We start from the raw sequence: 288,358 nt of genomic DNA, 5'->3' as shown, positions 1-288,358 counted from the left end.
GAAAATTGCTTCTTAAGTATTGCTATCAAATCCCTCCACAATCTGCGAACTGATATGGAGAAGGAAGGTGGGATCGTAGAGGGGCAATACAGGCTGCTCAATTGTTTTCTTAGATGCTTGTATAGCTAACTGTTGCTGCAAAATTCTTTTTCCTGTTCTTGTTTTGTTACTTAGAGTTTTTTGTTCCTGCCAGCTGCTCATCGCATGCTGTGCCAAGACAGCATCTTGTGGGTCTAGAATGGTGTCCCTCCAGGTAAGAACAGGTGAGGCTACCCTCTTTAGAAGCACGTGCAAACACAAACTGACAAGTGTGCTACCCAGGTTGAACCAAGGATGGAGCAGATATCACATCCAACAGGACTTGCAGGTACGGTTTGGTCCTCTCCCCCAGACCCAGAAAACTATTTAGCGTTATGTTGGTCCAACAGCAGATGGAGATTGTAGCTTTTTGGTATGTACCGCCTAGGAGTATGCAAGAGCTGGGGCAAACACATTGTGGGCAATATTTGGGTGCCAAAAGATAAATATGATTGGGCAAGAAAACGGGAACTAGAAGAGAAGGAAGCAGCTAAAAGATTAATTATAGGATTAACAAAAGGGGAAATGGTGGGATGCAGGTCCAATGCCCCAAACATGAGAGAAAGAGCAAACCAAGAAAGCACCTATAGCATAGAAAAATACCATTCTAGTGCAAGTAGTTTTTGTCATCATGTGCAACATTCTTGACAAGTGTAAACTTCATTCAGTCCAGAGACACAGGAGAATGTGGTATAGGGTGTCGGGCCCAGTGGAATATTGGGCATTTGCTAGTGAGTAGTAGCTGAATTGGATTGCGGCATGCATATACTTAGGAGATGTTGTGGTAGGCAAACCTTTGCATTGAAGGAAGCTTTTTATCTAGATTCTAGGAGTAAGTATGTATTAAGGCAAATACATGCAGGGGTTATTAGCAGACTATTGATTATATTAGCTAGAGTTTTGCCAGTTTAAAGTAAGCCACATTACAAGTTGTAGCTTTTGGTTGCCCCAGATGACTAGGATGCATTTTGTACTTTGGTTTTCGTTAGTGACTTAGATTTCATTCCGACTCCCCAAAGCCAGTGCACAGATGGTGTCCACATCCTTGGAGGTGGTATGAAATGCTGCACAGTGATTGGTTGATGTTGTAGGGCCTAGCAGTATCCCAGGCTTTGAACAAGGTACACTTTAACACTGTGTTCCAGACATTAGCTTAGCACCTTAGCGGTGAAGGACATATTGAGGTTGTGAGCAGTAACACAAAGACAAAGTGGTAAGAAATCGACATAAACTTGAAAAACATGATAACCATACCTTAACTATTTCAACTTTCCGCATACTCAAAATACAGAAACTCACACAACTATCTCTCAGCACAGACATATGCATGCACTTCACCACATTGCAACAACAAACTAACAACACAGAACCCACCACAACAGCACATGGGATTTCTAGCACCGATCGAAAAGCGCGCTTTAGCTGATCGAACGGTGCAAACAGAACAGAAGCGGCCAACAGGACATCACAACTCTCACTTTCCTACTCCCACTACACCCTAATAACCCCCTCTCACCTCTTTCTTAACACCCTCCTTTTCAAATCCGCCAGAGTGCCCCGGGGACCACAGCAGTGGTGACAGTGTGCAGTATAAATACCTTTATTAACAGTATTTAACATTAACATATCTTGGTGAGAACATGGTAGTGTTGAGCTTTGGCCAGGAGGATTTGATCAGTTTGCCCCAGGTGAAAAATGGTCCCTCAATTGGAATTGCTGTTAGCAGGGTAAATACAGCTCATAAATTAGATACATTAATTTCCAAACAGTGGTGTCTTAATGGTGCTTTTTTATAAAGCAACCCGATCTCATAGGAGATAGGGAAGGATATGTACAAGAATAGCAACATGTTTGCAAACAGGAGTTGCAATATGAGCTGTCAATTGTACAGCCACAAGAGTGTGAGCCATCAGGGGATGCCAAGTTTTCTGGTCGCATGGAAACATGATGATATATTCATTTCCGTTGTCCCACTGTCCACATCTCAGCATCTGATTGATCAATGCTAAAGTTTAACGCTCACCGTGATATACTTGTGGATGGGTCAAACAATGGGGAAGGGGTATCACTGCAATAATTGTACCCAAAACATTCAGCCAATGGGTTCAGAAATGTTTGCTGTCTCAGACATTAGGTCATTGATGGAGGGGTTGTACTTTTGTGTATGGTTTTCCTTAGGGGACTAATGAGGTTAACCAATGGGATGTTAGGTATTTATATTTGCTTTGTAACTGTTGCAAAATATTGCTTGTGATTTTTCCTTTATATAACACCATTTAATGTTGGCATTTTGAATTAAGCTTACTTTTTCCCATCCGAATTTCATGTAATAAATCCTGGTTTTCTTGCAATTCATGCACTCTTTATTGCTTTCTGGATTTTTTTTGCTTGTTCGGGTTTTGGGCCATTTATACAATCTGCACATATAATAGCCTTGAGATAAACGGCTTTCAGGGAGATGGACGAGAGTGAAGGAGAAGGGCTGTAGGGACAGGAACCAGCAAAGGATTTGTGGATTGGAGTCCTTGTGGCAGACTAGCCAGACCAAAGGGGCATGATCCGTCACCAATGTGAAGTGCTGTCCTAGGAGATAGTAGCATAGGGATTACATGGGCCATTTGACTGCTAAACATTCCTTTTCAATGGTAGAGTATTAGGTCGCTTCTGGAAGTAATCTGGTGATGAACAAGACTGGACTCTCTGGCTCGGCTGTCCTTGGAACAGCACAGCCCCTAGTCCCATCCCCGACACATCTGTATGTAGGAAGAATGGTTCTGAAAAGTTTAAGCAATCGATGACAGCATGTGTGCAGAGGCTGCTCTTCAGTTGTGCGAAAGTCAACTGGGCCTGAGCCGTCCGTTCAACAGGAGAATACAATGCCGTTTTCTTCAGGAGATCTGTCAAGGGGGCTGCTAATGGGGAGAAGCGGGGGGGTGAATCATCGGTCGTAAACTACGAAACCCTGTATTTCTTTTGTTGCTGTAGGAAAATTAAGATGGTGGATGGTTTTGATTGTATCCCTCTCTGGTCGTAACATTATGTTTCCTATGGAAGGCTGCTATTGTCGTTTTTTTTTTGGTTTAGATCTAATCCTGCATTTTGCAAGGTGGTCAGCACACTCTCCAGTTGGCTCAGCTAGTCATCCCAGTTGTCGCTATTCACAACAATGTTGTCTAGATATACTGCTGAGTACTTGCCGTGAAGCCTTAGCAGCTTGTCCATTAGTCATTGGAACATTGCTGGGGCCCCGTGTAAGCTTGTCACAATCCTACCGCCCTGCCATCCAGCACCACTACATGTGCACATTCAGAGACTCTGTTTATGGTATACTTGCGAAGTTAAAACCTGCAAAATGCCTCTGCATGCATTTACTTGTTTTACCACTGCAGTTTTCAACCAATCTAATTTCATGTACCATTTCGATTTACACCAGCAGATGCATCCTGGTACATGTATGCTGTCCAAAAATCACAGGGCTGGAGGAGGCATACTAAGTACATTTGTTTGCAGCAAGCTACTAAGAGCGGGAGAGGCCCCAATTGCATTCACCTGTTTCATGCTACTGCAGGCTAGGCTGCAGAGACCTGGAGAACCGTTAATTACAAATCACTGCAGCAGGTACTGAAGCCAGGGATGGGCTTAATTGAATGCAGCTGCCTCAAACTGCAATCAGCTTCACCATTTTGGGCTGTTGCCGGGAGGGCCTTTATAAGCTCACTTTGAACAGAAGCAGTTGTCAGTCAGGCAGTTCATGCTTGTGTGCTTCTATGACCAGTACTTGAACCTTTCCTGAATCTGGCTTTTGAATCCTCTTTGCTGTTGCTGCTTTGCAGCACCCTTTCCAGTCTGCCTTTGCAGTCTGCCTGTTTTTGAACCTTTTCTTGATTTCCAGCTTTTGATTTCTGAAATCTTGTCCAGTTTTGTTGTTAAAGCCATTCAATTCTTTACTGATATCTTTTTTGCCTTTCTGTAAACACCCTGTTTTCTGTAAGCATTTCTGCTTCACAGACGTGTCCTGTTTCTGCCTAACTTTTCTCTCTTTCTCTCTGCAATCCCAGCCTTTTGAGGTTTTCCTGTTTGTTCCTTGCCTGCGATATTACCTGACTTCCGACCATATGATATGTTATTTATAACACGCTTAATACCTGGAGGTTTCTAAGTGCAGACCCGGGTTCTGGAACATTTGTGGCTGCGTGTTGTCTTGCTTCCAAGGCAAGCACGTTGCCCCTGAGCTACCCTCCCGAGACATAGTTCTAGTGCATGTTCTTAAGTACTCTAGTTTCCTGAATCCCTCGTATTTGCTGTGTTGGCAGAGAACTATCTTGCCTGAGTCCTATGCCTTGTGTCTTCTGATATTCTAGTCTCTGTTTTGTACTTTGTTTCTCTACCCTGTCCTATACCTGGTTATTTCCTTCAATGCTGCTTTTTTACTTGTATTATATCTTGGTCCACTATTATGCCTCTGCTTTGAATCTGTTTACAATGTGACCTTTGGGTTGGTCTCCATTCAGACAGATAAGGGAAAGGCTTCTGTTGCCTTTGCCTACTTCATTAAAGTCATACCTGCCTCAGTATATGGTCTCAGTTTTACCCTTTGTGAGAAACTTGAAGGTGTCTCACACGCTAGTCCCTGGGGATCTGTCATCTAGGTGGCCAGGTCACGGTCATCGCTTTTGGATCCAGTTTCTGGGGGTGGACCAGTGCGGGGGGATCATGATAGGGGTGGACCTCCAGGCCGGCCGAGCCATGCTAGGAGCCTGCAGGTGCAAAATCGTGAAAGGCCTAACTCCTTCCCTTGCCCAACTAAGAATGGCAGGTCCCCCCAAGAAGCAACGTATGACTGAGGTTTATTACAACCAGCAAACCACAGGGATCACATGCGTGGAGAAAGGTCTGTGCATCTCTCAGCGAACTCTAGCTCGCAGGCCATGTTTGATGACCTGTGATGTCACAATTTGCGTCACTCTCTAAGACCATCTCTACTCGGGATAGGTTGCTGAGTGGTAGGTCCGATGTAGGAGCCTATAGAGAAGTTATGTTATTGGACAAGACTGTGTCAGGAGCTATGCTTGGACCATCCCTGAAAACTGTTACTCTGAAAATGTTATAGTGAGCAGGCCCCATGATTGGTCAGTGACCCCTCGCTATCCACCGCTGGGGTCCTTGATTTTGGTTGGCTGAGTCACGAGCCCGCAAGCCTGGGACAAACTCTGTTCCCAGCATGCAGGTCACCTGTGAACGGTGCATGTGCAATTATGTGTCTGCAAAGTGCAGCCAGCCTCATAACTGTGTGCAACCCATAGCTGCAAGGAGAGCGCTCCGTTTCTCGACACAAAATTGTAGCGTGAATGTAACAAATTTGTTCCGACCATTGTCTGGCCAGTGAGACAGGTTGCTCTTCTCAGCCACCAAATCTTGGGAGCTCCTCAGCTCGGTCGGAACACATGCTTAGAGACCACGTTTGTGAGCACAGGGGCTCTGAAATATTCTGTATTTGTCAGAGAGCACACCTCTCCTGCAGCCGGTGTTACTTTGGTTCAGCGTGAGGAATGTCGTTCGCAACATTACAACCTTGGCAGTGGCTTCGCTCCCGCGGCAGTGGTTCTGCTTGCACAGCATTCTGTGAGGCCTGGAGTCTCTCTGAGTCGATCGTGGCCTACTAGATTTTCTAAGCCATGGTCTGGCTTCTACTATATGCGTCTTCCATAGTCTCCATAGGTTAGTGCGTTATGACTGTTAGGTCTCGTGAGTGCTCCTGCCATAACATGGGGTTATTTGCATGTAAGCATTTGCAAGCATTTGCACAAGCCCTTCTTGCTTCTTGCGTTCCAGCGCTGCTGTAGTAAGCCTAATGGGAAAATAATAAACGTGCAGACAGTGGGCCTCATTATAAGTTTGCCGTTCCAGTAACAACGGTACCGGTAAGCTTGTCGGTACCGTTGTTACCGGACCCGCAAACTATGAGGTCTGCAAGCAGGTGCCTTTTCACCCGCCAGGTCTGACCTGGAAAGCGGACCGGCACACGCGAGCAGACCATGCCGGATGCAATGGCACCCTTTGCGAATGGTGCCGGTGCATCCAATCTCCCTATTACCATTGAATCCAATGGGACTCAAATGGGAATGGGTAGTAATATTTTCCGGCGCCCGGGAATGGGCAATTACCGGGTCCGCCGGGGCTGTAATGCCCAGGTAATTGCCCATTCTGGGCACCGGAAAAAAATGACTCTGGCGGCAGCCGTGCCGGTGTTACCGGCACGGCTACCTCCGGAGTCATAATGAGACCCAGTATGTATATGTCAATGTCCTTTAAATCACAGAGCTGTATATCAGTGTTCTTCGTGTAGTTGAGTGTGTGAATGTCCCGAGTGTGCGGATAGCACATATGCTTCATGTCTAACCTAGCTAAGTCGTCATGATGTCGCTAATGACTTGCGCCATGGCTTCTTGGTACTTTAGTCGATTCTGTCCATGTAACTGTCTCCAGCTCTGTCTTGTGTCTCTTCGTCCACTCTGGGTAATGTCTGTACTGCTGCAGGGTTCTAGGGCCTGCTGAAAAGGAACCTCTTGTGATAGCTGTCCATCGTGGGAGCAGTGGGAATTGAGGTGAGCTCATATGAACAATGGCCATATTGTCTCTGGTGCTTTTTCCTGTTGGAGGGTCTTTCGGGACAGAAGGAATATACTGACCTTCCCACTTCAGACGCCTGGATGGGGGGTCTTCGGGGAGTGGAAGCGGGACACCGGACGGCGAGACGCGGTATCCCGTTCCCTGTAACACCTTTACCCCTTCCTACCTGGTAGGATATATAGGGCCTCTAACCCCCTCCCCTTTTTCGACACGGACAACTCACTGTGAGGGAAAACGGACCCGAGCTGTATACCTGACATGTCCCACTACAATGGTCAGGCAGGGTCAGGCAATTACTGATCATTACACACACACCTGACTTCGATCCCACATTGATAAAAGGCGGAGCATGAAAGCACACACTGCAAAGTAAAGCACATGAGGAAGCAGCAGTTCCACAATGACAGTTTAATACAAGGTGGAAGATGACAAGACCGAAGAGGATTGCAAGGAGGGAAACACTATTGACCTTTTCACCGACAAACCACACCTTTCGTCGCCTTCAAAAGTAGGAAACGGAAGACCTGGAATTAAAGCTAAAGAATCCTGCATTGTGTGTCAGAGATACACGGGGCTCTCTTGAGTCGATAGTCAAGGCGAGGAGAAGCGCTTGCTGCCGTGGTACTGTCATTGGCCACTACAACAAAGCAGCATCAGTGAAGTCAGCACAGCCGGTGAGTTGGGGAGACTGATACCAGACCAGTCTGTGTGGAAACCAAGGTTGCAAGCAGCAACATTATATGAAGATTATTAAGACAGCATATGAGTGAACGAACTTTGAAGCTAAAATATGATACCATAGACAGAGTGGCCCGGCATCACGTGGGTGCTCATACGAAAGTCTCTGTTGGGTATCCAACTGAAAGGGTGCGAACGTTAAAAGAAAGATAATTGTGAAATCGAAGTTGTCCTGCAATGGATCATGTCAAACCATGTGCACATTCGAAAGTCTTTGATACGTGATATAAAATTGACAGGTCCGAGTCCGGCTGAGGGAGACTTATTGTGTAGAAAGGATCTGAGCCTGGCAGAGGGGGATCCGGGGTGAACCATGAGTCACCCGAAAAGGAAGAATCTACAAACATAATGCAATAAAGTTTAAAGTGAAAGACAGGGTCGAGCCGGCAGAGGGAAACCTGTGTGGATCTTTATGCTAATAGGATCTCAGCCCGGCTGAGAGGGATCCAGGGTGGGCAATGAATCACCCGATGTGAATACTTGTGAAAATCTAGAAGGGAAAAGAACTTGTTGTCTATTTGGTTTCATCAGGCCCTTTGAGTGAAGGGACTTTTTTTCCCCAAATGTTTGTATTCTTTTAATTCTGCATCTTACAAAATAACACCGTTCCACTCTTCTTGATCATTCAATTGTTCAAATGGTGTTAATGGTCTTGTGGCTGCCTCTTTGATTGTTGGGGAGCTTAGCCAGTGTTTAAATGGGGATATTTAAATCTGTCTCCCTCCGTCAGACCCATTTCCTGCACGCATTCCCTGAACGTTTTGAGTGACTGACCCTGAAACATGTCCCTTATTTTCTGACATCCTACTCTTTCACACTTCCGAAATGCCTCTTTTTCCATTCCTGGTTGAAATTCTGGGTTTCCAAACATTGGGCAAAATGGGGATGGTTTCACCGAAAGTGCTCCCCTTTCCGTAACCCTGTCCCAGGTCTCAACTCATACCCCCAGTATCTCACTGATGTAGCATTTGGGTGTCTTGTCTTTTGTCGATCCACATGATTCCCTGGAGGGGGGTTCCCGAGACCACCCTATCCTGTGTTTCCTACATTTTATGTGGGTTTCACCTTAGCCATTCCTTCATGACCCGTAATTGTGCTGCCTCATAGTATCTGGAGAAGTGTGGGAATACCATGCTGTCGTGCCTGTCAACCCGCCTGTCAACCCTGTTTCATGTTCACCCAAGACTGCCATCAAGGGACTCATTTCGCCCATAGAACGGATAAACCGTTCTAAACGAAATGGAAACTGTCGGATTCTTTGCCACGAAAGCAGCATTTACTGTTTTCTCGTCGCTGAAGATCACGTGTTTTAGCTTTCTGGTCACGTGATCCATTACGTGCTATTTAGCAGCGTTTTGAGCTTCGCTCGCTACTTCTGATTGAGTTGTTTCGTCTTTGTTATTTCCTGAAGCTTCGTTTGGTTGAATCTCTGCAGATACTGCTTTCATCTGCTACTCCAGGTCCCTAGCTCGTTTGCGAGCGGTAATTCTTCTGCCGTCACAAAAGGAGACTCCGATTCCTTTCGCATCCGGTTCCTGACATGGCGGCTGCTCTGTGTCAAGCAGCTCCTGCCGCACGTACTCAGCGTGGTTTTGCTTCAGCTGATACACCCGCGCTGACCTGGCAGCTGTCTCCTCTCAGCATTCAGTTACGCTGACACAGCAGCTGTTCTTTGCAGCTGTTAGAGCCGCGCTGACCCGGCGGCTGCCTCCCCTCAGCTGTTACAGCTGCGCGACCCGGCGGCTGCCTCATATGAACTCACAGCCACGCTGACTCGGTGGCTGTTGCATTTCCAAAATACAACCGTGATGACACACCGGTTGTTTCAAGCCCACTACACACGTGACTCTGCATTAATCACAAAGGTACTTGTGACAGTGCTTCTTCTTTGTGTCTTTATCCTATATCCTTCTACTTGGATACACCTGGGAATTGTATGTTACTTCAAGGGCATCATAAATCTTCAATTTGGATACTCATGGGAACTGTTCATTTCTACTTCAAGGGCATTGATATTGGCTACAAATAAGAACTACACAACAGTTTGTCTATCCTGTAAATCTGTGTTAAACTGTGCACTAGACTTCATGGACGCTATCCAGTTGTGCACCAACCCAGTACTAGTATGACCCTTGTGCCGTTTGGGATTAGTTTCCTTTACTAACTTCCCCTTTCCTGCCGTTGTTTCTTTTTGGAGTCACATGGTGTAATGACAGACTGGTTGTGAAGATTCACTTATGCCAAATGGTTACTGAAAATTGCTATTACATAGTGGTAGAATCCTATACTTGGTAATATCCTGACTCATTTATTTTTGCTCTCACAGCCTGGCGATTGTTTTGTGTATCCTGCCATTTCCATTTATTCCTCCCTCTGAATGTGGTATTTATACAGTCATAGAGTGTCATCAATTGGAAGGTCTCCTTTTCGTCCAGATCATTTCCATCGAGCCTCCAGTTTGATGTACCCAAGACCCGGATACTGCTTTTATCATTGTATCCTTTATGGTGGTCATTGACCTGTATCCTTTCAATTATACCATTATTGCGAATGAGTGCGATATTCATGACAAATGCCCCCCTTTTTCCTTGGTGCCGTGGGTGTGGCCATTGCTACCATTGGAGCCGTTCTCTTCCATGTGAATGAAATGATGGCCCTATTCCGGGAGTCAAAGAAAGTTTTCGGGACTCTAATGGGTAATGCCTGAAAGTAATACATTAGTGTAGGTAGTTTTACCATCTTTACTGTCGTCATTCTCCCCCACCATGTTATTGTGAGCCGGTTCCATTTTATCAGGTCTGTTCTAATTTTTTCCAGTAGCTGCAGATAATTCGCCCCATATATATGTTCTATCTTATTTGTAAGAGTTATGCCCAGGTACACTATGCCCCTTTCTGCTTATTTCAGCTGTATGTTCGATTCCAGTCTGTTCATTACCTCTGGGTCCTCTGATAAATTTAGCATCTCTGATTTTTGCCTGTTAATTTTTAGTCCCGATATCATCCCAAATTCCTCCAGTTCTCTCATTAATACCGGTTCGACAGGGCTACTAGCATATCGTCTGCGAATGCTATTGTTTTATGTGCTTCTCCCGCCATTTCTAATCCCGTCATTTGATCTAATTCTTGTATCTTAATTAAAAAGGGTTCTAAATATATGGCATAGAGCAGCGGGGATAGTGGGCACCCTTTTTTGGTTTCTCATCTTAATTCTACTTTGCCCAACACAATGCCGTTTAGAGTTATGCAAATCAATGGTGTCACATAGTTAGCCTGTATCTTGTTGAGAAACATTATCCCAAACCCCGTGTGTTTCAGTGTATTAAATAACACCGACCATTCGACCCTATCAAATGCTTTTTCTGCATTTAGCGATACCAGAATTGCTGGGTTTTGTATTCCCATTTTTTCTATTAGATGACTAATACTACGAGTATTGTCGAATGTTGGTCTGGATGGTATGAAGCCGATTGGTCCTGGCCAATTAGTTTTGGCAGGAGATGAATCAATCTGTTAGCGAAAATGTTGGTATATAGTTTATTAATGCTTTTGGTCGGAATGACCCTGGTATTGTTGGTTCTTTCCCTCGTTTGTGGAACACTACTAGTTTTGTTTTATTTATAGAGGGGTTAAATTTCCCTTAGTTTTAAATGTATGAAATAATTTCGTAAGAATTGGGGTCAGAATGTCGCTGTATTTCTTGTCGAAGCTGGCTGGGTATCCATTCGGGCCCAGCGCTTTATTTATTGGTAGATCTATTAAGGCCTTTTTTACCTCATCTTCCGTTATGTCCTCATCTAATTCTGACCGTTCTTCCGTTATCTGCGAGATGGGGAAACTTGCTAGGTATTCCTCTTGCCGTTCTTCCGAGGGATTATCTGAGGCATACAACTTCTGATAGTACTCCCTAAACACCAGGGGGCGCTGAAGCTTGGTCGCCTGATCCTGTGTCTCCCTTCATCAGGCTGTTACAAACCTTTCAAAAAGCAATATAAACTACAATTTTTTGCTGAGTCCTCTCCGCGTTCCAGCTTCTATACTCCTAGGGCACCTCCAGCTCAGATTTTCCTGGGATTCGCATCCTCCTTCTGCCTGATCCCAGTCTGGAATTATTTGCTACGTCAATGCTAGTTAGGCCTCTTACCTGCTCAAGCTCTGGTACGAACGCACCGGATATCTTCCTGACGCCCGGAACTCTTCTTCTGACCTGCTTGGTCCTGACTGCAGACTGCCTGCCACCTTTGGAGCTCTCTCCTGGCCTGCGCTGCACTGTTCCCTCTATTACGGCCTCCCTGGATGTGCGGCGGTTGTGGATCGCCTTCTCCCTCTGGAATCTGCTCTTTCACCTGCCCTCTTGATCCTCTCAGCGGGAAGCTGCGCTGCCTGTTTTCTGGGTCGCTGTGCTTCTCCTATCTTCTCTGGTGAACGCGCAGTGGTCTGCCTCTGCTACTGTCCGCCTGCTTGGCCCCGTCACGGCCTTCTTACAGGGTGGCCCCACTCCGCCTCGCCTCTCGTGGCCTGCCTCTGTGCCCCTTCTGCACCTTTTGTGCGGTGCTGTAATCATCTGCGCTGAGCCTCTTCCTTCCTGGCCTCTCCTGGGATCTTCTACCTCCTGCAGTTTACCTCTCTTTGGCGGGTCTCCTAAGCTGGGCACTTGCCTGCCTGGATACAGCGCTGCTCTTCCTGCTCCTGCCTTCCACCACCGTGGCCCGCTGGCTCATCCTGCTTCCTTGGATCTCCTGAGTGCCCTCTCTGCTTGGATCTTCCACCTCCTGCAGTCTGCCTCTCTCCTTGGCTGGTTTCCTCGGCTGGGCTTTTGCCTGTCTGAACTACGGCGCTGCTCCTCCTACTTCTGCTTTCCATCTCCGTGACCTGCTGGCTCATCCTGCTGCCTTGGATCTCCTCGCCTCCTACTTACCCTTCTCTCCGGTTTGTGACTTCTCTGCTGGATGCGTCCCACCTGGACTGCTACACCGCTTCTACTGCCTCTAACTCCCTCCGTTGGTTCGACCTGCTGCCTTCGAACTCCTCGCCACCTACTCACTGCTTCTCTCCAGTGTGAGCCTTCTCTGCCGAATGCTTACTCGCCTGGACTACTGCACCACTCCTACTGCTCCGGACTTCCTCTACTCTGACTCTTTAGCTCATCCAGTGTTTTCTGCAAACCCTCTCCCTCACCATCACAGGACTACCTGACTACTGCGACCTGCCTTGTTGTCGTTGGTCCTGCCGGTGCGGTGCTTGTGTTGGCCTGTGTTGTGCCACTGCCCCTCTGGCCCTAGCACCATCCCTAATGGTACGCCCACTTCTTCTGCAAAATCTAGATCACTGTTGTCCCTCTCTACCCTGTGCCTGCCCGTCTCCCGGGGCCTGTCTCTGGCCTACCATCTGTGTTCTCCTGACTGCTGGCTTCCACTGATTCTGGGCATGCCTCTGCCTCCCTCGGGGGTCAATCACCTGCAGCCCCTCTCTATCCTGTGGCCGCCTTCAACCTTGACCTGCCTTCACTGTGGCCCCCACCCGAAGCTCGCTCCCTGCCCTACTCCCACCACAACTCAGCCTCTCCCCAGACCTTTCCCTATCCCCCATGACTCTCTGCTCTGCCTACATTTATACCCTCGCCTGTCCGCCTCCTAAACCTCTCCCAGCACCCAGCGACTCTCCTCAGCTTATTCTGGACCCTCTACCCCTGGTCCCTCCCCCTTATTCCCCCTGGATGGTCACTTCTGGTACTTTTATTATCTGCCTTGACCTTCTCTACCTGTGCAACACCCAGTGAGCCTCCCAACCTGCTTGTTAGGAATCACGGCGCTACAATGTCCGGTTCCAAAATACCTGCGGAGAGAATTGTGCAGACACGTCCGACACTCAAAAGGAAATCCCTGGGACTTCGGTTGTTACACTTCCGACGACACCCTAGGATGCAACAGCGAGCTTTGTTTCTTGCTCGTTACCGGTTACCCTGGCAACGTAGAGAACGCTTCTGGCGTAGGCACGCAGCCGTCACCACGTCACGTGACTTGGCACGTGACTTACACAGAATAAAGCCAGCCCACAGACTACGGCAGAACGCTTCTGATTGAAGTGTTTTGGAATTCTCCGCGTATCTTGGAACTCTTGTTTTCTGGACCCGTGTTTTGCCTCTTGTTTTTTTATTCTTCCTGGTTCCCGCATCTTGCCTTCCTGCTTACTTCTGTTCCTGTTTCTGGACTGCGCTCTTGTTGCTTTTTGCCTTGCTTTTCGAACTTTTGTTTGTCCTGGTCATTGTCGAACCTGCTCTGCACCTTGAACTACTTTCAAATCACGATTTGATCTTACACTGGCTGCACATTGCCGAACCTGCCTTTCCCCGGATTGCCTCTGCCTCGTGATTTTGATTGGCTAGCCTGCTCGTTGCTGAACCTGTTTTGCATCCCGAACTGTCTTTGCCTAATGATTCGGTCTACTTTGCCCGCACGTTGCCGAACCTGTCTTGCGCAATGGACTGTCTCTGCTTTGCGATTTAATTGTATCCTGCCTGATCGTACATCCTTCGAAGTTGGTCCTCTGCCTTCCCAGCACCATCCTGTCTACAGAAGAACATTTCCATCCGGACTCCCTATAGGAACTCCTTGAACTCCACCTCTTGGGATCTCAAGGACTAGAGACTTCTTTTGTTTTAGGCGTCCTCGTGCAGTCGGGGTAGTCTTGGACATTGGATTGATGGGACTTCTAGGCGTCCTCGTGCCGTCGGGCTAGAACCTTGGACCTGGATCATCAACTGGGACTTCCGATAAACTTCAAAACACTGAATGGTAAGAACCATCTCTACTTTCATGTTCTATTACATGAACCCTCCCTTTGCTTAGATTCCTCATTAGTTCTTGCTTTGTTCTTGTGTTGATTGGCTTAGGAACTCCCAGGCTACTGAGGAAACTTCACTTCCCGTCTATAACATCAATGCCGTGTACCATCATTCAGGTTGGTGTAGTTGGTATTCTGGTACTTTCAGTTTTACTAAGACCACAAACAAATTGATTCTGATATTCTTTCTATTGCTCCTAGTTGGTGCAATCGGGTGTGTGTGTCTCCTCTTCCGACTATTAGATCTCTCTGTCTGTAAACCTTACACAGCAAAGGGTTACAATTGTAGGAAGAATTCTTCAGCGACTCCAAAATCTTCTGCGATCAAGCTCCTACCGTCCTTGTTACTTGGTGGTGAGTTCTAACACTGCTGCATTCATCCTCCCTTTCTACGCCCTTACTAGTACTGCGTTGCTTGCCCTCCTTAGCCCTTCTATCTTTATCAACTCCTTGCACCACCAAGTCAGCTACACCTCCTCTTCACCCATACTCTACTGCTCCTCAGCGTATGATTCTCTTGAGACCCCTTTGCCCCCCTTCTTCCCCATTCTGTTCTTCCCTCTTCCCCCTGAGCTCCATCTCCCAAATTGCCCCCTTCTGCCTCCTTTTCACTTGTTATTCCTCCCACTCTTCTCTGTCTACTCCCGCCTCCTCCCACTCTGACATGCGCGTTCCCTTTCTCCACTCTCCTCTTCCTCCTTGTTTCTCACTCCCTTCCCCCTTCCCTCACCCCTATTTTCTCCCCTTCTACTATCCCTTTCCATTATCTTCATGCCCTTACTCTCGCTCCACCCCTCCTTCAGCTCCCTCCATCCCCCTTCTACCCTTCCTCGATGTCCCAACCTCATCTATCCCCCTATCTTTGAACCCTCCAGTTTCATCAACATTGCCCTTTGGAACGCAAGATCCCTCTGCAATAAGACTGCAGCTGTTCTGGACATGTTTATACGACTTAACCTTCAATTCCTCTGCATAACAGAAACTTTGATTCCCCCTTCACAACTCTACTGTACCTGCCTCTCTTTCCACCTCCTCCTCCTCTTTCTCTGATGTCTGCCACCCTCTGGTCGTGGCCGCAGCCTTGGTCTCCTCTATCATCCTAACTGTCACTCCCCCATCTCCAACTCCTCTTCCCATCTTCCCCGCCTTTGAATATCTTTACAAATCCTTGACTTCTCCTCACGCTATCTCTTTTCTAATAAACAACAGGCCTGGCCCTCTCTCTTTCTTCTATGATGACCTTGATCACCTTCTTTCCCTCATCTCACCCTCCCCCTCTCCCCTTACTGTTCTCGGGGACTTCAACCTTCATCTCCCCTCTTCTCATCAACCATCCCCTCTTCTTTCCATTCTCGACTCCTACTTCCTCACTCCCCTCCCTACTTCTCCTACTCATTTCTCGGGATCCACTCTTGATCTTATCTTTATCTCTACCTTCTCCTCCTCCCCAGTATCTAACCTTCCCACCTACCTTTCTGACCATGCCTTCTTCCTCACTCTTCTTCCCTCATTTCCTTCTTTCGATGGGATCTCCGTAACTTTAGCCCTTTTCTTTTCCTTGACACCTGCTCTGCCTACCTCTTCCCTCTATCTCCGATTTCTCCCCTCTCTCGGCTAATGAAGCTTTATTCTCTCTATTCTCTTCTATTTCCTCTAGCCTTGATCAACGTCACCCCCTCTCCTCTTTCCACCCTACCTGTAAACCCTCCCAACCCTGGCTTTCCCCTCACCTTCTGTCCATGCGCCACTTCCTCCGTCGCCTTGAGCAATGTTGGCTCAAGCTCCGCTCCCCTGCTAATCAGGCCACCTATTTCTCATACCACTCTCTTTACGATTCCTGCCTTAACTCAGCTAAACGTTCTTACTACACTAACCCCCTCCAATCACAAACCTCCCATCCACGTCGTATTTTTCAGACCCTATCTCGTCTTCTCTCTCCACCTACGCCCGACCTTTCCACTACCTCTCCCCTCTCTCCCTCCGATTTCTCTGATATTTTCTCTTCTAAAATACTCACTCTGCATCAAAACATTCTCCGTTCCCCTTCCTCCTCTCCACCTCCGTCTCTTTCTGCCCCTTCCTCTTACATGTCTAACTTCTCCCCTATTACTCCTTCTGATGTTTCCCCCATCCTATCCAAAACTCACCCAACTGCTGCCCCCTCTCATCCCCTCCCCACTCCCCTTATTTCTTCAACATTTGTCTCTCTACTGCCACCTTCCCTTCCTCCTTCAAACACGCTACTATTATCCGAAAGAAACCACTGCTAACCCTCTCCTTACTTCCAACTTTTGTCCAATCTTCTACCATTCCTTTCTAAGCTTTTGGAATGCTTAGTCTACACTCAACTTTCTGCCTTTCTATCCAATCTCTCTCTTCTCCCCACTTCTCAATCTGGATTCCGCCCTAAACACTCTACGGAAACTGCCCTCACTTCCGTTGCAATCCTCTGTCCTTGTCCTCCTTGATCTCTCTGCTGCCTTTGATACCGTTGATCACCCCCTACTCCTTACTACTCTTTCCTCCTTTGGTCTCAAAGGCCCTATTCGCAACTGTTTCTCCTCCTATCTCTCCAACCATTCTTTCACTGTCTCTTGGGGCGGTCGTACCTCCTCTACTTTCCCCCTCGACTTTGGTGTTCCCCAAGGCTCTGTACTTGTCTGTTTCCTTTTCTCACTCTACACTTCCCTTCTTGCCCCTATCATCTCTTCCTTCAGCATCCCTCACCATTTCTATGCTGATGACACCCAGCTCTTTCTCTTCTTTCACTCCTGACATCCACCTTAATCTTTCTTCCTGTCTCTATGCCATCAGAAACTGGATGTCATCTCACTTTCTCTCCCTCAATACTGATGAGACTGAAGTCTTATTTTTTCCCTCCAACACTTTTCCCCCTCCGTCTCCCCATCCATTCATTCTCTTTCCCCCTTCTAAATTCCCCATCTCTGCCTCTGCTCGCAATCTTGGCCTTCACTTTGACTCCTCCCTCTCCTTTTCCCACCACATTTCTCTTACCTCAGCGCCTGTCGCTTCCACCTCTTCAATGTTTGTAAAATCCGTTCCTCCCTCACCTTTCATGCCACTAAACCCTTAATCTCTTCCCTCATTTTCTCTCGTCTTTTCTATTGCTCCACTCTCCTCTTTGGTCTCCCTGCCCCTCACCTGGCTCCCCTCAAATCCCTCTATCACTCTGCTATCCGTACCCTTTGTCTTCTCTCTCCTCATGATATCATTTCCTCTTCCCTTTCTTACCTAGGCTGGCTTCCCTTTCATTCTCAACTTAAATTCAACTTCCTCTGACTTGTCTTTAAATCTCTTCATGATCTTGCCCCCCCACCTTTCCTCTCTACTCTCGTTCTACGCTCCCTCAGATCTGCAGATCTCTTTCTTCTGACTGTTCCTCTATCCCCTTGCGCCCGTTCTCGTTTCTGTTCCTTTCAAATCCTTGCCCCTCTACACTGGAACACTCTACCTCTCTCTATCCGCTCCATCTCCTCTTACTCCTCCTTCCGATCCTCCTTAAAAGCTCATCTTCTGCACTCCCCATCCTGTTAACCTTGCTTCTCTCTTACTCTTCCTCTATTTAACTTCTCTCATACATTCCTATGCAAATTGTTCTTTGTACTATTTTTGATGGCTCGTTTCATGTTTTACAATTAAGCTTCCATTTTTTTCTAATGTATTCTTGTTTAATGTAAAGCACTTTGGCGTAAAGCGCTATATAAACCTAATAAAATAAAATAAATACAAATAAAATAAATAAATAATGATTTCCCCCATGTCTTCATTTGTTGTTTTGTCCTGACCCTGGCTATTCCGAAATGTTATAATTGGCTGGGCCCCTTCTTTTCCTTTAATTGTCTGGCTAGGTGTCTGTCATCTTTTTTGTTCCCGCCTCCCTTCGTATTTCCCCAGTCCCATTTCATCCACAGTGGGGCGTGGTCTGATAGGGAAATTGCTCCCACTTCCATTTCCCTTATTTGCACCAATAGCCCTTTTGATCTCCAGATGTAGTCTATCCTCGAGTTGGAGGAGTGTACGTGGGAGTAGTGTGTAAATCCCTGTTCCTGGCCACTAATTACCCGCCATAAATCGAGGAGGGCCAATATCGCCATCTTCCATTGTAATGCTTTGGATGGGGTTTGTGTTCTCTGTGATATGTTCCTGCTCCCGTCCTGACCCAGGAACCACGCTATGTTGAAATCGCCCGCTAATATGATGTCCCTTATAGCAAAGGTCTCTAGTTTTGACATTACTTCCCTTATGTACCCATCTTGTAGCATGTTTGGCGAATAAATCGTCGCTAGTGTAATCGTTTGGTCTCCCATGATTGCATTCAGAAATATTTATCTTCCCTTCTTATCCGCTAGCGAGTCCTTTACTTGTGTTCCCAGTCTGTCATGTAATGCAATCAGCACCCCTACCTTTTATTCCCCCGCATTCGCTTGGTATATTTGAATGTATCCCCTTACAGTGTATTTGTCTGTTTTTTTGTGTGTGTTTCTTGGAACATCAGTAGATCAGACTTTACGCCCCGTAAGAGGTGTTCCACCTTTTTCCTTTGACTGGGGTATTGAGCCCCCTCACATTGTACGTAAGTCCTTTGTCCCCTCCCCATCTGTCCACCATTCCATGACTTTTGTTTTCCCCACTTCTGGTGCCATCCCTTCCCTCCCCTCCACTTCCTCTCCCCAACTTGTCAACATCAACTCCCAAATCTAACTCCCCCCTTCCCTTTCCCTGAGGAGGGTCCAGGTTCCTATGAATGCTCGGAGGTGCCCTTGTGCCTTCCCAGAGAGTGGGGATTGCTAAACGCCACTTGTGCTTCCAAGGTGCGTCCCCTCTTCCCTTTCCCCCCTCGGCCACAGTCTTATGGTACGTGTTATTGTCTCACCCATTCTTCCTGGGTATTTTCTTTGTCTACATCTCCTCCTGTTTTTGTAACCTTTTGTCCTGCATGCTCGTGTTCCAAGTGTTCTCTTCCACTCACGTTCATGTACCTATGTCCCACTTTTGTCTTTCCTTGCTACTGTTTTACATTCCCACAGTTTCCTGCATATTACCTCGCCTCTTTGTTGATCCTCCATGTTCCCTCTTTCTTCTCTTTGCATGTTTAAAATCTGTTCCCCTTCCTCACACGTTGTGATCCTGTGGGTTCACCCCTCCCATGTGTATAGTAAGCCGAAGGGAAATGTCCATTTGTATCTCGGTGCTAGGTTTTGGTATAGGTGTACCTCGTTTCCGTTTATTCACACCTTCCCTGCCTCCCTTGCTTTCCTTAGGATCTGTTCCTTCTAGCCATAAGATATCATTGCTACTAGGACATCTCTTGGGCAGGTTCCTGGTTCTCCTGTCCTTCTTGGTCCTACTCAATGTATTCTATCCACTTGGACCTGTTCCTCCTTGTCCGTTTCCAGTATTTTTGCAAAATGTTGTTGAGCTGTGCTTTTCAAGTCTTTGCCCTCCACCGCTTCTGAGAGGTTTTTTTATCCGAATGTTCGATCGCTTTCAACGATTTTCCAAATCCTCACTTTGCATTTCAAGGTTATGTGTTAGGCGTGCTAGGTGGTCCAGTGTTTCATAACATTATTTCTCACACTATTTGTATTTAGAGGTAAGGATTGGCAATAGTTTTTTTTAATATATGCCCTTTTATTTTGACAAGACACCACAAGGACGACTTTATTACTATTTGATGGTCGTAGCTTGCTCCCATCTGTAGATTTTTGTTTAGATAGGTGTTTATCATACCCTTTTTGAAGTTCAATAAACACCCTTGAACTGTGGTCACTTGTGTCTGTCTTACTGTTGATGTCATGCCTTCCTTACACCTTGCACTGAGTACAATAGTCTCTTTGGCACACCTAACTCATGATGCTGCTGTGTGACCGTCTTGACAGCCCTGAATGAACAGTTGTCATGACGTACACCAAGTCTGAACATATGGTTACTTGCCACCCTTCTGCTGCCTCAAGCACTTCAATCAGAGCAAATAGTACTGCTGCTTGTGCTGAATAATCTCCTGGCAGCCTCTGCTGCAAAACAACCTCATTTTCTCCATCAACCAAATGCACCACTGCTGCCCCAGTATGTCTCTCACCTGTCTCCTGGTCAATAGTTGGAAGGCCTGTTAACAAAGTACACTTCTCTTTCATCTAAAGTATACTCACATGCTTTAGGAATATCATCCTCCGGGCCTTCATGTGTGGCACAGTCATGCACCTCGTCATCGTCAGTAATAGGTTCAGTCAAAAAGGTAGCTGGGTTCACTTTCTTACAACGACCAACATGAATAGACGGACATGAGAGTATTATTTTATATGCAGAACCCCTTTGAGTAGTCAGGGTGGATTTAGACCTCACTAGTATTGCAAAAACCGCATGCTCCACGCACAAGGTTAGCAAACATCCCATGACAATAGTCGTGGACTTCTCAATGGTGAAGGCAGGAGCAGCCAACGCTTGTTCGCACGGAAACTGCCCTTCTATGACAGAATCTAACATGCACTGTTTGTTTGTTTGTTTATTTATTTATAATGTGCACCACACCCAAAGGTATTAGGGCGCAGAAGAAGGAAAAGGGGATTGTTCAGCTCAGGTTACATTTCTGTGCGTTACAGTACAAAATAATACATTGTTGGCCTATATCATACAAATTAGCAAAGGATAGCGAAGGGCATCAAGCAACAGTTATATACAATATATACAATTATACAGATACAGATATATATATATACAGTTATACGCAGTGGTGGACAGAGGTGTGGCAATATGGTAAAAGGTCAAATGTCGTGCTCCTTAATCCATTGGTTGAGGTTAGATCTGAAGTGTAGGTAGGGCATGTCTTCTCTTAAAGAGGATGGGAGTGAGTTTCAGTTTTGGGCAGCTTTGACCAGGAAGCTACTACCACCAGTCTTCATACGTTTGAATCTTGGCAAAAGAAGAAGCTTTGTATTAGCTGTTCTAGACGGGCGGTTAGGCTGTAATAGGCTAAAGGTTTACACCACATGGTGCTGCGTTGTGTCAGCATGGCAGTCATCATCTGACCATCAGAATGTGAAAAGAGGTAGAACTCTTGCGTACAATCAGGAGTAGCCAATACTGGGGTGGTAGAAATAACATATGTAAGCTCCAGAAAGTTAGTAATCATTTCATCTGTGATGAAGATAGTATTTTTTGTGTGCTGAGCTTCTTTAAGGGCCTGAAGCAATGGTTTGGTGTATGATGTGGAATCAAAAATCCATGCTCTACAGTAATTACATAACCCAATAAATGTCTGTATATCCTTTACTGTTTACTGCTGCTGCATGTTCTAGAGTTACTCTTTTACCATTAACTGAAATCAACTGTCCTAAATGCAACACCTCTTGTTGGCAATATTGTAATTTTGTTCGATCCACCATTTACCACTTTGTCAGCCAACAATTTTAACAGTGCTAAAGAGACCTCCCAACAATTGTGTTCCGTGCTGCTACATACCATCAAGTCATTCACATATTGAATAATGGTACTAGGGACAGCAATGTTACCCAAATCTTCATCTAGCATCCTATTAAAAAATACTTGAGACTCACAGTACCGGTGAGGAAGATATGATATGCTATTTATAACGTGCTAATACCCAGAGGTTTGTAAGCGCGGATCCGGGGATCAAACCCCTGTTGCTCCATGTCGTTTTGCTTCAAAGGCGAGCACGTTGCTGCTGAGCTATCCTCCCGAGACAAATAGAAGACGAGTATGTTGAAATCAGCTCCCAGCAAACATAAACGTGGTGGGATACTGTGAATCAGGATGCAAGGGTACTGAGAAAAAAACATTTTTCAAGTCTACAACAGTAAAGTGGGTGGCTTCAACAGTTACATTGCACAATATTGTAGCAGTGTTCGGAATCACTGGGAACTCTGCCTGCAAATGTCATTAAGAGGGTGTAGATCTTGAATCATCTTCCTACTATCACCTTTCGCTTTCTTCACTGGATAAATAGCCGTGTTAAAGGATGAGTTTGAGGGTATTATGATGCCCTGATGTAAAATGGCCATAATAATATTGTAAATCCCTTCCTCCACTGCCTTCGATAGAGGATATTGTTTTACTTGTGGCAGCCCATTGCTGGGTTTCCGGGTGATGCTTATTGGCGTGACACTTTCTAAAAGTTCCACATCGTGTGGATTGCTTGTCCACAACTTGTCCGGAACTTGAGCCAAATCTGCAGAGGTAAATGAAGGAGCAGTCCCTATTAACAGCATGGGACAAACTACGTGGCCATACTGTATAATTATTTCACTGGGGACACATACTTGCAGTATTATGTCTACCTCATTTTCTCTGTTCTCAAACAACTCCTCGTCTGAGACATTTTTCATTGGTATCGTGGGATCAATGCACAGGACTGTGCACCATTCCCCTTTGTTGGAGTAAACTGCTATCAAACCAGTCTGGTCTTCTGCCATTAGAACTTCTATACCCAGTTCAATGATGGTACCTACACTGCCATGAGTAACATGATAATACCATATAGAAACAAATTGGGGGCCACTGGTATTCTTCTTGCCACAGACTCAACACCTAATGCATGTAAGGCCAACATTACCCTCAGGGCACACATACCGGGCGTGGAACACACCACACCCCTTTCTGTGAATGAGATGGTCATGTTGAGCTTACTCAAAATATACCTTTCCAACAGATTGATTGGGGTCATGGTGGAGTATAACAAGGGGGACCACACCTTTCTGCCCAATATTTTGATGGGTAATTTCTCGTAAAAGAAACCGATTGAATTGCCCCAGAGAGGCCTTGTATTTCCAGAATGTGAGTAACTCATTGTGGCAACAAGTAATACAGACACAAGTGATCACAGTTCTAGGGTGTTTACTGAACAATGAATTCCTATATGCAGGTTGGAAAAACGCCTATTCTAAACCTAAATCGAAGATGGGAGCAAGCTCTGACCATCAAATGAGAAATAAGGCAGTCCTAGTGGCTGGGTGTCAAATAAAAGTGCCTATACTAAGAAATCTATTGCCAAACTTTACAACTAATACAAGAAAGGGTGTGGGATAATTCTCAAGAATAGAAAGAAGTGTCCTTGAATAATATGTCAGGATGCGTAGCCTGGGTCTCGCTTCCCCATGTTTTGAGCACGTGTTAAGGAGGTATCTTGGAGCACAGTACACTCTCGGGCTTCTCCAGCACAAGATGACAGATATAATGGCAGCTTTCAGGACCGTTGATGGGCAAGTCTTGTTTCACTTGAAAGTCTCTTGTCGTCTTCGAGGACCTGATGCCTTCAACTAACTAAAACAAAATGTTCCTTGAACAAATGACAGTACGTTCCAAATGTTCGCTAGGTGATGGGTTCACCCCTGGGTCCCCCTCTTCTGGGCACTGACGCTTCCCAATTGTTTACCACAGTTTCACATAGGATGATTGCTTCACCTCTGGGTCCCCCTCTTCTGGGCGCTGACCCTTCTCTCCTCTCTTTAGAGGGATTCACTTCCCGTGCTTTCTCAATGTCTTTTCAAACAGTTGTTAGTGGACATCCTTCAGTAGGGTTTTTACATCTGTCAACACTCTGTTTCTTGGGACTTTAGACTTTGCCCCTCCTGGGATTCACTTCCATGGTTTCCTCTCACTGTGGGATTCACTTCCCTTTCTTTCACTTAGTGTGTAGATCAAAGTCTTTCGATTGTACAGGGATTTTGCTTGCCCCTCAGTATGACCACTTTGACCTATTCTGCCCGCTCTCCTATGGCCTGCTGGTAGATGTCGTTTCTCTCAGATGGGGATCGACCAGAATCTCTTGAGTTAGCACCCATGTGGTACCGGTTTCCCTCTGCAGCTGGTCTCTACTTAACACATTACAGTTCTTTCACAGTTACTCAAACTTGCTTCAAAACTTGCCACTCTGCGATTATCAATTAACACAGCCCGGTTCTTATCGCCACTCCCCTTGACTCACTGGCTGTGATGAACCGCTTGGCTATCCTCTTCATTGGAGTCAAGGCCGGTACCACAGTCACAGGAGCCTTCCTCGCTCCTGCTTAGCAGCGTAAGCTTGCCCCTTAGGCTTTCTTCCTCGAAGGTTCTGTGGGTCTGGGACGAAAAGGGCAAGGTCACTTCTCTCCTCGCCACTCTTCCATTCTGCCATCTTTCTCCTTCGTTTGAACGGGCGCACCTGATTAGCCGTCTTGTTGTGCTGTGTGCCGTGCTCGTACTGTGCTCTCTGGCTCCACCTTTTATCCCTGTGGGGAAGGGAAAGGGCTGTCAGGTGTGTGTGATTCTGATCAACTGCCTGACCCTTGTATTGGGACATGTCAGGAAAACAGCTCTGGTGTTAGTTTGTTGTCCTTTGTGTTGTGCGAAAGTGTTAGTGTTGGAAAAGGGGGGGCAGAGGTTTGGAATGTCCTATGTGAGAGGATGGGGAAAAGGTGTCAAAGGAAGGGGGATACTGCAGCTCACCTGTCAGTGCCCCACTACCGAGGACCCCCCCATCATGGTGATCCTCCCTCACAGGTCCACCCTCAGGAACGGGATCCAATAGCGATGGCCGTGTCCTGGCCACCTGGATGACAGATCCTGGGGACTAGCTAGGGAGACACCTTCAGGTTTCTCAAGATAACCTCACCTGACAAAGATAAATGGATTGTTTTATATCTCTACGCCTACCAAGGTTTCCTCTTCTGGGTCAGCATTGACAGATAGAACTGGACATGCTAAGGCTCTCTGCAGGGTGTCCTAATCCACTTATGTGTTTGTCCCTAGGAAAACAAATGGGTTCCCTCCGACCACAGTGGCTCCCGGATATTGGGTCACCGTACCATTCGAAACAGTGTTATTGTTGTGATGTGGTGGCCCTGTTGCTGTCCCTGATGTACAACATATGACGGCACATTACTAGATCCCGGGGTGGTTCCATGTGTTAATAACAAATGAAAAAATAATGAAAATTGTATAACAAATATAAAACAATGTAAAATGTCTAATTGCTTTTCCAATTTGGTCGGTCCCCCAAACCCTTCATTACCCTATCTTTATTACGCCACCCCAACACCATCCCCACCCATTTTAATCCCTTACCCCACATATACCTTTAACATAAAATTAGACATTTTTTCATTATTAATGTTTTGCTATAAAATACATTTGTTATTGTTAATTTGCTATTAACACTGTATATCCCTGGGGAGGGTAACTGTGGAAATGTTGGTGCAGGAGCAGGCGGGGCCATATGCAGTGGCGTACCATAATGGGCTGCCGGGGGCATCTATCCGTATGACTGAGGGTATGGAATTGGACCTCCCTGAGAATAAGGGTGCATCTGTTTTGGGGATATGCATATGTGTGTCTACTCTTGCATTCTCTTGAAAAATGGCCCATGCCTCTGCACGTCCAACACTTGCCTCCTCCTCGCGGTCCCATTCCTCCAAACTCCCCTCAACCTCCCTGGGCACCCAAAAATCCCTCTCTGCCCCATTGGAACCCCCTGGAAAACCCCCTTGATATTGAGGTTGGTACCCACCTGTCCACCAGTGTTCTCCTCCCCACCCGGGTGCTGCATGCATGTCTGCATAGATCGCCCTGAGGTCTGCCAACCCTTCTGTCTGCTCTGCTGTGGCAGTCCCCTCCAATGCAACATTCACTAACTTCTTTTGAACGAGTTTCACTTCCTCTGCTTGTGCTTGCTGCACCATTTCCTTCCCTTTTTCTTTCAACCGTTTACAGTGATGAATAATAATGGACCGAATTTCTACCCAGCCTTTTGCCTCAATCCCCACTATCTAATCAAGTGCCTTCTGCACCTCTTTCAGGAGACCGCTTAACCACAAAATAGAAAAATGGAATTGCTTGATACCATGAGTCCCTAGTCTCTGCCGGCCACGTCTCTGTTATGTGTAATATATATTGGATATGATCCTCATCATCGTGCATTGTTCATTGCATAATCGACTGGAGATCGGGGGTGTCTGGGGAAGCATGTTGTAAGGCCACCCATAATTGAGGCCTAATGTCAATAAAAGGCACTCCTTGGCTTTCATCACCCAGATAACCTGCTTTAATTCATATCTCATCAGCCTGATCTCCCAGTATCGACGCAAACTTTTCAAATCCCCTACAGTCAATTTGGACCCGGCTGTGTGCTTTTCAAATGCATATATCCACTTACCCACCCCAGCTGTGAGGGACGAGAGTATCCTTATGAGGTTGTTTTTGTCCATGTGTGCCTACCGGGTATACTGTGCTCTCCCCGGCCCCTTATGTAACAATGGCAACTGTGCGCCTGCCATCTTCCCTACTTTCTTCTTTCCCACTGCCAACCACTTGGCTACTGCCATTCGTCCAAACCTATTATGTAACCTAGGTCCCCACAAGCTTTCTACTCATGGGGATATTACAGGTGGTTGCTCTACTCCTTCCAATTGGTCTAATGTATCACACTTCTCTTCTACTTACTTTGTGTGTATAATCGTATGCCTCCTGCGACCAGGCCACTGCACAATACACATACCTGCTAGCCTCCTTAGATCTTCTATCTTTGACAGCTGTGCTATCTATATGAAATAAAATGTCCCCCGCCCCCCATCCGTCCACTCCAAAGCCATCCGCTGTCCATGCCGTTGTTCTAATTTTAGCCGCACCAACTTGCCCTCCACCTTCCTTAATGTATGTCAAAAGCCTCTTTCTTTCTCACCTTTTTCTCCTTGCTTGTGTTCTTCCGGGATGAGGCTTCTTTCTTTTTCACCGACCGTGACTTGTACAGGCTGAAACGCGTGTCCTCGGGTTCCAGCGTGGAAGCCGGCTGCCAAGCCGGTAGCGTTCGAATTCCAGGAACAAATGTCAATGAAATCAGGGAGGAAGGTATCGGAAGGTAAGGATTGGAAGGGTGACGGTTCCAGGAACAAAGAAGAAAGATAGAAATGCATGACAACGCAGAGAGCGAACTCGAACAACTCTAGTAACTCGTAGGGGTAGAGTTGAGAAGCTCAGAGCCGTGGGGGCATGCCGATTTTCTAGGAAGCTGGTGACTGCACGCAAAGGCTAGACCACAACGGTTCTGACTTGTCGGCTATCTTGGAAGAATTGTAGTGTTTATGCCGCAGTGCCTCATGGACCATGAAGTCCAGAAGGGTCGAATCTGGCTACTCATGACAATGTATCCACCAAGTCTTTTTGTGGTTTTGCATCATCTCCCTCTGGCCCCTTAACCCTCCCAGCTACTGACCCTGTGGGGTTGGGAAAATTCTGGTAGTGTGCCGACGTGGGTGCTGTAGTGGGCAATGGGGCATACATGGGATTTGTGTCGCCTGACGCGGAAGCGCCTAGGGTAACATCCTAACAGGGGACACCTGTCTGTATCCACAGGGGAGCTTGGGCTGATAACCGCATAGTGCTGCACGGGCTGACCAACTCACATACTGCCCTGAAAGAATCATCAGTGGCACTATCATCCAAATCTTCTATAATTTTCCACAATTTCAATACTTCATTCTGTTTTTTAGTTTTCTTCCCTTATATTTAGCTGTTAAAAACATATACATGTGACTGAATAGCTCTCTATTATTTGTGCCCTGGTCCGGCCATGGCTTAGACATCCCTCCCTTTGTTTACGTACACCATTGCCTATGGTATTTAAGAATCTTATCTCGACACAACGGTAGGGCCTTGACCATGTAATCCAACAGAGTTGTTGGCGCCATGATATTTACCCTTCCCGGTCAGTATTTTTACAATATTACCAATACTCTTATCCCGCCCCAACAACCCATATCCCTCCCGTACCCTCTTCTTATATCCCATTCACCCCTCTTCACCAACACTCACAAAAACACACGTCTTACACGCTTCCAACGTCATACCTCAATCCATCCTACCTCAAACGCTACTAACCACAGCACAAAAAAAATCACCAACAATAAAATCACAATAAACTCTACTTTTTCGTTCCATCACCCCCACTGTATCGGGTGACAAGGTCCCAGGGTACTAAGGGCCTCTACCACAGCTACTTTTTTGTTCTCACACCCTCCCTATATACCGGACGGAGGGATCCCAGACTCACTAAACATACGGAGCCTCTGCCCATATATTCTTTTCTTCCATTATAGAGTGCTGTCTTCTCCCCATTACCTAAGGAAAGGATCCTGTTATTCCACAAACCATAATATTAAAACCGTAATAAAAATATATATACACACACACACATACCACCATGTGATGTGGTTCTCTACTTTATCAAACCAAACTCTCCTCGTCACACATACATACCCACTCTCCTTTACACTTCCCAACACTCATACTCCCCGCTCATACCTCTTATTTTTCTCCAAAATGGGGTGCACTTAAGTATGCTTGTTCACCCGAAGACCTCTGTAACGGGGTTGCGTCACCAGCATGCACAATCCGGGGTCATCGCACTGCTCCAAAGAACAGACAGGAATTCTAATAACACGGTTCCTGTAAACCTCTCAAAGGTTGTGAACAAGGGGGACTGGTCCTTGCAGGTGGCCGTGGCCTGTCCGGATATGCGGTCAGGAATCCTCTGTCTTCGCGAGGGTCACTGGAATCACGTTGGGGTCACCAAAAATGTAGGGCAACTCCCAGAGTGCAGACCAAGAAAGTACAACCCGCTAGGGAAACAGGACAGGTGCACCCTTTTTTCTAGAAAGACAAGAGCTTTATTTTGAATACAAAAAGAAAAGGCAACAGGGCAACAAATCCACTGCTAAAGAGCTCTCTGACGTGTTTCATACCGAATTCAGATTACAAACACACAAATCGTCACTCATGATGCACCCAATACACAGTGTTAATCCCCGACCCTCATTGGCTGCCTACTATATAAATGCTAATAATTACATATAGCCCATCCTCCAATTAGTTCTGCTGTCTTCTCGCTCCTCTTTGCCACACGTGAGTAATGTCCTTGTCCATCACAAAATGTTGCAAAGTAATTGGTTAACATCAACTGGCACCACCCTACCTTCGATCCTAACCACATGACATGCACCTGGTTATCAATTGAACTCAGCGGGCAAATTCGAGGTCTGCCTGCTCCTTGCAAACGAAGCAGCCCTTTTCTCATCCCAGACAAGTTGGTGCCCGCTTCATGCCCTCCCCGCTGCATGGGCATCATTCTTAGCTCTCCTTGGCACAAAACAAAGATCAGGTAATTCTCCACTTTCCTCCTCCCCAAAAGTGAGCCTCTGGTTCCACTAATCAATCCAGTCCACAGTTGATTTAGGGCCCATTTCCCTGCCCCCCTGGTGATTCAAATAGAGTGACCCTCATTTCGGGGGGCGCTGATGTCTTAAATCTTGGATCATGTTTTGGCATCCCAAGACCTCGGTCTTCGCTCCTCGGAATACGACCTTGGTGCAAGGCAGCAGCTCTTCACTTCTTCTACTACACACATTCCTACCTAATAAGTTCAAAGGCCTACGTGATGTGGGGGCATATGCGTGTTCCTTTGCTGCACCTGGGAATCGGAATGGTGAGACAAGGGATAAGGCCTTGTTGTTCTGTGCTTTCATGAAAACGTGGCTTGCGAGGATTCAGGTCTACTCGTTAGTTGAGGTTATAACTGTTGTTTATATGTATACTACATCCTATGGAATTCAATTGCAACACTACTAAAAAAATGTCCCTGTATGATTTCCCACTCCCGCCAATTATCCCTACCCATAACACACACCCCTCCCACACACCAGCCTGTGCTCATTTCCATATTTTAAAATACTTTTCACAATCTAAATCATCTACGAGGAGCAGTGGTCTAGAGGTGCATCCCAATACAGCCCACAGCTCATGCAGAAAGCGAGGGGGTACCTGACAATCAGAGAGTGCAATTTGTCCATGAGCATAGGAATAAACCAGCACATGACAGGGCAGTGGGCAGTAGGGCCAAAGCGCATTGGCCTGTGCGGGGGCCAATGGGTGAGCCAACAGGATACAAGAAGGTCAATGGGGGGTGTTGGGGGTACCCAGGTCCCGGTACAACACCCGCCCAAGGTACGCCAGGTACAGTACTGGTATTTACAGCAGGGAGCTGGGGTTGCACTAGGATTGCAAACCCTACCCAAAATGGACAAGGGGGGGAAGCGCAGAGCATGTGAGGTATGGGGGCACCGGCCAGCGGGACAGGCCCAATAGGAACCCAAGGAATTACAGGCATTCCGAAGACAGGCTCTTCAGTGGGTGACGTGAGGGCACCAGCAGCCCCCATCAATAACCCTTCAGGTATGCTCACTTGGCACATTTTGCCAGAACTGAAAGAAAAGAATTGGAAGTATCCATTTGTAAATATATTTTCATTGTTGAATTACACAGTATCTGAGGAGGTTGGGGAGGCTAAAGGAGAGGGGAAGGGGCAGACGGTACAGATTGAAAAATCAATAGGTAATTGGACCACAGGTTTTGCTATATTTGCAGCAGTAATAGTTGAAAAATACCCTGAGGTGCATCAAAAGTCATATTTACACCTAATGAAGTCCATGTACCGAGAATGCGCATTTGGTGCCTGGCTTAGTTATGAGGAGAGGTTCAGGACATCTAATGCAGGGAGTGTGTAGCTGGATTGGGGGACCAGGGCGATGGATTGCACCATGGTCTGTCAACAGGTAGGGAGCACTCAGGGGACCTGGGCACAATGGGTACCAAGACATGGACAGTCTTTTCAGACACCCCCTCACCTTTGGTGGGGGGAGGGGTAGAAAGGGAACATGCTGGACATTCAATACCTCAATACCAAAATACCAGGTAAAGGACCAGGACAATATGCAGGTTTAAACATGCGTGCTCCTTTTGCGGGTTGCCAGGTCACCCCGAACAGAGATGCAACAAGAGAGCAAAAGACAGGGAGCACAAAAATAATGAATAGCTGCCCTCTCACAACAGCTCCCCTTGCTCCCACCAATCAAGGTGGATGTACTCTGCTTATGGGCAGTTACCCAAGGAAATTGGAGGTGCATTTATTGGTAGAAAGTTTCTCAGACCTTTTGGTGAAGGGTTTTGTAACTCTGGCAGTGCTAAGAAACCAGTCTTCAGCATCAAACAACAATGGGGAACTGATGGAAAAAATTGCAAAGAAGCGAGGTTGGGGAGAATAGGAGGCCCATTTGCAAACCCCCCATTCACTTCTTTTGTTTGCTCCCCAGTGGGCAGTGTGCCCAAAAAAGAGGGGAAGTTCAGAATGATCCACAATTTGCCATTCCCAAAAGGGGCAAAAATGAATGACACAATCAAATAGGAAGTATGCTCAGTAAAATACGCATCACGCATCCTTTGACGATGCTCTTTGTCAATTAAGGGAGCTAGGAAAGGGGGCCCTGCTAGCGAAGGCTGATATAGAATCAGCTTTCAGGTTATTAGCAGTCCAACCCGACGATTACTGACTTCTAGGTTTTCAGGCAGGAGGAAAGTATTACTTGGATAAAAGCATGCCAATGTGGTGCTCCATATCATGTAGCGATTTCGAGGCATTTGGCTCCCTCTTAGAATGGGTCACGAAGTGGCAATGGAAGTGGGGGAGAGTGGTGCACTGCCTAGATTACCTCTTGTTTTTGGGCCCACCTCGTTCCAGGCAGTGTTCAGGCAGCCTGGTGGCATTTCAAAAAACTACAAAACAATTGGGGGTACCGCTGGCCCAATGAAAAACGGAGGGTCTGGTAATCACAATCTTGGGAACTGAGATTGACTCCATACAGGGAACATGCCACCTCCTGGCTTTGAAGGTGGCGGAATTCCAGGACTCAGTGTCCATATGCTTGCAGTCGAAAAAGGTGACCTTAGCTCAGCTTCAGCGCCTGGTAGGGCAACTAAACTTCACACTAGGGATCATCCCGATGGGGCCCCCATTCCCATGCTCCATAGCTGTGGCAATGTTCTGTCTCACGGAAAAGCATCACCATACAAGACTGACCGCCTCTATCAAAGGGGATCTGAGGGTCTGGGACAATTTTCTGTTCGATTACAATGGGATCCAAGTGTGGCTGGAAAAAGCGCTCCCTAACTAAGAGTTTGCGCTATACACGGATGCCGCCAAGAGTGTGGGATTTGGGGGACAATTGGTGCGGACAGAGGTATAGTTCAGCTGGGGGCTTACTAGGAATGCTACATTTTTAGAATTGTTCCCCATCGTGGTAGCCCTAACAATATGGGGTGAGGGCTTGCTCGGGAGGCACATGGTTTTTTGGACAGACTGCATGTCAGTAGTCATGGCAATAAACAATCAAAGGGCATCTTCCCCCATGCTATTTAGACTAAAGATGCATATGGTGTTGGTATGTTTCAAAAAGGGGGTTCACTTTCAATCAAAGCACGTCTCAGGGGCGCTCAATTTCGCTGATGGCGCATTGTCTTGTTTTAAGATGCAGGAATTCCACGGATGGTTTCCCCAGACAGCAATAAAGATGACTCCAATCCCTGAAACACTCTGGAGCTTTGGCGCCCCGGCATAGCAACCTTGATCCCTGAAAAAGACAGCATATGAAAAAGCATTTTATGAATATAAGGAATTCTGTTGGGATAAGGGAAAGGGTGGTATATTTCACTGGGACACCTTGATTGCTTTCATGGGGCATTTCTATGACACATCGGCTGGGATGGCTAATGCGAAAGTGGCCACAACCAGGTTTGTGGCAGGTCTATATGCGGTACTAAGCCCAAACAATGACTTTGCTGTCAAGAAGGCACTGGTAGGGTGGCACAGGGCGAGGGGTCAGGAGAAAAGGCACTGGATATAATGGTGCGATGCATGGAAGGGATATGCAGGGACACTTACGAGGTGGTACTGTTCAGGGCCATCTTCGTCACAGCTTTTTTATGGGGCTTTCAGGTGGGGGGAAGTAGTGGGAGCTGCTAGGACAGACATGTCAAATGGTTTAGCCCTGTCCAACATCCATTTTCTAGGCCATAACTTGGTGCAAATATATGTGAGAATATCAAAAACGTATAAGGATGGAAAAGGTGCAATACTCGACCTAGTCAGTAACCGAATCAGAATAATTTGTCCGATGACCGCGCTAGGGGATTTTATCACTTTGAGGGGGGGAAACGGACGGTCCACTATTTAGGCACTAGGACGGATCTGTGGCCCCAAAATTCCAGTTCAGGATGATTTTTCAGAAGTGCATTGAAGCAGCAGGGTTGGGGGGGTAAGGTTTGCCCCTCATTCATTCTGAAGAGGAGCAGCCACAATGGCGGCAAAACACGGGCTCCAGGAGGATGCGATCATGAACCTGGGAAGATGGATGCCAGGGGTCTACAAGGGTCACATAAGGCCACACTTGGCCTGCTAGGGTCAGGGGGGTAGCATTAACAAAAGGGGTGGGGTGGGGAAGGCCATTGGTTGACCGATGTCAGGACAAAGGACGGAAAGATTGTCTTTACCAGACATAACATATCATACTCTTCTGTTATCTGTAGAAGATGCCGCTGACGCAAGAGGTCTGGGTGATTGGTCACTCCTTCAAAAGGCAGATGGAAAAAAAGCGGGAGTGAGAGCCTTAGCGAGTGTGTGCACAAAGAGGCGGCAATACACTGGACAGGGAAAGGGGGCATGAGGATAACCGAAGTGCACAGCATCATGACAAAACACAGGGCGGCACATTGACTGCCCAAGCCGGATTTGGTTATCCTGCACAAAGGGGAAAATGACCTAGTGCCCATGGGGCGGAAGGAACTACGAGTAGCACTGGTCTCGCTGTTCGGTTGGATGGGCAGGTTTTGCCCTCAGGCAGTGATTGCTTGGTCACAAATCATCCCAAAGACAAGATGGAGAGTTCCAGGCTCAGCAAGACCCTTAACATTTCGGTGTGGAAACTGAACAATGAACTGGCCCAGTTGACAGGGAACCAGGGGTGGCTGAGAGTAGTATTCAATGGACTGGTGAGACGGACATAGAATTTGCATCACAATGGCGTTCACTTGTCAGACCAAGGAACAGACGCACTAGTTGAAAACTTTATGGCTGTAATATGAATGCAAGCTGGGGTGTGAGGGGAGGGAGTTTGTCAGTGACAATGTGGTCAGTGATTTATTTATTTATTTCATTAATTAATTAGCAAAACTGTTTTACAGCGCCCACAGGGCAAACAGGGTGGGGACAGGGGAAGGTAGACAATGAATTACAGCAAGGATAAATAATTGCATTAATAGTACAAACAAATAATGAGAATGGTAGGGTGAGCCCAAGTAAGTGCAGCAGAAGACAGCGGCTGGGATGAGAGATGTGGGGGGGTCAAGGTCTCGAGGACACATAAGGGCCCTGCACATGCACCCCTCCCAGTGTGACCCTGACACTGGTAGGGTGCAGTGGTGAGGCCAAAGGGGGGCTTGGGCCAGGAGGCGGACAACAGAAGGGTGCCTCATGGGATCATCCCTCAACATAGGGTATGGCGGTGAGGTATGCTGCAACGTAGGGGGGACCTCACTGCTGTACCACGCCCATGGGGCGGATTTAGCAGTTCCACCTCGACCACCTGTCACAAGGAGGAACCACTATGAATATGTATATGATTTGATATGCATCCGTGATGATTATGCATTTTACCTTTTTAGGGTCACATTTATACTTTGGTTGATTCTTTAGAAATGTTAACATTAAATGTGGCCACATATTTCCACAAAGGAAGGGGTTGGTGTGGATTCTTCCGCGGACTGGCACTGCCTCCCTGCTGATCCAACTTCTGGGTAGCGAACCTGGTCTCAGTGAGGCAAGGCAAGAAATGTCCACCTAACCATCATCGAATGGTCAGAGAATTCCATGCGGGCATCACTCGCAGGAGGACCCGCGCGGCTATTCCCCCTTTACAGGTTTCATGGCAATTTCATGAATTACATTGATTTTTCAATAGTGAACCGTTAAACGGACCCATTAAACATTGCTTATGTGGCTGTGGTCCCAAAAGAGTAAGCTATGCCCTGGTCCTCTGGGTATCTAGGATATTTTACATAGGTCTTATTTAAGATGGCCTCCATTTAAGTCTTTTCAAATCTAGCCACAGCATATTTCTATTACAACAGCTGGTCTTCCTTTATTTCCTACAATAATAAGCCTATAAAGGTTTATGCCAGCTCACATTAAAGTTAAATATGATGCAGAAGAACATCTCAACATGTTATGGACAAGGCTTTAAAAGGGATGGGTCAAGCCAGAACTCCCAAACTTACTTCCTTGTTTTGATTTACTAGTGCCTGAAGTAAATGAAAAGAAGACTGCTGTGTCCTGGCACTCGCAGAGTTAAGCGTGGTCAGCTATTGCTGATGCAGCCTGTCGCAAGTCCTGAGAGCGAATAGAAACAGGGGAGCAGTGCTTGCTTAGGAGAGAGAGGAGGCGCAGCGGTAGTTTGTACACTGTAAACAATAAAGCCAGTTCATCTGCACACCAGCTCCATGTCCTGTGTTCTCGCTGGCCCTGTTTGAAGCAGAATAACTACTCAACACCACAGAATGGCAACATGGATGGGATCTCGTTCGATCCTGGGAGCAAATATATCACATATCCAGATCAACATTTACAAGAGACAAGTCAGAGGACAAGGAGTTCACAGACAGAATCACCATCTCTGATGGTCAGAGACTTGTACCCTAGTACAATACCCGTGCCTGCCAGGGTACCTGATATGCCATGTGTCTGAACCACATGTACATGGTCCACAATGGGAGCACTAGCTGAGATGATTTGAAAACTACTGAAGATGCATACGAGAATTCATCTGATAAGCTTGACAGGCAACTCCTCATCAACATAGTAGGGGACGAGGATGAAGATATTTCCATTCTTCCACCTGATTAGATTGATTGATACAAGTGGCTGAAAGAAGCTCTGAGTGAACACTTCAATCAGGAAAGGAACATTGATCAGGAAAGACACACCTTAGCACTTAGTGTCAGCATCACGGAGAATCGATGGATACGTTTGCGACAAGGGTTCTCAAGCTAGTGGCCCACTGTGATTTTCACAACTTCACAAATGAGGAAGCATCATAGGCGGGTGCTTGTCATCCTCTTTTTGGAAAAACTGATAATGGAGCATCTTTCCGTTAGCAACCATTTTCATGGTGGCTGTAGCAAGGGCCGAGGCACAAGCAGCACAGATACAAACTGGCATGGAACACAAAGGCAATACACTCCATCAAATCTCCCATTCGCCCAAGAGCAAGTATGAAAGCAGCACGGTGGTGAGGAGAAAATCATCAGGAGGTAAGTGTTATAAATAACGGCTACCATTTCTGCTTGAAGAGAATGTAAAGTGTGCTGCTGTAAAGGGCAAAATAGAGCAACTGCGAAAACCATAGAGAAAACCGTGTAGCAAATGTGTGCAATTCTATACCTGTAAGGCACAAAGCAAATGTGTACAACTCTGCACCTGCAAAGTGTGATGTATTTGTATTTTCTTTGTATTTGTTATTTATATAGTGACTTATGCTATGTAGATGTAAATGACAGGAGGGAAATGGTGAGTCACGTTCCGTCACCTGCTCATGGCAAGGTTGAAGACTGTGCCTGCATGATGTCTGATCTGTGATCTCTCATGTAAATAACATCAACTTACTGGTAGAGGAACATGCTACAATGTTTGTCGTCGACACAGGTGCGACGTTGAATATCCAAATTCAACAAAATGATGAAACCACCAACCCTGACACCATCTGAACTAAGAGTTTTTCAATGGGCTGCAAAGGGCCCAGTAATAAATTATGGCAAGTTCCAAAACATGCATCAATACAAAGAAAAGAAGCTACAATATGAAGTTCACGCCCTTCAAGGTTCTCCTTTCTTTCGTCTCTGGGAGCAATCTTCTAGGGCGATGAACAGCTATAGCCATTAACATTGTGGTGGTGATGCATGCTGTGCAACCCTCTCATCACATAGTGCCCCAATTTCCTCTCTCTTCCTCCTCATCAGCACACCTCAGCCTTCTTTCCCCTCGAGCTCTGGCCGGGCTCCCTTGACCCTCCTCTGACCCCCACCTGCGAGGCTAAGAACTTCGGCTCATCTTTGATTCCACACTTTCCTTCTCTGCCCACATCTCTAAAAAGTCAAACTTCCTACTGCACCTCCTCAGAGGTAATCTGCATTTCCTCTCTTTCCCCCAGACGCTCACTGTCTCCCGAGCCCTGGTTCACTCTAGGTTGGATTATTTTACCAGCCTCTTTCTAAATCTACCTGCCTCTACTCACCGCCCTTTGCAACTCATCCAGAACAGGACTGCGAGACTTGTCCTTGGCCTCAAGCCCTGGAATCGTATCTCTCCAGCCCTGAAATCTTTCCACTGGCTCCCAGTGGACACAAGGATTAAAGTCAAAACCCTCTGCATTGTCCGCAAGGCTTTCTGGGGCCAGGGTCCACAATACCTTCAGCTATCCTCCCCGTTAATACCGCCCGTCCCAAGCTCTTCACTCCTCTACCTCTAAATCCCACAGGGTATGTCGTTTTTCAAAGAAACAAGCTGGGGGTAGATCTCTGTCTTCGGCTGTGGCCTCCCTCAGGAACAGCCTCCCTGCCACTCTGAAAACTTCAGGAGAACCATCTCCGGATCCGGAAGCACCTCAAGACCTTCCTCTTTGCTTCTGCCTTTGCCCCTCCTCTCCCTTGCTGATCTTTTTCTCTCTCTGCAATGTGCACCTAGCCTACCCTCTGTCTTCCGGGCCCAGGTACCTGCTCACCCTGCCGCCCACCCGCACTACCTGCGGGCAATCCCTGCACTGAGGTCTGCATCTCTTAACCATACAGACCACCCTCCCTCTTTTTCCCCTGCAGTTATCAGACATTTCCTGTCTGTTGTCTCAACCCAGCACCTGCCACTTGCTGGCTGCATCACCACTGTTTTTGTTACCTTCGTTATTTATTTATTTAGCTGTTTTCCTTTGCTCCACACTTCCCACTTCTCCTCCTTCCATGCACTTTTCCCCCTTCCCTCTCGCATGCGCTTGCACTTGCTCGTGCTCAATGTCACTGGGCCTAGTGTGTTTTTTTGTTCCCCCTTTGTTCCCTTCCTTTCCTTTTTCACGCTTTGAACACTTGTGCACGAGTCCGATACAAATAAAATGTATCAAGTGCTGGGGCATTTCAAAGGTGATCAATTCACATCAACAAATCAGTAGTGCCCATTACCCAGCATCATTGATGGATACCAAGTCATCTCCAACCATAAGTCGAGAAAGAAATCAACTGCTTACTAGTGAACTACATCATTGGACCAGTATCAGGTCCCACTCCATGGGTTTCAAAGATTGTAGCTGTCCCAAAGAACAGTACAGTCAGTGACATACATGTCTGTGTGGACATGAGGCAGGCAAACATAAGAGAAAGACATTCAGGTATGCATCTGGATGACATGATTCGTTTTCTTAATGGTGCATGATTCTTCTTGAAGTTTTACCTCAACAAAAGGATACCACCAGATAGAACTGGACCTTTAGTAGAGGAATTTAACCACCTTTTCACACATTTAGGCTTGTTTAGACACAAGCTGCCGAGATCTTTCAAGAAAGTATGCACAAGTTAATAAGGCACATTGGAATCTGTTTCAACGACAGTGATGACATTTTAATTTTTGGGTCCACACTAGAACAACATGACCAGACTCTTTCGTAAATGATCATCAAAAAGAAATGGGTGCAAAGTTTTGGAGTAAATCTGAATCACTGGCACTGCTCTGGACCATCTTCCACACAACTGCTTTAGCCCATCTGCACTATTGCAAAAGGGGACCAGTCATATTCAAGTCAGCCAGGTATTGCCACCAATGGGAGCAGCCTGGCATGAACTGCTAGGCCCGGTCCCCCATGCACGGAAAAACACAAGCAACACCAGCCATGTTTCGGTCTTGTTGGACCTCATCAGTGAGGTGCAGCTTGGTTCCCTAAGTGTGCACTGTGCTGGTGGAGGCAGATTTGTAGCTCAATGCTGAGAGCTTTGCATTTCACAAGGCTCATTTGAAGTTCGTTGGACATGAAACCAGATCCTGGAAAGGTGAGAGCCATCTCGGAAATCTCGGCTCCCAAGGACATCAGCGATGTCCCATCTTTTCTGGGAACCGCCAGTTACTGCAGCAGGTACATCAAAGACTTTTGTACTACAAGCATGTCTTTAAGGGAACTCACGAAGCAATGTGTGCCATTTAAATGGTGTTCTCTCTGATGAGATGCATTTCAACAAATCAAACAGGACGTTGCCTCGGCTGATCACATGGCATACTTTGATCCGTCTATATGCACTGAGGTGACTTTGGAAGCTGGTCCTGTTGGCCTTGGGGTTTTACTTGTGCAACATAGGCCAGAGAAAGAATCTCGGAGATCATCAGTTTCCTATTCCAGCAAGACTTTATCTGGCTCACAGCAATATTACTCTCAATTGGAAAAAGAAAGACTTGCAGTAGTCTGGGCCTGTGAAATGTGAGGGGTCAGAAATGTGAGACAGACACACAGGTATAGTTTTCTCACAAGTTGCCTTTTATTAAAATAAAAAGGGGTGAGACAGACGCATATCTTTCCCTAACGTAACAAGGCTGTCCCTGTCTAGCAAACTATGGCTAAAGAAAAAATGACCTTGTATCCAAAAATAATCTGACCCTCACGCTAGTATACACATTTTTTGGGCTGTCTTAAATTCCAAAAAATAACATTTTAATTTGAACTCAAAAAGTATAAACAGTAATCCTCCTGACCAGGGTTGGATTCCCTTCCTCTGGATGAATTCAGGAATATCTGGAACAAAGTTTAGTTTCAAGAAAGTTCTGTGCAATAACAAGGTTCCATTCAACGTACAATACAAAGTATTTTCCATTTAATATATCCTTTCACTTGGCAAAGTGACTTTCTTCCAAAGGCTTGATCAAAAATTAAAGCAATTGTTAATGTGTCCATAACCTCCAGCTTGGTCTTTTTCATCCAAATTCTTCTGCTTGATAAAAAAGTCTCTCCAAACACAACTTCCTAAATCCAATGCAAATGTTCTTTGGTTTCGGGAGGATAGCTTAGGGGCAATGTGTTCGCCTTGGAAGCAAGACGACACAGAGCAACACAAGTTCGGTCCGCGCTTAGAAACGTATGGGTAAGCGCATTAAAAATAACCTATCATATCACCTTTTCTCAAAAGGCCAAGCACGTCTTAGCCCATCAAACTTGTCAGGAAGGTTCAACAATCACTTTCCAAAATGTGACAGTTCATCAAGACAAGGTGATTTCTTTTCCACCACAACCTTTTACCACAACCACAGTACAAGGAGGGCTTTGCTCCTGCAGCCTTAGTTTTCTGTCGGTATAACCTCTTGGCTGATGGTAATGCAGATTACAATTGTCTCCTGCTTTTCATCTCATTCTGGGAGCGCTGTACCCAATTTGCCTTGGTAGCACTCTTCTCCTCACTTGACAATGCAGGTTAAAATAATGTAATTGGTATCCCCGTTTAGGAAAGTTGGCCCAATATGTCAATATATCAGTCTTCTCCTGACTTTGGAAATGTCGGTTAAAATGTTCCCCTATTTGGAATCCCTCCGTAGGATAGTTGTGCCCAGTGTGCCCGTTTATCAATCTTCTCGGGTTTTGACAATGTGGGTTACAACATTCCCCTATTTGGAATCCCACATTTGGTTGAGTTGCACCCAGTTCACCTTAATTCAATTATTCGGTATTCAAAATAGTTACCATCGCCTAGCGGTCACCTTCGGAGCACTCTGGGGTCACCTGCTTCAGGCAAGTCATTGGTATGCCTGGGCATCCCCTTCCGACTCGCCAGTGTTGCTGCTGTTCTTCTCAGGACCTCTTCGGCTTCCGACAGCTCCTCTCGGTCTGCCGCCATGCAGGTCAACCTTCAATGGAGCTCTTGTAGTAATGCACACTCTCCAGTGTGAATGGAATACCGGAGCAGTTCACAGTGTCAGGAGCTTCTCTCGCATTGCTTCAGCACCGTTCCTGCTGTGTGTCCTCTGCATGGCCACATTGTCCCGACCTGCCGCATCTCCTACACAGTATCCTGCTGCCACCACAACGCCATCAGTTGCTTCTCCCTGCTGCTGCTCTCGCACCGGAAAGGTCCCGCTCAGGTGTTTTACATTAAAACTAGACAGCTCATAACACATCCTTAACTTTGAGCTCCTCTTACTCGTCTCAGTACTAAGGGCATTATGCATTATGGGACTTGAAGATCATAATGTTCTTTTTTGCTTCATTCGTAGTTAACCCAATCTAATTAGGTAACTGAGGGTTCAGATTTAGGAGAAGTTATTAAGGGGGTTGGTGTATTTCCTCTAGGTTTAAGACCTTGATATAAGGCAGAATCAGAACATCTAGAAGATGCGCTATTAACTTCATAATCCCCCAGTGCACCATTTTCATGATTGTTAAAAGGGTCTTAATAGTTGGTACTTTGGGTAATTCTGGGAGAGGGAGCCGTATAGTGTCAACATGCCGTTCGATTTCTAGGCATTAGAGAAATTTCATACTCAGAAGAGAATGAATATCGCGTCTCTCCTAACAGAGTCACCACTTCCCTCTGACAGCTGTTTCCTCCCATGTGATCCTCCCTCATGCTACCGCCACCAGGGTTAGGATCAGGTAGCAGTTGCCTGCCCCTGGCCAAATGCGGGGAGTTTTAGGCTGGGGCTTAGTGATGGCTCTGCAGGATTCATCACAGAACACTTCACATGTTCTTGTTGAGCAAGCCATTCACAATGGCACTAATAACTATATATGGTAATGGTAATCCACAGTGAAAAATGCTGCCTCGAATAGTGATCTGGCCTTCGCTTCAAAGATTAGGACTATAGTAGAAGCCAGGAAAAGAACAGAATCCAGCCATTATGTCCAGAAATCCTCTACCTAATTTGACACAAGGTTAGTCCATTGCTGAGGAATATGCTATTTTTCTCACTCAGAACTTACTGTCTGGGCCTGTATGAATATCTCTCCGAATTTACATGCCATTTTACTACACTAATCAAGGTACAGGAACTTATTGCGTCCAGGCGATGGGGCTCTCTGTCTCCGGAAGGTCATCAAGCAAATGAAAGATAAACTATCTGTCTATTCTGAGGGGCTTGTCATGAGGAGTGCTCAACTGATAATTCCCTTTGAACTTCGACAACAAATTGCTGATCTTGCTCACGAAGAGCACTGTGGGGTGGAGCACACTATGCAATTCTGTCAATATACCATGAGACCAGAGAAACATGACCCAATGCAAGTGTCTGAGATGCCCGATACCGTCAAGAGTAATGTTGCAGCTGATTTCTTTGGGCCTCTCAACGGTGGGAAGTACCTGTTAGCGGTCATGGATTAAAGGCTCTATATCATATTTCTGCATTTTAAAGACCAAACACAGACTGATTTTCTTCAGCCGTTTTTGTGTCAGCTTTAAAATGCAGAAATATGACAAGCTCCAACATCACCCCCTCCCCGGCAGTGATCCCTTCCCCACTCAGTGCTCTCCCATCGGGTATGTAAAACGGGGCGTACAGGGGTGTTTCACCCCCCCCCCCAAAATCCCCTTTGCCCACCTACCACCGGCTTCCCAGCACAACACACCAAGTCCACACACACATATATATACACGAACACAGACCTGGCACACCCAAGCCAACTCCTGTCTCTCACTATGCGGCAGGGACTTGCAGTTTCATTTATTAAGACCGCTCTGTACGGTCACAGAGCAGCCTTTCTAAATCAAGCTTTTTTGTTTTAAGCCTAGTGACTTAGTAAAGGATTAATGCCCCTGTACGCCAGCGACTGCAGTAATTCCTTAATAAGACAACATTTTCGGCGTGGGGATTTCCAGAAGCAATCAAGTCAATATTATGGACCTCCTTTAAGTGGGTTAGAATGCACCCGTTTCATGCGATACATTGGTGTTCATCACAGGAGAATAACTCCTCTGAGGCCTCAGGCCAATGGAACGGTGGAGAGGTTCATGAGCAGTCTCAAGAACGTGGCAAATCAAAAAGAGCAAAGCTCCATATCCACCAACCAAGCGCTGTGAAACATGCTGAGAGACGGGTTCAAAAGATGTGAGCAAGGGTGTTTCCTCTTTTTTTATATAGGGGGCTGTGGTGGATGAAGAAGTACATGTATAAAAAGGCAAAAAGGTGCCACCACTGGCTACCCTGCTTCCCCAAACACAGGTTGTAGGTAGATTAAACCCCAGGTTGCTACAAAAGGCTATTCACAGAGAATATATATAACCAAAAACCAGACATCGTCAACAACATATTTTAATTAGTATACATATTAGTATCTCTCTCACCACAAGCTGAGAGACTACAGGACTCTCCTCAAAGCACCACTGGAAACTGAGGATGAGGTTACTACACCAACCAACCAGAGAGGAGAGGCTGCATCGAGAAGTATCTACAAATAACCATGGTCAAAAATGTGTAAGGGCTTAAGCAGATCAGAGAAGACATACTACCTGGTCTTCCATACATTCAGGCGATCAGGTGCTGGCTCCCCGTCGACAGGAGCGGAAGTCGAATTCGTTATTTGACCAGGTGCATCTGACAGTGTCCCATGTAAAAGGATCCATGGTGACAGCAAGAATAACTGATCAGGCGATTACACGCAATATCTCCCATTTCAAGAGATATTTTGTGAAGAACGAGGAAGAACAGTTATTCATCCCCCCTTCCTTTCCGTTACAACAAATAGTACATAATACACAGTACAATTATTTTTAAATAAATTATCAAAAGAGAGAGGAAGGCAGGAGCATATCCCTTCATTCACATCATTCTCTCACTCCCAATAACTTAACCCCCCATCCTACTACCCCAATCGCTTGCAGGCTGCTTGTCTCATCTTCAAATAATCCTTATCGTGCTCGCGAGCATCCCTCCATGTCTCCGTCAGTCCTAGAGTTCACCGTGGTCAGCTACTGCTTATGTGGCACGTCCAACGTCCCGTAAGCAAATGGGCACAGGGACGCGGTACACGCGTAGGAGAGAGATAGGCGCTGCATCTGTAGTTAGCGGGCTGTAAGCAAGAGTTCACCCGGTTCTGTGTCCTGTGTTTTAGTCTGCCCCGTTTGAAGCAGGACAACTACTCGATACCACTAGTGACAATACTGCTATACCCCAGTAGATATTGCTAGCAGCCATGATAAGAATCACATCTATTGCAGAAATTTGAAATGAGGTTATTTGTTTTGCAATACTAAAGCTTAACCTTTTCTGCCCCATAACGAGTGAAAAAAGAAGTTTTACGTTTTGGCCGGGTAGAGCCCGTTGAATTATATGGACAGTTTAGGAGCTTGGCGGGCGAGTGAACCGATTCCATGGCGGATGACACCCACCAAAAGCAGAGAGGTCACGCAATACGGAGGGATGGGAAAGTATAATATAATGAATCAGTTTCCTGTGGCCATGTCGTTTTTCTTCATTTTAAACGGGAAAGAAAATACAACACCTAGAATTGAAAGGAAAACCATCCTTCCTTCTCATGGTCACTGCATAGCTTTAACGTTAAACTCACACGCTTTAGGTGGGCGTCATCCATCTCACAATCAGCTGACTCACACGCCAAGCCTCCAATACGCCCACTCAGTTCAATGGCTCTCAATCGCCAAAAATACAAGCATTGGCAATGCCAATAGTTTTGTCGTTTACTACTGTTCTTTGCATTTATAGGCACCATGGTGCAAAGAGGAGAGTTCAAAGTTTTAAAGGAGGAATGCGATAAGGGGTGCAGCATGCAATGGAATGAGAAGGGGAATAGAGCAACGGAGGAAGCCATTGAATGAATTTACCAATGATGAGCAAGGATGGGCAAGAGGAAATATGAGCGAGAAACGGTGAGAGAAAACGTGAGTGAGAGGAAGGACGAGAGAAAAAGTAAGGGGTGAGAGTTGGAGAAGACAGAATAAGGTGATATCTTCAAGAGTGCGATAGAGAGCAAAAGCAGGTGCGGGTAGAGAATGACAGCGCATGCGGGGGGAAGAGCAACAGCGTTCACACGGAGTGACAGCATGTGCGTGCCGAAAGAGTGACTGTGCACTCGGAAGGTGGGGTGTTGGGGGAGGAAGAAGAGTGACAGCGTGCAGAGAACACAATTGATGGAAAAATAGATGCAGCAACATCTAGGGAAGTGCCCTTCTTTTTGACACTGAACATAAACATGGATAAGAATACAAATGTTTGTCTATAATCTTGTTATGTACACCACAAGCTAAAAAAAAAAAGCACAGGTGTGCATTTACATACGTCTGTCCTTGCTTGGTCTTCCTTTATTGCAGTGCATATGCACGGCAAGGGGCGCGGATAACAAAAAAACAAACAAAAACAAAAAAAAAATCGGTGGAGGAGCAGTGATCGCCAGGCCAAAGGAAGATCCCACCCCTAAAATAAACCCAAAATTGCAGCGATAAAGTGCACATTGCAGCAATTATGCTTCACCAAAACAGGCGTACTTGGCAAATGCAACAAAGATTTTTCACGTTTGCATAACCGGTCTCCTGAAGCCAAATTGCTACTCAAGGAGCCCCTTCTTCCAGGTCATGAGTGACCTGGTCTTTTAAGCACTAAATGTCAACATTTTACACCGATGTGTACGTCAGATTACTAAAACTGTCTCCTTTTCGATGGATATTTTCTTGCTAAATCAAAGCAGACTAATAGTTTAGCTCACGCTTTTCCAGGTGGCTATTGTGAGGTCATCCTGCTAGGCTTTGTCGCTAACCACAAGGCGGCAGCGGGAAATACGGCCGAGAACTAAGAGGCAAATCCTTGAAATAACCACCAACGAAAACGGGATGCAATGTGTCAAGCATGCATTTTCATCTTTTTAGGTTACGTCAGTATTTTCAAAATTCCTGATCTCTTTACCATTGTTCTAGAGGAACAAAAATAGAACCCACTAACCCAGACCACTGAAACAAAAGGCTTCGATTATTAGCGGCGTTACATACTCATTTGCACATACAGTTATCTATGCAAAATCATTGCATCGATTGACAGTTCAGAAGAGCCTGAAGCCATGTTCCTCCCAAGTGGCCGGCACACTATGGAACACAAAACGCCACAGAATAAAACATACTTCACCTTTTAGATCAAATGTTTGCAATCGGATATCCATTTTCATTTACTAAACACTGGAAACCAAAACCAATCTGATGCGATAATTTGCAAGCGCGACGACTGCATGGAAATGACCAAATGAAAATACCATCTCTCCTGAACTATGGTAATATTATGTTGATAACTTGCCCCAGCGCAAAACACAGAGGCAGCGAAAGGGTGGCCTGCCTCAGTCTCCATCTTTAAAAGAGATCACTCCGCTGCAGCTCCACTGGTGCAATTCACACAGACAAGTGACATGTGATGGTACTCCTGATTAATACGGATTACATCTGCATAGTACAACAGGAATTCAAGCTTCATTTGTTTGCAATTGTATGCCACAGCATTTCCAGTTGTTTCCAGTTGTTATGCCAAAAGACTGTTTTTTGTCAGCCCTTTCTTGCCTGTAGCAATGGAATTGGTGATATTTTGGTGGCTACAAAACCAAACATGTGTGCATGTTAATACTGGTGCCTTGCCTCAATTTGAACTATATTCATGCATATGTTGATGTCGCAGAAGGTCCAATTTTTGTGTACCAGCGCATTGCCCCCAGATGCCTAGTCACCAGTCAATGAAAACACAAAAGGCACCCTGCAAGGGGACTACCTCTTCTATCATTATTGCACTGCTGGCAGAAGGTTCTGACCAAAGTCTGGGAGGTCAATGAGCAGTTGGCAGATCTTTGGTGGAAGGAAAACAAACAACGCCTCACATTGTGCTTTAGACTTACAACCAGTCTCTCAATTTAGATATGCGTACTTGTAATGCCGAATTAACTGCGAAACACACAGATTTCTATCGTATCTGACCGTGAAGCACCGCTGGAAGATGGAGGAGGAAGAGCAGTGCATTGGAGAATTAACACGCATCCGACCCATATGCACTTAATTAAAAAGATACCAATTAAGGAAGGAAAGGTGGCCAAAAGTAGGCAAGCAAAAAAGAAGAAAACCAATAAAAGCAAGAGGATAGTGAAATTTGGGATTGCATTTCTTCTTCAATGCAAATCCAAACATTTCACAGAATCATTACCTACTATCTCGAGCATTAGAATTCCTTGGCATTTTAAGAGCCGGCACCTTCAGGTTTCGAAAACTCTGAATGCTTTGTGAAAGCGGGCATTATTTATTAGCATTTTGTTTTTGGTTTAAAATGTTATTGTCAGAACAACTAATAAGAACAGAAGTGCAAACACTGACTATTAGTGACCAATTAATCATGCACATAGGCAATTAAAGTCAAAACATAATAAACAATTTATCATTAACTAACTGGAAATACTATATAGAAGAGAAAGAACAGGGGAGAAAGAAGGGGAGAGAAAAGAAAGGAAAAGAAGAAACACTGAAGTTTAGTACTGAAAATTACATTCACAATAAACCATACAACAGACACAGGAACAATACAAGTTCATGGCATAGAATTACAGGTAATTATACATAACAACATTATTCAAAATTAGCAATGTCCCTGAGGCAAAGTTTGGAATTAACCATAAACATCAAGAAAACAGTTCCAAATGTTCCAAAATTTTTCAAGTTTGTTTGTAAATGGCTCTTTCATACGTTGAAATGGTAAGAAGCTCTTCCACCCAATCATCAATATTAAATGAAGTACTCGATTTCCAGGACCTTAGTATCAAGTTTTTAGCAACCATGCATGCGCGCTGCAACCACATTTTCTTACCAAAGTCAATTTCCTTCAGTAGAGAAACATCACCCATAATTAGTAGTGAGGCATTCATGGGAACGGCAATGTTCAAGACTAAGCTTAATCTTCACAAACCCTTTCCCAGAACTGCTTTGTCTTGATACAAGACCAAATCAAGTGACCAAGAGAACCTGAACATTTAAACTTCCAGCAGAGATTGTTATCCAAAAGCCCCTTCCTAAACAGCTTCTCCGGTGTCCAGTAGCCCCTAAATAGTAGTTTTGTTTCGGATGCTCGGAGGCCCCAATCCAAGCTCACCAGCCGAGTGTTCCCACAGCATCTCTGCCAACATCTCATGCCAACATCTTTCCCTAGTTCCTCAGCCCAAATTGCTGGCAATCCTGCATCTCCTTTTCGAGTAGCCTTTATGATCCCATACATGGTCGTAGCAGGGTGGGATGCACCGGAGCACACCACTAGAGCTGCCCAAGCGGTACTCTGAGCATTCAGTTGCGGCACCTCAACACAGGCTGAAATAATAAGTTTCAATTTTCGATATTCTGCATAGGAGCAGCCTGTCATGTCATATTTCTGGCCAAGTGTATGGGATCCAACTGCCTTCCATAAAACAAATCCTTAAAGTATTTTATACCAGCCTGAAACCATTCTGCCCAGAAGAGAGTCTTACCCTGATATATCAATGCCGGGTTGTTCCATAGGGAGGCATCCGGGTGCAAGTAGGGATCACTACCCATATGATTCGAAAGCTCACACCAGCAGTCTTGCAAGTACGAAGTGAGTGCAGTAGACTTTTTCGACTTACATCTCTTAGTAGTTAACAGGGCTCCAGGGTCTAACTGAGAGACCGCACCACACTCCCACAATTTGAGATCAGATCGTACAGACTGTTCATGGGTGTACCCGGCAACTCTGCATAAGTGGCGAGTGGAGAACGATAGATGATAATCTAGAAAGTTAGGCAAATTCATCCCCCCCAAATTTAATGGGAGTTGAAGTTTCCAAATCGCGAGCCTTGGAGGCTTTCCATCCCAAAGAAAGCTTTGTATAATTCTATTGACCTCTTTGAAAATGTTCCTGGTATCTTAACAGGGAGCAAGCTTAAGATGTAATTTATCCGAGGCGCCAGGTTCATTTTTATACAGTTAATTCTCCCCAAGTTGATAACTTCAGAAGACTCCACCTTTCCAAATCTGACTTGACAATCGGGAGGAGCCACGTAAAGTTCAAGGTTGGCAGTTTCACTATATCTGCACCAAGCCACATGCCAAGATATTTCAACTTTTCGGTACACCAACGAAAATGAAAATGAGCACATGCATGTCGCATACACAAGGTATTGATTGGTAAGATCTCAGATTTACTCCAGTTAATCTTATAACCTGATATCACAGAGAAAGAATGAACATCTCGCATCAAGTAAGAAATACCAACAGCAGGGTCCTGTAGAGCAATCAACAAGTTGTCTGCATACAACCAGATCAAATTATCCCGGCCATTTCCAATTATAGGTTGAGGGTTCATGTCCGCTCGCAAGCATACCGCAAGCGGCTCCATAGACAAAATGAACAAGAGAGGCGACAGCGGGCAGCTTTGTCTTATACCACGATGAAGTTTAAAAGTATCTTAAATAAGTCCATTTGTCAACACGCTTGCAGGAGGGTTCTTGTACAACAGCTTAACCCAGCGTTGGAAATCTCACCCAATATTCATTTTCCGCAGACATGCAAACAAAAAGCTCCACTCACCACGATCAAATGCCTTTTCAGCATCTAGCGAGATGACCGCATTGGCAACAGGCTGATTATGCTCCTTCTCAATGGTCAACAGCAGGCGCCTCATGTTGTCAGCCACTGCTCTACCAGAGTACCAGAGACAAAACCTACCTGGTTCTCGTGTATCAGAACCAGAATGACCTTCTCCAGTCGTACCGCCAGGATTTTCGCCAGTATTTTGCCGTCACAATTTATCAGACTGATCGGTCAATAATTCTCACATCTGGTAGCAGATCTGTTTTTTTTTTCAGCACCGTAATCAATGCCCGTCTCATGGTATCCGGCAGTGTACCGGACTCAAAGGCATCATTGAAAACTTCACATAAGAGCTGTAGCGCAGAATCGGGAGGGCCTTATGAAACTCATTAGGTAGACCATCAATGCCAGGTGACTTGCCCACAGTCAGTTTCGAAATCGCCAGCCGAATAACATCCACCTCCACCCTTCCTTCAACGCTGGCCGCCTCCTCAGTTGTCAGACGAGAAGAAATATGCTACTCAAGGAAGCTCTTGATCTCCACAGGCCAATTCAGAGTCATAGGGTTTTTCATAAAGGCCACAGAATAAATTGTTTATACCTCTTTGTTGCATTTCCAGTACATTATCCTGGTCTCTGATTGCTGTAATAAAGCAGTCGCTTTCAGCTACCTTCAGCCTATATGCCAGTAATCTCCCTGCTTTCTCACCATTCTCAAAGTAATTAACCTTTTGTCTAAATAAAGCATGTTCGATCTGGCTCGAAATGAGTTTGTTTAGTTCATACTTAGCTTTCCGCAATGCAGCTTAGTTGTTTCATCTTTGCTTGCCGCGAAGAGAACATCCAGGCGCTTTGCTTCAGAAGAAAGTCTCTGGATCTCCTTTGCTCTCAACTTCCTCTCTTTGCCAGTCTTTGAAATCAACACTCCACGAGCAAAGCACTTCAGCGCCTCCCAAACAGTCGAGACCCGGACATCCTCAGTTTTATTGATCTGTATGAAACTATCAATCCCCTCTACTACCTCAGTCCTGATCTGATTATTCTTTAGAATATTAGAGTTCATTCTCCATCTGGAGGATTTAACCAAGGAGTGCTGCAAGGACAGTCGTAGAGACACAGGTGCATGATCAGATAAGACAATGAGTCCAATATCTGTATCATAACAACTTGAAGTCACCTGCCCAGAGGTCAAAAAGAAATCAATCTGAGAATACGTATCATGACACTGAGTGTGAAAGCTATAATCTGTCTGACGGGTTCTCCAATCGCCAGACGTCAGCCAAATTGAATTCCCTTATTAAACTCTCCAAGGATCTTCTGCATTTGCTTGACGTTCTGGTATAGTCCCCATTTGATCGGTCTAGTGCTGAGTCCATTACCTGATTGAAATCACCTCCTATTATAATAGAGTCTATATGGAAACTTTGAAGCAAATGAGCCACCTCATGAAAGAACACGGGATCATCTAAATTGGGTGCATATACATTGCATAGAAGAATGTCCACATTTTGAATTTTCACTAATACACATATTATTCTGCCCTCTTTATCCCCTCTGCTTGTAATGACTGATAAAGGCAAATTCTTCTTTATGAGTATTGAAACACCTCTGCTGCTGGATGAATGGGTAGAGAAAAAGGTATCCCCATCCCATCCTCTTTTCAATTTTTCAGCTTCAGGATCCTCCAAATGCGCTTCTTGGAGGAAAGCAATGTCACATGAGTTTGAACGTAGATGAGCCATTTTAGACCATTTCACCACATTATTGAGTCCATTAACATTCCATGAGATACTTTTTAGATGGTCCACAGTTCTAGTGCCCATGCTACAGTATATATTTTGATGTAATATACAATGTATGGAAATAGAGTCAAAGAATAGAATAGGGATAAAGAATAATAATAGAAGAAAGAAAAGATAGAAGATACAGCACAAGCCCCAATTGGGCATTAGACTACCAGGATAGACTGGTAGTAGTTAGTTACAAGTAGATGGCCCACTGTACGGTAACAGCAGTAAGGCAACAAGCAAGAACAATGTCACAACTGACACCAATCTCTCAAGAAGAAACCAATCCTAAATCTCCCATCCCCACCCTAAAATGTGCTCATAATATATATCCCAAAACATAGTTTCGCAATATCCAAATATAACTAAGCCAATCCAAAAACATATATAAACCATCACTAACTTCAGACCCCAATTCTTCAAAACACCAATTTGCCCCCCTAATCCACAGTGCCAAGAAGGTAAACAAATATGCTAGTCCAGAAATAAACTCTTAAAATCCTGGTCACATAAATCCTGCTTCACATATACATATCATCCCAAGTGTATTCCCTAGTATCAAGGCGTATCTGACAATTTCCAACATGACGCATTCCCTATGTATTTATTTTGCCTGAAATAGTGCCTTTTATATTTTTTCTGTGCAGTTCAATCACCCCAGATTCCACTTCTCAACCAGCCCGAAAATCCCAATGACCTCAGCACCTTAACCCTTCATATATGTCAACCAGGAAGAGCTGCCATGAATGCCTATCCGGCTCCTTTCTAATGACCCTATAAGTCCCCCTCAGTGCTCATGGTTTCCACATCCATCTCCTGCCATATCTCTTCCCAACCAAAACCTCACTCAGCTCCTACAGCCACTCCCACGCAGTCCTAAATCTGTCTCATATGCGGGAACATCACACCCAAAATACAGGCCCAACCCCACGACGCCTGCGTCCTAACAGCAAAGGCAGATTTCAACTGGGGGGGATTGAACACATTCTCTGCCTTTCCGGGACCAACCTAATCTGACTGCTATAATGTGCAAGTAAATAACCATGCTCAAGTTCGAAAGCACCCCATCGTAAATAGAGGATGAAACATGTACAGAAATTATAATAAAGCAACTTGACAAATGCACAAATCCCTACAGATAGGGTACCAGCATCTATTCCATCATATTCCCCCGTGCCTCAATGGCCCCAGGCCGAGGAAGCACCAACTCTTAGACAAAGAAAACTTCACAAGGAATGTTAGCCACATGGGAATCAAGTGGGGGTGGAGATATCCAACCATCCAGGGGCCTCCACAGGGTATGATCTGGCCCTGTTCCACCCATCATGAATGCATCTGAATTAGAGGAAAGTCACGCGTGGTTGGCAAACAGGCTATTGCAAAAAACAGACTTTACGGAACACGGAAGAACCCTTCATTATCCCTCCAGTATGCTCATAGGCCTCTCACCTGCCACCAGAATCAGGAGGCAGGAACGATAAGTGTGCTATCCCTGTCACACAACTACATTTTACAGCGCCATACCGCACAGGCTCCCATACGCCCCACACCAGCCTGGGCCCAACAACCAACGGAGGACCCTCCCCCTATTGCGCATCACCTTTCTCACACAAAACTGCCATAGCAATACAGGGAACGTCCGAGCGTGTACCGCATGCTCGCCTCCAAAGCGAAAACAGGCAGGCGACACTATACAAACGGCGCCGGGCGCACACCCTCCCTCCACATACTCAATGACACCGGCCCCACAGCCGACAATATTTGATGATGCGCACACAGTTCTCATCCCCCTCACTCCTATTTTGGATGGCTGCACAGTTCTCAGCAGCCCCATGTGACTTTAATGCACCGATTATGATAGCTTACTTCTAAAAAGGTTGGGGAGGCACCATGGGAGGGGAGAGCAGGCGCAGGCCAGATCACCAGCTGCACCACCGCGCCATCAGACCCCGGCCCAAGGAAAAGGCAAGACGGGGAGGAAGAGAAGGAACTCATTTATTTGAACGCTGGCATAGTAGCACAAACACTTGTATGAGTCCCAATGCACCCCAGACCATTCTCATTAATTTATTATATTCCTGACATCAAAACAACAGCAAAAAATGTTATGTCCCAGATAACCTCATGAAGGCTCTTCAAAAGGTCCAGCCATATAGCAGAGGGTCTTTTAAACACGTGCTGAAAGTAAATGAGGTCATGAGAACTGATCACTGTTTCCCACAGAAGTTAATCAAAGCAGGATTTGATGCTATAAACATCCTGTGGAGGGAGTAAGAGCATGTGTACCCTCACAAAAAAAAGACCACCATTAATACAGCCACTTGCGTGTTTAATCCTGTGGAGATCAAAAAAGGGATTCAACGCCAGCACCCAGCTGAAAATGAAACATTGCACTTTCAGAAGCTTACATTTGTATGGCAAAGCCGCTGTGGAAACAGACATTTTCTCGGCTTACCGCCACCATAGCAAAACATTTTTGCAGAGGAAAACCACCATTCAGCCAGGAGAAACGTTAACCGCGATACTGTGTAAAAGCTGGCACAATTCGAGAATGGTGGTGAATGTCAATCCCTTTCTTCGCTACCCAGCACCCAAAGCCACAGTTAATTGATCACCCCTGACATCACTCTCCATACCCTGGATGCCAGTAAGACACATACATTTTGAACGTTGGAGCGTCCCATCGCCCACATGCAGGAACACCAACGGCACATACCTGTGGCCAACCAAAAACCCTGATAGGAAAACCAGAGGCACTCATGATATTAGCCACAAATGTCACAAAAAACACAGGACAAAGCTTGAGCTGCTGCAGGGTGTGCGGGGGAGAGGAGAAAGAGCGAGTATGTGTCTGTCTCGCAAAGAGATCACTCTGCGGCTCCAAGTCACACAGACACATGACAGTACTCCTGATGGTCTAAAATATATTTAACAAACCCCTATTGGATTACATCTGCGTAGTACAACAGGAATTAACAGTGTATTGGAAATTGCATGCCGCAGCAGTTCCAGTTGTCATGTCAACCACAAAGACTGCTTCTTGGCACCCCTTTCTTCTCGTAGCAATTGTTTTGGCAATATTTAGGTGCCGTCAAAACCAAAAATCTGATGTTTTCACGCACCTCGGCAACACAAAAGGATGAGAGCTATGCCACTGGTACTTTGAGAGCTCTGGAGATAGTGAATGAAGTGATTCAAACAGAATAGAGGTATTCAAACCTGCATGACTTTCATTCCCCCCTGTACAAAAGAAACTGTGCAGACCTGGCTTAGTCCTCAAACCATATTGCATTGCTCTATTGTGGACAGTTCAAATTAATTTTCATAAGTGCCAACTTGTGCATGAGTTCTACGCACCGTCACCCATGACATAGCACATACAAAATGTGCATATTACAATTGCTCAGTATCCAGTCTTCCCTTCTCCCCTGAAGCACTCCCATGTTTACCTTCTTCTTAAGAAACCCACAGCCAATCCCTTCTGCCCGGCTATCGCCCATTCTCCATCACTCCTTTCCTGGGCAAACTCCTGAAAAAACTGCCCATCTCCCAACTTAATCTTCACACTGAATCTGTTGGTTGTCTCCATGGCCATCAGTCTGGCTTCAGAGCTCCCAGAAGCACAAAAACTGCTCTCCTGGACATCCATGGCGACCTGCTGTCCAACCTCGCTTCCAAAACGCTGTGTCCTCATCTTACTTGATCTCTCTTCTGCCTTTGACACGGTCAACCATGCCATCCTGCTCAACCGTCTCCGTGATAACCTGGGTCTCACCGATCAGGCCCTGGCTTGGCTGACCTCTTTCCTCTCCGATCGACCCTCCCAGGTCCAACTTAAGTCCTGTCTCTCCTCTCTCTTCCTTGCAGTGTTACCCACATGTCTAACCTCTCTCCCTGGCTGGCACTTCTTGCCCACTGCATTGCCACTTTCTGTCCCAACTTTCAGTTAATGTGGATGACACAACTCAGGCTCCCTTCCGCCACTACCTCTTCTCTCATCTCTGACTGGCTACTGCATTTGGGGACTGTTTTCTGTATCCCTATGGCCCCCTACCAGCACTTGACACCTGCTGTCTACACTTGCCACCAGCTGGCCAGAATTGTACTTATTGCTTTTATTTATTCTATTTATTTTTACTGTCGTTCCCATGTACTGCACTGCCCCCTCCCCCTCCTCAATCTCAATGCCACCTGGCCTAGTAGGATCGTTGTCTCTGTCTTCCCGCTGTTCCCCCTCCCTTGCCTCTTCACGCCTTGAAATACTTGTGTATTGGCACATTATAAATGCCATATCATATCAAGGAGCGTTAATTCGATATCCAATAGCCAAGTCATCTAAAAATTGATTATTTAAGGTGAAACTCCAAATGGCAATGCCCAACCCCAAAAAAAGTCTGCACTAACAGCGTATACAGAAGCTGTTAGCTGTAAAGTGACTCATTTGGAGAGGCGATCCCCAACCTCATTTCACTTTTAGGTAAAGAATTACGCTATTCTTGTTGTGCATCTTTCAAATATAAGAGGTCTCCCAAGTCAAAAAGGAATCTTCCTGGAATCATTCTGGACTCATCCATCGATAGTTCAGGGAGATCATCCAAAAACAAAGTATGTGTATAGCCGAAAATAAATAAGATGACTCCAGAGTTATCAGAGAAACTACTCCAGGAGGAGTTCGGATTACTTCCAGTGATTACTTCCAGTGATCTTGTATTGCGCCAGGATGACCCCATGACAATTTCAGGATGGGTCGGGCATTACTTCAGGATGACCCCATGACAACTTCAGGATAGTGGGGGGGATTACTACAGGATTGTTCCATGACAACTTTAGGATGAGTTTGGAATTGTGAATGATTACTGCAGACAACTAACTGAGGAGTTTCATGATAAAATTAGGAAAAGGGGTTTTGATCAGCCCCAGGATATATCCCTGGAAATCCTGACTTGCAGCCATCACTTTCCATCCAAGGACACACTCTGGAGAAGATGTGTTATGCATGCCATAGACATTTATTCGATAGCCCAATATTTTCTAGTTGTTGCGCAGTTACATCATTGGGAACTGCAACATTACACACAGACATATTCCGATTTACCGCAGTCTCTTTCAATTGTCCAGGTGAAGTAACAAGGGCAGGTTTTGAGGCAGGAATGTAGGAGTAAGACTTACGTTTTCCAGCTTTTGTGACCATAACTGAACAGCCATTACTAAGTTTTGGAATAGTCAGTTTCCACACATCAGCTTGTTTTCTTTTGTTTTTATGCTGCATCTCCTTCTTGTAGTTCACACAACTACGTTTTCCAGCACTTCCCCGATTCCTCCAGTAGCTTCCCCCCTCTACCTTTCTTTTTGAAGCCTGAATTAGTGCCTGGGCATCACAATAGATTTTAATTATTCGTCAAATAATTTCTGTGTCCTTCACTGTTTCTTGGCTGCGGGTATGAAAAGGCAAGTTAAAACATCAAAATGTGACTATCAAAACAGACTTTTTGCTCGAGCTGTACACTGGGGTAAGTGACTCGCCTTAAGTACGATCCTATCTGTCCACTTGGTTTCATTTTTGCTTCTTCTTGCACACTCGTTGGTGCTTTCCCCCATCCCCATGCAGCTACCCACTCAGTCTAGCTGCACACATACTATGACCTGGACTACAGTCCCCGAGGGCATTCAACCCATGGTGCTTACAGATCATGCAAATTGTAAAATGCGCTCTACAAATGCCCAATAACATAAGAGAAATCATGCAGACTAACTATACTAGAGAGTTACTATAGAGGAAAGAGATGCTGTAAAAGAGCGGTGGGCATTGTGCAGCACGCTGTGTGTGTGAAAAAAGGGAATGCCTCTGCATAGGGACGTCAGATGTACCCTCCTCTCCCAAACATCAAATAGATGGGACAAAAAAAAAAAACATTGCTACCTGCTGACAGGAAAAGCACTACTGCTTTGAAATCATTTTCTCCATGTATTTCTCTTCGACTTTCATCAAGGCCCTCTATCAGCTATTTACAATTAACTTCACCAGGAATTGTCAAAGGTTCTAATTCCCCATCCTTTCAAATACACAGAGAATTGTCGGAATCAAAGAAAAGCACATTAAAGAGTGCATTGATTGAATCATTTCCTAAAAGAGAAAAAACAAAGAAACAAAAAGTACATTTAGTATGCTCAAGTATTTGTGCAACTTCTCTATACCCAAAACCATCCATTTATAGTGGGCTTGCTATCACTGTTCCTGCCCGATGTGTCCCCATTTGATATGATACAAGTCATTTATAACACACCTGTACAAGTGTTTCTAGGTGCGACAAGGAAGGGAAGACAGGAGGACAAAACAACAATGTTACTAGGCTGTGTGTCCTTTAGATGGCACAAGTGCAGGGGGGTTTGCCAGGGGAGAGTGTAGTTGAACGCATGACTGCCGTCAAGTGCAGGGAGTCAGGGGACTGTAGTGTTGCAGATACACTCCCCAAGTGGTTGGGAGGCCGGGAGGCAGTGCTAGGGCAACTGGTTGTTGAGGAGCCTGGTCCCATGCGTTCAGTGGGTGGCCAGGTAACCAGCTTGAGCAGCAGACGGGCATCAGCAAGGGAGAGAGAAAGCGGAAGTGAAAAGATGGGTCGAGTTGCTTCCGGAACCTTAAGTGTTCCTGCTCTAGTTTGAGGGGGGCTGTTCAAAGTGAGGGGCCCGCCAAGGACAGAGATCTACCCCCACCCCACCCTCTCAGCCTGTAGAAACGTCTGACCCTCAGAGAGTTGAGGTGGAGGAGCCGAGGGCTTGTGAAGGAAGATGCTTAGTAAGAGAAAGTTGGATGTAGTATGGTCCCCTGCCCATAAAGCCTTGAATGTAGCGTGGCCCCCGTCTTCATCTTGATCCTTGCAGCCACAGGGAGACAGTGGAGAGATTTCAGGGCTGCAGAGATATGGTCCCTGGGCTCGAGGCCAAGGACAAGTCTCGCAGTCCTGTTCTGGATTAGTTGTAAAGGGCGAAGTGCAGCCTAGAGAGAACCAAGGCAGACAGTGAGCTTCTAGGGGGAAAGTGAGAAAAGGAGGAATACCTCTGAGGAGGTGCAGCTGGGTGATACTCCTTAGAGATGTGAGGAGAGAGGGTGGAGTCGAAGATGACACCAAGGTCTTTAGCCTCAAAGGGAGGTGCAGGTAGTGGGCCCAGGGTGGGCGACCAGAGTGAGAGAGGGAGGAAAGGCGGGAGCAGGTGTCCCAAAGAGGAGGATTTTGGTCTTAAGACATTAAGGCAGACATCGTTGAAGGCACACCATTCCTGAATTGGAGACAGACCGCCAGGTATGAGAGAAGGAGCAAAGAGTCTGAGGGGAGCCTGAAGGAGAGCCGAGTGTCATCTGCAGAACACTGAAAGTTATAACAGAAGGCAGAGATGCGGTGCTCCAGAGGTGCCGGTTAGTGGTTAAAGAGCCTGGGAGAGAGAGAGATTAGACCCCTGGGGAACACCACATGTAGAGAGGAAGGACCCAAGTTGGGCATGGGAGGGTCAATCAAGAGAAATGAGGTAGGGCCTGACCAGTGATACCCAGGTTGTCACAGAGACAACTTAGCAGGATGGTGTGGTTGACCGTGTTGAAGGCAGAGAATAGATCAAGGAGAATGAGGACAGACGGTGTTAAGAGTCCCGATTAGAGAGCAAGTCTTCATTGGTGTTCAGAGAGAGCAGTTTCTATGCTTCTGGCTGCTCTGAAGCCAGGCTGGCGATCATGGAGACAACCAACAGATTCAGTATGCAGATTAAACTGGGAGATGGCCAGCTTTTCCAGGAGTTTGCACAGGAAACACATGCGTTTTGCCCTAAACAAATATGTATAGGTAATAAATAAAATATATTAAAGGAGAGAGGGAGATCGGGCGTACGTTTTGCTGGAGAGGAAAGTTCGGCATAGGGCTTTTTAAGGAGAGGGTGCACACGGGAGCCCTTAAGGGGGTGGGGAAGGTACCAGTGGCAAAAGGGTGATGTGCAGAAATCGGCCAAGGCTGGAGCAAGGGTGTCAATGTGGTCCTTAATGGTTCTGGAGGAGCAGGGGAGCACCTGCTTTGACTAGACTTTCATAGATTGGACTTGTCTAGAAACATCTGGACTTGTCTCGAAATATCATCGGGAGTGAACAGAGAGAGGAGATACAGGGTCTGGAGTGGTAGAGGGAGAGAGAGAGTGGACAGGATGTCCAGAGTTGTATTGGGGAAATGAGATGCCAGAACTGTGCAAAGGGCCTGGGAGGGAACAGGAGAGGTGGAGACTGCAGCAGGATGGCCAGCTCCTTGAAAGGTTTCAGTTTCTTAAATCTAAATAGCAACCTTATAGCGTACCAGCTTGCAGACAGCAACATGTACAGGAAATTATAGGGACTGGAAATGGGAGGGCATGAAGGGACAGAACTCCTGATCAAAGTGATCCTCACTGGAGGGGGAAGAAAAAGTCAATATAACACCAGGCACTATACATGTGGGTCAGAACCCCCCCTCTCCCTACCCCCCATAGGCATGACCACTGTGGCATAAATTATACACTACAGCTGAAACAGTGCAGCACTCATGAGCATATTTTGTTGAGGCATGGTTTCTCACACATGCGCCACGGCCTGCATTTTCATTTCTGTGCCAATTCGTTTAACTTTAAGGCAGACCTCCAAATCTTTTGCTGGACTCAAGGATTTTTAATTTTTACTCCCAAGTGAGTAGGACCTCATCCTCACGCATTTTACTGACTAGGATATTTGGTTTCTTACTGTTTACGGAGTCTGGTAAACTACACAGACATCTGCTTTTCGCATGGCGACACAGCACCTTATGTGCAGTGCCACTGAGAAGTCCCATACTTTTCTTAGATGAACTACTCTTCCCAAGACTAGTAAGATGACTTTTGTCTCATCTTTTCTCGTGTGGTTCCACCAGCACACACCGCCCTACGTGGACTGCTGGGGGTGTTACATAGTAACTCTTATCCCACTTCCTTGTAACTAACCAGAAATGGCTGGTGGCAGTGGTTTCTTTTGCACTACCTGTGTGCCATCTCTCAGCTGCAGTACAGCACCATAAGGGGGTAATTTCCCCAAAATGGCATCTGTCTTTTCGCCATTTCTCGTCAGTTATTTCTGGGATTTTACTTGGGCGATTGACAGCCCTAGGACTGTGAACAAAGGTGAGGTTTTGGGGACTAGAGGCAGAGTCAATAACTGGATGACAACACCCAAGGAAGAAGACGTGAAGGGATGTCAACAGCACCCTCCTGGACAGCGAAGTGCCTGGTGAAGCCGTGCAGCGGTGCTGACTCAGTTTTCATTTTGACTTGGAAGACCACTTCCTCCGTTGGGCTAGTGGGAGCAACTAGCCAACCCCCGACTTGCTATGAGTTTCCAAGGCTGCAGAATACCAATGCCCGGGGACCCCTGACCATCAAGTGCATGGTCTTTCAGAAGTGTAAATCCGGCCAAAACTTTGTGGGCATCCAGAGGACCCTACAGAAACAGGACCGAGGGATCAAGTAACTCTCTCTCTCTCTCTCTCTCTCTCTCTCTCTCTCCCGCAATAGCCCGCCAGACATCCTCCCTTTCGCCCCCACAACCATGGACCAGGAACACGGGACTGCAACAGGAAGGCATCCAGCTGGAAACAATTCTCAGGTACTGTGGGGTTTGGTTTACATCTACCTTTTGCCATTTGTGGTGCTTCCTAGCTTGCGGAGTACTACTTTAAACCCTTTTGAGTCGTAGCTCACCTACACTGGCCTCCCACCTTGTGCTTCTTCAAGGTGGCTCCTCTTGAGCTTGGTGATTTTCTACTAAACTACTGACTATTTTAAAACAGTGTTCTAAGAAAAGAGCATCAGAACTTTGAACTGGGCCATTGACATTGGCTGCCCTAGCTCCGTAAAGGCTCCTCTTCTGAGCCTATTGGCTTTGGCAGTGCTTTTTCCCTTACAGGTTTTGATTGTTGAACACAATTATTGCTTGGATACAAGACTGCCTACATCCCTCTGGGATTACTTACCAAGTATGGTCTGGTCGGACTTTAACCCCCCCCCCTTACTTAAAACTCAATATTGTAATGCTGATTACAATCAAGTGCTAATACTGACCTCAGTCACTCAGTGCTGGAATATGTTTAGCATAAGAAAAGTTTACTCACCTACTTTATTGCTTGTGTTGCATTTAATCCTAATTTTGGGATTATTGTTACTATTAGTTGCTGCTTTTTAAAGATTGTATAATTATACTTGTGCGTATATTATATATAGCAAAAGAGAAAGGTGATGCTGGAAGGTTTTGAATTATTCATAACCACGGGGACAGCTCTGGGCAACCCTCAGCCTGCCAAGCCATTACAGAAGGGGAAAAACTATATGCAAATCTGACTTGGTCCTACCCCAAAAGGGGCACATATTCATACTATAACTATAAGTGTCTAAGAGTTTACTGCGATACCTGCATTTAATGATTTCATCATACAGCTGTACAGCTCATATTACCCCTCTCAAGATAAGCCTGGCTGCTCAGTCACTCTACCAACTTGAGTAATACAGGCCTATATTAAAAGGTGGGTTATCTAATACTAAGTGTCGTAAAATCACACACCAGCTGCAAATTCTTACCTAACACGTGTAGATAGCTTATTACTTAAAGGGTTGGGCATGGACCGATTCATGTCGAATATTGGCAGTAACAGCTCCAAAGCCAGAGAGAGGCGCAGCCAGTAGGAGCATGTATCCCCTTACTTGGTGACGGTTTGAAAGCGATCAAGACTGATCAGTAGAACCGTCATTGTGTGGAACTAGAAAAGGGAAGGAATTACCCCACCCACGAAAAGGGGGTCTCACTATGCTGAACAGCTAGAGCGCCTTGAGGCAGTGGTCTTCTTATTTGGGGAGGGAGGGGCGAGAAGATAAAAAAAAAGAAGAAACAAAAAGAAGAAAAAACTGCAAGTCTCTGTTAAGACAGATTTCTGAACTCTGTCCTGGAGGGGCAGAGGTTCAGAAGGCCAACCTAGTTTCTTGGAACAGGGTAACCTCTGGACAAGCCAGACCAATCAAGGTAGCGATCGCGGCGGTCAAGACTAGGTCTCAAGAGGGGTGAGGGTGACTGAAAGCCTGCAATGAGTACACAAAGCAAGGACACTTATAAATTACTCCAAGCAGGTGTTATATTAAAAATAGAGACACATTTATTACAAGGCCTTTGTAACATTGACCATAGCGAGAAATCACAATAAAACTCAAGTAAACCAACACATACCAATCAAATACAATATATATACAAATACAAACGAGTCTAACGAGTTAGACGCACGAAATGTGTAGACCACCTAGATGGGGAGGAAAACAGTCAGTGCGAATAATAGTTAGACCCAGTCCGCCTTCAGAGGCACCTAACTAAAAGGAAGTCCGAGCCCTACGAAGAGTGGAGCCTTCTGCTCAAAAGTACCTGCACATGCTGGTGCCAACGGGCAAAGGGGAGTCTCTTCGAGGAAATCAGGCAATTTAGTTCGATGAACAAATGAAGATGAACAGAGCTCCGCGACTCAAGCGCAGCCTCCACTGTGGGCAGAAGCAGAGCGCGAGTACGGAAAGGCGTGCTGTTTGACACAGCAGGGACAAGCTATGGGCTACTGCAGGAGGGCGACCAGTTCCTAGCGATGCTACTCACCGGTCCCCGATGCAGGCAGACCCAGGCTTCTCCGCGTCAGTTTCAGTGCTGGCAGGTTCAGATACGAGCAGGGGACGTCTCAGCGTCGTGTAGATTCCGCAGCAGCAGAAGTAGAGTGGAGGATGTCCCAAACGCAGTGAACCCGCACAGATTGTCACCACAGCAGGGCGACGGAGCGGCCGTGTGTATTTCAGCCCAATGTACACCGCTCACTTCAGACCAGGGAATGCCAAGTGTACGAATTGTGAGAGAGTGGCAAGGACTTGTAATACAGCAGCAACCTGACAGCGGTTACAGAGCAAGACTCCTGGATAGGCTGGTCAGTTCACTGGATGGCCCAGAGACACTTCCGAAGGCTTACGTGCAGGAGATGGTGAAGATGGCGAGAATAGTTGTTCCCACTATTCCAAAGGGTCGAAGTACCAGTACAGGCCTTCTCGTTCGATCAGAGGTAGAAAGGGTTTCACAAAGCGACAGCAGTGCGGAGGAGCAGTCCTTCAGCGGGTCACCAGCGATTCCTCGGTTCAGCCTCGTGGTTGCAGGATACTTGGCTCCTGTATTCCTTCGTTCGTGAGAACTCAGGAGATCGACATGGTAGTGGTGTTTCCAGCCCCATCTTATCCACGGTTCCCTTCACGCCAAAACGGAGGGGACCCAATGGCAGATCTGCTCACAAAACACTCACACCATACGTGGACCTATCACGGACCACGGTGGTCCCAGGCATTCACGACACACTAGATTCTCTGGCACCCAGGATATGTATTGGGACCAGACATCCCAGCCCACATTCTGGAGGCACACACAAGGCCTGTAGAAGCCCGCGAAAACATCTGTGTTTCGCGGGAAAGTACATGCCCAAATAAGGAAGGCCCCGTGTCGGCTCGACCTGGGGAAGGTGAAGGGGGGGAAGACGGTCAGCGGACAGGACACAGAGCCTCGTGGTCTGGCCATTTTGGGAGCCAGGCCACCATTTTGGGCTGAGCGTGAGAAACACGCTTAAACGCCAAAAGGAGCTCAAAAACACAAAGAAACGATCGCTACCACCAGTCCCTTCCGTGATTCACTTGCACCGTTCATTAACAATCCAAAGAGAGTATCTAGGGCCTGTAGAAGACTAGAGACCCAAGAGAACAGTAACTTAGCTTACAGTGCCCTCTTGTATCATGTTGCGCGAAAGCTGCAACATGAACTACGGAAAACGTTTCCCGGTACTGATTGTCTTAAGGGCATGTCAGTTTCCCCGTAAGAATGGAGCGAAAGCCCAGAGGAGTGCGGAAGAAGGCTGCACTTTGCTGGCAAAGTCTAGATCATGGTGAAAACAACAGCAAAAAGTTTAGGGGTTGCCACATGGAAGGAAAATTACCCACAATTAAGAAATCTTTCCTAACAGTCTCAGAAGACTTGCTGTTCAGATTGTGAAGTACCAGCTGGATTTTATTTTGGAGGTGTGGCCCTGGACTAGCCCACAGATGTGGAGAAAACCACACCTGGATGCACACTGCACAGGGCAGATATAAACCTTCAGCACTTCTACTCAACCAATGGTACATAGGGAAAAGAAATCCTTACACGCATGTGAGACTGGGTCAATTGCTTAACTGGATTTTTCTTGCTGGAACACAGATGGTTAGGTTGATACACTGACGCTTGGAGCGATGCTGCAGCAATTAAAACAAACAGTCAAGGATACATGGGTCTACGAGAGACTTCAAAATTAAGATTAGAGGAGCAGGAGCTAAAACCAGCACTTAGTAAGCAGGACCCAACGCTGGGAAACCAGGAGAGAGTACAAAGTAAACTGTAAATGCAACTGCCACATGAGACGTGAATTTTCAGTAACTCCCCCTCCCCCAGACTGTATATGAGAAAGGAACAGCCTAAAAAATAGGTTTGAAATCCCTGATTGTGACTCCCAACTATAAAAGGCCCCACCTTCACTCACAGCAAAGTACAGTTTAAAAAAGGCATCCTTACCTTCGGCAAGTCCTACTGCAGAGGTCAAGATTTTTGATCAGGTCACTGCTGCTGGGGACTTCGCTGTCCTAGAGGGAATGAAAGAGCCAATTTCTGTTCCTGCAATTGAAAAAGAATTTAAAAAAAATATTACGTACCAGATTGACCTTACCAACATTTGCGCACTGCACTCTGCCAGTCAGCACACATTCTCCCCCGCACACAAGGGACTGAGGGTGCAGAGTCCTACCAGGAAATCTCCAAAGTTCCCTATAGGCCAGTCCATTCCAGCTGGCAGAGAGAACAGAGCAGCCAGAGCACATACCAGAAAACGTGACTTATACTCAGCCACAGAGACAAAAAATGGGAGCGCGAGAGAAAGATGGTTATCAGCTTTATATTTTACCCTTTCTATTACCTGCCTAGAATAGTTGCGAAGTCTAGCCTGCTGGCATTCCAATAATTCATCTACATAGAATCTGACACGGTAGTGCTTAACCCACCCAGCTAATTTTTGGAAAAAATGAGTAATAGCCATTCAGCTTTTACTGCAGTTCGGCGACGGTGCTAAGACACGAGGGCCCCTGGCTTCACTGCAACATACGGTGCCCCATGCAGGTGAAGGCCTGGCAATCACAGCAGGAAGATATACATGAATTCCAATCATTTCTATTGCAGCTGTGCACCCAAAGTACTGTTGATAATACAGTGAGTTTTAGTACATCAAAGGATGCACAGAATCGCTCTATAGTAGATGACTACAGGGGTAGCTCAGCAGGTTGACAGACCGATGCTGAGATGTTACATATGCAAAACTTGTTAATCAAATGACTTTTACAATTACTTATAAAAAAAGGAAGTGTTATCAAATGTTTTTGGCCAGGGGATGGGTTGGGCACTGGGTTAGGGTATTCCTGCCTCGGTTTGCACCCACGAACCCAGTTTAATTTCCTAATAACGGCTGTTAGCACAACAGAAGCATTCATTTGTGATAACCAGTTACAAATATAACCTGTGATAGAACACAAAGCAAGGGACACACAAATTACAGAGTATTGGTGTGGCAATCTGGCAAAAAAAAATATTTAAAAGAAAACTAATGAATGCAAGTTTCAGTAGTGTTGAGTTTGGAAATGACTTTCCTACGAACATGCAAAATGCACATTTGAACAATAATGTGCCGAGCATGTATAATACCTGCTTTCAACAGTGATGCCCCACCCATCCCCAGTGATGTTCCTGGCCCATTGATTCCTGTGGTGCCCCTTTCAGGACAAAGGGGTTGAGCAAACAGAGTCAGGAAATGCTCAAGTGACGGCTGGGGAAAGGAGCCGAGCGAAGATTAGGTCACTGAGCTCCCAGGCTTCCCTTGGCACTTCGGGGTTGTGTAAAGCCTGGTCAGAGCCGAGGCATGTCGGGTCCCGAGATTCGCCAGACCTCCGATGCCGGATCTCAGACCCGTCCAGAGCAGCCCATGGACCAGAGGGTTGACGTAGCAGAGGGGCCGGTGTTGTATGATATCCAGCTCCCCAAAGCAGATTGCTGGAGCCTAGCAATCTGCTGTGGGGGAGCCAGATATCCTACAACAGCAGCATTGCGTGATTCTGTCCCCGCCCACTCCTCACCCTGCGCATCTGCCTTCGTGGGTCCACAGGGGGGAGGGGAGCAGATGGAGCGGGAAAGGCCTAAAACACTTGCTTCTGTGCACCCTCGCCACCCATGACGTGCGAGCCGAGAAGCGGCATCCCTTACTGGGCAAGACAGTGCTGGCAGGAAGCAACAACACAGCCTGGACACGCTATCCAAATGCAGGAAAGCGCATGTCCAGGCTGCGTTTATTTCCTGTGTCTTGGCCCTATGGCCCTACCCCTCCCACCCCCAATCACGTTAAGCACAAGCCTGGTGGGCCAGTGGGTTGCCTGTCCTGAATCACACACCCCGTCCCCCCACGTGGGCGCTTCCCACAGATTGAAGACCTCTGCCTACAGTTTGGTTTGTTTTAAGGCGAAATACTCTTATCCGGCTGGCAAGATTACATGGGAGACTGCATTTTCACCATATACACGAACATGTAGGCATCTAATCAGTGAGACAAGACAGGGACATTATGGAAATCTATCCTATAGAGATAAACAGAATAAATGCTGGGGTTGGAATCAAGATTCAAGAATGATTATGGCCGTACAGCACAATGCACTGCCTAGCAGCACTGAGCGGTAAAGTTAGGCACATCTTCCTGCAATATTCAAATCAGAACCCCTCACCTCGTAAAGCCAGTAAGGTTACAGAAATCAAGCCAAGCGAACTTCATGCCGTTGCCGCTCTTCTTCCAGAGCCTCGGGTTGCCGCCACACTCGTCCCCCGCTCTGGGGCGGCATACATAAAACCCCCAGCGCAGGAGGACTCGGCTGCCCAGGAGGCATCCAAACCCACCTGAACAGAAAAACGAGCAAGCATGGGGTAAAAATAGGATCGACATGAGGCTTAATTTCCAAATGAGTGAGTTCATTGCTGTTCAAACAGTGAAAGCTGTGTTGCTCGAAGAAAGTTGTCCTATACACGTGAATATAGCAACACGTCATTGCTACTTGGAAGGAGAAAACATGCAAGTACGCTTATGCAAACAATACATCCGACTTGCTGGCAGTCAAATTTGTATAAAAAAAAAACCATTTGCCCTGAAATTCGGCCATAAACCACAACTTTTTAATGGTGAAGGGGGGAGATGGGGATAATATAAGGCAAGAAGACTCACAAAGGCACCCAAATATAGCAGGCACTTCCAAACACTTCCGAGAACTACAACCGCATTATAAATACACACAAAAAAATACCTGTCCAGGGCACGCTGCTTCCTCCGTGATTCCCTCCCTAAGGCACGTACGTAACACGTGACGTCCTACGTGAAACGTCACTACAACCTAACGGCAGACACACGTAGATACGTAATCAACCGTAAAGGCATTTCTGAAAATGTCGTCAGACTTTTAAACAAACATAGTGCTATCTGGTCTCATACGGACTTTAAATGTGTTTTCAATTGAGTAGGAAAGCAACACAGGGCTTCCCTTTACCAAACGCTCCTTTTCAGTTTCCACGCAGCGTCAGGTGAGTGTATTTTATATGCATTTCTTTTAGCATCCATTCCCTTAGATAATACTCACCTCTTTGTTATATTGTTAAGCTAAGACCTTCTGGAAGAACTGCACGTTGAAGTAATAGGCTTAAACTTTAATTCTTTGTATTGTACTTATCACATGTTGACATTAAAAAGTGGAAGCACGTGAATTAATTGTAAGCACGTGACTTTCTAAATTACACAGGGCCGCCTGTTGTTGATATCGTAGACAAAGCTGCCCCGAAGCTCATTTACGCTACAGTTCAGGCACTGGAATGCTCGCAGGCGCAGTAACTGCTGTGCTACTACACAGACCGTGGTCAGGTGTAAGGGACATTATACCTGCGCCGACTAATGCTTGAAGACGTGTACTGTCTCCAGTTCAATGCCTGCTCTGAACGTAATGATTCCCCAGGGCTAATTGCTGCAGATCCGGTACTTTCTCTGAGTCTAATGACCCTTCTGTGGATAACTGCAGGCACAGTGTCTGTTCTAGGTCTAATGGCAGACACAGAAACAACACTCAAATGAATATCAGCAGACACTACCTTCTGTAGGCTGACCGCAAAGTCCCATCACATCTGGGGCGAATGAATGCAGACACCATACTTGCTCTGGTAATTACTAACGACACAGTACGCACCTGCTCAGCAGCTACATCTGACGATACCTGCTCCTGGAGCAGATAATTACAGACACAATACCGGACATGGGACCAGGGGAGCCGAGTTATGAATTTCCTGAGGGTTGGGGGCCCAAATACAGGAAGTGACATCACTGGCAGTTATAGTACCACACATTTGCATGTAGTCGCCAACTTGGTGCAACGGCGCACAGCGGGGTGGAGGCGCGCGCAGCGCAGAACAGTGGAAACATTGGCTAGCATGTACTGCATATACTAAAGTCAAGTAAGAAGGAGATTTAAGCCTTCGAGTTGCATTCCAGTAGGCCACCACTGCCCCTACTCCACCCCTCTGTAATCATCCAGGTTGTAGTAACCCTCAAAAGGCAGAGCAACACAACTGGGAAGGGAGAAAAGAAATGCCATTCCATCCTGTGAGTGTGTCAAACATCAGAGCAAAGACTGTGCGGGTGCCTCCTACCTTGGAGCACAATCTCACTAATTTGGTGCAAATCTCGCAAGTGGGAGCATGGGAATCCCCTGTGTGTGTGTGTGTGGGCTGCAGACTCCGGATCACATGCTCACTTCTTCAGTGTGAAACTCTGGCCAAGGCTCTTTGGGCAAGCTTTCAGGATGGGTCTCACACCTATAAACAGTGTGATATATTGAGTGGGCACCTCACGCCTTGGAGCATAGTATCAACCATTGCTGGTAATCTCACAACTGAATGTACAGTTTCACTCTTGGTCATTTCAGTGACCCCATGAATATTAATGGAGTCAGACAATTCTATTTCTGTTAAAACACTCTGAATTGTCACTCCAGTTTTCTCGATCTATAGATGTTAATGTTAAAGGATATTTGTACCGCACACTATCACCACCGGAGTGGTCCCCTGGCGCTCTGGCGGATCTGAAAAAGGGAGGGGGGAGGACTTAGTCGGAGTAAACTGGAAAAGTGCAAGAGAGCAGTGATGTGCTGTTGGTAGCCTCACCCTGGTGGGTCCGTTGGCTGGGCTTGGGGTGTTTTGCAGTCGTCGCGTTCTGTTGTGCAAGTCTATGTGTGGTTTGTTGTTTTGTTGCATTGTAGTGAAGTTTGGGTAGATTGCTGTGGTTTAGGCTTGTGGTTGTGTTTGGTTAGAGTTTGAGAGGTGTATGCAGAGGGATGAAATTGTTAGTGGATTGGTTAGTTGGCATACACTCTTTTCAATTATGTCTAGGTGTGATGCTTGCTAACATTCACTATTTCATCTGGTAGCAGCACTTGCTAATTTTCAATATTCTGTTTAGATGGAACACAGGCTAGTGATCATGATTTCATCCAAGTGTGGCACATGCTAACATTCATAATCCTGTCTAGATGTGACGCAATCTAAAGTTAAGAATTCCATCTAGGTGTGGTGCATGCTAACATTCAGAATCCTGTCTAGATGTGACACAAGCTGTAAGCGGATTCAATTCAACACTACAGCTAAGTCGATGCCTAGTCTGGGATGCTGGCGGAAACCCTTATTGATATATTTTTTATATCCAGTTCGTTTACTCTGGATGACAACCCTTATATAACACCCCTCTCTTAGAATCCCCCTGACCCCACTGAGCCAAGAAGTAGGTTTGTTTTGCAAATTAAAAGGTTTATTTGAAAATTAAACAAAATATATATATATATATATCACACTTTTATAATAAATTAATATTTGATAGCACATTTGTGAAGATGATAGTGATCAACAATGGATAATGTTACAGTGGTACACTCTTTTTGATGGCTTAGAAGTGATATAGAGAGGATAAAGTAGCTGAGAATGCTTTTATGGCTTCAAGGACAATGCAATGATGAATGAAAATGCAGTACAGAAAATAAACTTGATATGACTTCAACAAATGACAATGTAATCACTTTTCTTTGACAATTCACCCCCCCCTTTATGCAAGTTAAAGAGATGGAAGGAAAGCACACAGTTCTCAGGAATGCAATCAAATATAATTCAGTCCCCCCTGCCCCCCCCCACCAAGCTTAGAGGAAAACAGGTAGGAGTTTTAAACACAGGCAATATACTTTGATGTGGTTGCAATTAAGTGAAAAATATGCTAAAAAGGCTTTCAATTCCCTATAGGGGGTTCAGGGTAGTTGATAGATACTTTGAATCAGTTCAGGCCAGCCCTATCAATGATTCAGGGATGGTTATTAGGTTGAAAACAGATTTCAGGGATGGAAGCAAAAACAAATATTTTTACCCGTGGTTAAAATGAAGCAAAATGTCAAATCGCGGCAATTTAGTCGCGCGCGTCGAGCGCAATTACGGAGGCGGTATAAGGAAAGCCTAGAATCTTAGCTTTAAGATGAAAGTTAAATCTCGTTCCTACCACAAACTGTTCCGGAGATACGGCCGATTTAGTAAAGGTAGTTTTCGGATTTGAAATTTTAAAGCTCAGAATGACAGATGACAGTTTTTAGTTTTAAAGATGACAGAATGACACGATTCTAGGAGGCAGTTCTAATAGGCTAAAATAGTTTGGATTAGATTATTTTAAACTAAGAGATTGCTTTTGGCACAGTGCTAGCTGGGTACTCGCACTAGATTTTGGACAGGAATGCGACTTCGTCACCGATCGGGTCAGGATTAGCTGGACTTCTGCTAGCGGTTCTTCACAGCGATCTGGTCTCTGGGTCTCTGGTTCTGTTATCGGTTCTGCTAGCGGTTCCGGATACAGCAGTCTCTGGTTCTGCGGGTCTGGATCAAGTGGATTCTTAACAAGCAGCAAACCGCACAGCCCGGCGGTTGAATAGTTTGCAAATTATTTTTGAGGCCTGCTGAAGAGAACTCCGCTTGTGGGTTAGCCTCTCTGCTACAAGTTCTGAAGTAAAGTTCTGGATCCCTGGAGTTCTGGATTTGAAGTCTGGAGTCTCCCGGCAAAGCGTCCCGCAAGAAAGTGGAAAGTGAATGTCTCTACCTGGGTTTCAGTGGCTCTTTTTATGTGTTTAGAAAGTGGGTGGGTCGGCTCATTCTGCATGCCCAACCCTCTCAACTTATCATTGGCCAGTTCCTCCTCTCTTCCTTGATTGGGGGAACTGGGTTGTGAGTCAGAGTGATGAGGTAGGTTTATGGTCAGAGGATCCTCCCCTTGTCAAATTGCACACAAATCTATTTCTGATCCAAATACATATTTATCTATGTACCATTTTTCTAATATTATAGGTCCAGTAACATATTTTCTGTAGCACCAAACCATCCGATCCCTGTCTTTGTATGATGTCGTGTCCACTTATGACAGAATTCTCCCCTTTTCATCCAGATAACCTCTAAACCTTTCCAGATTTTACACAAATGTGCACCAGGGATATGGGTTTCAGATGATCGTGTCAGATTTTTAACATGCATACATTTGGAGTAACAACCTTTTTTCTGCTACTATCCCCAAGAACATACCACAGGGTCCTAACACCTCTTAAAATGTGCACAGAAAAATCACAAGAATGATGATGTTATTTATATCATTCTTACAAGTCTGCACTATGAATTATCCATCTTTTTTAAATCATGCTCTGGCCCCAAAGGGGTGTGTTTTTCCAAAGCACATTGTGGAATTTCTGGTTTATCCACTTCCCCCAAGCTCAGCTTGCTCTCGCAGGCACTGCCCCTCCCAGTTTCTCCCAAGAGGAAGCCATTTGACGACCCCCCCCCCCCCCAATATAACATTTGCCTGAGCCAGGGACAGTGATTTGTTTAGTTTCCTGTAGTCCCCAGGTGCCACTCCCCGAATTCAATCAGAGAGGTGTCATCTCCTTTTGGCAGGGGCAGCAGGATTCAGCCAGGCCTGGGAACACAGCTGCTGAATTCCCTCTCCTGTCGGGGGTAGTTGTCAGGCAGAATCCAGTTTCATTAAGCCAGGCTTCAGCTAAATGTCACTTTTGTTCCCAGTTTTTCTTCATTCAAATCAAACTCACAATTTTTGCACATGCAGCTAGAATGCTGATTCTAAGTTCAAAACTATGTCATACTCAAAAGTAGGTCACTTATTTTAAACATTTCGATTTTAGTGGCTTTCTGTCCATTTAACTTAAGCTGCTGACATCCACAGCTCAGCCAGTTTTGTTATAAACATTGTTTTTGTCATGCCACTCACCCGGCGGTCTGGTCTTTCCGCTCCTGCCCGATCGGCTCCCTCCTGGCGGCTCTATCCTCGCTTCCGCTCTTGGGGTTCGGCTCCCCGGGGTATTCCGGGAGTCCGGCGTTATGTTTCGCTGCGCATGCGCGGTCGCTCGTGTCCTCGCGCCCGCGCATGCGCAGTGTATTGGGCACTCGGAGCAACGAGAGCTTGCTTCTCAAGCCTCGTTCTGGGCTCGCCAGCACCTGGGAACGAGGCGGATTGCGGTACAAGCCTCTCAGGTGCTGGCAGCCCTATAAAATGAGTCCAGGCCATGTTCTATCGCGTCTCAACGCGGTTTTGCCCAGACCGTGTTTTCGCTCCGCTCCCCTATCCCGTTGGTTCACACCTGTTCCAGGCCATTACCTTTTACCTGCTTATCTCCTGGTTCTATTCTGTGTCCTGGGCCCATTCCCTTCCACCTGGTTGCTCTCCTGGTTCAATTCTGTTTCCCTGGTCAGTGTCCTCTATCAGGTTGCTCCCTCCTGGTTCCCTTCGGTTCCCCTGGCCATTATCCTTACCTGCCAGACCCTATCAGTTCCCTACCTGTCCTTTTGACCATAATCAGCTTGTTCTCCCCCAGTCCTTCTGCGCTCCTGCCTTGCCTGCCTCTTCCTTGGTGCTTGTCTGCGAACTCCCCCTTGCCTGCCTGGTACCTAACCGCCGTGGACAAGACCCGCCTGCTACCGGATATTTCTTCTACTGCTACGGAAGGACAAACCATTCTCTGCTCCCCCTGCCAGTGCTCGCACTGTCCTGACGTCACGATAATCAGGGGTAAAGCACACCGTGACGTTGGGAGTCGGTTCATCCTCCGCCCAGTTGCTAAGTTTGGGTTTAGGTTTGGACTGGCTACCCGCGTTACACTAGCTTCGGAGAAGAACAGACAGTCTGGCTGCCAACCAAAGACCTTCAGCAAGACAAACAGGTACCCACCGATCTCGTGATATCCACTATAACAGTTTTGGGCTCTTCATCTTTCCAGATTTTGTATGCACACAAGAATACATTCTGCTAAATGTCTGCTGGTGTTCATTGAGATTTTTGAATATCTTGTGATGTTTAAAATAGGCATTTTGAGCTTGCATTCAGGGAAACAAAGGTGATTTTAAAGCGCTTTTTTTAGCCAACCGGCACTGCTGTTTTTCCTTTGGCACACATTTCACTCATGGCACTCCTGGCCCATCATGCTTGCACTGGTGGGTGGCAGGTCAGGGGACCACTTTGCTGTGCGCAAAACTGCACGGTTCTCTGGGATTCTTGCGCAAATGTGGGCTTTTCCGCCCTCTTGGATTTCCTAAACCCACAGCACCAAATGTTGCAGCATAATAGTCCAAACGTGGGTCAGGACACCCAACAAAGCTACATTTATGAATTTCATCTAGGTGTGTGCAGGGGTGATAACTTGTGTCTGAGAGAGCCCATTATTTCATTCAGGAGAGATAAAGGGGTAACAACCCCCTGTTCAGGCTCATTTTGCCCCAAGTCCCCTCCAGAAGGAGTGAGCAGGTTTTAAGACCATGCTGATTCTGCTATCCGACAGGCTCGAGCCTTCTATCCCTTGCCCCATCACGGCTCCCAACATCCTGAGCGGCAGTTTATGGACAGCAGGCAGCTCTGGACATGCCTGTTGCCAATTGAATCTAGACAGACCTACTATTTAGACACTGGGAGAGAGCCATGAATCCACATTGGTGGTGAAGAAGCGCTCCACATACAGAACACAATGGTATAGTGTTAAAGTCCTGCTGAGAAATCATAATTCTGAGCATGTGAGCAGTAGGCTGGATCAGTGCTGCCCCATAAAAGGTGCTGAAGCCTCTGTGAGAAGTGGCAGTACTGTCCCAACGGTGAGAAGTGTAGTATTTTCACATTAACTATGCTTAAGAACTTTGAGTTATTGAATAGTGCTGCTACATTCTGAGTAATTCCATCCCTTTAAATATATGAGCTCTTGTATAACCACAGCAGAGTTATTCTGATGATAAGACTTGCTCAATAGTTCTGGTTCTGTATCATTAAATGTACTTCTGATCTTTAGAGTATCAGAAGGATAGTTCAGGGGCAACATGCTCGCCTTGGAAGCAAGACGACACAGAGCAACACGGGTTCGATCGCTCGGTCTGCGCAACACAGGTTCATTCCCTCGGTCCGCACAACACAGGTTCATTCCCTCGGTCCGCACAACACAGGTTCGCTCCCTCGGTCCGCACAACACAGGTTCGCTCCCTCAGTCCGCGTTTAGAAACCTCTGGGTAGTACACGCATTATAAATAACCAATTAAAATTAAAAGAAATACATCTCTTGAGAAGTGCTGGGACCTTGTCAATAAGAGTGTAGCAGCTCAACTGCTACACTCAACCCAAAACGATTTTTAGAAATTGAGGGACGGACTTGCTTTGCATCTGTGCCTCCATTTCTAAAAATCCTTCAGGGTTGGGTGTACCTCTACATCTGTTCACCCCTCTTGCCAAGAGGGGTGCACAGATGTACAAATGCACCGAACCCAAAACTATGTTTAGAAATTGAGGGATAGACTTGCTTTGCATCTGTGCCTCCATTTCTAAAAATCCTTCTGGGTTGGGTGTACCTCTACATCTGTTCACCCCTCTTGGCAAGAGGGGTGCACAGATGTACAAATGCACCCAACCCAAAAAGAATTTTTGGGTTGGGTGTACCTCTACAGCTGTGCACCTGTGTACAGATGTAGAAGTATACCCAACCCAAAACGATGTTTAGAAATTGAGGGAGAGATGCAAAGCAAGAGCCTCTTGCTTTGCATCTGTCCCACAATTTCTAAACATCGTTTTTCCCCGGCTTTTACCCGGGCCGCCAGAGAGGGACACAGTATGGATGGAACAAAGGGCCATCCATACTGCGTCTCTTCTCTCCGGCCCGGGGGGGAGGGGGCTCGGCCCCGACTTCATTCTGCCGGGGGGGGCTGGGCCCCGCAGCCCCCCCGTACTCGGCGCCCCTGCATGGGACACAGATTCCAGACACAGTTCCTGCAACTAGGGCGGTCAACTTTTTTATATCCTTTTGCGGGATACTTGCCCACAAGGTGGTGGTGACATCACAAAGGTGGTGGTGACGTCACAGCGTCATTCACGTTTGGCTCACCCCATTTGTAATTTAAATTTGTTAATGGCTCTCAACACCTGGCTTAATTGCAATGCAAATGGTTTGTCCTTGGGAGATGATGGTCACGTTTTTTAACTTTAAACATGACCAGCACGACCCAAGGAACAAAACATTAGCAGTGTAATGAAGACAGATGTCAGAGTGTTAGCAGCTCGACCTGCAGGCTCAAAAGGAGCCGGGCCGTGGAGCCGCCCAGAGAAAGAAAGCAGCAGGCGGCAGCGCCGTGGTGTGTAGATGCAGGTGGTCCCGACTTGCTGTCTCCCGAGAGTCACACTGCAGGGACCAGAGCAAGTCCAGACAAACTACGTCCCGCTCAGCCACTCTGCAAATGCGGGACAGAGTTCCCAATTACAGGACAATCCCGCGAAATATGGGACAGTTGGCCACCCTACCTGGAACTATTTACATTTGATACAGTACCTGCTAATCCGTTACATATGACAGAATACCTAAATGATGGCATGCAGAGTACGCACTCTGGGGTTTAACACAATACCTGCTCATGAGCATATCTGGGTTTAATGACTGCAGAAACAGTAAAAACCCCATACACCCTTTCATTTTCCTGTGTCCGTTCCCATTCCTAATTCCCCTCTGACACCTCGAACTACACTCTGAAATGAACGTGCAGCGTAAACAACTTTTCAGTAGGGATAAATTATTGTGCCCCGATTTTCAAAACGTGTTTGGTGCAACTGATGGGTTGCTCATTTACTTCACTTGCGCCAAAAAGGTCGTGAACCGTGCACAAAATACATTTAAATTTGTGCATCATAGTTGTGCACATTGAGGTGCTCTTTTCCCACCAAATGCACAACTGCACAGGGTAGAAAGGGGGTTCTGGACATTTTTAAGTAAATCCCGATTTTCAAAAGAGGTGCTCTTTTAAAAGCACAGGGAAAAAAACTTCCCTGTATCTATTTGGAACAGGTGCAGGGGGATATAAAATGTATGGAAAGGTCACTTATGATCCTCTAATGCAATAAGTGATTGAATGCTCTGTGAATAAGCGAGTGAATGTTGAGGCTAACAATGTGTGTGTGGGTCTGTGCATGTGTTTTCCACAATCCCACTTACTCCACATCCCCTCCAGCATAGCGCTGACGCAGTTGGGTAGAGTTGATGTCGTTTTTCTGGGGTGAGATGCCATTGGACAATCTTAACTGGACAATCTTAACCCACATCTCCTGAATCTGGCTGGCCTGTGTGAGCTTGGGGATATCTGCCCATAACTGAGTCCAAAGTTCCTCCTCCAGCGGCGGCACCACTGCAGTTTCCCACTGCTCCATATAGTACCATGCCTAGCTCCTTGCTTCTTCTGCTATAATCCCATATAACGCTCCTACCAAATCACTGTCCCGGTGTCCATCGTTACAAACCATTCAAAGGGCGTGAGATCCTTGGCCGCTGACCTGAACATTGGGTATGTAAGCCAGTGCCTCAGTTGAGAGTAGCAATACCTCTCCTCCTCATCTAGCCCAATTTCCTGCTTGCACGGTGCAAAGGATTTAATGTTCTGACCCAAGAACATGCCACGTAGTTTGTGCCACCCTGCCGACTTCCACCATTGAAGGCACCCCTTTCCATGCCTGGTGTGAACTGGGGATTCCTAAACCGCAACATCAGTGGGGAGCGGAAGGTGGTCAAGTTCCCCCTCCTCACCAGCTCATCCCATGAGTCCCCCCACTAGGGCCCCTATCCTGCTACTGTACATGTTTGCAGGTCTACACCTCGTCCAGCAGCGAGCCCACCACCGCTTTGTCCATTTATCACCAGACCTTCCCTCAATCGCCCCTGAAAAATCCCAGATCACTCTGATTTGAGCCGCAAGGAAATGGAAGTGGAAGTATGGCGCACACAAGCCCTCCCTTGCTTCTGGGAGAGATTAGCATCTGCATAGCTACCTTGGGTCTCTTGTGGTTCCAAATAAATGACCCCACATGTTTTTGAAGAGTCGAAGAAACCTTGGGGAACCCCCACTGGCAGGGCTGTGAAATAGTACAGGATTTATGGCAAAATCACAATTTTAAGGGCATTTATCCTACCCATCCAGGATATTGATAAGGGCATCCATTCCGACAGCAGCCGCTGCAGCTTTTCTGCTAAAGGCGGGTAGTTAGCATGCTAAAGAGCACCAGTAATCTAGACCCCCAAATATCAGGGTCCAGTTTCTGACCATTTATAGGGTACTATACCCTGAAATTCCTGAACCTTTTCTGAGGGTGTGGTCACGTTTAATAACTGACTTGTGGGCATTTACTTTTAAACTTGCTACCCCCCAAAGAGAAGAAGTTGCGTAAGCTGATACTCGCAATCTTCGTCGGATGTGAGGCTGAGAGGGTTCACTGGTTTGTAATCACAATCGTCTCTAGATGTTATGTAGTCTGTTTGTAATCCTATTTGGATGCGAGGCGGAGAGGATTCACAATCCACAAACCTCTCTAGATGGGAGGCAGGTTAATATTCACAGTCCTCTCCCGATGTGGCGCTGAATAATGTTCAAATTCCTCTCTAGTTTCGAAGCAGTTTACTATTCACAATCCTCTCTTGATGTGATGCAGGCCAATGTTCTACTTTAATGTTTTACAGGTCAAATGTTCAGTCTTCTCTAGATGTGACGCAGGCTAGTGTGCAGACATTTCAGAATCCTCTCTTGATGGGAAGTAGGTTATTATTCACATTTCTCTCTAGATGTGGGACAGGGTGGTGTCCACAATTCTTTCTTTGTTGTGGCAAACGTTTGTAATCTCTCAATGTGGCACAGGCTAAAGTTCACTGTTCTATCTTTATGTGGTGCAGGGTGGTAACCAGTACTCTTTAGATGTGGCGCAGGCTATGTGGTGCAGGCTAATATTCACAGTTGTATCTTAATGTGGCATAGGCTAATAAGCACATTCCTATCTAGATGTGGCTCAAGGTAATATTCACACTCCTCTCTAGATGCAACACGGTATTATTCACAGTCGTCTCTAGATTCGACGCAAGGTAATATTCACAGCTTCTCTCTTAATGTCACTCAAGGCAATATTTGCAATCCTCTCTAGATGCGACGCAAGATAATATTCACTGCTCTAGCACAATGTGGCATAGGCTAAAAAGCAGGCTAATAAGCACAGTCCTATCTAGATGTGACTCAAGGCAATATTCAAGTGGGAGAGAAGGGCCATGGAGGAAGCAACCAGGCGACAGTGGGTGCACGAGAACGCCACGCTCTGGGATGCCGTAAATAGCCTTTAAAGGCTCACAATTTGGTCGTGATGCAGTGGGGGGCTTGCGCAGCTCTTACCTTTCCTTTTTCTTTTGCGTAAGTGGCGAGGGGAGCAATGTAACACCGGGTTACCAGGCCTGTGTTGTGGGAGACTGGGTACAGCCAATCAGGTTGCAGGGAAGGGCTTGGAGGTCGAGAGAAGGGCCGTAGAGGAAGCAACCAGGCGACGGTGGGTGCAGGAACATGCTGCTCTCTGAGATGCATAAATAGCCTTTAAAGGCTCACAATTAGGTTTGATTGCAGTCCAACATGCTCCTTGCCAGACTGTACACAGGGCTATTAACCCCATCTCCATACTAGCATGTCACCAACTGGCAGACACTCCTCTGTTCTTCCCTTGTAGACCACAAACAAATCACATTAAGGATGGATGTCACTCGATTCATCATCAATCCCACAAATTCCTAACCGCTGACTGCTATCACTACTTGCACTTCTGTGTCTTTAACAGAATCAATTCTCCTTGCAATGCTAGATGTCGGAGCGTTCGAAGTTGACAGGATGACTGATGCTCTCCTGCAAGATATTAAGCACACCAGTCACCATCTTTCCCAAATGATGTCTTGAGGGCAATTGTTCATTCTCGGGCCACTTATTGAGAAGGTCTCTGACGACGTCAACGTGCCACAAGGATGAATAGAGTGTCATTTGTGGCTTACTTAGTTTGATGTCCTTCAACACCCATACAACTGCTCGTGTCCTCAGTCATACAGTCTATTTGATCATGCCCTACTGAATTAGCACAGCTACACATGCTTATGGTCCTAAATGCCTTACTCTCATCTGACAGCGAGGCTAAGAAATTCAAACTGAACTAGAGGGGCAGAAATTGGATAAAAAAACGTCTCTGCTCACACCATCGCTCCCATATCCACGATGCATCGATATAGCTTCTGTATGTCGAAGTAGCCTGTGGTTCTTTGAGGTTAGCAGCTTGTCCGGAAAGTTCTGGCAATACCCATCTCTGCCAGAAACCCTGCAAGCATGCAGCAGGAGCTCTCCTGTCTCTACAAGGGGCTGGATCGGTAAGGAGATCTCCACTCAGAATCCCACAAAGAAAATAAATAGAAAGTTTCATCAAAGCTGGAAACAACACTTGTGATGTCCCTGCATTCTTTTGCGAGAGCTCTTGAGATCGTTGTGAGCGGTGAGTAAGCCTAGTTCACGCCTGCACTCCACCGATGCAAAAGTGCATCCGTCCAGATGCTTTTTGGTCCACCCTTCAAATTAAATAATTTGGTATATGAGTATTCACCCTGGAGATGAAGATAGCTCTGTCCAGTAGAACCCATAGCTTTTCTTTGACCTAGAACACCTCTCAGTTGCTGGATTTGTAAAGTTAATGGAAGTTCCAATCCTCTACTAAATGGTCCACATATGGGAGATGGTCTGCTTTGACCAAAATGTTTCTATCCAGGTAATGGTGCCAAAATCTTATAGTTCTGCTAGCATATACTCTACATTTATCTCACCACTCAGATGCCCGTTCTGAGAAGGATACAGAATTTCACTTTGTCCTAAACTAGCACTGTTACCGTAAATGAGCCTTCTAACGACAATTAACGTGGAAAGCTGGCATCGTGGGGTATGCGTCCTTCAGGTCTAGTCTTACTAACCAATCTCCTTTTCTCAGGATGTCCCTTAGAAGATGCTCTCCTTGGAATGTCGGTAAAGCATCCACCAAACGAGAGGGCGACCCCTACTCTGGCTCGGGCTGGGGTACTATGGAGAAAAGCAAAAGAGTGCTCTGCCAGGAAATCTCTTTATTAACAAAAAAATGTGCAGGGTTACATTCTAAGCATTTTGTTCATGGTGGAACTTTTTTTGCAGTGAATGTCAACCTATTTTGGTGTCCCGCAGTAAATGAGGGACAACCTGACTCCAAGGTATAGACATCGTGTGTCAAAAGAAATATAAATCGTTCATCCAGTTAATTGAAAACCCTGTAAAAAAAAAAAACGGTGAATTTATTTTGTGAGAAGTATAATTAAGTTCATGTGAAACCATCAGAACAGTAAACATCAAACAATAACGGAAACAAAAATAAAGTTAACAAACAATTCATCATATTCATAAAAACACACCGTATTTATTTTTTTTAACCAATCTTTTTTTGATTTTAATAGTAAACAAGCGTCTCAGGAGCATAAATTCAATTATTGGATGGTTTGTACAGAGAAGAACATAACAAATCAAAAGCATAACCAAATGGGGCTAGGGGGGATAGTGGGGGAGGGACAATCGGGGGTGCTGTAGGTCTTGGGGGTCCTGTTTTGGACAGTTGCCTTTTGCAGGGAGGTCTGGCTAGTCATTGTCTGAGGTGGGACGCCTTGGGGGGGTTCGCCTTGCACTCCGCTACTCCTGATTCCGAGTTAACAGCACTTGGTGGGGGGGGGGGGGAGTTCAGTGTGGGCCTCAGGTCTGGTTTCGGATTATGTTAGTCATATTTAGATAGCCAGCAGAGCGGCAGTGGCTTCCTTGCCATTCTGGGGAACTGCTCCGTGTAATCTAGGAAGGGGGCCCAGGTGTCGAAGAACTTGTTCCTATTTCCCAGGCGGATGGCGGTTATTTTTTCCGCTACTGCGATGTCCCAGCATTTGGCCCACCACAGGTTCACTGCAGGGCGCTATAGCTACCTTTGCAGCTGTGAGAAGTTGAGTGCATAGGCCTGCCAAGTTGCCAGTCAGCCGGAATTTGCCGCTCCCTGTGCTGCCCAGTAGGACTATTCCTGGGTCCCACGGAACCGTCAGGCCTGTGATCTGCTTAATGAGGTACTTTGTGGACATCGGGCATGTCCAGAGCAAGTGGAACAGCGTGCCTGTGTCTGCATCCTCCCAACACCGCGGGGAGATTGCTGGGTTACTCTTGTTCAGGGTCTCTGGGGTTAAGCACCATCTGTAGTAAGTTTTGATCGCCCCTTCCTTATTGGTGACGCATTTTGAGCTCTTCTGCATTGTGGTCCAGATGTGCTCCCCCCCCCCTTCTTCCGTCTCGATTGCTCTGCCAATGTCCCTTTCCCATTTTTCCATGTAAGCCACCTTTTTGTTGGGGTCTCCTCTGTCCAGTAGTCTGTACAAAGCTGATATTTTCCCTCTGGTGGGAAGTGTTGTGAGTGTTTGTTCCAGCGCCGTTAGTTCTCTACAGCCCTGTGATTTCATGGGCTCATGCGAGAGCCAGTGTCGGATCTGCGAGTAGCAAAATCTCTGTTTCCGGCACCCTGAATTTCCCCTTGCATTCTTCGAATGTTAGCGGGGATCCCTCTGCATAGAAATCTCCCAGATGTTTCAACCCTCCCGCTTTCCAGCAGTCCAAATTATTGGGTGTCATTCCGGGGATGAAGTCCGGGTTGTCCCAGATCAGGGATAGGGTGCTTTCCTCCAGCTTTCCTTCCGCTGTGTTCTTGGTTGTGGTTAGCGGGCCCCTCTTTTGGGGTCAATGGGTCTGATGTGCGCAAGCGCTTCTGGGGGGCCTCAGCACCAGTCCTCCTCCTAGTTTCGCCCAGCTAGGTCTGTTGGTGGTTAGTTTCCAGGCTGGTGAGAGTTGTGCCGCCAGCCAAGCAGTATCTATCTATTTCTGGGGCCCCCAGGCCTCCCGATCCCTTGCTCCTCATCGTCACCTTTCTGGCTATTCAAGGTTTCCTTCCCTCCCAAATGAGTTTCATGATGTTTGATTGGAGCTTCTGTAGGTCCATCCTATGGATGGAGATTGGGAGGGTTTGGCAATGGTAGAGCAATCTTGGCACCATGTTCCTTTTTACAGCTGTTATTCTTCCCAGCCATGACACTTCTTGCTTTTTCCATCTTAACAGGTCTGACTGCAGCTCCTTGAACAGTGGGGGGAAGTTTAACTTGTACACTTTCTCTATTTTGCGTGGTATCTTTACCCCCAATTTGGTAGTGTGAGCTGACCCACTGGATGGGGTGACTGGCGGCTAGTGTTTCTATCATGCCTTCTGGGGTGTTAATCCCAAGGGCGTGTATTTTTTGAGATTGGTAGAGAACCCCGAGGCCGCTCCGAAGCTGTCAAGTTCGCTCCACAGCGCCTCCAGGGTGACTTGGGCTTGGTCAGGGTTAGTAGGACGTCTTCTGCGTACAGAGCTATTTTGTATGCTTCCCCCCCTCACTGTTAGTCCACTTATTAAGGGTTTTTGGTGAATTCTACAGGTGAACGGCTCCATGGATACTGCAAAACTGAGCGGGGATAGCGTGTGCCTCTGGTAATATGGATTCTGGGTGATTTGGTGCCGTTTATCCTCAGCACTGTGGTTGGGTGCTGGTAGTTGGCCAGGGTCCATTTCCGGAACCATGGGCCGATGCCTAGGTGTTTTAGGGCTTCCTCAATGTATCCCCAGTCCAACATGTTGAATGCTTTATTCGCATCTAGTGACGGAACTGCCATCTGTTCGGCCGTCCTGCCTGCGGATTCGATGATGTTTTAGGGTGCGCCTGGTAGTGTCGAAGGTGCTATAAATCCTGTCTGGTATGGGTGGAATAATTCTGGGAGGTATTTCGGCAATCTGCTTGCCAGGATTTTGGAGAAGATTTTTGCGTCGTTGTTAAGTAGCGTGATTGGTCTGTACGAGGAGCAGAACTCCGGATTTCTCTGTGGTTTCAATATCAGTACCGTCAGGGAGTCCTCCATTAAGGTGTGACGAAGCCGGAGTAAAAACACACTATATTTACAATTGGTCATGATCGTTATAGGGTGTTGAACGGACAGAAAAGCAGAGAAAGGAGAAAAAATGAATGAAATAAAGTACAGAAGGAATTGGCTCATTGAACAAATGTTGGTATCAGCTGGTAGGTGAATATTAAGATATCGCAGTCCTTATTCTCCAATCCTTGTCACCGAAATCCTAATCGTGAACGAGGGGTCTACGTATTTCTATAGTTAAAGGTGTAAATAATTATAGGGCCTCATTCCTGTATTCCATATTTCCAAGGGGCTTTACGTTTCGGTGGCAGAAAATACTCTGTGTGCCAACCAAAATGCCACAACCCCTGAGGACAAAATAAAAAGTATATTTAAAAAGGCACACTAATTTTGCAAGCTAATGCCTCCTCTGTCCCTACTTTTGTAGCAAAACTAATTATTCTTTGTGCCAGCTGCATTTCCGGGAAGATTTAAAGTGCAGTTCAAAATGTGTTCTTTCTGATTTTATAATTCCGTGTTTTCTGGGGAAGGCAGTAGGGCACCTGCTTTCTAGCCAACAATAGCCCCACTACATTTCCCCCCTCTGATCTTGTCATTGACCACACCTTAATTTGCTCTCGTATTATAATGATCCTTGGGCAGCCAACCTCTGGTGACCCCCCCCCTCATGTTACCATTTTGTGCTACGTATTCTGCTGAACTGCATGTCATAAGCCAGCCCTCGCCACTGTTGTCACATTTCATCCAGTGCTCGTTGTAGTTATGAGTATCTTTCGGGCATGTAAACTATGCTCCAGGTTGTCTAGTTGGCGGCCCAAATGGGTACATGGGACAGTAAACTTCATCAGTTTGAGTGTAATAATGTACAATGTCAGCCATATTAACCATTACTGTCATTTGTAGTGCTTTTTGCCAGTCTTTTTACATTGGCTTATTGCTATTCTCAAGATGTAAAAAGCCTTTAGGACCAGTACCAAAATTGACAACAGAAATTTGAATGCATCTGTTAGCCATGTAGGCATCCAGGAGAATAGATAACTGAACCAGCTATCGTCCTCCATGTCCTTTACTTCCTCCTCCATTTTATCATGCAGCTCTTTCAGGGAGTATATGGCCTCTGTCAAGGTCCCATTCTCCTCCTCATGTGCGGGTACATATGCCACCCCAAGAGTGGAAGCTGCACATTAAGCTTTCGTACTGTAAGCCCAGTAATGGTCCATTCGTACAGCTGTGCCAACTTTCATTCCTGACAAATCCATAATGTGTTTTCAACCTTCATTGTCACCAAGCTTTACTGAACCATTATTTCTAAAGCATAATGTTGGTGCTTGTAGTTTGGTTATGGGTAGTGGCCCTGCTTCAACTTCTACCCATGTTAATTTTGCAGTTTCTTTCCATTCCTCACGCCACACTGTCCATGTTTTTTATCATTTCTATTGGTGCAGTCCATACTGCCTCTGCTTTGCCCATTCTCCTGAGGAATATACTGGTATAGGGGATAAGTGAGCAAACAACATTTCTATCTATCTATCTATCTATCCTATCTATCTATCTATCTATCTATCTATCTATCTATCTATCTATCTATCTCTACCTCCTCCATTGACCTATACCATGAGTTTTGTTCAATATTTATCTAATTTTCAAAATACCTTCTCATGAAATACTCATCTGTAATACTTCTCCTAGCTCTTATTGTCGCCACATCTGGGCGGAATACCATTTCCTGCTCTAACTGGAAATCTACTTGTTTTCTAACTTCTTCACTAGCATTATGCCATAGGGACACATTCACCTTTATCATAATCAATTTAAATGTAATTGTGAGATAAAATAAGCAATAAAAAAACAAAAGAGAAAGGAAAATAGAAGTACTGCAATAGCCATGATGTCATTTGTTTGTAGATGTGTCCTGTGGTTTTACTGATCGGGTGTTCTGAACATAACAGGAATATAAGGATATGAAAACGTTCATACAGATTGCTTACAACGGGGCAGTAGTCAATTAGTATTTCTTTAAGTGAGTGAGGCAAGCTGTATATACTCTTTTTCAAAACATTTTGCATCCAATGACAATAAAATATTTGATTTTCAAACCAATTTCACTATTAAGTGGTTCATTGAAAAATATAAAAATAGTGCTGATGAAAACCTAAAAATATAAAAAATGTGGAGAATAGAAATAGTGCCAATAAACAATATGAAGATAAAAAGTAGGAAAAGCAGTCCGTTGTAGATGTTTGTTATTGTGTAACATGGTATAAAAAATAGTCCCACTAAAATGTAAGATGGGAAAGTAGAGAAAATTGTCAGTTGAAGATGATTGTCCTTGTTATGTTATGTTATGTTACTTTGCATTTATATAGCGCCTTATGTACCATTGGTATAGTCTCAAGGCGCTGGTAGGTTGAACGCCCTCGGGAACTGAAGTTCAAGTCAGTAGAGAGAGTATAAAGGCGTCAAAGATGCGTGTGCGCACCGTATATGTGTGCTGCAGGTGTAGCATTCATGTGGAGGCAGCTTCTTAGCATTAGGTGTGGTGGTTGAGGGTTGAGGAGTATGTGTTCGTTCTGGCCGGATTATCCAGATCGATTGAGGCTGCGTTAGGCCTGAGGAGAACGCCGGCTGGAGGGTGTAACCAGCAGTGTTTAGTTAGAGTGATGTGTAGTATGAGGAAGATGTTGGTATGAGAACAGCTATACCGAATGGTGTCATAGTATCGCTGTGTTCTAGTTGGGTGATGGTGTAAAAGAAGAGAGTAAGCGTGGTGATGTGATATGATGCGTATGAGATCGGATTATATCTACATACTTCCTAATTTGTCGCTCATGCGTTCGTTCGATCATGCATTCAACTGCACTAAGGAATCACCGGCTCTACTAGCTGGTACTTCGTCTGGTCTGCGCACACATACTTCCGATCTATACACAGGTGCCTGCTCTACATACACACACACACGTCTGCTCTACACACACACGCGTGCATGTCTGTTCCACGTCAGCTCTATACACAAACACATATACGCGCGTCCGCTCTACACACACATACGTCTGTTCTACACATACACGTCCGCTCTATACACACTCACACGTCCGCTCTATACACACAGATGTCCGCTCTATACATACACATGTTTGCTCTACACATACAGACATGTCTGCTCTACACACGCACACCCGTCCGCGCTACTTACACATACACGTCCGTTCTACATATACATACGTCCGCACTACACACTCCTGTTCACTTTACACACACTCCGGTTCGCTTTACACACACCCATGTCCGCTCTACACCTACATCTATACATCTGCTCTATATACACACATACGTCTGCTCCACACATGCACACGTCTGTACTACACATACATACGTCTGCTCCAGACACATACATACACACACGTCCGATCTACAGACACACATCCATGTGCGCTCTACGCCTGCATGTCCGCTCTACACGCACACGTCCGCTCTATACACACGCACACATCCATTCTAAACACACACACGTCCGTTCTGTACACACGCAAGTTCGCTCTACACATGTACACACGTTCGTTCTACACGTGCATACACGTCCGCTCTATACATAGACGTCTGCTCCACACACGCACACACGTCTGCTCTACACACGCACACACGTCCGTGCTACATACACATCCAAGTCCGTTCTACATACACATACGTCACGCTCTACAGACATCTATGTCCGCTTTACACACATCCACGTCTGCTCCACACCCACACACATAAGTCTGCTCAACGCACACATACATCTGCTCTACACACACATACATCTGCTCTACACACACACACGTCCGCTCTACACACACACACGTCCGCTCTACACAACACACAACACACGTCCGCTTTACAGACACACATACATCTGTTCTGCTCGCATACCTACGTCCGCTCTATACATACTCACGTCCGCACTGCACACACCCACGTCCGCTCTACACACATAATTCCGTTTTACAATGTATGTCCGCTCCACACTCATACGACAGCTATACGTACATACGTCATCTCGACGCATTTGTGCGCTCCACACACTCTCTCTACGCACTCGTCTGCTCCACATATCCGTCCGCTCCATATACCCGTCCGCACGACACACCCGTCGGTACACGTCGGCTCCACGCACACATTCCCTCAGGGCACCCATCTGTTCCGCGCATCCATCCGCTCCATGCGCTTAACCGCTTCGCGCACTCAGTCGCTCAGCGCACTCATTTGCTCTGTGCGCACATGCGCTCAGCGCACTCATTTGCTCAATACGTTGGTCCGCTCTATGCGCTTGTTCGCCCTTATAGGTTCATCCGTTCTTATACACTCATTCGCTCAATATATTCGTACGCTCTATACGCTCGCCTGCTCAATGCACTCATCCATTGAATATTTTCATCTGCTCTACATATTTATCAGTCCCTTGTGCTCATGCGGGTTTATACCTCCCTCAGTGCTTATACATTCATTCGCTCTACACAATTTTTGTGAAAAATAGTATATAAAATAGTCCTAAAATAATGTTGCAGTAGGAAGGTAGAGAACATTGTCTGTTAGAGACGATTGTCCTTGTGAACAATAGTCCTCAGTAACAGCAGAAATACTGAGTTGGTGATGTATTCAAAAAGTCCTCTGCATACTGTAATTTATCTCTGCACCTAGATGTGGCTTGCCGCTTTATTCCTTAGGGATATGTGCATTAGAAACTTTTAATCAATTTTAAAGTCAAAGCACCAACTCCTTTTCTTATTGTTCCAGTAAACGTTTAGCATCAGTGTTCCTCAAGTGGTGCAATGCGATCTCCTTTACTCTCAAGTTCCTTATTCATTTTATCTTCTTTCTCAGTATGCACTTGAGCTTTTGTCCTGGGTCTGGTTTCGTTCTCCCCCGGGATCATGGTAGCTGGGCAGGGAGGTGGCACTCTTTTATTGTCTTTATGTTGGTTATGTTGACCCATAGGAAAAGGGGAAAATGTTGACAACTGCAGTAACTTTTATTTTATCTAGTCTTTTTCTGTGCCTTTTGCGATACCTCCTCACTGTTCCTTTCCTGTCAAGAACCAAAAAAGAGGTATTTAGTCATGGACATGAAATAGTCATGTAATATGTTTACAAAAACAGTTGCAGTGATTTTTGGCCATCTGTCTGTGCATGCATGGGTGAGGTAATGGGCACATGCATCCTACAGCCTGTCACCAACGCGTAAGGAATCAAGTGCAATCATGCTAATCTTGCTAACCTTGATGCCCGAGAGTTTTGTGCTTTTTTATAAGTGTAAAATAAATAAATAAGTAAATCTCCACGACACTGCCTGAGCATTTTTCACTATATATACAGCAGTGTTGCAAGGAGGTTCTGCTGATACTATCACTCCCTGCTTAATGAGCAATTTTATGGTTGCATAAAATACCCTCATCTGCTTCTTTGGACTTTTGGGTACTGCTTTACTGAGATGAAATTGCCCCTTTCTTGAATTATATTTTTATTGCGTCACCCAGAGTGTGCTGGGTACCCTTGCCAAATCTTTTCCCATAATTGATGGTACCTTTTTTAGCTAACATTATTTGTTGTGGCGCCCATCTATACTCTATTTCCAATTTAAGGCTTGTATGGACATATATGCCTGGTGGACAACATTTATGCTGTCCTCTCTTAATGATATTGAATTGGGGTTTCTGTGTCAGTCTGCTGTGGTTGTTGTGGCATTGTCTGTGGTTGTATGTGGCCCTTGGGGTTGCTGCACCTGCTGTACTGGAGTCTGATCTGGTGGATAGTGTGTGTAGTCATAGTACTCCTAGTTTTGCTGTGGTGCACCCTATGGTGCTGGATATGCCACCCCTCTTGGCCTATACTTCATTGCAGCTTGCTGCATTGATCCTCTTCTTCAACACACTCATGAAGTTTGTCCGATCTTTCCCACACGTCCAACATGCTGCTGCAGTTCACCCAGGGCCTCCAAAGCGGGCTTTTTTTCCACAAACCCAAAACCTCTCCCTCCGTGAACAAATCCTCTTCCTCCTCTGGGGTAAAACGACTCTCCCTGCACAATAACCAGCCATGCCCTGCTGTGGTATGACAACTCCATGTCCATTATTCCTGTCTTCTGTATTTATCAATACTGCTCCTTCTACCGCCCTTTTGGATAATATTTTCTGTACCAATTTTGCCTCTTCCTTTTTGCCTTACCTCTGCTTTCTTTTGATCCTTCTCCTGCTTTAACCTACAGTGATGGACGATAGTCAGTTGTATTGCTGCCCATGGTCTCATTTCAATCCCCACAATCTTCTCTGTACTTCTTCAGGTAGTCCCTGACATAGACTATGATAAAACACTGGCTTATTTGTATCCCAATTGTCTTTAGTTTTCAAATGCCAACCTTCTTTAATGTCTTGAATATAGGCAGCAGGGTCCTCAGTAGGCCCCATCTTTCTAGTTATTATGGCACTCATCAGATTGATCTAGAAATGGCTCCCTCAGTGCCTTCCATACATTAGCTGTGTTATTATTAAATGGTGACCCGTCATATTTAGTGGTATTCTGTTCTCTTACTGCAGCTAATGCTATCCCAGCTGTCTCTCGCTTGCAGATCCAACGGCCCGCCCTGCTCTCAGTGATGGCAGCTTATCCATCATGTTATTTTTGTCTGTCTGATTCCATCGAGAATAGTGGGGTTGCCCTAATCCTTTGTGGAGCAGTGGGAATTAAGTTACCCCTTTCTTGCACAAAGGTGATGCTGCATGAGTTATCCTTTTCAATGTCTCAGCTACACAGTGTCGCTGGCTTTCTGGCACGTTTCCTAACAAATATGGTGATTTATTGTCTTCATTTATGGGCAGTACTGGAGTGAGGGGTGGATACAAGTTTGGCCACAGTAAATCTATCCCTCCCACGCCTGGTCCTGTGGTATCCATTTGTGGGGCTTACGCTTCCTCTTCACCATCCATGTCTAACCAATATGTTTCCCTGTCGCTTTCTTCGTTCTTGTCATCCTCCAGTATGAGACCAAAACTCACTTTAACAGGCTCCCTTACCTATGTTCCACTCATTATCTCTGGTAAAACATCTCTGCCCCTGGTCTCTGGGGTTATTGTCCCACTCCCTTCTCCCCACATCTCTGGCATCATACCTATGCTGCTCCTTTTCTCTTGTAATTCTCCTGTTCTTATTATTTATCCTCTTTGCAATACCATCCCTTTCTCCTACCTTCTACCTCCCACTTTGTTCTTTGTCTTTCCCGTTCCACCCTGTGCATCTTCTGTGCTGCTTCTCTCTGTTCCCTCTCTTTCTCCCTTTTGCTCTATCTATTTCTTTCTCCCTTTTTAACAATATTGTTCCTCCTACCCATTTCTCTGGTTTCATCATGGTCTCTCCACTATCCCCATTTCATAGGGGGTATGCTTCTTGCCCTGTGGCCATCTATCTGCATGCCTCTCAATCTCTGGAGCTCTTCCTTGGCTGCTTTTCTAAGCTCTGTAGCTCTCTGTTCTTTCTCCTCCCTTAACTGTGTCTGTGAGCTGTGCCATGCTTCATTCTCCATTTGCACTAATGATGCTTTTACCACTTCCCCCTTTTCCTATTATCATTACTTTCCTCATCGGTGTATTCATACCTGGGATTACAGTACTCTACAGCTGCTGCGTGCACTGTGTACATTCCTGGGATGGTGGAGCCAGGTGGGCGTTCCTCATGTGGAAGTGGTACTGTGAATTGTGTGTAGCTGCCTACCTCAGCTGGTGGAGCTGTTGGTTTCTGTGTAAGCGCTTTCCTCAGAGGGAGGAAGTGGCGGCGCTATGGGCTGCTCGTGCTCCCCCTGACAGATATTGAGCTTCCATTCCTTCCTAGGCCCCTCTGTTTCTTCCTGAAAGGCTTTCCAGAGTTCTAATACCCTTAGCCTCTTCTTGAGCTTCCTGCCCTTGTGTGTGGCATGTAAGTATGTGCACATGTCTTGGAGTACATTTTTACAGTGAGTGCCCTCTTGTGGCCATGACGGGCATATTTCCAGCAGTCCATTTCACCCACTCAGCATGATATTTAATAATTTTGGCACTATATCTAGGCAACGCTTTACATAGTTGAATTATTGGGGTATATGACATGGTGACAACTTTTAAGCAGCGAGCAGCTTGGCACTTACACAGAATAAACCATGCAACATCGTGGGTGCCTTACTGAAAACTATTTTGACAATTGTTTCACACTTTTCCCTAAGGGACACGCTCCAAAATCCAAATCCTACCATTGGATCACAACAACAACATCCGCTCACAATCTAAATGTTCATACTTACCACATCAACTTCTCCAAACACTACCATCTGCTACTCTCACAACACACAAGAGAAATCACCTCTAAAGGACCTGCCTCACAACACAATGCCGGCAGACAACAATTTAATCAACAAAACCACAATAAAATATAGCTGTCTTCCGGTTCCCCCTGGGATATCCTTATCTCTCAGGCTCATTTACTTTGCCCTCAAAAGAAGGCTGGGCCCTCGTTGGCCCTACTGCGCAGTCCTCCAGGACCTTGTCTTGAGCTATCCTTAATCAACTTCAGTTTTTTAAATATCATACAATAAATGTCCCACCCCCTGTTAGCCTGCACATAGCACACTCACACTTTTCAGTGAATCTTTGAGGGTTGTGGGCTTCCGGTGTACCCTCACTGGCCAGCTCCTCCTGTTGCTTATAGTGGGCGGTAGGAGACCAGGCAGAGTTCCACTCCAAAGTCGGCCCTGCTGTGCTTCCTGTTGAGTTGTGCACAAAAGAAAATCTGTTCCTCTGACCGATCTGCTGCTCAAAAGGAGTGTGGTAGGGCACCCCAAAAAATCCACAAGCTTGAACCGTCCTCTGCTGCCAAATGATAAGAGGGTCAGAAAAGGCCAAATGGCCCCCTAACCGGCATTTGTCAGAAAAGAGACAATACAGAATGTGGTATGCTGAATGCAAGGTAACCAGTTTATTGCAATATACTGGGGGGGAAAAAATCAAGATTAAAAGCCAAGCTCTTGCTCCAGAATTCTCCCAACGTTTGAAAATACAACATGAGTTTATATAGTACAGAAGGGTCTGTGTGATGTCACAGTTTGGGGAACCTATCGCTCCTGCTCATTGGCTCCCTCTACTAAGGTACATATGGAATCTATATGTGCACAACTAGGGATTGGACAATCGTTATCCAAGACCCCACCAATCGACCGTCCCCTAAAAAATTGTTACCTCATCATATCTGGAAATCAATTGGTAGGCCCTGAATTATGTGCTAATCTGTTACCATTCGCTCACACTCCATGAACTGGCTGCATATTGACCCATTTATGAGAGAGCGCGAGACAAGCACGTTGCCTTATTTTAATTAAATAAAATAGCCCATGTTTACCTCCCATGCCACGAGTGCCGAGGCGCAAGGCCTTGTTCGCAATCCGTAGTCGCCATCCTGCTCTTGACATATTTATGACTAATTATTCTGCGAGTCATCCTGAAGGTTTCATCACAGCATTTTAGTTGTTCTTTCTTTAGCCGCTTCATGCGTCTTCCCTTCACGCCTAGCCGGGTGCAGAATGTCCCCTCCTTCTGATTTCCATTGGATGTTATAAACTTACAGTTTGCTGTGTCTTTGCAACTTGATTTATCTGACAGCTGAGCAAACGCAATAATATCTTATTCCACCATGTACACTTCTTGCAAAGGCTCGGCCTTGACATTCCTCTGGCTAGTCACCATCCAGCCGGCTACAGCATTTTCCCTGATTTGTTCAAGCGTGCTCAACTGAGCTTTTCTTAAAGCAGCAAGCTAAATTCTTCTTGGTGCAATTTTAACATGGCACGTTTATGTTTTTTCTGCAGGCCATACTTGCTCTGTATTTATTTGCTGCCTACTGCGAACCAGGTGCATGCCTGGCACATCTCAGTTCTACATATAGGTACGCTGCAACCTCCTCCCTATCTATAGACATACTGCCCTCCTAGTGTTGAGTCCCCATCTTGGTACATGCTTTTCTGCCAGCTAGCCTATTCTATTTAAAAAGACACACTGATTGTGCAAGCTAATGCCTCCTGTGTCCCAACTTGTGTAGCGAAACTCACTATTCTTTGTGCCAGCAGCATTTCCGGGAGGATTTAAAGTGCAGTTTCAAATGTGTTCTTTCTGATTTTATAATTCAGTGTTTTCTGGGGAAGGCTCCACTACATTATGAAATGCCTTCAAAGGTTCAGTGCGCTGCATGTAATCTGCAGTCATGCGGTCCTTCGGCGTTGGAGCCGCATAGGCTCATTTTGCCTGGCTATAGTGCGGGTCTGGCGGTAAAGGGTCCCAGGCATATGTCTGAAAAGGATCAAAGGCAGACACCGTACCAAGCCTTCAGAAGGAGGGGAGGGGTGCATGAACAGAACATAAGGGGGCGTTTCCGCTCAACTTGAAGAGCTGTTGTGCTCTGCTGCTGGGGACCTCCTCTCAGCAAATGCCGGTGTAGAGCGCAGTGCCCATTGGAGGGAAATTTGAGCCATGATCTGTCATAGACATAAAGATCGTATCGTTACCTAAGCACTCGACCCGGAGCTACCCGGGGCCGCAAAGTCAAAATGTGTCAGCCATCTTGGGGATGTGTTGATGTACCTGAGGTAATTGAGATTGCTCTCGAATGTGTGCCAGATGGGTGAAAAATAAGAGTTTGCACATGTCTAACCCGGTCGGAGGTGGTCTCTAAAGACCCGAGACACAAGTATTGAAGACGGGGAGATCCTGTCTAGACGGATTATTGCCTACCCCTTGCCAGGCGGCATTTGAGTTCAAGCGACCCAGTGTGGTAAGGGAGATGTAATGCATGTGGGGGCTCAGTGGTACAAGAAATATAGTGGGTGGCTAAGCGCACATCATCCATTTGCTCCCCAGTGGTTGGCTATTTCTTCGTTGAGGCCTTCTTCTAAGCTTTTCAGCTGGTGGATCCATTTTGCTTCTTTGTAAAATAGTATTCTTTTTGGGTCATTTACATGCTGACAATGGCAAGTACCCACCTGATCAACTCCTCTGCAGTGTGCTGGTATTTGAGGAAATGGGGAAACCAGGGGATGAAGTGATGTTTTTGCATCTTATTCTTGATCGGTGTTCATTGATCCTAGTTCCCACGTTCTTTCTTTGATTTTAAAGTTTTGGGTCTTTTTGGTAAATTTGCTATCCTTGCAAGCGCCACATGGATAGTGTCCCTTTTATGGGTCTCAATTCCCATTTGGAACGGGTCGCTCTGTCTTGTTTGGGTTTGGAATGGATTAGCTTGTCCCTCAGGTTGGAGGATCTCTTGAACGCGAAAAGGGTAAGTTGTTTCTCACGCAGGCATGGTCTCACCATTGGCCATTATTTCTTTTTAATTTTTTTACTGTCAAATGAATTTGTGTTGTATGTAGTAACACATGTTAGTCTGTTACCCAAAACCAGGAAGTGAAGGATATCGGCAGATTTCTCTTGGGGTGAAGTGGGCTCTGTTGATCGAGTGCGAGACAATTTTTTCGGGTAACCCCCTTTCCTGAGATCAATGCCCAGGAGTTGTGCATGTTTGTAGTAGTCCTCCAGTGAGGAATCCCTGTGTAATCTCAAATATTTTCCAAATGGTAGCTTGTCCTTAAGATCCCTAGGGTGAAAACCAGAGAATTGCAGGGTGGTGTTCCTGTCTGTGGCTTTCCTGTATAATGAGCAGTTCAATTCTCCTCCTGTTTTGATAACCAGGCCTTGGAAGTCTGTCAAACTCCATGGTGAATTTTATAGTGGGATGACATCCATTGAGCCATTCTAGGAAACTGCATAAAGCGTTTTCGGTTCCAGTCCAGATAAAAATGATGTCTGTATCTGAACCAGTTGGTAATTTTGTGTTTTGAAGGTTTTTCTTCTGAAAGTACAAATTCCTCTTCAAAAGCTGCCATGAACAATATGGCTAGAATAGGAACGAAGGCTGCTCCCATTGCTGTTCCACATGTTTGTAAGTAGAATTGGTTGGCATAAAGTTTTTCTTCAGAGCAGTGCTCATGCGATGCGATTGAGAATAAATTCACATGCAACCCTTTGTTCTCTCTGTGTGTCAGCAGCTCTCTAAAGATTTCTGTTGCCTGGTCTTGTGGGATGTTAGTATACAAAGATGTTATGTCCATAGTCGCCAGGAATTTGTAGTTATCATTCGCATTAAATTGCAAGCCCTCAAAGATTTTAATGGTCGCCATGGTGTCCTTGAGGCATTGTTGGTGTGGCTTTACTGAGTAGTTGCAAAAACAGACCTATGAATTTACACAGTGGGTCCATAATCGAGCCACAACCTGACACTAGTGCAGCCTGGTGGTTTGTTGGCATCTTTTTTTTTTTGGGGGGGTGCGTAAAAGGAGGGGGTTCTTTCTTCTGAGCAATTCAAATACTCAAATTCTTTTTTTTTGTAATCCACCCCTAATTTAGTTGCTTCCATCATTTTGTTTGATTTCTGGTGTAGGGTCTTGTCTCAGAGTACGGTAGCTGGCATCCTCATTAAGTAATTCCAGAACCATGTCATTGTATTGGGCATTGTTGAAGACAACTATACCCCTCCTTTGTCTGCTGGTTTGATAGTCAGTCACTGTCCATTGATAGTGTATGTAATGCTGCCATCTCTGTGTTGGATAAATTATACCCAACTTCCTCTTTTAGAGTTCCATTCTTCTGAGTTCCTCTGTGACGTATTTTTCAAAGTGGATAAGTCCTTTCAGGGTCTGGTTATCTCGGGTGTGAAAATAGAAGGGATGGGCAACCCCGTGTCCTCTTTCCTCGTCAGTGTCATGATTTTTGAAGAAACATGACAATCTGTGTCCTGAAGAAATGTTTGATCTCAAGCTCTGAAGTGAACCAGTCAGTTTGGTTCGTAGGAAAAAAAAAGAGACCCTTCGAAAGGACTTGTATAGGGTACAGTGTAATACCTGAAAGGTTTAAGACCAGAAGTTCTCTTTCTAAGTCTTTCTTGCCCATTTGCTGTCTATCTGTTGTACAGCCATCTCCGGGGACCTTGCCTTCTCCTGCTGCGCCATGGGTTGTAGTCTGGATAAAACGTGTCCCATGTGCGGTCTCTGGGTACCCTCTGCCTAAAAGAGGTCTTTGTCCTCCACTGCGTTGGAACTGTTTGTAGTTATAATCACAGGGGTCATCTCCCGCTGAGTTGCTGCTTGTGTCAGAAAAAGTAACCCATCTTTTTCCTCCCCTCCGGTCGTTGGGGTTCTGTTGTGTCCTTTCCAAGTTCTTGTTTTCCAAAAAATTAGCCGTTAAATAGGGGTACATTTTTTCAGCTTTAAAGTCCTGGATATCTTCAGTTTTTTTCATTTTCCTGGTCAATATGTTGGCTTTGAAGTCCTCGAATTGCTTCTCTACTTCCCCAAGCTTGTCTTCAGCATTTGTTATCACCGTGTTACTCCAGAATTTGGCCTCTTCTGCATTGAGGGACATTAAATCCTTACTGCACTTTGTGGCTATATAGCTAGAGTTTGTTTTATACGTGTTGGCCTCTAGGAAGAGGCATGTTTCATCGTGCACCACAAGCCTCGCTGGGATGATATTGGATTTTAGTATTATCTGAGAAATTGACTGTGTAGTTCTGTCTGAAAGCACTTCTTAAGTTTGAGTAGTTCATCCGTATTCGAAGATGCGAAGTTCTGTGTGCCTGTACCCCTCCATCAAAATAGAGGGGGCCTTTTTAGTATGTCTGAATCTGTGCTGCACTTTAAGGCTTGCATTTTCTGCCATAATACGTGGATCAAGAGTGATGTCCCTTAGAAGATGCTCTCCTTCTTGAAATGTTGGTAAAGCATCCACCTGCTGAGTTTATTTTTTTCAAGATGATCACTAGTCTCACTTTCCTTTTTCTGTCTACCAGACATATGTTGCTGAGAAACCATTGGGAACTCGCTCGGGTTCTAACGCCACATTGCTACGCAACTGCAGAATCTCTAAATTCAGCACAGACGTGTCCCCTTGCGACATCCTTATGTGCTCAGTCGCCCTGACTTGAGCCTGTAAATGCCAGAACGCTAAATGAAACCCTGCTCTCACGTATCAAACCTTTTGCTTTGGTAGCTTTTGCCAATTGGGTATAGACAAAAACGTCCTGATCCCATCCCCCGCCCCTTATAGGTTGTTGCCTGAAAGTGCCTCTGCGACCCCTAATGCCTCTACCTAATGAAGGAAAAAAGGTGTCTCGTTGTCAGTCCTCCCAGTGCTGAGCTCTTATTTTTAGTCCTAAAACGGCACAGTATGACCCCTATCGTGGCCAGTCCTCACAAAAACTCTGCTAGAGAAGATTTCTCCTAATCAGTGATTGTTTCTTGTCCAAAGCGGTAAATGCACTCAGAAACTTTCTCATCTCTTTGGCAAATAGCAGACCTTGGGCGGCTTCTCCCACCTCGTAAGAGGCTAAGCTGCCTAACCTGCTGTCGATTTGTAGTTGCAGGATGCTGCTTCGGTCGGAGGAGAATGCACCGTTGCCATTTCCTAAGAGACCCACAACTTTGGAGGCCCTGTTTGTTAATGGTTGTACATCCATGGGCTCCCCTTATCTTACGCCTGTTCTGCTAATTCAATTATTTTTACAAGAGGCCCTGATGATCTTATCTTGGCATCCTTTTCAAGCTCTGTCTTCTCTTTTCCGGACATCTTTGGTAGCCTTTGTTATAAATCTAATCATTTTAGAATCTAGTTGGTGTATTTTATCACCCTCCTGCCCAGGTCACATCTTTGCGCTGGCCTTGTTTTTTTTTTTTTTATTTTTTGTTCCTACATTTTCTTCCTCTCTAACTTCTCCTTTCGTCCATAGAGGATATGGGCTCCTCCTTCTCTGGCACTGACGTCTCGCTTTGGGGTCCACTTTTGATGGAACGTTTGTTGCTCCTGAATTCTTCACCCTTTGGGGAAGAAGGTAAGAGGCTGGGCACTGCTGAACATTGCAAGAAAGCCTCCTTCAGCTTTTCAAACACATCGGCTGCTTCTTCCCCCTTCGTTCCATAACCTGAGGGGGATGGTAGAAGAGTCCATTGTCTTCTGCGTCTCTTACAGCCCCTTAGTTTAACAGTATGTGTAAGGTGTCTAGCTGATGTGCCATCGCCTGCGTTTTGGTTCTCTGACCTGGGTGGGTGCATTGCTTCTGGCGGGTTTCTAGTTTCTGGATTCTAGTACTTGCTTGCATCCATGTCTTTAATAGAATCAAGACTCCTTGCACTATTAGTTGGGGTAATCATTATTGGCAAGTATGCAAAGGTGTACAAGTGACTCTTTTATTTTTTTTGCAACTTGAAATCCTTACCCCTAAATGCAGGCCTCAAAATGTCCACTGGCGAATGATGATGGACTCTTAGCAAGTGAGACATGGTGTGCTATGTGCATGTGGAGAACTGGAGGTGATGTGAGAGGTTTATGCTTAGTTAGGAGGTTGACATTTAATCGTTATACCCCTTTGATAGTGGATGTCCATGAAGACTCGAAAGCTCAGGGCTTGAATACAGTTGTACTTTAATCGTCCTTTAGCAGCTCCCCTTGCTTATGTGCCCCTCTGCCGCCTTGTCTCCCTTTACCCCTCTCACCATAGCAGTTGAATAGTTCCCCATCTGTCGAGTGATGAGATGACACCAGGTCACAAGAACACTCCTTTTCCAGTATAACTATTTCCTTTTACAAATCATCATTTTAAGGTGCTTAAGTGCAGTTTGTTTAATTAAAGGAGACCAAAGTTACCCCTATATGAATGATTTGACTTGTTGCATGAAGCCCAGTGGTGGCTTAGTGATGCTCCTTTGACATGCAGTCCTCTGATCACCTCACCAATCTGTCAGTTTATTTCTTTTGCTCCTTCTTGCGCTTTCTACTTTCTTCTTCTCTTTGTTAGTATAGTTTCAGTAACTTCACGTGCTCACTTCTCTCATCCCTCACTCATTCTTTGCTCTTTTCTGCAGACTCTTTACTTATGCTATTGCTGCTATGCTATAAAAACCCAAACAATTTGTGTTATGGTTTATTGTAATTTTATGAAAGTGAGCGAGTGACATCAGGAATCTGAGACTTTATGCAGTGTTGTATTTTCAATGCAAGCCTTTGCCTGTTGCCCCCTATAGCTATTTTCCTGCCGTGCAGTTTGAACACTATCGGTCTTGTTGATCATCCAAGACCAGGATGACTGCATACCTTAGAATAGCACTATTGATGACGAACTAGACCAATTTCTGTTATTGACATTACTCTGGCTAATGCTGTAAGTGAATTGCAACATTAAACTGCGTAAAATTTAGAATGACAAAGATATCTGTATTGAACAAAATGCATGTATTCTTTTGTTTCCTTGCTAATTATCTCTAGGACAAATCTGCAGACATAGATATTACAACAGTGGACATGGACCCGGAGCTCGCCAAACGCCTCTTTTTTGAGGGAGCCACTGTAATAATTTTAAACATGCCAGAAGGAACAGAGTTTGGCATTGATTACAACAGCTGGCAAGTGGGGCCCAAGTTCCGCGGAGTAAAGATGATCCCTCCAGGCATTCACTTCATTCATTACAGTTCCACCAACCACTGCAGCGTTGATAGTACTGGGCCTCGTACTGGCTTCTTTCTAAATGTGAAGCAACGGGACCTTCTGGTCCTGCGATGGAACCCTCTGAACGAGGAAGTGGACCTTACCCCAGCATCTGAAGAGGAGACAGAGCGAATGCGAGCAGACCTTCAAAACCTAGATAAGTTCCTGGGCCCCTACCCATATGAGACACTGAAGAAGTGGATCTCTCTCACCAACTTGATCACAGAGGCCGTAATGATGAAGCTGCAGCCTGAAAATCGCCACATCTGTGCTTTTGCTGAGGTGCTGCCTGTGGTGGCCCTAACACACACCAAAGATAGAGCAGAACAGAATTTGCCTCGGTATGACACTGAGTGCAAGAGCTACCAAGAGGGTCTGGCACGTCTGCCTGTGATGAAACAGAAAGCTGGCACAGAAATCCGCTTTACTGAGATGCCGAAGAAGATGTATCCTGAAGGGGCAACTCCAGCAGAGGTCACCCGACATAGCATGGACCTAAGCTATGCCCTAGTGACTTTGATTAACCAGCACTATGCCAGCCAGCCTGAAGGAATTTTGGGTGAGCATGAAGTGTTTCTAGAATAATCTGTCACTTAATGATCCTCTTTAGTTGATGTGTATTCGTAACTGTATGGCAATTAGTGCAGATTTGTGGAGCTAACCTTTTCAAAGCCATCTGACATCTGAAGATGGTTTATAAAATGTCACGAAATTAGAAAGAAATCGTCTTGGCTGTCCTATGGTTTAAATGTGCCCGGAGATCAAGTAGGCGCAAACACACGTTAACTGTGATTGTTTATCTTCAATTATTTGAACTTGCCAAAAAAGTATTGGTTATCTTTTCACTTTATGAGCGATTTTATTTTGTAAAGGCGCTTGAAGATGGAAGGTGTGAAGGTAAACCTGAAATATCAAATCTGAACAGTAAAATTACAATTTTCAAATGAATATGGATATTTAGCCAAATAGCAATTTTTATTTACAGTTCATGTGAAAAGGACAATTAAATGGCACATACAGCAGCAAAAATTGTCAATACATTTTTTTTACCCTGAGACCTACATCAAATCCAAACATACCATTCATGTTATGTTAAATTCTTGTACCGTGCACTGTTACAACCTGTGTGATTTCTTGGCTCTCTGGCAGATATGTAAAGCGGGGAGGGGGGCGGCAGGGAAGGTTAAGTTAATGGGACAGAGCCGGAGAAAATAGCAAGAGAGCTGTAATGTGCTGTTGGCAGCTTCAGTTCGGTTTACACGTTTCACTGAGCGTAGTTGTGTTTTATTTTTTAGTTGGTAGCCACCATGCGCTGTTGGGCGAGGCTATGTGTGGTTTGTTTCGTGCGTGCGGTTTGTTGTGCTGTAGAGGTATGATTGTGTTTAGTTCAGAATTTGAGAGGTGTATGCAGAAGGGAGTTTTTTTTAGTAGGGTTGGTTAGTGCCAGTCCTCTATCCTACCCCCCCCCCCTTTTGTTTTGACTGCCTCTGGCACATATACATTCCCCTGTTGTACATTCTGCTGTGCTACAATTACCACTCCTAAGTGTGTGCAGAGGTGTGGGTCATCCACAGGGCTATTCGGTGATGGCACCCTTTCCCCAGTGCTAGTGTTCAGACCAATTGCTGCCCACATTCCTTCCCCCTCTATCACGCCCCAGAGTGCAGCAACCGTGGTGGGATGTGCTCCCTGTGTCCTGCGGTCCATCAGTTTCACTTTCGGGAGACCTCTCGGTCTCTCCTGATCCTCTGTGGTATAATTAGTCGGACCCATCTCTCTCTCTCTCTCTCTCTCTCTCTCTCCGCTATTTCCGGTTTCACCCTCTATGGCAGTGGTTTTCAAACCTTATTGGCCTGGCCCCCCTCTGAGCAAAATTTGGGCAGGCCGGGCCCCCCCAAATGTGCAAGATGAACTTTTGCGCGCTGTCACCGCACCCTACTCCCAGTACAGACCCTGGCCGGCCTCTTCCCCACCCTGCTCCCACCACTATCCCAGTGCTCCCGCCCATCCTGCTCCCACCACAGTCCCATAACACAATCGTACACGGATCCATACAAATATTTAAAAAATAAATCACCATAAACGTACCTTCTGCAGTGGCCTGCGTGTGGTTGCTAAAATGCCCTGCTCCAGCTTGATGTGCCCATATGTGCGAGGCGGCGCAGGAGCACCCTCTCGCACATACATACATGCAGTGCCCCAGCCAACATTTCCAATGAGCTATGCAAGGCTGGCAAAGCAAAACACCCCCAGCGTTGTGTGGCTCAGTATCATGTGCGGCTGGGGAACAGAACTGTCAAAGCCAAACAGTGTTCCCCTTTGACAGTTCAGCCAGCCCAGGAGCACTCCCTCAGCTGGAAAAAGCAGCTGAGGGAGTGCCCAGTGTTTCACTGGGCTGGCTCCTCGGCTCCTCCATAATGGGTGAGGGGGCCAGTGGGTGGACGCCCCTCGCCCATTATGGAGGAGCAGCCATGCTTGGACTGGCCAATAGGGCAATGCCCGTACCAAAAATGGCCAATGGGGGCCAGAGTTACTTCACTATGCAGCTAGTAGTTTTGACCATTATTGCTGAATAAACATTCTTTAAATATCACAATTTGTTTACATTTGAACACAAAACACCCTATTCAAACAGTCAGTGACTAAAGGACTGAATATCCATTTGCAACTGCTGGCCACTTATTGGTGCCAAGGCCTTTTTATGTTCCAGTCTGACCATGTGAGCTGCTCGTGCCCATTTTCTCCAATCTAAAAAAAGAAAATATTTTTTCTTTTCCTTTTTTTTTTCACATTTCATGCTGGGCTCTCGCGCCCCCACGCCCCACAGTTTGAAGACCTCTGCTCTATGGGGATGGATAAACCTGGGGCTCCCTCCCATTCAGACACCTCTACTTACTGCAATTCCCTCCGGTCTGCCCTACTCCCCTTTTCAGTTGAATGTTCATTTCATGGGACGTGGCTGTTCATTCGTTTTCTGAGTTGAAGAGGCAGGTTTTTAGAAGTTTTCTGATTTTTAGGTGATCATTCATGGTTCGTATTTCTCTGGGGAGGGAGTTCCAATATTTCACTGCTAGGCAAGAAAATGCTTATCACATGTTTTCCTTGTGTATGATTTAGGTTCTAGGCGCATGTCATCGCTGGATCCGAGTGTTAGTCGGCTGGTGGATGGTGATTTCTTTTTTGTATGAATTCCGCTCTTAGATCGTGGATTGTTCTGTGTGTTATGCACATTGTTTTGAAGGTGATTTTGTTTTTTGACTGAGACAATCTAGCATATTTAGCGCTGGACTGATGTGGTCAGTTTCTTCAGTAAATAATACTGCCTTCTGAGGTATAAACTGATGAGGGAGATGATGGATGTTTTGCATGTGAATGAGAGAAATGCTAGAATCTTTTTGATTGAGTGTAGATGGAAGAAGCATCTCTTCATTATCGCGTTTACTTGTGGTTCCAGCGTTAGCTCATTGTCCATTAGGATTCAAAGGTTTTTGACAACTTTGGATGGTGTGGGTGCTGTTCCAGTTCTGTGGGCCATGGGGTGTACTGGTTGCTTCCTTGGTTGTTGGAAGTAATCATGATTTCTGTTTTGCCCGCATTGATTTCGAGGTTGTTAGTGTTCATCCACCGGTTGAGTTCTTTCAGATAGTCTATTAGTGTTGTGTTGTGTTCTCCTTTTGTTTGTTAGGACTGTTTTTCTGAAGTCCAACTAAGGGCTTAGTAAACCATTCAACTGAGACAGTACAAGGCTTTACAACCTGATTATATGGTAGCGTAGACGGAGCAGCCATACTTATTTTAGGAGGGAGAGAGGTCTGTAGGAAGTACATAGAACCTGTAGTATACCAAGGATTCAATAGAAACACTTATACAAAATAAAGGTTTATTATAAATACACGTAGGCCAAGTTAAGACTTGGGGTAAACACTGGTCATAGTCAGAAAAGCATAATAACAACACAACACAATGCTTGAATGTACACAGACCAAAGCATAAACCTTCATCAGAATACCTAACGGTAATTCTAGGGCAGTCAGACCTTTCCATACACATTTAGTATAGGCCACACCTATTCATCGGGAGTAAAACCAATAAACATTTAGATTACTTTCAGTAATACAAGGGTAGTAGACCTTGTCAGTTATGTAGTGACACTCTGCAAATAAATCAACCAACCCTGTTACCAGGATACTTTTGTGAATAGTGAAACACAGGAACAGTATATATACTTAGAACTACATTTATGATAAAAAAAACAGTTATCCTGGGTGATTAAGACCTTTTGCGGTAATATACAATTACAGTTGCTTTTCAGCTCAGTGGAACACAGACTAAGCTAAGCAAGAACTCTTTACGCTAATTTATGATTGCACCAGGTAGACCAAGGTCAGCTACATCTACAGAACACTTTTTAAAGAATGGCACACAGCTATTCTAGGCAGGTAAAAACGTAATGTTGTAATTTACTATTACAGTTGCTTTTCAGCTCAGTGGGGCACAGACTAAGGTAAGCAATAACTTTCTAACTTTTTTCAGGATGGGCTAAGGCAGACCAAGTGAACCCCATACACTTTTTAAGGAGCTATCGGCAACTTAAATGTAGGTACAATATGATAAGTCAGTTATAACGTGCCTGTACACAAGTGTTTCTAGGCGCGACAAGACCAAGGAGGGAGGACGAAACAGACGATCTAACCTTGCATATATCTTGTCATGCAGATCTCGCAAATGCGGGGGTGGGGGGAAGGGGAGAAGTGCAAGAGCTCGTAAGTGCAGCCAGGAGATGGCCCATAAGTGCAGAGAGTCGGGGGACTGTAGAGTTACAGATACAGCCCCTCAAGTGGTTGGGCCAGGAGGCAGTGCAGGGGCTACTGGTCGTGCAGGAGCCTGTACCTTAAACCTAAGGCTATTTTAGCATCTGTATAAAATAGACCTGGGATGGCAAAACCCAATCTTACACTTCATGAATGAGTCAATGTTATTCAAGGTGGGCACAACACAAGGCAAACCTAGTTTAGACAGGCTATACAGCAGGTCAGTGGAAGCAAGACCCAGTTGGTAAACTTCTACACTAATATTCTGGAAGAAGCCAACAGCATTACACTCGAGAAGAGGCACAACCAATTCACATGCGAGTAAAATAACCTTGCATATACTTTCCAGAATGGCACAACACACATTCAAGGTAAGTAAGAACTTTTGTAAGTATTCACTCTCAGAATTACAGTTACCAACAAACTCCTTCACAAGTAAGTATACATTGTCTTATCCAGTCCTTCCCGATTCTAGTGAATGAGTTATCTGAGGTACAAGAGGGACCTTGGTGTTCTGGGTGCCAGCTGTAGGCAGGGTGATCTGGTTCAGTTGCAGAAAAAGTCAAGAGTTCCTGTGGAAGACTGTTCATACAAGTAAGTATTTCACTCTAGGGTTAGGGTACAGGGACTTCTGAGAAGACACCCTAGGAGGATTCCAGCAGTGGGTCTGGGTGAAATGGATGAGAGGACTCCAATCACAGAAAACACCCCAAACGCTTTACAGAAATCCCATCTGCTTAATGTAAGTAAATACCCCAGCCAACACAGTACCTCAACACAAAAGAAGAGTTGTAGAAGGAAGACTTCAGGATCTGCAGCCAAATACCCGGTTGATAGATTTGCTCCGTCAGGAAGACGGAAGACAGTACTTTGGATGGGATTTTGCAACAGGTATCGACAGAGAAGGCTCCAGGCAAGAGTTCGTGGCTGGATGCAGCTCCTCCGTGGTTTTGGTGCCCTTTTCCGGAGCGGCTGAATATCGCTGGTTGGATTCTCATCATTTGCAAGGTCCAGCACACTGTTGGGATTTTCCAGACTCGATTAACGTCTCTGGAGGTCCAACAGGATGCCACCAATGTTTCAGCTCGATTCGGAATTCAGAAGACTGCGCACCGCACATAAGCTCCAGCTCCCAGGGTATTGGGTCATTGCATTCCCACAAAGTTGCAGCACGATGTGGGATGGCTCAAAATGCAGGTCTTTGCGAGTCTAGTGGATTTCAACCATACACTATGGAGGGACCTAAAAAGGTCACCCATAAAGAGTAAAAGGCTACATAAAGAGTAAAAGGCTATGTTAGAGGGGGGAAAAAAGAGACCCCTTCACCTAGGGACAAGGTACAATAGTTCCCTAGTCAAAGCAAAAAGTTCTGGGGTTGACACGGTCAGGAACATTTATCATTGATATGAAAATCTTATCAACATTGTTAGTCGGGGATGATTTGGCCGTCATCTGCCTAGTTGTAGCAAGTGAAACTGTGTCTTGTGATGAGGTTGATTGGTGGCGTCCATAGAAGTTGAAGAGGAGTGAAGATCCTTGTGTTACTCCGCAGGTGGTGTCCCACAGTGCGGGTTTTCAGACATGAAAGATTTAATCCAGAGCAGCGTTATCTCTTGATGAGGATGTTATGGCCGACTGTGTCGAATGCTGCACAGAGGCTGAGTAGTATCGTTGCTGAGATTGTGTGGAGTCTGCGTTGGTCTTTAGGTTGTCTGATATAGAGAGAAGTGCCGTCTCCATTCCTCTCATGGTTCTGAAGTCGATTTGTCCAATAGTTGCTGATTTTCTACGTTTTCCAGTGTTTGTTCGTAGACCTAGGTCTGTAATAGTTTTGAGGGATCGGTCTGTAGTTTGAAAGGTCTTCCACATCGCCCGCTGTGTCTTTGAAGTGGTTTAATGTATGCAGATTTGAATGCTTGCGGTACTCTCCCCATTGAGTGTGATTGGCTGAAGAGGTGGGTAGCATTCTGATGGTGTGCCCTGTGCACACAAACACATCCACAACATACTGTGCATTTGAGCAAATTGAAACAAGCAAGGCAGTGTGTGGAATTCTCCACAAATCTCTAACTAGCACAAATAACATAAAATGATAAATGTGTAGCCAAAGGAGACCAAATTAAATGGATTGATGTAAATGTCTTCTGGCTACTTCAGAAAGCACCAACCGTTTGTGCGTTGATTTTCAACGTCTTCATCACGGTAGGAAACAAGTCCTACAATACTCAATACTCATCTCAAGACTCTCTGCCACGGCCCAAGTCTCTGATGCCTCACTAACGGTTTAATTCCTTCTTATATGAGCGATTTCAACAGGTTAAGTTAGGAACCTTTATTTCAGACTTTTTGAAAGTTACATTTGGAGTCCCGCAGGGCTCTTCATTGTCGCCATTGCTTTTTAACATTTATATTCGTCCTCTGCTGGAAATCTTTACCAAATTTGGACTTCTTTATCATTGTTATGCCGACGAACCACAGATCTATGTGCGGCTAAATGAACCCTTGGAAGCCATGCAGAAAGTACTTGCATGTGCTAGTAAAATCAAGATCTGGGTTGTCGCCAAAAAGCTCCAGCTCAATCCAAATAAAACGGAGATTGTCCTGTTTGGCCCCAAGAAAAAACTGGCAACAACTTTCACATATGCCTTTTCCCAAACTGTTTGAGGCTTCTACATCATTTGCCTCAAAAGTAAAAAATAAATTAAAAAAACTAGGCTGCACTTGGCAGGCAGATCAAAGCTGTAATTTGCAGGTTAACGAAACAGTGAAATCGGTATATTACCAACTCGGACTTCTAAAACCGTTATTCCAACCGCTTCTATTAAAAAAATCGTCCTTCGTTGGTCAGTGCCTTGGTTAATTTGAGGCTCGACTATTGTAACACCCTGCTTATAGGTGTTCCAAAGAAGCAAATTCAAAGTTTACAGGTTGCACAGAATTCAGCCGTTAGGTTGATCTCTTCATTGCCACGCTGCTCACATATCTCGCAACCTCGGAGAGATCTCCATTTGCTGCCTGTGCAATGGAGGGTGTTGTGTAAGACCCTCTGTTTGGTTTTTAGGTGTATTCAGGGGATAACTCTGAAATACTTGGTGTCAAAAATCTCGACTTGTCAACCTGAACGTTGTTTGCGTTCCTCTAATAAGCAGCTTTTGGTGGTCCCCCCCACTCAAATTCTGTTACATGGGGTGACCGACATTTTTCCTATGCAGGACCAAGAGCGTGGAATTCTCTACCACATGAACTGCAAAACACAAAAGTCCCTATTGAGTTTAGGGAAAAAACGAAAAATGTATCTTCATCTAAAATGCAGTCGTTAAAATTGCCTTCTATCTGTGTGCTCTTTTACCATCTGTGCCCAGATGCAATCTTTTTTGCCCGGTTCCCTTTGCGGATATGCGCGATACAAATTTCACAAATACAATACAATACAAGAAAATACTGGGAATACATGAAACGCAAATTATACAGACAATTGTACTGTGTAGTGCCACAAACTAATTCAAGCTGTTCTTCGACACTTGAAAGAACAAGTGCAAATATGTGTTAGCAAAAAGACATTAAGATCACACAGTGACCCAACCCTACTCTTCATCTTGGTGCTCTACGAGAAGCACCCAAAGCCTGAAAAAAAAAAAAAATGGCATTGTGTTGAATCAAACGTGCATAGCTACCTAATGCAGGCACACCACGGAAACTGCTCTCGTGAACATCTGTGAAGGCCTGCTCGCCAACCTTGACTCCAATACCCCCTGTGTCCTCATCTTACTTGATCTCTCTTCTGCCTCTGACACGGTCAACCATGCCATCTTGCTCAACCGTCTCCGTGATAACCTGGGTATCACCGAACAGGCCCTGGCTTGGCTGACCTCTTTCCTCTCTGATCGACCCTCCCAGGTCCAACTTGGTTCCTTCCTCTCCTCTATCTCTATCTCTACCTGTGGTGTTCTCCAGGGGTCAAACCTCTCTCCCTGGCTGTTCAACCAATACCTGCCATTTCTTGCCCACCGCATTGCCGCTCTCTGCCCCAACTTTCAGTGATATGCGGACGACACTCTGGTCATTTTCAGGCTCCCTTCTGCCACCTCTTCTCCTACTCTCATCTGTCTGTCCGCTATCCAGGAGTGGTGTGCCGCCAATAATCTCGGCCTTCATGCCAGTAAGACTGAGATTCTCCTCATCGGCAATCCTGCTCCCTCCTTTCCTGTCGCTCGCTGGGTGGCTTCTCTTTGACCTCTTCTCCCACCTGTGAGGCAAAAAACCTCAGGGTCATCTTCAGCTCCACTCTCTCCTTCTCTCCTCACATCTCCGATGTCTCTAAGAAGTCACACTACCAGCTGCACCCCTCAGAGGTATTTTTCCTTTCCTCTCCTTCCACCAGAAGCTCACTGTCTCCAGAACTCTGGTTCTCTCTAGGCTGGACTACTGCAACATCCTCTTTCTAAAACTGTCTGCTTCTACTCTCCGCCCTCTGCAGCTCATCCAGAACAGGACTGCAAGACTTATCCTTGGCCTCAAGCCCAGGGATCGTATCTCTCCGGGACTGAAATCCTGGTTCGAAACCCTCTGCAGTGTCCACAAGGCCTTCTGAGGCCAATACCTCCAACTCTCTGTTCCTAAATATCTTCCTTCTCAAGCTCTTCTCTCATTCACCTCCACTCCCTCATGGTCAGTTGCTTCTCCAAGCAACGAATTGGTGGTAGATCTCTTTCTGGGAACTCCCTCTGGAACAGCCTCCCTGAAACTTGAGGAGAATCCTCTCTGGTTCCGGAAGCACTTCAGGACCTTCCCATTTGCTTCTTCTTTCTCTACTCCTCTCCCCTGCTGAACTCCTGACTGAAACTGCACTGGTCACCTGGCTACCCTCTGATCTCGGGCCCAGGTCCCCTCCCCCACCAGCTGCACACTTGCACTGCCTCCCGGGCAACCCCTGCACTTGGGGGCTGTTTCTGTATCCCTAAAGTCCCCACCACCTCTTGACACTTGTTGTCTGCACTTACCCCTGCACTTGTCACTAGATGGCCGCACTTTTACCTACTGTTTTTATTTAGTCTATTTATTTAGTACTGCTGATCCTATGTATTGCACTGCCCCCTCCCCCTACCCACACTTTCCCTTTTTCCCCCCTCCCCTGCACTTGCGCGATCTCAATGTCACCTGGCCTAGTAAGATTGTTGTCTGTCTTTCCTCTGTTCCCCACTCCCTTGCCTCGTCGCGCTTTAAACACTTGTGTATAGGCGCGTTATAAATGCAATGTCATATATCATTGCCCAAAGCGAGGACTCGTCACAGACCAATATGCCAGTCGCACAGCAAGCCGGCTTGTGCATTCAGCAGAAAGAAACAAAGGTCCATAAAATTCGCCAGCTGTGTCACAGCAATTGAAAGAGTGGAAAGTGGCCTTCTGCTAGGCATGGGGCTGCATTGAGAATCGAGCACTGCATGGAGGAAACACAAAAAGCAAAAAGTTGAAATAAGCCAACACCAGATTGAAAAATAACATTATTTATAAAAAATTATATATAACGCACCCACGCACGGCTGTCAAAGTTGGAACGTGTGTCTCTAATCAGGAAGAATGCGACCCGAAAATGAAAAAAATGGGCTTACTGCAAAAACGCTGGCAAGATGTCCAATCCAACGTGGCACATTAAATGGCAGGCAGCCCGCTCTAGGACATGCTGTGTCCAAAACAATTCCGAAACATAAGAGAAGCCAAGTTTTGAGCATAGATGTTAGCAACAGGGTACTGCATGGTAGGAACACACAAATCCAACATCAGTGACCCTGCAGGGGCCACCCAGAAGTGAATGTGTGGACATCTCGCCAGGACGATCACTGATTGTTAGAGAAAACAGTGCTTACAGCAGAGAGGCTCACAAGCCTGAATGTCCAAGATGGTACATCCAAATACAAGTCTACCCTGTCTCATTTATTTCTGAGCAAACATGAAAGGAAGGCACAGTTCAATAAGCGAGGCCGCTAGAGACTTGCAATAGTCTGCGTTGATGTGCAGACACCCGTCCAAGGAAATGGGACTGCCAAATGAAGTCCTAAAAGAGGTCCATGTTGGAATGGAGACGAATAGACTGTGAATGATTGAACTTCAAAGTTGAGTCCAAACAATAAACTTAAGAGTCAAACTGCACAGTGAATGGAGTTAAAAAAAAACGATTTATAGAACTATACAAACCAGGATAGAGGCGCTAACCTATGATTCTGGAATGTGGCACATTTCAGATAGAAGACTTGGAAAGACAGTGTGTCATATTGCATACATCAATCCATTTACTTTGGTCTCTCTTTGGCTACACATTTATAATTTCGTGTTATTTGTTCTAGTTAGGGATTTGCTCATATGCGCAGTATGTTGTGAATGTGTTTGTGTACATGGTATGTCTGGATGTGATGTATTTTGATTAGGTTTCAGGTTGAATTCTTTTTACTTTTTATTGACAATGTTTGTTGTTGTACTATTGTCCATTTCTCATGAACTGCAATACCAATTTTCTATTTTTATGATTAAATATCCATATTCATTTTATAAATGTATTGTTCCAGATTAGATATTTAAGGTTTATCTTATTTCTCTATCCCGAATCTGGAAGACTGGGACTCCTGCCTTTCTGTGTACCTGGAAGGTGTGAAGGTGACGAACTAGCTCAACGTGTTAATGCATCTATGGCTAAGAGCTGTGTGCAAGCCACACAAACTAACGTTTCTCAAGATCAAATTGCAAAAGTGCTGGTTAAGCCATACACCCTTTCTCATAGTTATTTGTATCCTCCAATTCTTCTTTGCATGAAAGAAATACATATATGCTGTAATGTCTGAAATATGAATAACCCTGTGTGAGGTAAACTACCGAATATTTCTTAGCAGTGCCCCAAGTAAGGTATAGCTAAACCTTTTAACATGGCAGTACTTATACATTGGGATGTCGTTTCAATTAGAAATGAGAAACTGAAAGAAATGCAGGTCCGAGGAAGTCCCTGGGAAGGATTGCGTCACAGTATGTTGTGGGTGTCTGAAAGTAAACCACTTGCTGTAGTGGGCATAAAGAGACATAGACCAGGGCAGTTACATGGGACAGACATAAATAGGGTAAGCAATGGCGAATGCCATTACATGTGACCATTAAACATACTTCAGATTGTGCATGTGGTATATTCTTAGTTGAGGATAGGCTAGGTCATTTTGTCGGGGCCAGTGAGGGGATGAGTAGCGCCTCTTGACAAGTATATCTTAACTTGTCTTGAACTGTGCTAATGGGGGCTGGCTTTAATGAACAAGGGAAGGCATTTCAATGGGGGTGGTGTTTGAGTATGGAGAAGGACCGTGGAGGAGTCACTTCGAGGGCAGAGAATTGAAGAGTTTGAGAGGGACTGTAGAAAGAAATTCAGTCCACTTGTTAGAGGAGGGCGAAGACCCTAGATCGATTTGCCGGCGAGGAGTAGGAATTTAAGGAGGGTGATTTTTATGGCGAGCCATCCAGGGAAGTGTAGGTGTACAAATGTGGGGAAGGTTGTAAACAGTGAGACGTTGCAAGCTATGCACTTTAAGGGGAGATGAGAGGTAGGGGCTAAGGCCAATGAATAAACTACAAACAGTAACCCAGTTTACCCAGCAGAAGGGAAAGAGGACTTTTGGTTGAGCGGATTTGCCTTGTATTGCGAAGGTTAATCATGGCTGTTGCTGTCATGACCTTCTGAAGTCTTAGGTTGCTTTTTAGGAGGGCACCACGGTTGCAAGCCTTGGGCAATGGAATGAGTAGTTCAGGACGGTAGGAGATGGGACAGTGGAGTTAGAATTGGAGTTGTAGAATTGAAGAGAAAATCGCTTCTGTCTTGGCAGCATACAGTGTTCCAGTGACTGTCTGGCAGCTGGTGATCTTATTAAGAGATGGTAAGAATGAAGTAGGTAAAAAAGAAAATGATAGAAGTGTCATCGGCACAGAAGTGATAGTTGAAGGTTAAGGTTGATATGAGGTGTGCAGAGTAAAAATGAGTGAGCACAAGTCTCCCACTGTGATAGGGGTGGAGTGGAGGTGGTGGGTTCTATGAGATGGAGTGGTCAGAGAAATAGGAATATGTAATACAATAAAGAGCAAGATGATATTTGATATTTGAATAATAATAAACTTGTTATACATTTGTGTACATCAGTTATAGCAGACAGTACATTTTTTCAGGACTAGTGATGCTGGAAAACCTTATAGAGTTTTTGTGTGAGGGGGTTGGAGGCAAGTAAACACCACGTATCATCTTGCTCTTTATTGTATTACATATATCTATATCCCCGTTGGTGGAGTAGGATGTTTTCATGTTAATAGGGATTCTTTATACCTATTTAAACATATCAGAGAAGTAGGAATACACCCAGTCGAATGCAGTGTCCTTGAAGCCAAGCCTGGGGGGTTTTGGAGTGAGTGTGGGATAAGTATAGAGAAGAGGAGAGTGTGATGGGGAGTGTCTAGAAAGCTGGGGACATGGTTGAGAGCAGTTGGTTCTATGTGATTTTATCAAAAACAATGTGTCGAGGGAGATTTCATCTAATTTTGTTTTTAATTTGCCACACATACATGCGGGGGTGGGGAGATGCCACCCACATTATTATTTATTAACCTAAACCCATCCACTGCGGCAAAAATCTTTTGGAAAAAATTGGATGAAATTCTCCCTCGACCAATACTTCTACGGCAAAACTTCCTGTTACCGAGCAGCTTCAGTAGAGTGTTAGCTTTTGAAGCCTGATTGAAGGGACTTGCAGAGCGAGTCATACTGTTGGTAAAGCACTCTTTCGAGGGTTTTGGTGTTTTGGGCCATGGAGGATTGGTTTGTAGAAAGAGGGATTGTTTGGGTCAGCAGTATGTTGCTTAATTATGGGCAGTGTGTTGCTTAATTATGGGGATGGCTGTGGTTACTTTCTTAGGAAGATTCCCTTGGAAAAATAAAGATTGGAGATGGATATGTTTTATGTGGTCAAAGGCAGTCTTTTGGACCCATTGGTCTGGTGTCATTGAGTGAAAGTGGGGAGCAATAAAAAGTAGATATTGGAGACAGCCCAGGGAAAGATGGGAAGTGATCTTTTTTAAATGTTTTTATTTTTGTTACTGAAGAAGGCATACCTTGGAAAGTCCCAATGTTTGCAGGGTCCAATGAGCTGAGAGGATGTATGGTCCTTATAGTAAGAGTGAAGACAACTATTGAGGGCACAGAGAGAATGTTTGCCAGCATTGGGAAGAAAAAAATATATTTTGTGAGCAACAAAGATGGTGAGGCATTGTTGTCTTCAGCTGTTGGTTGGCTCTACAAACCCACATTTGTATTGCGTGGCAGGAAGGAGTGGAGCAGCAAACAAGTTTATTATTGAGCTCTGCAAAGATGAGTTTGATGTAATGGGCAAGCAGAGGAAATGTGGCTTTGGCGGGTGGGGCTTCACTTGACCCAGGTATGGGAGCATGGAGTTGGGCATAAACTTTGATTTAGTGATCGATGAATTGCGGTGAGTGGCGGAGGAACAGATTGTGAAGTGAATAAGTGAGTGATCGGGAAGAGCAGTCAATGTAGGGAGCAGATGATTTGTGTGAAGGCTTGGAAGATGAGATCAAGCAGTTACCATGGGTGTGGATTGGAAGGTTGAGTTTTACATGGAAGTGGTCAGAGAGAGTGAAGTTAAGCTTATATTTGTGGGCCTTGGTTATGAAGTGGTTGAGGTCATCTAGTATAATCAAGGGGACATCAGCTAGGATAGATTCAAGTCGTAGGTCTAGTTCAAAGAAGATCAAAGGTGTTGGGTATGTAGTTCGTGAGGAGGGTAGGAGCAAGAAGAGGGTCAGAAATGTGTTTGAATGAAGAAAAGGTGTGTTTAGTGGGTCGAGAGGCTGAAGACACAAGACTTGCACCTTCTTTGGTAAGTCTAGTGAGAAAAAGGAAGCAGCCAATCAGAAATCGTCCTGACTGACAGCGTTGTGGGGGGCGAGATCAATTTTTCTCTGATCACCCTCGAAGAGCTTTGAGGGATGAATGTCGTTGTGGTCGGTGAAAAAAAAGGTTGAGGTCAATATATTGGACATGGGTGAACCGGTTGGTGAGGAACTGTTTGGGGGGGACGAGGGTGGAGAGAATCTGGGGTTTGCAGGAGGGCCTGGGTAGGCGGGCAGTGACCCTGAGACGGGAGGAGAGTTAGGATGGTCATGAGCATTGTGAGGTGGGAAAAGAATGAGTGTTGGGTAGGTGGGGGGGATTCGGGTCGCTGTGCAAGGGCGATCTCGGTGAAAGTAGATGTTGCCAAGTAGTAGCAGATTGGAGCTGGTAGAGACTAGGGAGGGACAGAAGTCCGCCCGCTCTGAGAGGATCCGAGTAGTGGTGCCAGGGGGCCGGCAGATGGTTGCAATGGTTAAAGTTGTGGAAGGAGAGAGGACCAATTTTCAAACTAAGCTCTCAATGGACGAGTAGGGCTGAGTGGGTAGGATCGAGGAAGGAATCCACTCTGGGAAGATTTAAGGCGACTCCACTGCCAGCAGGGTAGGGTTGAGGCTTTGAGATTATCTTGAAGCCGTCTGGTAGGAGTGAGTCAAAGGAAGTAACTGGGCAGTATTGAACCAAGTTTCAGTGAGTGCAAGTATGTCAAGCCAGTGTCTTCAAGGAGAAGGCAGATGGCAACAGAGTGTTTGATGGCTGAGCATGAGTTGAGGGTCGCCAGGTGGAGATGATTACTACCTTTTTGAAGGTTTTATGAGGTGAGTGTGTGTGTGTGTGTGTGTGTGTGTGTGTGGGATTTCCGTCAAATGTGGTGGAGCAGAGAGGGTAGAAGGGGGAGAGGAAGGGGAAGGAAGGAAATTGATGAGAGATGGCAGGATCCGGTCAAAGAGGAGGGTGGCCTAAGAGCCTTGAACCAGGACAGTGCCCATGCGGTAGACATTGATGCAGCAGCGGGGTGAGAACGAGCCTGCAAGGAGGACTTCCCACTTGGTGCCACCATTAATGGATGTAGAAAAGTAAGGTAGGATAGTGGCAGTGAGGTGAGAGTTCCAAAGGTTAGGAAAAGGGACGAAGAAGAGGATGTCGGTGAAGATTTCTCTTGAGGATGCATGACATAGTTGTCTGTAATTGGGAGGCCAGGGTTTGCAGCAAGGATGTTTTTTTGCTTTTTCCGTCCCGATTTTGTGATGGGGGTGGGGGGATAGGTGATGGTGTAGCAGTTGTAATAGATTGGGGAGATGGAGTGTGCCATCGCGAAGCGAGAAGGGGGGAAGTGAGTCAGAGAGAAGCGAGCAGGGGGAGGGTGTGTGCTGCAATGCAGAGTCCCCAACCAGATAGATGGCCAAGGAAGGGGGTGTTAAGAATACGAAGCCAAACGTGTTGAAACGGACATCCTTAACAAGTGCTGACTAAAGCAGATCCTGGGTGGTTCTAAGGCAAGGGCAATTTGTTCACTGTGCACAGAGCCAGCGTGTTTCAGGGAAGAACACAACCCCCTGAACCACTCGCAGAACTAATAAGAGCACCAACAACCTGTCCAGATGTTGCAAGCTCAGCTGCTATTCTGCAGTAAGATACTGTGCTGACTTTGAAGCATGATTTTGGCTTTGCACTGCCATCCAGCGAATGCGAACACCAGCCTTACTTGTGAGCACAAGAACCAAGTTCTGCCCATGCTCAACTCTTTGGCTATGGCATCCCTCCCACAGATGTGGTCAACAGGGCCATCCAACACGCATCTGCCAGGGAGAAGCCAACTATTAAAGTGTCAGCCCAGCGCGCTGCACCCCATCAAGCCCGGACATGTTGGGGAAATGCTAACTAGATGTTCGGGGAGGAGCACCAGGCACCTCTGTTTTTGTCAGCTCCAACAAGACAGACCACAACAACCAGGACATGATCAGCCCTACAACCATACCTGGTGCAAAGTCCTCCAAACCCCAGATGAATACGCAGGCAGTATTGGCATGAGACTATCTCAGTCTGGTCTCTATAGAAATTTCACCAGACCGTCCATATCTCAGGATCATCTCTCCAGCTTATCTTCCTTTCCTACTAACTCTACCGTAACACCCTCCCCATCTATTCCTCTGATCATTTCTTGTTTTCTCCTTCTCATCCTATTGTATTTATTTCAAGAACAGGGATGTTCATTTCAGTCGTAATGACTTTCGTGAATGTATTTGCAGGTGGTGAAAGCATTCCCATGAAGGGTGCCTGTAAAATTGCATAAAGATGAGACCAAGTAGTGAGCCGGTTTGAGGGTGCACAACAAGAGGACATATACTATGGACCAAACAAACCAAAGCAAATTGTATACAAGAAAACAGTTAACTTATGCAGGGAAATGCCTTGCACTAAAAAGGAACTAATTCAATATACAAAATTACATTATTAAGCGTCACTGGAGGCAGTGATGGGATGAGGTTGGAGGAATGGGGGGAGGTGCACGGAGAGCTCCATTGATAGCAATTAAGTGAAGTTAAATTTTGAAGGTACCAGAGTTGGCTAGTTTTGATTTTCTGGGCAGCGGGTTTCAGTGGAGCGGGGTGAATAGGGAGAAAAAGCAGAAGTGTGAGGGGCGCAGGGAGGGTACGGGATGGTGAAGTTGAGTGCAGATGAGGATCGGAGGAACAAGATTGTGAGTACATTGAGATACAACCATACAGGTACTGAGGAACAAGACCATTGATGGCTTTGTAGACTAGGAAAAGAAACTTGAAAAGGGAGCTGTTGTGCATAGAGAGCCAACCAGCGTGTTGTCTGTAGGCTGGAGGGGTGGGTTGATATGGGTATGTTGTAGAGGGTGCCGGCAGCAACGTTGTGGACTTTGTCTAGAGGGAGGAAGGAGTAGAGAGGAAGACCAAGTAGTAGTCCTGTGCAGTAGTCCAGTTAGCTGAGCACAAGTGTGGAGATGAGTGTTTCTGTATGGTCAGTAAGAAGTTGACCCATTTTCTAAATCTTGAGGAGCAGCACAGGCAGTGATAATGTTGAAGTCATTTGTCACTGTCTAAGGGGACCCCAAGATTGCAAGCCTTGGTTGGTGTAGCAAAAACGTCTGGTGGGAAGAAGATAGAAAAGGGGAGCATTCGGATGGCATTGGAAACTGGCGGAAAGATTACTTCTGTTTTTGAAGAGCTCAGCATGAGGCATCGAAGAGCCATCCAGCGACAAATTGTGAGACAGTTTGTAATCTGTTCCGAGATGGCTGGCGTGAAGGAGAGAAAAAGAAAGAGTGTCATCAGCAAAAAGGTTATTGTGAAAACCACAGCATGAGAAGTCTTGCAAGGGCAGAGTTATAAAGGGTAAAGAGCGAAGGGAAGCAGTCCAACGACTGGTCTTTTGGGGATGCAGAAAGGGAGACTAGTGGGATCAGAGGTTTGTGAGTTCCAAGATGTTTTCAAGGATCAACCTTTCAGGTAGGAGGCAATCTAGGCAAGAGCGGATTTGCGAGACTCCAGGTCCTGGAGAGTGAGGGGTAGTCAAATGTGGCAGAAAGTTCCAAAAGTATGAAAATAGAAGAGTTTGCAGTAGTGAGCATTATAGAGAAAGTTGGAGACCTTCCTGTGTGCAGTCTTGGTGGAGTGTTTATTACGGAAGCCAGATTGAAGTGCATCTCCCAGGCCATTATCCTCAAGGTAGATGGTGATCTGGTCAAAGATCACCTGCTCAGAGTTTTGAGTAATGGGGCATGGAGTGAAACTGGGCAGGCCTCGTAAAATCGTAAAAATCCTGCTAGACTTGCAGGTCAAGTAACTTGAGTAAATCTACTTGACCAAAGAGAATTGCACTCGACTCATGACTTGGAGGGCATCATCTTTATTAGTGATGGTTAATTTCACAAACCATTGTAGTCTCCAATACATTTTAATATTTTGGTGGTAAGATTTTTTTTTTTTTTTAAGGCAAATAACATGTGCCACGCAAAATCCTTTACTTTCTCCCCCAATTCCATCTGCTGTTTGTTTCCCACACTTTGCTCATACAGGCGGTACCCCTGTGACAACCTAACTCAAAGCAGTATTATACAGCATTTTCCGTTGTGTCCAAGTCTTAAAAGTGGAGCAGTTAACATATGAGGTCAAGTGGCAAAGTTGCAGACTCCTATAAAAGCCTGCTCCTCTACTTAACTTGTGTGATCCCGGACATGCCAGGTTACCCACTAACTGTGCCTTATCTGTCAAAATTAGAAATCCCTACAAGTTATGAAGGTCCCACTGCATGTGTGCCATTTTAAAAAAAAAAAAAAAAAAAAAAAAAAAACAGCCTTGCTTGAGTTGCAAAGCCTCATGTCATTCCTTCTAATGCCATTTTCTTTTATGTCGGGGAGATAAAATAGGAGCTCTGCATACCTATTGTTGCTCAGGGCTTCTTTAAATCCTAGCACCACCTACCTAATTAAAGGGAAATGAGCCTGCAGTGTTAATCCTCTTTAAAAAGCTCGAACATATTTATTGCACTTCACTCATGAAGGATGTTGAACCGCCATACTGTGGGCCAGGAGCGCAACTAGACTTAACTAAATGGGCTGGGGCAGGGGATGTTAACCCTTTAACCCTTCAAATGTTGGGAGAGGGGCTAACTTCAGAGACTGTCTGGTGTGGGGCGCAAACGTACTTGTGTGGGGGCGTTCTCAGCAAGGCATCTTTGTGGATACTAGTGTCAAGTTAGCAGCGAATTGTACAATTTCATGCACCTCAGGCATCTGACACTGCCTCGAAACATGATTGGAATGAAGAACAAAATGCACATTTCTTTTGTTAGTTGCCATCACAGTAATGCTGTGGTATGGAAGAATCAACATATTTGTGCAGGATTACACATTTGGTTAAGCAGTGAAGCCATGATTTTACCCAGAAATGTAGGCACCTACTTCGTACAAATGTTTGTTTGGCAATATCACAATAATACAGTCTTATAGAGTTTACTTGTAGAGTACACAAAGAAACCTCAATATGCAAAGCCTAATATAAACTTGTTAAGCAAAAAAAAAAAATTATCTTTGTAGCTCTATTTGCCCCAACCTGAATGGAAGACTACAAGTCCCAGAATGAAAATCTGCTTTTGTTTTAATCTTCAACGAAAACCTCATGGATATAAACTCAACTTTAAAAAGAAGCTTTGAGAGTTACTTGCTTTCTGTGGGCATTCCTGACTAATGTGGTGTTTAGGGCATCCAACTTCGTTAAACATTCTAGTGAGAGTCTTCATCTGAGGGTCCAATGCTAAACACTTCCATAACTCTCCACTTCATGTTGGAAACTAGACATTTAAGGACTATTGTAAAGATGAGTTGCCTCAGTTCCCCTTTCACTCTTCCAAGCATTCACTTAACATGCAAGTGAGAACGTCACACCACAATTTCAATCACCTCTGAATATGAAAGGCCCAGATGTTAAACAAACAGTGAAAAGTTTTACAAAAGTATTTGCCAGCACAGTTTGTCTGTTTTTGTCCTGATGGCTCTGTAGGTGAGCGAGGCAAGTCCATATAAAACAAAATGTCTTGGGAGGAAGGGGGGCATCAGGGTTGCAGCCCCATTTGCCAAATGGCTGTCATGCTCATAAAGGTAATCTTGCCATCGAATATGAATGAGTCTGGTGTGGTTGTGTACATTGGAACTGACAATCCACTCTCATAAAAAGCCCTCGCCATTGCGAGAGGACGAGTTTGCGAGGCCTGCTGGGTCATAGTTTGCTGCAAAGTTTGAGTCAGCAGAGGGGTTCTTCAATAGGGGTAAGACAGTTGCAGATTTGAAGTAAGCATGGAAGAGTCCAGTGGGGGGGAGAGCGATGCAAGAGCTCAGAGAGATGGGTACATTTTTGAGACTAGGTCTTTAACCATTTTGGCCGCAAAAGGTTGATAGGAGGGCAAGATGGGTTGACACTGCGAAGGCTGGGTGCTAAATCCGTAGGGGAAAAGATGTCAAGCATAGAAGATGTAGAGGTCAGAGGTGGTGGACAGACGAGGATTGTGCAGTGGGAGAGAGAAGTGCTGCGATAGTAACAGAAGAAGTGAATGTGCCAGCAAGATATGGTTGGTCAAATGGAGTCGCAAGGGCATAGTGAAAGTCAGATGGAGCCCAGTCAATGGAAGAGGCATAAATGGGGGAAAGGGACAGGAGAGAGGTCCTTGCATCAAAGCAAGGGGAAAAAAGAGTTCTGCCTGAATTTCCTCTTCGTCATTGAAGAGGGGAGATGAGGAGTAGAAGTTGGGGGCAGGGGGGGCGCGGAGGAGTGAAAGTTGTGGGTGATGGGTCTCATTTTTCAGTGATGTAGGCAGACTTGTTGCAGAGGGATTGTGCATTCCAGAGGTCAAGTGAAGGAATGACAGGAGAGGGAAGAGGGATGTGTTGTGTGCTAGGTGAGGGGGATAGATGAGTTCAGTGATCCTGGGTGCACAGGAGCATTATATTTGAGGGGTACAGATGCAGCCTGGAGATGTGGAGGCTGTTGACTGATGCAAAAGTTACACCAAGTTGGGGCTGAAGACTGAGACAAGGGAAGAAGAGTCAGTAGAAGGAGGAATGGAACAACATTAAGATGCATGATGGAATGTAGAAGACATAGACAAGTGAAGACTATGGAAAAAAGGTGCAGCCCAAGAGGCAGGGTGGGTAAAAGGGAAAGGGTGGATGGCTGGCTGAGGCTGAGAAGAAGCGGGTAGAAGTTCTGAGTTGAGCTGGAATGGGGCTATAGGTAACTAAATGACAGTTAACCGACCCAAAACAGCAATGTTCCATGGTCCTTTAAAGTAATAAGATCTGCTGTGAATGGATATAATGGGTGAAAGGATCCTTGTGTGTGGAAGTCGACATTTGGTAAAGGGTGAACTTGGATTGAGCTCAAAGGTTCTGGCTGCAGGCTCTTTTCCGGCCCTATCAGGAAGCTGCCCTTTGCTGCTTTTGTCCCTTGGCTGCAGACGCCCACGGCATGCTCAATAAGGGAGATTGTGTATCACATGTCCCTCTGGGAGCCAGTCACACTATTCCAGATGGCTTCCACACTTCTAGGAAGAGTCCTGGGTGTTGAAGGTCCAGGGGACTTAATTTTGTAGGCAGGACCCTCTGGTGTCTGGCAAAGCAGGACACGACCAAGGGGAAACACATTTTTATTGTTGTTCTACCGCCTCCTACATCTGTTTTTTCTCGTCATGACCCTATGCTCATTTAAAGTACCTCCCTTCTTGTCTACTCTCTATTCCTCCAATCAACACTATATCTTCACTCTCTGATCACGCTGGCTCTTCCACTCGCGCCTCCATGCTTAACACTTTCCTACTCGCCCCCTTACTCTGTCCTGCAAACCTCCACAACTATGGCTACTTCCCTCAAATAACACTATGATCTGCGCTCTGAAAGGCTGTACAGCATTGAAAAAAATCGTTCTCGCTGATTTTTTTTGCCCACTCTTTCCTTTCAATCATCTCAGGGTGCATCACTACTAATAGCTAAGAAACATTACATCTCTGATCTCACCAGCTTTCTTTCTCACCATCCCCTATCTCCTGTGTTCCGTTAATATATCCTTAACCTCTTTTCTACATTTCTCTTGCCACCACATGTTTCATGTTTTACGTCTTCTTATCCTAATAGTGTAAAAAAACAAAAAGCCTACTGTTCAGATACCTTCTACCTAATGTCCCTTCTTCCTTTCATTTTAAACTGCTAGAACAGCCTGTTTACGCCCAAGTCTGTTCTTTTCTTAATTTGCACTCACTTTTTTCTCCTTCAATCTACCGCTTCATGTATCTAATGTTGTCTGCCCTCCTCGCTAAGCTTACTTCTATCATTCTCCTTGATCTAGCCACGGCTTTTAACACTGTTGATCACTCTATTCATCGCTTCTCTCTTGACCCATTTGGTTCTGTCTGGCAATGGTTTTGTTCCTATCTTTCCAACTGCATCTACTCAGTTTCCTGGGCTGGACATTGTTCTTCCCCCCTCATATCCACTGTTGCTCAGTGCTTGGTCCTCCTGCTATTCTCCCTCTGCACTATCCCTCTTTCTGCCACATCGTTTAACTTATCCTGTCATTTATATGCAGGTGATACTCTGATCTTTGTCTTTTCCATCTTTCATTGATTCTCTTCACTCTAAAATGTCTACCTGCCTTTCAGCCATCCAATACTGGATGCTCTCTCACTATCTCCATGTTAATGCTACAAAGACTGATGTCTTATTTTTCCCTGTCACCACTCTCCCATCGCCCCTTATCCTTCCCTCCCTTCCCCCTTCCTTGTCCCTCCCCTCCACCTGTAACCTAGGGGTGATCTTTGACCCCTCCCTAACCTTGTTTTAATGATAAAGATTTGTTATATAGTGCTTTTCGCCAAAGTGCTGTGCATAAAACATATTAACATACAATTACCACCCAACCAAAGTTGGTGCTCATTTTTCGACCTCTGAAGAATGAAAGGCTGAGTTGGCCTTGCCACGATTCAAACCTTCAGATCATGCAGATAGCAGTAGCAAACGCTCAACCAGCTGAGCTATCTTACCAGCACATTTCTAGCACTGCCCGCACCCCTCAATAATTATCGTACTTGACTTTTCCTATCTTTTCAAGGCAATAAACTCTTCATTGCCAAATACCATCCAAGACTGCACACCACGTCTCTCACGAGCAGTAACATCCCTTCTAGCCTTATTGAGCCCACCTATGGATCTAGATAAACATAGTACCTACCAAGGCACTCCACAACAGTTGGTCCCAAGTCACCATGGTGCACACGCCATACTACTTAGTGACCGATCCCTTGAAGGGACTTAATCTCATAGAAGTGTGCAATGCTGTATGCTGATTTGTTTTGGCCTCCAAGTCAAGTGCCGCCTTATTTGTCTGTGAGCACCACCTTGACAGTGTCAGCACCATGTTTGGGACTTGACACAGTTTTTGAAAGGAGGCAGCTGGCACCAAACCCTTGCCACACATCCAGCATGCTTATAGGCCTACTTCCAGAAAGACATGAATCCTCACTACTAGAAGGGACTGCTGGTTGTGACCTCCCTCCTCCCCCTCCTCCCACCAGCCATGGACAAGTTGCCATGCCACCTCTCAAGACAGTGTTGGTACTGAGACATGTCTGTCTCTGAGAATACCCAAAATCCTTGACTTGTGATGGAGACACCCGAGGGTGAAGACCAGTCTGGAGGCCTCTTAGTGCAGTGCTCCCTTGAAAGATGATTGAAGAACAATATGGTCCCACTCACCAAACTCGGACATATCCATCTGTCTTGGGATATTAAAATAGCACAGTTCCATCTCATTGCCCTATGTATCATCCCATCCTTTGGACTGCAGCAATTGAACTTCAGGGACTAGCGCTTGCCAGGAAGCAGAAAGGACTGCCAGCGTGATCAGCTGACACTGCAGTGTTAGGACAGTCCATCCAGGGGCTTTATAAAACTATACCATTGGCAATACAGAAATTCCAACTCTTAATATAGATCTGTACCACCTGAGATGTTGGTAGCAATGACAGAGCAGACAAGCTTATCTTAGGAGGGTGAGAAGGCTGTAGATGGGTACAAAGAAATTGTAGGATTCATATGGTCCAAAGAAACACTGATGATTATATATATATATATAAATAAAAAAAGACTTCTTTAGAAAGCTAAGTAGTATCATTCATGAACACAATTGCAAACACAAAACAATACTTATGATATGCAAACCATAGTATAAAGCCTATTTAGAATAGCAGTACAAGGTGAGTAAAACCTAATAATATACATTTAGAATGGCAGACTGATTGGAAGGCATATCCCCCTTCCCCCCCCCCCCCAACCAACCCTTCTAAAGGTGCTAAATAACATTTTAATTGGTCACCCCGTCGGCAGTGCCCATTAAAGTTGCCACACCAAACCGCGTTTACCTGCATGGGGTCTGGCGTGGATTCACATGCTCATGAATATTCACCGTCATCAGGCTGGGAATCCTCGGTAAAAGAAAAAATAGTTTCACTCTCACTTTAAACTGTATTTCTCCTCTAAACTAATCACTGTCCTCTGGGTCATACTGCTCTGTCCAATGACGGCTCTCTCGCTAAGCCCCACCCCTAGTGGCCACCTTCAGATTTTTACAGCACGCTTCCGTGTTGGGAGTCCTCACGGTTGCTCTCTGAGTTTTTTCGTGCATTTTGAAATTTTCCATAGAAATTGTTTTTGACAGTTTTTGCCTAATCGTTTTCGACAAAGAACAGTGCCGGCGAAGATCTTCATTCACCGCTGGATTGTCTGTCGAAGTTTTGAGAAGGCCCGGCCTTGAGCCTACTTTGTGCCTTTCCCCCATGTCAGAGGAGAAGAAGGAAAGCAGGAGCCTCTTCAAACTCTGCGTATGTGGATTAAGGAATGTATTCGTGGAAGATAGGCTTCTTAACTGCTTATATTGCCTGCATCCGGACCACGATAAGGAGAGATGCGAGGTGTGCCGTGTTTTTTCTCAAAGAAAACCAAGAAGGTTCGCTACAGCAGGCTGACAGCGTGCCTCAGCACGGGAGCTCAATGTAGTGCTAGGCTCATGGGAGCTCCCTTTGAACCTATGTATCGGGCCCCGCTCAAGTTTCTCTTGTGGAAGATGGCCTTCCTCGTGGCTATAGTCTCGGCCAGGCGGGTCAGCGACATCCAGGCCCTGACTTGCAAGTAGCCTTACTTGTCTTTCCTCGCTTCGAGGGTGGTACTGCGTACACACCCCACCTTTATGCCAAAGGTACCGACAGAAAATTCCACCTCAACGAACCCTTGGAGTTTCCAGTCTTTTTCCCCGAATCCTTCGTCTCCAGCGGAAAGGGCCTTGCATTCGCTGGACGTTGCGCGTGCCTTGAAGTTCTACACGGCACATACAAACAACTTTCTGAAGACTTCTCAGTTGTTTGTCAACTTTGGACCTGTAAATCAAGGAAAGGCCTTGTCGAATGCTTCCATAACCAGGTGGCTCTCTAGCTGCATCATGCACTATCATTGACAGGTAACGGACCGCTGCCAGGTCCGCCAAGAGCCCACTCTACCAGAGCCATTGCAAAAACTAAAGCGTTTCTCTTGGGTGTGTCCATGCTCAACATCTGCAGGCTGCAACGTGGAGGTCCACACACACCTTCACAAGGTTTTACTGAGTCGACCGGGATTGCAGGGAGGACTCCCGAGTCGCCCAAGCAGTGCTACGAAACCTGTTTGTTTGAGTGAGGCTGTTCCAGAGGTGAGTGTTTTTTGCTTCTGTTTAGCTTTGCCACCTCCTGTGGTTGTGTATATGTACTGCTGTGTAATCGTTATTCATGAGCATGTGAATCCATGCCAGACCGCGTGCTGTAGAAGGTTTTAAGTTACTTACCTTTAACTATTGTTCTCCAGCATGAGTCTGGCATGGATTCACATCCCTGTGACTCTTCTTGGTTCATACTGCCACTTTACGTGCTTACCAAATCTGAAGATGGCCACCAGGGGTGGGGCTTGGGGCGAGAACTGTCATTGGATGGGGCATTATGACCTAGAGGACAGTGATTGGCGTAGGGGAGAAATACAGTTTTAAAGTGAAAGTGAAACTGTTTTTTCTTTTACCGAGAATTCCCAGCCTGATGACGCAGAATATTCATGAGAATGTGAATCCATGCCAGACCTATGCTGGAGAACAATAGTTGCAGGTAAGTAACTTAAACCATATGACACATTAACGCATTCTAACATATTTCATGAGAATATGCAATACCTAACGGGCAAGGCCACCACCCCCTCCACTGGGTTGCCATCCAACTCTGCAGACTTTCAAGGAAAAGATCAACGTAGCTGTCCTTGGTCTGTTCTCTTCTTTCCCTGCTGAACCGTGTTCCATTCTCCCGGGGCAGATCTCTTGCCCCAGGGTGCAATTTCCGCTGGCCGATGTTCCTCTGTCATTTGATGGTTGAGCAGTTTTGCTCCCTCTTCGTCGAGAACACTGTGTGGACCCTTTCCTCCAGCTTGAATTGCATGCTGACGAGGTATGTCCACCTGTTCCACGTGTCCTGTCGCCGAAGTTCCTTTGTGATGGGTTTCAACCTCTGCCGTCTCTGGAGTGTGTTCTGGGAGACTTACTGTAATACCTGGACCGAGGAGTATATACATTTAATTTTGTTAACCTTTCTCGCCTCCGCCAAGACTGCTACTTTGGTTTTCTAATTGTGAAACTTTACTACAATGTTGTGGGGTGGGGGTGCGGTCCGGGAGTCTTTTTGGGCTGACCCTGTGGCATCTGTCGATCTGGAGTTCGTCCTGCGCATCCTCAGGCCGGAGCTGCTGGAAGAACTGCCAGACACAGCCCTCAATATCATCCCCTTCTAAACCTTCCTTGAGGTATTTGATTTGCAGGTTCTCCCTCCCCGCACTTTAAACACACTCGGTATCCTCCAGTTTAGACAGGCGGCCCCGTACCTCTCTCAGCTCCGACGCCAGGTCTGTGATTGACCGCCTCCTTGGTCCACTCTCTCCCCCAGTGCCCTGATCTCTTTCCTTAGCTCCTTAGTTGAGTATGCCATTTCTTTTTCGAGATCTGTTATCTTGGAGTGCAGAGAGTCCCTAATGTCCTTCCAGAGGAATTCTAGTGCACGAGTTAGGAAATCTGGAGTGAGCTATTGCAAGCCTGAGCCCGGCTGGTCCGCCACGTTGGCTTCCCCCTCCATGCTGCCCTGGTGCACTGAACTCTTCACCAGGTATTGTTGTTCTTCTTGGCAGACCTGGGCATCGCCTTCACTTCTGCCAGCTCCAGTATTGGGTGAACAGTCATCTTAGCAACCAGGTGGTGCAGGGGGGTGGGGGTACACAGCATGCAGGAGTGAGAGGTGGCTTTTGTGACGAATCTCTGGCTGCCGGGTGTGTCTAGGAAATTCGAGGCACCAGCTGACCACGCTCACTTCAGTCAGCTCTGGCTCCAATTGCCTAAAATCCCTCCTGTGCCCGGACTCCCCACATCGCCGTACATCTGAGCCAGGGTGCTCCGCATTCAATATATTTCAAAGAAATCTTGTGCTGCTAGTTGTGCTAGGAGCTATTGGAGAGCCACCCGCCCACTGTACCATGAGGGGGTAGCTCCACTCAATGCCTCTTGGTGGCGGGGACACTGCCCATACCCTGAAGAGGCTCTCCTCAGAAGTGTCAGAATTAGCAGTGTGCAGTTGCAGGCCACATCCAGCAGGGGGATGCAGCCCAGCCAGCAGCCTTCAGCTAGCAGTTATTTCATGACTTCAGGGGGCCTCTAGTTTTCCAAAGGTAGCTGCTGCTGCTGCCAATGAGTGCCGCGATCCCAGGGAGGCTGGGCCTGTCCACCCCAGCACTCCTACTCTTCACCGGTGTCCAAGCTCCAGGCCCCGTAGGGCTGCTCAGACACCCGAGCCCGCCTCCTATTCTGTGCTCCACCGTTGGACCCGGATGTAGTCCTGCTGTCACCAACACGCTCCCGGCCCGCAGAGCCATGATGCAGCTGCACGTTGAATTAATTCTAGGTGCCGGGTCACAGGAACATGTCAGGGGGGGGAGAGAGGAGAGGGGTGGGGGGAGAGGAGAGAGGGGGGAAGAGGAGAGAGTGGGGAGAGGAGAGGAGAGGGGGGGAGAGGAGAGGGAGGAGAGGAGAGGAGAGGAGAGGAGAGGAGAGGAGAGGAGAGGGGGGGGGACCCCATGCCTTCATGAATGTGCCACCTTTCTTGGGTTAGGGCCGCAGTGCCCTGATACCATCTCACCCCTCAGTGCCGAAATCTGCAGTCGGTATTCTGCTCCACAGAATTTGGAGCCCAAAAAGCCCACAAATTGCTGCAGATGAGGTGAGTTTTTCTTAAAGAGCGGGCCACTATATGGAGAGTGTTAAGAGCGCACGTCCTACTACTCCGCCATCTTGGCACGCCCCCCGACTTTTGAGATGTAAATTGCATACAGACGAATCTGGGAAATGTGTCCCTTCTTCCCAGGGGAAAGCTACTGCCTTTGAGGCTAGGGAGATGAATCTGCTCAGCAAAACCCTCCCTAAGTGTTTGGGAAAGGCAGACCTCACTGCGAGTGACTCACATTCCTATCAGGAACTCTCTACCCTGTCTGTGTACATGGGAGTTGAAGAGACTGATGTTATTTCTGTTTCTAGGAATACAAAACACAATGAAATTGCTTACAGGCTCCCTTTTGTATAAAATTGGAGGGAAGCAGCCAAATTGGTGGAGACGGATTAAGGGACTTGCCCCTCCCCTTTAAAGAACGTAAGACATTTGATTTGAATAAAGCCTTGAACTTTTTAATTGAGGAACCTAAAGAAAGACGCAGGAATATCTCTTTGATGAACCGTTCAGAATAAACTTTGGAGTTGTGACCTGAACTCCAGGAGAAACCAAGAGAGGTCTGAGTTATACTGGTCTGGCGAAGCTCGAGCCAAAGGAATACGCGCTGGCTTAACTTTTATGTTTTCTTAAAGTGGTTGGGCCAGAGTGAATAGGTTTTTGGACTGAGGACTATTTTTGTTTTGACAAAAGACAAGCACCTTCTGTTTAATTGATAGGTAGGGAAATCCCTCATAGCAATAGGGATAGATGGGCATTTTCTTTCCGTTAAGTTAAATAAACACCCTTGAAGTGATGTCTTCAAGTCAGACTCTTTCTGGTTCGCTACAGTACGGAATGAAAAACTGTTATACGTATTGAAAACTTGTATCAAAGTTAGACCTCACTTTAATGTGTGCTTTTATATCTATATGAGGCATAAAAGATATGAGCAGAATATTGGGTTATCTTGCATTTGTTTAGTGCCTTCTGCCATAGTTTATGGCTTTGAAGCACCCTGCCTGTCGGGAGAGGCAGAGGAGTATGATAGAACATTCAGTAGTGATAGTGCCAAGCAAAGTTTGGTAGATAGTTTCGGTGAGGGCAAGGGATAGATAAATGCACAGGAAGGCACACGACTGAAAAAAGGTAGTGGAGCTATCACACCTGGACCAAATTTATTGTGGAACTCAACTGTATTTTATGGGGGGCAGCACCAAGAGAAGAAATGGCTGAAGGGGAGGTGTTCTCTGCACAAGTGGGTTATGTCTGGAAATTACTCACTGCCTGGCGATCCTTTGGACGTTAAAGCCACGCCCAACTCCTGCTGCCAAAGCCCTAACACTTGCTTTCCTAGAACCCCAACATTTGGGAGGGTTTGTATATCAGAAATCCAAGTTTGCAAAAGCTCTCTGAAAATCGAGCAAAAACCCCCCAAAATAATTTGGTTTCCTCATTTGTCATGGTTGCCAAAACCCTAGACTTGACCAAAGTGCTTATGGCCAGACTTTGAGCCTTCCACAGTGTCATGGTGAGCCATGGCATGGAGAATAACATGCCCAAGACACCGTGCAAAGCCCCTCTACTTACTACTACCCTAGGCCCCAAATGGCCAGATTGTATATCTGGGAAAGCTGGAAGGAAAGTATGGGTATATTTCAGCACATTTAACTGAGGGTGGGAATTTGACCAGTCCGGCTTTCCTGGAGGTTCCAGAGTCCTGCAAGGGTCTTTATGGTAATAGTTATATTGGTGTGTGAGGCAGGAATTCTCTTTGACTAGCCTTATCACCCTGGACTGCAGTTGCTGTGTACCGTTAATAGAGGGCATCTTGAATGTTGGGTCAAAATAGGGGTGTATGTTCTAGTTAACAGATTAGATGTCTAGGGATACCTTCTAGGTGTACATACAATATCACTTGGGTAGCTTCTTGTTAACATGCATTTCGCTTTGGGAAATTAGTACTTTGATTCTAGCAGAGCAAGACATTACAAACATGTTTCTACAGCTTAAAACATGACAAGGCATAGAATAACATAATACAGTGTAGCATACCAAACCTAAATCAGTGTAGTACTTCAAAACAACAGGGCTGGGATTAGATAATATAACTCAGTACAGGCACATATATATCACGCATGCACGCACTCGCGGGCACACACACTCTGCTCCAGCCTTAACTTCTGCTGCGTTTGCGTGCACCTGCTAAGAAACAATATAAAAACTCATAGGGGTATAAATGCCAAACACTACTTGCACACTAAACACTCATATGCCATACCTCAAACACTCTTACCCTGCGTACATTTACGGCTTTGTGACAAAATGACTACTGCTCTGCAGTAGTTCAGGGATGAGTAGTGGTTAAACCACCTACTCTGCACACACTAGTACAAAACTAGCAATGATCCTAATAATAAAAATGAAACCGGAACAGCCAAGAGATATACCTCCTTTACCTTTTGTGGCGACGTCGGCTGAGGGCAGGCTATACTCTTTGGCGCGATGTAAAGTGATCACAGAAACAACCCAAACAGCAAAAGTAGAAAGACTCCTTAATAAAAGAATGTCCACTCAAGGCTCTGTAAACCTATGTGTACTTAACAATCAAGAATAACCCTGTGGAAAGAACACAGAAAATGTAAAACTTATAAATAATAATCAGACAAGCAACTGCAGCAGTGTTACTTGTGTTTTTTAAGAAACGTAGGGAAATGAGAGTGAATATAGTGCCAGAAAGTGTCCAGAACACAGGGCCTCTTCACAGTACCTTATTTCTGCCTTTGCGGCACAACAGCATTGAGCCTAGCTTCTAGTAGCTTACTGAAGTGGTGGTTCGGCATTGGGTTAATGAATTAGTCGACTGTGCCTGACGCTCTGTGCAATCTAAGCCACAAAAGCATTGGGCACAAAGAAGCTGGCGACAGGCAGGCAATGTCAGGGTCTGTGGAGCTCACAAGCCGTTCAATGCGGGAATCGGGTCGAGAAATGTCCTTGGCTTCTGGGTTGCTGAGAGACTCAATCAGGAATCTCCATGGACATGGTAGCCCTTTGTTTGTGCTCCCACTTCAGGAGTGGTCTGGTACCTAGAGGGTATCATTCTCCTCCAGTAAGCACGTGTCTGGTTCCAGTGCACATAGCAATTGAGGCCTTATTCTACAGCAGTTCACCTGCACTGATCACAGGAATGGTTAGGGGCACAGCTCTCGTCTGCTTTGGATGCACCGGTCTTCACCTCTGTGGCAGTCGACTTTCAAATTTACTGCACTGCGTGCAGGGTTCCAGAGAAGTCTTGTTCTTGGTGTTCAGGAAAGAATCAAGGAAAGAGTGGGAGACCCCTTTCTTAGGGCAATGGGAACGGACAGAAGCGAGCCTGCTGTAAGGAGTTCCATCCCTGTCTCTATCAAGTGACCCTTGCCTTCTTGCATCCCCAGTGTGCCTGGTTCCACAGGAAATGGAGACGACAGAAAGGAGAGAGAGAAAGATCTACAGAAAAGCACAGTGGTGGAACCCTTTTCCCAGGTCCAGTTCCAGGCTACTCTAACTCTGACTCTTTCTCATGCCTGCAACTTCAAAGGCTCTTTGGTGTCCATCACCCTGGTGTGAAGCTGGCCTTTGAAAGCAAGGTTCCCAGAAGATCCTCTGGTGAGAGCACCTTTGCCTGAGGGGAGGAGTTGCATTCCTCCAGTGGGCTCAGCGGAGGGCAGCATTCAGGCTGTTGCCTTACTGGGAGCAGTACACATTGCCCTCATATAGCTGATCCTGCAGGGTTGGCAATTGTATGATATAAAATGTGTGTGACTTTAATAATTGTGTGCTCTGATCAGCCACTGCACCATAGCGGGCATAGCATATTCTGAGAGTTTACCCTGCCACTGGGCAGGCAAGGGTAACAATTGTTATATTTAGGAACATAGATGAAGAGGTTAAATACAGCCTTTGTTTGCAGGACTTGGGTCACTATAGGTGTGCACCTGCCCTATGCCAATGGAGAGCAAGTGGTGCCTTTGTCAGGAGATTGGTGCAGCAAGGGCCACATGCATGTATGCACTAAGCTTTTGGCATGGAGCGTTATGAAAGTGGGACAGGATAAGCAAGATTAAATACTTGTGCTATATATTGGGATATATATCACTGGCAATCCATCAAAGACACAGGCTCACAGCAATGTACATATTCTCTATGAACTTTGTACATTTCATACATGTACACTAACATACGTATGAAAACCTCAATTTGCAGTCTGATCTGACTTTCCTGCCTTTTTTTCATATATTTCGGAGGCTTGTGGAATCTGTTTAGATCACATGCTATGCATAGGCCGACATCTAGTGAAAACTGCACAATATTACAGTTGTTGTTTTCGAAACTCACAAAGGGATGTCGACAGCGCGTGCCAATAATACTATCCCTAGTGTGACGTCTACTGTACCTCGAATATTTTTCCACCATCATTGTCGGTTGCTCAAAGCAGAGTTCCTTCTGGCTCTCGCCATTATTTTCAAAATATGATTAAATCTAGTTTACTCTTACTGTCCTTTCTTAGCCGTCCCCCTACAAGACCTTCGGTGACGGCTTTGAGGACTACCTTCGCCGACGGCTGCTTCAACTTGCTCAGCAAACTTTTCAGACGGCCTCAGCCTCTCCAAATCTCGGCCCTCACAGTAGGGAGAGAGGGGGGGGGGTTAATTTCTTAGTTTCCCTAAGAGAATGCATATTTTCCCCCTCTACCCACTGTATTCGCCAGGCTGCTTTCCTCGTACACAATGGAGAATACACCATTTAAATTTTGCCCATCTTGCAACCGTAAATTTCCCTGGAAAGACTTGCACCGGGTGTGTAATCTTTGTCTCCCAATGGAGCATAACGAAGCCCACTGCAAATCTTGCAAGCTCTTAAAGCCCAAAACTATAAAGGACCGCAAGACCAAGCGCTGGGCCCACCACGCCATGCAGGCCGAACCCGCCATGGACGTTCAGGGTGCCTCCCGTGATGGCAGCATCAGCGTCTTTAGTGACGCAGAGAGTCAACGTGATCCGTCGGATACCCGCCTGCAAGCCCCCGACCCCATCAGGTCGGCCGGCGGCTCTGTTACGGCTCTGTTACGTGGACGACACTCGGCGGCACTGGCATGGACAAACTTTACCACACAAAGCAGACAACCCATGGCCACAAGTCGACTTCAATGCTGACCGGAAGGCCACACACGGTGTCAAGGGGGAGTGGGCCATCGTGCTCGCCTCATGACAGGCCCTCGAAGTAGACAGAAAAGTCTGCTTCTGACGCTGTGTCCAAAACCTGCAATTCCGCACACACAGACAATCGAGCGTCGAAAGACGCATCGAAGGCCCCTGGGAAGTCCTCCCAAAGCTTGAAAATGTCTGAGCTCATCAAAAAACACGTCCCGGATACATTACTAAAGGGTTGGACGTCAAAAAAACACAGTTCTCAAAGCAAAAGGGAGGCCCTAATTAAGGGAGTATGACCCAGGTGGGGAGGGGAGGGCATTTAAGGGGCTATGAGGCACAAAAAACACCCTGCACCTGGGCCAAAACCCACCCCTCCTACCCCATCTATTGTCCCAAGGTCATCCCAATGGTCTGCAGAAGAAATTGATAGGGTAATGAGACGTATGTCTTCATTAGCCAATTTCTTTGACAGCTACCCAGAGATTTTAGTAGACCTTCTGGGTACTCCACCAGCTAGTGGGGCAGCACTTGCACAACCCCATGCCAAAAGAGCCCCTACAGACACCATACAAGGGCCCTTCCCTCAGCAGGACCCAGGGCAGCTTTCTAACTATGACTCCACTCAGAACTTCCAGGACACTAGAGCATACACGCACACTGGAGACCAAGGGGACATGAGGGATGTAGACCAGTTTTATGACAACGATGATGATGACGTCTACATGGTACAGTTGCCGGATCATTCAGACCCACCACTGGGAGACTCACCGGTCAACAATCAATTCATGATAACGATATGCTCACAAAAGCAGCAGAACATTTCAAGATAGATACACAGGAAACCCAGGTAGACAAGGACTTTGTTGAAAACCTCTTTGGAGATGAAACGTCTGCTACCCAATTCATTTCAAATCTCCAATCTGTACAGAGGCGAATTCAACCCTCTTTAGTAACCCCAAACTTAACACGGGCTGTAAACCTGCGCATTGAAAAAACCAGCTCCCTCCGACCCCCTTTACATCCGGAGTAAACTAAAACCTGATTTATTGGTGGTTACAACTAGTAGAACAAGAGCGTGAACACCTCTAGCCTCTTCAGAAGCACTCCCAGATAAAGAAAGTAAAAATATTTCACTTGTGTTAGAAACGTCGCCTCCTCGGCAGCCTACCAGGCGAGGATTGTCAATAACACCACCTTACTTGCCAGCTACAACTGCCATAAGTGGGATGAATTGGCCGAACAGATAGCTGCAGCTCCAGAGCCCCTTAAATCACAACTCTCTCTGTTGCTGAAGGGAAAGCTGTTGCAAACTGCATTTTAAAGAATAATCTAGATGGAGCCGATAATGCCGGGATGATAATAGCTGAGGGCACGCTTATACGCCACGCATGGCTACGCCAGTATGGGTTTAAACTCGAGACACAGGCTTAACATGCCAATAGAACCAAATGTCTTGTTCGGCAAGGCAGTGGAAGACGCCCTCAAGAGTGCCAAAGAAGAGTATGATACTTTAAGTCACTTGGCCAACTTACTAATAAACCTGGCGGTCAAAGAGGGGGAGTTATCATTTTCGCTGCTTTAGGGGGCAAAACTCACAATGGGGGGTCAGGGTACAACCAGGGCCAGTGTTCGTCCTGGGGCTCACCAAAGAGGCAGTCCTTGCAAGGTTTTCAAAGAGGCCAGTGAAGATCTTGCGGCAGGGTTAGATCCTCCTCTTCCAGAGGCGGCTCAACACCCCCCAAACAATGACTACCCGCTACAGGTTCCCTCCCATGCCACATTTATATCTAACTGGGGGGGTGCGGTAGCAGCCGATAAAGAATTAGAACATTACTTAAGTGTAGAATGGTCTACTATTTTAGAGAAACTGTATTGGTGTTAGTAAAAATCACCACAGGCTGCCCAGCATGCAAGTATTTCAAGTGGTGCTCACGTGCGGAGAAAGAGCAGGGCTGGTTTGGAATGAATCACAAATCTGTTTTACTCCCCATAAATCCGGGGACATGTGTTTGTTTACATGTATTATAAGTAAGAATCAAGTAAAAATGATGTTAGAACAACTAAGGTAGTCATTGTCATTTTGAATATGCAAACAAAAAATTGAGGCAATATTCATATACGTGTGTAACCACAACATAACTAAGCAGTGGTCTTAGAATAAGAGTGGCATACAATATTGGAATTGACAGGTCATTACTCTTGTCATGAGACCATCAAATCATGACATTCAAACAGAAACAAGGAGCAATTCATAATTTCTACAGTTTTTCCAGTGCATTAGTGGACTTCAATGCATCCAGTATTGCAAAAGTAATTGGGATGAGGTAAAACAAGCAAAGCAACAACAAGAAATTGGTAATTTTTACTGAAAAACGCAGTTGCTCTCTAGTAGTGATTTTCAGACATGTCAACTCGCTGGACATGGGAAGTATTTCAAGTCCATTGTCCAAAGTGAGCATCAACCTGTTTGTTGGAGATGAAGCAAAACCTTGTTGTTTTAAAAGTAGATTGAAGTAAAATGCTACACATTAGTTGGCTAATGGCTAATCCCTCCCATGCCACTCCAATAGGAGGACACATATACTTTACCCAGGTATGAGAGGGAATAACCTCAGACAAGTGGGTACTTTCAACCGTGGTGGGCGATTATTGTATAGAACTGCTGCAGCAACCATCCCCCCCAAGATAAAGGACCACCTCCAAAGAAGAACCGTGCATCCTATTGGAAGAGCTGGCAGCGCTGCTACCAAAGGATGCTGTAGAAGTCGTCTTGGCGAACCAGGTAAACTTTTCGATGTACTTCCTTGTGCAGAAAATAGATCTCACGATGCACCCTGTCTTAGATCTGTGCCTTGCAAACACCTATGTCAAGCCACAGAAATTCTGCATGACAGTGCTGAAGGAAATAATTCCACTGGCAACTTTGGATATGAAAGATGCATACTTGCATATTTCAATGTTCCGAGCACACAGAAGATTCTTCCGTTTCATTGGGTGGGGGGGGCCCCATCACCTTCATCTCACAGCGCATGGTTGGTGGACTCAAATCACAGCACAGAACCACATCAACCTGCTGTAACTTCTAGCAGTGCTCAAAGCGCTCCAAGCCTTCAAAGCACAACTGACAGATCAATCAGTACAAATTCTCAGACAGCATCACTGCGATGTTCTGTATAAACAAGCAGGGGGGCACACATTCTCCAAATCTGTCCAGGCTAGCACAGAAATATGGAAGTGGGCACTCAAGCGGGGCATGGTCCTAATATCTCAAAATGTTCCAGGGGAACTCAATACTCTAGCAGACTCACTAAACAGTGATCCTCTACCAGAAGAGCACGAGTGGCAGCTTGTCGAAGAAAGCGTAGATTACATTTTCGCTCAGTGGGGCTACCCCTTGCAAGACTTCTTCGCAATAAGAGAAGACAAACCATGCCCAAACTACGCGTCTACCCCAACACGACTCTAAGGGGAACGCTCTGTGGATGAGTTGGTCAGGGAAATTTGGCAATGCCCCCCCCAACTCCACTAATGAGCATGGTGGTGAACAAGATTCACAAGGAACAGATGACATTAATCCTAGTTGCTCCTATCTGGGCAAGACCACCTTGGTATCCACATCTGCGCAAGCTGGCGATGTGCACCCTGATCAAACTCCCGTGCCCGCTCAACATGCTCGCTCAGCAAGGGGGGGACAACATTACACCCTCATCCTCACTCTGGCAGCCTGGCGCCTGAAGTCGTAGAGTTTGGACATCTAAATCTACCTCAAAGGTGTATGAAAATCCTCAGAGGCACGTAAACCAAACACTAGAAACTGTTATTTTAACAAGTGGAGAAGATTTTGTAATTTTGTGCCAATCAAAACAAATAAACCCAATATAATGTACTCACACATTCGTCATTACATGCTTCACTTACTAGACTCCGGGTTGGCATTTAACTCAATTACATTTTACCTAGCTGCTCTATGCGCGTACACCACTCTGAGTAAGGTGTCATAGTGGAAAATCCCTGTGATTAAGGCATTCATGGAGGGAGTAAAAAGACTCAACCCTCCTATTTCAAACCTGCCACCAGGCTGGGACCTTAATGTAGTACTTGAAAAGCTCATGGGACCCCCCTTTGAGCCTATGCATAAATCAAGCCTTAAATACCTCACATACAAAATGGCTTTCTTGGTGGCTATCGCCTCCACAAGGAGAGTCCGTGAACTGCAAGCTTTGTCAGTGCAAAACCCTTTCTTTGTGATCCACAAGGACAAATTGATATTAAGATTGCACCCTAGCTTTTCACCTAAGTTCATTTCTAAGTTCCGTGTCAATCAGGCCATCAAACTACCAGCTTTCTTTCGAAACCCAACAAGCTCAGCTGAGAAGAAACTCCATACACTGGATGTAAGGAGGACGCCCTATACTATGTAAACAAAACCAAACGGATCAACTCTCTCCGTAGCTCCAGGCAGCGAGGGAGACTGCATTTCCAAGAATACCATCTTCAGATGGATAGTCAGATGCATACAGATCTTCTACTCTCTATCAAGCAAGACACTGCCTTTCACTCCAAGGGTCCACTCCACCAGAGGTACAGGAGCTACCTTGGCTTTTATCGCAAACGTCCCACTGGATGCCATTTGCAAAGCAGCTACATGGAGCTCTGTCCACACCTTTACTCAGCACTACTGCTTTGACACTCACTCTAAAGCAGATTCCCAGGTGGGACAAGCGGTGCTAAAATATCTATTTGCTGCTGTACCTTCTCATAACCCACCACCTTCTCTAGACCCTGCTCACTAATCTATGCATAGTATGTGATCTAAGCAGATTGCACAAGCCTCAGAACGGATACATTATTCACTGTAATCGTATTTCTGATGCTTGTATTTGCTTAGTCAATGCACCCACCCTTCCTCCACTGGGGTAAAAGGTTCATAGATGTTTTCTGGGCTTTATCTGATGTATAATCTGCTTTACTACACCAGTACTCGTGCTCACTTCATGCAACCTCATGTCAGAAACAATCAATCTGAGGGACCTCGATGCGTGAAGCATCATGGATACAGTAGACGTCCCACTAGGGATAATATTAGTGGCAAGCTCTGTCGACGTCCCTTTTCGAGTTTCGAACGCTGCAGCTTCCACTAGATGTCGGCCTATGCATAGCACGTGAATCTAAGCAGATAAAAGCATCGGAAATATGATTACGGTGAGTAATGTATCCCATATATGAAACCTATAGGAGTTGTTAATTGCACACAAACTGTAAAACTTGCATATGCCTATATATGTATAAAAACGCATCAAAGTGAAGCCTCGCTTTTATGTGATTTTCCAAAAGTATAGGAGGCAAAATAAGACATGTGCATTTCGTATGACTTCACCTCCACCACTCACACGCTACTTATAAGTCATACACACACGCGCCAGATACTTAAACATCAAAGACTTGTATGCGTTGAAACAAACTGTCTTATGACGCAAGCAATTACAACACACACTTAAGCCATCTAGTCCCCTGCATATAAAAGGGCTGCAATGCATGTGTTAAATGAATGGCCATCTTGTACAGGAAAAGGACATGTACATGTCAGAAATGTGCACTACTATCAGCCTGATTCTTGGAATTATCTGCGCGCAAAACGCAGATTTGCGAGTCATTCTGCCTGAAAATCCCTGTTTGAGGTATGGGGATTTTCGGGCAGAATGGCACACTAATCTGCGTTTTACGTGCAAATAATTCCATTAATCAGGGTGTATATGTACAACTCCTATCAAAAGGACTAACTTGTGACATTTCTTAGGTATTCGAGATGTAAATTGCTCATACACCATACACCTATGGCATACTCTCATATGATATACCATACTTTTCAGAAGAAGCCCACTGAAATTTAATGTAACTCATTTTATGGAAGATTTAAGGTAAATCTCACAAAAAGTAAGTCTGCAAAGAGCGAGAATTAGAAGTACATTCACTGTATACCAGTGAGTTAGATTAACCTTAAACCTTATTTAAAACTTGTTTTCATATCTACTATATAACTTTTTCAGTGATATAGGATGGATTACTAACTGCAAGCCAGGTAAAACTACTGACATTATCAGTAGGAGTAGACTGAAAACAGCTTTTTACTTTTATTAATCCACTTACCACATTTCCCCCAAAAAGTATGTCTAGTTCGGGGGTGCCTGAGCCAGACTTTATTTTTTTGGATGCGGTTTGGGGAAAATTTTAACGAAAGTATCAGCAAATATAAATACTATTACGTCAGACTGCAGGCTGCCAACATTGTCTGTTCTCTGGCAGCAATAAGCAAAAGCTCCCTATTGCTGCAAGAGCAGAGTTAACATGAACACAGGAGGTTTGTTCATTTCACAAAATGGGTGCTTCCTAGTCATTAAAAATCCTGACTTTGAGGCTCATTTGCCGAACTTTTTGTAAAAAAAATTATATACATATATATTTCTGAGGCTTGTGGAATCTGCTTGGATCACATGCTGTGCATAGGCCGACATCTAGTGGAAGCTGCAGAGTATTAAAGTTTGTTTTTTGAAACTCGAAAATGGGCGTCGACCTAGGACGTGCCAGTAATACTATCCCTAGTGTGACGTCCACTGTATACATGATCCCTCACGCGTGTAGGACCCTCAGATTGTTTTTTCCGCCATACTTGTCGGAAGCATTGTTGCGGAGTTCCCTGGCTTTCAGCCAGTTTGTCATAATTCATTTAAAATTCCCTGTTCTTTCAATCCCACGTCGAGACACTGAAGATCGACGCCGGTCCGAAGAACGAACAACCGTCGAGACTGCACGAAGACTTTGGGCCTCGGAAGGCCTCGGCCCTGCAAGTAGGGTGAGTGGGGGGTGGACATACTCACTCATTTTATTTCCTACATACACTCGCCCGCTGCCATAAGGTGACATATGGAGAGTACTCCATTTAAATTCTGCCCCAAGTGCAACCGCAAGTTCCCTTGGGTTGACAAGCATAACACCTGTAATCTCTGTTTGCCTAGGGACCACCCCGAAGCTAACTGCAGAGTGTGTAAGCTCTTTAAGGCTAAAACACTAAAGGACCGCTCCACTAAATGTTAGGCCCATCACGCCAGGCAGCTCGAGGCTATGGAGGTGGTGGGTTCCTTCAGTGATGGCAGCAACGCTGCTGTATCGGACGCGAGGGCACAGGGGCGTCCATAGACATCCAAGCGCGAGTCCCTGGCCTCAGAGGATTGTCCAGCGGGGCAGTTATGGGGACCACACGGCGACATGAGCGCTACCCGCATTACTGCACCTAAGCACGCTAACCCCAGCCGAGACTCGACAGGCGTGTCTAGTGTTCGGAAGAAAGAGGCACAGAGGGAGCAGTCCACAAAATCAGTGTCCTTTGGGCGTTCCAGGTCGAGCTCGCCTCACGACAAACGGCAACCGTCCACGATTGCCAAGGGTGCCTCGCTCCCCAAAGTCACTGAGGTATGGTCGTCGGAAGACGAATCCGACCTCCTCCCCCAAGCAGCACGCTTAAAGTCAGCTCTGACAGCTTTTTCCACGTCTGTCTCTGAGTCTCGACGCACACTCTCTCTAAAGACACAGCACCTAGCCAACACACCTCCCGAATCTCGGTGCCAGGCGTCGAAAGATTCAGAAAAGGCCAAACCTTCAGGGAAACACTCCTCTACTCATGGTGAAGGGGACAAACAGCAGAAAAAGTCTTCAGAGACAACTGCTGCACCCCAGGTCCAGAAGGACAAACCTAGATCTTCAGATAAAGATAAATGGAAGGCCCCTGACCCTGTCACTAAGCCTAAAGGTTATCCCTCCCGCTCTACAAGATATGGGAATAGGAGAGGAACCTCAGCAGGAGGTTGTCATCCCCAGTTCCAGGGAATGGAGCTCTGATGTCATTGACAGGGTGAGGAGAAGGTTGTCTTCTTTGGCTAATTTCTATGAGAAAAACCCTGATTATTTTCTCTGCTATCAGAGTACCCCTGACAACTCTACTCCTTCAGGATCCAAAGACCCTCAGCCTCCTAGTAAGAGACCTCGTAATGAAACTCCAGCTCAGGGCCTAATTTCAGACCCATTCTCTATTCTACCTTACCACCAGTATGCTGAAGATCCAGACATACAAATGCTGGACGACGAAGCAGGGGTTGATTATTTCGGAGACTAGGAGGACCAGGATGAGGAGGAAGACTAGGCAGAGGCATATCATCTAGACTCACCTGTTTCCAAAGAACCACCGGTTACTGACTCACCTGTGGATAATCAGCCTCTACTAAATGAGGTCTTAGCTAGAGCTGCAGAGCACTTTCATATAGACACTCAAGGGGCTCAAGAAGAGAAAGACTTTGCAAAAGAAATCATGGGGGATAAGAAACCCATTGCCCAAGCCATACCAATTCTGAAGTCCATCCAACGCAGAATTGACCCTTCCCTCCTCACCCCTAATATCACCAGGGCGGTGAACCCCAGAATTGAAAAATTGTTCAGGGCCGCCCAGTCCGACCCACTTTACAGAAAGGGTCAACTTAATCCTGACTCATTGCTAGTTACTACCACCAGGAAAAGGGCGGGGACACCTCTAGCATTATCTGAAGCTCCCCTAGACAAGGAGAGCAAGAGGATATATGGTCTAGGAAGGAAAGTGGCCTCTACTTCGTCTTACCTGGCAAGAATCGCGAATACCACCACTCTGCTGGCAAGTTATAATTGTCACCAATGGGAGCAGGTAGCTGCCCTCATTGCCTCCTCACCAGAACCACTGAAGGGCCAGTTAGCCCCGATTGCGTCGGAGGGTAGATCTGGGTGCATTCTAAAGGCGACCTTTGACGCAGCAGATAATGCAGGCCGGCTCATCGCAGAGAGCACTGTCATCAAGAGACACGCTTGGCTCAGACAGTCCGGGTTCAAACCCGAGACCCAGGCTATCGACATGCCGGTGGAACCGAATGTCTTGTTTGACAAAGTGGTAGAGGAAGCCCTCAAAACTGCCAAGGAGGAATATGATACCCTAAGGTCCTTGGGACAATTGACTAACACACCCACGAACTAAAGAGGGAATAATAATTTTCGTCGCTCAGCGGCCAAAATTCCCAGAGGGGTTCTAATTACTCACACGGGCGGGGTACATCGTGGGGTGGCAACCAACAAACTACCCAAAGTTAGCCCAGAGGTAACAAAAGGGGCTGTGGTAGAGGGAGAGGCAGCTCCAGTAGAGGCGGTACGCCTCCCAGCAAACGGTGACGCTCCCCTCAGGGTCCCTTCCCATGCATCCCCAGTAGGGGGGCACATTTCCAACTTCACCCAGGCATGGGAAGGGATCACCTCGGGCAGATGGGTGCTGTCCACAGTGTCCGCAGGATACTGCATTGAACTGCTGGAGTGCCCCCGCAATCGCCCACCAAGACAAAAAATACACTCCCTGGACCATCAAAAGATACTGCTCGAGGAAATCGTCAATCTTCTCGCAAAGGACACGATAGAACTCGTCCCGGGCAACCAGGTAAACAAGGGTATTTATTCAACTTACTTCCTTGTGCCAAAAAAAGATCTGACAATGCGCCCAGTATTAGACTTACGCCCTGCAAACAAGTATGTCAAGCCCCAAAAATTTCGCATGACTACTCTCCAAGAGGTAATCTTCCCTCCCCCCCCCCCCCCCCCCCACATGGCAACTTTGGACATGAAAGATGCCTATTTGGATGTTTCCATGTTCCCAGCACACAGAAGATTTTTGCGCTTCAAGGTGGACAGTCAGCACTACCAGTTCAAGGTGCTGCCCTCCGGTATAGCCTCGGCTCTAAGGGTATTCACCAAGGTACTGGCGGCAGTGGTGGCGGCGCACCTGCACAGGGAGGCAATCCCAGATCGGCCTCCTCTTCGAATAGGGTTTCTCAATCAACGAGAAAAAATCAAGTCTGGTGCCAAGCACATCCAAACAGTTCCTAGGAGCTGTCCTAAACACTCAAGAGGGGTTGGCCTTTCCATCAGAGGAAAGAATTCGGAATCTACTACTGCAAATTCCTCAATATCAGCCCGGTCGCCAGATACGGGTGCACAAAGCGATGTGTTTGCTAGGCATGATGGCGGCATGTATTTACCTGGTTCCCCGTGCACGCCTACGACCCATGCAGGAATGGTTGGCGAAACAGTGGTCTCAGGCAAGTGGTCAGTGGGACGATCTAGTGGTCTTTGCTGGTGGACAAGAGAGAACCTGTCAAAGGGGAAACCCTTTTACGATCCAGAGGTACAGCCCGGAGCACACCTCCTCCACCACACAACTCAGGGTCTCTGGTCTCGCACAGTGGCCAAGAATCACATCAATCTGCTAGAGCTTCTGGCAGTCTTCAGAGCGCTTCCAGCGTTTGAACCTCACCTGTTGAACCTGTCAGTGCAGATTTTAACAGACAGCAGGACGGCAATGTTTTACATAAACAAACAAGGGGGCACTTGTTCGCCAAATCTGTCCAAGCTTGCCCAGAAAATTTGGACATGGGCACTCAGACGGAACATTTACCTTCCATCTCAACATGTTCCAGGGGATCTCAATTCACTAGCGGACGCTTTGAGCAGAGATCCCCTCCCAGAAGTACACGAATGGCCTCTACACAGAGAAGTTGGAGAAGACCTCTTCTCACAGTGTGGTCTCCCCACTATAGACTTATTCGCCACAAGCAAAAACGGACAATGCCCAGGATTCGCATCCAGGTTCCCTGAACCAGGCTCCAAGGGGAACGCCCTGTGGATGAACTGGTCAGGGATATTTGCCTACGCTTTTCCACCAACGCCTCTCATGAGGAAGGTGGTCAACAAGATGTACAGGGAATCGATGATGCTCATCCTAGTTGCTCCCATGTGGGCGAGGCAACCATGGTTCCCACACCTGCGCAGACTGGCAGTGTGCGAACCCATCAGACTCCCGTGCTGGCACAACCTATTATCCCAGCACCAAGGACAAACCGTGCATCCTCAACCCAGCTCCATGAACTTGGCAGCATGGTTTTTGAAGTCAGAGTTTGGACATCTCAACCTACCACAGAGATGCATGGATATCCTAAAAGAATCTAGGAAACCTAACACGACACTGTTACTTTGATAAATGGAAGAGATTCGTTATTTGGTGCCAGAATAAACAAATCAACCTGGTTGATTGTACTCCTTCTAATATTGTCACCTACATGCTCCACCTGCTGGGCGCAGGGTTGGTATTTAATTCACTCAAGGTACACCTAGCGGCGCCATCAGCCTACACCACCTCCCATAACAAGGTGTCGTGGTGGAAAGTACCAGTGGTTAAAGCCTTTATGGAACGGGTAAAGAGACTCCACCCTCCAATTTCGAACCCACCACCAGGATGGGACCTTAATGTGGTGCTTGCTAAACTCATGGGCACCCCCTTTAAACCCATGCATAAAGCTCGTCTCAAACACCTGACCTATAAAACTGCCTTCTTAGTAGCCATTACATCCACAAGAAGGGTCGGTGAAATTCAGGCTCTGTCAGTGCAGGAACCTTTCTTTACTGTTCATACGGATAAACTGGTTCTACGTACTCACCCTAGGTTCTCACCTAAGTTCATTTCTAAATTCCACGTTAACAAGTCCATTGAGCTGCTGGCCTTCTTCCAGGAACTCAAAAGCTCTGCTGAGGTGACAACTACACACACTAGATGCGCGAAGAGCGGTCCTCTACTATGTAGAGCAGAACAGACCGCTAAGAAAGACAGACCAACTGTTTGTCTCCGTAGCTACAGGCAGAGAAGGAGATTGTGTCTCTAAAGGTGCCATCTCGAAGTGGATAGTCAAATGTATCCAGATGTGCTACTCCCTTTCTGAAAAAACTCTTGCCTTCTCCAGCATGGGGTCTGGCATGGATTCACATGCTCATGAATATTCCCCGTCGTCAGGCCGGGAATCCTCGGTATAGAAAAAATCAGTATCACTTTCGTTTCTGATCTTTCTTTCTTAGTAGTAACCAATCACTGGTCTCTGGGTCATACTGCCCTCAGCCAATGACTGCCCTCTCCCTACGCCCCGCCTCTGGCAGCCATCCTCAGATTTTTACCGTACGTTGAAGTGTTGGGAGTCCTCGTGCTGTAGCTCTCGAGCCTTTGCTGCGTTTTCGCGCTTTTTCAGGAGATTTTTCTCATTTTTCGGTTAAATTGAGCCTCAAGCTCCACTGTTTCTACATCCGATCAACGGGGACCAGTTTCAGAGTTTTCTACGCCCCTCAAGGGTGAAGATTTCGTCGAGTTACGCTTTTGGTGGGTTTCAGAAGATCTGAGGCCTACCCCGGACATGGCCCAGGAGAAAGGAAACTTGACGCCCGGGAAGCTGTTCAGGACCTGCCCTGGATGCCAGCTCCAGAATGTGTTCAAGGAGGACGAGCATTCGTTATGCCTCTACTGTCTCCATGAGGACAAGACGCACGTGGAGAAGGACACTGCGTTTTGTGGGAACATGTCGGAGCGGACCATGAAGGATAGCCACCTCCGTCTTGCCAACTCCTACCTGGACGACTGGCTCATCCGGGAAGGACAAGGGAGCTCGCCGTGGAGCACACTGCGAAGACCGTCCAGCTGCTCACGGACCTGGGGTTCTCCATCAACTTTCCAAAATCCCACCTGGTCCCGTCGCAAGTCGCCCTGGTTCTGGGAGCCAATCTCGACACAGTGGCGTGGCTGGCCTTGCCGTCGAAGGACCAGGACCATCCTGGGCAAGGTGCAGCGTCTGCTGGCCACGGACATGGCCAGGGTAAGATCGGACATGGCCAGGGTAAGATCTATGAAGTCATTCCTCGGGATGATGTCCTCCTGCATTTATCTGGTGTGCCTTTGTAAGCTTCGGATGCGCCCTTTACAAGAGTTCCTCGACGGCCGCTGGGTCCAGTCGACGGGCAACTTCGAGGACAGGATCCCACTCAACGAGACGTTCCGTCAGGCGATCCGATGGTGCGGTACCCGCTCTCATCTGTCGGCGGGCATGGACTTTCAGACCCCAGCTCACCAGGTGACGGTGACGACGGATGCCTCCCTGGAAGGTTGGGGAGCGCACTCCGGAGATCCTCACGTGAGAGGCCTTTGGCTCCCGGAGGAGAAGTCACTCCACATCAACATCTTGGAGCTCCGCGCAGTGTTCTGGGCCCTCAGGTCTTTTTTTCCGTCCCTCAAGGGCAAGCTGGTGAGGATCTTCACCGACAACACCACCAAAATGTTCTACATCCGGAAGCAGGGCAGAACCAGATGCCCTGCCCTGTCCAAGGAAGCCCAGGATCTGTGGCATTGGGCCGTCGCCCAAGGGATGTTTCTGGTGCCTTTTCATCTGGCAGGAATAAAAAACACCATCGCTGACTCACTCAGCAGAGAGCTGCGCTCGTGCCACGAGTGGGAACTACGCCAGGATGAAGTGGATCGACTCTTCCGACGATGGGGCGAACCCCAGATTGATCTCTTCGCGACGGCAAAAACTCCAAGTGCCGGAGGTTTGCCAGCAGGTTCCCCCAGCCGAGGAGCATGGGCGATGCTTTCTTGTTCTCCTGGGACGGCCTATTTCTTTATGCCTTCCCTCCGTTGCCGTTGCTGCTCCGGTTCATCAACCAGCTCAAGAGGTCCCGGTGCAGGATGATCCTCGTCCCACCGGCGTGGCCGAGACAGATCTGGTTCCCGCACCTTCTGGACTTGTCAGCGTCCACACCAGTCAAGCTGCCGACGGACGCGGATCTTCTCTCCAGAGTAGGAGGCGCCATTCTTCATCACAACAGTCGCTGAACTTGCAGGCCTGGCTCCTGCAGCACTAGAGTTTGGAGGGTACGACATCCCAGCCGACTGCAGAGAGGTTCTTGCAAAGGCCAGGGCGTCCTCAACTCTCGTGCTACGGACATAAATGGAAGAGGCTCTCTGTTTGGTGCCGTGCACAGAAGATTAACCCTCTGCGGTTTACGGCCCCTCAAGTATTGCCCGTACCTGCTGTCATTGGCCAAGGCTGGACTAGCTCACGCTTCCATCAAGATACATCTGGCCGCCATCTCACGGTACACCAGAACTACGGGACGGGCGTCCTTGTGGTCTCATCGGCTGGTGAAGGAATTTATGAAAGGATTGTTCCAATCATTCCCGCCGCTGAAGGCCTCTGCCCCGGCGTGGGAGCTCAATGTGGTGCTGACCAGGCTTATTGGGGGGGCCCCATTTGAGCCTATGCATTCGGCACCGTTGAAGTTTCTGTCGTGGAAGACCGCTTTTCTCGTGGCCATCCCCTCCGCACGACGAGTGGGAGAGATCCAGGCCGTATCTTGCAAGCCACCATACTTGACTTTTCACGACACAACGGTGGTGCTGAGGACGCACCCCTCCTTCATGCCCAAGGTGCCATCAGACTTCCACCTCAACGAACCCTTGGTGTTGCCAGTTTTCTTCCCGTCGCCTTCGTCGCCGGCTGAGAGGACTCTGCACTCGCTGGATGTAGCTAGAGCGCTGAAGTTGTAAGTGGACCGCACAAAGTTTTCGGAAGACATCACAGCTGTTTGTAAACTTTGGACCTGTGAATCAACGGAAGGCTCTCTCGAAGGCTTCCATTTCCAGATGGCTCTCCGGCTGCATCATGCACTGTCACCGGTTGGCAAACCGACCGCTGCCCGGCCGTCCGAGAGCCCACTCGACCAGAGCGATCGCTGCTACCAGGGCGTTGGTTTCTGGTGTGCCCCTGCTGGACATCTGCAGGGCTGCGACGTGGAGGTCGACGCACACCTTCACGAGATTCTACTGCGTCGATCGGGACTCCAGGGAGGAGTCCAGGGTCGGCCAAGCAGTGCTGCGCAACCTGTTCGCTTAAGGTGAGCCTGTTGAGGAGGTAAGAGATGCTTAATGTTGAGTGTTTTGGTATTGCTTAATGTTGAGCCTGTTGCCACCTCCTGTGGTTGTGCATCCGTGTACTGCTATGTATTCTTATATTCATGAGCATGTGAATCCATGCCAGACCCCATGCTGGAGAAGGAACAAGTTACTTACCTGTAACTGTTGTTCTCCAGCATGGGTCTGGCATGGATTCACATGCGAACCCTCCCGCCTACCCCTCTGCGGCTCTTCACTTGGTCATATTGCCACTTAACGTGCTACCAAATCTGAGGATGGCTGCCAGAGGCGGGGCTTAGGGAGAGGGCAGTCATTTGCTGGTGGCAGTATGACCCAGAGACCAGTGATTGGTTACTACTAAGAAAGTCAGATCAGAAACGAAACGGATAATGATTTTTTACTATACTGAGGATTCCCGGCCTGACGACTGGGAATATTCATTAGCATGTGAATCCATGCCAGACCCATGCTGGAGAACAACAGTTACAGGTAAGTAACTTGTTCCTTTTATGCCAAGAGCCCACTCTACAAGAGGCACTGGGGGCCACTCAGGCTTTCATTGCAAATGTACCCCTTGACACCATTTGCAAAGCAGCTACACAGAGCTCTATTCGCACGTTTACTCAGCACTACTGCATTGACACTCATTCCAAGACAGATACTCAAGTGGGACAAGCGGTTCTAAGACACCTGTTCGCTCATGACCCATCTCACATCCCACCTCCTTCTGCTAACAATGCTCGCTAATCTATGCACAGCATATGATCTAAGCAGATTCCACAAGCCTCAGAAGGGATACATAACTCACCGTAATCTTATTTCTGATGCTTGTATCTGCTTGGATTCACATGCGCCCACCCTTCTTCCCCTCTGAGAGAAGGCGCATGGATGCTTGTAGTCTTATCTATCTATTTATCTGCTTGGATAATGTGTACTCGCGCTACTCCTCATGCTACCTCATGTCAGAAAAAATACAATCTGAGGGTCCTAAACGCGTGAGGGATCATGGGTACAGTGGACGTCGCACTAGGGATAGTATTACTGGCACGCCCTAGGTCGACACCCATTTTTGAGTTTCGAAAAACAAACTGTAATACTCCGCAGCTTCCACTAGATGTCGGCCTATGCACAGCATGTGAAACTAAGCAGATACAGGCATCAGAAATATATGATTACGGTGAGTAATGTATGATATATATATATCATGTGCAAGCTTTTTGAACAATAACATTTTTGAGCGAACTACCCCTTAAGTGTCTGCATGATTAGGGTGTATGTTTTTAAATATTTGTCTTCCTTTTTGGAGCAGCAGTGAAGGAGCCTTGGGTGGGGAGTATCCAGAATAATCTTCCATAGTCCTGGAAAGGAATGGTATTTGACCTGCCATACAAGCTGACATAGGGTTTGAGCATACATGGGGAATGTCCGTCGTATGTGTGCCACTTGAAAATGAATTTGGCCTCATCAGAATTCGGGTAACTTTTTTCAGCCTTGGTGAGCAGGTAAGGCATTGCATATTTAACTTTAAGGTGGCCTTGAGAGGAGGTGCGATGCTGGAGTGCTGCTTGAGAATGGGGAAAGGTGAAGGAAGAGGGAAAGAGTCGCATAGTCTGTTCCTTTGTGTTTGGCTTCCCCCAGTGTAATTTTATGTGCCAAGAGACTGGCGCAGCAGCTAGGCACCAGCCGGGTGCTGCAGCTAGGGTGTCCACCATGGCAACCTGCTGGAGATCCTGTGTTCAAGGTGCTTGAGAGTCTCCAGAGGGACTCGTTTTGGAATCCCAAAGGACCGAAGAACGCTTTCAATTTTGACTTTTGTTGACATTTAGGACACAATCGGTTCCCCTATGCCAAACATGCTCTGTTTGATCGTGTGGTCGAGGTTTTGAGTGTCTATTCTGTCTAGCACATTCTTATTAAAGAGATGTTTATATTTTAAATGGACTGAACCAGTTCATTGAACAGCCTAAAACGTCAAAGTCAATTAAAGGGAAGCATTGGGGGGTGTTAAAGCTTGATCTTGAGAGAGAATGTTTGATACCCTCATTAGGTGCTTGTGTTTGAGTGGGAGGAGTAAAAAAGATATCCTGCTATTATCAATAGTAAATCTTAATACATGGGTATTCGAAATGTAGTTTTCCAAGATCAAGCTTTACATCACAGATTCTAGCCTTCATTTTTTACTCTGGTTGATAAACTTGCTCAGCCACCATGAAGACATGTTGTACTCCTTTTAATGGTGCCTTTGTTAAATGGCTGAAGAAACATTAAAAGTAGGGCACTATGGGCAGCTTGCTTCCTGCCGGGCGAGTTTGCTGTCCTTTAGTCCATCAAGGCCCACGACCGACATGATACAGGCATGAAGGCTTATGGGCCTGAGAACACTGTACCCGTGTACGTTGTGGTCTGGGCATGTTTTGTTGAATGAAAAGGAGATTGGCTGCCCTCTTTCCCCAACTTCTCATGGCAAACCGATGGGCAGCTTTTTGCTCAGCTGCATCAGCTATGACTTTTAACTCACGTTAAGTTCTTTGTTTTGGACCATCAGGGATGTCTATAGAAGGGCTGTTTAAGGTGATCATTGTATTTCTTTAAAAAAAAGAACTATGTCCTTGTGTCCCTCTGAAGTACAGTAGCATGTTTTTTTTTCGTTAGTATACCAGTGGCTAAAGAGGAATTTAGTCCTGTTTTAGTAAGTGGGATGAAAGCAGACACGCCAACTTGTATACCTGTGGCATAGCAACTATCCATAGGGTCGTGACTTAATTAAATGAATGCAAGATTTTTCTGATAGACGCTCGGGGGACTGGAGAGCACTCAAGGAGTACTAAATGGCAGAGAAGATCTGGAAATCAAATGATGTTTGCAATTAGGGTTGCGTCATTTTCTTGAAGGAGTTAATTTGTTCACTTTCAAAAAAGGCAACGCATTTTCAAACAGACATATGTGTAGTATGGATTGAGTCTGGATAGCTTGTAGATCAGGAAGAGTCCCTTCGAGGAACGCTCAAGAGTTAAACGAAGTTATAGCTTTGTTGCTCTTATGCAGCCTAGTGGATGTGGGATATGACTGAATAGCATGGGACGGCCGCCACGAAAATTGAGGTTTATGAGAGTTGGTGTATATAATAACTTTAATGTACGTAGGAGCGCAGGAAAGTGTGCAGTAGACTATACAAACTAGAATACATTGAATCAATAAGTGTACAGAGGATTTCACCAGTGTACACATCCATTATCCTATGCACCCCTGTGGCAAAATAGGGGGGGTGGGGTTGGTTGTCCTTTTGCCTTTTATAAAATCTCCTTGACCATGAATCCTTTCAGAAATGCTTTGAACAGGTGATACAATGAGTCCATAAACAGCAGCACCCAAAGAGTATAGGCATTCGTGGGGCGAAAAGGTCACCAGAAAAATTTAGTAATTTGAAAAAGTATTAAGAAAAACATATTTTTCAAAATGTAGTCCTTCTGTGCAAGAAATGTAAACTGTGAAAATGTTACCAGTGATAAGGGTTCCAAAAAGCTATTTCTAAACACAGGTATAGGGCTGTAACCCTAACAATGACTCCAAATAAAGCCAGGTAATCAAAACAATCACCCTAAATCTTAGTTTACACTTAAATACACCCCATATTCTACCCCAACACTTAGTCTTTCCTTAACCCTAACACTGCAGTGCCCCAAAGCATTTTATTAGCATGTGATGCAATACAAAACGCCCAAAAAAGTAGAAAATGAACGGTGAACCTATCTGGAACATCATTTCTAGCCCTCCACAAATTCCATCGCCCCTAACATAATCGAAATCTTTGCTCTAATGCTGAACTTAGTTTTACAATAATCTGAATACTTACTCGAATCATTACTCTACCTAAGCCCTTGAATTTATCCTAAACCCTTATGCTACCCCTTTAACTCTAAAACAAACCCCTTACTCTGTTACTCCTATCCTTAACGTAATTCATACCTTAATACTTACCCTGACCCTTCCTCTACCATAATCGAGCCCCACCATCACCATCCCTCCAGAACCACACTGACCCTAAACCTTACCTTTATTATAACCATAATCTTTACTCTGACCCTAACCTCTAGCATTAGCCAAAACCCTATCCCAAAGCTAAGCCAAGCAATTGCAAGTCCTCCACACTGTCCTTATCCCTAATGCTTACCCTAACGGCACTGAATCTTTGGCTACTTTCATCTGCATTTTTTTTATACTGCATTTTGCCTGCAGACATTTTCACTGCAGAGGTATTTTCACCATGATTTTTCCAACTTTGCAACATGTTCACTGTATTCCGGAATACTTAATGTCACAACACACTGATCACTCTGTGTGCACACCAGGACACACAGCCCAGGGAGCACAGTAATGGGGCCCCACTGTGGGTAGGCAACTGCAGTTCAGGCATCTGCTTAAAACCTAGCAAATGGAGACAGTAAGAACGATGTTAGATGTCTGGCTGATGGGATTCCTTGTGCGCGGTGTCTGATATCTGATACCACATTAAGTCTAATGTTGAAAATGTATTTCTTTTCTCAAACTTTTCACAAGGTTGAATATTTATTTATTTATTTATTTATTTTATTTATAACGCGCCGACGCTCGCAAGCATCAGCAATATGCAACCCTTATGCACTGATAAGTAAAGGACTTTATACAATGATCTAATATTGGAACTAAATACGGAATAGTAAACATTTCCTTTTAAAGTAATCTGTTATATCAGGGTAAAACATTTTTAAATGCACTTATCTATTTTCAGTTGCGAATGTAATACTGCTTTGGTTCAGGTGCATGCATTAATGGACTGCATTTTTTTCCCTGTGTCTCCTGCAGCTGAGTTACAGTTCGCCTTCGTCTGCTTTTTGATTGGGAATGTATATGAGGCCTTTGAGCATTGGAAGCAACTGCTGACACTCTTGTGTCGGTCAGAAGATGCTGTTAAGACTCACGAGAGCCTTTACAACAGCCTCATTTCAATCTTGTACCACCAACTGGGTGAAATTCCATCCGACTTCTTTGTGGACATAGTCTCCCAAGACAACTTTTTGACAAGCACGTTACAGGTGAGTCTGTACCTGGACAAAGGATAGAAAAAAGGCTCTTTGACTATTAGGAAGGGGTGTGAAGCATATTAATTTAATCGATGCACATAGAGATGGAACTGTGATGTGCTCATTGGACAAATCCCTGTACAATACATGGTACAGTACATAGTAGCTTGCGATGTCCGAATTCAAGTCTGAAAATAATGTCCTGATATTAAAACTGACTTGTAATAGAGCTCCACTTTCATTATTGATCCCCTATTTGGTGTTACTCTCAATATCCTAATAACTTACTGCACGGCATTCAGTGCTTTATCCCGTATATCAAGACCATACTAATAATACATTTCCATTGGCACTTAATTGTTTGAGCAATATATGTTGGTACTACTGCTTCTTTTCAAAGCCTTGTCAATGATCTTGCATTACAGACAGACATTTTACATATGCAATAATAAACCATGTCCCAGAAGAGGTTGTTGTCTTTGCTCCTGACCCCTAGCTTGGCAGGACTAATCATTCCTGCTGTTACAGCTTGTGCTAGGAAAGTCTTTTTTGAAGTGTTCACATTTATTTTATTTTTTTTCTTTACTGTTGCTGGTTCTGGGAAGAGGAGAATCTTATGCTGCTGGTATTTCGGATTCCTTTTTGAGTTTGCTGCTTTAAAAATCCTCCCCACATCTTTAGCATCTGATAAATCAGTAATGAATATTAAACCCACTCCCGATGTCTGAAACTTGCCAGATGTCTGCGTTTTGATCCTATAATACGCACCCATGTAAATGGGATTATCTGTTTACAAGTCAAGCCCCTTTGGGAGCAGATTGGACACACAGGTGATCGGGTTCTACTTCAGATGCAAGGCCAATGATTGATTTGTTTCACCATCAGCACATTCTGCATAGATTTGTGACTTCTTTCTGTGGTGCTATATCCCCCGGGCTACAGCTTTCATTTCTTTACATATGTTTCACTGATAAATTGTTTGTGTTTGACCAGCAATGCACTCAGTGGTTCTCTGGTCCAGGGTGGAGGTTCTGGACTCCATTTGGGCTACTGCCTCATTTAATTTGTCATCTTTTTTGCAAGATGAGGTGTGGATCTTTCAATGAAACCCAGTACAGCCAATACTCTGTCTATTGAAAATCAAGGAAGGTCTGGATCTCCCTCTCACTAGGTTTCCTACTCTCTGAACCGCGTTGTTTAACAAGGTCAGTCAGCAGGCTTATGCTTTTTAAATCTGAATGTTTTCCTGCTGCCATATCTAAAAATGAGTCAAAATGTTAGAGACCAGTAGATATTAGGAACGTCCAGATGTTCTCCTAATTCAATGAAACTTCAAATGTAACACTTTTTTGCCTGTTCGTGGGCAACACAGTGTTAAATTTGCCAAATACAACGTACGCTGTTCCTTACTGTCAGTCCTAGTAACACTGGTCCGTGTTTGTGTTTCTGAACTGCTTTATCCCACAAACATTATGAGTTTCAAGCATGGTACTGACTTATGTTAAACGGAATCAAATCAGAAGATATTGTGCTGGGAGATCACTTGTATGATCAGTTTGAATGTGTTGTTAAGCCTTCGCTCTGGGCATTAACGAGGGCTCCGGGTTAGCACCCCGGGCTACCAAAGCAGTAACCCCGGGTGCTTAAAAAATGTAGTTTCAGTCACTAAATGGGACGCCTTGCATGTCCTGTTAAATGACTGAAAATACTGTCTAAAGATGGCTGCCATGGACAGGGAAGGCGGGGCTCTGTTACAGAGCCCCTTTTCCCTTTCCATAATGGCCGTCAGGAGAAGAGTGCAAGGTGCGGTTGCGGAAGCAAGTGCTACAGCAACCGAAACAATGTTAGTGGGGGAGAGGAATTACTATTGGGGGACGAACGTGGGGTTGGTGGCAGGGGGAGCTGGCCGTCAGGTGGGATGGAACACAGGCTTTCACTAGCGGTTCAAACCCACGTACCTAGCCACCTGATTGGCCGGATGGGCTGGCTCTCCCTGCCAGGGTGCTAATGCGGAATATGTACTTTGCAGAAAAGTCAGATTCTACTCATTTGGCCTTTCTACGGGATTATAGTCCAGGAAAATGTACTGACAATGAGGAAAGCCATCCACCGGCTTCACTGCAAGTCAGAATATGGCAACAGTGGGGACGTCCAAAGTACTTTTGGGCACAGAGCTTTATGGCTACAGCAACAATAGACTCTTCTGAGCTGATGGCTGACTGCCACAGAGACCACCAGCTAAGATGATGAGAGCAGAACCAGCACCTCTGTCTCTCCTAGTAAAAAGCAGATCCACGTAGGAAGGGTTTGGGAGTGGGGGACCACTGATGGCACGCCCACCCGCTAATGGTTGACAGCAGATACCTTAAGGGGCTCAGAGAACTGCACAAATCCAGCCCCAAGAGCGTGCCACCTCGACAGGGGCATCAGTTTTTTCTGTAAATGGTCTTGTGCTCTGGGGCCAGTGGACTACAAGATTGATGCCCCTGAAGTTTCAGAATCGGGGTCTCCGATCCCTCTGCATCAATAATAGATGTAAGTGTTGCTGCAGAGACTCGAAGTGCAGCGTAATTTAATGGTTGACAGCCTGTGCCATGTTTGTGCCAAGGGACGTAATTCTCTGATGCCCAGCCAGCCGCACACCGAAGTATTCATGTTTTAATCTCAGTCTACCAATTATTATTCAAGGCACACATGTTACGAGTTTGATGGTGTTTGTATGATTAGCCATAGACATTTTTATATCCCGTTCATTTGTGTACTTGCACTCTCACAGCTCTGACAACCACCCATTTAGTCGCATCTGTTCCATTGTTTGGCCTTTTGTTAAAGCTGAAGGAATACTTTGATCAAATCAATTAGTAAATGTGATCCATATTCGGTAAATAGCATATTTCGCGGACTGCAAAAAATTGAAAGTAGGTAAGAGGCAAGACTTGCCGTTGCCTCAGTGTGGAAAACATCGAATGATGCTTTTGGTGGATGTTCATGGCTCCAGCTTTTGGTGGATGTTCATGGCTCCAAATTCTTACCACCCTTTTCTTTATTGCATCTACAATATTCAATTACTAAATAAGAGACCGAGCTATACTTGCTTGCACTAGAAAATATAGTCAACTAAAATCTGGTGTAAATACCTCTGCACTGCAAGCCATCAAGCAAACGTAGCCACACATGCATTGCAGCAGTTTAATTATTGTGCACTTAATATATAACTAAACAAATCTTCGCTGCGAGAAGTGCAAAGGGTATGCTTTAAATAAGCATGGCCCATGTTTGCTCCAAGAAGTACATGTTTATGGCAATGAAAGCTCAAGCGTGAAATGCAGTCTTGCATCAACAGTGAGTGTATGCAGTCATCGAAAATAAACATTTCTTACATTCCAAAAATCGATAAGTACTACCAGGCAGTGGAATGTGGTTGGCAGGCACTGTTTTTAGTTGTATCGTCCGACATTGGAGCATGCTGATGGCAATTGTTTTTTTTTGCGTCGGACAGACCCCAGCATCTGTGAATATTTCATGTTCACTACTCCCTATATCCATTTTTGGAAATACAAGTTGACTTTTCAGCAACATGCCTCTGATAGAAGGTTGAATTTGTTCAGATGACACTACAGTGACATGCAGATAACCAAAAAGTGTGTATTGCCACAAACACTGGTTTACTAAAGCAGGTTTAAACTATGGAGTCCTAGAAAGAAACAAAAAACAATCTTGGTATATTATGTAGCAGATCTAAAATCCAAGATATTGGCAGTCACCTTATTTACCAACAAACAACAAATGTGGGCTAAAATAGTGAGTGGTCATCCATTCAGAGATGCCATGGGGCACAATTCGTGATTCTGCTGCCATGGCTCTTCTTCCTTCATTCTCCGCATACAGATACGAACTTCCTGTCTACATGCTTTCTTGTCCCACATTAGTCTGCTTGAGTAAGTAGTTCTCTTGAACTCCCATTTGGTCTAATTCAGACTTGCAAATGGTTTGCGTCCTCCCATGTATGCCTCCTCTTTGATATCTCGAATATCCAGCTTCAGCAGTTTTGATAAAGTTTCTCCAGTGTGTGCTGTGCATCGATGCAGTCGACTCGATGTCCTTCGAGGGCCTCCGTCTTGAGGATGATGTCATCAAAGGCATATATAGCACGAGCAGCAGCCTTTGGCTTCAGTTCCGTTTTTCCGAGTAAGCTTACACTTCGTGAACTGCGGCGCGCTTCAGTTTCTTGGAGAAATATCAGAAAATGTCTTTGTCGCCGACCCCTCTTAGACTTGACGTACTTGAACAAGTTCCTCGGGAAGGACAAGATCAAGGTGGTCACACTTACTCAGATCCTTCAGGCCCTCCAGCTCCAGGAATGGACCTTCAGGATGCTCATTTTCATGTGCCAATCTATCTCAAGTGCAGAAAGTACATGAGGTTCTTCGTTGGTGGTTCTCATGAGTTTCGAGTCTGCCGTTCGGGCTGACCTCTGCCCCGAGGGTATTCACCAACCTGATGGCAGTGGTGGCAGAGAGTCTCAGGAGAGGGGATTCACGTCTACCCCAACCTGGATGATTGGCTGATCAGTGAGCGTTCTCCGGTACAAGTCCTGGATCATCTCCGCGTGACCTGCCACTCCTTATACAGAATAGGCTTCTCCCTCAATTACAAGTCCAACATGATACAATCTCAAAAGCTCCAGTTCATCAGGGCTTTACTGGCTACATCATTGGCAAAGACCTTGTCACCCGATGCAAGGGCTCAAGACATTCTGCAGATGATCACCAAATGTCAGAGTGCTCAGCGTCTCCTGGCCTTCAACTTTTTGAGGTTGCTTGGCCTTATGACATCCTGCATTTTCCTGGTGCCAGAGGCTTGCCTGAGAATGAGATCCCTTAAATGGACTCTCGGGACACAATTGTCTCAGTTCTCGGGCAACATGTCAGACTTACTTCAGGTTCCAAGCAAGGTTGGACAGGATCTCCTGTGGTGGGCCTGCAAGGACAAGGGAGAACCTTTTTGGCAACCATGGCCTAAGATAACAGTAGTGATGGACGCCTCATTCACTGGGTGGGGAGCCCACGCTAACAAACTGACAATCAGCGGTCATTGGTCTCCATCGGAGTCCAAACTACACATCAATCTTTTGGAGCTGAGAGCAATCAGACTTGCGCTGAAGGCTTTTCTGCCCTCTGTATGGGGAAAGAATGCCCGGATAATGAAGTACAGCACAGTGGCCGTGTACTACCTCAACAAGCGGCGACGTGTCACTACCAGGTCACTACCACTGTGCAGAGAGACAATGTAGCTTTGGTACTGGCAATTCAAGAAGGAATCTCTCTATTGGCAGTTCACCTAGCCGGGGAGGACAATACGGTGGGGGACTCTCGGAGCAGGCATAGCAGTCTCCCACGAATGGGAACTAGCTCAGGAAGTCCTTCATGAGATCTTCAGCCTTTGGGGGAACCCCTCATGTGGATCTGTTTGCGACCAGTTTCAACCGGAAGTGCAAACTGTACTGCTCCAGGGAATTTCCCCCAAGAGGAGCTGTAGGATACGCATTCGTAGTGGAATGGGCGTTTCCACTCCTGTACTTGTTTTCTCTAGTCCCCGTCATTCCTCACTTGATCAGGAGGTTGAGAAAGTTCGGGAAATCCATGATCTTAATTGCTCCTGATTGGACCAGAAGGATGTGGCACCCGGACCTTCTGGACATGTCCATCTGCCCTCCAATGGGTCTTCCAAAAAGAGAAGACCTTCTGCGAGAGCAGGGTCGAGTTCTGCATCCATAGGTCCAGACACCCAGCCTTCACGCATGGTTTCTGAGAGGCTGAGGTACAAGGATTGGCACCTGCCGGATGACCTAATGGAGATTTTGCTTTCAGCCAGAAAGACAGCAACAAAATATTTGTACCGCTTGTTAGGGAGAATTCTCTCTTTAGGTTGAATTCCCTAACCTAGTGAGTCCCCCCCAGCAGCTTTGCTGGATTTCTGGAGTTTTTATTTTTTCTCCTGCCAAGAGTGAGACTTTTTTTTTTTTCTCCCACTCTTGGACATGATTTATGTTGTTCCTTTGACTGTTAATGTGTTTTATGGGCTATGGGGGTCCTTTACTCCATAGGGTCTCATGTGTTTTTACTATGTGTGTTACACAGCACCCTCCGTGCAGTGACACAGGGGTGTCATAGTGACACCCCACCATAGACTCCATACCCTGGGACTGACTACTGTCTCCTAGGGCATGTAAAGTCACCATTGGCTTTACTAGTCCCAAATTATTAACAGAAACCAGTACAAAACATCATATTGTGGACGTACTGGTCGGGGCAATTCGATTGCCCCGGGGTCTGTTAGTCGAGGGGGCACGTCTCTGTCCCCCCTGATAGAGTTTTGGCTGGTGGCAGTGGATACTACTTTTTATATTCGACAGCGAATATATCCCTATGGGATTTTCGCATTGTTCAAGGCTACCAACTTAAATTATTTAATTCTCATAGCCTCGAACATACTGCCGGTTTATTTATTTAATATTAATTCGCCGGTTGGTATTTTTTACCAGGACTCGATTCTAAAATGGTGTTTGTGTTCTCTTCTGTGACTCCAACCCAAGTCGAGCCCTTTGTTCCACTTTTTGGCGGGCTTCTCCACAGAAGCCTCCAAAAGTGGTGCCACTCTGTCTGGGTACCACAGGGGGTATGGGAGGGGGTTTAGACACCCTGGACTGAGTTACCTTGGTAACTCAAGTCACACTCTTGTGTGACCACTTAGCATGTTTGATTGACAGCTAGGCTGAGTGAATGGGGGTGTGCTGCATAAAAGCAGGGCTTTGGGGACTGGAACTTCAGAAGTCGCCACAGGACCTGAGAATCCGACGAGGGAGAAGCTGAGCTGACCTACACGACGACACCACCGGTGGAGCCCTGCGGAACCGACTCACTACTTCCCGACGACAGAGAAGATCTCCCGGCTGGAGAGGCTTCTTACCCTGACTGGTGGGCACAACCAGTTTACCTTCTTCTCTTCGCACCCCAGACCGGCTTGTGGTCGAATTGCCCATGCCAAGCACCCCAGCAACCGGATAGCCACTTACCACTGGACCGCTCCTTTTACCTGAGAAACTCTGCGGCTGGTCGGACTCCTGTCTTCCTCCCCGACGAGATCCTCTCTTCCCCCAGACGAAGCACCGACTTGCATCCGCTGCCAGGAACAACTGCCCCCACTGGAGTATTCTCACCACTTTAAGGTACCGTGTCCGCCAGGCCTCCCTTTCTAAAATTGCTACAAGGTAATAATAACCCCTTAACCTTCTGGACTGGGCTGGCCGCCTTGACCTTCTAACTGGTCACTTTCTTTGGTCCAACTCTTTTTGAACCTTTTCAAGACTTTTGTGCACTGAACCGTGTGACCTTGGACACATTTCGTTTGATCCTCTTAAAGTGGATCCAGCCTACTGAACTCCAACTTCACGGTTTTACGTTGCCGTCCTCTCTTGTTGTGTTCTTGTAAAAGTATGGGACCTGTTTCAATTTATTCTCTGCTTTTCTCTCCCTTTTAAAATGAATTATTAGAGTGCCATCTGCGTTAAGCGCTCACCGCTGTCTGAAAATAAGTGGGGCTTTACTTAAGACTTGTCTAATATTCTTCTAAGGGAGTGTATATCTTTTAGTGACCGTGTTTTTGAATTGCTTACTATTAGTGCCTGTGTGTTTTTCTAGATGTGGTTTTAAATAAATAATTATATCTCTTTTACACCAAGCCCTGGTCAGTGTTTACTTGTTCTACTGTGTTCTTTTGACCTATTGTGGATACTCTGTATACTGCCTAACTCTTCTTGAGGGAAGTCTGACTGCTCAGCCACAGCTACCAAGTGAATCTGTGTGGTACAGACTGCTACCAAGTGGGTTTACTGCCAAACACCTGTAGTCTTAAATCTTTTGCAGTGGTCCCAGAGGGAACTGCACAGGTTTCTGCCTAACACCGCTGCCATTGGAACAAGTTCTGCAGCTGGTGCAGCAACAAGGATGTGGACCCTTTGCTATGCAAAACTCTAGAGTTTTTATCCTTTCTACTGCACTGGGCCAAGCTGGGGCACAGGTTGAGAACCATTAGAGGTTATTTGGCAGCGCTTTCCATCTTCAAGTGTTCGTCTGAGAAAACGTCACATTTTAAGATCCCTTTGGTGATAGAATTTCTGAAGAGATTCACTAATGTGTTCCCTTCTTTCCTTTTCAGGTTCCCGTTTGGGACCGTAATCTTGTGTTAAAGTTCCTTGTGTGCACCATTTGAACCGCTCCATTCATGTCCTTTAAGACTACTAACATTCAAAACCACCTTATTGGTAGCGCTAACATCAGCCCGTAGACTGAATGAGTTGCAGGCGCTATTCTCTAAACCAGTGTTTAGAGTATTTCATAAGGACAAGGTCGTCTTGAGGGTCAAACCTTCATTCCTACCCAAGGTCATGTCAGATTTTCATTTAGGACAAAAGATACCCTCCACCTCGTCCTGGCAAGGAGGAGGAGAGGTTACACAGACACGACTCGCCAAGGGTACATTTCAAGGCTGTCAAAACTTTGTCTTGATGACCGACTATTCATAGGATACACGGCTCATAGGGTGGGACAGGCTGTAACAAAACAGACTTTCTCCAGATGGATTATTTTAGCTATTTCCAAATGCTACAGGCTAGTGGGCAAAGATCCCTCAGAAGGCTTGAGAACCCATTCCAGTAGGGGCATGGCTACTTCTGCTCTAAAAAGAGGTGTTCCTATTAAGAACATTTGTGAGGCAGCCACTCGGTCTGCAATTCACACTTTTACTAAACGTTACTACCTTAATTCCACCTTAAGTCCGGAGGGCAGCTTTGGGAAGGCAGTCCTTCATTCCGTTCATGGAAACCATTGATGTCAAATTTCGTACTCCGTCCTTCCAAACAAACACTGCTTTGAGAGTATCAAAGATGAGGAATACGTGGGAGGACACAATCCATTCGCAGAAGAAGTTACTTACCCCAGGTAACGTTCTTTCGACTGGATGTTCGTCCCACGTATTCCTCATTGCACCTCCCAGCCTACCCCTCAGTAGAATTTCTCATGTTATTACAGCTTACGCTCATTCAGAGTCTAGTATGGTCAAATCCGCTTTTATCCGGGTAGTTCTACATGAGAATGACACGAAAAAACTGTGCATGCTATATATGTCTTCGATGACCTCATCCTCGAGACGGAGGCCCTCGAGGGACATCGAGTCGACTGCATCGACGCACATTGCCCCCTGCCTAATTAATTTCCGAAGCAGCTGAAAATGGATATTGGAGATATCAAACATGAGGAATACGTGGGAGGAACGTCCAGTTGAAAGAACGTTACCAGGGGTAAGTAACTTGTTCTTCTGTCTGTTGACTCCAATCCATTTAAGTTTAGGTTAACTCATCTGCATCCATTTAATTGTTTCTAAGCTGTTCTGGCTATTAACCCCAGCCCCACGAAAGTGGTCTTTGAGCATACCATTCTGTGAGACTTGCAGCTCTGCCTACTGCAATTGAAATCCTCAGTTTCTTACTGAAATGACATATGCTATTTAACCTTTTTAACTTTCTGAAATTGCGTTCCCTGGCCATTAAGTTATTTTCGAAATTGCAAATTGGAGCCCCTCAGCATCATACATCCGACTGTGGTGTATGTTAAGTAATAAGTCTTTAAATATTCTCAAGCTTTGAATTTTCCTGATGTCCTTCATGGGGGAAACCCACATTTATAGCTGTCAGCACATTATACATGCATAATGTGCCCATTGTTGTGTACATCTCACCCATTTATTTGGGACAGGTTTGTCCAACTACAGGCCTCGAGGGCGAGATCTATGTCAGATTTTAGGATACCCCTCATTAAAATTCTTGAAATAAATGTGTATACAATGATTCTAAATGAATTCACATTTTTTGTCATGAATATTAAAGAAGGTTATCCTGAAAACCTGCCAGGTTTCTGGCTCTCGAGGCCTAGAGTTGAACAAACCTGATTTAGGACTTACAGAAGAGAAATCCACCCATTGTGAGTCATGCATAGCTTATACATGTTTAAATAACCATTTCATAAATCGCGCTGCACGCTGGAAAAACCTTTGGGAATCTGCCTTCACCGTTAAACATTGTAGCCATTGCAAATGCCCCTCGCCTCAACCCATTCATAAAACCATCTAAATTTAAGTTCAATATATCAAATTGATCTTAATTTGTTCCTAGTTAGAGGTTTTCTCCAATATTCAAATAGAACTCGGGGGGTACAGATGGCACAGTGACCTAAGCGCTCACCCCTAATATCTGTGCGCTGACTGCTGTGGCAAGTTCGAATCCCGGCACGTCAACTCAGCCTTTCATCCTCCTGATTTGTTTGTTTGTTTTATTATTTATATTGCGCACCAGGCCCAGGGGTATTCGGGCGCGAAGGCATAAAGAGGGTTGTTAAGCTTAAGTTACATAGTGGACAGGAATGAGTACAGCTAAGGTTACAATGATGTATACATGAGCAACAGGCAAGGCAAATGGGTATATACAGTAAGTACCAAGAATAAGTGTGAGGCACCTATATATAACAAATATAGTGGAAATAGTGGACAGGAATGAGTACAGCTAAGGTTACAATGCTGTATGCATGAACAGGCAAGGCAAATGGCTATATACAGTAAGTACCAAGAATAAGTGTGAGGCACATACATATATATATATATATATATATATATATATATATATATATATATATATATATATATATATCAAAAACAGTGAAGTCGCACATGTACAATAGAAATTAGGAAGGTTGCAGGTGAGATAGGGTCAGACGTCGTGTTCCTTTAGCCAGTGACTGAGACTAGCTCTGAATTGTAGGTAAGGTAGATCGTCCCTTAAGGCACGGGGGAGGGAATTCAAATATTGTGCTGCTTTAACATGGAAGCTACTCCCACCAGATTTATTAAGCTCAAATCTGGGTACTAATAGGAGGTTAGAGTTAGCTAGAGAAGCTGTTTATCTAGTGAATCTAGCTGAGAGGTATTGTGGGGCTGCTTGGGTGAGGCATGTGTCAAAGATGCAGTTTTGAGGAGGATTTTATCTTTCGTAGAGAGCCAATTGACGGGTCTCCTGAGGTCACAAATATGGGCATTTTTAGGGAGACTTAGGGCAGCTCTCAAGGCATTGTTTTGCAGAGTCTGAATTTTGGACATAATGCATTTGTTGCTGCCTATATATAGGGCATTACAATAATCCAATTTGGATAAGATTAGGGCTCTCGCTAAAGTAAGGCAGTTGTTGGGTGAGAGGAAAGACTTGCCTGCCCTGATTAGCTTGCAGGTGTAGGCGGTGGCTGAGGCCATAGCGTTTACTTGTTTACCAAAGGTAAGCGTGGAGTCCATGTAGAAGCCAAGAATTTTAACTACCTTAGCCACTTTAATGTTATTGTTGTCAATTATGAGGGATGCATAGTTAGGACCTAGCTTTTTAATGTTGGATGGGGTACCTAGAATGAGGAGATCTGTTTTGTCATCATTCAGGCATAGGGCGTGAGAGGCCATCCATGTCATGATCTCTGCTTCCAAAAGGTCAGGGTTTTCCCAACTCCCTTGGAAGCAGATCCATAACCCAGGTTCCGAGGGCCAACCAGTCCCAATTGGGACCTTTTGGACCCAGTCCTGGCGCCAGTGGCACCAGGCTCATAAATATGCCCAGTCCCAGCGCTGGAAGCGCCGGGCTCATAATGCTTGGGTGGACTTACCTGCAGCAGACCATGCTGCTTACTTGCCTGCCAGCTGAGCCTCTGATCCTCTTCTGTTTGGAACTACTTTTCCTGTTGGGTGGGGCAGGAGCCACTCCCTAGATTCAGAACACTGGAACTCTTCTGGAAAGCAGGAACTCTTTTCTTACCAAGGCGTGGCTGTGGAAGGAGACACCTAAGCACTACAGGAGGCTATTTAAACCACACCCGGTGGATGAATCTTGCTTTGCGTTATTCTGCATCCTCTGCACCAGAACGCTCATCGTGTCTTCTGCATCGGATCCTGGGCCTAAGGAAAAAGGCTTACCATCCTGAATCCAGTCTTCAGCAACACCTATAAAGACAAGAAAGAACAGGTTAGCATTCCGGCGTCTGAAAGACAAAGGCTTACCTACTCTTCGTGCGCTCCGGAGGTCTTCACACTGCATTCCGGCATCTGAAAGACAAAAGCTTACCAACTCTTCGCACGCTTCGGAGGCTTTCGGCGCTGCATCCTGCATCTGAAAGACAAAACAAGGTGCGTTTAAAGACATTGGGGAACTTTAATACTCACGTGCCATTACTCTAACCCAGTGGGTATTCCGGCACCCTGCAGCCGCTCCAAACTCGTACCTGCAAAATAAAAGACAGTTAGAGCGCATCGTGAAGCAGGCAACAAGCGCTTACTTACGTGCTTCCAGGCGCTTCTATTCATCACACGGACTCCATCTTCAACTCACTTCAGCCCGTCATCCGCCATCGCCGGAACCTGCAAAACAAGAGACATCATTACTAAAGACTTTAAAGACAATTGAATTACTCGAAACTTACTGTTCGTGCAGTAAACGACGGACAGCAGTCCTCTGAAGTCAAGAGGCCTGCGCTACCGATCCAGTGAAGAAACTGGTTACAGCACCCTGCCCCGAGGCAGATGGAGAGCTCGGCATTCACTTACCTAAGGTGAGAGCGTTAACCTTTGGGGGTCTACAGGAGAGCAAAAAAGGAAAGAGATAGGGACACCCCAATCACCCCAGTTCATTAATCCCATATTTTCTATCTGCAGACATCTTACTCTTGAAGTCAGGCATACAGTGCACAGAGGTCCAGCCCAAAGAGCCAACCGGGTGCTACACATCACCTTTGAAGATACGGTAGTCGCCCAGTCAAGACCGGCGCCTCTGCGAGAATCAGGTGAGCGTTACAGAACGCAAAGCCTACCGCAAAACTCTCGCTCAGGCGCTATGGAAACCTCGGATACTGACCACCTAGCCCGGTTACTTGGGGAACTAAGGGCGGAAGTGCATGCAGCTCGTCAGGAAACGAATGCTCTAAGAAGGGAACTAATTATTTCCAAGGAGAGAACAGACGGTCTTGCTAGACAATTGCTACAGTCACAAGCCGGACAAACCCCGTTACCCGCATCAGGGGCAAATCTTCCTTCAATATCCTCTATGAATCCAGTGCAGATCAACCTACCTGGGAATGTACCTCTGGCTCCGCCCGAACGATTTTCTGGTGACCCAAAGAGGTTTGCAGTATTTATCAATCAGTGCCGGTTGCACTTCTTATGCCGGCCAGCAGCCTTTCCAACTGATCAAGCTAAAGTAGCTTTTGTACTTTCGTACCTTAGTGGCAATGCGGAAGACTGGTCGATCCCTCTAGTTAATCAAGATGATCCGGTTCTCCATGATTTTCAAGCCTTTCAGCTTAGTATGGAAAAACTGTTCGCAAGACATTCACAGGGGCAGGCCTTGGACAATGAGCTTCTTTCGTTGCGACAGGGTAATCAAGACCTTTTGGCTTATATTGCATCTTTCAATAGACTAATAGTGGAAACTCAATGGCCTGAGGACAAAAGGATTACGCTGTTTTATAGAGGTCTACGTGGAGAGCTCAAAGACGTTTTAGCCCAAGTAGTGAATACCCCACAAGACTGTTCGGATTATATAGACTTGGTCGTTCAAATAGATCATAGACTGCAGAACAGGAAGGCCGACCGCTCCAAGTTTGATGCTCGAGTATTTTCCAAACCGCCAACTCCTTCCAAAGGAGTAGACTCCGGGGAACCCATGCAAATAGGGGGTCTGAAAGGTCCTCTAACACAAAAGGAGCGGGAAAGGAGAAAACAGTTGCAATTATGCCTATATTGCGGAAACTCAGGGCACTTTCTTCGAGACTGTCCGGTGAAACCTGCCAAGAAGGCCGTAGGAGCTGCAGTTACCAAAGTTACAAACTCTGAGCAGGGAAACGACCTCGCCCGACAAGAATAGAGGTCCTCTTGCCGAGCGTGAAAACCAGTTCCGTGACCTCGCATTTCGTGATACCTATGGTCCTCATTAGCCCTGATAATCCGGATCGATTACATGCAATTGAAGCTTACGTCGACAGCGGTGCCATCGGCAATTATGTGGATCATGAAATGGTTTTGAGGATGAATCTAACTTTTTGTCCCAAGGCTGTAAAGGACGTCATTACTACAGTGGATGGTACGGAGATAGCCTCCGGGCCTGTAACGCATACCACTCAAGAGGTGACGCTAGTAAGTCAAGATGGACACCATGAGAAGATCGTGTTCGATGTGATCAAGGCCCCTCAGTTTCAGATTATTCTAGGAATACCTTGGTTAGAGAGAAACAATCCTCTGATCGATTGGCGAGCAAGAACGGTCCAGTTTCCAGAATGTGTCTCTACTTGTCGCCCTCCACCTGGTGTTGCACTGGCAGCAATTTCTTCAGAGACTCCCCAGTTACCTCCCGAATACCTTGAATACCAAGATGTTTTCCGGAAGGATCAGGCTAACACTCTACCTCCTCATAGGTCTTATGACTGCCAGATAGACCTGATACCTGGATCTACTCCTCCTTGTAGTAGAATTTATGCCCTCACCGAGCCTGAGAACCTTCACCTTCGACAATACCTGGATCAATACCTGGCGAATGGGTTTATTCGTCCTTTCAAGTCCCCTGCTTCTTCAGCTTTGTTCTTCGTTCCAAAAAAGGAAGGAGACCTTAGAACTTGTATCGATTATCGCTCCCTGAACCAGATCACCGTTAAGAATAGATATCCGTTACCTTTGATCCCTGAACTCCTGGACCAAGTCAGAAAAGCATGCATATATACAAAGCTGGATCTTAGAGGAGCTTACCACTTGGTACGAGTAAAAGAGGGCGATGAATGGAAGACTGCCTTCCGCGCCAAGTATGGGCTATTTGAATATCAGGTCATGCCCTTCGGACTTTGCAATGCCCCAGCCGCCTTTCAATATTTTATGAACGATGTCCTCAGAGAGCTCATAGATGTGTGTGTTGTTGTTTACATTGACGACATCCTCGTTTATTCTTCATCGGAATCTGAACATCGAAAACACGTGAAAATGGTCCTCGAAAGATTGCGTCAACACAAACTTTTCGCTAAGTTGGAAAAATGTGTTTTCAACGTGACTGAAGTTGAATTCTTGGGATTCATATTATCACCTGGCGGAGTACGTATGGATTCAAAGAAGGTCGATGCAGTTCTCAAATGGCCATCACCATCCTCCGTAAAAGGTGTGCCAAGCATGTTAGGCTTCGCTAACTTTTACCGGAGGTTTATCCCCGAATTCTCTCGAATAGTCCAGCCCATCACTGCCTTGTTAAAGAAAAACAAACGTTTTGAATGGTCTACCGAGGCGGAACAAGCTTTCCAGGATTTGAAGACTAAATTTATCTCCGCACCAATCTTAAAAAACCCTCGCCCCGAACTCCCCTACATCGTGGAAACTGATGCTTCAAGCCTTGCCATGGGGGCAGTTCTATCACAAAAGGACCCGGTAACCAATCAGTTGCATCCCGTGGCATTTTGGTCCCGCAAATTCTCGCCTCCTGAAATCAATTACACGATTACTGACAAGGAACTTCTGGCTATCAAGTCTGCCTTTAAGGCTTGGCGGCATTATCTGCTGGGGGCCCGACACACCGTTACTGTGATTACGGATCACGGAAACCTGCAATATTTGAAAACCGCAAAAGCCCAATCCTCTAGACAACTCCGTTGGGCATTATTCTTTGCCGAGTTTGACTTCATAATTACCTATCGACCTGGTACAAAGAACGGTAAAGCTGATGCCCTTTCTCGGATGGGAGTGGAAGAACACTTGATCAACCCTACACCTGTACCAATCATTCCCGAACAAAGAATTCTGGGTGTAATCGCCACAGAATCCATAGAGGAAGTTAAGGATAAAGCCAGGCAACTTGTAACTCCAGCAGACATACAGAATTGGCATCTGCAGGGAAAGGACTTTGCAGTAAAGGACAACTTATTGTATTTCCAAGAACGATTATACCTACCCAGCACAGATTTACAGAAAAAAGTAATCTCCTGTTATCACGATTCTTTAATGGAAGGTCATCCCGGTATGGCGAAGACCTCAGAAAAGATCAAGCGCTACTTCTGGTGGCCGTCTTGGAAAAAAGATATCAGAGACTTTATAATGTCCTGTGGAGTATGCGCCCAAAACAAGAGTCAAAAGGAAAGACCAGCAGGCCTCTTACGCCCTATTGACATCCCACCTCGCCCTTGGCATACGCTTTCTATGGACTTCATCACCGATCTACCTCCATGCTCCGGATACAATACGATTCTAGTAATCGTGGACTTATTCTCCAAGATGGCGCATTTCATTCCGCTCAAAGGCTTGACAACAGCAGCAACTCTGGCCCGAGAATTTCTCGAAAACATCGTCCGACTACACGGTTTCCCTTCGGTTCTAATTTCGGATCGAGGTAGTCAATTTATTTCTCATTTTTGGCGAAGTTGCTGTCGGTCGGCTCAAATTGATGTGAGACTATCGACCAGTCACCACCCTCAGACCGACGGACAAACCGAGAGGACCAATCAAACTCTGGAACAGTATTTACGCTGCATGCTGCAACAAACTGAAAAAACGTGGAAAGACATCCTTTGGATAGCCGAATATGCCTACAATAACTCTGTCCATTCTGGAACTGGGAAAACACTGTTTTTTCTTTTGTATGGCAGTCACCCCCGAACCTCGGAGTTGGATCCCCTCCAAGATCTTGAAACACCAGCAGTAGACTACCTGCATTCTACAATCACCCAAGCCTTTAAGGAAGCTGTTTCTCACCTTCAAAGGGCTAAAGAACAATACAAGAAAGGAGCAGATCAACATCGGAAGGAAGCCCCTCAATATCAAGTAGGGGACCAAGTCTGGTTATCCACCAAATATCTACCTCTAAAAGGGCCACGCACATTAAACCCAAGATACCTTGGTCCCTATTCCACCACTACCATAATAAACCCAGTAGCGGTCAAGTTGAACTTGCCCCCGCACATGAAGATACATCCGGTCTTCCACGTCTCTCTATTAAAACCCGTGCAACCTCAAACCCGACTAACTAAATCTCCAAAACCCATCCTAGTTGATGGGAGAACTCGAGTTTGAAGTCAAAAGCATTCTGGACTCCAAGATCTCCAAATCTAAACTATTTTACCTAATTGACTGGAAAGGCTACGGCCCCCAAGAGAGATCCTGGGAACCTGCTGAATATGTCCACGCTCCTCGCCTAATCAAAAGATTTCACCGAACATTTCCTGACAAGCCAAAACCCCCGGAGAAGCCCGGTTTGGGAGGGGCCTTGAGGGGGTACTGTCATGATCTCTGCTTCCAAAAGGTCAGGGTTTTCCCAACTCCCTTGGAAGCAGATCCATAACCCAGGTTCCGAGGGCCAATTGGGACCTTTTGGACCCAGTCCTGGCGCCAGTGGCACCAGGCTCATAAATATGCCCAGTCCCAGCGCTGGAAGCGCCGGGCTCATAATGCTTGGGTGGACTTACCTGCAGCAGACCATGCTGCTTACTTGCCTGCCAGCTGAGCCTCTGATCCTCTTCTGTTTGGAACTACTTTTCCTGTTGGGTGGGGGCAGGAGCCACTCCCTAGATTCAGAACACTGGAACTCTTCTGGAAAGCAGGAACTCTTTTCTTACCAAGGCGTGGCTGTGGAAGGAGACACCTAAGCACTACAGGAGGCTATTTAAACCACACCCGGTGGCTGAATCTTGCTTTGCGTTATTCTGCATCCTCTGCAGCAGAACGCTCATTGTGTCTTCTGCATCGGATCCTGGGCCTAAGGAAAAAGGCTTACCATCCTGAATCCAGTCTTCAGCAACACCTATAAAGACAAGAAAGAACAGGTTAGCATTCCGGCGTCTGAAAGACAAAGGCTTACCTACTCTTCGTGCGCTCCGGAGGTCTTCACACTGCATTCCGGCATCTGAAAGACAAAAGCTTACCAACTCTTTGCACGCTTCGGAGGCCTTCGGCGCTGCATCTGAAAGACAAAACAAGGTGCGTTTAAAGACATTGGGGAACTTTAATACTCACGTGCCATTACTCTAACCCAGTGGGTATTCCGGCACCCTGCAGCCGCTCCGAACTCGTACCTGCAAAATAAGACAGAGCGCATCGTGAAGCAGGCCACAAGCGCTTACTTACGTGCTTCCAGGCGCTTCTATTCATCACACGGACTCCATCTTCAACTCACTTCAGCCCGTCATCCGCCATCGCCGGAACCTGCAAAACAAGAGACATCATTACTAAAGACTTTAAAGACAATTGAATTACTCGAAACTTACCGTTCGTGCAGTAAACGACGGACAGCAGTCCTCTGAAGTCAAGAGGCCTGCGCTACCGATCCAGTGAAGAAACTGGTTACAGCACCCTGCCCCGAGGCAGATGGAGAGCTCGGCATTCACTTACCTAAGGTGAGAGCGTTAACCTTTGGGGGTCTACAGGAGAGCAAAAAAGGAAAGAGATTGGGGTGTCCCTATCACCCCAGTTCATTAATCCCATATTTTCTATCTGCAGACATCTTACTCTTGAAGTCAGGCATACAGTGCACAGAGGTCCAGCCCAAAGAGCCAACCGGGTGCTACACATCACCTTTGAAGATACGGTAGTCGCCCAGTCAAGACCGGCGCCTCTGCGAGAATCAGGTGAGCGTTACAATCCATGCCTGGATGATGAGGTAAACTCTGTTCACAAAGGCCAAATCCTTGTCATAATCTCCCGTCAACAGGATGAGGATCTGTGTATCATCGGTATAATTTGTGTAGGTGATACCTAGACCATCGAAAAGTTGCTTTGTTAAGATGTGTACAGGGTAGGAGATAGGCAGGAGCCTTGGGGTACACTGCATGATATGGGCGCTGGGTCCACAGCTGCTACAGGAGAGAAGACTCTCATTGTCCTATTATCAAGGAAGGACTGGATCCAGGTGACTGCCTCCTGAGAGAAACGGGCAGCGCAGACCAGGTGGTTGCAAAGTATTGAGTGGTCTGCCAAATCAAACGCGGCTGAGAGGTCGAGGAGTAGCAAGAGTGCCGTTTTACTTTTGTCTCTGTGTGTCTATTTGTGCCTTGAGGTCTATGAGTGCAATCTCAGTACCATGCTGAGGTCTGAAGCCAGACTGACGAACTCCTAGGAGGTGGCTTTGTTCCAGATGATGCTGGATTTGTAGATATGCTACTTTATCCAAAATGTTCAGTAGGAATGGCACTGTGGTTATGGGGCGGTAGTTAGTGGGGATGGAAGGGTCGAGGGTTTGTTTTTTAAGGAGAGGGAGGACCCAGGAGTGTTTCAGGTTGCTAGGTATGGTGCTTTATGTGAATGAGGTATTTATGAGTTTAGTGATGAGTCACCATGTGTCCCATGTCCAGCCCAAATCATAAGACACATGAGGTCGATAAATTGAGTACCACAGTGTGGGATAATGTACTCCGTTATTTCACCGCTCTGAGACTTATGGGTGTGTAGCACTATGTATGAAATTAATTATTTAAAGATTGTACCTTGAATTCTGAAATTGTATTAATTTCAGTTTGTCACCCACGTTTTTTAAAATGTACTTATTTATTTTTGATGGGCTTGGAATAACTTTTCATCATCGTCAAATGGACTGTTTGAGTATGTGTACAAGTGATTGATTTTTTTTTGCAAGCATTTGAGTAACTGAAAGCATGGACTAAGCTTCTAAACTATACACAATGTGCCTGCATGTATGTAATTTTGACACTTTATTTCAAATAAATAAGCTGTAAACATTTAGCAATGTTAAAGAAATGCCCATGAATTGCTACCTGAATATGGTGGTGAGCCTGTGCCTATTGTTTCATTTGTTCCTTAGCATTCTGTCCTTTTTGTTCCACTTGTGCAAATGTTAAACACAAGTATACAGTTGCTGCATAAAAAGATTTAAAATGTTCTAAAGTCTTTTTTGGTGTGGTGTTTTTCAGACCTTTTTCTCCTACACTTGCACCTCATCGACGGACCGAATGCTGAGGAAAAAGGCTGAAAAGTTTAAAATGCACCTTACCAAGAAATTTAAATGGGACTTCGAGATCGATCCGGAAGACTGTGCTCCTGTAGTGGTAGAGGTTCCTGAAGGGGTGGCGTTGGCTGATGGGAGATGAGGAAGAACAGCGCATGCAGTTCTGTGAAGATGGTTAAATACATTTGGTTCACACTCTGGAATGGCACGCCCTTCTTGACACATCAAATTGTTGGCAACTGTGTTTTGAGGGAAGATGGGAAAGGTAGAAAGAATTGAATAACAAGGAATTGTTCATTGATTTTGGCTTCTTGAGCTCAACTTGTCAATTTACCAGTAAAGGCAAATGGATACTGCCTGAATTATAGATCCATCCTGCAGATGGACCAGCAGATCGTCCTAACTAATACATTGTGATATCTTAAAAGCCTTGTGATTGACACAATATTGCACCCGGTCAGTTATTTCGGACTCCTTTGCTGCACACCTTCCATCACATGGAAAAACTCTACACTTCAGACGACTCCATCTGGCTTTCATTGAAGATTATGTGATTACAGGTATTACAATTGATGATTAAAGAAAATCGTGTAGCTTGCCCAGAATGAGAAGTTTCTGCTGCAACCGATGCCAAAAATAACACAATCCTTTTAATGATCTGTAAATACACAGATGCTGGATGGGAAATGCCATTTATTTATTTTTTTCCATACTGATTCCCGCACTGTGGTTGCCCTGCATCTGTATTTCAACATACTTGCTTATTGCTTTTAAAACCAATAATTGGCAACAACACAGCATGTTGTCAAACAACCGCCAGCAGGAGATATTGTACTTTTCAATCTTGTCAGTTCAGATTTAAACCACTATATGTTGTACTGTTAGTGCTTACCCCAAAACCAGGTGTTCACAAGTAATAAAAACGATTCTTTAGAACGTTCACCCCTACCGGCTAGTCTGGAATTGTCAGAAAGTGCACATTGAAGAAAAAGTTGAAGCGTCTGTCGAACCAAGTTGCACTACTCATGAAGTGGCTTGTGACCCCAATAGGGTATGCTAGCGATTCCATATCCTAAGAACCATTGTGTTTACATCCTAATTAAAGTCCAGTGCGAGCTTCCAGCATTCTATTGCATGCACACTGCAGTCTTCATGAAGCACGTCCTCTAGTTCTGGAAATTACACATTTAATGAAACAATAATTAAATGCAGATCTCTGTTGCAACATATCTGTTCAAAGTGGAAATTCGCTTTTTTTGGTTTAGGTCTACTTAATCAAAAATATTGTATCTTTTCCAGTTTGATCAAATATTTTTTTTTTGTCATTTTTTTTTGCTGCACCTCTACCACTTCGCCCCACCTTAACCTATTCCGTTACCTCTCCCCATATATTTCATTTAATTTGACCGAAAATAACGATCAAAATAATTCGTTCAAATTGAAAAGGTCAAATGTTTTTCGATCAAGTATGCTAATGCCCTTTTTTCAGGGTGTACATGGCATGTAGGAACAGGAATCTGCAACTTATTTCATTTAGCTTTGCACCCTATGTTTAAGTCTCGCTGTAGAGAGAAGTGTTGTCTTCCCCTTCCTATTTGTTGGTCAAAAAGAAAGCAATCAAGTCATAGACGTTGGACAGTCCACTTTGCTTACCCCTGCATGTTAGTGAAGTGCGTGAAGGCAAGGGTCTAAACGTTCTCAAATAGCGTGGGATTTCTCCAGGCCATTAACAATGTATTTTACAGGCAGAAAATACCCTGTGCCTTTAAAAAGGGAGGAACATACCAAATATCAGTTCTCATATGTCCTAAGATTCAAAGCTATGCTCTAATGCAACCAATACTTTGGTTTCTCGTCAGATGGATGCTTGGTAAGTTTGCTCCACTTCATTTTCTTTTTTTAAACAAAATGTTTCAGACACAGTGGAGTTTTGCAGTGCTCTGTGATTAATCTGACAGAAGGACACACTTAACTGGCTCACCCCACGTCTTGTTTGTGCAAAAATCACATACTGGCAATAACCTTAAGCATTGTTGAGTTCATTTTGAGCTCTGGGACTGAAGCGTCAAGAATAAAACGTTGATATGGTTGCTCTGTCATTTATATCACTCATCGGCTCTACACTTAAATTTTAAGTTAAGCTCAAACTATGAAGGAATTTTTGATACGTTATTGCTTTATCTGCTGTGGCTAACATTCGTGGCACCTATAAGGCAGCTAAATAACGTATTTTATTTCAGTGTCGCATCACTATGGGCACATGAATACACAAAATGTAAAGCAAACAATAGAGCTTATGCAGTGCAGTTTGTAATGAATAATGGCCAGGACAGGCCCGAAACAACGACTTGCTTTATTCCGTTTTCCCACACTATGATCAGTTGAAAATCCCAATTGAAAAAGAGGTGATTTGATTGTCTTCGAGCTGCAGTTCACATTGTGTACGTGTTGCGCCATGGAGGCTGTACTGGAGAAGCGAGGTAGAGTTTAGACAACCTGACCCAGAAAAAAGTTGGGCATAGAAAACCTCACAGGAGACCTGATGCAATGAAGCATGTCTGATAATGAAGCATTCTGCAGTGAGAGAATGCGGAGCAGTAACGCCGTAGTGCTGAAGAGGGGAGGTGGGGACAAAGGGATCAGCAAGCGGAACAATGAAAGAGGTACAATCCGGAGGGAAGCTCCGCCACTCAAGATGGAAAGCACAGGGTCCCAAGGAAACGAGCAATGATTTCAGTCCTCATAAATACTCTGAGCCAAGGAGAATGCCTATGCACCCACAACTCTCTCATGGAGTAATGAGAGTGAGACCCAGAATGAGGAAAGATTCTAGGCAAAGAGTAAAGCTGACCAATGGTTCGAGTAGCACGGATTGAATCAGCTCCATTGGCATCATTAGGATGAGCACCTATTGTACAACAAAATTCTGCATATCAGTCCAGCCAGAACTTTTGCAGAACAATTCCAGGTTATCTGATTGATGCAAAACCTTCCACTTGCAAACGTTTGGAGAAGCTTTATAGCGACTTAAAATGTTGTCTACAGAAATGCTACACATTTGGTAATTGCACCGTTAATGACTTAGCTGAAAGAACATGCATTTAAGAAAATGGCCTAGTGTGCAACTAATGCATAAACCCGATAGCAAACAGATAAAACATATATGTACAGAATTACGGCATGGTGGAAACTGTGTTACCTATCGCATCATAAACTGAGAAATGATTTGTACAAAGCCACTCTGTAAGTGGTTTAAAGGAGAGGGAAATTCCCAAGTGAGGGTGCATTTTTAGCTGAAAATGTTACCTTTGCGGGAACTGATTCACAAGTCCCATAGCTCATTGAAATTTCGTTTTTTTTAAAGAAGGTGTGTGTTATGGAAGTTGCACATTAATCATCAAGTGCATTTGTGGCAACATGGCAAGATTCCTGAATCTGCACAGCGAACATACACTTGCTCAATAAATGGGCCCAAGGGATTTTCACTAGTGTTAAATCATGTTCCATTGTGAACTCGCATGCACCAGGCCGAAACTGTTAGTCTGCTGCTCATCGCACAGGGACTGCAAGCTAATCTAAGTTGACGTTGTACAATCGGCTTTCTCAGAGATGATAGAATTGTTTTAGCTGTGTTCAATAGAAGGATTTGTGAGCATTTTAGTGATTCATCAAATTAGTATATACTTTGTTGTATTAAGTGAAAATTTATTTTTCTATTGAAAAGAACAATTTAGAAAGACCACTCTGTGACTGCAGAGCGGTCTTTCAAAATCAAACTGGCGTGCCCCTCTGCTGCACAGAGTGTGCGCAGGGGCTGATGGGCACGTCGGGACCAGGAAGATCTGTCGCAGGAAAACTGGTAAGAGTTTGTGTGTGTCTGTGTTTGTTTATTGGGTTATGCTTGGGTGGGGGAGGGAGGCGGCGGCAGTTGAGGATGGGGTTTAGGTGCATGAAACAGTATACAATGACTTCAATGAATTTAAAATAACAAATAACTTTTATAATGAACCATAAATAATGAAAAAACGTCTAATTCTTTGTTAAAAGGATATCTGGGGGGTGGGGTAACGGATTAAAAGGAGGGTTGTTGAGGGGTAATAAAGCTGGGAAAATAGAAAGTTTGAAGGAGGAACTCCCAAATTGAAAAACAAATTAGGTATCTTTTAGTCATTTTTTAAATTCATTATAAACATTTTTTCTTTATTTGTTATTTGTGGATTCGTTAAAATGACATCGAACCGGTTGAAAACCCCGATTTCAGACATTCCCCACGGCGGGGGTGGGGAACAAAGGGATGTGCTGTTTTTGCCAAAAAAAATGTTGATAGGCGACAGGGGCGTTGCTAGGTTTGTAAAAGATCCGAGGCTAGAACCCATTGCAAGTTTGGACGTCACATCACTTCATGATATGAACGCATTCCCCTGCGTTGCAATTTCAATCGTTAATATTGCAAACTATACTGCTCAAAGTGCTCCTACTCATTTGGAAACTCTACCACTCCAAAGCCTGAACATTCATTCAGTAGTGTTATGTAATACTTTATGAGGTGGACAGCCAAAGACTTGGCGTGGATTGAGAAATTGTATTTAAGCAGCAACTGGAGAGATATCAGTTTGCTGCATTAACCATACAGTCACTGCTGGTTGTTGAATTGACAGGGAGTAGCTAGTGGGCTTACGAAGTGGTGGGACATAACGAATATAATTATCCAATGTAGTGAGCGTAGCGAGCGAGCCTCAACTTCACTAGGGTGGTACGGGGGTACCGCTAATAAGCTGCAGCAAGCAGGTGGGGTACAAATAATCAGTATAACATAACTAACCAATGAAAAGCATTTTCAATTCCAACATACCCTTTTAACCAATTAAATTTGTGGTTTTATTCCATTGCATTTAGTAGAACTGCAGTATGAACAGAACCTAATGCAGTAAAAATGAAAGACATTTCCAATTCCAACAGTTGTCAATATATTTAAATTCAAAGATACATAATACAAAACAAATATGATCCTTTGCAATAACTGAACTTTACATAGATACAGCATTGAGTTCCTATACAAACCTATTAAAACAAACCATGTGAAATATAATTTAACAAACTGTATAATATCACAATCTCAAATAGCTTTAACATTTTGACGAGTAACAGTAAGTGCTTTCCTTTGTGCGTGCATGCCAGCAAAACAATCAACAATAGCATTATCAGAAACTGATTGTAGCACTCTTCTCTCTACCGAGTACAGCAAGGTCCTGTAATCTAGATTGCCCCATTGTACATCTCAGCCAATTGTGAAGCCTCCGTAAAGCACTGAAAGATCTCTCACAGCTACAACTGCTCACTGGCAAAGTTAAAACAATTTGAATCATTTGTTTATAGTTCGAAACATTACAGGATCTAAACGCTTGTACCCTTGATTCATTGATAGTTTGACCATTCAGTTTCTTTTTAGCAAAATCATTTTTTGCTACATGTGCTTCCTCAGACTTAAGTCTATGTTGGAATGGTTTGCAATTTCCCTTAAGTATTCACGTAGGAAGTTTGGAGAAAGTGGACTGCAAACCTGAATTCCTCTCATCATCTCTTCTTTGACAATGGACAAATGTTTTTCTAGTTCAGCGATCATCTGATCCAAACACAGGAAATATAACTTTGTTCTAAAGTCATCTTTTGAACGGACATTTTCCCGAGAAGAACTTTGTTCAACCACAAAGTCTTCCATGCTCTTTTGCTTTTTTCTTCGTTGCATTACTATTTCCTCGCCTTCAGTGTTGGTTTCCCTGAGAAAGGGTTCTTCTTTTTGCAGCAGCTCTGAAACTTTCGGGAGTTCGCATAGCTCTTACTGTATTGCACACAGCATCTTTCAAATGAACTGCTTTAGCTAAATCTAGAGTTTCTTTTAGGAGGATTGTGTGGAAGCCCTGGTGGTAAGCAAAGATCGGAACATAAAGAGACAAAATATTATTGACATTTTTTTAAACTTTAAGAATAAACCAGTTGCTGTACTGGATTCGATTTCTGAAAGGCACCGATGGACAGCTGGGAAATTTGCATTTACAGGGCGTACCTGACAAGACCAGCGGGTGTCTGAACAAGCTCACATTGTTTTAGTCCCAGAGTGTTTTGAATCGCTTTGAATTTATGGTGATGAATAAGTGAAGTACCGAAAAATGTATATAGATTTTCCATTGTATTGAAGAAATCCTTGGCATCCTTTATTGCTCTGCAGGTGTGACATAGCACAAGGTTAAGTTCATGGGCATAACAATGAACATAAATAGCCTCTGGGTGGTATTTCATAAACTTTGCCTGCACACGACCACTTACTACGCTCATAACAGCTGCACCATCGTAGGTTTGAACACCACATAATATACTTCTACCCCATGTTCTTTTAGGCATTTTTGTAAAGACTCTGTGATAACATCTGCATCAGAATCTTCGAATTCCCTGATACCTAAAAAAAAAAAAAAAATTCTTTAATTTCACCACTTATTGGTAAAACATGGCGAACACAGATTGACAATTGCTCTTTGTGATGATCTCTTGCCTCGTCTGCCATTATTGCATACATGCCAGAAGCTTTCAGCTCATTTACTATTTTATGTGTAACCTCCTCAGAGCAGCAGTGGGTGATTTCATTCGGAGATGATTGGGAAGTGAAGGTAGCATTGTCGGGAGGTACAAAAACATAGAAAGTACATTTAAGAATTTATGAAATTTCCCTTGTTTTCGCTATCCTCATCATGCCCCCTAAATGAAATGCCTTGTTTACCAAGGAGCTTTATTAACACTGAGAAGATAGTCTTGCCTTTCTTTGATTTGATGTTCACTGCCTGTTTGCATATGATCGACTACATTGCCATGCACTAGAGCATCTTTGTACATTGCCCATGCCAACATATTTGATTTGTGTGCTGCTGTCATTTCATGGACTTTATATGAATCCAAGGCACGTTTCCAGCTTTTATATCCAGTATTTCACAATCTACATTTAACCGGTTATGTTTTCACAAGAAATGTCTACAAGCAAAACAAAAAGAGGCATTTCCTTTGACAGAATATTCCAACCAAGAGTATTTTAAAAACCAATTCTACTGAAATGAACGTTTTTGTAAACCAAAAATGTCATAAGGATATTCTACTAATCTGACCTATACTGGGCCCTTATCAATATCTACTAAATCTGTTGCCTCACTAGATCTACTGACAGCCATAGGTCCACCGCTTAATCGTTCTGGAACTGTACTCTGACTTGTGTTGGCAATTGAGCTTTCCAGAGCATGTTGCGAATAATCAACCTGAATACTCTCTTCTGCAGTCTGATTCTTCTTGGTGCTGCTTAGACACATTGTATGTGGATGATGAAGATGCTGACGCTTCTTCTGCCGAACCCTTACTGCCAAAGTACTTCCTAATATCCATTTCCTAAGGTAAAGAAATTAATTTCAGATTCTGCCTTGTTCTCGTATATTATTTTAGAAGCCCTCTCACTTATTTGATAGTCCATGATACAGGCACACTAACATGTATTTTCTGGATAGAGTACAGCAGTACAGACTAGAGGTTGGATCATTAGGAATTGTATGGTTTAAAAGCTGCAGATATCAGATGGTGTACATAAACAAGCAACATTCTCAAATAAGCAACAGCAACACCTTAACGCAACAAGGATATAGTACTAGGATGTACTCGCCACATCAGCTGCTGTAGTGAATTTCTCTGCTGGGCCTGCACTGTAGTAATTTGATTGAATGGCAAGCTGTGAAGCTGTGGAAGATGTGACTTTGAAAATCCAGCAGGCTCAGGGCTGACTGGCTGTCTGGTTTAGATAGATTGCCTCTGCAAGGTGGCATATTGTAAATATGATGACTAACCACATGCAGCCACGCAGCTTACCTAAGAGCAAAACACACATTCTGACAATCACCCATCCAGAGATGGGGCTGTATGGGGACGTTACACATTTTTCAGTTTAAAAAAACAAATTCATCCAGTATTAAAGGTGCCTAGACAGCATGCATCCCTAATCAATTTAATCCTATTCCCATGCCACCCTGTTGCTGATATCTACACAGTGTGTCCTGCAGACAGACCCTCACCAACATCTATATGTCTTTCCCTCTCCAGGCCTATGGACCCCCGATATGGTTTGTTTTCGCTCCTTTTTCCTCCTCTCCCATTAATGATGGCACCCAGTGGGAGGCCCTCCTGGCCCCCTTCCACTCCTCAAAGACCATCGGGCATCTTATGTAGCTAAATTCAAGGACCCCTGTCAGTGGTTCCGTAGGAAGCCCAAACCATTACCCATACCCAAGAACCCACCCTGGTTGTTTTGGGGAGATGGTTTCACCTGGCTGGGGTGGGATGTGAATCCAGTACTGTGTTTCTGTGATTTTGGCATTTGTAATTTTCAGAAATTTTAAATAGGAAAGAAAAATATGAGTCCCAGAATACAAAGGAGAAAAACATGGCTGGTGTCCTTCTTGCGCATGACCATGAAAAAAAAGTTAGCGTTCTGAATCTGTGTTGCGTTAAGAGATCCAGATAGATGCATGTGATGTCAGTCACAATTTGCACATTTTAAAGTAATGGGCAGAAGGCTGTGAATTATTTATGACCACTGGCAATACACTGGGCCGCCTGTCCTCCTGCTGTCCCTTCCTCCTCACAGTAATTAGTATATGACAGCTAAATGCCTTAATAAACTAAGGACCGTGATGAGCCAGGAGGATTGAGGACTGCCTTTCATAACCTGGCATTCTGTAGCCACTGCCCATTTACATAAGGGGGAAAAACATGATGTAAGCAATGGTTCTGCCCTCTGCCCCCACCCCCATCTGGCGACATTGCTTTTCCCACAGTAGCTTCAGAACCCCTCGCATCCCAGACTACAACACCACCCCATGACTGTATAAGGCAAAAAGTTACTAGGGGAATCCAGACGTGGACCCCTTGCTCACTATTCTTAGAGAGGCACAGATCCACCCTACTGATGAGGTCCAACTAGACCGAAACACGTGTCTGGGGTTTCTGTTGTTACTCTTGTTCAGAGGAGAATTGCCTAGCATTTCGGTGCTGGACTGCCCCAGGGCAGGACAAAGACTGATATGTTTGGGGTATTTCTTCTCTGTGAAAGATAGTGAGCTAAAGACTCTGGGTAAGTCTCTCGTAACCAGGACTAATGTCTGGCAGAGGGACTCCCAGGACCCCCCTTGTTAATAAGGCAAAAAGTTAAGCATTGGACTTGGACACATTTTGGGGGGGCTCTTTTAATTTTGCATGCTAGAAGATGGGACAGCGCTCCCCCTGATATCACAGCAGCAATTGAATTAAATCTGTGTAGAGAAGACTGTGGTACCACAGTGGACAGATGGTAGGCATTCAACAAAAACCCAACACTTTTGAGGCTATCAAATGCCACCCAACATAGATAATTCATACTGACTCCTCTGTTACTATTTAGTAGTTTAAAATTGTGAACAATGTTTATGGACCTGTTGTGGGCTGGCCCTCGTGATGACCAAAGCGTCACATTTCTGTCTGTATGTTCATTGAAATGCTAAGAGCTCATTTCCCACATTGAGACTTTGGGAAGCTTGTAATACAGCATTCATTATGGGTTAGTCTGGAAGATGTATGGCTGTCTGATAGGACCCCACTCCAAGGTAGTCTAACAGTGGATCCTTCAAACAATATAGTTCTTTCAAATGGATTGTGTCCTCCTGCTTGTTCCTTATCTTTGATGTTTCTCAATAGCCAGCTTGTTGTCTTGGGAATAATTTTTTCAGTAGAGGGTGCTGTGCGTCGAAGCCTTGTCGATGTCCCGCGGAGGCCTACTTCTTGACTTCGTCGTCACTGCAAGTATAAGTAGCGCCCGTTGGCCTCGGTTCCGTTTTTTCCACTCTTCACAGCTTCGGTAACATAATGCCTAGTTGTTAGATATTTTACTTCGAGTTTCTTTGAAAATTCATCGAGTTTTCAACACGATATGGCTTGATCATCGGCACCATCCACTCCATGGTCCAGATTTAAGAAGTGCTGGGACTGCAGTGCTAAAATGTCAGTGACGGACCCGCACAGGATCTGCCTGTGGTGTCTAGGGTCAGAACATCCGTGTTCGGAGTGTCTGTCGATGAAAGGCCAAGGCCTTGAGAGAGCGCAGAGGGAAGTTGGCGAAAGGTAAGCCTAAAGAATTCCCTTGTACCCCTTCTAGACGTAAATCATCAGATGCGTTGAGACCAACGTCTCCTCATTGTAAGAGGTCTAAACGCTCCTGTTCCCTTTCGAGAAGTGGTTCGCATCATTCCTCGTCTTCGAGGCATGGCAGAAAGAGGCATCATAGGTCACTGTCCACTTTATCCTCTAGTTCACCCGAAAGGGTTGTTTGCCCATCGACATCTAGTCCCCTGGGTCAATGCGAGGAGTTTAGACTCCGTTTGATGAAGGTGTTCGAGAACGCAGCCTTTCCCCCCTCGACAACACCTAGAGGCGCAATTCTCCAGTCAAAAGAACACGGAAGCACAAGAGCCGTGCGTCTTCGGACCCGACCGTCAAACCTCCTCGAGAGCGATCTCCTCCCTAGAGTCGAGATAAAGCCTCCTCAACACATAAAAAATCGACGTCATCGACGCCGAAGGAATTTTATACACCAGATCTGAAGGGTGCGTCTTTGACACCATCGGTGCCTGTATGACACAGAAGCCATCGACGCCTCGAATGGCGACTTCCTTGACGCCACATATGTCAATCCCTTCGACACATTTGTTCGAAGAAATCGACGATAACGAAAACATCAACGCCATCGTCGATCCCATCGAACCTTGTGTCGAGACGGTCAATGTCGACGTTTGTGGCTCCTGTTAGGACTTCCATAACGCCTACTTCATTTGAAAAAATGTATACACCACAACCGCATACAGAGCACTTTAAAACACTATCTTCAATTTATGAAGACCCAGATGAGTCCTGAGGATGAAACCCCTTTTTGGGTTTCAATATGGGACACCATCTGTGCCTGGTGAATTTATATCTGAAGAATCTTGCTTGAAGAATTTGCAAGATTGCCTTCATGAGGCGAGTGGCATTGAAATGGACTTTGGAAGGGCAGATCCTGTGGACCATGGTGAAGGAACGTACAGACCGCTCATGACAAGAGTCATGGAGTATATGGGATGGTCCAGAGCCATGCCTGTTTTTGAACAGGATGATTTAACTGATCTATTAGACAAAGGGCCACAGGAGGACCCAATTGTCCTTTTCCATCACGCTTTGCAGAGAGGAGTGATGTCCAAATGTGAAACGCCCAAGGTTGTCCCGACCGTAAATAAAAAACTAACAGCCAGATACATATCTTCTAGTTCTGAACCGCTGTACCTCTCAAACCATCCCACACCAGAAAGACTGGTAGTGCAGGCAGCCACTTCCTCAGGTACTCAAAAGGCCTATCCCACGATATGGCAGGACAGGGATGATAAACGCTATGATGCCATGGCCAACAAGTTTTCTTTTTTTCCAACCGGCAGTATGGCTTTAAAATCTGCCACTGCTACGTGCACGCTAGCAAGACTTACCCACACCCTTTGGGGGTGCATTTCTATGGCGGCTGACCGTATCCCTGAAGGTGAGGAATGAGACAGTTTCCTTAACATCGTCAAGGATGGGAAAGACGCTATGTGCGAATGTTGCCAGACTGGTCTCGACACTGTTGATGGCATCAGCAGAGCTATGGCGGCTAGTACAGTGATCCGCAACCACGCAAATCTGCAGAAGTCAGGATTTGCCTCAGACCCTTTGACAGAACACATCTATTTGGAAATAAAGCTGATGAGAGTTTGGGGAAGCTGCAAACTCCCAAGGCGGTGGCCAAATCCCTTGGAACTGCAATAAGGCAATCTTCAAACTGGGACCAATATATGAGCTCCTGATTAAGGACACCAAACTAAATAAATCCTATGCAACCGGTCATACCAAGTGGCCGAGTTATTATTTTTCAATAACTAAAGTATCATAAAAGTAATTTTCCCTTTTTTTTTTTTACTATATAGCAACAAACTAGGGAGATACTTATTTAAAACACATTTCTTTCTTTTTCTTTCCTTTTCTATTTTTCTTTTCAGAGACCAATAGTATTTACTTTTTTCTCCTGAGGAACCATTGCAACTGGCAATGGGGAAACACGTGTTGAGAATTGATTTCTGAAAATAAGATATGAGAATTTATTTCTGAAAACAAGAAATGAGAATCCAATGGGACCAGTGTGAAGCTAACACTGAGAATTGATTTCTGCAAATCAGACATGAGAATTGAACACTATGTCAATAAACTTGATTTGACTCCCTAAACGGAAACCATTTGATTATTTAAGGAGCTGGCGCATTTGAGTAACTTTTCTCATATACCATTTTCTGCATTTAGCTTGTGTAGTAGCCACACAAATCTATGGGAAAACTCATGATGACAACTTCGCAACTTTAACATTCATCTTTATTACTTAATTGATGTCGCCAAGGTAGATCTTAGGTTGGCTACAAACCAGAGTTTGCCCCATGGGCGCGCCCTGCAGGGGAAGGTCCTTTCGCTATTATTCTGTATTCGGACGGGGCAGAGGACAGCCAGCTCAAAGAGGACATAAAAGATTCCTCTTTGGTGGATGGGGGAGAGGTACTAGGACTGCAACAGCAGCGGCTGCCTTACCTTCAGCCACTGCATCAGCTGCCCATAAACCTCTCTGAGGTCTTCGAACACAAGACTGCAGTAGGAGGCAGGTTGTCGCAACATCTGATAGAATGGCAGTCTATTACTTCAGATGCTTGGGCACTGGAAAGAATTGCCCAAGGTCAGTGCCTACCTTTCCTGCAAAGTCATCCACCGGGGAACAACTCTTTAGTTCCAGATCCACTTTTTATGCAGGAAATATTAACCCTGCTAGAGAAAGGTACTATAGGATCAGTACCTGTAGCGGAGTGGAACAAGGGTTGGTACTCCCCATATTTTCTAATCCCCAAGAAGGATTGAGACCCATCTTGGACAAGTTCTTCAGGAAGGACAAGTTTAAGATGGAAATCCTTTCTCAGATCATTCAGGCCCTCCAGCTTCAGGATTGGATGGTATCATTGGACCTCCAAGATGCTTACTTTCATGTGCCAATCCAGCACAAGCACAGACAGTACCTGAGGTTCCCCATTGGCGGTTCTCATCATCAGTTTCAGGTTCTACAATTTTGGCTGACATCCGCCCGATGGTTTTCACCAAGCTAATGGTGGTTGTGGCAGCGAGTCCCAGGAGAGGTGGGATTGACGTCTACCCCTACCTGGACGATTGGTTGATCAAGGCCAGTTCCTTGGAGCAAGCCTTGGAACATCTCAGCTCCACCTGTCACTCCCCTCACAAGCTGGGCTTCTCCCTCAATTTCAAGAAGTCTCACATGATAACATCTCAAAGACTCCAATTTATCGGAGCAGTCCTGGAGGTACCCCTGGGGAAAAGCCTTGCCACCAGAGACGAGGGCTCAAGACATTCTGCAGATGGTGACAACATTTCAGAATGGCCAACATCTACTGGCCTTTTTTCTGAGGTTACTCGGTCTCATGGCATTCTGCATTTTCGCGAGAATGAGATCTCTCCAGAGGGCTCTCGGGACCCAGTGGTTGCAGTTCTCAGGAAGGATGTCAGATCTCCTACAAATCCCAAACAGAGTCTCACTGGACCTTCAGTGGGTGGGCCTGTCGGGAGAACTTTCGGAAAGGAGAACCTTTTTGGCAACCATGGCCAGAGATAACAGTAGTAACGGATGCCTCACTGACAGAGTGGGGAGCCCATACCAACGATGTGACCATCAGCGGTCGTTGGTCTCCATCGAGTCCAAACTACATATCAACCTTTTAGAGCTGAGGGCAATCTGACTAGCGCTGAAGGCCTTCCCGCCATCTGTACAGGGAAAGAATGTCCTGATAATGATGGACAACACAGTGGCCATGTACTACCTCAACAAAAGAGGTGTAGGGCAAGTGCCACTTTGCAGAGAGGCAATGCATCTCTGGTTTTGGGCAATACAAGACAGAATCTCTCCATCTGCAGTTCACCTAGCCGGAGTGAAGAACGTGACGGCGGACGCTCTGAGCATGCAGAGCACAATCTACCAAGAGTGGGAACTAGCTCAGGAAGTCCTTCAATAGATCTTCAGCCTTTGGGGAACCCCTCAAGTGTATCTGTTCGTGACCAGTGCCAACAGTAAGTGCGCACTGTACTGCTCAAGGGAATTTCCCCCAAGAGGTGCTGTAGGAGACATGTTTGTGGTGGACTGGGAATTTCCATTCCTGTACGCGTTTCCTCCAGTCCCTGTGACTCCTCACATAATTGGGAGATTGAGAAGGTTCAAGAAATCCATGATCCTAATCGCCCCGGACTGGGAAAGGAGAACGTGGTACCCGGATCTTCTAGATATGTCCATCTGCCCTCTGATTTGTCTTCCACAAAGAGAGGACCTGCTCTTGCAAGAGGTGGTTCGGGTTCTCCATCCGGATATCGGCACTCTCAGCCTTCACGCATGGTTTTTGAGAGGCTGAGATACAAGGAATGGGACCTCCCGGACGAGGTAATGGAGTTGTTGCTTTCGGCCAGAAGCCCAGCAACAAAATCTTTATACCGCTGTCGCTGGAATAAGTTCTGCAGCTGATGTAGAGATAAGAATGTTGACCCTTTCTCATGTAATACGACAGTGGTGCTATCTTTTCTATTACATCCGGCAAATCTGGGGCTCCAGATTGGTACCATCAAAAGGATACCTGGCAGCACTTTCATTTTTAAGCGCACTTCAGAGAAAGTCTCCTACTTTAAGATTCCTCTGGCAATACAATTCTTAACGGGGTTAACAAATATTTACCCTCCGACCCCCTTTCAAGTCCCACTGGGGGTTCTCAACTTGGTTTTAAACTTTCTAATGGGTGCTCCTTTTCGAGCCTCTACATTCCTGTCCATTAAGACTTCTTATCTTGAGAAACATTTTCTTAGTGGCAATAACATTAGCCCAAAGCGTGAGTGAGTTACAGGCTTTATCCTGCAAGCCTTCTCCTACTGTTTTTTTCATGAAGATAGAGTGGTTCTAAAGGTGAAACCTACCTTTATCTCCAAGGTGGTTTCTGAGTTTCATATTACTCAAATTACATTAGCATCTTTTTATCCTCCACCACATCCGGGGAAAAATGAAGAAAGACTTCAGGCAAAACTGCAGCAGAATGACCAGTTATTTGTGGGCTATTCAGGTCACAAATTGGGTCTAGCCATCACTAAACAAACCATCTCCAGGTGGATTAATTTAACTATATCGGAATGTTAGAGATTGGTCGGTAAAGACCCTCCAGAACATCTAAGAGCTCATTCGACCAGGGGTGTTGCAACTTCGTCTGATTTGCAGAGAGGCGTTCGATAAAGGCTATATGTGCAGCTGCCACATGGTTGGTTGTGCACTCCTTTACTAAATACTACATTCTAGACATCTCCAAGAGCCACGATTCTGCTTTTGGAAAAACATTATTGCATTCTGTACATACAGGATCTCATTAAATTGTACTCCTTCCTCCAAATTATATAAACTGCTTTGGGAGTGTATCAAAGATAGGAATACGTGGGAGGACACAATCCATTTGAAGAACAAGTTACTTAACCGTTGTAACGTTCTTTGGATTGGATGTTCCTCATCGCCCCTCCCAACATACCCTGCAGTGAAACTTCTCTTGTGTGTTGCAGTATGCGCTCTCTCGGGGAGTAACAGTCAAACAAACAACAAGACAGTGCTCCACTCGTCAAAACGGAACTGAGGCCAATGGACGATGCGTGTGCTACTTATACCTGCAGTGATGTCTATGTCAAGACGGAGGCCTCTGAGGGACATCGACTCGACCAGGCTTCTATACACAGCGCCCTCTACTGAAAAGATATTCTGAAGACAGCAATCTGGATATTGGAAAATATCAAAGATAAGGAATACGTGGAAGGAACATAGTCTAAAGAAGGTTGCCATGGGTTAGTAACTTATTCATCTATAATAATTGTCTATTATAGCTTTATGTTCACATTTCTAATAAATGTGTAGTTATCACCAGGTTGCTTTGCTCTGGGTATTTGGGAAAATCCCATTGAAAAACGCTTTATGAACCAGACCCAAGTATCCATTCCCTGAGCTACCTACTTGAAAATGTACATCATTTCTTGCTGTATTTTTTGTTTTGTTTATGTGACATTTGTTTTCTTTCAATTTGACCTCTCAGAAATAAGGTGATGGGGCAGGGGTGAATGTGCAGAGTCCCCTATACCCGAGAGCAGACAAATGACGCATAGGACCTCTGCATGGTCTTCCACTGGTGTTCTTAACATAGTTAAATATTCCTAATATTTCCAGAGAGTAGTCATTGCTATAAAAAGGAAATCTTAAGAAGTGAGCAGCCCTTGCATGGCAAATGATGGAATGGCCAATTTAGCAGATACCGAGATGATTGCATCTTCCTCAATGACTGGTGCACAGTTTAACGTGCACTGAAACCTCTGGCATGTTTAGGGCGTAAATGGTAACTTTGGGGACCACAAATGTACAGGAACATGAGACCGGAAATGTCATGTGTAAGTACATGGAATTTTGTTCAACATCCCTGTGTGTGTTCTATATCCAGTAAAATGCACGCAACAGATAACCTGTGTTTCTAGCACACACATGTTCTATAAATTATGCAGCACAACTTGTAGTTATGTCACGCCCCACAGAGGAAATAAGGTGCCAAAGCCCAAACTGGTGCAAAGACAAACTCACCCGCACCTGGTTGTTCAGTCTGCATGCTGCTCACGTAGGTGGAAAAGTACTGACAGTGGTTAGAAGCCAACCAATTGTAGAGGACCACGTAGTTGGGGGTCCTTTATGTGTAGCAAATGGAACGTTGTACATTTAGTGACGTTCATAGTGCCCATTTTTAGGGGAGGGCTTAGTTGCCCCACATGATAACTATCCAATTGCCTCTTTCTGTTACTCTATGCAGATATGGAACCTATGCTTAGTTATTCACTTAGAACCAATCCCACCTCCCGTTAGGTTTTTGTAGTTTGCCACGTAGGATGATGTTGGCAGTGATGCAGGTCCGCACGTCAGTGATGACCACTTTTGGGTGTAGAAGCCCAAATTTTTCATGAAGTAGTTAGAGTCAGAGTATCAAGCGATTGCTGATGTTCGTTGTACTCCCTGTTTTAGAAACTTGACATTAAAACAGACCTACGTTTGCCAAACTATTTGGATCATTTTGATGCATGAATAAAATCTGCATCCCCATATATCTCCAGGGTACTGCTACTCGTCTTAAAGGGCTGGACGGAGCCTCCAGTTCACTTGGTAGCAGATTAGATGGTTATATAAGATAAACCATCGGCTGTCGACATAAGTAACTTTAGAGTCTCAGCAATATTGCATGACCTTTGCCATTCGGCTGACAAGAAGTATCTGTCAGATTACTGAAGAATCGGATACTGTTGAACTCGTCGTGAAGAAACAAGTTCTTTCTACCAATGTGATTCTCAGGGGTACAATAGGACAGACTGAGAAACCAATTGGTCGAAAGATGTTATGGACACACTGGAAACCCCGATGGCTGTAGGGAAAGAACAAGCAGTTACCAGTTGTAATACATAGCATAAAACAGATACCAAAATTAGCCACTACACCAACCTGAAGTAAATGCGGAATATGCCAAGGAGGTTAGTTGTAATAAATAACAGTCTCCAATAAGGGTGGAGTCTGTATGTAATAAGTAACAATATTAGTGTGAAAGATTTCTGTGTAGACAGGAGAAAAGTAAGGTTGAGAAGTCTTACCAGTGTGTGTTATAGGAGTTGTAGCTGGAATGAGCTTTATCCGCATGGTTAATTGGAAGGCAGCATCCAAGTCAATTCATGGTCCAGTGGAAACTATACCTGCTGGCACAAGGATGCCTGTGGTGCCAAGGTAGTCTCTACTCCAGCATCTATCCTTTACCCGCCGGCATGAGGACGCCTAACAGGTCCTCGTGCCGGCGGGTATAGGATAAGCAGGTCTTTCCAAATGACAGAATACATCTTTCCGTGAAGAGCTATGGCAGAGTGCAGATTTCAGTGAGGAGCTGGGAAGGAGTTGCAAGCAGAGCCCCAGACTGGGCAGAAGACACTGAGGTAAGAGGAGCTCAAGGTAAGGAAGCAAAAAGTTCAGCCAAAGTAAAGATACCAAATCCAGGCAAAATGCAAGAATCACGTAGCAAGCCAATCCAGAAACGATCCGAGGTTGGTACACCAAGAGTAATCAAAATGCAAGGGCAATCCGAGGGACAAAACAGGAAACAGGCGGTGGTCAAAAGACAAGGAATCCAACCAGAATATGCGCTGCTGTCGAAAGGAAACGATCAGAAGCGCTGAACAGAATCGGAGGAGGGGTTAAATACCAGTCGTCCGGCAATATTGCGAGCACGTGATCCGAAACGTAAGGAATCACGTGGGATATGTGTTTGTTGTCCAAATCGCCATGGCAACCGCCACATACAGCGCTGGTAACGCTGACTGTGACGTGAGTGCCTGTACGCGCCGCCTCGCGTATGAACCGAAAACCTCTGCAGCGCTCTGTCAGCTGATACTATCTGCCGCCGTCTGCAAGGTACTGGAACCGATTGGGACCTCACAAAAGCTGGGAGCCGAGTTCTGACAGTAAAGTTCCCTGTAGAAGTGGTTAGAATAGGTAACCCTTTGTAAGGGATGGTTTGACGGGACCCCTATTTTAAGATGGAAACCCCTCCCACATCTACGTGAAGCAGATCGGAAAGCGACTCGAAGAGGCGGTAACGAAGGCGGTGATCCCGAGGGTCCAAAACTTGAAAAAAATGCGAACAGTGAGTGATTAGATCAAAGAGTGTGGCAAAGGGATGCATGGATAGTAAATAACGGAGAGTAACGGAGGGAGGTGGGATAAATTATAACACAAGAGTAAGAGTGTAACATATAATGTATATGGGAAATAAGATTTGAGGGTGGCCGAGCAATATATGAGGAAGAATAGTCGTGAGTGTGGCCACGTTATGAGGATACACCCTGTTCCTAGACTTTAAAGAGTGCTAGCAGAAGCTTTAATTCAGAGCCCCTTAGCGGGACATATAGAAGATGAGACTGGTTAAAGACAGTCTTAAAGGAATTAGCTTAGTTCCAATTGGAGCAGATTTAGAGGGTGAGACGAGCCCTAAGAGAGGATCGAGAGTAGTACATCTGGCCGGTCAAGTGTGTCTGTTTGTTTTATGTGATTGAAAGGTGTGGTGATGTTGGAGTTGAAAGAAAAATATTTTAAGTAATAGAAAAGCGTGAAGTTGAGATGCCAAAATTGATTGCTTTAAAATTGAAATGTGGTTGTTTTTAGCAAGATTAAAGTAAAAAATGGTGTTGTGACGGGATTGGAGCTTGCAACGATTGGTGGTCGCTCATAAGTGTATTTTGATTGAGAAAATAAATTGGAAACTGTAACTAAAGCATAAGCGAGTGGTAGCAAAGAGAAAAGCGAAGGTTAGAAATGGAAGAGGTGACTCCATTAGTGCAACTCTGCAAACAGCTACTGAAACACGCACTTAAACAATACAGTCCAGAGTGGGTTAAGGGGACCGGAGACAAAATATTCATGCCATGGCCACAAGGCTGATCATTATCAAGGGCAGTTCTGCAGCATATGACATATTTGCATGCTGCGTACACAGGAAAAAAGTTAGAAAAGTTCCTAGCGAGTCTAGAGCTTTGGAAAATGTATCAACACGAAAAGGAGGAGGAGCCTCCTTTAGATTGGATACTTAACATATGCAAAGAGGGGGGTGATGTGCCTTCTGCTCCGCCCGCCCCGTCTGAAATAAAAGACGAAACTAAGAATGACTAAGGGTTATTCCGATAATGGAACTGAAATCGGCAATGGGATATAGCAATCTGTCATATGAGTCACTTACGCAAAGTAATGACGAGGGCCCAGAGAAAGATATAACCTCCAAAGTCTCGAGGGACAAGGAGAGACACGACAAGGAGAGAAGTACATCTCTAGATATAAGGAGGGCGATAAAGAGATGGAAAAGAGACCAGAATAAAACTGATGAGATGGCGCTCTTACAGAACAAATGGATGGGAGGTCATATTTTATTTAAACTCGATGGTAAAGGCATCGAGGATGAAAGACAAAGGGGAGATCAAGACAGAAAAGACAAAGAAAGGGAGGAACGATTGAAAGCTGAAGGAGCAAAAAGAAAAGATAGACAAAGACAAGAACAGTTATATCAAGATGAGCAAGCTAAAAAACAGGAGAGAGCAGAAGAGCAAAGAAAATTTGACACTAGCCGATGAACAGGAAAGGCTAGGAAGGAAAAGAATAGAAGATGATGAGCAGGAAAGGATAAGAGAAAAGAATACAAAGACGAAGGGATATGAAAAAGAAAGAGGAAGACTGTGAGAGAAGAAGCAAGAAAGCGCAGAGAAGTTGATCACGACATGGAACGCAAAAGAAGACTGAGCACGCGATCTCGAGTTTTTGGAAAGGGAAGTAAGAAATCCCAACCCGCAGGTAGCATGGGAAGGTGTACAGGAATTTTGTCATTTCCAGTTACGTCTAGAGTAAATCTAGACGACAAGTTTGTCTCGCGAAGAATTGGGGAAACGATTGACAAAGTATACCACGAAATGCAAGCCCAGAAGGAATCACAAGGGAAGGGTAAATGATGATTGTCTCGAAAGCACTCAGTTGTATGACACGGAGGAAGCCTCCTGTAGTGCGAGACACAAGGAGCTTTCTTTAGACAGACTAACATTAAATAGAGATGATGATGAGACAAGTCGCACGAGTTGGGCACAAGAAGTATCAGATCAAGAAAGGGAAACCTTCCAGAGGGAAGAGAGAAGTGATGTATGTGATCCAGAGGGATTTTCGCCTTTGGATAATAGGGTAAGATGGTCAGATTTAAAGATTCCGATGTCTAAGGCACCAGAGCCACTGACACAGTCTGACCGACATAAGGGGGCAACCCCACGGTCAGAGGGGAGGGGGGGAGTCCCCACCTTATGTAAGTAGGTTAAGATCATTGCCAGGTAGACGGCAATGTGGGAATATTAACCCGGCGGTAGCTAAAGAAATGATGAGCGATGAGAATGAGTTTGGAGAGTCACAGTTCCCCTTGTTAGAAAAGGGAGGGGCCAGGCCACAGTATATACCGTGGCCCCAGGTGGGCAGAGATATATTTAAAATGTAAACTTCAGAGTTTAACGTCCGGCGCTGGAAAATGGATACATGAGTTAGAAAAAATGACGGGAGGGAATACATTAGCTATAGGGGATATTAAAGGTCTTCTAATCGCCATACTTGGTGAGAGAGCTGATGACGTATGGACACGGGCAGGGTACCCTGGTGTGATGACTACAGTCAGCACTGCGCATGATGGAGCGCCATTTAACAATTGTAGAGCAGCGATTTGGAAAGCGATTTGAGTGCTATATCCGGATACATCCGTTATGGGAGCTATAATGACAAGAAAGATGAAAGAGGGAGAGGGTCCGTTGCTTTACATTCAAAGGTTTCAAGACACTTGGACGCTTGAAACTTGCGAGGCTTGGGGGAAATCTATACCTGTGTTTTATCCTATATTGTGCCATGGGTTGCCAGAGCAAGTACAGAAGCAGACAAATTGGTGGGTATAGAAGCTAAACTGTGGTCGGAAATCCAGTTGACCATTGCACACTACTGCAGAAACAGAATTGCAAAAAAGACGGTATGCGAAAAGGTGAAGAAGCAAAATTAGTTCAGAAAAAAACTGTCCAAATGCGCCATTGAAGGGGCAATGTTAACTAGCGTGGGAGGATCAAATTCGCAGCAGGCAGTGAACATGCCACAAGTAAATAATCAAAGACAGTTTGATCAGATAAATAGTGGATATGCTCCACGAGGTAGGGGATATCGAGGTAGAGGTTGGCAAGGTAATCAAGGGCCTTGGCAGAATAATCAGGAAGGTTTTCAGAATATGCAAAACCGTAATCCAAATATGCAATATGGGGAGACCACCGCCTATATATTGGACTTGTGGAATGACAGGCCCAATGGCTCAAATGTGTAGAAGACAAGGGATGGTGCAGAATGATCAGTTTTCAAGAAAGAGAATGCCAAATCCACCTGCATATTCGCAGCATAGTGGAAATGGATTTGTGCAAGATTAAACAGTACAGCAGCAAGCACAGAGAGTGCAGCAAGGCTTGCTATCACAGCAAATGGCAGGTAATCAACCACAAGGACAATCATAGCAATCTCCTATGCAATTTCAGCATAACATGAATACAGAACCACCAATGACTCGTAGAATAGCAGGTGTCACTGTTGATGGAGGAAATCCATTCACGAGTGATGGAGTGAGACTGTACCCGCAATAGGACAGCTCACTGGGAGATCTGATGTGTTCAGTCCCATCTGTAACGCTGAATCCTCATGAGGAACCGAGGATAGACATAAATATAGGCGGCAAAGCTTTTTCGTTCTTGGTGGACACAGGTGCAACACGCTTGTGTATGCGTGAGGGCACATTTTTAATGTCTGGCAATGCGATGAATGCTCAGGGCTTTACAGGAGCAACAAGTCGAGTTCCTTTTACAGAAGAATTACCAGTCTCCATAGGAGAATACGATATGAAGGTGACACTGCTTTATTCGAGGCAAGCACCTGTCAACATATTAGGACGAGAGTTGATGACAAAAATGAATATGACCATCTCTTTTACAGACGAAGGAATAGTATGCTAGACACCGGGAATGCATTATTTAAGCGTGTGCGAAATGATCATGGCATTCGCAGAGCAAATAGAGCCTAGAGCAATACCGCTTGAACCCGAGGAGTTCCATTATGGGATACGCATTCTGTTAACATGGCTACCAGGTTTAGTAGGTAGAACCATGAGGATACCAGATGAATTTCTATTTAGGCCTCAGATACCCATGGATGAAGAGGAGGGGTGATTTTTTTTCCCTTAGACATAGAAGCAGCTATAGTCCGAGGAAACATGGCTTTACTTGATGCTACTGATGATAAGGGTAGACGATGGAGCACAATAATTTCCATTAAGGAAGGCTGCAGACTGACTGATGTCACTGATGAGGAATTGTTTAGAGATGACCAATCTGATGATTTTGTGATATTTGAAATGTGCTTCACTTATTGAGTAAAGGAGATCAAGAGAGAAGTTCCGCAGAGAATGATGCTAGCAAAGCGTCCTGAATATTTTGATGAAGATATGACAAAAGTGCCAGTTTCATTATGGACCACTGGCCCCCATGATGTAGGCTTACTGAAAGGGGTTGGTGAGGTCAAGATTAAATTGAAACCAGGAGCAATTTTACCTCGAGCACGGCAATATCCCATGTCTCGATAGGCAGATGAAGGCATTTTCAAGACGATTTCTGCCATGATGGACCAAAGTATCTTAGTGACGTCAGAGTCACCATGTAATATGTCAGTGATTCCTGTGAAAAAAAGTAAGAGTGGGTCGTGGTGTTTAATACAAGATTTGAGACCAATAAACCAAATTGTAGAGGCCGAGTTACCTTTAGTCCATAACCCGTCTACAATTCTATGTAACCTGTTGATGCATGATATTTCACAGTGATTGACCTGAAACATGTGTTTTTCTCAATCCCATTGCACAAAGACTCACAAGATTTGACATCATTCACTTTAAGGCAAGTGCGATCAAAAAGCACGAGGCTGCCCCAGGGGAACTGTGAGTCCCCACCAATTTTCAAGCCCTCCAGATGGACTTGAGCAATATTGCTTTAGAAAGCGTTGTGCTGCAATACGTAGATGACATCTTAGTTTGCAGCACCACAGAGGAAGAGTGCAGATGCGATTCTGTTCAGCTGATGATTATACTTGCTGAAAAAGGATATAAGGTTGACAAAGAAAAGTTACAATATTGTCAACATGAAGTGTTGTACATAGGCCAACTAATTTCACATGAGGGAAAGAAGGTTACCCCTGAAAGAGCTGAGGCCATTTTAAAAAGGCTAAGCCACACATGATAAAACAGATTGAGAGTTTTCTAGGATTATGTCATTTTGTCAGGACATGGGTCTTTGACTATAGCTCGTATACACAGCCTCTCTTACAGGCCTTGAAGAAAGCACAGGCAACGCAAGAAAAAATTGTGTGGACTGAGGCAATGGAAGAATGGTTTGATGAATTGAAAAACGCAATTTGCACAGCCCCAGTTCTAGGGATCCCCAATTATGCAGAGGAATTATTTTTATTCTTGCAAACAGATGGTACTTTTATGACAGCAGTACTCACTCAGAGAAACACATTGTGGTACAAGCCCCTTGCATATTACAGTGGAATTTTGGACCCAGTAATGAGAGGTCACTTTCCATCCGAACAAAGTTTGGCAGCACGCTCTTTCGCCATAGAAAAGGCTACAAGAATAGTTACGGGATGTCCTATGACGTTGTTTGTTGAACATGCACTATTTGCCATTTTGGAAAAACCGAAAGGCACGTTGACTTCTCAAAGGGCTATAAGGTAGTCACATCAAATCCAGCGATTAAAATAGTTTGATGTAAAATAGTAAACCCAGCTATCTTTATAGCTGAGCCAGTCACAGAAGGAGAGCCCATGCACGATTGCACAAGAGTTTTGTGATGGGCTCCCCAGAGTAAAGGAGAAAGCACTCGCAGGGGGAGAGGTCTTCGAGAATCGATCAAAATGATGGCCAAAGATATACAGGTGCCGCGGTAGTGAAGCATCTTGCAAATGGAGAAATTTGAGTGTTCGTTAGTACTCGATTGCCATCTCATTATTCAGCGCAAGCTGCAGAATTATTGGCATTGATACTCGCTATTGAGAACCACGCAGACCAGTAAGTGACAGTGTACAGCGACTCCGCCTATGTGACGTCGACAGTGCATGCAGGATTAGTGTTCTGGAAAAGGAGGGGCTACCTGCGAGCGGACAGCACACCAGTGCAGCACGCAGCCTTATTGGACAGGCTTATTAAGGTACTACAACTCCCAGTGGGCATAGCAGTCGTTAAATGCGCAGCTCACATGGAAGGGACACATTTTATCTTGCGCTGTAATCAATCAGCAGGCGCTGAAGCCAAGTACATAGCAAATACAGATACAGGGATGATGAATATTGAAACCACTGATGTGAATGAAAGAATGAATGTGATGATGATTGTGGGTGAGGGATATAATCATATGCCTAAAACACAGATAGTAGAGCTCCAAGGGGAGGCACCGCAAGAGGAAAAGAATTTATGGAAGCGAAGAGGGTGTTCTTTAAACCACTCTGAAGCATTGTGGTGACAAGACAGCACTGGTAAACCAGTAATGCCTATAGCCTTAAGGGTGGTGCTGAAACAGCTACACTACCCAGCGCATACAAATAGGGAGAATCTTGCTGTAACTATTGCTGAGGATTGATTTGTACCAAACCTAATGGCATGTTGCATTTTTTATGGTAAATTTTATTGTTTACCAACAATTCATGGCTGGGCATACACTGTGCATAGTGAGGGGAGTCATCCCAAGACCCAATGGCCCTTTTCAGCACTTGCATATCGACTATGTTGACATGATACAAGTTTGCAATGGATCCCGATATTTGCTTGTTGTAGTTTGTCCTTTATCTAGATGGATACAGGCAAGTCCATGCACACACCCAGACTTTACCTGTGCAGCTACGTTTTTAGTGCGAGAAGTGTTTTCTAGATGGGGAATGTGTTAAGTAATGCGATCGGATAATGGACCTCACTTTGTTAATACAGTTTTCGAGCCGATCAGCTCGTTGCTTGGTATAAAGCACAACTTTTCTTCGGCTTATCATCTGCAAGGAAAAGGGATCTCTGAAAAGCTCAATGGCCTGTTAAAAGAAACTGCCAAGTTGAAGCTTACTCTGAAGAAAGGGTGGTTGCATTGCGTACCACTGGCATTATTTGCATTGAGGAACCAACCAGGTTCTGACCACCATCTTATGCCTGACTAAATCGTGACAGGAAGGCTAATGAGAACACCCTTAATGCCTCCATCCCGAGTTAGAAGTGATGCTCAGCCAATGTCAGAAATGTTAGGATTGGAATTGCAAAACTATTTGAACTGTTTGAGATCCAGTTTTTCTGTAATTTCAGGACAGTTGCAGAGACGAGGGTGTAGGACAATACAGAACAAAGAAGGAGATGCTTCAACAACCCAACCTACTGAATTTCAACTTCCCAAATTATACCCCGGAGATGCGGTCCTAGTTCGTAACCACACAAGGAAAAAGTGGGACGAGCCCAGATTCAACGGTCCTTTTGTCATTGAGGATGTAACGCCATCTGCTGTGAAATTGCAGGGTAGGCTCGCTTGAATCTTCGTGGGGGACGTCAAAATCTACTCTGGAGAAAAACCCCTCTGCCTATACCCCCCCCCACGAAGAAACTACAATCATCGGGGAAGAACCACAGAACGTGCAGATGAGATCGATGATCGAAGGAGGACGAATAACCTAACAAGTGGAAAGCGTGAAGAACCCTTCAGTTGGACTGTTGCTTGATTTTGGACACTCCCTTTTGAGCTATAAATAAAAGTTTAAAAGGACACATTCAAACACTCTGCATCTTAGTTGCAGAGTAAGGGAATATCTTCATTCTAAAAGCCACAATAGATATTAACTTTGGACTGAGGCATGTTTAAGCCTTGATAACAAGAAAAGTGAGAAAGGATTATGGACTTTGGACTGAGGCATACTTAAGACTTGATAAGAATATGGATATGCCAGATTCTGATCGTGGACACAGCATTTGGAAGAGGGTACAATACCCAGATTCCTTCTAAACTGAGTTCCTGTTTCAGTCTACTCATGGTGTTAGCCAGTGATGACCTTTCTAGGCACATTCTTACTTATTTTGAGTTGGTGTTACGCTCGTATCCTGCATTGGTGAGGAGAACTTGCCACATTACAGCTTTTATTCAAAATCCTGACAATGAAAAGCTCATAAGAAGATTGCTCATAATCATCACTGAAGAATTTTTGAAGTTGCCTCAGTACAGTGAAGAAAACACAAATGCCCTTATCAAACGACGCAGTACATAGACTGGTCAGTGTGGTGTTCTTTTGTCTAATTGAAGAATACCCGCATCTTGTTGGAAGACACACAGATGTGATAACTTTTCTGAGAGATCCAAGAAACACTGCAAACTTGAATGTAATCCTGGAAAGCATAATAATCCAGGTGAGCATCTATTCTGAAAGAAATCAGAGCGGTGTAGAAACTTTCCTCTGAGGGACAGATCAAGGAAGTGAATAAAAGAGAATACTTTTTGTTCATGCTGACAGGGAAGCAACATGTCATCTGGACTGAAGCAGATTCAAGGCATCGATTGGGAACTGATAAATGAAGCAGATCTTGTAGAGGCTTGCAGAGGACATTTTTTCTTCACGATAAAGGAACATTTGCATCTTGACTGGTGAAAAAACTGGTTCCAGAAAGAAAGACAAAGTCATTTCTTAACATCTAGAAGGCAGATAGTTGATTGGGACGAATGCTGAAGAAAACAGCAACTTCCAGAAACCAATCAAAAATGCAAAGCCATTAAAGTTTGTTTTTTCTTCCTGAGCATCAAATGATTGAAATGGGGAACTTTAACAGCAACATTGTGTTGCCCCAGGAGAACAGACGCACACATTATCCAAGAAGTAGATGCTGCAAGATAGCTTACCACTGCATAATCTACACATGCATTATATTCATACTCACATTGCTTTCACTAACAGGAAAACTGCATTTTATATAGGATCCCATGGGGCAAAGACTGCTATATATGTTTCTGAGCAGAAGGAAAAGGTGAATGTGGCAAGTACAAGGCAGCCTAGACCATACATAGTTAATCATGTCCCAAGAAAAGATAGGAAGATACCTGATCTTGAAATGGACGTTGTTAACTATCAATCACACACAGCACTTGTTTCAGAAATTGCTTTTAAACGCCGGAGACCGGGTCGGCAGATCAGGCCAGGTAAGGGGTTAATAAAGCTTGGACTTGCACAGATAATGCACACAGACACACCTGGTCCAGTGACAAGAGGCCCAAACAAGAGTCCCAAGGAAAGGTTACGCACAGAGATTATAGCAGAATCTTTATGGCCGTTTTTAGCTGTTGCTAGAAAAAGACAGATGGATAAAGACAGACTTGCTGAACTTTCTTCTATGCAGGGAACCCAGACAAAAGTTCCTGCAAACAAACCAGCCAGAAGAAGCTATGTTGATGCATTTAGAGATGTGGTCATAAGAGTTTGAGAACCAAAAGAAGAACCCAAGAAGATAATTATGAACTGAATGTTATCTGGACAGCACAGCACACTTGGGAAACAACATATGGTACCAACACTTGAAAGAAGTTGGAAGAAGGGCGTCAGATGAACAATGCTTCATATGTGCACTCCTGCCGTACAGCATGGGGAAGTCGAAGATCTTCATAGCGATTGAAATAGATGTCCTAACTGCACGCTGCATAGTGCAGCTAGCTTTCTGTAGTACAAGAGGCCAGTTCATGGGTCGAACAGCCTCTCTCAAATGGGCAACTGAAGCAACAGATCCAAATGAAGATGACTATGTTCAAGACATAAAGACAAGAAACAATGCCAAGACAAAGAATATTGTGATCAGATATGAGAAACCTGGAGTAAAGGGAACTGGAGTAAGAAGAGAGTTAAATAAAAAAAACTGAAAGTTCCAGGACAATCTGCAGAAGACATCCGTAAATGGAAAAAGAAAGGCCAGATGCAGATTTGGGGAACTGTCCTATCACCAGATGGTTGGGAAGAAGGAGTAGTAATCTGCAGAGATTGGGTAATCATGGGTCAATACCAACCAACAATCGAGAATGCACAAATGTTGTGTAAACCATTGTGGCCAAAACTTGCTAAACTGCTGACATGGGTCGAAGACAGAAGAGGACCCCTGCAGATAGTACCATTGGATAGTTCTAAATTGTGCTTCAGGAACAAAGGTACAAGAAAAATGGGAGAGAATCGGAACTGTGGACGAATCTTCGATGCACCAGGAATGAATATCAGAACAGCTGTCATCATGGATCAATATTGGGCTTGTGGATCCAAGAGCTACATCAGACTGCCTAAAGATAGGGAGGAATCTGCACATTGGCAAATGCTCATGTTCCTGCGTTGATGATTCCTAAAGGTGACCTGAACATTAATAGTTTCCAGGTTGGAGCAAATACCAAGTGGCTTTAGATCACCAGATGGGAATTACAACAGACGATTAATACTACCATAAAGGGATTCACTGCCATCAGAGAAGAGATGAGAGCCATACGACTGATGACTCTCCAGAATAGGTATGTCCTGGACAGGATCCCAGCTATGGATGGAGGTGTTTGTGCCAAAATCGGAGAATCATGTTGCACATTTAAACCTTCTCATGATGACGAGAATGGAACCTTGACAGATTCCATAGACATGCTGACGAAGCTCCATGGCCAGATGATCGAAGAGGCTGAAGATATTGCTGATGACAGCTGGTTTGGATCACTCTTCTCATGGGTTCCACGATGTATGGCAGATATGTTCAAATTTCTTGGAGCTTTGTTATTATTAGTGATGCTTGGATTCTGTGTGATCAAGATAATAATCTCACAATGCAAGAAGACAGCAAAGAAAGCCATAGGGATGAAGATTATGATTGATGTTGAACCAGGATGGAAGCCTAAAAATCTGACTGATGAAGAAATCTGAGACTTTGTGAAGGCCAGTATCCATGCACCCGAGGGAGCAAAGTTCCTGTATCCAAAGAACCATAACCAGTATGTGGGAAGATGTATCTATTGCAGTCCAAGTGGACAGTGCATGCTCGTGACATGGAACAAGGATGAGCATTTGAAATCAGCTGGATGCTTGAAGGGAGTCATAAAAATATGGATCCCTAAGAAGCATTTCTTCAGACCAGGATGTCTAGGTGTAGAAGATGATGTGAGAGTGGTCGATAAATCGCCCAGATGGGGGAGTGTAGAGGAGGAGCCAAGTACTCCCACTGCCCCGCCTACATTACCCGAAATGTATGAACCAAAGTATGTGACGTATACTGAACAGTTAAACCAGCAAAGAGAAGAGCCATGTAGTTGGGGATCCTATAGTATGTGTAGCCAATGGGCCTATGTGCATTTAGTGACATTCATAGTGGCCATTTTTAGGGGAGGGCTTAGTTGCCCCACATGATGTTAACTATCCAATTACCTCTTTCTGTTACTCTATACAGATCTGAAACCTATGCTTAGTTATTCACTTAGAACCAATCCCACCTCCTGTAAGGTTTTTGTAGTTTGCCACATAGGATGACGTTGGTAGTGATGCAGGTCATCACGTCTGTGATGACCACTTTTGGGTACAAAAGCCTACGTTTTTTATGAAGTAGTTGGAGTCAGAGTATCGAGCGATTGCTGATGTTCCTTGTACTCCCTGATTTAGATACTTGACAGTAAAACAGAAAAACTTTTGCCAAACTGTTTGTGTCGTCTTGATTATTGATGTATGAATAAAATCTCCATTCCCATCTATCTCCAGGGTACTGCTACTCATCTTAAAGGGCTGGACGGAGCCTTCAGTTCACAATCTTTGGTTAGAGGCTGTGCCGTCATCAGAATCACAGAGAAAGTTACAATAGCTGGGACTAATCAAGCCACTGTTAGCAGAACTTCCAGAACTGTAGCGAAAATAGACAGGTTCAAAAATACCAGTGACTAGTAAACAGGCGTTGTAAAAAAAGAAGGGACACAGTAGCATACACTGAACAACAATTCATGCATTATTTTGTTTTTAGTTAAACGATGCCAAGTCTCTTCTTGCTGTTTGCACGGAATGCCTTCTGTCTGTCTTGACTATCTATGCCTCAGTGTGTTGTACAGTATAAATACACTCTCCTTAAGGAGTACACATGTTAGATCCTTGATTGAAAGATGTGTTTAGTAAGTGGGTTATAATGGATCTTTTTTCAACAAAACCCACGTTGCAAAATTATTCGTTCTCTTTATAGTAAGAATTGGGACATTGAGCTATATTTGAATTGGATACAGAGATGAAATGTGGATTGGGTTTTCTGTCATTGGCTGGCTGCGTTTCAGATCAGAATGGCAGCATACCCGTTCTAGAAAAAGCCCCTTTGCCTTGATGAAGTAGAAGCAGACGTCGATTTCATGATATTGTGTCTTCTTCATAGAGTTTTGAGGAAGAGATGATTGACGCCTTGATTTATTAGTGCGGGGATCATCAGAAGACTTGCAGAGGCAACACTCTACCTTAAGGTGCTCTATTCATGCTGCCTTGGCCACCAGGACATAGTTTTGCTACTTGTACAACATGAATAGAACACTACTTTTGCTACTGAAAATAAATGAATGGAAAGGTGGGGTTATTATTGACTGTGTATAGTACTCTATTTTTCATCTTCAATAGAACAAAGGGATGAGTCTGTCCTAAAAGGGTTTGATCCTGTGTCTTTCAAGCAGAGCACAGATGGTTTGGGCTAATCAGTTCCCTCCCTGAGTTATATGTGTCTCAATTGATATTAGTTATGTTAATATCCACAATATATAGCGTCACCCCCACTAACAACCAGTGTTGATTTAAGAGTTGTTGTACTTACTAACTACTAGCATCCCACATTGTTTCCACAGCCATCGTCCTTAATAGCAACCCACATTGATTCAGGAGCTGTTGGCCTTACTAACAAACAACGGTGATTCAAGAGCCTTCATCGTCTTTACTAACAATCCACACTGATTCCAGAGCCGTCATCCTTACTAAAAACCCACATTGATGTAAGAGCTGTGAGTGTGGTCACTTGAATCTGATCACATACTTTGAGCTGACCAGTGCTGGACGGGACGGGACGGGACGGGACGGACGGACGGACGGACGGACGGACGGACTTTCTCAAGGTATGCGCAAGGCAGGAGCCAGATGTCACGGTTTGAGACTCGAGCTAGGAATGCTCAGGAGGACTGAGTCAGGAGTCATAATAGAAAATATCTTTTCACCGTAAGGGCAATGAGTATAGGCATAAGCTTCCCAGAAGGAGGTGGTCGAGACTTAAATAGTTGCCAACTGGTCTGCAGCTCTTCTTTCCTTCCCCCCTAAGTAAATAAATGGGCATTTGGCACAGTCCAGCATGGGCTCAAGCACTGGGTCCTGTAGGGGGCCAGAGGAGGAGGACCCAGCTGGCTTTCGAGGCCGGCGCTAGAATGCATTAATAGACTTTACAATTTGGCAGTACGCAGTCAGCCAGCGTCGCTGCACTGCCCCAGTGTCCAGAAATAAGGGGTTTAAAACTTTTCCTTTAAGGTACAGTAGTGAAGGATGTGCCATTGTGCTGAAAGTGGAACGGTACAGGTTGCGGCCCTTAGAAAAGTGGTGACGGGAGCACACGTCTTGTTTTGCCCATGCTTGAAGATGTCTCTGTACACGGATGCACAAACATGACCTAAGTACAAGTATGGGGCACACAGGTCATGGCGCATACACACAAAGTTCACTTCTTATGCAATTTGCAAAGAGGGCACATTTGCAGTGAACGTGGCAAAATCAGCACAGTACTAAAATAGCCATGTTCCTCTAAGTATGCTCTGGAACTATGCATGCACGCGCCCACTACTTACAGTGTCTACTCCCGCAAGCGATGCAGGCCTAGAGGGGAACCACAAGAGGCCCTGGAAATAATTTTCAAAGTGGCCCTATATTCCACGTTTTCTAAATACCAGATAAGCGGCCGAGGGTGCAGAGGCCTACCAGGAAATCTCCAGAGTTCCATATAGGTCAGTCCACCCCTGGCCATGCTCCCAGAAGGGCTGTACATTGCATTTTAATTTAAACGACTCGCAAGTTTAATTTGGCGTGTTTCTATTTCCGATTGCTAGACAGTAGCTCAAGATACCCTTTCGGGCCGTAGGCTGCTCTCACGGTACATATTTTGAAAAATACATTTTAATTCGTCTTTTTAAACACAGGTCGCATTTTTGAAAGTTTATAATAGTACATTAAGATTGACTTCACACTAGAATTCCCACGTGCAATTTTGGCCGGGTATGATCTTCATAGCTTTACACATGGGCATAATCAAACAATACCTGTGTTTCAGCATTGGGAGTAACCTTATGGAAACTCTGCAACATGCATAATGTCAGGCGCATATTTGAAGTTGCAAACTGACTGTAAGCTTCAAGGGGACTTCGTTATGAGTGAGGTATTCATTCTGCAAAGATTAAATGGCAAGGTCGGCGTTTTATAAAAGCGTCATTAAATGTGCAAAGTGGAATTGCACAGTGTAGTGACGGAAGCCTTTGGAGTGAAGGTAATGTGTGATAAGAGATGCATTATGGCCAATACCAATGATTACTGCAGTCTTATTTAAAGGAAATGGTAAAGTGCGCAGTGCAACAGTTCACAACTTGCAAAGCACGTGATTTTCATTTAAAGTGTTCTTGCTTCAATGCCCTTCCTATAAATGGCACATGTACACAGCACTGGCATTGCCCTGCAAATCTCCATGCATTGAAGAGAGATAAAGAAGATCTTGGCAGTGACTGCTCGGGATTTATTCAGTGTGATTTGGGTTATGAAGCTAGTAGCTCGGATGACGCCAAGCCTATGGTGAGAGGAGCCCCCCACCCCTTCCCTGTAGTGCGACCCCATCACTCATCCACCAGTTGACGAAGCCAGACTCCTCTCCGTCAGTGTTACTCCTATGAGCGGGTGTCGTTTTGCACCTACTTGGGGTGATCAGGTTTTGGTGAGGGCGGCGTGACAATCATTTTTCCCGATGCATGTGGGAGGATAAGGTTTGCGTTTTCCACACTACGCACTTTCCCTACTGGAATTATTTTCCTCAGTTGGACCATTGGCACTGAGCAGCTAATCTAAAATGCAGACTCAGTCGTGGAGAAAACTTAATCTAATGTCGTCCCTATTGAACTGCATCCTGGGTGCAGCTTTGTGGCATTGCTCAGCCATTTTCATGCCTTGAAACACTAGCAATCTTGCCAACCCTACAGATTTAGGCAGTAGGCTACTGCTTTTTAAGCAGTCCTACCACCTACAGATTTGGGTGACAGATCCTACTGCTTTTTACAGTGGCAGGTAATTTATGCAACTCTAAGGCGGGCTGCAGGACAAACCATGCAACACATTAATTAGTCTGTCTGTACAGTGGGCTGGTAGGCGATTACTGATTGGGCTCAGACCAATCCACTGACCTGACAGCTACATGACTCTGCCCTGCACTCTGGCCGGTGCAACCCTTAGGACCACAGGTCAGGGTGGCAGCATGGAGGAGCTCGACGTTCGCAGAGAGGCTAGAGCAGTGCACTGTCTGCACCGGCACAAGCGTCTCTCACATCTGCTACTGGCTGTGGCTGTGCATGCGAGAGCGATCGGCGCACGTGTGTTTTTGAGGCCCTGGCGGTGGCTCCCTGCAATGCGCTACCGCAGCCACGGACAGCAGCGCCACGGATATATGCAGGCCAGCCCAGGAGGCAGCAACGTGATTCCCATTTAATTTATCATTTAAATGGGATCTAATCACCGAATCATGAACGTTGCTGCTTCCTGGCCTGTATCTACGTGTGCCGGCGTGTATAAAGGATCGATTTAGATTCCAGCGGCAGGCATGTTCGGTGCTAGCCTTTGATTGTAGCCCCCTGATCTTCATCCGGGGCTATAATCGGAGGATCCTAGGCTATACCCCTCGGACCCCAGTCCCCACTAGCAACGCCCCTGGTAGGTGACCAACAAAAAGCGAAAATATTGCATAGAACCACTTGGTTCCTTGAAATATTCAGTAGATAAACTTCTTTGTACAGTTTGACAGATCCTTGGTAGCCACTAATTGAATTCTTCGGCGAAACTGGCACTGCCCGTGCTGTGCTGCTGTCTGGTTTTCACATATTTAAACACTCTGCTCCATTAGCCATGCGCCACAGAAAAACAGTCTTGTGAAAGAAATGGCTGCAACAGCAGTATTTGGAAAGCCTTTCAGTGAAGATGAAGTAGCAAAAAAAGTTGACCACTTCACAGATAACGCGCCCACTCTCTCTTCCACGGTAGACCGCTTCCAAACATGTCTTTTGGCTCTGTCGGCACAATGTATACCTTCTAAATTGTGACGAGCTAAGTGTTATTTGCGGAAGGGTGGCAGGATAAAAATAGAATCCCAATTCTATGTTCACCCTCCGGAACAGGATTTTTTTACCCATCCCATTCAGAGCTGGCATGTTTTGGAGAGGCTAATTCCACCCCTCTCCCACCCTGCCTCCTTGGGATATTACACCACAAAAAGGCAATGTACTCATTAAGGTGGTCCCTTACAGGGTGCACGATTGAAGTTTGACTTTGAATGCAAGTTAAGTTGTGTATAGATCCTATTTAGGGGAGTGGTTTTACCTAACACTGTAGTATTTTAGTAGTTCTTCTGGAGAGGTGAACAGAGCAAAGCAACCTTCTCTTTCGCGGACGAATCTCGAGTGGGGTGCTGCACATTTTATCAGCCCACAGAACACCAGTATTTCCCACCTAAATCTGTCAACACCACTGGTTTTGCATCTGCCTTCACACTTATGACCCTACAAACCACTTTTTTTTTTTTTACAGTGCCACGTGCAGCAAGGTCACTAAGTTACATAAGGGTGCTGTAAAAGACCACTTGCATTAAATTGCCTACTACACTGTGCATGGAAATGGTTTAATCAGCAGAGTTATCCCTAAATTGCCTACACAGCCTTCGGATGGCAGAGCTATCCCCTAAGTTGCCTATTCTGTACTTTACATACTCCAGATTTAGAAAGATGAGCTATGCCACTAAATGAGAAGCCAACGTTTCAAAAGAAGTGTGGTAAGTCAGAAGAATCAGTCGGACAAAGGGTTGTCATTTTACACACAGATTTCTCTGGAATAATAAGAAAAAGACCTACCTTTCCTTATACTAAAGAGTTTGCCCTATCTAACAGAACTCTAGGGTGCTCGTCGTCCTGGTGGGCAGTGCAAAGCAGAAACTGTCCTCTGTCCAAAAATGAACCTACTTCTAGCCCTACCACTAATCAAAAAGGATTCAGAAACAAAAAAGTGGCTAAAAGAATGGCTCAAGTCTCCTGGCCAGGCTGACTCGCCTTGGTGACTGATGATCTCATAGTCTCTTGTAACAGTTCTGATAAGCACCTGCAGCTCCTCAAAGGGACTTCTTTGGTCTTTCTCAAATGTCCAATGACTATTGGCTCTCAATAACCAAAACAGTGTTTTCCCTAACTGTTGTTCATATATTATCTCCCTTGGTTTCTTGATTTTGACTCAACAAACGGTTATCCCCACTGTTGGGACAAGGGAGGTTAGTCCCTAGTACTCTTGATTTCTCTTAGGGTTTTCACAATCACTGCGACGAGGGAGATCCCTTCTGTACCACTCGAGTTGTCTTAAGGCATTTAGAATTCCCCAGACCACTCCCGCTGCTCCCATTACCTCTTACTTGGCAGGTGCACATCACTGGTTCTTCCGTTGGTCGCAAGGGGACTTCTATCTCGTAGGTGCTCCCAGTGTTTCTCTTCCCAGCTTCTCCTCTCATTCTGCAGCTCCACAGAGCCCTTGGTTTAGCGATTCCAGTACTGATCGCGGGCCACTCAGTCCACCTCCTTGATGTCATGCCACCTTCCGAATTCTCCCAAGCTTCAAGTGAGTCTGCCCTTCACCAGCTCCCGGATTACTTCATCGTCTGTTCTACGTCATCCCCTGAAATGAGGACCAGCTTCCTCTCATGGACTTCTCTTCCGCAGATTTGGATTTCCCGGGCTGTACACGCTTGACACCGGCTTCTCACTTTAGCAAGTCCTTCCTCCGTTTATATCCTCTGTTGCTGGGTCCTTCCCAGCGGAGGATGAGAGTCATTCCTTTGTTTTCGAGAGATATTCTTTAGGCCTCCTTGGGACCCGCTCTTCCCATTACTGGCTATCTTCACAAAAATAGTAGTTATTACTCCTTCACTCTTCTTCTTGGTACTATTGTGTTCCAACCTATTGCCATTCTTCATGTCTTTTTTACTCTTCCTTTTTCCAGTGGTCTCTGGTCTCGGTTGAGAAAAGAAGAGATCTTATAATAGAAAACAGTTTCTTAAAGTTTGACTTCTTGAGACAATGCGGGTTTCAGGGTCTCATAGGAAAAAGGATTAGGGAGTTCCATCACAGAACGGGAGTCCATATCCCCAAAAGGGGAGTCTCTCCCTGTGAGGTCCTGCTTACCACCATGCATAGGACGAATGCTGCGTAGTGGACTCACCTCCCTAGCCTCATCAGGAAGGGCTCTAAGTGACGAGACCGTGTGAAACGTCACAGAAGATAGAAGATGACCAGGCAACCAAAGGGAGCCAAACTGGGAAATACATGTCTGTTCATAACAAGCTTCAAAACTACACAACGCAATTCTGACACAACACCCGAAATCATGCCACATTGTTAAAGAGTTGGAAATACTAAAACACAAATTGGTTAACCCCACCTTACTCCAGAAAGGCAACCTCTCTCCCTGTTTTGTGCAAAATAGCTGTTGATGGGGCATGCAGTAATAAAATCATGCCAAAAATGTCACCTTTACAAATAATCGCGGCACAAATGCTGTGGTTTGACGCTTTAAAGGTGTACCCATTATACCATTTAAGTGGAGCGGGGATTGCAGGGGTGTCCCCCGTTCCCCTTCAATCGTATAATGGGTCTGGGGGTTGCAGGGGTGACCCCGCCTCCTTTACATGGATTGCGGCGGAAAAACCACAGCCTTTTTGCCGCGATTTTTTGTGTAAACGGCCATTTTTATCATGATTTTAACACATGGAAACATTGATGGGTGGAGTGGGACAGCGCTGACCATGTGCATATGCTAATCCCTGATAGTCCTTAATGTTACGATTAGATTAATTCTGCATGATTGTTTTTGCCCTAGTTTCCTCATTTTGATTTTGCACATAGCTTTGTAAAGAACTCTGGCAGAGATCTGTAAATAGCAAGGTGCCAAAGAGACTGTAAAGTCGTGATGGTAGGGTTATTGGACTGTGCATCCCATCACCCCTGACCCCCAAGCTCTTTCTTTCACTTCAACTTCCTGCTGCCGCTGCACACCCTTTAGGCCATTCCTCCTTTGATCATGAAGAATCCCCTTCATGGATTCAGGATCACTTTGAAAGCAATGTTTTTGTGCTCCGTCAAGACCTGGTCAGTCATGGATGGTGGAGATGGTGGAGATGGTGGCGGGGGGTGGTCATTTTAGTCAATGGCTGTGTGCACTGTGTGAGAGGAGTTTGAGGCTTGTGGGAGACAGCAAGATAGACTACTGGGAGAAACTGGCAAGTATTCGGGCCCATGCCCCCCCCCCACCAAACATTTTTTTGCTGCCCCAACAGATGGAAGTCCCAGCAGGCCACTGAGCCAGCCAACCAACTTACTAAAGAAATTGACATGGTTTCCCTGCGGTCTTGACATTACGAGCAGCCCTTTTGCCGAAACAAATATTCTTGGCTCCCATAACCCTTGTATGCAGCTTATACCAACGAGTGGAGTTTCCCAATTGCACCTTTTCCCTCGTCTGCCAATTTACAAACCCTTGTTTTGTTTCACGTGGGTTACAATTTTTCTATTCGAGCGTGAGAGACTGGGACCGAAAAGAAGAGGGAGAACAGACCCGAGTGAGAGACCAGGACTGGGACAGAGGGAAGAGAGTGGGAGACTGGGACCATGGGAAGACAGTGAGAGACTGAGACTGAGGTGGAGAGGGTGAGAGACTGGGACAGAGGTGCAAAGGGTGGGAGACTGGGGCCCAGGTGGAGAGAGTGAGAGATGGGTTCCGAGGTGGAGAGGGAGAGAGGGGGACCGGGAGAGAGCAGGAGAGAGCAGGAGAGACTGGGACCGAGGGAAAAGAGTGAGAAATGGAGACAGAGGGAGTGAATGAAACAGACAGTAAGACGAGAGAGACTGGGTGGGAGGCTTGAAGAGAGAAGGAGAGACAAAGACTGGAAGTAGATAGATGGACAAAGATTGGCAATGTGAGAATTTAAATGGGACCTATCTGCAAGAGGCCACTATATGCAGTACAGGGTTGCAGACTGTTTTGCCTTGTATGGCCTAATCTCATCTTCACCGACTAACTGATGCTCCTCTAAGATCTCCTACCATCTACAGCATGCACTCCAGTCTTCCCAGATGGCCTAGCCGTTAACAATCAGCACAAATTGAGCAATGACTAGGATCTCGGCTTTAGCCATATCACACTATTCCCACATCAGCTGCTAACCCCATCCAAAGCGCAGTGGTCTTATGGTTAACTTACTCAAGTGGTTTTGCCAAACCCGTAGAAAGCGATTGTCACATTTACACCGGGTACTTCATACCAGCAGCCGTCAATGCCGCAGGTTTCACATCTGCCTCTCCCACTCATGACTCGCGTTCTCTTCGGAAGCACATGGAGAGAGCCACTGGAAGTGTCAGAAAGGTGCTATACTAGGCCGCTGACATTAGGGAGTGGGGATGCCACATGCAACCTTTTTACGAGGATGTGGGCCTATTTCTGGATCTCCTGATGTATCCGTGTTGGCCACTGTTTTGAGGATGACTAAGTAGGCTTCCCCATTAAAGACCAACTCCAAAATTAGCTGATGTATTATTCTTCTAATGTGTGCTTTCAACGTCTTCCCCCAAAATGTAATGCATCTGCCATAGTTGTATATGAAAAACCAATACCTAGGCTGAGCTATTTAGTTTAATTAAGACCCACCGTTAACGTTCCTACGATTTTGAATGTCGTTTCTAACTCAAACGTCTATGTGTGTGTTTCTATAACTATTGGGCTTTCCTGACTGAGGGTGATGGAAACAGAGCCTGTCCGGGGCTCAATGAAGCAGCCAATGTAGTGTGAGGAGCGTTCTTCTTGATCTGTATCAGTTTGTGTACGGTGAGAATATCCATCCTCCCGATTAGAATGCATTTTTCTTATTTTTTCTGCCGGCAAGTCTTGTATGGCTTCTGTATACTCAATGACTATGAATTTTTTAAGTTGTATGTATGATGCAAATCTTTTTTTTTTTTATCAGTATGGAAAAAGAATCGCCAAATGAAGGAAGATCTCCCTTAATACTGAAACTGAATTTCGCTATAAAAAATAAGAGTGAAATGGCAGGTTTATACAGGAGGGAATGAGAACAAGCAAATGGACGGAGGATTTTGAATTTTAAAACGAGAATAGGGAGCAAACGTGTTTTTAACAAAATGCAGTTTTGCAATGACAATAGGGATTTCCTGATTCGTGCTAAACCCGTAGATCTGGGCAGACAGCCTGAGCAAGGAATTCAAACTGCCTGGGTTTTAATAGTGCCTCCAGCGTTCCATTCATTTGCAGACTGTGTTATTATGTCAGCAGTTCAGCTCATGAGTGGACAAGGACATAGCCATGAATACATTTCAGAGAGCCTGTTAATTGGCAGCGTTCCTTTTGAAATTGCTTTTAAAATATGTAATTAGGATTGTTGTGGCATTCCATGTGCTAAAAACGATGTCATCTTTTTCAAGGTCATTTTCTGAAAACCAAGCTGGGAGACCGATGAGAATCACAGCCGCCTGATCGAACGACAGTTGACAGAGTTGCCTGTGTTTAGACTGAGAAGGGAAGGCGCCCCCAGCGATGTGAAGACCCTCCAGCAGAATCACCTCCTACTGATAGGGGATGGTGTTGAGATGGAACTGACTGCTGTTAAAGTCCCTCCTTCCCCCAGTAAGAGGAGCATCAGAACTCAGTCACAGGATTCAATCCACGGAGAAGTCCTACACCCTGCTGGACCAAGCGCTGTACCGTCTGTGGCATCCAGCGCAAGAGAGAAGAATAATGCAGAGGATAGAGAGCCTCCAACCTAAGAAGTAGCCCAAAAGCCCTCTGAAACTCAGTCCAGGCAAATAGAAGAGGAGGAAGATGAACGTTCTGAAGGCTTAGAGATAGCCTGTTGGAATGGGCGCAAGGTTACTACTCCAGATCCCTCAGGACAGACTGAGAACAGGAGGGAGATATCATATTGTGGCGACATTGACATTTTCTCCACACCATCAGAGGATCAAATGCCAAGGTCAGACTCTGTGACTGAGGACAGGCCTCCTGCATCAATGGAACCTCAAGGAGCTACACCTGAAGATCATTCAGAGGGATACTCTGAGATTTGGCGATCTCAACGAGAGGTCAAGCCGGTCATAACGCTGAGCTACGATGCTCCGGCAGACTAGTCTGAAGCCATCAGAAGGGGATTTCATGTGCCAGCTACTACCTGCACAGCGTCATTCTTTAAACCAATGTGTTATGCTCAACAATGGTGGAATGTACCATTGTTATGGAATAGAACGTGTCAATTTTTATTGTGTGTACATAGGGATAATGTAAACTCTTAGGGACAAGGGTTTTGAAGGACTGCGGGGTGAGGGTAAACCCACACATCCTGTGTGGGGGTTTCATTGTTGTGTATGGAGCGTGTGCTCACGTTCATTTTATCAGTCCTGTTTTAATGACTGGTGTTTATCTCCTTCCTGAGATCCCAATGGACATGGTATGCTCCACCCGCAGGGGGAATGGGACAGTGGATGAGGAGCTTTCTCAAAAAATCCTGTCATAGGTTTCCTGCCGTTGGGCTACAGGTGTGACGGACCAATAATAATATATAGCTGTGTCAAGGGGCGCAGAGCATGCTTTTCTCGTAAAGAACACGCAGGGGTGCCAGGCCCTCCGCTGTGAGGAGAATTCCGTTATGGGCCATTGATTGGGCTGGCTCTCGCTCTCCCCTCTCCACGGTTGAGGTAGTGAGCAGGGCCGTGAGGGAGGCAGCTCAACGCGGGCTGAAGCGAGTGGCCATGGGTGCTTCATTCGTGAGGGACAGATGTTAGCCGTCGTGAATTGTCTTTCCCCTCTCTGTGACTTGAGGAATGTTTACGGTGCCGGCCGCAGTATGCATTACTGTGGGAGGAGAAAAGTATACTGTTGGCTGCCTGTGCAGCTGGGGCTGCACTGTCATTTCTCTTCACGGCTGTAGGAAGTGAGCGCAGGGGAGTGTGATTAGCAAGTGTTTTAGCAGGGTTGGTTGCGCCTAGTACAGCCAGCTGTGTGGTTCAGTAAACCGAGCCATCGAAGGGAGATCCTGTAGGGACTCACTGAGCTGATCACCCTCGGGTTAACCCATAGTGTAGAGTGACAGGATTCTTGTAGTAGGTTAAAGAATATTACCCTGCAGCTCTGCAGGGTTCTTCTCCTCACTGACGGCCCACTGGGCATTCCCTCAACGAGAGGGGCGAGGGATTCGGTAAGGGGCAAGCCATGAAGGTATAGAGGGGGAAGGAGAGTGCCTCATAGTTAGTGGTGCCTCATTATGCCCTGGTTACTTTCCTAGATAGGTAGGGGGTGTAATTAGTGTGGTGTTTCTTGTCAGGAAAGAAGGTGCGGGGAGGCAGGTTGCAGTAATATTCTACTAAATCCAACCCGGTTGAGCACATAGGTCGAGGTTACATTCTGCAAGTTGGCTACAGCAGCGATAACTGAATCGGCCATTACTTGCACTGAGGACTGAGTTGCTCTTGTTGGGGATCTTTTCCCTCGGGACATCAGGGCCCTGCGTGTTTGGTGTCTGCTCTGTATGTTGTGTGTAATGTGGTAGACTGCAGCTGCCGTTTGATCCAAAGAGGGGTAATGATGTATTCTTCAACTGTGAATGACCTTGCTCACAAGTGATCCCACAGAGGTAACATAATTATTTATCAAAGGTGAATGATCTTGCTCACAAGTGATCTCAGTGAGGTAACATAATTATTTATTTATCAAATGTGAATGATCTGGCTCACATGTGATCCCACTGAGGTAACATAATTATTTATCAAATGTGAATGATCTTGCTCACAAGTGATCCCCCGTAGGGGAAGTAATTATTTTTTCCTCAAATGTGAATGATCTTGTCCCCAGGTGACCCCCACCTAGTTTTGCAATTCAGGAGGAAATGTAAGGAGGACTTTTAAGTGTCTGTGTGCTGCCTCAACTAGGGGCATTGCAATGTGATATTACTCGGGCATACCGAGGATCTGATTTGTTTTCTGCACACATTCCAAATGACCTGATGCTGTGACTGTTTATTTGACCAGGTTCATTCAAAGTACAGCGAGCCACCAGGACTGGGCTGGCCATAAGGAAAGGGCCTACCCCCCCACCCCCCCATGGGGCCACCTGCACATTCAGAGGACTGCTATAGGCCCTCATATGAGGGTCCATACACCATTCATCCTGGGTGTTCATTTGCACGTGAGTGCAGTAAGGTGTAATTATCCCAGACTCAGGATTCCTACAGGTAGCTGCTCCCCTCCTCCCCCACCCCCCTCTTGGGACCACTAGGAAGAAACACCTTACATTCTAATGTGGGCTTTCAACGTCTTCCCCCAAAATGTAATGCATCTGCCATGGTTGTATATCGAAAACTAATACCTAGGCTGAGCTATTTAGTTAGAAAATTAAGACCCACCGTTAACGTTCCTACGATTTTGAATGTCGTTGCTAACTCAAACGTCTGTGTGTGTGTTTCTATAACTATTGGGCTTTCCTGACTGAGGGGGGTGATGGAAAAAGGGCCTGTCCGGGGCTCAATGAAGCAGCCAATGTAGCGTGAGGAGCTTTCTTCTTGAGCTGCATCAGTTTGGGTATGAGTGAGAGTATCCATCCTCCAGATTAGAACCCACTCTTATTTTGTGTCTGCCGGCAAGCCTTGTATGACTTCTGTGTATTCAATGACTATGATTTTTAAAGTTGTATGCATGATGCAAATAGTTTTTTATCAGTATGGAAAAAGAATTGCAAAATGAAGGAAGACCTCCCTCAATAGTGAAACTGCAATGACGATAGGGATTTCCTGATTCGTGCTAAACCCGTAGATCTGGGCAGACAGCCTGAGCAAGGAATTCAAACTGTCTGGGTTTTAATAGTGCCTCCAGCGTTCCATTCATTTGCAGACTGTTATTATGCCAGCTGTTCAGCTCATGAGTGGACAAGGACATAGCCATGAATACATTTCAGAGAGCCTGTTAATTGGCAGCGTTCCTTTTGAAATTGCGGTTAAAATATATGATTAGGGTTGTTGTGGCATTCCATGAGCTAAAAACGATCTCATCTTTTTGAAGGTCATTTTATGAAACACACTGGGGAGATGGAGCGAGAGTAAGAGGGGAAGACAGAGAGAGACTGATGGAGGAAAGATTACATTAAACTGTAGATAGGTAAATGCTTCCTCTGTAACATTTGTTCCAGTTATTGAAAGTTCACCACATTTGGCGGGTTACTGATCTTGCCAAATTCCATCTTCTTGACATGTCATCCGTATTTTCATACTTAAAAAGTTTCTGCCTGATTTCTTTTTTTTAAAACATTTCTTTTGGGCATGGGAATTTCCAGAGAGACTTAGAAAATGCATGGTAATCTCATCGCTCCAAATTGTCCTGTTTGATTTTCAAGATTTTTGGGACACATGGGTCTTAGGCTAAAAAGAGAACTGTCATTAAATGTTTGATTTTAAAGATATAAAGTAATTACCAGTAGGAATTTGGTGAACACTAACAGACTGTGAGGCCTCCAGTTGGTGCAAGAATCCTGCCATCTTTCCCACATCTTGCCTAGTGCAAGGGCTCCTGTTATAAAGTAGCAACAATAGACTGACCTGATCACTGAAGGACACCTTGAATAACAAGTGCCATAGGCAGCTGCTACAGTGTGTCAATAATGGCCTTGACTACACCAATCAGTTTTTAACTATGAACTACAATTCAGAATCTACTAATTTACATGTTTTATTTGGCAGCTTTTCTCTGTTGTTCTTCTTTGGTATCCTTTCATTTCTTTACTTCTTTCTTCTTCACGATTTTCTTTTTCATTTTACATTTTCATAGTTTCTTTAATTCTGTTCATTTGTTTCTCTCTTTAATGTCTTTACAACTTTCATTCTCACTCCTTAATTTCCTTTCTTTTTGCATGTATATCTTTTATTTCTCTTCTTTTACTTAATCATAGCTTTATTTCGCTCAATGTTTCCTCTATTAATCTTCTTTCTTTCCTTCATGCTACATCTTCTTTCATTCCACCCTTGTTTCTTACCATCATTTGTTGCTTAATGCAAATTTTCCTTCCTTATTTTTTCTTTATTCCATGTTTCTTTATTTTTCTTTCCTTATTTTCCTTCATTCTTTTCTTTTTTTATTGAGTTTGTAGTGCAAATTAGTTAATTAAAACCTTATACACTTTCTAAAATATTTGTACAAAAATCATTTTACAGTTTTACCATTTCATAATTTTACAATAATAATAGTATATCAATTCATTAATACATATCAACAACAATAAAACAGTAAAAACAATTCTAAAACAATTATAAGAGACAAGACAACATATTGGTATAATAAAATAGCATAACATCATCAACATTAATAAAAAAGGATTCACGATAACATTTCATTGCAATAATCATGTCACAATAAGTTAATATGTCACATCCATAGATCATATTTGGATCCTCACAGTTGATGCCAAATCTACCGTCCACGTGGCTTTATGAGCGTTACTAACAATAATGGTATCCCCACAACCAGTATTCTCAAAGTGGTTTAGTCACAGCTCTCTTCCAGATGTAAAATGGTGCCCCTATATGCCAAAGCTTCCGCCATGTGTATTGCGACCAGAACTGATCAGTTATAATCATTCTTAAGTCACTAACCCTTGTGGTACAATTCTTGCAAAGTTTGACAATCAGTTAGCAAATGGCTAATAGACTCAATCTCCCTGCGGCAGTGCCTGCACATTCTTTCCTCTCTGGGTATTCCAGTCCAAGCACCTATGTATTCATTACATGGCAAAATATTAAACCGAAGCATGGTCATACATCTTACAAATTCCCTATTCCTGACCTTCAGCAAATAACTCTGAGGGTCAGTCGGTTTTAACCCTTGCAATGAATATAGTGCATATCGCTTCTTTTTATATAGACTGGTCAAGTTATCACTAGCACCCCATTCTAATGCTTTCGTTTTAAGTCGTTTATGCATAATCTTAATTTCCCCCACATCAGTGGGTAACCTCACTTTGATTGCTTTTAAGAAGTATAGAGCTGTGTTTTTCAAATTCCTCATATAGGTATTCAGCTTTTCTCTCTTACTCAGACTTTTACCAATTACACTTATCATGCTCTCTTCGGTGTTGTCACACAATATTTGCATACAGCACTTTATTTTCCACAGCGTTTTTAGCACAGTAAGCCCCAATTCGCATCTTATTGCTTTAATCGGGGTAGATCTGGGTAGGCCCAAAACCGGTTTCCACAGCTTTCCCTCTATTTTCCCTTTGTTTTCAACGTGCTTTTCCCCCACCGATTCTAATGCATATAATGCACCAGGGATAATACAGCTCTTATATATTTCTAAGAAGCCCTCTATAGAATGGCCACCTTTTCTGGTCATGTAGCCTCTCATAATATTGCACTTCGATTCTACCATATCATGGGGGGGTTATTCATAATTGGCATTCCCAAATAGGGGTAGATATCTACCACCTCTAATGTTTCTGTATCAATTTTCCACTTGTAGGTGATCTTATCTTTCTTTCTTTTGGATCCCCCAAACACCATAATCTTAGTTTTTTTGATATTGATGCTTAAATTATTATCTTTGGAGTATTGTTGTACCGTGTTCAACATCCTCTGCAACCCCACTGGTGTTTTGTCTAATAATACTGTTGTCCGTGTACATCAGCCAACTAATGCCCATCCCTCCCACTTCAGGCGGAAAATTATTTAAATTTTAACACCTTTCCCACATGTCAGCTACATAGAGGTTGTACAACACAAGGGAGTTGACACAGCCCCGTTTCAGGCCCATATTAGTTTTAATTACCGGGGAGATTTTAGCACCTTTACCTAGGCAGATTGTAACTGTAGTCTCCCTGTATATTTTTCTCAGGAAGTGCAAAATTACCAGGCAGATCTTCCAATGAGCTAATTTGTTCCAAAGTCTATCTCTGTCGACACTGTCAAAAGCTTTTGAGTAGTGGATATAGCACACATACAATTTAATGCCTTTAGTATCCATTGTATCATAGATTATATGGTTAAGCATGACCACATTGTCAAGGGTACTATATTCCTGACTAAACCCTGTTTGTTGTAGTGAGAGCAACTTATTCTCCTTACTCCACTTTTGATAGTTCTCAGTATTTGTGAGCAGAACATTTTGCAACTGCTATCAGCCATTGCCAATAGGCAATAGTTGTCAGGGGATTTTCTGTCGCCTTTTTTAAAAATGGGGAAGAATATGGCTTTACGCCGACTATTCGGTATCTTTCCCCTTTTCCATATAGAGGTGAATAGTTGCAACAGTAACCAAGCCAACTTTTTCGGGTTACGTTTTATGACTATATTCGCTAGTCCGTCTGGCCCCGGGTCTCTGGATGATTTCATTTTTTAAATTATTTTAAGTATGTCAAATGCGAATAACAGCCCATTACTATCCCAGCTCATTTCATATATATTGCATTTCTTATTCTCTATATAAAAGAGCCGGGAGATATATCCTATCCATTTTTCCTGTCCGACAGCATTAGTATCTCTATTTTCATCCTCCTGAAGGTATTGCCGATATGGATACCAACATTTCCTAGAGTCATGTGTTTTGCATAGTACATAAATAATTCTCCAATTTGCGTTATTAACACTCTGTTTTTGGGCTTTCAGCCAGTTCTTATATATTGTCCATATGGCTGTTTTTCTCTGTAACTTCACCCCCTCTTCCATCAAATCATCCTTTTTTAAATTCTTTATATCTTCCTTGACTCCATTTTCCGTGTCGTTGATCTGACTATCATATATGTTGTCATGCTCCTTCCCTGATCTTTGTGCTACACTGAGTCTACAGTTGTTTTTTTTAATCATGCCCAGAAGGTTGCTTACCACATCAAGGCCACTAAGGGCACGTTCTTGTCCATCTAATGGGAGCATATTAAACATTTTCTCAAACTTTTCTAAATTACGCCCCTGATATACTTTGGATGTTCATGGTATCACCTGCCTGCCATTTATGCTGGAATGCTTTATTCATCTTACATGTAAGTGCTTTATTGTCACTCAGGGGAGTATATATATGATCAAATCGTTCTGTTTCCTTATCCCCTTGCTAACAAACATATAATCAAGATGATAACCTACTTTACCATTAGTCCAGGTGGTTTCCCTTGACCCACCAGCCCATGGCACCAAGTATTCTAGCCCCCAATTCTGGAATAGCTTTACCCAGGTGATACCATCAACAACCTGCCTTTGGTGCTTTTGGTTATTTCCACATTTGCCCATCTCAGAGGGCAATATAGTCTCAAACTCACCACGAAGATCATTCCATTTATCCATCTCTATCTTAGCCAAATCACAATAAGCATTAAAGTCTCCAACTATCAGCACCTCTGACTTAGGGGATTCCAACATCCAACCTTCACTTGTGACAGCTATCATTTCTCCTATAGCTGACATGTTAGCCCTCCCACCCCCCGGATGGGAGTAGATATTAATAAGTAATATTTCTCCAATAGGACCCATATTCCCTATAATGGCATAATGGCACTCATAACAAATGGTGAGCATCCGAATGTGTCATACTCTCTTATCCAAATGTGGTTTTTAACCCCTATACATAACCCACCTACTGGGCATCCTTTTTCACCACAGATGGTCAGTATATCATATCCCTCTAACAGCATTTCTCCACTCACCCACGTCTCCTGCAAGGCAAACACATCACACTCCCCCATCAATTTAATTCCATCTTTATGTACAATAGACTGGAACCCTCTGCTGTTCCATGATAGGATTGTTGGCTCTTCGCCAACCTCCTCATCTTAATAGTCTTCAAAGTAGTCCCTATCCGGGATCCACTTTTCAAAGGTGTTAACCCCTTTTGGTTTAAATTCCTTAGAATCTTTTTGGTTTTGGTAAATACTTCCTTTTAAGTCAATATTTCCAATCTTATTGCATGTTACAGTTTCAAACCCTTTACCCCATAGGACCTTAGATTGCTCTCTTATCAAGTCCACAATAACTGCCGTCCCAAACTTCACAACTGCCCAATTTACCAAACTTCCAAGTTCAGGGAGTATCACTCTCTCAATATCTGATGATTTAATACTTTGCAGTTGGGGAATCATGTGCAGTTTGTCTAGTAACCATGTCTTATTAAGAAAAGGGCTTTCCTCCAGAGTAATTTTCTCAATGATCTTAATATTCTTACCCAGGCTGCTGACCTTAACCTCTCTCACCTTTTATGCTACGGCATATCGTGTCAAGCTTCCTAAAGAAACTTGTGGGTATGTTGTATGGAACATTAGTAAAATAGTGCAGAAGCCTCGGGAGCACCACCATTTTGAGCAGCGCCGACCTCCCCATCACCGAAAGTGGCAATCTAGCCCAGAAAGTCATTGACGTGTCTATTTTATCTACTGCTTTCAACGTGTTCTGTGCATGTTCTATCTTTGGGTCATGGTAGATATCCACCCCAAGGTACCTAAATGACTTAGTCTCCCACTTAATGGGTAGTACCTGCAATGTGTTCTGGGGTTTTCCTGGGTACCCTGCTAGGGGGAATGCGCAAGATTTGTGCGCGTTAATCACAATACCCGATAGGTCTGCATAGCGATCCAGCATATATTGCAAATTGGTTTCTGGGTGCTGTAAATATAACAACATATCATCTGCATATAAAGAAATCAAATTATTCACACCCGTCACCGTTATGCCTGCCTATTGGTATTCTTTCCTGAGATACACTGCCAATGGGTCCAGTGCTAATATCAATAACATAGGGGACCAGGGGCCACCCTGCCTAATGCCTTTCTCTACAAGCCATTGGTCCGAAATGTGGGAGCCGGTCATGACCCTTGCCACCGGGCTGCTATAGCAGATGCACCCATTTCATGTACGTGGGCCCCACTCCGAAGCTCCTTAGGACTGCTAGTAGCCACGGCCATCTGACCGAATCAAATGTTTTGACCACGTCGAGCGAGGCTATTGCATACAGGTGCTGACTATCTTGGGTTTGGTCAATGATATGATGTTGTCTCCTTAAGTTGCATGTGATATTTCTGTCCGGGACATACCCTGATTGATCTGCGTGTAAAAGCTTAGATATTGTTGGTTTAAGCCTGTTGGCCAGCAACGCTGTCAATATTTTGCTATCCTGATTCTGTAGTGACAGAGGCCTGTAAGATCCACAATCAATGTCTGGCTTGTTTGGCTTCAATAGCGGTACTATAATGGACTCTCGCAGCGACCCTGCCAGCATGCCTGTTGTCAGTGTCTCATTCAGCATTGCTAGCATCGGGGGTAGTATCTCTGTCATGAACTCTTTATAGAATTCACTAGGTAACCCATCTGCCCCCGGGGCCTTACCGGTCGGCAACCCTCTGATGGTGGCTTTGAGTTCCTCTATGGTTATTGGGGCTGCTAGCTTACTTGGTGCAACAGCATCCAATTTGGGGAGCTGTACAAGTGCCTCTTCTACATCTGCTGACTGGATGTCTGATATCTCTGCATATAGCCCCATGTAATACTCTTGGAAGCGCTTGTTCATGCCTGCGTGTGTCTGAACTATTGCTCCATTTTCACCCGTAATCTCCCGTATCATATCCTTTTTAACCTCACTTTTATATAGCCATGCTAACATGCGTCCTGTAAGAGGATTCAATTCAACACTACAGCTAAGTCAACGCCTAGTCTATAATACTGAATGAAAACCCTTATTGATATCTTTATGTCCAGTTCATGCGTTCTTGATGACTACCCCTATATAACACCCCTCTCTTGGAATCCCCCTGACCCCACTGAGCCAAGAAGTAGTTCTGTTTTACAAGTTAAAAGGTTTATTTGATAATTTAAACAATAGATATATAGATCAGACTTTATAATAAATTAATAATTGAATATCACACTTAATCTAATATGATAAATATTAACAACGGAGAATCTGGCACTAACACGCTTCTTGATAATCACTAAGGAGTTGACATGAAATGGATAAGGTAGCAACAATACTTTTATGGTTTCAAATGGATGCAATGTGGAATGAAATGCAGTACAGAAAATACTCAATATGATTTCAACAAAACAATGTAATCACTTTTCTCTGGCAATCCCCTCCCCCCTTTTATGCAATGCAAGGAAGTGGAAGGAAGACACACAATTCTCAGAAATGCAATCAAATGTGATTCAGTTCACCCAGCAACTTAGACTACAGAAGTTGAAAACACAGGCAAAATGCTTTGATATGTGCTGGCAATGAAGAAAAAAAAATATACTAAAATGCTTTTAATTCCCTCTAGAGGTTCAGGGTGAGTGGTATCTAGTTAATATTAGTCCAGGCTCACTTTAGCAAGGATCTAGGAGTAACTGGTAGGTTAAACGAATTTTTGGCAAATGAAAGCAAAAACAAACTGCTGTTTTCACACGTGGAGAAATTTGCAAATCGTGGTAAAATGTCAAATCGCGGCTAAATTTGCGAATGCGCCGAGCGCGATTACAGAGGAACTACAAGGACTATCACTATCTTTTTGGGGTCCTAAGAAAGCCTAGGATCTCAGCTTCCAGATGAAAGTTACTGCAAGTCGCTAGCACAAACGGTCACGGTGATATGAGCGATTAAATAAAGGTCGTTTTTCAGATTTGAAATTTTAAAGTTAAAAAAGACAAGTGCAGCTTGCAACTAGAAAATGACAAGTGACAGCTTTACAAATGACAGGTGACAGTTAGGAGGCAGTTCTACTTAGATTAAAATAGGATTGAATTATATTATTTTAACTAAGAGATTGGTTCTGCACAGTTTTCTAGGTACTCACACTATCTTCTTGAGTTAAATGGGCCTCGCCATGGATCTGGTCAGGTTTAGGACTGGACTCTGGTCTCTGCACTTCACAGTGATCTGGGTCAGCTCTCTCTGGTTCTGCTAACAGGTCAGCTCTACTCTGCTGGTCTGGTCTGGGTCTCTGAAGGTTGATGGAGGTAAAGTATGGATTTTCCCGGCAGAGCTTCCAGCTGCAAATGGATTTGAAGGTCCCTATCCGTCCAGTCTCTCTGCTTTTATGTGTTTTGAAAATGGGTGTGTGTGAGCAGCATCACTAGCCAGCCCCTCTCCACTTGTCATTGGCCACTTCATCCGCTTCCACTTGATTGGGGGAATGAAATGAAGTGTCATCATGATGAGGTCTGTTTATGATACAGAGAACCCACCCCTGTCAACTTTACACACAATCTATATTTGCTCAAAAAAAAACATATTTGCACAGGTACACATTTGTTTAAATTTACATGCACCCTTCACATATCACAGGAGGTATACCCTGTCCAAATCTGCTCTTCCTGGGGGCTTGCATTCAAAAATGGCACATATTTCACTTTTTAACTGGTTTCGCAATTTCGGACATTAACCCAAATCTACACACATGTGCGCAAGGAGTATGGACATTAGTTGATGAAGTGTCAGATTTTTCACATGCACACATTTTGAGTAATATCCTCTTTTCCGCTAAAACCCCCCTGAACATGCCACCGGTTCTAAAAACCTCTTAAAATGTGGGCAGAAAAATCACAAGAATTATGGTGTCATTTATACAATTTTCACATGTCCGCTCTATGAGTTATTCATCTTTTAAGAGTTATGTTCTGGCCCCAAAGGGGTGTGGTTTTCCTCCAGCACAAGGTTGAATTTCTGGTTTTTCCAGTTCTGCCAAGCCAGCTTGCTCTCACAGGCAGTGCCCCTCCCCTGTGCTTCCAGGAGAAATCTCCATTTACGACTCCCGCCATAAAACATTTGCCTGAGTCAAGACAGGGCTTTGTTCAATTTCCTGCAGAGCCCAGGTAATTCAATCAGGGAAGTGTCATATCCCTTTTGGTGTGAGCAGCAAAAGGGCAGCTAGGCCTGGGAACTCAGCTGTGACTCAAGTTTCACTCCTGATGGGGGTAGTTGCCAGGCAAATTGGAATCTCTTTAAGCCAGTTTTTAGCTACATGTCATTTCTGTTCCCCAGTTTCTGCATTCAAATAAAACTAAACATTTTCACATATGCAGCTAGAAGGCTGATTCTAAGTTTAAAACTATGACATTTAAACAATTGCAACCTATGTGACACTCAAAAGTAGGTCACTCAGTCAATTTAAACATTTAGATTTTAGTATCTTTAAATCCAGTGCAACTTAAACTGCTGCAATCCACAGCTCAGCCAGTCTTGTTATAAACCTTCAAGTCACTTCAGAATATCACTTTACATTGTATCCACCTCTCAGTAAGTCTTTCTTTAGCCTGCTTGGGTTCATTCAGTTTTACACAAAAAAGTAAAATCTGGTGGTTTTAAAACGCCGGCTTTCTGATAATGGTGAGTACTGGTACTGCACCCCTTTTTGGGATTCAAGAAAATGAATTCCCAACAGTTATGGGTTTGCTTTTGGCAATCAGCATTGCCACTCCCAATGGTTTCAGACTACTGTGTGGGTAGTCCAATGGTGGTTTTAGGCAGTTTCCTTCTGTGCCCATAACATCGGCAAAAATGAGTGGCAGCCTATTCTTCATGCATTTCCCTGTGCATTTTCTGGGAAGCTCTGGCCATCATGATGTTTTCATGTCAGTACTGCACAGTTTTGAGGTAGGGCTCGGATGCATGGGTAAATACATCCCACAAGCCCCCCTTCTTGCGGTGGCCATCTGATCCTTCACTGGTGGGACCCGCAAGATCTGGGATGTAGTTCTCATCTTCTTCCGGTAGATGGCACAGATCAGCATCTTTTCCTCCATCCGGTACTGATCGATCGGTTCTCCTCGCCGGTCCTGATGGGAAGATTGGGCGGTACCCCGGGCCCGTTGCGTCTCTGCTCCCGGTCTCCGGATCGTCCTCCTTGGCCCGTTTCCAGGTTTTCTTTCTCCTAGGACGACAAAGGAAGAGCGGCAATACCTATCCATAGACATTTTTCCCCCACCATTGATATAGTGGGGCAGCATATGCATTTCATCATAATGAAACATTACATTCTTATTTTGAAAAAAAACAGTATAACTAAGAGACAGTTTCATGCAAATCACAATATTTTAGAGACTAGATGTGGTATGTTTTATGGTTGGAACTGAATTAGTCTGAGACAGTACCCGCTAGGATTCCAGAGGATTCCTCCAGTTGTTGCAGAGCGTGCCTGGGATGGCAACATTTCAACTGGTTTATGTGAACCCACTTGTCTTCCCCCGCTGCCAAAGGACCTTTGGGGATGTGTATTTTGTAGGCCACAGGGGAGATCTTGTCGATGATCTCAAAGGGTCCCTTCCACGTAGGCAAAAATTTCTGCTGTTTTGCCTGGTTTCTTTGGAAGTTGTATAGATAGACCCGGTCCCCCACCTGAGATTCCTTCCTGGAAGTCTTCAGGTCATAGTGGGTCTTCATGCTATCAGCCGATCTTTCTAGATTCCGCTGAGCGTAAGCAAAAGCATGTTGGAGGTGTTTCCTTAAATTCTCCACATACTCATGAGTTGTGGAGGCATTTATTAGTGTCTGCTCTTGGGTCCTGTAGAGCAAATGCTGCGGAAGCACCATCTTGCGTCCAGTCATCAACTCAAATGGTGACATTTTGGTTGCAGATGAAGGGGTAGATCTGATGGCCATTAGGACCAGAGGTAATCGGATATCCCAACTTGGCCCAGAATCTGCCACAAACTTTTTTAAGATGCTCACAATGGTTCGGTTATATCTCTCTACTGCCCCAGAAGAAGCTGGCCTGTAAGCAATATGCAACTTCCTTTTGACCCCCAGTATCTCCCACATCTTTGTCATTACTTCACTGGTGAAGTGGCTACCCCTGTCTGACTCAATCCTTTGAGGTAGACCAAAACGGGAAAAGATGTGGTTAATCATCAAGGCAGCTGCGGTTTCTGCCTTGCAATTTGGGGCTGGGAGACATTCCACCCACTTGGTAAACAAGCATGTCACAGTCAACATGTACTTATTCCCCCTAGCAGAGCGAATCACGGGGCCTACAAAGTCGATTTGTAAATCTGACCATGGCAGTGTCATCCCCCTCTTTTGGAGAGGCGCACGGTGCGTGAGGGATGATGGCTGCAATTGTGCACACACAAGACACCCCTTCAAGTATTGGTCGAGGTCCTGCCCCATGTGTGGCCAGTATGCAACCTCTCTTAAGATTTCCAATGTTGTGTGAAACCCCCTATGACCGGCGGTGGCCGCATCATAGGCGTGACTTAACATCAGGCTTCGGAATGAGGTAGGAACCACCCACTGATCGTGGCCAGCTTTGGATTTCCTTACCAGCAAACCGTCTTGGATTCGGAACATTTTTGGACATTTCATCAACACTCTTAGGTCCTCTTTCCCAGTATAATCGGTATCCGTCAAGGGAAAGTTCTCAGGGTCCTCAAGGTGTTGGTAAAACTTACCAATTATTGGATCCCCCTTCTGAGCGGTAATCAAATCAGCATCAGGGGTCTCCTTGCTCCATTGGGCAATTGAAAGGTCGTTGTGAGCATTTGTCTGGGACCTAGTGATAGCAGTGACCTGGATTTCCCCCAACAGGGACTCAATCTCAATTAGATCCCCTTGGATGGCCCCGGTTTTGGCCAGCTGATCAGCTAAGTCATTTCCAGTTTTGTCTGGTCCCTCTACTTTGGAATGACCCTTGATCTTTTTCCAATAGATGGTCATCTCATTCGAGGTGACCAGATCATCAATGTTTTGGATCAACTTCCCATGTTTCAAGGGTTTGTTGTTAGCACATAACATGCCTCTGGTTTTTCAATTAACCAGGTGCTCCACGAACCCGTTCCGTACATAATCCGAATCTGTGATTATGACCAGTTCGCGGAGTTGATGCTGGACAGCAGTGAGGATGGCCTGATGCACAGCCATCAATTCTGCCACCTGACTACTTCGGGGACCAATTTTGTATCCAGCGCAGGGTTCTGGGGACTCATTCACCCATGCATTCCCTACGCCGGCCACCAGTTCTTTCTCCCCGTTGTTGTCAACATGGTAAGAGCATCCATCCACATAGACAGTGGGCATTCCCTCACACTTGTCTTCTTCAAAGACTTTGTGTGGGGAATTAAGGTATGCCTCCATGTTGTCCTTTATTTTTAGACTTTCGTCCTCGAGACAGTTTTCTCTGGCACAATCACGCAAGTCAGCCAGACCTTGCGCGAGGGGACTCTTCTTGTTTTGGCCATATCGGACCTCCACAGGAAAGCCTTGCATTGACAGAATCCAGGAAGTAATTCGGGAATTACTCACATTTCCGGCCCGGATTCTATCACTTTGGAGATATTGCAGAGGCTGGTGTGGAGTCTCCACTATGATGTGTTCCCCCTGGATAAACGGGCGGTAATTCTTCAATGCCCACACCGTTGCCAGGAGTGCCTTCTCACAATCGTTGAATTTTTCCTCCACAGAGGATAAAGTTTTGCTCGCATAGGAGATTACTTTATTGATCTTGTCATGCTTTTGGTATAATACTGCCGTCAAGCACGTATTAGAGAACCCCGTCTCCAGGAAGAACTCCTTGTTTCTGACACGGTAAGCTAGGCAGGGCGCTTGTGAGAGGCTTCTTTTGAGTTGTCTTACTGCCTCGGCTTGTTCTGGACCCCATTCCCACTTGACCCCCCCCTTCAAGAGATGAATCAGGGGTCTGGTGATCTCTGCGTAGCCCTCAATGAACTTTCTGCTGTAATTAGTCAGTCCAAGGAGGCTCCTTAGTTCCCGCAGAGTTGTGGGGTCTTTCAGTTTCTGAAGTGCTTCCACTTTCTTTTCCTGGGGACAGAGACCCTGAGGAGTAATCTCATGCCCCAAGAAATTAACACGGGTTCTACACCACTGTGCTTTCTGAAAGGAAAGTTTTGCTCCGGCGGCCCTCAACTGTGTCAGAACATAACGGATCTCCGCTATATGTTCCTCCACAGATGAACTTTTGATGAGGACATCATCTACATAAGCCAGGTTACCCCTCGCACCCAGGTCGGGCATGGCCTTATGTAGGAAAATATTGAATTCATTGCCGGAGTTGAGGTATCCGAAGGGAGTCCGGGTCCATGTGTACTGCTGGCCCCCAAAGGTAAAAGCCAGCTTGTATTGGTCCTCCCTACTGACAGGCACAGTCCAGTATCCATTGGTCAGGTCTATTGCAGTGAATACCTGTGACCCCTGGATCTGGGCCAGCCCTTGGTCAATGTAGGGCAGAGGCCATCGGGAAGTATGGACCCGTTTGTTGAGCTCCCTGAGGTCGGCGCAGAGTCTCCACTGGCCGTTTGGCTTCAATATCCCCAGCACCGGATTATTGAAGGTGCTGTGGACTGGACGGATTATTCCCCGGGACTCAAGGTTCTTAATTATTTCAGTAAGGGACTCCATTGATGCGAGAGGCAAGCGATATTGCTTCACAAACACAGGAGTCATGCCAGGGTCCGTGGGGATTGTGGTTGTGTGGATGTTGGTGCGGCCACAGTCATATGAGTCTACCGCAAAGAGATCTTGGAAATCCAAGAAAACTTGTTTCAACTTTTGCTTTTGTTCCAGAGTCACACAGGCATCAGCTAGGTTGACTCTCTCTTCCACCATCTGCCTGAAGCCTGGAAAGACTTCTGGTTTGGCTATCTCCGCGGCCTCCTCCAGCTGGGTGGAGAAGTCCCTGGTCAGAGTGCTGATTTGGACCGGAGGCTTCAGGTGGGAAAGGCAGCCCTCATGGACCTGGAAAATCACCTCATCCCTCCTGAAGTCACACGTCACATCTTCCTTACCATAAGGGCAGGAAGTGTACACCAGGAAGTTCCCCCCATGCCGGGTAAAAATCCTGTCTGGTGTTGTATTGTCCTCACTGTCACTGTCAACACAGTCCTTGGGGATTGGTCCCAACAGTTCATTTACAAGATCAATGGAGAAATGTCGGTCATCAACCGCCATTCCAATAATGGTGCCTGCGGCTAGAGTAATACTCTTTAAGTCGCTGTTATCCACCTCTATTAGAATGGTGTCATGTTCTATGTTGACTAATGGAGTTGGGTTTACCCCCAACCCTTGCTGTTGGAGAGAAGCATTTAGATGTATGTAAGCATCAGGGTTTTTTCAACTCTTGTCCCCTTTTAACTTTCACTTCCAGGGAGAATTGTCGGGTCCTTTCTGGGATGGTGACTTCCTCTTTAACCTGAATTTCGACTGCATAAGGTAGCAATTGAGCTGACCTAAATGCTTTTTCTGGATCAACAAAGCCCATGGGATTATCCGCTAATCGGGACCAAGCTTTGAAGTTTATTAGGTCCAAACTAATGGCAAAGCGATTGAGAATGTCACTGCCTAAGTAAAAGGCGGCAGGGACGTCTCGCACGACCCAACAATTGTGGACTATGCTCTTGTTGCCAATGGAGATTTTGAGCATACACCTGCTTGGCAGGAGATGTTTGGAATTAGGTGCTTCCAGGTCCATTTCCCACTTGTCTATCAGTTTGAAGGTGGGAATGGCTGGATCTTTTGGGAGTTGGCGAAACATGGCTTCGCTGATGAAGCTCTTACCGTTGTTCACACACACTCGAGCGAGAACAGAGTCCTTCCCATCATTTAACTGAACCGGGATGAACAACTGCTCTCCAATTTGCTGAATATCAGCCAGGCTCTGAGCTGATTTCACATCTTTCTGGACTATAGGAGTGGGAGTTTCTGATTGTGGATTTGTAAAGAATTTCAGAGTGTTTCCTTCCAGTGTGGAATACCACCTTAAACTGGAAGGAAGGTTGATTTTCAGAAATAGAGAGGACCCCCCATCACCAGTCTGTTGTCCTACTGCTATTACTGTCACGTCTGGAATTTGGTTGTTCTGGAAGTGAAATTCTACTTGGTCAGATTTTTGTTCAACCATGTGGCAGGTGCCGTTTAAACTAATATGGTTGACACTCTGTTTTAATTTTATTGGTCGGCTAGTCTGGGTCCAGAGGACCTTGTTTACGCAATCTATTAGGGGTGACAACCTTCTCAGGAGGTCATTCCCTAGTAAACAAGGGGTGCCCTCTGGGGTCACAACTATGACCGGGTGTTTCAACTTGTGTCGCCCGATCTTAATGTCCAAGTCTGCAGTCCCCTCAACGGGAATTTCCTTCCTGTCAAAGTTCTGCAGTTGTCCAGGAAGAGAGGTGAGAGGAATTTGGTAATTCTCTCCCCTTCCTGCATTCAGTTCGTCAAAGGCCCTTCTGGACAGAAGGGTAGCTTGAGATCCAGTGTCCACCAGTGCCGAGATTGTACCCTGCCCCTGTACTTGTACCGGGGCATAATATCTTCCCTCCTTCTCCTCAAGGGGGCACAGATAATGTACATTTTTGGACAACTGGTGGGCTAATTTTCTGGTTTTGGACATCGCTAGCGAAGAGATTTGGGCAGAATCTTGTGGAGAGCCTTGGGAATCTGAAAGAAAAATTTGGCAACTGGAGATCAGAGCCATTGTGGGTTCCCCTGGCTCCGGTTCTGGGCCGCCCCCCCTTTTTGGAGGCAGTCACCAGGATGGGTTTGAACCAGGGGATTTTCTTGCTGTTGGTTCTGGGATGAGATGGTGGGCGGCGGTAGCTCAGTCTCCACATCTCCCCAATCTGGATTTGCATCCCTAGGGACCCATTTTTCTTTGGGAGGAGTTCCCCCCTCTCTGAAGGAGAAGATCCTTTTCCCAGGATCCTCTGAGGATCCCTCTCCCTCAAATTGGAAGATCTGTACTTCCTCCTCAAACTGAGTCTGTTTGGGTCTTTTGTTTCTCCTACCCCCCCTCTGCTCCTTAGGGGGCCGACTTTCAGGGGCAAGAGATTTTGTTTCCGGTTCCTGGGTTTCCAGGGGCTGTTTACAAGTGAGGAAGGAAGCTTCCTCCAAGGCTTTACACCCCCCTTCCCTTTGTGCCTCCTCCCTGGGAACCGGTGAGTTATCGGGGTGCTGCCCCCGTCATTGTTCTGGAGCACCAGGTCCAGAGTTGGGTGCGTTCTGCGCCGGCATGCCGATCTGAGGGTTCTGCTGAGCCCTCAGTATGTGACCCAGATCCCGCGCCATGTTTTGAACCTGGCGCTCTAACTGGGAAACCCGCTCAGGCTGATACGGGGCCCTGTTTTCTCCCCTGGGCTGATCCCGGGAAGGGTAGCTATCCCTTCTTTGGTAGTACCCCTGGTTGGGAAGATTTGGGTACCCCTCCACCCTTGGCCTCCCCTCTCCCGGATTCGGTGGTCTGGGCTCAGGGAATTGGGGAAAGAAGGATGGATGGTTTTGGGGCTGAAAGTCGGGTGGATATCTGGGGAAAAAGTTCTGCCCAGGGTTTGGTAAATTTCTGCCCTCCTGAGGGAAGTTTGGAGGGAAGTTCCCTGGGTTAGGTGCTTGGCTGGATCCCCCCCCTTGGGCTGGAGGAGTCCACACATAACCCAGGATGGGTCGATTTCCCTTGTAACGGGGACTTACATAATCAGGAGAGCGAGGGACCCCATTTGTGGGGCTGCCTCCTTGGCTCCCTGATTGTGACTGACCCGAGGACCTTCTGGGCCTAGCATTATTAGGTGCAGGTAGGTTTTTAGGCCCCCCCATCTCCAAATCCAAAACGGGGGTGACCTTTACCTCTGCCACCTTGGCAGCAGCAGGGGTGCTGTTGGCTTTGGGGTTTTTCTGGGCATTACTTTTGCTATCTACCGGTTTCTGCACCTCATAGATCCGGGTAGCCTGTTCAATGACCCAGTCTAAAGATCTTTTCTCGTGAAAATCCCTCACGAGCTGGGTCATGATATATTTGGGCAAGGCATGGAAAAACGTATTAATAAATTCCCTGCTATCCGTGCGCACCCTTCTTGTGGTCTGTGCAAAAGCACGCTTTAACTCCTGCACAAATTCTTGTGGGGCCTGATCCTCCCCACATTGCAAATTGTAGGCTGCCTTGCGAGCCTCTTGAGGATTTCTGTGAACAGAAAAATGTTTCAAGATGGCCGCCCTATAGGTGGACCATCTTAAATGATTTTGGTCCTCCAGCCCCGCAAAGAAACTGGAGTATTCCGGGGAGAAGGTCCACTTTACATATTGAATACAGCTTTGGCTGTCCTTCAAATGGAAAGTCTCCATCATTTGTTCAAACAACTCTAAGTGCTCCCAAACAGAATACTTAGCGTTCTTATGGTAAGGCGTGATGACGCTCCTGATCGCCTTAATCTGCTTTAAGGGGTCCTTAAACAAGGCCCTTTTTGCCTTATTGGCCTTTTTGGTTCGGGTAACCCTTGTCCATTCTTCCTCGGACTCAGAGGCACTGCTCCCAGAGGTTCCCGTCTGTTCTTCCAGGTTTTCCCGGATTCTGCGAGCCTGGGAATGGCTGGCAGAATGTGGGGACCTGGTCTCCTGTGTCCTGCGCAGTTCAGAGGAGTCTTCAGATTCCTCCTTGCTGCCAGGATTTGATGGGTACCCCCTCCACTGACCTAACTGGGCAGAGGTTTTCAGGATGCCCTTAATGGGCCTACTCTCCTGGGGTTCCCCATTGAACTGTACTGTACTTGGGTGCCCATACCCGGATGCCCACCCCTCCATTCCTGAGTGGTACTGGCCTATGAGCCCCATACTCTTAGCTGGATAGTAATCTGCCATCCCTGCGGCCCTGTGCTCATGTGCGCCAGGGGACATGGGGGTGGTAGAGTCCAGGGACTGGGGGAGATGAAGGCCCCTGGTGTTAGGGCTCCTGCGGTTATGGTCAGGAGTCTCTCTTTCCCAGCGGACCTCATCTCTATCCGCCCCTGCTCCCTGTTGCAATGCAAGAGCCTGCATTTGTGCTTTCAGTTCCTCTGTTAAGGCCTTACTCGACTCTATCAGTCTCTCCTGCATCGCTACCTGTTGTTGGAGCCTATCATTGTGTTGACAGAGGGCCTCATTTTCCCTCTGTGCTTCCTGGTTGGTCCTGGAGAACTGGGCCAGTCTTTGCTGCAGGAGGGTTACCTCCTGAGCTGTGTCCCTATTGGCCTGCTCCTTTCTTGCTAGAGCATCCTCCACCCTCCTGGTGTGCTCTAGCAAGTTCTGGTGTTCTTTTTGGAGGTCACCCAGTCCCTGGTGGGTCAGGTGATTTTCTTCCATTTTTCTTTTTAAATGGCAGACTTCCTGGCCTAAGGTATCCCTTTCCTGACTGAGAGCCTGCATCTGTGCTGCCAGGTCGTCCCTTTGCCTTTGGAAGGCACCAGCATTCTGGCGCTCCTGATCAAACTCTGCCTGGGTATCCAGGTCTTTCAGAATTAGTTTGTTGCTCTCTGCCTTCACTCTATCTAGGTGGCCTTGCAGGGTGACTACCTGCTCAGCACATACCCTGTTGAAGTCCAGTTGTTGCTCCAGCTTTTTCTGGCTTTGCAGTAGGGAGTCCAAACCTTCTTGGTGTTCCTTCTGCAAGGCCAGAAATCTGGTATCCTGTTCTGACTTTTCCTTTTGCAGCACATCCATATCCTCCTTTATTTTAGTGATGTACAGTCTGCTGTCATTTTCTGACTCCTGGCTCCTCTGCAGCCTCTGCTCAGAAGAGACCAGGTCAGATTGGACCTTCTCTAACACCATCTGTTGCCTATTTGCCAGATTTTGGCTTTCAGCACATCTATCCTGCATGTCTCCCATATATAGGTACAGGTATGCTGCTATCCTGGCAATCTTATTGTGTTCCTCTTTGGCTTTAGGAGCCATATATAGTTCACTCAGGGCCACATGTAATGGACCCTGATCTCTCCATAAGTCTGACCCTGTTTCAGTGACCTGTCGTGTGATGGCCTGCAACCAGGCATCCTGGCCCTGCTCAGCCCATTCACCTCTCACAAATAGTTTATGTAAGAAGTGCTCTCTGGCTATTTTCATATCTACCAAGGTCGTCATTCTAGAGATTGGTCTCTGTCCTGACTTACAGGAGTTAGTATTTTATTTTTGCAGAACAGAACTTTTCTTGGAGTGTCCCTTTTGAGGAATGCTTCACAGCGTAATGCAGCGTGGTGATCCGACCGGATGTATGTATCCCGTCAGTTAGCGCACTGTATTAAGCTGCACAAATGGTAAATCTAACCCAACGTCTCGGCTCGAGCCCCCAATTTGTAAGAGGATTCAATTCAACACTACAGCTAAGTCAACGCCTAGTCTATAATACTGAATGAAAACCCTTATTGATATCTTTATGTCCAGTTCATGCGTTCTGGATGACTACCCCTATATAACACCCCTCTCTTGGAATCCCCCTGACCCCACTGAGCCAAGAAGTAGTTCTGTTTTACAAGTTAAAAGGTTTATTTGATAATTTAAACAATAGATATATAGATCACACTTTATAATAAATTAATAATTGAATATCACACTTAATCTAATATGATAAATATTAACAACGGAGAATCTGGCACTAACACGCTTCTTGATAATCACTAAGGAGTTGACATGAAATGGATAAGGTAGCAACAATACTTTTATGGTTTCAAATGGATGCAATGTGGAATGAAATGCAGTACAGAAAATACTCAATATGATTTCAACAAAACAATGTAATCACTTTTCTCTGGCAATCCCCTCCCCCCTTTTATGCAATGCAAGGAAGTGGAAGGAAGGCACACAATTCTCAGAAATGCAATCAAATGTGATTCAGTTCACCCAGCAACTTAGACTACAGAAGTTGAAAACACAGGCAAAATGCTTTGATATGTGCTGGCAATGAAGAAAAAAAAATATACTAAAATGCTTTTAATTCCCTCTAGAGGTTCAGGGTGAGTGGTATCTAGTTAATATTAGTCCAGGCTCACTTTAGCAAGGATCTAGGAGTAACTGGTAGGTTAAACGAATTTTTGGCAAATGAAAGCAAAAACAAACTGCTGTTTTCACACGTGGAGAAATTTGCAAATCGCGGTAAAATGTCAAATCGCGGCTAAATTTGCGAATGCGCCGAGCGCGTTTACAGAGGAACTACAAGGACTATCACCTAAGAAAGCCTAGGATCTCAGCTTCCAGATGAAAGTTACTGCAAGTCGCTAGCACAAACGGTCACGGTGATATGAGCGATTAAATAAAGGTCGTTTTTCAGATTTGAAATTTTAAAGTTAAAAAAGACAAGTGCAGCTTGCAACTAGAAAATGACAAGTGACAGCTTTACAAATGACAGGTGACAGTTAGGAGGCAGTTCTACTTAGATTAAAATAGGATTGAATTATATTATTTTAACTAAGAGATTGGTTCTGCACAGTTTTCTAGGTACTCACACTATCTTCTTGAGTTAAATGGGCCTTGCCATGGATCTGGTCAGGTTTAGGACTGGACTCTGGTCTCTGCACTTCACAGTGATCTGGGTCAGCTCTCTCTGGTTCTGCTAACAGGTCAGCTCTACTCTGCTGGTCTGGTCTGGGTCTCTGAAGGTTGATGGAGGTAAAGTATGGATTTTCCCGGCAGAGCTTCCAGCTGCAAATGGATTTGAAGGTCCCTATCTGTCCAGTCTCTCTGCTTTTATGTGTTTTGAAAATGGGTGTGTGTGAGCAGCATCACTAGCCAGCCCCTCTCCACTTGTCATTGGCCACTTCATCCGCTTCCACTTGATTGGGGGAATGAAATGAAGTGTCATCATGATGAGGTCTGTTTATGATACAGAGAACCCACCCCTGTCAACTTTACACACAATCTATATTTGCTAAAAAAAAAACATATTTGCACAGGTACACATTTGTTTAAATTTACATGCACCCTTCACATATCACAGGAGGTATACCCTGTCCAAATCTGCTCTTCCTGGGGGCTTGCATTCAAAAATGGCACATATTTCACTTTTTAACTGGTTTCGCAATTTCGGACATTAACCCAAATCTACACACATGTGCGCAAGGAGTATGGACATTAGTTGATGAAGTGTCAGATTTTTCACATGCACACATTTTGAGTAATATCCTCTTTTCCGCTAAAACCCCCCTGAACATGCCACCGGTTCTAAAAACCTCTTAAAATGTGGGCAGAAAAATCACAAGAATTATGGTGTCATTTATACAATTTTCACATGTCCGCTCTATGAGTTATTCATCTTTTAAGAGTTATGTTCTGGCCCCAAAGGGGTGTGGTTTTCCTCCAGCACAAGGTTGAATTTCTGGTTTTTCCAGTTCTGCCAAGCCAGCTTGCTCTCACAGGCAGTGCCCCTCCCCTGTGCTTCCAGGAGAAATCTCCATTTACGACTCCCGCCATAAAACATTTGCCTGAGTCAAGACAGGGCTTTGTTCAATTTCCTGCAGAGCCCAGGTAATTCAATCAGGGAAGTGTCATATCCCTTTTGGTGTGAGCAGCAAAAGGGCAGCTAGGCCTGGGAACACAGCTGTGACTCAAGTTTCACTCCTGATGGGGGTAGTTGCCAGGCAAATTGGAATCTCTTTAAGCCAGTTTTTAGCTACATGTCATTTCTGTTCCCCAGTTTCTGCATTCAAATAAAACTAAACATTTTCACATATGCAGCTAGAAGGCTGATTCTAAGTTTAAAACTATGACATTTAAACAATTGCAACCTATGTGACACTCAAAAGTAGGTCACTCAGTCAATTTAAACATTTAGATTTTAGTATCTTTAAATCCAGTGCAACTTAAACTGCTGCAATCCACAGCTCAGCCAGTCTTGTTATAAACCTTCAAGTCACTTCAGAATATCACTTTACATTGTATCCACCTCTCAGTAAGTCTTTCTTTAGCCTGCTTTGGGTTCATTCAGTTTTACACAAAAAAGTAAAATCTGGTGGTTTTAAAACGCCGACTTTCTGATAATGGTGAGTACTGGTACTGCACCCCTTTTTGGGATTTAAGAAAATGAATTCCCAACAGTTATGGGTTTGCTTTTGGCAATCAGCATTGCCACTCCCAATGGTTTCAGACTACTGTGTGGGTAGTCCAATGGTGGTTTTAGGCAGTTTCCTTCTGTGCCCATAACATCGGCAAAAATGAGTGGCAGCCTATTCTTCATGCATTTCCCTGTGCATTTTCTGGGAAGCTCTGGCCATCATGATGTTTTCATGTCAGTACTGCACAGTTTTGAGGTAGGGCTCGGATGCATGGGTAAATACATCCCACAGTCCCGGCTTGTCTCCTTCGGCATGCAGCCTCTCTACATACTTCTTGTAGCTTAACTTGCCCAGTCTATCGCATTGTTCCATACATTCCTATTGCAGGCGAGTAACTTCTTGGGCTCTGTCTTTAGGCGTGTCGCCAGTACCATGCATGGCTTCTAATTTGACCTCTGCTGTATGTAAGTCCCTTTCTATACTGGCTTGCATTCGTTTTGTTTTGGCTATCCCCGTAACTCTGATAACCACCTTAAAGGCTTCCCATAACCTACCCGCCGATTCCACACTCTCTGTGCTTTTTTTAAAGTAATCCTTCACCCCATCTTGCATGTGTTGTTGGAACATCGGATCTCTAAGGGATTCGCTCCTAAGGCTCCAGGTCAGGATTTTTGCTCTAGGGGAGGAGTCCTGCCAAGTGACTAATAGGGGAGCATGATCCGATAGCACCTGCGCTTTATATTCTGCCAATGTGAATTCGCTTAGCGTCTCATCCCCAGTAAAGATATAGTCTAGTCTAGTGTAAATCATTGTGTGCAATGTAATGGGACTATCCTTGGGCTTGCGGATGCTGGTCCTATATCAGTCAACTGAAATACTTGTAGTAATGTATTCAAGGCTATGGCCACGGGAGCCAGATTAACCGCCTTCACATCTGATCTGTTTAATGCCATATTTAACGTGCAATTAAAATCCCCTCCCCACAGTAATGTTCCATCCCTGTATGCCCCTATCTGTGGATACAGTGATCGGAAGTAGGCTGATGTGTCATGGTTTGCAGCATAGGTATTGATAATGCAGAGATCTCTATGTTCTAACATTCCCTGTACTATGATCATCCTCCATCGTCTCTAAAGGCCCTTAGAACTTTAAACGGCACAGCCGGAGCAACCCATATTAGGACTTCTCTCGCATACGCAGAGAATGATGCGCTTACTGTCATACCACTCCATTTCCTAGCCAATACAGTTAGTTTTTCATTTATGAGGTGCGTTTCATGGAGTAGTGCTATGTCAATCTTCTGGCGCCTCAAATAAGTAATTATCCTATTCAGTTTTTTTGTAACTTTTCAGCCCTCGGACATTCCACGAGGCAATTTTAAGTTCCCCATCATAGTCTTTCCTTCCTGCTTGTCTTGGTCGTCCGTTATAACGACTAACTACCCTAAGTCGCCTACCCTCCCCCCTCTCAACAATTGCCCAGCTCAACTACTTGTGCTCAGGCATCCCTGCTTCTCGCCTTCCCTCCAGTTACTTGTCCTGGTGTTGGGGTGCTGCAGGTGGATACTTAAGCACTAGTATCTGAAACCAAAACCACTTTTCGGTGAAGAAAACTTCCTTGCAGTGCGTTCCTAGATGGGAACTCTCTGCCAGCCCCTGCTCTTTGTAACATTGGCAGTGCCTGATATATGTACAGACGAAAACACAAAACCTTCGCTTCTGGTCGTATTTGGTATACATAGTCCGGCATCTTAATCCCTGTTTATTCTTGGGTTACTAGTGTGTGTCTCCTACATCTGTCCATCCGTTTATGGGCTTCGTCCGGCGTGTCAAAGAAAATGGCTCTTCCACCATGTATTACCTACAGTCATGCCGGATGCAGCAGTATATATTTGAGGCTTACTTCTTGCATCTCTTCTTCACCGATGTAAAGTTCATCCTCTGTCTTTGCACCTGCATGGTGTAATCCGGGTATGCAGTAATAATGGCTGCTGGTGGGTTCCTCGACAGGGACCTATGTTCTCTCTCTACTGTGAATCGCTGGGTGAGTGTACCTGGGGCAATTTCTTGTAGCAACATATTTTCAATAAAATTGGTGGGGTTTGCACCTTCTGGGCGTCCAATAATTCTGACATTATTGCATCTAGCCCTTCCTTCTGCATTCTCCACTCTGTCCTCCAGATTCTTCACCTACTGCTGTAATATCGATACAACTCTCGAAGTGTCCTTGAGACCCACTGTGTTTGCCGCCATCTCCTTTTCTAGAGCTCCTGAGCGCTCCGCGAGTGCACAGACATCTTGCCTCAGGAGGTTAACATCCAAACTTTGGCATCCATCTTCGACTCCAACGCCACTTTTAATGCTGTATTGGCGTCCAGCACTAGCTGGTCTCCTTTCATCTGAATCTGTTCACCTTGTGAAGATGGAGTCAGCAGCGTAGCATTTCCTGTAGTATTTGTGGATTTAGTAAAAATGTCTATCCTGGGTTGTTTCGACATGCTCCTCTGCGTTTTGGACACCATAACACGTTCTCAGCTCCGGTCCTCACGCCTCCCCTTGGTTCTACACTCATCACTGGCCATTCCGCTTATGATTCCCCGATGTTAGATGTGGGTTGCTTGGAATATCCAGTGCAATACTATTGTTCTTTTTCTTTTAAAACCTTTAATTCTGGCAGAACGATGCAGCATAGATGGTGGCACCATGTCCCATAATACATTCATTGGTACAGACAATAACTTTGTACAAAAATTGGTTCACAGTACATAACACATATCAAACTGTCAATATGGCACATACCGGGGATACGCAACCTCACTTCTTTAGTTTTCAAATTGCAGTTTTGCCACAGAATTAAGATCGAAAGCCTACCAACGTTTTGCATCATCTGGACCTAGGAGGGAGAGTATGTATGTACATTTCTTCACGTTCTTAGGACCACGTCCGTGCATTTAACCACTCCTTCACATCGAGGGGGGGGTTTGTCTTTTCAGTGTAAGAGAATAGTTCTTTTGGCTATCATACAAGCAGTGTTAGCAAATGTACGGAGGTTCTTACTGTGGATTGTCGGCCATATACCAAAGAGTGGGTCCATGGGGTCGTGTTCAGGTGGGGTTTCTGTAATTTCCGCTATTGTTTCTATTAGTCTGGACCAGTAGTTCTCCAATTTTGGGCACGCCCAAAACATGTGTAGGTGATCTGCCAAGTTCTGTCTACATATAGGGCAACAAAGGGGCTGTGAGTGGGCCATTTTAGAGATTCTAGCCGGTGTGTAGTAGAGCCTGTTTAACATTTTGAATTGTATACATTTAAATCTGGTGTTAACGGAAACTTTCTTGGTATGGGTACACATTTGGGTCCATTGCTCATCTGTTAGTTCCAGGCCCAGCTTAGTCTGCGTTTGATGCCGGGATCGGGGTGGAGTTCTGCACCATCTTATACAGAGCAGAGAGGCTGTGCCTGCAGTCCCCAGAGTTAGCAATATAGGCTAAGCTGGCGGTTTCTAAAGGTTCATTTGGGTAGGATGGTCATCTAGTGGAGATGGCCGCATGCAGTCTAAAGTATTGCAGATGGTCCCTGCTTGTGTTACCATATCCTGGTTTCCAGGTAGCAGGAGTAATGAATTTGCCCTCCGGGAAGACGTCCGCGAGGTTCCTATAACCTAGGTTTTCCCATTTTATCTGGATTGACTTGCCCCATGTTGGTTTGAGCTCAGGGAATTTCCATAGGGGTAGCCATCGATAGTAAGGTTTTTTGGTACACATGAGGGAGAACATCCTCCTCCATGCTCATAGCATGGACATAATCAGGTCGAATGGGCAATCGTCTCAATCTTATTGATTTAATACTAGCGTTTTACCACTGCTTCAAGTTTGACGTGTGCTGGTGTCATGGGGTACCAAATGATGCAAACTGGGCTTGGGCTGCTATCCAGTACACTTCCAGATTGGCCGCTGTGATTCCCCTTTCTCATATGGATATTTCATGTCCAACCATTTCTTGCAGACCGCCCCGGTGTGCCAAAAGAATTGGGCGAGCTGTCCATGTAGTTGAGTAAAATAGGTTTTCCGGGGCCAGTTCAGGACATTGGTGTATACGTACAACATCTTGGGGAGCAATATCATTTTGGTCAGTGATAGTTTGGCGGTGGGGGATAATGGGAGTGCTTTCCATGTACCCACTTTGCTCTCTGCATATGTCCTAAGTGTGGCATAGTTGTCCCGCTGTAAGCGAGGCATGAGATCTCGATATTGTTACCCCCAGGTATTTGATTTGGTTGGGTGCCCAGTGGAGAGAGAACAACCCCTGACAGTTGGGTGTGTTATTGGTGATTGGGAATATCTCTGATTTTGAAGCATTGATTGTGAAGCCTGATAGCTAGCCGATGTGTGTGACATCCTGTATGATCGAGTTAAGGTTGATCAGAGGGTCTTTTACAAAAAGCATAACGTCATCGGCATATAATGAGATGATTTCGGGGTGTCCCGCCAGTCGGATACCTCAGTGGCCATGGTGTTCCCTAATGTACTCTGCCATTGGTTCTATGGCCAGGGCGAAGAGGATAGGGGAAAAGGGGCAACCCTGTCGGGTTCCGCTTTCTAAATGGAATAGGGAAGATGTGAGTGGGTAAACCCGGAACCTAGCTAATGGTTGTGTTTATAATAATTTGACATTGTCGCATCTTGGGTCCTATTCCCATCGCTTCTAGTGTTGGGAACATATAATCCCAGGCGACCATATCAGAAGCCTTTTGGGCATCGATCGTGCCCGCAACTGCTGACCTACCGGGTCTAATCTGGCTATTATATTAAATAATCATCTAATGTTGAGTGAGGTGGATCTTCCGGGTATGAATCCAGCCTGATCAGGGTGAACCAGGTGGGGCATTAGTGGAAGGAGCCTATTGGCCAGAATCTTAGCATATATTTTAGTATCACAATTTATAAGGGAGAGGGGTCTATATGAGCCACATTCATTGTTAGACTTATCTGTCTTCTGTAATACTGTAATTTCGGCTTCTCTCAGAGACTCCGGGAGGATGTGACGCTCTAGGGATTCTTCCCATACTTGCAGGAGAACTGGTGTCAGTGTCGCTGTGTGTTCCTGGTAAAATTCAGCTGTTAGACCATCAGGCCCAGTGCCTTACTTTTAGGAAGTGCAGAGATGACAGCAACTATCTCCTCTAATGTGATCGGAGGTTCGAGTTCTTCCCTGGCCTGAGGGTTCAAAGAGGGCTCTGTGCCTTTCTGGAGTAAGGCCTGTATATCTGGGTCTCCTTTGGGTGGAGGAGCTGCATATAGTTTGTGGTAGAAATCCCTGAACACTGTCACCACTTCGCCCACCTGTTGTTACCTTGTGCATCTAGTATACAGTCCACCTGTTCCCGACCTTGTTGGGCTTGAACCACTCCCACCAAGGTTCTCCCTGGTCTATCCCATTCCCCGCATCTCCTAGCGGCAGCAGGATGGGCAAAGGATCAGGTTTCTCTAGTGGCTCCGGACCTTCACCTGTTGTGTTATCTTTTAAGTATGAGGCTGTATCTTGTTGTGTACCATGTTCTCAATTGTGTGTTTCAGGGGTGTAGCCCTCACGTTCCTGCATCCGTCCTCCAGTGTTTTAATAGTTTCTGCCCAACTTCTCCTCTGTATAGCGCAACTGGTGCTCCCGTTACTTCCCGGGTTAAGACAGAAATCCCATAATTGTTTGCCCTCCCCCTCCCACACTGCCAACCCCAACACAGCAGTGTAAACACCCACCCCATTCCCTTCCTTAAATACCCCATTGAGCGAACCGGGCGTAGGGGACCATAACTTGAACATGTTCACCAAGCAACTGCAAGTGGGAGTGTTGTTACTGTACAGCCTTTGCTGATGATAGGGGTGTATGCACCTTTTCTGAAACTAGTATCCAGGTGGATGGGACTCATAAAATTCTATCTGCACATGTTTCAAATCATGTCACTCAACCAGAATGTAGTTTGTGTAGTGAATAGAGTCAGTTGTCTCCTTCCACTGGGTCTTCTGCCAGATTAGTTTCTGGGATTTGTGCCTCAATGAACTTGACGGCTTCACTCAGGGCAGTATAGTTTGCCTCGGAATTGTAATTTCAGTGTCGCTGGGAACAGCATAGCATACTGTACATTCCTTTCACGGAGCATCTTTTTCACCCCGATGTATTGGCGGCGTTCCAACTGTACTGGGACCGAGAAGTCTGGAAAAATGCGGTTAGTCTGGGATCCCAGTCTTAACTCTTTCTTTTTGCGGGCTAGTCGGAGGATCGCATCCCTGTCTCGGTAACTTAGGATTTTGGATATTATGGGTCTAGGAAAGTCTCCTGGTTTTGGTTTGGGTGAAAGCGCCCTGTGTGCTCGCTCGACGGTAAAGAATGGTGACAGATTGGATTGGTCCAGGAGATCTTTAAGGAGATTTTCGATAGCTAGCTTTATCTTGCTTGTTAGCACATTTTCCGGGACTCCCACAATACGAATATTGTTCCTGCGGGAGCGTGATTCTAGATCATCGCATTTTCTCTTTGCTAGCATCATTTCTTTTGAGAGCGTAGTTACCGTATCTTAAAGTTTACGGATGTTGTCCTCATTGGTGCTTATTCTAGTCTCAGCTTCCGTTATGCGGGCAGCTTTGTGGGCCAGTTGTGTTTTGATTGAGGCCACAGTTGCGTTGATGTCATCCATTTTCTCATGTACAGCAGCAAATCCCTTTGCCATTGCCTCCATGATGCCCGACAGATCAGGCACGGGGGCGGTTCAGAGATACTGGTGGATGGTCTTGGTAGAGATTGTTCTTGCTGGTTTGTTTCGTTGCGCAGAGTGACTTTCGCGAACATATCCATTGCGCCTTTTCTCCTTCCACTACCAGAGCCCTTGGTCATAACTGTTGGTGATTGGGTGCTCCGGGGGACCAGATCAAGTATGGACCTAGCTGAGTGGGCTCAATTGGTATGCATATGCCCAGGAAATCTGCTGCACAGGAAGGTCCAATGAGTGTATTGTTTTGTGCAGTCCAGAGTGCCCAGCTTGGTCAAGCAAGTCAGACTAGGCTCCTTGGCGGCAGTCCCACTGACATGTGGGCGTGGAGGACGGCCTCACGTGGAGGTTAATCAGTTGCTTCTTGATCCCTTCCCCGGGGGCCCAATCACAAGGGACACAGGCCAACTGTATCTTCTAGATATGCGATGCTGGGTCAACCTTCACTTTGCGGGTTGATGCGTGTCTGTTGCTGGTCAGTGATCGGCCTGGCACCCTATGGATTATACATGCCCTCGCCAACTGACTGTGTGGAAGAGGCGAGCCTATATATGGTTAGGTGATCAGTAGAGTAAGTATATCCCAGGCTTGGGGACTATGTTGCTTCGAGTTTGTGGGTATGTTTATGACCGTGCCTTATGTTTAAGTCTGTGCCCTCAGTGAGCTATCCGCCCTGGGGCTCTGCCGCGCCGGCGTAGTGAGCTGTATCCTCAGTGAGCTATCCGCCCTAGGGCACTGCTGTGCTAGCTTAGTGAGCAGGTTCCACCCAGCAGGAGTGCCCAAGATCAGGAGTGTCTCCACGTGTCCTCTGCGGGTCTTGGGGTAGGATAACCTAGCAGCATTGGATCCACGGGGCGTCTATCCCTCGCTGCCCGAGCTAGGGACACTTCTAAAGGACCACTGGTCTGGTCTTCCCACGTGGACACGCAGCGCGGTCTGCCAGCCCACTCGGTGAAGTGCTCAGTTGGTTCCTAATCACGCGCTCACCTCTGTATTCTCCCCATCTTGTAGGGGACAGGAGTGTGTTTGCCACGGAGGTCGGTACGCCAGGCTGTGTCTGTGGATCCCCAATGGCCACTGTTGGTCTCCCAGAGCTCCGTGCTGCGCAGGACGAAGCGCGCCGCCGGGATGAATTCTTGGTGATGGAGGTTATAGGCAGTATTGACCATTGGCTCGGTAAGCTCACCTTCAGATTATTGGGCACCCGTCTCAGCGTGCGGCGTATGTAGATGGGTGATCCAGTACGGGTTTGATTCCACCCAGATTTGGCGCTGCTCAGCTCCAGCACGTAGCAGTGTATCAGTCACAGTGTCCGCTCAGGGAACATGTCCGCGGATGACACTATTTCCGATGTCGCAGCAGTTTCTAACAGCGATCTCTTGGTCTTGTTTGTGCCCCTCCTTCTGCGGTGTTGCTCCGGCCGAGCTATTCTAGCTGCGATGCCGAATATGCAGCGAGGAAGATGGGCAGGCAGTCGACGGGCCGACAGCGTGACGGTTCATGTTGTGGGGGAGTCCCTCTTCAGGAGCCCCTGCATGGTCTTTCACAATTGTCCGTCTCATGACGTTGTATGTCACAATACCGGTAGTGGTGGCCTCTGTGGGTATCGCATCCCGGAATCGAGGGCATTGGAATTTGGCCACCAGGCTTCACACGGCCAGGTCTCATTAGCCAGTACTGCTCCAGCGGCCTTCACCCTCCAGCACGGCTACGCTACAATCAGGTTTCAGATCTCAGCGCACAGCATTCCACGGCTCTCGTGTGTGGGACACCAGCTGCACTCGGTCGTTATCTGGTCAGTCCTGCAGTTATAGCGACTTTAAGCATACTATGCTGCCACTTTCTTGCTCGATTTTTGGCCATGGTACGGAGCTCTTGGGCTAAGCAGCCATTTTAGTTGGCTGCTCAGTGTGTGCACTCTCGTCCAGTGTCTGTAGTGGTGGTGGTGCTTTCCTTCTACTAGTTGTGCCAGTGCACAGTGGCATGTGCCCTACTGGGCAATGTCAATTATGATCTTGTCCTGGCAGTAATTGCCGCTGGCTTGGGTTTTTTACATGCTTCTCGCTGGTGCGACCTAATACGGTTGCACTCCTCTCGGCAGGGTGCACAGTGACTTGTTGATAACTGGCTGTGGGCCCACCATCCGTTGCTTGAGCTGAAACCTGAACTTCCCTCATGCAAGGGACTCCCTGTGTCCTGCTGTTGCCGAGTTTAGTCTCTGGCGTAACCAGCCTGTGGCTCTTCGCACCATATCCAGCACGCTCACTGTCCAGCTGGCAGGTGTCTTTGGTGGCGCACCCTTGCTGAACCGGTGTGCTGCCTCATGCGCCCCCTAATCAGACTCTGGTACAAATCAATATTCTCTTGTTCTAACCTTGTGGCACAATTTGTAGGTCAGCATGCACTCCTTCCAATGTCCATCCCTAGGTCTTGCCTGTGTGCATGTGGATTGCACTAGGGCGTAGTGTGCTCCAGCACTCTGTCTGCTATTACTATCTGGTTGGCTATCCTGCTGACCTCTGTGTTGTTACTGCCCCCTCTGGAATGGGTGTCTGCTGTGGTCCGCAGTTGCCTGTTATCCACACCCGGTGTTCCAGAGCTGGTGTCAGGAGAGCCCGGGATCGCACTGTGCACCCGATTCCTACTCCAGTGCAACTTAAATCGCCTCCATGCACATGGGCCTCCAACCCTACACCATTGGCTCTGGGGCTGCATGTCTCCGGGTCCCCTGTTCGCTGCGCGCACTGTATGTCTCACTGCGGTACCGTTCAAGTGCCCCTTGTAGTTTCTTGACTGTTATTTCACTGTTATATGCTGGTGTGGCCAATGCCTCCTACAGCTCTGAAACGGGTCATATTTGCTTCGTTGAGGACTGTAGGAACCCACCGTTCTTTTCGGTGGCTCTTCCCACTGTAACACCTTGTCAATATCCCTCATGGGCCGGTGCCTGCTGCAGTCTGTGCACACCTCCAGTCTCCTATGTGGTCCACCTCGGGCCATTTAGTAGTGCGGACCAGTCCCCTTCACAGTCCGCTGCAAGGTTAATCCACAGTGCTGGCCATTCTCCTCCATAGTCTGCCTTCGGGCCGATCTGAAGTGCGGGCCAGTATCCTCCATGATCCGCCTCCGGGCCGATCCCAAGTGTGGGCCAGTCTCTTATGTGGTCCGCATTACGATTATTATGAAATATGGGCCAGTCTCCCTCATGATCCGTCTCACAGATATTCAGAAATGTGTCCAATGGCGAGCGGGGGCCTCAAGCCTTTTCTTAGCAACTCTTGTACCGAGTTGCGGCCTCCTCCACGCATCTTACCGCTTATGTCCACGCTCGTCCACCACTCCTCAGCCAGTCACGTCTCCTTCCACAAACTTCTTGTTGTTGGTGCCTGCCGTAGTTCTTCCCCGCACTGCTCTCCACCCTCGCCATGTCCACACCTCCTCTACTCCTCTGTTAAGTTGAGCGCCCTGGTCCGCTAGGCTCACAGGATATTCGTTTATGATTGCCTTCTCATCTTGTGTGTCTTTGTTTTATGTGTGCTCCGATATCACTGCTTCAACGCCATCTTAATTCTGCTGCCGCAGGCTACGCTTCAAGCTTGTCGAGCTCTTATTCAGCACTCTGTTTTCTGATAGCTTTTTCCATACATCCCGCTGATGTAGCCAGGGTCATCTATCGCTGGTTGCACTGGCTGGAAGTTTCAGTGTGTTTTGTCTATATTCCAGGCTAGGATCGCTCAGGATCTGCAGGAGCTGTAGGAAACGTGTCCTTGCAGCATGGCCGCTAGTCACGCGTCCAACTAGACAATTTGTTACTAAGGTGTAGACCAGAGGTCTGCAACCTGTGGCTCACCAGATGTTTTGGATTACGACTCCCAAAACCTTACAGCAAGATTAATGGAGACTTATGAAAATGCTTCAAAGATTCATTTTTTTGCTGTACTGTTAAACTGCTAGAACTGGAACGTAAAATATCTATTAGTGATTGTTCCTTGACAAACCCCCAGGAGGGTGAAACACAAATACCCATGATTGTTTCGCAAATAAGGAAGCACCATTGCCCATAACTGATAACTCAAGCCCAGCAGAGGCAGCCCTGGTAGGAGTTTAGTTGAATTTGTCTGATTTAGGGCTGCAGGGTGAATTGCAGCTATACACAGGCACATGCAGCAGGGCTGTCACTAACTAACGCTAAGCTAATAATTTCTAATAATCAAAGGGACGGGCGCACTGCTTGAGTTTTCACCGTTAGCTGATTTCTTGTTGACTTCCAAAACCACTCCACATTTACTATACTGAAATGGCAGATGGGGAGTTGTCCAAAATATCCAGAGAATCAAAAATTGCAGACCCCTAGTGTAGGTCAATGTTGCTTATAACTTATTGAGTCACGCTGGTAATAAAACAAGATAAACTGTAATGGAATATAGCTAAAACAGGAATCGTACCAATATTTTGCCCTCAGTTGTGCGCCCCCGCAGTCACTGCGACTTTGGGGGAACACAAAATGAAGGCAACATTTGCTGCGCCCAAGCAGAGCGGGGGTTGTAGGCGTGTCCCCTGCTCTATTTGGGTGGGTGCCGTAACAGGAGTCAGGAGGTAGGGGGGGGTTGCAGGGGTGTCCCCCGTTTACCATTTTGGTAAGAAAAGGCCAAGAAAGAGAAAAAAAAGAAAAGCACCCTGTGGTTGTCAGCTCTTACCCATGTTAGTGGGAGGAACTGACGCCGCAGGGATAGCGGGGTTTGGGCGGCGCACACAGAAGTGTGCCGCCGTTAAGGTAAATGGAGTGGGGGGTTTGGGAAGCAAAATGCGGACTGGGGGATGCGGGCACAGTGATCTATCTGATCACTGTGCCACGCCGTAATTGGCGTCGACATTTTCGTCGGCGCAGTTACGGGCGGTGCAGTGATCACATGGATTCGCTAAGGCATGTATTTTCACTATTACAATTGGTTCTTTGACTTTAGAGACATATTCCTAATCCTATACCTCCCACTCCCAACAATCATGGTCGGAAAACTGGTCTTTGTAATCTTAATATTTTGTTTTATTTAAAATACAGGTGGTTCTCTATATTTCAATGCTGTTCAAATCGCCTTTGAAATAAAAAAACATAACTTTGTCTACAATGAAAATGAATAACCTGCAGCCTGCCTACTTTTGTTTTACTAACAATTTAATTACTATCCAGTTTACTTTGCATCACAAACATCAATATGTAGAAAAACAAATATGGGTGACTGTTCTTGACATTGTGCTCAGATATTTTACAATAGGTAGTTCCACACATTTACATTCATAGTTTGAATACATTGTTGTTGTTAATAGCTTTATTCAGAATGGTCCTTTAGCATAAAACATTGCAATCACAGTTACTTCATTAATTCATTAATTCATTCATTCATTCATTCAATTAAGATACAATTCAATATGGATCACAAAACAGTAATTCAAGAGTAAATCCACAAAACTCCTAAAAAAACATAATGCTAGTTCAAAGACCTTCAATAAAATCAAGTTTGGCCTCAAGAGGAGAGCAAGCTCGCAGCCCCAGGGGTGATCTATGGTTGCAATGTCTCAATGCCCATCAACTCACTTCTTAGGAGCCAAGTGCGGTGGACATACCTAGCTGAAGCAAGTACTACTGTCCACTCCAACGTACTGGTGAGGAACTACATTGCTTCTCTGTGTTACCTGCGCCTAGGCTCCATTAGGCTTCGGCATATCAACGTGAAATGGGTTAACGTTTCATCTGTTTGGTTACAGAGTGGACATACACCAGAGTTGCGTAGAGACCATTCACGAGTATACCAAGCCGTGTGCAAAATGCCCAGCCTAAAGCAAACATATAAAGAACGCTCATAAGGGGGTCTATTCGATACCCGACAGGGCCAAACTCAGCCTTTCATCCTTCCGAGGTCGATAAATGAGCACCACACACCGTAATAATAAGCAGCGCTCAGATACCTGAGGGTTTGTAGCGTTATATAAATGCTAAATTCTTCTTCTTCTTCTTCTTCTTCTTCTTCTTCTTCTTCTTCTTCTTCTTCTTCTTCTTCTTCTTCTTCTTCTTCTTCTTCTTCTTCTTCTTCTTCTTCTTCTTCTTCTTCTTCTTCTTCTTCTTCTTCTTCTTCTTCTTCTTCTTCCTCCCCAATGAGTTGGGTAGGAGAAGAACCAATCAATTTTTCAAGGAAACCTTTGAATCTCTAGATTCCTGAAAGCGTTATGTTTGGCAGTTGTCTAAAGGTCGACTTTAAGTAAAAGACGACACTCGCAAGCGTTTTCCCAAAAGTGTCTAGCGCCTAACCCACACACATTTCTTTTCACATGGAGCACCCAGCCCTGTTTCTTTTGCGCCATCCAATTGCAGGAAATCCATCAGAGCATCTTTATAGGGGGCCAGACTCTGGGTAGACCAAAGTCTCACCCAATACAGGGCTGGCTTTAGGGCAATTGAGTCGGATAGAGGCAACATTTGGAGTTCCAAATGAATCAATGAGGATGGAGCATTCTTAGGCAACAGCAGTAACTTCTTTAAGAAATTATTCTCTGCAGGAGATATCATTTTTGTATTTATACAGCCCCAAATCGCTGCACCCCAACGTGCCGCAGGCAATGGTTGTTTATCAAATAGCTCCAGTGAGATTGCCCCGCTATCATTGCCTGTAAAAAAAAAGAACAAATGGCCCCACTATATTTACTTAGATTTACCTTGGATTTACCTTACAAGGTAGTCTGCCCACCCATCCCCGCCCCTCGTTGAACCTAATTCCCCAGGTAATCGAAGTGCCTAACTTGATGCAATACAAGGCCATCAACCTTGATGTTCACCTGGCGGGACTTGGAAGAAGGGGGTTTGAAGAGCACAACTTTAGTTTTCGTGCCGTTGGGCTCAAGGCCAAGCTCCTTACAGTTTGCCAAGAAGATGTCAAGGGCCACTCTCAGCCTAGCTGGAGTAGTGGCAAGAATGGCTGTGTCATCGGCGAAAAATAGGGTGGGCCATTTTTGTGACCCAATTTTTGGGGTGTCCAGGGCACCTTCCTCCAGTGTATCCACAATTTCATGGATGTATAGCAGGAAAATTAGCAGAGCCAGGAACACATCCCTGGTGGACCCCCTTCAATACATCATAATGATCGGTCTTGTCCCCTCCCAGACCATAGCGCACCCTTACCTGGATATGCACATAGAGTAGTTTAATTTCATGAACAGCCCTTTCGGGACTTCCCACTTCTTCAGAATGAAGCACAATAATGCTCTTGGCACGGAATGAAATGCCGTTTTGAGATCCCAAACAATGACATGAGTTCATTTTTTATAATGTTGTACATTTCTGCAATTTTCCTGACATGACTTTGCCAAATGTTTTCCTGGTGCAGTCTAGTGGGGAGATTGGGTGATCATTTTCGGGTTGATCTTTGGGCCCTTTTTTATGTATGGGTACTTTTGTGGCCTATCTCCAGGATCGTGGAACTTCCTTGGCTCTAATGGCAGCATTGTATACTTTACATAGAATTGTGACCCAGATGGTCTATTCATCCCGTTAAAAATCTAAAGGGATCAAATCGGGACCAGGTTCTTTCTGCCTTTTTGGTGAGCCCAAAGCCTCTTACATCTCTTTGAGTGTTATCACAAAGGGTACTGGGGGAATTGCGCCCAGTTCATCCACAATATGGTACACTACGTGCCTTCCCGCAGCTGCACAGAGATTTGAAAAGTATCTTCGCCAGACAGCGCCAGAGATGCAGCATTGTGAAGACTGGCCGCCATCCAGCTTACTCGGGGACACCAGCTTCCACAACCGCACCATATCCCTTTCTTCCATGGCCTCATAAAGGGCAGCCCAAGAAGCTTGGGCGTGTGCTTTTTTTCGTTTCGAGCAAAAGTGCTTTGTGATTGTGCCTCAGTTGTTGTAGTGCCCCTTTGTCCACAGATCTCACAGTTGTAGCATACAACACAAAATCTTTCTTTGATCTAGAGCATTCAGCATTATACCAGGATCTATTTTGAGCCACGCTCCTACGTTTGGTCTTTGCATTTATTGGGGGGGAACACACACTATTGGGGGAATAGACCATGCAAGGTCCAGATCTTCCCATAATCTTATATTGCCGCTAAAGTTTCCACTTGTAAATTCAAGTCCCCACCCACCAAAATGAAGTGGCTTTTCAGAATCTGGGGGTTATCGGAGTTGCACACTTCCTGTAACTTCAATAGGGTCTCGAGGCATGTGTTCACACTTTCGACCTATTATATAAGTTCAAGAGCAAAAATGGCCCCCCTCTACAGTCACAACCACTAATTGGAGGTCCGAAGAACCTCTTCCTAGATGGCCTTTGGAGGCCGGAATTGTGATGGTCGCATAGCCCTTGAAAGCAACTGGGTCCATAGCTCACATTTCCTGGAACCGTATGACCTGTTATCCTTTATTGAAGGTACACCTAGCCAGATCGATGGTCACTAGATTTAAGCTGGCTATATTCTAGGAAATCATTTTTAGGGTTGTAACAGCCTCTGATCCTACCCCCAGTAGTCAATCCAACTGGCCTGACACAGGGGTGATGTCAGGAGTAGTATCTGTGCCACCTAAGGTGGACAACAAGACTCCTCCCCCCCAACCTCCCTCATAGTCTGGGGCACACAATTGTGTTCCTGGGGATAGGGCCAACATGTCTGTGGTTGGATTCAAAGAATTGCTGAGAGTGTACCTGGATTTGTACACCCCTGGGAGGTGTGGCACGCATGTTAATGCCTAGATAACCTTCCACTATGGGCCAGGAACTCAAGTGCCCTCAATATAATCTGTGAGAGAATTCACATAAGGCCTTGAACACATTTTAGGAGGTCCATCCAAATTACCAAGAGCCACTCCCTGGTCTCGCTGCACCAACGTAGGCTTTTATTTCTAAGGGACTCGGCATCCTCAAACGCCCCTCTTGCCAAGCATGGAACGTTGGTCAGGTAGGCCCTGAGGTGCCCAAACTCCTCTTGGCACACTTCCCCAACTGCTGATGGCCCTGTCCCCAAGTGGTCCCTAGGGGAAGCAAGTTTGGACCAAGACCGCAGTGCGGGGTACTAAACGGACAAACCTGGGAGGGCGGGTGTTTAGTCCTCACTGGATGGGCAGGGGTCACATGGACTCACAACCGTCATGTACTCGCCTTTTCAAGGGGTGGCCTCCAACAGTCAGCATTCTTGCCCCTGCATGAATCGAGCATTCTTACCGGGGCATTGACACACCCTGTGAGCGTTCCCACTACTCCAATAGGGGTACTCCTTGTGATGACTTGCTCCTGGGCCCTCTCCTCGGCACCCCCCTTGCTCGGCCCATTGGCAGGGTGGCCACTATCCTCCCAAGCAATCTTCAGGCCGTGCACATTGCCCCCTGGTGGAGCGATCAATCTCCTGAATCCTTGAATTCATCCATGATGGTGCTCAGCTCTTTGCCAAAGGTCTTGGCCAGAGCTTCTTCCAATATTGGGATACACTGGTTGATTAAATTAGTCACCAGAATCCCTGGAGGGATATGTTCATGGTCATGGCTAATAGGCTAATAGGTTCTGCGACTGAGATTTGCGAATATGTCTGGGAGCACATTTCCCGGATGTTGGGAGGCTGTGGCCCCTTCTTAATAGATGGCTTTTCCAGTAGGGGTGGTCTAAGACTTTTACCCTTACCCCTTTTTCATCGAGCCATCAATTTCCATGGGGCCTCTGAACCATTTTTACTAGCTAGAGGCTCCAATGATTCCCATTCTAAGATTTCATTTGGGGTGGGGGCATCAAGCTGATCGGCAAGAGGTTCCTGGAGGGGGAATTGGGTTTTAGAACAAGTCGTCCACCACGGTCCGCGTTCACTCCCAGTGCTCCAGTACTGATGTCAGTGCCCCTAGCCACCCCAAAAGCTGCACCTTCCTTCGTGGGGGAGGGGGAGGGGGGAATGGGTCTCTACAATAATTAATGGAAGTACCCCTGAGTCTTTGCCTAACTGTTTTGCCCAAAGCACAAACTTCAGGCCCCCCTCCTGGCTAGAAGTAGGGGTAATTTCAAAAGGCACCATATGGTCCACCCTTGTAATATGCAGGTTTGATCCAACCACCCTCTTCTCCTTGTCGGGTGAAATTTCGCAGAAGGTGATCAAATCCCCCAAATCTCACGCCACGCACTTTGAGACTGGATTTGGGAGCACCCTTACCCCCACCCCCTTCTTACACCATGCCCACCGGTCCTCCCTCGGGGCCATCCCTGTCATCCAAAAAAAAAAAATATTTCAGTAATTGGCATATTGACCTTGTTTATAGGTTTGAAAATCCTAGAGATTTTGGTCTGACCTCCTCCCCTTGCAATCATACCTTCAGCCTTCCATTTAACCATGATAGTACAATGGTAAGAATACAAGGTATACTAGACACAATTGTAGCAATTCATTTAGCAACACATTAAGCTCAATATGAGTAAAACATATAAATCGAACAAATGGATAAAACGTATAATGCAAGTGCTTAGAATACTTAAAAAGCTAAAGTGGCTTAGATTGGCACAAACAGGTTTTGAGCAGCAATGGTGGGGCACGCAAGGGCTTTGAAAAAAAAGCATAACGTTCTGGTAGGAGTGTCACTGCTAGTCACTAATCGCTACTGGCCCACTGCTAGACCCCCAGGGGTTTGAGGGCAACAATAACCAACAACCAGTAGACCGTCAGGAAGGAGTCAAATGCATCAAGTGAGGAATCCCACCATGGGGTAGCGTAAGGCAGGGTGGAATCCCAGGCAAGGTAATGTGGACATGGCAAGCCTGCAAGCTCAGGATGCAGCCAGAGTCTGTCTCCTCCCCCGTGTTCCACCTGGAGCGGGCAAGCTAGCCTGCAAATGGTTTCAAGCCTTGCAACCTCATTCCACCACACATCGCCAGCAAGCAGCCTGACAAGGAAATATAGGGGAGCTTGAAGTCGAGGCAACACCCCCTCGACGTAGCACACGTCACTCAAATTACTCCTCTCACTTCCCACACCAGCACTTGCCTTATGCCTTGTAGCGCTTCGACCCTACTGGACTCAGCAGATTTCGTGTGCCGCCTACCATCCAAGGCGGCTAAGGCACACATAGAGCTGGCTTTTTTCCACCCTTACCTTTTCAATGGCGCTGCGACAGTGGCTCCGGTGGCTCCAATTGAGTCCCCACTTCCCCAGACAGCAACGCCCTTTCCACAGCGGGTTTACACCGCAAGGGCTTACCAACAGGGCTTTTGTAGCAGCACTCCCTTCCTGTCCTTGGAAAGGGGCAAGGCCTGCTAGAGCAACGTTGATCAGGTCCCTGGCAGCTCCGACAGCCCAGACAGCAGCGCCCTTTCCACAACGGGGTTACCTGGGCAGGACATCCACAGGGGCCTTACATTTTTGTGAAACCATCCAGAGTAGAGCATTATTTCTACTTTAAACCTACTTACTTGTGAAACCGAAAGCTGAGGCAGTTCAGGGTATAATGTTTGAAACAAACCAAGTAATTTATTTCGGAAAACATTAACAATTATTTGCATCAGAGAAATATACCTGCTGTAACATATAGTTCTCCAATTCTTGGGCTGAGTCAAATTCAAAATGTTGCTTACTATCTATGACAAACAATTGGTTCTCAGCTTGGACATAGACATTACTTTATTGGATCTTTTCTGATGTTATATTTGTTGCAAATAATTGTAAATGTTTAGGTTTCTCTGGATTTCTATTGCTTTTGAAATTGTCAGAGCCTAACTATCTCACTGTTTGCAGGGAATTGGGTTCACCCTTACAACATTCAAGTCCCAGTTGTGCATTTAGAAATAGATTTCAAATACTTAATTAGTAATGGCGGACACCAATTAAAGGACTTTTTAGTCCACATTTTGATTTATCTAAAGCTTCCGGAGATCCTACATAGAGTGCCAATTTTAATCATAAAGTACATACAGCTTGTACTAAGTTACCTTTTTCAGTGGGATAACAGGATTCCCAAAATACATTTAATATTATCTGGGATTATATTAAAAAGACCTCTGCATTCGGTCCAGTATGGATAAGGCTCTTTTAAAGAAATGTGCCCATCAGCTACATCCCGTTGGAATGCAAATCCGCTTCTCTGCTGTTGGAGGAGCTCTTTTGCTTCAAGATTTCCCCCAAATTCTCTCCTTTTCCTATGTTTGCGCTTAAATACCCAGCAAATGCCACCCATGCAGCATCATTTGATGCAGCAATTTGAATTGGAAAGACCCTGTGACAGGTTCCCTTTACTTTCTCACATCCACCACTACCTTCCTCCTTGCTTCCATTTGCCCACTGAATTGATATATTCCATAAAGGTATGTGTCGACTACAGAATAGCCCATTCCTTTGGAATAAAAACAATATCAAACTGGAATATTATTTTTTCCAATGATTCTCTACATGGACATGTAATCCTGGTATAAATAACATATTAAGATTTCTAAGTCTGTAGATGATTTTTTATCTTTTGTCACTACATGCATGGTACCTTTATGCAAATGTGCAAATTGGTATGCATCTTGCTGGTTGGTATGGTTAAGCTGAATTCGGGTCTTTCCGGTTTTTCAGGCACACAAGACTCTTACATTATAACTGATAAACTATTTCCAAAGATCATCTGTGCATTGCACATTTTATTCTGGCTTTTGTTGTACATCAAAACATATTCCTGTAAATTTCATATGTTTAGGCAATCTAATATCAAATAGAACCATATGTGGTTTTGAGAACAGTATTCTGTTGAACAAAACACAATTTAATATGCTCATTTTCATTAGCCCAGGTTTAAAGTATTGCATGACATGGGTTTCTTAACCTCTCCAAGGCATCAGTTTCTGAGAATGCACTTAATGGTTGACCAGGTACCCATAAATCAATGCCAGGATGGTCTTGCTGATGAACTAAACTTCATCTACTTTGGTTGGATTTCCAAATATGAAGCTTGCTTTTAATGTTATTTTTGTTTAGTAAGTTTAGGAAACAGAGGCTATTATCTTTAGTAAACTGAGCTACCCTGCTTATATTGATACATTTATGTGAGTGGTATGTCAATGTGATCTGAAGATTCATTTCTTGCAAAGAATTTAGCTAATGGTTGTTTCTGCATGAACACATGGTTTCAGAATGTCAATGCAGTATGATAGGTATATTCCATCCCATGTAAGAGAATAATGGGCAATTTTCAATTTTCTTTAGATATAGTAATCTAAGAATATGTGGGTCTATAAACAGATACTATATTTATGCTGTGATTTATCATGAATGCTCTGATGTAAATAATGCATTCTATCCTTATAGAAGACACAAATTCATATTTCACATTCATATTTGATTCTTATGACTCTTATGATGCTTCTGATTCGTTTGATAATTTCTTAGCACCCGCCCCTCTTCTGATAGTTATGGGCTTCTCTTAGGGCCTAGCCACTCCCTTCCAACTTTTCTTCACGATTGTCTCTAAATGCACACATGCATTTACAATGTATCACTTTTCAATCCTCGGACTATGGTCTTCCAAAGGGCATTCATCCTCCACAGTTCTTCGAGGTCATACCAATAGCAGTAGCACTACGCAATTACCATATAAGATAACTGTGTTGTCTTTCAAATGACAGCACACATTCAGAAGCACATTCAAATGTTATTTTTCTTTTATTAAAGCTTCCAAAGTTCCCCGCCTTTTGTGCTGCATCCCAGTAGGAAATGATGGGGACAAAAGGAGCTCCATAGGATCTCTGATTTTCTTATAGCGGTTTTTGGTTGAGGAATAGTGGTAGTTTAATACTTGGGGAAAAATAGAAGACATATATTTCCCCGTATTAACAGTTTTGTTCTTGTCTTGATGTTTTCCTTGATATTCCTGGTCACATTCTGGAACGTTTTCCTTTAGTTTGATCCCTCTATCACTGGCATATCTGGGATTTTCCTTTGGGCACGAGGTCCTCCAAACTTACTCTCCAAGCACCAGACTGGAATTAGACTTATTTAGTACTGTGAGGGAGGGGTGGATTGGCTGATTGTAGTATATGGCATTGATGCATATGATATGTTTACTCTCCATTTTTCATGTTTTACTTATTTATTTTAACAATATACACTGTTCCTTCTGGTCATATTGAAAACATATTCGAAATATCTCTCAATGATTGGTGCAGATGATGCCTCTGTTTTCCTGAGAGTTGAACAGGTTGACACATCTTCAACTGGTTAATATGTACCCAGCAATCTTCTGTCTTGATACTCTTTTGGTATTTGTATTTTGTAGGCAACCTGAGATCTCTTTTCTATAATTTCAAAGCTCCTTTTCACGAAGAGAGAACCTTCCTCTTCCTAGATTGATTTGTTTGAAAGTTATAGTGGTAGACTTGTTCACCTATTTCATATTCCCTTTTGAGATGTAGGAAAACTATTCATGATTGGTAGAGACATGAATCAATGCCTGCTCTGGTGTTCGACATGTTTGGGGATGCTTGTGGTCTCGTGCAGAAGGGATGTGGCCTAGCAGTTTGGGCTGGACTGCCCCTTTTGGGGTGAGGCCAAGCCTGATTTGCATATGGTCTTTCCCCTTCTGTAATGGCTTGGCAGGCGAAGAACGGTGGTCTGGAGGGTTGCCCAGAGCATTTCCAGTGGTTAAGATCATTCTAAACCTTCCAGCCATCACCTCTTTGTTTTTGCTTTGTCACCCCGAGTGGGACGGGTATGCCCAGACGTGGGTCCCGTGCCTGCTGGGCCTAGAGATCCAAGCTACTCCTCACTGCTGAGCCCCAACAAGGGCAAAACATGTTTGGGGATTCTTGTGGTCTCGTGCAGAAGGGATGTGGCCTAGCAGTTCGGGCTGGACTGCCCCTTTTGGGTTCGGGCCAAGCCTGATTTGCATATGGTCTTTCCCCTTCTGTAATGGCTTGGCAGGTGAAGAATGGTGGTCTGGAGGGTTGCCCAGAGCATTGCCAGTGGTTAAGATTCATTCTAAACCTTCCAGCCATCACCTCTTTGTTTTTGCTGGTGTTCGACATAACATGCTGAGTTAATACAATTTTTCTACCAGTCATGAGTTCAAAAGGGGATTTTTGGGTGGCCGAAGTAGGGGAGACAGAGTTGTTAGAACCAGTAGCACTCACCGTGAAGTCTGAACTGGATCTAAAATCCACCACAAACCTCTTTTAAATTCCCACAATTGTCTCATTATAGCGCTCTTCTTTCACCTGCCCTGCTAGACACCAGCTGATATTCTGTATGTAGTTTCCTTTTACTCTGTGAATGTCTTACATCTTATTCATCACTTTATTTGTAAAGTGACTACTCCAATTAGATGCAATCATTTGAGCAAGGCTGAAATGAGAAATGGTGTTGTTGATTAATAAAATGGCAGCAGTCTCTGATTTACAATTTGAGATCGGGAGACAGAATTTTGACTTTGTAAACAGGCAAGTAATGGAAGTAATGGTTAACATGTACTTGTTACCACATGTGAAACTAATTACGGGTCCAAAGAAATAAATCTTTAAATTGGCTATGACAATGTTATTCCCCTTTCTGTAGTGGAGCCCGGTGTGGGACAACTCGGTTGGAAATGAGCACATACTAGACACCCTTAAAATATGTATTGACCCATGTTTGTCCAGTAAGTGAGCTCACATAGGACGTCCAAATTCTTTTGAAACCACTGATGATTAGTTATTGATAAAGAAATCCATTTGGACATAATATGAATTAGTAGTCATCACTCGTTGCTGGAGTTGATGATTGATGTTAAGCACAATGGCCATCAGCTCTGCCACCTGATTACTCCAGGAGCTCATGAGTGTCATTCACCCAAGCATGTTTATCGCAAGCTACAAATTCCTTATCATGTTATGCGATATGGTGAGTACATTCATCCATGTAAAATGTGGGCATTCCCTGACCATTGTTTTATTTATAAACCTTGTGAAAAGCATGCCTCAATATTGTTGGTTGTTTTACATCTACTAAACAGTTATTCTTAACACAGTCATGCAAGTCTGATAATCCTTGATCCATTTGAATTTTTATTTTGGCCATATCCGATCTCTGCGGTATCAGGTAATAATATCAGCATATATATGGTCGCCGTAAATAATATCGCCGGGAAAATGTCGTGGTGATATTATTTGGGTGACCATATAAAAGGGAACAGGGGTAAAAAAAAAAAAAAATTAAAAGAATAAAAAAAGGTTTGGGGTTGCGGGGGTGTTCCATGCAATAATGTCGCCACAAAAAACGGCCATTTTTTGGCGATATATTTGCATGGCGAGATTTTTTGGGCGACATTATTACATGGAACCATCTCTGCTGGGTAGCCTGGCAAAGAAAGTAACCAAAAAGTAATGCTTGAATTGAAGACTGTCCCAGTCCCTTTCCATTCATTCTGAAAATATTGCAGAGGCTGGTGGAATGTCTCAACCATAAAATGCTTGCCTTGCATGGTTATTTTTCACTGTCCAGACCATTGCAATTAGTGCTTTTTTGCATTTAATACATTTTTGGTTTTATAGGTGATAATGTGTTGCATATGAAGCATCCTATTAACCTGGTCATACTTTTGATACAAGAGTGCAGTTAAACAGTTGTCTGAAAATCCTTTTCCTAGAAATGGAATAAGCCAGCAATGGAGATTAGGAAATGCTTCTTTTCGATTGTTTCACACCCTCTGTGAATCATCCCACTATCGTTTCACCTTTGCCTGCAGGGATCTGTCACTCGTTAGTCCAGATACAGAGAAACTGTTTATTTTAGACATAGATTATATCCATAAAATATGCCTGTATACAAGCATAAAATGCACAATAAAACCTCACCATAAAATCACATCTTTAGGAATAAAAGCACACATGCATTACAAAAAGAACTTCATAGAAATTATATCTCAGTCAGTATCTTAGTTTAATCCATCAAGCGTAGCCCTTCTTTTCAGAGCAGAATATAAAAATAAAATGCGCATTTAAAAGCACTAGTCACATCTTTGGCTGATAACAATAAAAAGGCAGGACGCCATAGCCCTTCAAAAAGTCATTAAGGAAATGTTTGTGCAAATCATTATATAGAGGGCAAAAGACGGGCTAGTGTTTCAGCAGCATCGCAATAACATGCAGCACTGGTCAAGGACGTGCATTGAAATAGATGGGCTAAGGGCTCAGTGATTCATACATAATTCCCCATGATTTTATGACTTTATTTGGTAAATCCTAAGAGACTTTGTAACGCATGTAGATTTGTGGGTTTCTTCATCTCCAGTAAAGCCTCAGCTGCTGCCTTCTGAGGATCAAGTCCCTCAGATGTTATTTCTTGCCCTATAAAGTTTACTTTGGCTCTGAACCATTGTGCTTTCTGGGGTGATAATTTCACATGTGCCTTCCTTAATTGTGTAAACATGTGTTGGATCACTACCAAGTATTCTTCCACACTTTAAAAAAAAAAAGTTTTTTCATGGTTTCTTTATTCCGCAGATTAATACAGAGAACAAACCTTTCAACATATTCATAAACCATTATATTACTAGTTAAGTCACTAGTCTTTTATAGTCCCATTAGTAGACTCTGTTGGCTCCGCGGGTTTTAACTTTTCAAACTCTCCCACCCAACGTCCTTCCCGCTCCCGTCACCTCCTCCCCCTTCCCCCGCCCTCCCCAACTTATTCGGTTCTTAGCTTGTTTGCTGTTGAGAATTGTCAGGTATCTTATTCCAACTAGACCAGTCTTATTCAGTTTTTTAGTAGGTATTAGCATTTCTGAGTATCCTGGGTCTGAAGTAGTGCAGTTCCTTATCCTTTATCATTTCTCGAAAAGGTTCCCAAATTGATATCTACCCGCTTGCAATGCGCAGATCTTCCTCATTGCCAAAATCCCCCATATTTTAATCCACCACCACGCAATTATTGGACCTTGTTCCGTTTTTCCATGCCTGGGCTAAAGTCAGTCTTGCAGCCTCAAGCAGATGCATTATTAATGTGGCTTTGTGCCCCTTTGCTGCATATATATTTTCAGCTATCGCCCCCAGCAGAATGACTTTCGGGTCATATGGCATCACAGTTCCTGTCATCTCTTTAATATGTCCCAGGACTTCCTTCCAAAATGTCTGTGCCTTAGGGCAGGTCCACCACATGTGGAAGAAATCCCCTATTCCCCCACATTTCCTCCAACAGAGCAGGGAGTATCTAGCGTTTATCTTATGCAGTCTGGAGGGGGGCATATACCACTGGCAACAGATCTTATAGGCCGATTCTTTGATTGCCGTATTCTAGAGCTTTTATGGGCTCTTTCCCATATCCTTCCCCACTCCTCCACCAAAATGGTGTCACCAACGTCCTTTTCCCAGCTTGTTTTGTATTGCAATAGATCCTCTGACAGGGCCCTATCTAGTAGTTTATAGAGCTTAGTGATTCCCCTTCTCGTTGAGCCCTCCTGTAGGGATAATTCAAGAGTTAATAGGGGTCTATTAGCAGCCCTTCTGACAATTGGGTGTGTGATCCAATGCCTTAACTGGGTATAGCTATCTCTGATTCTCCCCCCACGTGAAATTTCTGTTTACAATCCTCGAAGGAGAGTGGTTCCCCATCCCGATACATGTCGGAGAGAACCAGAGATCCCAAAATTTAGCTTGGAGTCCCGTGGTTATTTGCTATGGGGGAGTGCAGACTCAATCCGCGTGGGATTTTCCTCATTCTTAACTCATCGTCCCAACTATTGAGCACCACCTTAGTGGCTTCTAGCAATTTACCCCCTACGTGGCCTTGGTGCAGTGGAAGAGTGTGTAGGATTTTTAGCGGAATGTTAGTAGCCTCCTGTTCTATTTGTACCCAACCCAGGTGAGGATTCCGAGCCGCCCATTACAGCATGGGTGTTATAGGTGCAGCCCGGATATATCTCTGTATGTCAGGCAATCCTAGGCCTCCAAGGAGTGGGGGACTGGTCATGAGTTTTTGCTGTGCCCTTGGCCTTTCCATACAAAGGCAGAAATGGCTATTTGCAAGGCTTTAGAGACTCGCAGAGGGATCCTCACTGGGAGGGAGCTAACAACATATAGCATACAGGGGATAAGGGTCATTTTTTACAGCTGTTATTCGGGCAAACCAAGACAGCTCCTGATTGTCCCATCTCCAGAGGTCATCTTGCAGTTGATTCCATAATGGTTTTATATTTACTTCATATAGATCACTATATTTCCAGGTTAAGCGGATTCCCAGGTATTCCAGGGAGTCTTTTTCCCAGGACAGTGGGAGTAATCTCTCTAGCTCTGCAATCTCTCCTTGATCTTCAGTTATATTCAGGGCTTTAGATTTTTCATAATTTATGTGAAACCCAGATACCCCCGCAAACTCTTGAAGTTTTTGCATTACCCTCGGCATTGTGTCCCGGGTGTTAGAAGTGAATAGCATAAGGTCATCTGCGTATAACGCAATTTTATGCTTGATGTCCCCACATCTCACTCCCATGATATTACTATCTTGTCTGATTTGTGCTGCAAATGGCTCCATTGCCATAGCAAATGTTAATGGGGATAGGGGCAGCCCTGCCGAGTGCCTCTTTCTATCCTAATCTTCCCAGAGCTTTGCCCATTGATCAAGAGGTTTGTCGAGGGGATCCGGAAGTTTGCCAGTACCGTGTTGATAAACTGAGGCCCACATCTGAATCTTTCAAGTACCAACCTCAGATACCTCCAATCCAGGCTGTCAAATGGTCTTCTAGCATCTAAACCTGCCAAGGAGAAGCGTTGGGCTGTTCGGGTGCCTAGTTCAATGATCTTTATAGTGTGTCGTACATTATCTTGAGTGTTTCTGCCTGCAATAAATCTGATTTGGTCAGTATGTATAATTCGCAGGAGGACCTTCCCGAATCTATTTGCTAACATTTTGGCATAAAGTTTAGCATCTGAATTCAGCAATACTATGGGCCGGTAATTAGAACATTCTAAGGGGTCCCTTCCTGGTTTCGGTATTAATAAAGTTATGGATCTACCCATGTCTGGGATGACTATGCCTTTTTCCCTAATTACATTAAAGAGCTTTACTAATGGCGCCAGAAGTTGTGTATGGAAAGTTTTATATATTCCCCTCACAACAAGGCCATCTGGCCCCAGAGTTTTATTTGTCGGCAGGCTGGTAATCGCATCGCTAACCTCCTGTGCTGTTATCTCCGAACATAATGCCTGATTTTCATTTTCTGTGATTTGGGGGAGAGTTGTCTCGGCCAGATATCTTTCTTGGGCTTGGGGATTTAGTTCCTCTTGCTTTAATAAGTTTGTGTGGTATGTTATCATTATATTCAATTTCTCTTTTTCCCCCCGAGCACAGTTCTCCCTGATCCCCCCCCTCAATTGTGCCATATAGTTGTGGGATGTTTGTTTTTGTAGCTTAGCCACTAGAAATGTGTTTGCTTTCCCCCATGGACATAGTAGGACTGTCTGGTGCGCAGAAGGGACTGCGCCACTCTATCTGCTGTGTGGGCTTCCAATTGTGCTCTTATTTTTTTAAGGGCTCTGAGCGACCTTTGTGTCTGTTTACTTTTGTGTTGAATTTGTGCTTCTCTCAGTTCCTTTTCCAGTTTTTGTGTTATTATGGCTCGTTCCCTCTTGTATATTACTGCCTGCGAGATGAATTCCCCCCATATGACTGCCTTTCCCCCATCCCAAACCATTCCAAAGTCCATCTCTTCCTTGTGATTTTCCTTAAAATAATTGAGGATCGTCTCTTCTATATTCTCTCTAAGGGCTATGTCTCTCAGAATGAGCTCATTAAGGGTCCAGCGCCTTGCCTTATTTGTTTTAACCACTCCCATATCAATGTGAATTATTACCGGTGCGTGCTCAGTCAGATATTGAACCCCTATATCCACCTTCGTTACTTGTGGAATCAGTGTAGCTGAAACTAGGACCATGTCGATCCTAGAATATCCCTGATGGACCGCCGAGAAGTGTGTGTACTCCCTGTCCCTTTCGTGGAAGAACCTCCAGGTCTCGATCACTCCCAGGTCTCGGAAGAGTTTGCCTAGTGCTTGCCTATTCCTCCGTCTGCCAATGTCGGCGGTAGTGTTTTATCTAATGAGGGGTCCATAACACAGTTGAAGTCACCTCCAATTATTGTTTGCCCTTCACATCAGCTACCAAATTTATCCAGAACCCCCTGGATGTATTTGTCCTGATTGTCATTAGGTAGGTATAATGTTATAATTGTGTATTTCTGCCCCTTGATCTGACCCTTAAATCCCATGAACCTTCCCTCTGGGTATGTAAGAATTTGGTCTTTCCGGAACCCCAGTTCCCTCCTCAATAAGATCGCCACTCCCTTTGATTTCTTTCCTCCTGTGGCAAAGTATTGCTGTGGGAATAGTCTGTGGGACATTCTCTTTTGGTCTTCTCGGAGGAGGTGTGTCTGTTGTAGGATCGCCATCGAGACCTTAAGTTGTTCTAACCTCCCCAGGATTGCCCGGCGTTTCGCTGGAGAATTTAATCCCTGCACATTGACGGAAACTATTACCGCTTCATTCATTGTTCCTGACCTGTGGGGTCTGTCGGTCCTGCCTGTTCCCCCATGTCCCCTAGTATCTTTGGTTATTGGGTCGCTAGTCTCAATATTCCAGTTTCACACTCGGAACCATAACAAATTTATGTCCCCCCTACAATTCACCATTTTCCCAATTCTCTCCCATATTCCCTCTCCCCCTTCCCCTGCCCTCCCCCTTCTCTTGTCCCCCTCCCCCTATTTGACCAGAGTCCCTCCGGACTCTCCCTGATTCATGACCGGGGCTTTGGGCCCTTTTCATTCCAAACACTCTCCTTCGCCTGGACCTTAACATGTACAGAATAGGGATCCAAGTTGCCTCTCCTTCGTTCTCCGTCCTCGCTTGTAGATATATTTTACGCAGCTTAATTCTTGTCCGTCGTCCCTCGATCCCAAGAGACATAAGTTCAGCCTCATTCAGTTCCACTGGCTCCTGAGATTCAGTCTATGGTTCAACGGGGACCCATCAGGGATCTCCCTCGGACCTTTTCCGCCAACCTTTCCGATATCCACTCCCATTGATTGCTTACGACTTTCCAGGGGGATTGGCGTATGACCGTTTTTTTCTGGTCCGTGTCTTCTCCAATGCGCAATATTGACATTCCCTCCTCGCATGTGGTTATTCGGTGGGTCCTTCCGCCCCATGCAAAAATCAAGCCAAAGTGGTAGGCCCATTGACATATTATATGCTTGGCCGTCAATTCTTTTATCACTGGTCTCATCAGCCTTCTCTTATGTAGCATTGAGAGGGCCAGGTCTTGATAGAGTTGCACCCGGCTTCCATCAATTGTTAGCTCCGTTTGTGATCTGACGCTTTTCAGAATGTCTTCCTTCTGGGCAAAGGAAGTGCAGGCGACCAGTACATCTCTAGGCCTATATCCAGGTTAATTTCTTAGCAGGCCAATTCGGTATATTCTGTCAAAGCAGATCTCTTCCGGTAGGGTATCTTTCATAAGACTACTGAAGCATTGTTGCAGCGTGGGACAAAGGTCCACATCTAGTACTGTCTCTGGTAGGCCTCTGACTCTAATGTTTGATCTTCGGGATCTATTTTCTAAATTCTCGGCCTGTATTTCCAGGTTGGTTGTGGCTCTGGCCAATTGTTCTAACAGGATGCTGCTCTGTTTGGTATCCTCCGCCACACAAGAGAGACCATTTTCTACTGTGTCTACTCTCTCCCCAAGGTCATTAACTTCTTGTCGTGCCAGCTTCAGTTCCTCTTTCAGTTGTGCCAGTTGGCTCTGGAATGTGCTCATCATTCTTGAAACCATTCCCTTCAGGCATGCCAACACTTCTTCCTTTTCCGAGGCCATGTCTACTGGTGTCCCTATGCTGTTGGGTTCTGTTTTATCCTGCCGAGTCGCCAGTGATGGATCCTTCTCCGCTTGTTTATTTTTCCAACACCTCTCTATCTAGAATTCTACACGGGCTTGTACCCCTTTAGGCTTCCTTGGGGTGCCTCTGGATTTTGCACCTGGCATCAGCTTCTTCCGGGTTGAGCAGACACAGCACTTGTGTTGAGCCCCACCTGTGTGGCTAGATGTATTCTTGGTTGCTTTAGAATTGAAAGTAGTCCACCTTGCCTGCTTTACCAGCTTGAGTTTAGGGATGTCTGGATCAGTTGCCTTGTTTTGTGGAGGAGATGAGACCCTCCACTTCAGTGCGCAATTTATGAAATTCCCTTCACACTCAGGCCACGGTCCGATGTCCCTGCAAATAGGAGGTCTAGTTCTGCAATATCTCCAGAGTCAGGACTGCCTAGAATTGAGCTTCTCCCGGGTAAGATAGTCTTTGCCAGGCTTGAGTCCTGTAATTGAGGTGTACTAATTTTGGTGGTTCTTCTTACGAGACCAGGATACTGGAATCTTCCACTGTTGCCCTGTTGTGTTTTGCGTGTGTGTGGTTTGTCACTGATAACTTCTTTACTGCCCCTCAGCAGGGACTGGGGACCTCTCAATATATGCCAGGGGGCCTTTTCGCAGTTTGATTGCTTTTATTACTTCACGGGGGGCGCAGAGGGGCTGCATGGCTCTGCCACTCCACCCCTACCCCCAATGATAAGAGTCCCGTGTTGTAAGTTCCCCCACTTCCCAGATTTCTCGGTCTCTCTGCTCCTCTGATGGGGCTGCTCTTAGTCACCCTCGGCCCCTCTTCTTTTATGCAGATTCGGCGCTGCGCTTCTTAGTGGAACGTTGCCACCCACAGGAAGCGCCGTACCTGGTTCAGCCGTCCTTCTGAGTGAGGAGGCGGGCAGGCGCAGGAGGAAAAAGTCTGCACCCTCTTTCCAACGCTTCCCAGCGCCGCCCCCCCGCCTCTCGTATCCAGCACGTGGATTAGTGCTTTGGCTTGCCCCACGCTCTGTTCACAGGCTGTTGACCTCAGAGGACCGCTGTCAGTGGGGGGGGTCGGCGTTATTCTTGGCCTGGGTCTCTGGAAACTCCGGAGTGCGCACGGTTACACAGCATGACACACAGAATTCTCTGCGTCAGTCGGAGTGTAGAGCTGCTTCGTGGACAGGCGTCTCACTGTTAGGTGCAGTTCCTTATTTATAATTTGGGTTCCGACATCGCTTTGAGGCTTGGGACTCCTCCGCAGCTCCTTCTTTCCCCCTTTAGTGATTGCCACTGAAACAGAGACTCGAGGAGCGTGTCTCTCCTACACGGCGGCCATCTTGGATCTCTCTTCTTCCACACTTTTACTTTTTTATCAATAAGACTTCTATCTAGTCCAAGTCCCAGCTTTCTAAAAGAGGTCAGGTATGGCTTTACATAGGGATATATTGAATTAATTCCCACTGTTGATATCCAAATAGGGTATGGGTACACATATTATGCTGAGCCCAAAGGAAAAAGCACATTTATATTGGTGCTCACGAAGTGATAAGACAATCCAATATCAAATTGAGAGTAGGATGTATTTTGTAATTTTGGATCTATGCAAGGTCCTCATTGATTTAAAGGAGAGACCACCTTGATGGGTATACCCTATCCAGTTCTCTTTGGGCTGCAAAGAGTCTATATTTAATATTCTTAGTACTGGGTTATTAAAGATACTATTGATTGGACAAATGATTCAACATTTCTTATATTCTGCATTAGTGTTCCCACTGCGTGAGAGGCAATCTGTATTTTCTTACAAATACTGGTAGCATGGAGGTCGGCCAGAGCATGGTTTTTCAGCAGATCTGCTGAGCTCCATGATGTGCCCCACCACATCTAATATAATCCTAATTTGCACTATCTAAAGGGATTTAATTAGCACCTTGTACTGCCTTTGATGAGGTGCCATCGAGGGAGAAGGCCTGGCAGCCCTAGATTGGTGGGAGTTTGTTCGGGGCATGGGCTCTGCTAGTGGAGCCACTACCATCTTAGAGGTGTGAGGTCTGACATCAGCCTGGGTTTCCCTGTTTGGAGTGGGGGCTCAGAGCCACTGTTACAAAGGTCTTGTCTCTGAACCCCTTGCAGCACCAGCAAGCATCTCGATAAAGACACCTACGGCCTGGAGACAGAGCAGTGTCATGCTGTACCGTGAGTAAGCCGGTTGCAGGCATGGTCCAGAGGGGATATCTGGATAGTATTGCTCCTCTGACCCTTCCTGCTAGGGGGCAGTGCAGCACATGGCTTCAGCCCTGTTGGCAGCTATGTAAAAGGGGGCTCTTGCAGAGACTGAGAATGCCAGAGTTACTGGAGCGACTTTAGGTAAGTTATAACTGTATCACCAAGGAAGGGAAGATCATTTTGAAGGAGGCAAAGACTCTGAATAACTCATTATTTCCTCTAGAGTCCAAAAGGACAAAGCTATCCAGTGTGTGGAGTTCCCATAGCCCTGTCCTCTGTTGGAAGTGGCCCCCGCCATTCTTGGAGCACTGGTGGGTACTAGTCCCATAGGCCTAAGACGTGGTGCAATATGATGGCACAAGGCAAAAACAAGTCCCCCATAGAAATAAGATGGATAACTGAGCATATGGTCCTTTGGGTATCCTGCATGCAATACTCTGACACCAACTAATCGAACCAACTCAGGAAGATGGCAAAGGTGCTGTTGTTTTATTAACAATTATCTACAACAGTGAGTTACAACGGACATCAACAGACGTTCGTTGGAGCTCTCAGCGCATTTCTCATAAAAACATCCTTACATGCAAAAATTACATCAGACGTGACGTCGTACTACGTGGCAAATAAGAAAAACCTACAAGGAATTGTGATACATTCAAGGGGAACATCTAAGTATACTTTCCATATTGGCTGGGATTGTGATTGGCTATCTACTTTCAGGTGGACAACTTATGCCTACCTCTAAAAACATATAATCTTCAACACTATTAAGTAGACAGTTTATCATTGATCTTCAAACTATAAGGCCCTTCGCTGTACAGCCCTCTATAATTGGTTGGCACAATCATGCCATGTCTGGAACATTCGGTTCACTTAGCAGGACGTAAGCTCAGACCCAGGTGCCAGGAGGTGGACTTGACTTTACCTCCCCACCCAATTAGCTCAACGTCTCTCTTCATCCATGCCTTCTGCCATGAGGATTGTCTTTCAACTTGGCCTTGCAAAGTATTCTTGTCTCTGGGAATATATGGGAGTGCGAGCACTCACTATCGTTGTTCTAGGACTGTACACTCAGCTCTATTTCCATCCTTGGCTCACGTGACAGGAGACCACGGTTTGGTCAATTTTTGCAGCATTTAAATATCTTAAATGAATAAAACTTGGCACACTTGGTGTTCTTTCTTTGCACCTCAACAAGGGATAATTCAGCTTCTCACATTCACTGCATTTGAGAATAGATAACCGACCTTGGCTGCTTCAGCTTTGATACAAGGCCTGACAGCCTCACCATTCGTTTCCACGATATCAGCTTATTCATGCTGCAACACAATTCCTGGCCTTTCTCTCTGTGGGTTTCAGTTTACTAAATTCAGGGCACCGATGCACAGCTTCTATACAATGGCGGCTTCGCCTGCAGTCTATTCACTACGTATAGCCAGCTTCTATGATTACTTAGTCTAATTACATTTCAGCATCTGTACAATCATTGAATGGTCGCATTTCTATAGAGCTTTGCATGCATGCAATCTTCTTTTCTGTATATTAAAGTTTACTTGATTCTTAACTTCGTCAGTTTCTGCAAGATTCATACATTCTCTTCAGCCAGTATTCTCAGTGCATCACGCTTGTTTCTTGTGACATCATTGGCTTCTCTGTCACTCTTTTTCATATTCCTTCAGGTAGTTGCTCCTTCAGATTGTCGTCTCTTCGGTGATACATTTAATAGGGTTTTCTCAGAGGATATCTTCTTTCGAATACTCGCTGCGGAAATGGCACAACTGCTGGTGTCAAAAATGGCACAATCTCAGGATTCCAACATATAGGAGGAAGGGGGCTGGGATTTCCTTCAGAGGCATGCAGCTGCTCCTCTACATTTCCCATTCTGGTTGAATCATCAACCACTGCTTCAATGGTCTCCACATCTTGATATTTTCTTTTGAAAAAGTGCTTCTTTGGAGTCCACATCTTATATCACCCCCCTCAGGGTTCCGACATGTTCATCCAGACTCCAGGTCATGTAGTTGCACTCTCCATTTGGATTACAATAAACCCATCATCCCACATACTTCTTATGATTCTTTGGATACAGGAACATTGTTTCTGCACGTGCTAACATGCTGGCCTACATGTATTTTCTGACATCTTCATTAGTCAATTCCTTGGCTCCAAACCCTGATTCAACATCAATCATGATCTTCATTCCTAATGCCTTCCTTGCAGTTTTCTTACATTGTGCAATTATTATCCTGATCGCACAGAATCCAAACATCACCATGACCAATATTGCTCCAAGAAACTTGAAGATGTTTGCCATCCACAGCGGAACCCAAGAGAATATGGAGGCAAACCAACTGTCACACGTAATGTCCTCAGTCTGGTCTTTCATTTTGTTATGCAGGTTTATTAACAACGTTATGACCTCTGTCAAGGTCCCATTCTCGTCATCATGAGAAGGTGTGAATGTGCAACATGAAGGCCTGATTTTGGCACAAACTTCTCCTTCCATCGCTGTGATCATGTCAAGGACATATCACTTCTGCAGGGTCATTTGTCGTATGGCCCTCAGTTCTTCTTTGAAAACATTGAATCCCTAATTGGTGGTGTTTCAGGAGCTTCCATCTCGTAGTCTGCAACCATTTCGCATCGGCCATCGTCTGGATTCCAGGCATGAATATAGTCATAAATATTGAAGTAGTCTTGCTGAACAACCTGTTTTCATAAGGAATGGAGTCATATGCTACTATTGACTTGGCTGAGAAGTAATTCTCTCTTCTAGTTCAATTGAGAAATTCAAGCGATCTTTTTCTAAAATGAGCATCTACTTTTGGAAATTCTCCAATGTTCAGGCCACTCTGAGGAATCACTAATGCTGGAACATGGATAAGCACCAAGGTGCACGTTCCTCCCCAATCCATGGGCAGTTTCATGTAGGTCCTAGGCCCAAAGGCCCAATATCGATCCATGAGGATGGCTGTCCCTGCTCCCATCCTAGAAATGTCAACTGTAATTTTCCAACCTCTGTTATCTCCCAAATGCTTATTTCCGTGTCTTCGAAAGCACGATGTTGCATTCGCCAATGGAATCACAACCATTGGACCTGATTTATCCTCTACCCATGTCAGTAGTTTGGCATGTTTAGCCCATGACTTCAAACATCCATTGTTCACTCTCTGCACCTCATGTACATATTCAGACTTCAGTAGATGAGCTGCACAGGACATCCGTCCTCCTTCCCATCCCTTCTTGGACTTCACTCATTCATAGACTAACACTTGAGTTTGTTCCAAAAATTCAGGCGATCCAGCTGTTTCTGTTATATCAGGGCACTCCATTCTCTTCATGTCTTCAATGACTACGCCTTCATGTCCTGCTGCAGGATGCACAAGCATCTTGCTCTCCCATCCAGGTTCCTTTTCATTTGTGTAGTCTTAATATAATCATCCTGGAATGGAAACAACCATTTCGATCTCCATCGGAAAGTGGCCCAACTTCCCTGAAATTGTCCTCTGGTCATACATGCTGCAAGATAAATGAGGCACCAGGCATTGTGTTCTGTGACTTCTCTTGAAATGAAAGTTTGAATGTCTTCATGGCATAGAGGATGAGAGTGCGGATGTAGCAACTCTCCTTAGATGTTTTTTCTCCTACTTCCCACATGTGATTGTACCACATGTTATTACCTAAGTGTGCTGCATTATCTAGATAGGCATTTATACCCACATTATCTTCCTCTGCATCTCTCCTGTGTCTTTTAGAAGCCTTGTACCATTCATGAAGTATATCAAAGGAGGTTCCATAGGGGCCTCTGCCTCAGTGGAAGTACTAACATGATAGACACTGTGAAAATGTGGAACAGAAAGAAAAAGAGATTGATGTACAGGCATATATTATGCACAAAAACATAGGCATCCATTTGTCGTGCTATCCAGGTACTTGTTGCCCTTGTTCATTCTCTAGGACCATGCCGGCTTCTACATTTCTTATTAATAATACAATCGTCAAATTCCTTTATATTTGCAACTCTAAAATTTGCTCAATTATTGCAATAAGAAACCTTCTTATCACAGGGCCAGTTTTAGGATCCTGTAAAAAAGTGTGAATATTAACGTCTCTTCTGACGAGCAGAATAAGCTTGAAGTATAAACTCAAAGACAGCAAGCACAAGCCGATTAACATCACTGTCGGTAAGTACCATATGTTTAACTGCTTACAACAGGTATTCACCACAAAATGAATCTGGATACTGATCTTGTTTCCAATTTCTAATCAAGATCTGATGTTTAGCATAACTCTGATACTTCAGTGTGTATTTGTAAAGTTAATTTTCAGCCTACTGAAATTCTCTGCAAGTCTTTACACTGATTTCTGAAATATCTATAAGGAGTTTCCTTCTGAATTTCAATTCAATACAAAATCTAAATTATCCACTGGTAGTTGCTTTATCGTCCTTCTTTGTCATTGATCGGCTCTGCACATGCTGAAATTCTTTTTCTTGTCTAGCTTCTGAATCGGCAATGGTGGGAGGGGCAGGTCTCATCTTTGTAGGCCTTTACATCCCCTAAGTGAAGCCAAGCTTGTCTCCTTTGGACTTTCGCAGCTGAAGGAGTAGTATTCTCAATGCAAAAGGGACCATTAAAATGTGGACACTTTATGGCAACAAAATGCCAAATAAATTCAAAAAGTAAATGTCTTTTTAATGACTAATACTGTGGAAATCGATATAATATTGTGACCCCAATCGCATTGTTTAAATGTATGTTGGCCTACGCCAAGCTGTCTAAAGAATACCATGTACATAGGTTCCGCGGCAAGGTCTTGACCTTAATGTATTGTGTAAGCCGCCATCTTGGATCTAGCCGCCATTTTAGGTACTCTTGCAGTGTGGAAGTCACCCTGAATCACAAAATGGAGGCCGAATGACATTTTGAGTAAGACTCCGGCCATGGTGACCTCCGCACACGTGAATAAATAATATGTCCGCAGGCCACTTGTTAGGGTCACGAACTAAGACCTTGTCCTCTCTTTAACCTGTGTGTAAATATGTAACTGTATCAGCGGAACTGATCAAATTATGTAAATTGTGTGTTCGACCTGGCTACGAACCCTAGCCACGGTTCCAAGAATGGTTAACTTGCGAGAGGGCTGGCCAATGCAGGACAAAACGTATAAAAACCCAAGCATCCCGATGATCGGTCTCTCCCACTTTCAGTGCGAACCTTACGTTGAAGGTTCGCGTGTTAGTCAGAGGGCCGAATAGCTATCCGTATGTCAATTGACTTTGGTAACTTTGTAACTTTGAAATAAAGCGCTTTGTATGTCCTTTGTAACCTGTGTTGGTGTGTTTCCTTTTGGGCTTCCCGGCCTCATATCAATTTCTCTGTTTCCACAGTTGGCGCCCGAATAGGGACCCTCAAGATTGATGCCGGATCATCGAAGGTTGACGCAGACTATCGAATTGGGATTGGACGGTGTGATTCTGCGGGCCCGACCGATCGAGACGCGATACCTGGGCAGCGCTGCACGATCCGATCCTTGGGCGATAGTCGTGCGGTCTGACACGGCATCTTGACGAGGGTCCAATTCCGAGGCGGGCAGATTTGCCGAAACCACCGAACGCAGGTAAAAATTCGTTAGTTGAAGTCCTTTGTAAACCGTACGGTCCTCCTTAGGTTTGGTCAGGTGCAGTCGTGACCCGGCTCTTAATTTAACCCTGACAATTTGAATTTGGCGTATTGTATCTGCAGACACAATTATTGGACCAGGTAACACCAATTCTTTGAGAAATGCCTGGGAAATTGTCTAGCTGCTTTACGGCTCTGTTCCGCAGCGATCGACAATCTTTGGAATTTAGCCGTCCGGCACCACAGGAGGGGTCGCCGGCGTGTACTATGTACTGTAAGTATGGCATTGGTAGTATTGTATTTAATGACATTTGGCACAGACAGACCAGAAATGCCTCCGAATTTCAGTGGCCAATCAATGGTAGTTTTGAGATCCCCCGTATAGAATACTTAGAATCGATCTTGCTTAAGAAAAAGGCTAGGCCAGCAGCCTTTGATGTGTTACAAAATTGGAAAAAGGAAGCATTGCAGCAGCTTAAAAGTAGGGATAAACATGCACGTCGTCATAAAACAAATGCCGAAAAGGCATTGTTGTATGACAAGGAAAAACGATTAGAAGAAGCCCAGAAAATGGATAGAGCTTTCTCGCTCGGGGTCCAGAAAATTTACCCCTCTAAAGATTTCCATGTTTCCGAGGAGTTTATTGAGAAAATATTGAACGAACGGAGGCCTGATTCTTCAGCGCCACCTCCGTATGCTCCTGTTGTGGGCACCTTGCCCGTTCCTGCTATTGTTCCCGTTGCTATTCCTACTCCCCCTGTGCAGCCTACTGCTCCTAGTTCTTTGGTTGTCGCTCCTCTGTCTATTACACTGCCTCTCTCCCCTGCACCCTTGTTAAGTCCACCTACACTTTCGATTCCGGGGAGTCCCGTGTTCGTTAAAACAGATCCCGGTGCAGGGTCAACAATTGTGACTCGTAGTACTGTTCCTGCGGGCAGGAAACAGGAACTATTTGCTTGGGCTAAGCATTGCATGGAAAAAGGTGATCAAACTGATGTATTTTCAACATTAGCTAATTTGCACGATTTTCCCGAGAAAAATGTTTTTATTGAAGGACTGGGGATTCATTTAGGTGTAATGTGGGGTAGATTGCAGACTTCGGATCTCCCACAAGGGGTGAGAGATCTGAATGCTTTGGCACTTTCGAGGGATACAGAGCAGAAAGTATATGGACATGTTGATAGGTTGTTTGAGTTTAGGAGGGATTTTGAAAGGTTACAAAACGAGGATGATGAGGACGATAGGATATATGTACAGAAACGGTTCCTTTCGTGCCGAAGATCAGCACCTGAGGAAGTACGAATTTGTACCAAAGACGCGATTCGATGGATCTCGGATTCATCGATACCGCCAGATGAGGTGTATGACACATTTAGTCAATACACGGTAGAGATGCAAAGAAAGGTAATCCAAGTGATGGTACAGCACTTACAGGAGGAATGTATAAGGAAGAAGGTTGGTTGCCCCATAGAGTTATTGGGTATTTGTAAAAGAGCTTTTTCGCCCGACACTTCTACAGCTGCTTTAGCGCTCGATTTGGCCCTATTGCTCAGTAAGCGGTCGGAGGTCCCTATATCTCAGTTGCCTATGAGAGAGGTCCCTCCGACCCTTGTCCCAAAAGTAGAAATCCCCGCCGACGCGGCAGCTGGTACTCCCGCGACGGATATCCCTGCACATTACGTATCGCAGTTTGTTCACGTCCCGTTCTCTCGACAGGAAGTGAACACGATTAGACAATCAGTCCCTGATATAAGGAAAAACCCGACAGGGTTTTATAAAGAAATAGAATCCGTCTTACAGTCTTCTGTGTTCACCTTAAGTGACATGGACTTATTGTTTCCAGTGCTTTTGCCAGTTGATGTATGGAAACAGGTACGGACAGTAGATGATGTGCTGGGGCTAGGGGATACATGGGTAAATCTGATTAGAATAGATGGGGAACGACCAGCTGGTGAGAAACCACCCCAGGTAATACTTACCTTACCCGATAGAATAGTTGCTAAACTAAAAACTATAATCCCAGAAAAAAGGATTATTTGGGACAAGCTTACGGCCTGCGTCCAAGGGAAAACTGAAGGTACTACTGAATTCTTTAATAGATTTGAACAGGTGTTCTCTGACTTCAGTGGACAGGATTTAGGCACAGAGTCGGGGAAGAGGTTGTTTGTGGACAAATTTGTACGTGGATTGTTGCCCGACATCCAGTCACAAATTATGTCCTCAGAGAGCGCTTGGCAGGCAAAAATCTCAGTCAGAGGTTTTGCATATGGCTCAGTATTATGAGAATCGGGTTAATAATGAAAAAGAGAAAATCGAAAAAAGAAGGGGTGACTTAAAGACTAAGGTATTGTTGCAGCAAATTGTCAGAAACCCCAGAGGAGGTACGACACAGACTAGAGGTCAGTACATTCCAAGAGGAAATACTCCTCCAAATTCTATAAATATTAATCAGTGTGCTTATTGCCGCCAGGAAGGTCACTGGCGAGCACAGTGCCCTGCCCTTCGTCAGAGGTCAGGAGGCACATTTGGAGGTATGGGTAGGCGACCAAGGGGCCGCCCCGGAGCAGGGGGCCCTGATAGGGGTCAGCTTCTACAAGATCCCCAACAACCTTTTTCACGGGAAAATCAGACTCCGAGTATGGACTCGAGAAATATATTTGATCACCCTTCTGCTGCCTATCTTTCTGAAGAACTTCCCTTTGACGAAGTTCTGCCTTACTAGGATTGCCCGAAGCAGCGTTTGGAACCTTTACCTATTCCCGTTATTCAGAAGGGCCCCTACGTTGAATTATTGGTGGGGAATAGGAAACATCAGTTCTTGATCGACACTGGAGCACAAAAGTGCTCCATTGACCATTCTAGGGTTCCAAACATCCCACTGTCAGGGCAAACAAACGTCTCTATAGGGTTCTCTGGTATACCAACTGTTTGTCCGGTTTCTGCGCCGGTATCTGTTTCTTTGGGTCCTTTCACAGACCAGTGCCCTTTTCTTCTTACTTCAAACTGCGGAGAAAATTTGCTAGGGTTGAATTTGTTAAAGAAACTGAATGCAGTGATTCATTGTTCCCCTGACGGAATAAGATTAACAGTTTCACCACAGCAACCCTTTAACTCCCAGTACTTGACCCGACCTCTACCTCCCGAGTTTGACATTGTCCCGGAATGTTTGTGGGCAATAGACGACAATGATGTCGGGATATTGCACATCGAGCCTGTTAAGATAGTCTTGAAACATGGGGTTAAGCTACCGCGCATTCCGCAATATAAAATTTCAATTGAAGGTGAGCGTGCTCTGAAATGCATTGTCTCCGATTTTGTACATCGTGGAGTGATCGAAGAGATAACAGGTAGCTTATGTAATAGCCCGATCTTGCCAGTATATAAGAAAGGCGACAATGCAATTCCGTACCGGTTTATAATAGATCTTCGTGCTATTAACCGAGTGGTAGCCCCACAATTTCCAATAGTGCCTGATGTAACTACGATCGTAACAATGATCCCTGCTACGGCTACACACTTTAGTGTCGTAGATTTGAAAAACGCCTTCTTTAGTATTCCGATACATGAGGAGAGCAGGTATTTGTTCGCGTTCACCTTGGGGGGACGCTCGTTTACATTCACAAGGGCACCTCAAGGGTATACTGAAAGTCCTAGTATCTATAGTAGAGCCTTAAAGGAGCAGCTCGACACCCTTGAATTGCCACCTACTTGCACGCTGCTTCAATATGTAGACGATTTGCTCCTGGCTGCAGACTCTGAGAAAGCTTGTAAAGAAGGCACTATATTGTTGCTTGTTCATCTAGCTGAAAATGGTCACAAAGCTTCGCTTAAAAAAATTTCAATATTGTTGCCAGGAGGTTGCCTATTTAGGCTACCTCCTGTCAAAGGAGGGGAGAAGATTGACACCTGAACGAATAAAACACATTTCTGGCATGTCTGTCCCAAAAACACAGAAGGAAGTCAGAGCCCTGATAGGGATGGCGTCCTACTGTAGACTATGGATCCCGAAATTTGCACTAGTGGTAAAACCGATGTTGGCTTTGACGAAGAAGGGCATTTCTCTGCCACTGCCATGGGAATCGGAACATCAACGATCATTTGAGCTTCTCAAAACCGCGCTATGTTCAGCACCGGTTCTGGGTACACCAAATTACAATAAGGCCTTTGTGTTGTTTGTGCATGAATGTGATGGATGGGCTTTGTCTGTGTTAACACAGGAACATGGAGGGAAGAATAGGCCGTGCGGCTATTATTCCTCCGCCCTCGATCCTGTTGCATGCGCTTTGCCGCGATGTCTGCGCGCTGTTGCTTCTGCCGCTGCGTCTGTAAAACAGAGTGAGGGGATGGTCCTAGGCCACGATTTAATCTTGATGGTACCTCACTCTGTTGATATTCTATTGAATAAAACTCAAACGCAACACCTTACCTCTGCCCGGTTGACAAGGTACGAATTAGTCCTATTTGCTCCTCATATCCAAATTAAAAGGTGTTGTGTTCTCAATCCGGCTGAACTCTTACCTCTCCCGCAAAATATTGTTTGCGGTGATGAAGGATCACATGACTACCTGTATGCCACCGAACAAGAAACAAAGGGCAGGATAGACCTTTCAGATACTCCTTTGGAGAATGCGGAAGGGGAGCTGTTTTGTGATGGCTCCTGCTTCAAACTTCCGAATGGCACATCTACAGCTGCTTATGCAGTTACTACTTTGAACAAGATTGTTGAAACTAAAAGGATTCCGCATAACTCCGCGCAGGCCGCGGAGATTATAGCGTTGACCCGCGCTTGTGAGCTCTCCCAAGGGCATAGAGTCAATATTTATACGGATAGTCAGTACGCCTTTGGGGTGGCTCACAACTTCGGAAAACTGTGGTCGGAAAGAGGGTTTCTGACCTCACATGGGACCAAGATTCAGCATGGTCCCTTAATAGTACAACTACTTTCAGCGCTCTCACTCCCTGAACAATTAGCGATCATGAAATGTGCAGCACATCGCAAGGTCATAGACAATGTGGGCAGAGGAAATGCTTTTGCAGATTTGATAGCTAGACAAACAGCCACAGACCTTAGCACAGACATGTACACCTCGAGGGAAGTGAGAGATGTTTGTATAATAGATGAAGGCATTGGGTCTGTGCGAGATATGCAGACCGATGCCTCAGTTGAAGAGTCTAGGAAGTGGGCTGAAGGCATGGGAAAATTGGATGATGAAGGGTGTTGGGTGGACGCATCCAACGGGAAATGGTTGCTTCCTGATTCTTATGTGTTAGCAATGGTTACAATGGCACACGGTCCAACGCATGTGTGTGCCCAGCAAATTACGAAGATATTACAGCAGGTTTGGGTGAATGATAAAATTTTGGAAACTGCAAAGAGACATGTTCAGAATTGCATGATTTGCCTGCAGCACAATGTGGGTAAAGGGACAGTGACTCCAAGGGGAAGTTTCGGGCCCCCCTCTGTCCCCTTTGAAACCATTCACCTTGATTTTATTGAAATGGAGCGATGTAATAACTTGAAATATGTTCTTGTCATCATTTGTGCTTTTAGCAAATGGGTCGAGGCTTTCCCTGTCAAAGATGCTACCGCCATGACTACCGCAAAGATCCTGGTGAAAGAGTACTTCCCTCGATTTGGGCTCCCGAGGATAATTTGGTCGGACAACGGCCCCCATTTCATCGCAGCCGTAATGTTGCAAATATGTGTTGCCCTAGGGATTGAGAAACGTTTTCATTCAGCTAGGCACCCTCAAAGTGTGGGGTTGGTAGAGAGACACAACGGTATTTTGAAAAACAAACTTGCAAAAATATGTGCCGACACTAAACTAAAATGGCCCGACGCTTTACCTATTGTGTTGTTAGCTATGCGCACCACACCCCAGACTAGAACTGGGCTCTCTCCGTTCGAGGTGGTAATGGGAAGGCCTGCTAATATCTGGGGTCTCCCTAAACCTAAAGCCCTGAGGGATGTGGATAATGTATTGCTCATAGATTACTGTAATCAATTGACTAAAAATCTGTATTTCATTTACCACCAGGTGAATGCTGCCTTACCTGTACGGTTTACGGGCCCAGGACACGATATACTGCCCGGTAGCTGGATCCTGGTGAAGGCCTACGAGAGGTCTTCCTGTCTTGCGCCTCGCTGGCGCGGACCCTACCAGGTATTATTGGTCACCAGGACGGCAGTGCGGGTGGCAGGAAAGAAGAACTGGATACATGCAACGCATGTTAAGAAGATCCCTCACCCGACGCCACACGCTACAGAAGAAACAGAACCCCTCGCTGGTGCTACAATCTCTGATCTCGGAGTAGCAGGCAACGTTGTGAGTGCGTCGGAGAAGTTCTCTGAGCCTGAGGAGCTCGGGGAGCCGTCCATTTTGTCTCCGCACTCTCTTGATCAATCACTTCCGGAAAATCTTGTTTCGAGCTCTGCGACTTCCGTCGCCACCGACACGACGCTCCCCTCAGGGAGCGACGATACTTTGCTTTTGGATTCAACAAACTTGGGTACCATCAGGTACAACCTTCGACCACGGAAATAGAATTACCGCACGAGTGTCGTGCATTTGGAAGGAAAAGGGTGATTGAAGTACTGTTGTCTTTCTTTTTTTCGAACAAAGAAAAGGAGGGTTCTGTTGGCTAGGGTTGGAAGGACTAAGAAATCGCGCGGCCGAAGTGCCGCCAGCAAACAAACATTGGGGCCGTCGATCGGGATGACCATGATGCCTGCCGCCTTCACCGCTGCTCCCCGTATTGAACTATTAGATAAGGAGGTGACCAAATCGAACAATGAACAATGTGCCTGGGCCCCGAAAACGTACTGTTGTGTTCTCGTTCTGATTATTGTTATTTTTGCAACTGCTGCCGTGGGACTTTGGTATTTTGAAGACATTTATCCTTTGAAGCCTCTGTTACCGACCAAAATCGTACCAACTGTTTTGACTCCCTCTGTACACCTTCACACTCTGTCCCCTAGGGACTCTCGGCATAGACAGAAATATCATAATAACACTTTGATGATAGTGATGAATGCTACGCATGCTATTTTTAATAAGAGTAATTGTTGGATTTGCACTCACTTACCACAACATGGGAACAAGGGACTGGGATGGTATATACATCCCTTACCTTTAACAACTTCTTGCTATGCCTCTCTTAGAGCACTCTTCTTTGGCCGATGGAATGATAGCATCTCAGGGAACTTCGATGGGACTAATTTGAATGAATTTGAAAAACGTGAATTGACTCCCCTGGGATGCTCGCTTTTCGCAAATAGAAGTAAACCTAACGTCGCTTCTATTAGGCCGTCTGATAAACTTTCTTTTCCTTTTCAAAATCTAGTTTCTTTTAAGATGGCTCCGATAGGCAAAAAGGATGCCATGCCTCCTTCTTATTCTGTGAATAATAGTCCTGATTCAGTTCCTTTCTGTGTACAAAGAAATGGCACTAGGCCAATGGGAGACTTCGAGCCTTGTGTAAATACTGTAAACTTGACAGGGGAAAATAGGCCTCTGTATGTAGGGGGACCCGTTTATTTTGTTTGTGGCAGCTTAGCTTTTACCTGGTTGCCCAAGGATTGGCAGGGGACTTGTTATTTAGGGATATTGTTACCAGGTGTATTTATAGCCAGTACCTTAGAGGTATCTAAGGCTCGCCCGCGACGGGATAGTAATGGAGACACCCCTGGACAAGTGTTCGGGGATATAGCCAAATCAGTAGTGCCCTTTTGGGGACAAATAGCAAATTCAGAAAACATTAGGGGATTAGCGAGGGTGTTGGAGAAAACGATCAACCGGACCACGGACATACTTTACAATATGACCTTAGAGCAAAAGGCGATAAGATTGGTAGCACTTCAAAATCGAATGGCATTAGATGTCATTTTAGCCGAACGAGGTGGAGTATGTAAATTAGTGGGGTCCGCTTGTTGTGTTTTCGTACCAGATTCTTCGCCAACAATTTTTAAAGCAATTCAGACTTTACACACTCTCAGTTCTGAAGTCCATATCCCTGTAGGAGACTGGAACCTTAGTACTTGGTTTTGGGATTCTTTACGATCTTGGGGGTGGAAGGTGTTTTCTGTCATTTTAGGTATTTTAGGGATTCTGTTATTTCTTTGCTGTTGTTTTCAATGCCTCCCGAGTATATGTGGAATGATGGGGGGATGTTGTGCTCAGGCAATGAGCGCAATAGGGCATAAGATATACACCCCGAAGACAGCATCTAAAGAGTTCATGTTGCAAGAAGTTCTTATGAACAACTTTATGGCTATTGACATTTCGGACAATGATGCGGAACCTATGGATGATAATGCCTACAGTTATTTTCGAAAGTATTAGGAAATGATGTATTAGCACTTGGCATAGGCCAAAAAGGAGGGTCTGTGGAAATCGATATAATATTGTGACCCCAATCGCATTGTTTAAATGTATGTTGGCCTACGCCAAGCTGTCTAAAGAATACCATGTACATAGGTTCCGCGGCAAGGTCTTGACCTTAATGTATTGTGTAAGCCGCCATCTTGGATCTAGCCGCCATTTTAGGTACTCTTGCAGTGTGGAAGTCACCCTGAATCACAAAATGGAGGCCGAATGACATTTTGAGTAAGACTCCGGCCATGGTGACCTCCGCACACGTGAATAAATAATATGTCCGCAGGCCACTTGTTAGGGTCACGAACTAAGACCTTGTCCTCTCTTTAACCTGTGTGTAAATATGTAACTGTATCAGCGGAACTGATCAAATTATGTAAATTGTGTGTTCGACCTGGCTACAAACCCTAGCCACGGTTCCAAGAATGGTTAACTTGCGAGAGGGCTGGCCAATGCAGGACAAAACGTATAAAAACCCAAGCATCCCGATGATCGGACTCTCCCACTTTCAGTGCGAACCTTACGTTGAAGGTTCGCGTGTTAGTCAGAGGGCCGAATAGCTATCCGTATGTCAATTGACTTTGGTAACTTTGTAACTTTGAAATAAAGCGCTTTGTATGTCCTTTGTAACCTGTGTTGGTGTGTTTCCTTTTGGGCTTCCCGGCCTCATATCAATTTCTCTGTTTCCACAGTTGGCGCCCGAATAGGGACCCTCAAGATTGATGCCGGATCATCGAAGGTTGACGCAGACTATCGAATTGGGATCGGACGGTGTGATTCTGCGGGCCCGACCGATCGAGATGCGATACCTGGGCAGCGCTGCACGATCCGATCCTTGGGCGATAGTCGTGCGGTCTGACACGGCATCTTGACGAGGGTCCAATTCCGAGGCGGGCAGATTTGCCGAAACCACCGAACGCAGGTAAAAATTCGTTAGTGTTTCCACAATACAAGGTAATTGATTTTAAAAAAATGGTAATCAAATATAATTAATGAAGTCACAATTCTCCATATAATTCGTGCTAAACACAAAAATGTAACAAAAAACATTTACATTGATACAAATCAATCAATATGACTCGTTTCGGGCTTTGCTGCCCTTCATCATGTATAACAATTCACACATTCTGTGAAATAGATAAATAAATTCATCACTACGTGTTTTGTTAAGTGACTATTATTGTACCTTCTAATCTAAGATAAATTATCTGTGGTCACTAACCTGAATCTCCAAGAGATGCCTCTTGTCTAACACGTGAGAACCTGAATGTTTACGTCTTCTCGCAAACCAAGTCTGGGGGTAGTTAAAAAATAAACTAAATAAAATTGCAAATGATGGTGGGCCAGAAGTGGGACCAGTCGCTACAGTATAGCGCTGAGTTCTACTTCAAGGCCCTATACAGTAACTAGATTTTGAGCACAAACGTTTAGACAATAAATTCTCACCTTGATGCAATGTGCAGCAGGGTCATTTTCTTGACGTAAAGTCAACTTTGTGCTTGGCACTGAAATAATACTGCCAGTCATGTGTGGTAGTGAAATTATTAAACGCGATTACTAATCTTTGTATTTCAAAATATCAGATACTCTGTGGTATGATATTGCATATTAGATTAGATTCTTACAAAATTCACGGGTTCACCAGAGCTGGACATCTGATAGTCACAACGGTTCTAAGAACATATCTGTAGTGAGCTGGCTGATGTTTTGTGATCCTTTAAGAAGGATCCTTGTTTAGTGTATTTATTGAAGTCTAGATTAGTACCTTTGCTGGAATCGTTACCCTGTTAAATACTTTCCATACCGTGTTCATGGAGGTGGCTGGGACGCCGCAATGTTGTCACTCGTCTCTCTCAGCTCTGATCATGTATGTTTCTTATGCCAACCTTCGTTTAGAACTCCTGAAATGTGGAAATTCTGGTTCAGTGTGTCATGCTAGTGTGAATGCCTTTCTCGGTTCAGCAAATAGAAGAAAATTACATACCGTAGGTTTAAACCATGGTCGTACGAGCAGCAATGCTACCATCACTCGTTTTTCCTGAGTCAAAGTGTTGTCTCTATTTCAAATCAAATGGTGCCTCTGTACATCGCGTGGAGAGCACCATATTTAAAGAGTATAGAAACTAAATGTTTTCATTCACTATAAATACATGTACTGGAAAATTGCACACGTTGCGTGTGAGGGTGTTCTTTGCAAAAGAGATAA

The 288,358-nt window shown here is 45.4% G+C and overlaps 1 protein-coding gene and 1 long non-coding RNA gene across 3 annotated transcripts; one reads left to right on the top strand and one right to left on the bottom strand.

The window, feature by feature from the left end:
* Nucleotides 1-55,890: 55,890 nt before the first annotated feature.
* On the bottom strand, nucleotides 55,891-68,088 carry LOC138581186 (uncharacterized). 2 transcript variants are annotated; one of them, XR_011304465.1, is made up of 5 exons: nucleotides 67,997-68,088; nucleotides 67,427-67,595; nucleotides 65,184-65,282; nucleotides 64,779-64,867; nucleotides 55,891-57,668 (listed from the first exon to the last, which is right to left on the bottom strand). It is a non-coding gene; the product is annotated as an uncharacterized lncRNA (long non-coding RNA). The 2 variants fall into 2 exon arrangements; XR_011304464.1 differs by lacking the exon at nucleotides 64,779-64,867 and having other exon boundaries at nucleotides 55,893-57,668; nucleotides 67,997-68,084.
* Nucleotides 68,089-68,133: 45 nt separating this feature from the next.
* On the top strand, nucleotides 68,134-175,620 carry AAR2 (AAR2 splicing factor). The gene is made up of 4 exons (XM_069652314.1): nucleotides 68,134-68,270; nucleotides 100,465-101,242; nucleotides 154,115-154,344; nucleotides 174,357-175,620. The coding sequence occupies exons 2-4, from the start codon at nucleotides 100,501-100,503 to the stop codon at nucleotides 174,531-174,533; spliced, it is 1,149 nt and encodes a 382-aa protein (XP_069508415.1). The 5' UTR covers nucleotides 68,134-68,270; nucleotides 100,465-100,500; the 3' UTR covers nucleotides 174,534-175,620.
* The last annotated feature ends 112,738 nt before the right edge of the window (nucleotides 175,621-288,358 follow it).

The sequence above is a fragment of the Ambystoma mexicanum genome, chromosome 3p, assembly GCF_040938575.1.
Source record: "Ambystoma mexicanum isolate Mex_15411 chromosome 3p, UKY_AmexF1_1, whole genome shotgun sequence".
NCBI classification, from domain to species: Eukaryota; Metazoa; Chordata; class Amphibia; order Caudata; family Ambystomatidae; genus Ambystoma; species Ambystoma mexicanum.
The sequence above is the reverse complement of the archived record's forward strand: the minus strand, read 5'-3'. Positions and strand labels throughout refer to the sequence as shown.

Excerpts from the sequence above, each read along its gene's own strand:
- AAR2 (XM_069652314.1), top strand. The coding sequence starts at position 100,501 with ATGGACCCGGAGCTCGCCAAACGCCTCTTTTTTGAGGGAGCCACTGTA. Across the intron at positions 101,243-154,114 it reads CCAGCCTGAAGGAATTTTGG|CTGAGTTACAGTTCGCCTTC; the intron begins GTGAGCATGAAG and ends TGTCTCCTGCAG. Across the intron at positions 154,345-174,356 it reads TTTTGACAAGCACGTTACAG|ACCTTTTTCTCCTACACTTG; the intron begins GTGAGTCTGTAC and ends GGTGTTTTTCAG.